Genomic DNA, 288,358 nt, shown 5'->3' with positions numbered 1-288,358 from the left:
TGACAATAACTGTACATAAGAGCAAATAGCAGTTACAATATAAACAATTCACAAACAAGATATTATCAAACCTAATTTCAAGGGGTACCCAAAATCTGGCTCAAGGGGCAAAGTCCGCACCACCTAGGCCCTGACTCATGGGGAAGCCCTAAATATTATATATATATATATATATATATATATATATATATATATATATATATATATATATATATATATATATATATATTTATATTTATGGTCGGAGCCCTATGTCCGATATGGACATATATAACATTTGTAGTTAACATAAAACTTACCATCGGAAATAGACCTGGAAGTGTGGACTTACCATATGAAATGGACCTGAGAGTGTGCCTTGGTCTGCTGGTCGGTATGCCAGAATAAGGGGGCATACCCTAGTTTAAGAAATGATTATTCTGTAGAGAGAAATGAATGAAATGAATGAATGAAATGAAGGCCTTGAAATGGGGATGGGAGGGTGGGTATCGCGCACAGGAAACCGACAAGCACCACAGGTGAGCGGGCTGCTTAAATACCCCCCGGGCTCCTCCCATAAATTCAGGCCAGCATACTGGCCTTCCTACTTATGGTCGGAGCCCTATGTCCGATATGGACATATATAACATTTGTAGTTAACATAAAACTTACCATCGGAAATAGACCTGGAAGTGTGGACTTACCATATGAAATGGACCTGAGAGTGTGCCTTGGTCTGCTGGTCGGTATGCCAGAATAAGGGGGCAAAAACATTCAGGTAGGGGTGTAGTTTTATTAGTTTTGGCTTTATTTATTTGAGCAAGTTTGGTGAATGCTTGTGCCGTTTCCACCTAAGGAGTGGGGATGTACCGGGCGAGATAGGCAAAGTTTCACCTGCTAAGTCTCTTGATGACGTGGTCTGGGACCCATGCCGAAATGCTGCCAAGGCTGCCCTAATACTAAAGAGTGACCTGGAGTGCTGACTGGGGTCGAGGTGTAGGCAGCGTAGAAGAAGCCCCAGGTGTTTGATGAACTGGCGGGCACTCGAGGGTTGCCCGAAAAGGTAATAGGGGACTAGAGTTTGATTGTTCCGGTATGAGTGACAGTAGGCGGTCGAGTATGGTTACTGGCCACCGGACGTTGTTTATTTTACAGAGATGGATGTCTTTCCTGGAGCTTGCTTGCTGGGTTTTGGACACTGCAGGGTGGAGGATGAAATGGTGTTGGCAGCGAGCCAACTACACAGAACTTGGCCTGCGGGATTGCTACGGGTGAACTCGCTGGGCCACCAGAAGCCGTGGTTGGCCAAGTAAATGGCTGCTTGTATGACCAAACTGGGGAGAAGGCCAAATAGCGAACTGGTTAATATAGTAGACATGTCCCAGAAGATGGCAGCCTGGAACGAACGTGAAGTGGACATTAAACTGGTGTCGCCAAGATAATTACTCCAGCCTGCGCAGGAAGGACATAACAGAGCGATGCGGAGCTGGCTTCATTAAGAGGCTCGCCTTGGACCGGATGTTGGTGGCAAAGCCACGGCCTGTCCTGTCCAGATAAGACCCTGGAGTTAAGCGGCTGCCATGACCGGGTGTAGCTTGAAGAGGGAGGAAGTCCGGGTAAACCCAGGGTTTAGGAGTGTCTCTGGGGGCCATGTACTTGTAAACCGATGATGGCCAAAAATTGCCGCGATGCCTGTGGTGGCTATGGCATCTGTCGCTACCTGGGGTTACAAGGGCGACATAGGTGATAAGGCCCTAGAGTTAAGGTATAATCATTGATACACCGATCCACGTAGTACGGGACCTTCCGACATTGATAGGTCCGCTTTTTTTTTTTTTTTTAGGAAAGACTGCAGCTACTTGTTAGTACACACCCGTGTATGGGTGAAGTCTTGGGGAACTAACCTGGTACGGGTCAGCTTGTCAAGGGGGAGGCTGGCCTACGTGGTGTTCATTAATTCGGAGGAGGTTATTGTAGACCTCGGTTCTGGATTATTGAGTTTTAGAGACTACAAGCTGAAGGACAAAATGGTATTACCAGGAAGTCAAGTTGTGTCTACGTAGTACCTGGCTGCCTGTGCCAGTAAAAGTGAATTTGATAGGCCGTAGAAAACCACAGAGGGCCAGGTAGATGGCTGCTTGTATGACTAGACTGGGGAATGTCTGAGGTTTTGACATGTGCCTGAAGATGGTAGTTGTGACGGGCAAGCGTTTGCCGTTAGCTATGGACTGATGCTTCTGGACGCCACGTAGAAAGGATCCTACTGTATGAGCCGTAAACACGGATGACTCTCTGGGGTCCTGTGAGGGCAAGAAATGCTGGATGCTGGCTAGGTATAGCCTGATGGTGTTATGAGGAGCCAGCTGTGTGTGGCAATACGATACCTGGTGCGGGGTGGAACCTGAACTCAACTGACCTAAGCGAGAAATGACACAGAAATTGATGAGTGGCTCCTATGAAAAATGCCACTGGAGACAAGTGGCCGATTAAGTGCCATTGAAGAATGATGTGTGACTGATTGTGTGCCACTAGAAATGTGTTTGTACTGATTGCAAGAAGTCATGCCAAGATGCGAGCCCTGCAATGATTGCAAGAGTTGTGCCTAAATACGTGCCTGCAACAATTGCCAGGGAGTTTGTGTCAATGGAGATGTGTTTGCCGTGACTGCGAGAAGTCCGTATTACTGCATGTGCTTGCACGGACTGCAAGGAGTTATACTTGGATGCGTGTTTGCAATGATTACGAAAGTTGTGTTTGGATGCGTGCTTGCCATGATTGCAAGAAGTTATGCTTGGGTGTGTCCCTGCAACATTTGCAAGGAGTTGTGACTGGATGCGTGCTTGCAATGATTGCAAAGAAGTTATGCTTGGATGCATGCTTGCAACGTTTGCAAGAAGTTATGCTAAGATGCGTGTCTTGTAATGATTGTGATTTGTGCTTGAATGTGTGCTTGCAACGATTGCAAGGAAGTTCCTGTCGGTGGAGATGTGTTTTGTAGTGACTGTGAAAAGTTCGTATTGCTGCATGTGCTTGCCAGACTGCAGGAGTTAAGCTTGGATGTGTGCTTGCCATGATTGCAAGAATTTGTAATTGGATGCGTACTTGCAACGATTGCAAGAAGTTATGCTTGAATGCATGCCTGCAATGTTTGCAAGAAGTTTTATGATTGGATGCGTGTTTGAAATGATTGCATGAAATTGTGCTTGGATGTGTGCTTGCAACGATTGCAAGAAGTTCTGTTTGGATTCGTACTTGCAACGATTGCAAGAAGTCATGATGGGATGTGTGCTTGCAACAATTGCAAGAAGTTATGTTTCGATGTGTGCTTGCAATGAAATGCAAGAAGTTGTATTTAGATGAGTATTTGCAACGATTGCAAGAAGTTATACTTGGATGTGCTGTGACTATGAGGGGGTATAGTAGTGAGGCGAAGGTTTCAACAAATGAATCGGGACCATGACTGAGCTTCGAAGGAAGACGGGGTGTGGCTCCCCCCTTTTTTTTTTTTTTTTTTTTATTTGACTGACCTAGAGGAAATGACAGATGACAACCGGTGGAGGGTTTGACTACCTGGTTTGAAAGGTAAATTGTAACATGTTTAAGCAACAGGTGCATGGCATTAAATAAATGAGTGAACTGTTTGTGCCATGACAGAGGCACGAATCGGTGTGCCATGACTGGGCCAATGAGGCCATGCCTACTGGGGTTTTGCCGGGATGAATCGATGTCTGACGGTTGCCCTGAACTTGGATCGGGGTGCGGCATGCGACAACAAAATGAATGAAATGTTTGCCTTAGAGTGAAATGAATGAAAAACGTTTCGCCACGACAGAGACACGATTCGGTCGTGCCGCAGCTGCGACTGACAGCGAGCCGGACTCTGGAGCATGTACTGAAATGAGGCAAAAGAAACGCTGGTGCATGCCGGAAAAAATTGGTGCATCACGGATGCGACTGGTTTTGAATTGGAGTGCGGTATGTAACAGTGAAATGCTTGCCCTGGCAAAGGCACGAATTGGTTATGCCGCAACTGATAGCTAACCAAGTTCTGATGCAGGTGTTGGCTAAGGTCGGTTGGACTATGGAGTACGAATGAAATGAGGCCAAGACAACTGGGGCGCGCCGGGACGAATCGGTGCATCTCGGATGCTGCTGGATTCGAATCGGGGCGCGGTACGTGACAGTGAAATGAGTGAAATGATGAAATGAATGAAAAGATTTGTCAAAGTAGAGGCACGTGCCATGACAGAGGCACGAGTCGATCATGTCGCGATTGCAACTGACAACGACCGGACTCCAGAGCATGTACTGAAATGTGGCCGAAAATACCTGGGGCACGCCGGGACGAATCGTTGCATCATGGATGCGACTGGATTCGAATCGAAGCGTGATTCGTGACAGTTGAAATGATTCCCATGACAGAGGCACGAATCGGTGAGCCGCAAACTACGACTGACAACGAACCGGACTCTGGAGCATGTCCAGAAATGAGGCCGGGCCCTGGGGCACGCCGTAACGAATCAGTGCATCGAAGATGCGACTGGATTCGAACCGGAGCGCGGTAAGTGCAGGTGTAACATTTGTTGCCATGACAGAGGCGCGAATCGATCATGCCGCTATAGCGACTGACTGCGAATCGGACTCTGGAGCATGTACTGAAATGTGGCCAATACCTGGGGCACGCCGAGACGAATCGGTGCATTTCCATGCGACTGAATTCGTAACGGAGTGTGATACGTGGCATGATAACCATGACAGAGGTACAAACCGGTGAGTCGAAAGCGGACTCTGGACTCTGGAGCATGTACTGAAATGAGGCCGTAACTACTGGGGCACACCGGAGCGAATCGGTGCATCTTTAGATGCGACTGGATTCGAATCAGAGCGCGGTACATGACTGAAATGAGAAATGATTTGAAATGGTTTTGAAATGTTAGAAATGTATTTAGAAATGTTTCAGAAAAGAGAAATGATTGGTATCAAACTGACGTGGTTCGATAAGATTTGTGCATTTACGAATCGCTATGGCTGTCTGCTGACACATGTTTAACAATTTAAACCTGTCTGAAATGAAGCGACGCTTGCGTCACTGTGGTTTCCTCAGATAACGCGAAATGGTAACATGACGACAGTGCGAGTGATACACATGCGGTTACGTTCGTGAAATTTGCGAGTGATTCGTAATTCTGATATCACGGTTTAGTGACATGACATAAAAGTACATAAAAGTACGTAAAAACAAAAATCCGAGGGGACCCTACCTGCGACAGCCCAGCCAGACGCGTGGTGCGAACGAATCGGTAAACGCGGACTTCAAAAAGCTCTCGGGCACGGAGATCACGAAATGCGGGAACTTGCGAGCCAAGTACTTGCGAACGCTGGAAATGGAATAGTCGGCCTAGTGACGTCTATCGCGCACAGGAAACCGACAAGCACCACAGGTGAGCGGGCTGCTTAAATACCCCCCGGGCTCCTCCCATAAATTCAGGCCAGCATACTGGCCTTCCTACATATATATTACACACTCCGTGGGGCTAAATTTCAGAGTTCCTTCTTATCCTGTCAGTGGCCAGGGTTGGGGCCCAAAACTGTGTTGGAGTGCTCTCTAACAGTTTCTCACCACTCAGACGTTTACCATGAAGTCTCCTCCCTCTTGTTGGCATCTTGGATGCACGATCAGGCTGCCTCCCTACGGTCTCTGAGAGTTATACTGTCAAAACTATCCCAAACAAAGCTATCGGCATTTCAGGTGCAAATGTTCTCTCCCACAGCTTGCTGGGTTCCCCGTCTCTAGATCACGATCCTCTGGTCACTTCGGCATGGTGGCCTCTGGCAGGTACAACAGTTCAGTTACAGGCAGCACTGACATGCCAACAGTTTTACCCTGTCTCTCCAAGTAAAAAGACTGACTTGGTAGCAAAGGTTTCTAGTCTTTTTTTCCTCTATCCTGGTACATTTTTCCTTTGGGACTTGTAATCTCACACAGTTCTCAGTGCTTAGCCTTTAGGTGGAGACTACATTCCTCATAAATCTCATTGGGTTAATTGGCCGGCGTTCCCAGTTTTCCTGCAGCCAATCCCTGTATTCTGAATAAGGAAAGAGATGGTCAGCACTCAGGATGACATCCAAAATAGTATTCCTTTATTAAATACATGCACAGAGCTGTAAAACAGCCTATGCATTTTGGACGTTAGTCCTTAGTCATGACTGTCCTGGGAAGTGGCTGAGGCTCTCCTCCAGACATGGCTAAAGTCACGTAACCCCAGGGTCCTTCTTGCTGTCTTCCTTTTTTCTGCATGGCCTCTCTGCACATTCATGGCAGGGAAGAGGAGGGAGATGACTGTTGCAGCAAGGATAGCTGTGTGACATCTACATTCTGTATGTAATGATTGTAATTGTATAGGTAAATGGAAGGAAGTTATATTTTTCTATTAAATGACATTGCAGGCAGGGCCAGCACTACTGCTAGACAAACTAGGCAGCTGCCTAGGTGTAGCACCCTCTACCATAGGTAGGTGCTAGAGTGAGGATTTTGTAAGGGAAACTGTCAGTGCAGGTAAATTTGGGCAGGCCTATGCTTCCGGTTAGGCCTGCTTGTTTTGATCTGGGGGGCAGGGCGTGGTCAGTGCAGCAGTGGGTGTGACCACCTGTGCTTTAGTTCTGAGGTGCCTCCCCTGCTTCCAGGAAGAATGATCTGGAAGAGGGGCAGGGCCTAGGACTGGAGTGGCAGGCAGCTCATGTGAGGAGCTCTGGCCAATCTCCAACTGGAATTGGCAGGGGAGGAGAGGCTGTGGGGAGAGTGTCAAATCGCTGCGGTCTGAGGGCGCAGGATTTGCAGGCCAGACTAGCTGGGAGCAGTAGTCCACCAATCAGCACATGCTACTAAATTACTAGGCCGCCGGGGAGAGGTACTGCAGACCTCTGGCCTAGTAACAGTGCAACCAATTCTAGCCAGCAACTGAGACTGTTCAGAGTGGTTTCTTTTTTCAAAAGAGGATGATGTGACAGGAAGAGTAATGATCTACAGTGGAAGTTTGTGCAGGAGGGTGTAAGTCCTGGGAGCAACAGTCTGCTGGAGATACACAGAGGAGGAGAAATAGTCTGCATGGTGTTATGCAGGGGAAGCGCCTATAGATATTATGTGTACATCAGAACTTCACGGCTCAACCTTTCAATCTAATTCTTAAATATGATGGCAAAGCAATTGTTCTATGGGCATCCAATATTCCCTTTTCCCCAACCAAGTTGTATCCCCCAATAAACAAAACAAAACAACGCAAATTACTGTTCACTGTCTCAGAAGTGATGGAGGTCTGGCAGCAGGTGACATGGTGGATGTTAGTTATTAGTAGCAACCAAGCGCTACATTTGGAGGTCCCACGAGATCCGCCTTCACAGTTAACATGCTGGCCGTCACCCCTAGCAACCGTTAAATGCCAGGGGAGACTTTGCCTCTTTTGCCAAGTGTGGGGTATAACAAGGAAAGGACTGTGTTTTTTCTTTAAAAAATGACTTTTGCCACATGCTGTTGCCCATAGCAACCAAATCCAAGCTTGTTACCAAGTGCCTTCGTCTATAGCAACCGTCCAGGATCAGCGCTGCCATCACGCCCCTGCACCCAGTTGCCTCAATGGACACTCACATCAGTAATAAGCCCTAAAACCAGTGACTGTAACCATGTGCTATCACCCATGGCAACCACGGCGAGCGATCGCGCTCTGGATTACAAATATGTCCAGCGCTCTGCATGGCGCGGACATTACACACTGCATTGCAGGAATCTCAAGTGACTTTAATAATCCTGCTTAACATAGTAAAAGGAGTTTGTGCAACATCCCGTCATAGACACCCCCTCGTTGCATACCATTACTAGGGGCAACAGCATACATTCACAATCAGTCCCATACAGTAGGATGTTACAGGAGAGATTTTACTGTGCCAATGATGATCGCTGTATAATTTGCCTGCCTTTAGTTTCCAGCTTCCGTGACGCAGTTTCTAAAACTACATGCCTGGACAGTGCCTGCAATTCATCAGCGCCTGCCACCAGGTGTCACTACAGCGCACACTGGTCCAGCGTGCGAGGAACTGTAAGCAGGCTTCAGGCAATGAGTGTGTGTGCGGAGTTACGCCCCAGTGGAGGACAGTGAAGGGGTCCAGTGTACTGCATGCTGCACGAGGCTGCTGAAGATGGCGGAGGGCGGTCGGAGGATGCCCGCTATGCAGTGGTTGCTTGATATGCAGGATCGGGTGCTGGTCGATATCGGCATCCGGCTGGACCTCTCGGGAGGACTCGCCTTGTGGGTGATAGGAGGAGTGGAGCGGTTGTGCATGCTGTGTCCCAGGTGCCATATCCCGATGGCTGGAGTCAATGCCTGGGCCCAGTGCGGCCAGTGTGGAGAGTAGGGATGAGCTTCGTGTTCGAGTCGAACCCATGTTCGACTCGAACATCGTCTGTTCACCCGTTCGCCGAATTGCGAACGATATGGGCCGTTCGCGCCAAATTCGCGTGGCGCGTCACGGCCCATAATTCACTGCGGCATCGCAGTGCATTGCTGGCCGATGATTGGCCAAGCATGCACTATGACCCGCATGCTTGGCCAATCACAGCGCCGTCTGAACAGAGAGCCATAATTGGCCAAAGCCAAGGAGGCTTTGGCCAATTATGGCTCAGGGGATTTAGTACACGCCCCACACTATATAAGTCCGCCTGCACGGCGGCCCTGTGTAGTGTGTGTTCCGGCGTTCATAGATAGAGAGAGAGAGAGACAGACAGTGTCATTTGACTTGAGTTAGATAGATTAGGCAGAATAGTCAGTCAGTTAGCTGCACTTACAGTGTATTGTGTATATACCTGTATATGCATCCCAGGTGTTGCATATATATATATATATATATATATATATATACATATATATATATATATACACTGTATTCAGTTTAGCTAGATCCGTTCCTGTTATCTTCTTACTGACAGGCAGGCTTGTCTTGTTACAGTATTTACAGCTACCTGAAGAAAATTGCTGGTGTTCTTTTGATCCTATTAGTACCACAGTCAGGCAGCTAGACTATTTACAGTTAGTGCAGTGCGTCCTGCTCACAGTGTTCAGCTAAAACTACAAGTTAGTGCTGTGCGTCCTGCTCACAGTGTTCAGCTAAAACTACAAGTTAGTGCGGTGCGTCCACCTCACAGTGTTCAGCTAAACCTAGAAGTTTATGCGGTGCGTCCTGCTCACAGTGTTCAGCTAAAACTACAAGTTAGTGTAGTGAGACCTCTGCACAGTGTTCATCTAAAGCTACAAGTTAGTGCAGTGCGTCCTGCTCACAGTGTTCAGCTAGATCCGTTCCTGTTATCTTCTTACTGACAGGCAGGCTTGTCTTGTTACAGTATTTACAGCTGAAGAAAATTGCTGGTGTTCTTTTGATCCTATTAGTACCACAGTCAGGCAGCTAGACTATTTACAGTTAGTGTGGTGCGTCCACCTCACAGTGTTCAGCCAAACCTACAAGTTAGTGCGGTGCGTCCACCTCACAGTGTTCAGCTAAAACTACAAGTTAGTGCGGTGCGTCCACCTCACAGTGTTCAGCTAAACCTAGAAGTTAGTGCGGTGCGTCCTGCTCACAGTGTTCAGCTAAACCTACAAGTTAGTGTGGTGCGTCCTCCTCACAGTGTCCAGCTAAACCTACAAGTTATTTTTTTGCGAGCTCTGCACAGTGTTCAGCTAAAGCTACCTGTAGAAGGTTGGTGGTGTTTTCCTGATCTTATCACTACCGCAGGCAGCTAAAAAAGCTACAAGTTAGTTTTTTGCGAGCTCTGCACAGTGTTCAGCTAAAGCTACCTGTAGAAGGTTGGTGGTGTTCTCATACTACAGGCAGGCAGTTGATTTTGCTAGCTGCAGTATCAGTACATGTGTAAGGCTGACCGCAGGTCAGTCTGTAATTGTAGGAGGAGTCAGGCTGCATAAAGCCTGCCCTCCTTCTTCTCCTTCCTGTGGTCGTAGGTTCTCGTGTCAGCATCACTTCCGGGTGACTCTGACATCACTTCCGGGTCGCGGATTGAATGAGGAGGATGTTCGGCGACTGCTCTCTCTTCCGGGTTTTTTTCTCTCGGCTAGGAAGATGTGCGGCGGCAAGGGGGGCTCCGAGTCTCCACGCTTTCAGCGGCAGGTTACGGGTTTGGTCAGGGGGGTCCACGGGCAGGCGGCCACCCCCATCTGGACTTTCCCGGGCATCTACTGACATGCTGCTACTCTCCCCATTCAGGGTCCGGTCAGGAGCAGAACCCCGCCGGTTCCCAGTGTCAGTTCTGGCTCTCTCGGGGCTGAGGTCCTTACGGTTTGTGTCTGGGCATGCGGGCAGGTTACTCAGGTGCTGTTGGTCACTAAGCAAGCATGATGCTGTCAGGCTGCACTCTGGCTGGCTCTGCTGTTGCCTGCAGGGCTGGGGGTCTCTGATGTCGGGAGCGGGGATCGGAGTTGGCAGGACTAGGGATGATCATGACTGCATTAGTGATTTTGGTATTTGGGTCCACTGTCACCACTGGCTGTTCATGTACCTGTGGAGAGGTTTGGGGATGCCTTGGTCATGTTGCAGCATAGGTATGTATGGGCAGGGTATGGGATCTCGTGCAGCATCATTCCCGGGCGACTCTGACGTCACTTCCGGGTTCGGAGCAGCTTGTGCGGTGCCTCGCTTCTCAGCTCTGCATCCAATACGCTGTTTAGTGCCTCTGGGTCGGCAGAGGGGCAGGTAAGGGGAGTCTCAGCTTCCATATTTGGTTACCCCACTCGGGGTTAGTGTCACTGGGGGTCTTGCGTGGGGAGGGTAGAGGTTGTTGTGGAATTTTTAGGTGATTCTGTCAGTTCAGGTCCTATCACACTTCGCCTCCTGGGGAAAGTGTACTGTGTACTCCTGACTAGGGTGCCCACGTGTCCCGGATTGCCCGGGATTGTCCCTTATTTTAGATTTTTGTCCCGTGTCCCGGGCACCTTCATTCCGGGACAATACAGTGTCCCGGAATGAAAAAAAACCCACACCGCCGGCACCAGTCCGACTCGCCACCCTTATAATCATTATAACTGTGAGTAACACATGACACACATCATATGCCTAACTGGTTGCTAGGCTGAGCCGCCGGCCCCGCGTCTAGCAACCAGTGACGTCAGCTCACACCGTCTGTCACGTGGGCAGTCAGCGCAGTGGGCACCCTATGGGCTACTGCTGAGCAGTGCGCCTCCGAAAGACAGAGAGAGCAGCCGCCAGCCTGGCCCATGCAGCCACACTGACTTGCTAGCCTGTGCCATACCCAGTCAGCTCAGCTGTGCCCAGTCAGTGCCAGTCCCGGGGCCGCCGACTACTTCAGCAGCTGCCAGCCAGTGCAGCAGCACGTTGCCAGCAGCGCAGCCTGACTCCGAGCTGCCCGACTATAACTTCTCTCCTGAGCCTCATCCGAGTCCTCCCTCCCTCCCGCCCACGAGGTCCGTGAGTTCGTCGCCCACCAAACAAACTTCCAGGTTAGTGTAACTTACACTTCTTTGTTAAAGTGAGCACTGAGCAATGCATGCTCCCCCTCCATTCTGTTGCTGTCCCCCACCCCCCTGAGATCTGCTGCTGTCCCCCACCCCCTGAGATCTGCTGCTGTCCCCCACCCCCCTCAGATCTGCTGCTGTCCCCCACCCCCCTCAGATCTGCTGCTGTCCCCCACCCCCCTCAGATCTGCTGCTGTCCTCCACCCCCCCTCAGATCTGCTGCTGTCCCCCCCACTCCCCCTCAGATCTGCTGCTCTCCCCCTCCATCTTTCCTCCGTGCTCCCCTCCGTTCTGCTGCTTTCCCCCTCCGTTCTTCCTCCGTGTCCCCCTCCCTTCTGCTGTCCCCCTCCGTTCTTCCTCCGTGACCCCCTCTGTTCTGCTGCTGTCCCCCTCCGTTCTTCCTCCGTGTCCCCCTCCGTTCTACTGTCCCCCTCAGTTCTTCCTCCGTGTCCCCCTCCGTTCTACTGTCCCCCTCCGTTCTTCCTCCGCGTCCCCCTCCGTTCTGCTGTCCCCCTCCGTTTTTCCTCCGTGTCCCCCTCCGTTCTGCTGCTGTCCCCCTCCGTTCTTCCTCCATGTCCCCCTCTGTTCTGCTGCTGTCCCCCACCGTTCTTCCTCCGTGTCCCCCTCCGTTCTGCTGCTGTCCCCCTCCGTTCTTCCTCCATCTCCCCCTTCGTTCTGCTGCTGTCCCCCTCCGTTCTGCTGCTGTCCCCCTCCATTCTTCCTCCGTGTCTCCCTCCGTCCTGCTGTCCCCCTCCGTTCTTCCGCCATGTCCCCCTTCGTTCTGCTGCTGTCCCCCTCCATTCTTCCTCCGTGTCTCCCTCCGTCCTGCTGTCCCCCTCCATTCTTCCTCCGTGTCTCCCTCCGTCCTGCTGTCCCCCTCCATTCTTCCTCCATGTCCCCCTTCATTCTTCTGCTGTCCCCCTCCGTCCTGCTGTCCCCCTCCCTTCTTCCTCCGTGTCCCCCTCCGTTCTACTGCTGTCCCCCTCAGTTCTTCCTCCGTGTCCCCCTCTGTCCTGCTGCTGTCCCCCTCCGTCCTGCTGCTGTCCCCAAAAATTGGCAAAAAAAAAGTATCAAAAAACATCTTTTTTGGGCGGGCGCGGGGAGGGGGGGTTGTCCCTGAATGGCAGTTTGGAAATGTGGTCACCCTACTCCTCACTGTTAAATAATGGCTTTCAGTCTGAACGTGTTGATGGAATCATGTATTGTAGGTTTTAGGTAATTATTTACGCCTGTCCGCTCCTCCCGGTGCTTACGTAGGGGGTGATCGGCCACCTGTCTGCTCCTCTCCCGGTGCAGAACCACCTCCACGTGGGAGCCGCCATCCCGGTACTCGTGCTGTGGGGGAAGGGGATCAGCTGTGGTGCTTCTAAGGTATTTAATGTTTTAATGCGGCTGGGGGTGTCCATAGTTCAGTCTGCTGACAGGGCAGCCTGCGGGTGCTGCCTTTTCACCTGCATGGGGCCATGCTACCATCTGGTTACCTCATGCCACGCATGCACAAACACAGGGTTCAGGGGTTAATTCAGGCTGTGTGGTTGTCATGACACTTGCTCATCGCCTGTCATCTCATGATATTCTGTGGGGGTCCTTTGGGGGCATGCAAATTACGATTTCTCATGTAATTTACGGTTTTTCATGTATGTTATGATTTTATGCGATTTACGGTTTCTCATGGAATTATGGTTTCTCTTGTTTTTTACGGTTTGCATGCGATCTACGATTTCTCATTTATTTTACGTTTTTTTTTTTTTTCATGCAATTTACGGTTTCTCATGCATTTTATGGTTTTCATGCGATTTATGATTTCTCATTTATTTTACGGTTTTTCATGCAATTCACGGTTTCGCATGCATTTTACGGTTTTCATGCGTTTTACGATTTCTTATTCATTTACGGTTTTTCATGCAATTTACGGTTGCTCATGCATGTTAGTTTCGCATGCAATTTACGGTTTCTCATGTTTTTTACGGTTTCCCGTGCTTTGTTACGGTTTCTCATGTGATTACGGTTTTTCATGCATTTTACGGTTGCCCGTGCATTTTACGGTTCTCATGCAATTTTACGGTTTCTCATGCAATTTACAGTTTCTCATGCAATTACGTTTTCATGCAATTTTACAGTGTTCTCATGCAATTTTACAGTGTTTTCATGCAATTGTACAGTGTTCTCATGTGTCACTTCTTATGCCCATTCATGTTTTTCCTATATTCCTCATGTTTTCCCATGCTTCTCTCGTTTTCCCATGCTTCTCTCGTTTTCCCATGTTTTCTCTCGTTTTCCCATGTCTCTTATGTTTCATGTCATATGCTCTGTATGTCACAGCCTTTCGTTCCCTGCATTTCCGTTAGTTAGTGCTCACATTCAGGGTCTGTCACGTTTACAGATCCATACGGGCTGAGGTTTCATTTTAATTGATTGTTGTCCGACAATCTTCTCGCCTGTTTTCCATACGTCATACGTGCACGTTCACCATTACACCTTTACTTCTACCCACCACGGTCTGTGGGTACCTTAGCCCTGAGTGTTCGTTTTTAATTTCCTGTCCTGGCGCTGCAGGTTGCTCGGGCTCGCTCACTGCATACAGTAGGGGGGTGTCGTCATTAGGTTCACATTCTTGCGCTCTTGGTCTTGTCATTTCTGCACCCACATCATCATACTTGTCAGGTACCAGGGGTGTTATGTCTTGGGCTGGTTGTCTGTAATGTTATCTGGTTGCTTTCTAACAGCTGGGTTGTTCATGTTCTACCACTGCAGATTACCCGTCACGTCTATGGGTTTACAGATTGAGGTGATCGTTTTTAATTGGCTTGTTCGGTGGTAAGTCTCCTCATCTGTTCTTATGCTGCTTATGTATTTCGTACAAACTCACGTTTCTCTTGCAATTTACGTTTTCTCATGTAATTTACGTTTCGTGCAATTTACGTTTCTCATGCAATTTACGTTTCTCATGTAATTTACGTTTCTCATGTAATTTACGTTTCTCATGTAATTTACGTTTCTCATGCAATTTACGTTTCTCATGTAATTTACGTTTCTCATGCAATTTACGTTTTCTCATGCAATTTGTGTTTCTTATGCAATTTTCGTCTCATATTAGTTACGTTTCTCATGCAATTTGTTGTTTCTATGATAAACTCACATTTTTTATGTTTCTCTCGTTTTCCCAGGTTTCTCATGTTTTCCCAAGGTTACTCTCGTTCTCATGTTCTCGCGTTGTTCATTAATTCACGTTCTCGTGCTACCAGTGTTTTTCATGTAGTTGCAGTTTCTTGCAGCCTCGGTTCTCATGCTGCTCACGATTTCGTCAGCTTGCGCTATACATGTGTTTTGTTCACAACCTTTTATTTCCTAGCTACGTCTGGCTGGGATGGGCAGAGTATGGAACATTGGTAAGTCAGCTATGACAGCTCCAGCAGCCTTTACGGGCTCAGGGCCTTTAGTGGATTCCGAACTTTCTCAGTCCCTAGGCCAGTATCAGTAGGCTTCCTACTTGGTTTGTTTTTTGCCTCTTAACTTATTTCAGCAACACTGTCGGGCGTATCTGGTTGGGACTCAGCATTTCATGTTGTTGGTAGACCCCGACAGGTCTTTCTTTATTTTCGGTGCACTCTATTTAAGCCATCCTCAGGGATCCTGAAGAGTAGCCCTCCTGCTGTGCTCAGCAGACTTCTCATCATGGGTCATTTTTCCGTGTCGTATCTGTCACGCTCTCATGGTCTCCTTTGTGTTGGGTACCAGCTCGGTGCTCAGGCAGCGCTATACCCGGCTCTTTGGGGGTCCTGAGGACAGGGGTATTGCTTTTGGCCGAATGTACGGGTTGCACCCCGGCCTTTTCTGTTACATCTGCATGCTCACAAGATGCTATAATCGGGTGGCGGCACTGTCATCAGGTTTGGAGCCTGGCAAGGCGTGGTACTCAGTGTTGGGCTTTTCTAGCTCGGCAGTGCTACATCTGATAATCCCAGGGTTGGTCCTCGGTTGCCTTTTCCTAGCGCTCCCCTCTCCATAGCTCAATGCATACTTCATTGCCACCCCTGTGTTTTGGCCATTTCGGGGTCTGGACCCTAAGGTATACTCTGGCATTCATAAGAGTTAGGAGCAGCTTCTGCGAATTCGTGCCAGGGGCCCCTGGCCTTATTTGGTATTTGGGCAGGTGGAGGTCGGCTTGTTTCTCTGGGTTTGGCCCAAAGCCACTTTTTGAGATATCACAAGCGTTTGTTAATTTGGTAGATTATACGTAATTTCAGTGGGTAATAATTTGGCATCATATTCATCCTACTGGTCATTTTTGCCCCCTTTCAGGCATACTGACCACTTGACCCAGGCACAACTCAGGTCTATGTTCTCTGTTGCTCTTTGTTCCTTTCCTACACTATCCACAGATTGACTCCGAGTACAAGTGTAAGGCTGACCGCAGGTCAGCCTGTAATTGTAGGAGGAGTCAGGCTGCATAAAGCCTGCCCTCCTTCTTCTTCTTCCTGTGGTCGTAGGTTCTCGTGTCCCACCCACCCATTCCCTTTTTTCTTTTTCATTTTTCAATTCTTACTTGGGTATGCCCCCTTTCAGGCATACTGACCACTTGACCCAGGCACAACTCAGGTCTATGTTCTCTGTTGCTCTTTGTTCCTTTCCTACACTATCCACAGATTGACTCTGAGTCAACAAGACAATAATAGAAATAAAATGAATGTGGCCAAGCAAGAAACCACAGCCTTAAAAGCCTTGAAAACGAGATCTGACATAGTGATTCACCAGGCAGATAAGGAGGGTACTGTAGTGATCCTAGATACTGCTAGTTACAAACAGGAAGCACTCAGGCAGCTGGAAGAAAACATCACATATCACCCCCTCAGTTCTGATCCCACAGCAACTATACAACAAAAATCGTTACACTTATTGGATGAAGGCAAGGAAATGGGTGTTTTAGATCAAAAAACTGTAGATTATCTTATGGTCACACATCCCATTACTCCGGTTTTTCACCATCTCCTCAAAGTGCACAAGCAAGACAATCCAGTGAAAGGTCGACCCATAGTTGCCAGCATAGGATCAATATTGTAGAGATTAGGAGAATGGGTTGATCAATTTCTTCAACCGCTTGTTGTTGTCCGTCTACCTGGTTTCATAAAGGACACTGGACATTAGGGTGACCACATTTCCAAACTGCCATTCAGGGACACCCCCCCCCCCGCGCCGCCCAAAAAGGATGGTTTTTGTTACTTTTTTTTGCCAATTTTTGGGAAGAATGGAGGGGTAGAGCAGGACAGAGGGGGACAGCAGCAGAACGGAGGGGGACACGGAGGAAGAATAGAGGGGGAGAGCAGGACAGAGGGGGACAGCAGCAGAACGGAGGGGGACACGGAGGAAGAATGGAGGGGGAGAGCAGGACAGAGGGGGACAGCAGCAGAACAGAGGGGGACACGGAGGAAGAATGGAGGGGGAGAGCAGGACAGAGGGGGACAGCAGCAAAACGGAGGGGGACAGCAGAATGGAGGGGGACAGCAGCAGAACGGAGGGGGACACGGAGGAAGAACGGAGGGGGACACGGAGGAAGAATGGAGGGGGACACGGAGGAAGAACGGAGGGGGACACAGAAGAAGAATGGAGGGGGACACAGAGGAAGAACGGAGGGGGACACAGAGGAAGAACGGAGGGGGACAGCAGGATGGAGGGGGACAGCAGCAGAATGGAGGGGGACACGGAGGAAGACCGGAGGGGGACAGCAGCAGAACGGAGGGGGACATGGAGGAAAGATGGAGGGGGAGAGCAGCAGAACTGAGGGGGAGTGGGGGGGGACAGCAGCAGAACTGAGAGTGAGTGGGGGACAGCAGAAGATTTGAGGGGGATTGGGGGGGACAGCAGCAGAACTGAGGGGGAGTGTGGGAGACAGCAGCAGATCTGAGGGGGGTGGGGGACAGCAGCAGAACTGAGAGGGAGTGTGGCTGTGTGGGGGACAGCAGCAGAACTGAGGGGGGTGGGGGTCTGGGGACAGCAGCAGATTTGAGAGGGAGTGTGCATTGCTCACTGCTGTAGCTAGGTAGTGGACTGTGGAAGTTACACTAACCTGTCCTGAAGTACTCTGGCTGGCGGGCGGACCTCGTGGGCGGGAGGGAGCCGGAGGGAGGACTCGGATGAGGCGGCTCAGTCAGGAGTCAGGACTCACTCAGGACGGAGAGAAGCTGGCTGGCTGGCCGCTGGCAATGTGCGGCTGCTGGAGTAGTCGGTTTGGCGGCGGCTCCGGGTCCGGGACTGGCAGGCACCACCACACTGACTGGGGCTGCTGGGCACAGGGCAGTTTAGTAACTAAGTGTGGACTGGACTGGCAGGCTGGCGGCTGCTCTCTCTCTCTCAGACAGAGGCGCGCTGCTCAGCCGTAGCATGTAGAGTCTAGAGTGCACCGTGCGGGTGCCCACTGCACTGACTCCCACGTGACTGACGGTGCCAGCTGACGTCACTGGTTGCTAGACGCGGGGCGGGCGGCCCTAGCCTAGCAACCAGTTAAGCTGTGCATATCTGTGACATCTGTGTGTGTGTTACTTGTGTACTGTACAATGATAAGGGTGGCAGACTCAGAGACGGAGTCGGACACTGGTGCCAGCCAGCGGTGTGTTTTCTTTTCATTCCGGGACACTGTATTGTCCCGGAATGAAGGTACCCGGGACACGGGACAAAAATCTCAAATAAGGGACAATCCCGGGCATTCCGGGACACGTTCTTCCTCCGTGTCCCCCTCCGTTCTGCTGCTGTCCCCCTCCATTCTGCTGTCCCCCTCCGTTTTGCTGCTGTCCCCCTCTGTCCTGCTCTCCCCCTCCATTCTTCCTCCGTGTCCCCTCTGTTCTGCTGCTGTCCCCCTCTGTCCTGCTCTCCCCCTCATTTCTTCCTCCGTGTCCCCCTCCGTTCTGCTGCTGTCCCCCTCTGTCCTGCTCTCCCCCTCCATTCTTCCCAAAAATTGGCAAAATAAAAGTATCATAAAATCATCCTTTTTGGGCGGCGCGGGGGGGGGGGGGGTGTGTGTCCCTGAATGGCAGTTTGGAAATGTGGTCACCCTAGTGCTGGTGTGGTGACCTTGTACTGCTGTAGTTAGTGATCAATGACACTGACTGGCTGCACTGACATACAGTGATTTAAGAGCAGCCATCCAGTGTCTTTGAGCACCACCATAGTGACACTGCACTGCTCTGGTTACAGTGTGTTAAAAAAAAATGATCACAATCATCAGAGCAGTGCAGTGTCATTATGGTGATATTGTATTAATGTGTTCGGTGATCAGATGATAACACAGTATGCCAGGGCAGCCAGCCAATATCTCTGATCACTAGCTACAGCAGTACAATGTCACCATAGTGACACTGAACTACTCTGGTGATTTTTTTTTTTTACACTCAGAGTGTTTATTACAGTGATCAGCACTGTAGTAAAAAATTTATTTTTTTAATGTACATACTGTCACCAGTCATTATCCCTGATCACCGCCCCACCAGTCATATAATGATGCTGTACTGCACTAATGACAGCATGTTAAAAAAAAAATATGAAAAAACAACAATTATTCAATTTCTTAATTTTCCAAAACATTGTGAGAAAAAAATTACAACTTCAAAACAACTTGCCATGCCTCTTAATACCTTGGACTGTCTACTTTCCAAAAAAAAGGAGTAATTTGGGGGGTATTTGTACTCTCCTGGCATTTTAAGAACCTCAGGAAATGAGATTCTCACTGTCATCTAAGATTCCCTACAATTAAGGCTTTTATCACAGTCCTTTAAGGTAAGGGCACTGTGAGCACATATGCACCAAACAGCATCCATGTTTATATTTTTTTACTGCAACCATGGAAGAAAAATTTATGAACTTTAACCACTAGGCGTCCGCGCTATAGCCGAAAGACGGCTACAGCGCGGACTCCAATTTCCGGGAGGGCGTCCCTGGACGGCCTCCTGTTTACTTCCGCATTGCGCGCTCCCACGGGCGCGCATCGCGGAAGTTTTGTGCTGGCCATGTCCCTCGGACACAGCCAGTCACAGATCGCCGTAAACGGCCAATGACAGCGGCCGTTTACAGTGCGATCGCTCTGCCAATGAGAGAGGATCTCATATGTAAACATATGAGATCATCTCTCATCACCGGCTCTCCCTCCTCACACAGAGACAGCGTGTGAGGAGGGAGAGCGGAACCGCTGCGGCGGTAAGTGTAAAAAAAAAAAAAAAAAGAAAAATAAAAGTGTCCCCTGCCATCTGTCCCTGCCATCTGTCCCTGCCATCTGTCCCTGCCATCTGTCCCTGCCATCTGCCCCTGCAATCTGTCCTGCCATCTGTCCTTGCAATCTGCCCCTGCAATCTGTCCTGCCATCTGCCCCTGCAATCTGTCCTGCCATCTGCCCTGCCATCTGCCCCTGAAATCTGTCCTGCCATCTGCCCCTGAAATCTGTCCTGCCATCTGTCCCCAGTGTCATCTGTCCCCAGTGCCATCTGTCCCCAGTGCCATGTATAAGTGCCATCTGTCATCAGTGCCACATAGTGCCATCTGTCATCAGTGCCACCTGTCAGTGTCACGTGCCATTTGTCATCAGTGTCACGTGTCATCAGTGCCACGTATCAGTGTCATCTGTCATCAGTGTCATCAGTGCCACGTATCAGTGCCATCTGTCATCAGTGCCACGTATTAGTGCCATCTGTCATCAGTGCCACGTATTAGTGCCATCTGTCATCAGTGCCCTGTATTAGTGCCATCTTTCATCAGTGCCACGTGTCATCAGTGCCACATATTAGTGCCATCTGTCATCAGTGCCATTTGTCATCAGCGCCACATGTCATCAGTGCCACATATTAGTGCCATCTGTCATCAGTGTCACGTGTCATCAGTGCCACGTATTAGTGCCATCTGTCAGTGCCACGTATTAGTGCCATCTGTCATCAGTGTCACGTATTAGTGCCATCTGTCATCAGTGCCACATCAGTGTCAGTGCCACGTATCAGTGCCATTTGTCATCAGTGCCACGTATCAGTGCCATTTGTCATCAGTGCCACCTATCAGTGCCATTTGTCATCAGTGCCACGTATCAGTGCCATTTGTCATCAGTGCCACGTTAGTGTCACATGTCATTGTCCTGGTGCTCCAGGGCCTTCAAAAGTGTAATAGGTAGTCAACAAATTAGATGTGTAATTTATGCTCCTAGAACACGTGATGGTGCTCCCTGCATGTTGGGCCTCTCTATGTGGCCAGGCTGTGAAAAAGTCCCACACATGTGGTATCGTAATACTCAGGAGGAGTAGCAGAATGTATTTTGGGGTGTCATTTGTGGTATATACATGCCATGTGAGAGAAATAACCTATTACAATGACAATTTTGTGGGGGGAAAAAAAAAATCTTAATTTTGCAAAGAATTGTGGGAAAAAATGACAACATCAAAAACCTCACCATGCCTCTTACTAAATACCTTGGAATGTCTACTTTCAAAAAAGGGGTCATTTGGGGGGTATTTGTACTGTCCTGACTTGTTCGGGTGGCAAGAAATGAGATAGGCCACAGTACTTCAGGTGTGATCAATTTTTTATGATGTGCACCATAACTTGTAGACTCTCTAACTTTCACACAGACCAAATAATATCCACTAATTTGGGTTATTTTTACCAAAGATATGTAGCAGTATAAATTGTGGCCAAAATTTATGAAGAAAAATTACTAATTTGCAAAATTTTATCACAGAAACAAAGAAAAATGCGTTTTTTTTCCAAATTTTCGGTCTTTTTTCATTTATAGCGCAAAAAATAAAAAACCCAGCGGTGATCAAATACCACCAAAATAAAGCTCTATTTGTATGAAAAAAAGGACAAAAAATTCATTTGGGTACAATATTACATGACTGAGTAATTGTCATTCAAAGTGTGAGAGCGCTGAAATCTGAAAATTGGTCTGGTCACGAAGGGGGTTTAAGTGCCCAGTTGTCAAGTGGTTAAACACCACTGATGTTTATTGGTCACCATCAGCACATTGATTTACATTTATGTTTTGATCAACACTTGTTACATATATTTGTTATCCCACACTGGGTATCTACTAATTCACTTCATCCCACCATTGAGTATTTCCCATCATTGGGCATTTTTCTCTGGGTGCACACCATTTCCCGGATGGGATCATTTGATGATCATTTCACACAGTCACCTAGCGCACCATTTGACACAAGTTATTTATGGGTTTAAGTCCTATTAGTATAGATGTGTTCTGCGCGAAATAATTTGTTTATTTATATAATTTATTTTGTGGTGGTCATGTGTACACTATAGATTTTGCAGCATTACACTATAGATCATTTTTATTGCACGTCATTTATGTGTCACTTTTCTTAGTAGCGCAGAGTTCCCTTCACGGTTGTTCACTGTACCCATATGACATTTGTATTATTTTTTTTACAAAAATAGAGCTTTCTTTGGGTGGTATTTAATCACCACTGAGTTTTTTTATTCTTTGCTTAACAATTGAAAAAAAATCATCTCCTAACCTCCCTCCCATTCTTCTGGAAACTTCTTAAAAGTTCCAGCAAGTAGGGGGAGGTACCAGGGTTACTGCTTGATGAATCATTCCAGCCTCCCTCAGTCACTCAAACCCTGACCCTGACCCTACCTGAGTTTGTTTACATTGAACATTAACTTGACCTACCCATAATGCCCACTGACTCCCATGAACATCAGGAGAACAGAACTGCATTGTGGGAAGATTATAAAAGGGAGCGGAGCGGCCATCTTAGGTCTCTTGGACACGCATGGCCAGCCTGGGGGGATCTGTGTGAGGCCTCCAGTGCAGTGTGGCCTACCCGGAAGAGCGATCTGAGCAGCGATACTGCGACACACCAGTGAGCTGGGCTGACGGCGGGGCAAGACCGGGAAGAAGCCAGAGGAGCCTGTCGGAGCCATCTAGGAGTTCCGGAGCATCTCGTTGTGCTGAGCGGAGCAGTGCGGAGGTGCCGGCCGACTGGAGACAGGACCCAGTACACCAGAGCGAAACTTTCTGACAACGCTGACCTGGTTGGGTGAGAGGGCTGTTACCCAAAATTTCCTTGGTACACTTTTACACACCCACCTGCATTATACAGAGTTGCTGGGATCCATAGTCCCACAAGCGAAGTCAAAGAATTAGACTGAGCTCAAAATAGGCCCCGGGCCTGTATTTCAGTAAGGATCTGGTACCGTATCATTGGCATCAGAGATAATTGCCGTGCTGCTGTACCATAACTTTGATTCAACATTCAGCTTGTTCTGATCAGGAGCCATTAACCCTTGGATTACAAATTTACTTTATTCATAGCTAGCCAAAGAAAGAAAAGAAGGACTATCTAACAAATCACAAGGATTTGTGTTTCACTGTTATGTTGAAATTATTTTGATACCAAATATGGGAGCTCCCTAAATATTGTATTATACTTTATCAAATCAGTCTTTGATCTAATTATAGTTACAAAGCGTGCATAGGATAGGATAGTGCTCATAGTGAAATCATTTCACTCGGCCATTTATCCTATTTTCCTTAGCACACTACACGCAAGTGAATTCAACCATTTTACATCTGTACAATATTCTTTATTAAGCTGAAGTCTGTTGACTGTCTGGTTATGTTGGCTTGACAGTACAACTATTGTAGTGTTCTATTTCAATTAAGTTAATACAGTAAACAAAGTTCTTGATTAAGTAATTTTGCATGAGTGTTGTTTTCTTTCCATTATCAGCCAAGTGGAGACTGGAGACAAAAAAGGTATATTACATTGTATATGGTAGAGCTGCACGATTCTGGGAAAAATGAGAATCATGATTCTTTTGCTTGGAATAAAGATCACGATTCTCAAAAAATTATTTTATTTTAAAGATTTACAACTTCTGGACATTAGGTTATCAAACCAAATGGCAATAAATAGCCATAATACTCTTGCTTCAAATGAATTTAAAGTAATGAAAAACAATGTAATGTGAAATAAAGAAATTACATTACAAAAAACGTTCAGGTATCATGTCAGTAGATACACAGATTTACACTTAAAGATTCTTAGCTAGAAACACAAGCCTATCCACATTTTGTGGCTTCAGTGCAGAACGGCGACAAGTGACAATGTTGCCCCCCATGCTAAAAACCCTTTCAGAAGAGGAACTGGTTGCAGGAATGCAAAGGTATTTTCTGGCCAGTGCAGACAATCTCGGATACTGCTCCTTGTGAGCCTTCCACCAGCCTAACGGATCATCTTCATTGTCAGTGTTGCCTAAGAACAGATAAGAGTGTAGCTCCAAGGACAAGCTTTCGGATTGTTGTTGCTGTGAGCCTGAGGCTGGATCTGGTGCCCCTTCACTTTGTGCTGCTTTGAAAAAGCTACCTAAGGTCTTTCAAGTCTTCTTTGCAGGACCACTGCTACTACTAGTAATTGTAGGGGGCTTTCCTTAACTGTTGTTAGCTTTGACATCTCATTTTTTAGTCTGTTCTGGACAGCAGTTTTGTTATCCTCATTGACGTAAGTCATCTTAAACCTGGGATCGAGGGTTGTGGCTATGTCGAGAAGGTCTTGTGTTTTTTGGTCCTGATATTTTTCCTCCAGATACCCCATGATCTTTGATTTCATTGTGCAAATAAAATCAGAGTCCTCTTCCTTAACAGCCAAAACAGAAAACTGAAATAGGTGGAGAGCAGGTTTCACAGAAGAGACACTGACATACTGCTCTCCTGAAAGAGCATCTGTGAAGTCTGCCAGTGGGGTGAGAGTCTTGTCCACAGCCTCCAAGACCTCTAGATCTTGCCATGTTAGCAAGAGGTGCCTAGCCTTGCGGTCAGAAGAAAGGACATGGGTAATGGCAGCTTGCTGCTCAAGTATCCTCCTCACCATAGCCTGCCTAGATCCCCACCTTGTTGGGCACTCTGCCTTGAGCTTGTGGTCTGGTAAACAGAGTTGTTTTTGTGCCTCAGAAAGCTCCCTCTTCCTCCTCCAACTGTAGCTGAATTCGTGGGTCCTTCATTGCATTCTCTATTGCGAGATGAAGCCTATGGCCAAAACACTGCAGTCGTGTCCAGTGATTTATGGATATGGTCTTTACAATGTTGCTTCCATTGTCTGTAGTGATGCACACAAGATTTTTCTCCTCCAATTTCCAGTTTATGAGAGCATCCTTTAATCCCTGTGCCAAAGCTTCGCCTGTGTGGTCCTCAGGGAAAAAAACAGTTTGTAGGCACCAACTGTTCATCTGAAAATCATCATTAATGAAATGGATCGTTAAGCTCATGTATGGTTCCATTGCTCTGCTGGACCATAAATCTGAAGTTGCTGCAAAATTTAGTACATCTCGCAATTCTGTTTCAACTGTTTCACAACATTTGACGTACAGAGCAGGGATTGCAACATGTGAAAAATAATTACGAGAGGGCACTTGATAGCGCTTATCAAGGGTTTGAATGAGTTTTTTAAAGCCCTCTTTTTCAACAGTGGTCACCGGAGCCATGTCTTTAGCCAGGTGAAATGTGATTGCTTCTGTTATTTCTTTGCGCCTGAGAGAGGTTGTTGGGTACAGTGTTGCACTAAATAATGTTACTTTAATTGACGTTTGTTTTGTCTGGTTGCAGGTACTTTGTGATTGAGCGGTTTTGTTTTTCTGTAACGTCTCATACTGTTGTATGTGATTACGTTTAAAGTGATTAGACAGATTGGTGGTGTTACCCTTTGTTGCACAAATAATGGCTAAACATTGCTTGCAGTAGATGGTTTGCTGAGTTTCATCATCTGGTTTGAATCCGAAATAAGCCCACACTTCAGAATAAGCTCCTCTTTTTGGAACAAAAACATCTGGGTTTTTATCAGACTCACTTGCGTATTGCTCTGCCTCTGCGGCCTCTGATTCACTCATTATTCTACTCTGTTTAGTTTGTTTCTAACTTCTCGACTGTAACTTCTGCTGTTCTGATGTAGATAACATAAGCACATCTGGCTCGCGCTATAACCGATGTGGCTTTGTCAAGGAGTGTTTGTGTTGCGTTTTATCTCGATCGTCAACAGACGAGACGTATGCTTCTCAGTTCTCTCCTGTGACTAAGTGTCCTTGAAAAGATATGTCTGAACTTCAATTAGAAAATCTAACAAAAACAACCACCAGGCACTGCAGGCAGGCAACAGTGATTGTGCTGATACAGAAGATGAGACCCCAGCTGGGCTAAAGAATCCTGTGTGACTGTGTATATTCTCCAATCGCTAAGGTGCTGCTGCAGCTGTCTTTTTCTCTTTTGCCCCGTACACACGGTCGGACTTTGTTCGGACATTCCGACAACAAAATCCTAGGATTTTTTCCGACGGATGTTGGCTCAAACTTGTCTTGCATACACACGGTCACACAAAGTTGTCAGAAAATCCGATCGTTCTCAACGCGGTGACGTAAAACACGTACGTCGGGACTATAAACGGGGCAGTGGCCAATAGCTTTCATCTCTTTATTTATTCTGAGCATGCGTGGCACTTTGTCTGTCGGATTGTTGTACACACGATCGGAATTTCCGACAACGGATTTTGTTGTCGGAAAATTTTATATCCTGCTCTCAAACTTTGTGTGTCGGAAAATCCGACGGAAAATGTGTGATGGAGCCCACACATGGTCGGAATTTCCGACAAGGTCCTATCACACATTTTCCGTCGGAAAATCCGACCGTGTGTACGGGGCATTAATATTCAACTGGGTGTGGTGGACTGGACACATGTTGTTGTATGTACCTATAGAGAAAACAAAACGAGAGCGCACACTGTCATCCGCCTTTTAAAAACACTTGCAGCTAATGCACTGACATTTAAAAGTCAACGAATCAAACTGTTGTTTTGTTTTGTTTTTGTTTTTTAACCGCTTCAATACCGGGCCAATTCTGACACTTTGCTCCTACATGTAAAAATCATCATTTTTTTGCTAGAAAATTACATAGAACCCCCAAACATTATATATGTTTTTTAGTAAAGACCCTAGAGAATACAATGGCGGTTGTTGCAACTTTTTATCTCACACAGTATTTGCTCAGGAATTTTTCGAACACGTTTTTTTGGGGAAAAAAACTGTTTTGTGTTTAAAAAAAAAACAAAACAGTAAAGTTAGCCCAATGTTTTTGCATTTTGTGAAAGATGAAGTTACGCCGAGTAAATAGATACCTAACATGTCACGCTTCAAAATTGCACACGCTCGTGGAATGGCGCCAATGTTCGGTACTTAAAAATCCCCATAGGCGACGCTTGAAATTTTTTTTACTGGTTACATGTTTTGAGTTACAGAGGAGGTCTAGGGCCAAAATTATTGCTCTCGCTCCAATGTTCGCGGCGATACCTCACATGTATGGTTTGAACACCGTTTTCATATGTGGGCGGGACTTACGTATGCGTTCGCTTCTGCGTGCGAGCACACGGGGACGCTTTAAAAAAAATTTTTTTTTTTCTTATTGTTAATTATATTTTATTTTTTTTATTTTGACACTTTTTTGAAAAAAAAAAATGGATCACTTTTATTCCTATTACAAGGAATGTAAACATCCCTTGTAATAGCAATATGACATGTCAGGTGCTCTTAATAGTGAGATATGGGGTCAATAAGACCCCATATCTCACCACTAGGCTGGGAAGCCTGAAATAAAAAATAAAATAAAACGATCGCCACTTCCCAGCCAAAGCGGCACCGTTTTTTTGAATGGAGAGGCCGGGCGTGACGTCACAACATCGCGCCCGGCCTCCGACGATCATAGAGACTCCGGGGACCATATGGTCCGCCGGAAATCTCTGTGATCTACATCCGGCGCCGGCGGATCCACTCTCCGCCTCACCGATCGTAACGGTGAGTCGGAGCAAGCACCGGAGGGCGGCGGGAGGGGGGGGACGTCCCCTCTCGCCTCCCATAGGAACGATCAAGCGGTGGAACGGCCGCTATGATCATTCCTATGGTGTAGAGATTCGCTGGCTGAAACCGGCAATATCAGAATGATATCTGTAACTACAGGCATCATTCAGATATACCCGCTCAAAGCCAAGGACGTCATATGACGCCCGTGGTATTGAAGTGGTTAAGTCACACAATAAACCTGGACTAGGTAACACAGTTAACCCCTGCCCTTGATTGCCCCCTAGTGCTCTGCGAGATATACACACACACACTGCCATACGCCATTTCTAGTAAAAAATAAAAATGCCATAACTCTTTCCCCTATTTTGTAGACGCTATAACTTTTGCGCAAACCAATCAATATACGCTTATAGCAAAAATTTTTTTCCTCAGTTTAGGCCGATATGTATTCTTCTACATATTTTTGGTAATAAAAATTGCAATAATTTTTTTTTTAAAAAAAGCTAAAGTACAAATTAGTTTTTTTCAAAATTGTTTTTTATTTTTTGCACTATAAAAAAAAAACGCAGAGATGATCAAATAACACCAAAAGAAAGTTCTATTTGTGGGAAAAAAAGGATGTCAATTTTGTTTGGGTACAACCGTCGCACAACTGAACAATTGTCAGTTAAAGCGACACTGTGTTGTATCGCAAAACATGGCCTGGTCATGGAGCAGCCAAATCTTCCGGGGCTGAAGTGGTTAATTAGGGGCAGACCTGTACTAGTACTTTACTGTATTTCACTTTGAAAAAATAGACCTGAAACAGGTGTATCACAGTATGCTTAGATAATGTGGCACAAGCAAGTTTTGATGTTTTCCTGCAACCTTATAATGGTGCAGGAAGTTTTATTATTTGCCCACAATATGTGTACTCAGATTATCTTGGATAATTACAATGTCAGCATAGACTACAGTTAATTAAAATTGCAGGGAGAGAGGAAAACAGCATGATCAAGAATTGTAGTTAGACATTTTGTTACCCAGAGAAAAAACTAAATTAAAATGGCACCATTACCTTGGCTTAAAGCGTGCGACTCAGACAATGTAGCCCAGTCTCTTCAAATGGCTATAAACCTGCAGAACAAACCATGCACAGACATGAAGTGAAAGCTGGGTCAATAATGATTCTATTGTTCTGTAAATGACTAGAATGAGAAGTACTTTTAAAGAATGAGATCAAGTTTGTACCTGGTATATGGCAAGGCGATTGAAGCAGCTGAAACTGAAAAGTTTCTCATAGGCAGACTGCGCAGTCACTGCAGTCAGTGTTTGCCGGCGCTCTCGAGTAAGCGTGGTTCCGCCCATGCACAGGCGCATCACTCTCTGCTCTGATGACTGACGTCAGTTCCGATATCGGCGCCATCAGTGCCATATGCATTCCACGCTGGTTCCCAGCGGCAGTTCCCGGCTGCTTCTCCTCCGATCAGCCTGGTCCAGGCTATATTAAAAAAATTGAGGTAATCCAGACTGTAGATCGCGGGGGGGGGGGGGGGGTGTGAATCGAAATCGCGATTCTATGTACGATTAATCGTGCAGCTCTAGTATATTGTGAAATTGTCTTTAGAGTTTTTACCGCATACTATTACACCTCAGCTGTGTCAGGGGGACAGAAAAAGTAAAAGGATAACAAAGCAGAGTACAGGCCCAAATTAAATCAGCAGCTCCTTCGGGGGGTTTTGCTACACTTGGCGGCTCATCAGGGATCCTGTTATTTTGCAGACAAACCCGCCCCCTTGACTTTAGAATGGACCCCGTTACTGTGGTCCAGTGGTGCGAAGCTGAAGGCGCCCGCTCAGACGCGAGCGTGGCAATTGAACTCCCCGGAGAAGGATGGGTGGAGAAACAGGTGACAGAGGTGATGCAGGTACTATCCCCTGAGAGGAAGGCCTGGCTGATAGCTGTGAGGCCTGACCATGGGACCTCATGCACTTATGCCTTACTGGAATGGAGGAAGGGGGTCCCTGATAATTTTCAAGGCACCAGTGTAAGGCTGTCTGATAGAACTGAACTCTGGCTGACACATCCTGCCTGGCAGGGGGGGGCAGAGCTCACTCGGCAAGAATTCAGGCAAGAGTCCCTTCCCACGAAGAAAAGGGCAGCTAATAAAACAGTTGGAGTTTCTGAGAGGAATTCAGAGTCAGAGCAAAAGTTAACCGAGTTGAAACAGCAATATAAGGAAATACAGGAGAGGTTTCAGAAGACTTCCAACATGATTGCAGAACACATTAAAGGACTAACTGTCACATGCAGAGACCTGGGTGACAGTCAAGTGATACCCAGACCGGTGTCAGTCACCTCTGGTAGGTGGTTATGAGGGCGTTTTTTCATCACTATCAGGAAAGACTTCAAGATTGATGTCAGATAGGAGAGAGGGGACAGAAGAGTAAGCTCCCTTACCAAAAACTCTTGCACTAAACTGAACTGGGCTTACAGAGGGGATACTTGAAGTCTGAGATTATAGAGGCTGGGGTCAACGCCATAAGTCCAGGCCTAAGCATTAAGGGCATGCTGGAGATGAAAAAGGGATTGACTTTAACTCAACTCAGGAGGATTCTGAAGAGTTATTATAAAGAAGAAGATGCTGCTGAACTGTTTCATCCACTGATAAATATGACACAGAATGGACAGGAGACTCCTCAGAACTTTTTATTCAGAGCCATTGAGCTGAAGGACCGTCTGTTGTCTGCCTCGATGGGAGAAGGCTCTGAAGAACACTTTGTAGTTGAACTGGTCCAGAAGAAGTTCCTGAGGTCTGTGACTACAGGGCTGAGGAGCGACTATATCAAGCTTCGGTTGAGGCAGCACCTAGAAGATCTATCTACACCAGATGAGGTTCTCATTGAGGAGATAAATGAGGCAGCCAAAATGGAGGTAGAAAAAGACAAGAAACAACGAAAGGCTCAACCTCCTAGTGTAGCCGGGACAAAAGGACAGCAGTTAGATGTGTTACAAGGCATTAAGGAACCCAGTGTCCTGATGGTGAGTGCAGATCAGACATCTTGGCCTTCATCTACTCAACATCTTCGACAAAACTTCCAAGGGCCCCAGTGAAGGAGTCAAATGGGTGCCCTGTCACAACAGTCAACTCCAAACCCATTGGTACTCATCAGAGAAATTCGGCCACAGCTAAGTCGAAACAGAGAAAAGAAACTTCAAGTAAGCAAGGTATAAAGGTACAAGCCACTCAACGGGGAAAACTTACTAAATTAAATGGATTTTCTCCCAAGTTAGTGGGACCTTCCCCGATTGTCCCGATTCAGATAGAAGACATTTACACGAAAGCCCTACTGGATACTGGAGCTCAAGTAACTCTGCTATACAAAGACTTTAATGAGAAATATCTCAAACATCTCCCTTTGAAAAAGCTGGAAGAGCTAGAGATATGGGGTTTAGGGACACAGAACTTCCCCTATGATGGATACATACCCATCAAGCTTACCTTTGATCCAATTGTTGCAGGAAAGGCTGAAACTTTAGACACCCTGGCAGTGGTGTGCCCTCGCCCTCCAGGGGCTGATAGAGGTTCCCTTATTATTGGGACCAACACTGACTTGGTAAGAAGACTTCTGACTCTACTTGCACAGAAGGAGAACACTTCAAGCAAGGGAGTGCACCCCATGTTAACACAGGTGTACCAGGATCTTGTGCAGGAACAGAAGGCCCCACCAGAAAGAGTGGGAAAAGTCTGGCGCCTAGACAAGAGTGAAAAGCTGGTACACCTGGGTGAAGTAGTCTGCTTAAAGGCCTCTATCAAGCCGAGTTGAAGACAGCCCGGTCCATTCATCATTCTTGAGATGGATAGGCAGAAAGAAGACAAGAGCTTGGAAGTTATCCCTGAAGTGTTGTCGACTAAAGCGCTGAAGAGAAGGAAAGGATGTATCTTGGTCAGTATTCGCAACACAACAGCTTTGCCTGTGATGGTATCTGCCAGAGTACTGTTGGGGCAGGTCAGTCCAGCAACCCCAGTCTCACCACATGGCATCATGGGAGAACAGGATGGAGAGGATCCCCTGAAAGAGTTCTTTTTTTTTTTACTTGGAAAAAAACAACTTTATTAATATAAAACACATACTTAAGTCAATCGGGTACATATAGCCACAGAAGGTCAGATACATATTGCAACATCGAAACTAAATATGCAGGAATATTAGAGGGCATGCATACACATATATTCACATGTGCCGTATGTTATGTGGCAGATTAGTCTAATTTATAAATATACCGTGTTTTTGGTGTAGGGGAACGCTGCACTGGATTTGGAACCATTATACACATGTCTCCCCGTCTTCCACCCATCTGTCCCAGATCTTTGAATATTTTTGTGCGGATCCCCTGTGTGCATAGATGTGTGCACAGTTTCTTAAATGACAGGGTGTCATTAACTGCTTTTTTTCCACAACTGCAGTGTGGGGGGCAGATTCTGCATCCATCTTTGCGCTATCACTTTGCGTGCTAAAAATAATGTTTCAAAAATGAAAATTGTGTGGTATTTGTACACCTCCACATCTGGCAATAGTCCCAAACGACATAACTTAGGGTCCAGCACCACAGGGGATCCCATATTATCATGGAGGAAACGGACAACCTGCATCCAATACGTCTGAACATGTGTGCAGCTCCATATGAGATGGTAAAACGAGCCTGAGTCAGCTCTGCACAGGTGACACGTCGGGTCTGGGGTGTGTTGAAACTTTGCCAATCTCACCAGGTCAGGTAAGCTTTGTGTACTATATACAGTTGTGTCAGTCTGTCGGACAGCTTAGGGGACACCGTCTTGGTTCCCTCTAAAATCTCGGCCCAGTCAGTGTCATCTATAAGTCATACGTCCTGTTCCCATACCGTTTTGGCCTTGTGAGAAACAGCAGCTGCGCCTCATTGTCTAATTGTGTAATATAAATGTGATATAAGCTTGGAGGGGTAATTTTCCATAACTATATTCAGCACAGGGGGAGGCTCCATCTCTACATTCAAGTCCAGCAGTTAGGTTCTAAGTGCGTGGCGAAGCTGCAGGTATTTAAACTCTAGTTGGTGTGGAAGGGAAAACTCCTCCTTGAGAGTCTGAAACTGCTTGAGCCCAGCGGTGGACAAAACCTGATGGAGATACAATATTCCATGTCTAGCCCAAACTATCAAGTTTGGAACTGTTTCCAGTTCCGGCATAAGACTGTTAAGCCACAGTGGGGTGTGGGAGTGAAATTTCCCCACATTCTGCTTCTTTAGAGATACTTCCCATACCCTTTGGTGATGCAACAACATGCCCGCGTTGTACCGCGCAGAGAGACCTTGTGTTTTTTTCCCCCAAAGTATAGCCTGAATGGGTGTATACGCCGGGTGTCCTGGTTTGTCACAAACTAAAGATCTATAGTGTTGCATTTCCAATGTGTGGAAATGGTACATGTGGGAAAGCTGTGAGGCTAAATAATAGTCCGGGAGAGATACACCTCCCATGTCTGTGGGGTTTTTAAGGGTTTGCCAAGCTAGCTTGTGTCTACTATTACCCCAGACGAACGAATTTAGGATCACTTCCATCTGCTTTAGGGGAATATATAGGGGGGCGTGCCAGATCAGATAAAGAATTTTGGGCAGTATAATCATTTTAATTAAATTTACACGCCCCATCACCCCTAATGGCAATCTAGACCACGTCTGTGTTTTACTTTTTAATAAGTTATACAAAGGGGTTACATTCAGGGGTGTATAGTCTACCAGGTCCCTGGTTACCTCCACCCCCAAGTATTTAATCCTGTATACTCTAGCAAGTGGTAGCGGGGGAGTTGTGAAAGGGGGAGGGAATACATCTATTGGAAGAATTTGAGACTTGTCCCAATTTATACGCAATCCCGAGTACCCCCCCCACCATTTGTTCAATAAGTCTTAACGCTGCTTGGAGTGATGGTCCCTGATCTGCTAAGTATAGTATGGTGTCATCAGCATACATTGCTATTTCATCGACCGTAGGGCCCTGGCGCAGACCTTTGAATATCGGGGTGTGCTCTGATGACAATGGCCAGTGGCTCCGCTGCCAGCGCATACAATAAGGGACAGAGGGGACACCCTTGTCGAGTACCCCTTTCAAGTGGGAACTGCTTGGAGAGCCATTCATTCACAAAGATTCTCGCCCTGGGTGTCTGATACAGAAGCTGTACCCATTTTATAAAGTGTGCCCCAAATCCATAATTATGCAGACATTCCCACAAAAATGGCCATTCCACGGAGTCAAAGGCCTTAGCTGTATCTAATGCCACCACCACCCTCGTTCCTGAGTTATCGTGTCGGGCTTGGATATTCATATAATGTCGCCTAATATTTATGGCTGTATTTTTCCCCGGCCTAAAGCCCCTTTGGTCCGCATGAATTAAAGTTAGGACAACAGTGTTTAGTCTAGAAGCCAGGATTTTAGCTAAGATTTTAATATCTACCTGCAGGGGTGAGATAGGCCTGTAGGATTCAGGGAGATGTGGGTCTTTTCCTGGCTTGGGGAGAACTATGATTTGGGCTTCCTGCATAGACTCAGGGAGTAAGTTCTGATCAAATATAGACTGGTATAAGACTTTCAGCTTGGGGACCAATATCTCCATGTAAGTGACATAAAATTCCAGAGGCAATCCATCCATCCCTGGAGCTTTAGATTTAGCTAGCTGTGCGATCGCTTCCGTGATGTCGTGTTCGGTAATAGGTGCATCAAGAAGCTCAACTTGTTCTCGATTCAGCTGGGGGAACTGTATGGAAGAAAGATACGATTGAATTTCCATTTGCGTGTACGTGTGTTGAGATTTATATAGATTGCCATAGAATTGTCTAAATTGAGCTGCCACCTGTTCTGGGTTTGTTACATTACACCCGTCTGGGTCAACAAGCAACACCAAGACTGGGGGCTTATCGTCCATGTGAGCAAAATAGGCCAACAATCTCCCCGCCCTTTCACCCTGCTCATACACCCTCTGCCTGCATAAAAAAAACACGCTGTTTAGCCTTCTCAGTGTGCAGTTGCATGACTAGTCGGTTCTGCAGTTTCACTCTGTCCAGGTTTTCAAGGGTCGGGTTAGAGCTATAGGCCTCTTCTAAGTCTTGTAGTTTGTCAGATGTGAGTTGAAGTACAGTGTAATGCCCCGTACACACGGTCGGACTTTGTTCGGACATTCCGACAACAAAATCCTAGGATTTTTTCTGACGGATGTTGGCTCAAACTTGTCTTGCATACACACAGTCACACAAAGTTGTCAGAAAATCCGATCGTTCTGAACGTGGTGACGTAAAACACGTATGTTGGGACTATAAACGGGGCAGTGGCCAATAGCTTTCATCCCTTTATTTATTCTGAGCATGCGTGGCACTTTGTCCGTTGGATTTGTGTACACACGATCGGAATTTCCGACAACGGATTTTGTTGTCGGAAAATTTTATATCCTGCTCTCAAACTTTGTGGGTCGGAAAATCCGATGGAAAATGTGTGATGGAGCCTACACACGGTCGGAATTTCCGACAACAAGGTCCTATCACACATTTTCCATTGGAAAATCCGACCGTGTGTACGGGGCATTAGACTCTCATTTTAACCTATTTATTCTGGAGGATAATATTCTAAGGGCATGAATTTTAAAGTCGTCCCAGTGTGTGGTGAGGGCAAGGGGTCCCTGTATACCCTCCAAAAAAAGAGCAGTTCCCTGGCAATGGAGTCATGGTCTGTAAGAAGGGATAACCAATGAGGGTTTAGCCGCCAGCACCTGGTAGAAGAAGCTACTCGCAAGGATGCCGTCAGCCAGCATGGAGAGTGGTCTGACAGGGTCCTAGGAGCAAATCCTGAGCCCGTGACTTTTGGCAAAAGAGCCCTGTAAACAAGTATATAGTCTATCCTGGACATGGTGTTGTGACTTATTGAGTGGCAAGTGTATGCTCCAGTCATGGGGTTAGCATGTCTCCACACGTCAACAAGGGCAAACTCAATCAGTGTACAGTACAACCTAGTATGCACTGGTTCATCAGGTCTGGTTTCAGCCCGTGCCGGGCGATCAAGGGATGGAGTCATCCTGTGATTGAAATCCCCCATCCACACCACTGGTATGGACGGGTACAACGCTATAAATGCAAGGCCCTCTGTAACCACGTCCACCCTATATGGAGGGGGGATATAGCTAGCTAGTATCAACAAGGGGTCTCCCCCCACAATTGCATGTAGAAAGAGGTACCTACCCTGCCTATCCGACACCATGGAGACCAATTCAAAAGGTGTAGATTTTGCAATCAATATTGTTACCCCTCTAGACATATTTGTGTGGGTGCTATGGTAAGCCCACCCCACCCAAGGACGCTTCAGAGCCGCCTGTAAGTGACCTGTGACATGCGTCACTACCGATGCAACAATATCCACCCTTTGATTTTTCAAGTATTGTAACACTGCTGTCCTTTTAATCTTATCCCGCATTCCCCGTACATTCCACATCATAAATTTAATATCTGCCATGGTGTTCATGTGCACATATATCGCATGTGGATCGGCAGGGCAGTCTCTCCTCCTCAAACCAAGGCAACACACACATCCCGCAAGTAAACCAACATATTGCATATGTAATAAGTGCTTGTTTAAAAACATTTCACGTAAAGAACATGCGCACAACGGTGCTAACATTCCCAATGCTCTGATCAGAAGATCCAACATTTTCCTTCCCTCCCAGCTTCTCGCCTCCTTAACTTGGCGGAAGCATACATTCCCATGCAACCTTTATATAGATCATCTTCCAACCAGCAACATTAGCTGGAGGTACAACACTTATGCCGCGTACACACGGTCGGACTTTTCAGCTACAAAAGTCCAACGGACGCTGACGGACTAAAGCTGGCTGGTAATCCGATCGTGTGTGGGCTTCTCCGGACTTTCAACGTACTTTTTTAGCCTCAAATCCGACGGACTTTAGATTTGAAACATGCTTCAAATCTTTACGTCGTAACTACGACGGACCCCGAAGTCCGCTCGTCTGTATGCTAGTCCTACGGACAAAAAAACGACGCATGCTCATAAGCAAAAACTAAACGGAAGCACTCGGTCTAGTAAAACTAGTGTTCGTATTGTAGGTAGCACATTCATCACGCTGCAAAATCTGTGATCGTTGAATGCAGCGCATTTTATTTCTTCTTTACGAATGCTCTAAAGAACGAAGGTGTTTTGCTGTTCATATTCAGAGTTCTCCCAAACTGATTTCTGGATTCTTTTTCTCTTTGATCTCATGAATGATATAGTATGCTTTTTAAAAACAATGTTTCCATACTAATAATACTTTTTACCTTTTATTTATTTTTATTTTTTTTTAGGTTTGTAAAGTTACCACAAAGAACCCATTATTCTAGTTTTGTTTTTCTAGTGCTTATTTTTTAGTTTTTAGATAAAGTTAACCCAAAGCACCGTTTTTGGTTATGTAGATTTTTTTTTTTTTAAAGACTTACCACTTGAACATTATTAACATTAGTAATGTATTTTTGGTGTGTTTTTTCAAACTCAATGAGATTGTTGTCCCTTGTTAATTTAACATTGTGTGTAAAATCAATGATTTAAAAGAAAACACATAAAGTCTTTTGCTAAACTCAAAAAAGATCCATTTATTCATGGTCAAAATAAAATAAAGAGGAAGTCAACGCTGGAAAAAGTCGGTGTACAAGAAAATTGGGATCTTGAGGAGTCCATTAAGAGGGAGCACAATCTGGTCCAAGAATCCCAGAGATCAACAGCACCAGCAGATGATCTAGATGTCCCCAGACTGTGGTCCTACAACAGCCTGCGTCTTCTGTCAGACCAGACTGAACCCAGGTCATCACTTTCTTCTCTTCCCTGCAGCCTTTCCTCCACGCTGCCCTGCAGCCTTCCCTGCAGCCTTCCCTGTAGCCTTCTTTGGAGGCTGTGGCTGTGGTGTTTCAGTTGTGGCAGGAGGAGGAGGAGGAGGAGGAGGAGGAGGAGGAGGGGGGGCTGCCTCATGTAGTTGTGTGTTTCGGGTTAGCGTGCCCTGCAGCCCCTTCTGGATAGTTTCCCCAAATAGGCGCTCGCAAATGAGACGCTGCTCCCAATCCATTTGAAGAAGCCTGCTGTCTAAGTAGCAGCCATAGGACTCTTCTGCTTCGGGGGGGCTTCTCAAAAAATGGGTGGCCTCTTGCATGAGGCGCAGAGATGCCTCCTGTGTGACCGTCCCCTTCCTGGCCCTTTTTTTGGGAAGGTGGAGGGGAAGCACTTGTGATTGGGTCATGCTCCTACTGGGCCCAGCCACCTCACTTGGCCCAGCCACCTCACTGGGACCAGCCACCTCACTGGGACCAGCCACCTCACTGGGACCAGCCACCTCCTGCCTGACACTGGGCCCAGCCTCCTCCAGGATGATGGAGAATCCGCCCTCCTCCAGGCTGTCCATGGGCCCGGTCTCCTCCTGCCTGCCACTTTCCACACATTCCTCCTGGATGGACTCATCCTGTGTATAAAAAAAGAACATAGTTTTATTTATTTATTTGGGGTTCATCAATGACACACAATTTGCTTCTCATGACTAGCAAATTCAATGTGAATACATCTCTTTAATAAAAGAGTCTAATCAGACACCCTAATTTTTTATAGCAGGTGCCAAACATATTTAGCCACTCCTGTCAATTGATATGTATACACAATTTTGAGGGCAAAATTATTTTAGACAATTATAACATCCAGTTAACATAATTAATATTAGTACAGTAAATATTTGTTAATATAATTTACCTGACTCCAGATGGTCATATCCGGTTCATCCAGGATGGAAGACCCAGCTTGCTCCTCATCAGCCTCTGCTGGGGTGGAGGGAAGGGTGGAGGGAAGGGTGGAGGGAAGGGTTGAAAGTGATGCCCTGGCTTCATTCTGGTCATCAAGAAAACGGAGTTGATTGTAGTACCACAGCCTGGGTACATAAACATCATCTGCTGATGCTCCTGATCTCCTTGATTCCTGGATCTTCTTATGCTCCCTCTTATACATATTCCTCAAGACCCCAATTTTCTTGAGCAATGTCTCCATTGTTGCTTCCGGGATGGTCGCCTGGACAAAGGACAGAAGTCTCTCCAGCGTTGACTTCCTCACATGCTTTGCATAATACTGAGGGTGTTTCACCTCCCACAAATTCCTCATCTCTCGATATTTAGATATGAAAGCTGTAAGGAACTCAGGATCCTTAAATAGGGGATTCATTATATCTGGAAAAGATAAAGTCACAAGACAAAAAACACTTATTATTAGGTTTCTGCTAACCCCTCATCATCTTCTCCCTATGTAGGCCTCATCAATCTATCAAGCCATATAGGCCGCTTGCTACAAAGTCATGACCATAAAACCAAAACAAAAAATAAAACTTGATTTTAAAAAAACCAAAAAAAAAAAAAAACTTGATTTTCCAAAAAAAAAAAAAACTTGATTTTAAAAAAACAAAAAAAAACTTGATTTTAAAAAAACAAAAAAAAAAAAATAAAACTTGATTTTAAAAAAACAAAAAAAAAAAAAAAAAACTTGATTTTAAAAAAACAAAAAAAAAAAAAATAAAACTTGATTTTCCAAAAAACCAAAAAAAAAAATAAAACTTGATTTTCCAAAAAAAAAAACCCAAAAAACTTGATTTTAAAAAAACCAAAAAAAAAAAAAATAAAACTTGATTTTAAAAAACCAAAAAAAAAAAAAAAAACTTGATTTTAAAAAAACAAAAAAACAAAAAAAAAAAAAAGCCTGTTTGCGAAAATCAAAAAGGCCAAAAAATTTTTTTGTGGATTATGTAGAAATATTTAAATATAATTATATTTTTAAAATTATTAAGATATCATTATATTTTTGTCTATGAACATTTTCTACTAAATGCATAACTGAATGCATAACAACGATTAATAAAAACATCTCCTTATAGGAATTAAATAAATGTGTGGTTTGTTATTTCAATGCTCAGTATCAGTTTGGTTATAATTGTAAAAAAGTTGTTTACAGTGGCAATGGAGCTTATTTAGACATTTAAAAGGAAAATACAGTTGGCACTACAACTGCTCGACCATAACCTAGGAGAAAGCCCAAAAGAAAGGCAAGCAATAAATATAATTCAAGATTTCATCAATATTTTTTTTATTTAAAAAAATTAAATATCCTGGCCCATTGCAATGGCCCCCCTACCCATAAAATAATTAACATATTGCTGTCTAACTTGACGGGCACTTTGGGGGGCCAAGCCAGTACGGACAGTATCCAGGCCCGTAAGGTTGTCATCTATAAGTCCGGCCTCAGGCCCAACTGTTCCTATATAATTTAGAGAATGTTTGTGTAAAAAGTTGTGCAGAATGCAGCACGATAAAATGATAAAATTAAGTTTGTATTCCGCCAAATTAATGGATGTTTGAAACAGGCGGAACCGGCTGGCCAGAATTCCAAACGCATTCTCAACCACTCTTCTAGCTCTGGCCAGCCGGAAATTAAAAACCCTCCTCTCCGGGGTGAGGGTTCTTTGGGGGAATGGCCTCATGAGGTGCTTGCTCAGAGCGAAGGCTTCATCAGCAATGAAGACAAAGGGGAGTCCTTCCACGTTATCCGCATCAGGTGGCAATCCCAGGCCACCACTCTGAAGACGCTGGCAGAACTCCGTCTGGGCAAATACTCCTCCATCCGACATCCGGCCATTCTTCCCCACGTCCACATATAAAAATTCATAGTGTGCCGACACCACCGCCATTAAAACAATACTGTGGAACCCCTTATAATTAAAATAGTATGACCCCGAATGGGGTGGTGGCACGATGTGGACATGTTTCCCATCTATAGCCCCTCCACAATTGGGAAAGTCCCAACGGCTGGCAAAATGGGATGCCACAGTCTGCCATTCCTGTGGCGTTGAAGGAAACTGGGGAATCAAACAAGAAAACCAAAATCATTAATTTGGAAGCTAACATTGCAAGAAAATTATACAATTAAAAACATTATTCCCCAGCATCAGTATAACATTAAATAATTTAATTCTTCTGGAATAACTAATATGGAAAGGCACACTTATCAGATTGCTCACCCCCTCTGATGGAACATTGATTACATTTTAGGGGGTTGTGAAATCCCTAAAAAAGATTACTTTTAGGACACGCAGGAATTTAGGGACTAAAAAGGCTACAAGACTGCAGTTGTCGCACTCTGCAGGTGCAGTTGCTAACCAGCTTACAGTAAATGAGGTAAGTTAAAAAGGCATTCATGTTGCAAGGAGTACACAATCACATGCAAGGGCAATTAATGAAAACACTTTGTGGCTTGCATATGATTTGATGATGGAAATCAGCAGAGCTTCTGCTCATTTACTAAAGCACTGGAACAAATGCACTTGTAGAGTGCACATGCATTTTGCAAAGTGCAACATATATTTGCTTTAGACAAATCAACACCACAGAACATTCAAGCAAATTTTTACGAGGGTGGGGGGGGGGGTTGGGAAATCAAGCTAATTGCTAATTATCAGCACACTATTTGGAGTGAGTTTAGGTGGGGGGGGTTGGGAAATCTAGCTAATTGCTAATTATAAGCACACTAAATACACTCAAACAAAATACATTCAAAATGAGTAGACTAGGTGGATATGTTCCCATCATTGCATGCTGGGGAGGTTATTGAAGGAAAATATACATGCATGACAAAAAATAACATGAAAAAAATCCAACATGTGTGAGGATAAAAAGGGGACATTCACACTATATTGCAATGATGGTAAGTAGTGTTTGAAGCAAGAAATACATTACATTATCAAAGATTACATAAAAGAACATGTGATGCTAATAAAAGAAAAATATCTTACCTTAATATAGTCATTCTGCAGGACCTGGATGATGGCAGAACAGGTCTCTGGGATAATGATCCCCAGAGCCTGGGGGGAGATGCCTGTCGAGAACTTGAGGTCCTGCAGGCTTCTCCCTGTCGCCAAGTACCGCAACGTGGCAACTAGCCTCTGCTCCGGAGTGATGGCTTGCCTCATGCAGGTATCCTGCCTGCTGATATAGGGGGTCAGCAAAGCCAACAAACGGTCAAAAACGGGGTCCGTCATCTGGAGAAAGTTCCTGAAATCCTCAGGATTATTCTCACGGATCTCACGGAGCAATGGCATGTGACAGAACTGGTCACGTTGGAGCAACCAATTCTTGGTCCATGAACTCCTCCTCGCCCTGTTCATGGACTGGTCTTGGTCTGAAGAATAAACTACAGCACCAAACACATACAATGCACGAGCTCGACGACGAGTACGTACAGGTAACATGGTTTCAAAACGGTCGGCTGGTCAGAACGCACTAAACAGAACGCACTGAAGAACAGCAAGGCCTGTGAAGAGCGACCTGAAAATCAGGAACGAGCGGACAATAAAACAAAGATTTCTCAATGCCAACTGACCAAACGCACTGAAAAGCAGATACAAACCTCACAAGCACAGACTGAACAACAGTTAAAACGAACTGAAAAATACGAGTCTCACAAGCGCGAATCGTCTCTCACCAAACTTCTACTAACACGAGATAAACACGAGATTAGCAGAAGGAGCCCAAAGGGTGTCGTACGGGCTATTGAACTTCCGTTTTATAGTCTCGTCGGACTTGGTGTACGTCACCGCGTACTAGGCTGTCGTACTTTTGTGTGGTCATGTTTAGGCAAGTCCGTTCGTTAGAAAGTCTGCCGCAAGTCCGCCGAAGGTACGCCGGAAGTATGTCGGACAGGCTGTCGGACTTTTGTAGCTGAAAAGTCCGACCGTGTGTACGCGGCATTAGAATATAATGAGAAAAAAAAGTACAAAATAGAAAGAAAAAGAAAAAGGGGGTTACAAACATGATGGGGGCGATTATTCACTGAGTGAAGCAAGGTTAGAGCACATGACCTTTGTCTCTTTCTCCATCCGAGTGAGGCTCTCGCTGCAAGGATATACAGTCATCCTGATGTATCAGAGTTCTGGGGCCTCCACCTCATGGTGTCCCCATGTATATGCTGTGAGGGCAATGAGATGCACAGGATGATAAGCTCTATGGTCCAAATAGCTCCAGGCCCAAAGCCGAGTGTCCAGGGTTATCAAAAAAACAAATTCCTCCCCCCAAGGGGAGTACAAGGATCTGGCCCCCTGACTTCAATAGGGGGAAATCTCCGCTCTCACATTCAGTAATGCGTGTGCTATAAAGACGGGGGGGGGGGAGTAGAAAGAAGCAAATGGTGAATTGGGAATACTTGACATCGTGGAAGTGTGTTCGCTTTCTTTGGACTTCGTTAGAGAAGTCGGGAAACACTGCGACATGGCTGTTACCCAGGGCGATGTTGCCTTTCTCTCTGGTTAGCCAAAGGATTTTATCTCTATCTCTAAAATTAAGAAACTTGGCAATAAAAGTTCTGGGGGGGCTCCCACAGGAGGAGGCTTTGCTGGGATATGATGCGCCCGTTCCACTGTGAACATAGCACAAAAGGCCTCTCTTCCAAAGTGTTGAATCAGGAGGGATTCCAGGTATTCTGCGGGATTGGTGCCTCTCAGTCTTCTCAGGTAAACCGATAAATCGGAGGTTGCAGCGAGTGTCAGACGATTCTCCATATCATCTTGGTGAGCGTGTAGCTGCTGGATCTGATGCTGCATGTCCTCCGTGGTGTGTCTCAGGGGGTGCAGAATATCCTCCGCCACTCCGATGCATGCCTCAGCTTCGGTAACCCTATCCTTTACCTTAGATAGGTCTTGGCGCAGCAGGGAGATGTCGATCTTGACCTCATCTATTTTGGCAGTGAGCATCCCCTGCAGCGTCGCAATGGCATCCAGGACCTTAGCAGTGTCTGCACCCTAATGGTCGACCGCTGAACATGTGCCCTCGCCATTTTTGGCCTGTGGGTCTTGATCTTGATGGCGATATTTTGCCAATTTATCCACCGCCTGGGAATTCCTTTTCGGCGGGGACATATTCCCTCTCTGCTCCGGAGTACGGGCAGCCAGGCCGTCTCCAGGTATTGCCAAAAGGTCGCCGCGCCGGGAGTTAGGCTTAAGTCTTGCTTCGTCCCCAAAGCCAAAGCTGGATGTACGTGGACCTGGACAGCAGTCACAGGCAGCCCAAAGATCGTTTTAGGAGGGGCTGGGGCACAGGACACTCAGAAAGGCCAGGATATCTCCCCAAGGCCGCCGCCGGGTGGAGCAAGATGGCCACCACTCCTGAACACAGGCCGAAGCCGCGGCCTGTCCCAGGGCAAATGCTGTATATAAAAAGTACCTCTGTAGTGGCCTCAGGTAGTTTGGGGGTCTTATGGAAGATGGGTACATTTCTAGCCGTCCGGGAGGCCTGTGGAGTGTATTTCGGCCTCCGCCGGCTGCAGCAAGATGGCCGCCGCTCCGGGAACTAGGCCGAAGCAGCGGTCTTTCCTAGGGCTAATGCTGATCCGGAGGTCTGTGCCACAGCGGCCTCGTGCGGTGCACCGGCGTGCTAATAGGCTCCAAAATCAGCAGAGGAGGCAGGAGGGATTCCTGGGTGCAAGGTAGGGCATAGGATGTATAGGATTCGGTCAGGATTGTAACTAGGATAGGACAGCGGAGCAGCGGAGCTCACACTATTTGCATCCTACACCATTGTTCTCCAGGCCACGCCCCCTCCCCTGGAAGAGTTCTATCCAAAGAACACACCTCTTACCCATGCCTGAATGGAGAGAGCGAAGAATCAGCTCCTGAGATGGAAGACTGCTTTCTCAAAGAGTGAGTTCGATGTGGGGCTTGCAAAGAGTGCCGAACACAAAATCAGGTTAGAGGAAGATAAACCTTTCCGTGAAAGGGTAAGGCAGATCCCATTGGGGGATCTAGAAGACCTACGGGAGCAGCTGGCTGAGCTAAAAAGAACAGGGATTATCCGAGAGTCCCGGAGTCCATATGCCTCTCCGATAGTAGTTGTAAGAAAAAAGAATGGCTCTTTACGACTATGCATTGACTACCGGACACTAAATCGGAGGACCATCCCAGATCAGTACACCACACCTCGGATAGAGGATGCCCTACAGAGCTTAACAGGAGCAAAGTGGTTCAGTGTGCTAGATCTTAAGAGTGGGTACTATCAGATCCCCATGTGCCCTGAAGATAAAGAGAAGACCGCTTTTATTACCCCTGTAGGATTCTTCGAGTTTAATCAAATGCCTCAAGGTCTGTCTGGAGCCCCAGCAACCTTCCAGCGATTAATGGAGAAAACAGTGGGTGACATGAACCTGATCGAGGTGTTGGTCTATTTAGAAGATGTCATAGTGTTTAGCAGAACACTGGAGGAGCATGAAGAGCGCTTAGAGAAGGTCTTGAAGAGATTACATGATGAAGGTCTGAAGCTCTCTCTGGAGAAGTGTCACTTTTACCAACCCTCAGTGAATTACTTGGGCCACATCGTATCCGCTGAAGGAGTGGCAACAGACCCGCAGAAATTGGATGCCGTTACCTCTTTGCCTAGACCGACCAATGTGACTGAACTTAGATCCTTTCTCGGGTTCTGTTCTTATTACAGGCGATTTGTGGAAGGGTTTGCTAAAATAGACCACCCACTCACCGAGCTGTTGAAAAATCAAGAAGGAACTGGCTTAGACTCAGACAGTGCGAAGAGACTTTCAGACAGCTGAAGTGGAGTCTTACCACTGCTCCGGTTCTAGCTTATGCAGACCCTACTAAATCCTATGAATTGCATGTGGATGCCAGCCGAGACGGGCTGGGCGGAGTGCTTTACCAGGAACATGATGGACAACAAAGGCCATCGCCTATATGAGCAGAAGTCTAGTCCCCACTGAGCGGAACTATCCCACTCACAAACTGGAATTCCTGGCTTTAAAATGGGCTGTGGTAGATAAAATCAAGGATTACCTGTATGGTGCGGAGTTTGTGGTTAAGACGGACAATAACCCACTTACTTACTTGCTTACCACAGCAAAGTTGGATGCCACGGGCCATAGGTGGTTGGCTGCACTCTCAGCTTTCACATTCAGCTTGAAATATAGACCAGGAATTGGAAATAGAGAGGCAGATGCATTATCAAGATGACCTCACTGCTCCCAGGGTCAAGAAAAAGAATGGACTCAGCTCACCCCAGAAGGAGTGAGAGCCCTTTGTGATGGAACACAACAGCAAAATAAAGGTGGGGCTAGAGCAGAAGAAATTGGAATGTCTGCTGCCGGAGTGCCTAAGTGTTACTGTAATGTCACTCAAATTGCAGAGGAAGGTTTACCAAAGTTGTCCAGGAGGGATCTTCGGTTGGACCAACAACAGGACCCACTTTGTAGCCTGGCGCTGGAGGCTTTGGAGAGCAAGCATCCTGACTTGCTCCTCAAAAGCACTGAAAAGGAAGCTTGCATCTTACACAAAGAGTGGGATCGGCTACAGCTCCAGCAAGGGGTGGTCTACTGAAGGGGCCCCTCTGATGATGGTGAAGAAAAGTGGCAACTGTTCTTACTGGAGAAGCACCGAGAGAAAGTACTGATTGCTCTACATGATCATCACGGCCATCTGGGAGCAGAAAGGACTTTCCAACTGGTGAGGGACAGGATCTACTGGCCCTATATGAGGACTGAAGTACAGGGCTATTGTCACTCATGTCTCCGATGTATACAAAGGAAGACCTTGCCTCAGAGAGCTGCCCCAATGGGCCATTTGGAGAGCCAAGGACCAATGAAGCTGGTCTGTATAGATTTCCTGTGTGTGGAATCTGACTTAAGTGGAAAGGGGAACATTCTAATAGTTACTGATCACTTTACTCGTTATGCTCAAGCATTCCCTACTAAAGACCAACAGGCCTCTACAGTAGCGAAAGTTCTGGTAGAGAAGTTCTTTGTCCATTATGGTCTAACACAACAAATTCATTCTGATCAAGGGAGAGACTTCGAAAGTACCCTGATTCAAAAGCTGTTGCATCTCTTAGGTATTCGGAAATATAGAACCACACCATACCATCCACAAGGTGACCCTCAGCCAGAGAGATTTAACCGGACTCTTTTCAACATGATGGGAACCCTGACATCTGAGCAAAAACCACATTAGAGTAGGCACATTACTGCATTAGTACATGCATATAATAGCACAAAGTGTGATGCAAAAGGATATTCTCCCTACAGGCTAATGTTTGGAAGAGAAGTCAGACTACTGGCAGACTTGGCTTTTGGAACCAGTCTGGATCAGACCTCAGCAACTTCTCACAGAGGATATGTTGATAGGTTGAGAAAGAGTATGAAAACTGCTAATGATAAGGCTCAAACCACATCAGACCACAGAGGGTACAGAAACAAAAGGAACTTTGATCTCAAAGTACGGATTCAAGATTTACAGCCCGGTGACCGAGTCCTGTTGAGGAATTTGGGAATTCCAGGCAAGCACAAGCTGGCTGATCGCTGGAAGTCACAACCATATATTGTGTGCAAGAAACTTCTAGGACTTCCAGTATATGAAATTCGGCCAGAAGGAAGCACTGGGCCAATAAAGACTTGGCACCGTAATCACCTTCTGCCTCTCACGGAAGCAGTCAGGATTACCATAGAATAGGAGCTGCCATCCACATCCACTGTTGTACACAGACCAGTAACCAGACTTAGGCCTGAATCTTCAGTTACTGAAGGAGAGGAGATGGAGATAAGTTGGTTATGGCCATCTGAGGTATCACAATCTGAAGTGGACCTTTCATTCCAAACAGGGGGAGAGGATGGTGAAATTCTTAGACCGGAGGCTCCTGAATTCATACCTAAAAAGTAGATCAAGAGAAGATTCAGAGGAGTCTCAAGTTTTTCTACCAGAAACAGATTTGGGAGATCTAAGTGCTGATTCTGATTCTGAGTCACAAGAAAAAGATGGAGTTGAACATACCAGCTTACCTGAAACGCCAAAAGCACAGAGGACCAAAAGAGTTATTTGTCCCACAAAGAGACTAACTTATGAGACATTGGGCAAGTGTTCAGAAGGAACTAACTTTACTGCCAGGAGAAACCCTGAAAGTCCTGATACTCTTGCTGTTGAATCAGAAAACCAAAACCCTGTCTCACCCACTGACACACCTGTACATGACATTAAAGTGTCGGCTGTGAATGTACAGGACAGCTCCCCATCATGTGAAAATTGGTGGGAAGCACCCCTGTCGGTTTTGTGCAACCGTATAGAATCAATAATGTGTTACAGAAACAAAATCCTACATCTCTTTGGGGACCAAAGAGTTCAAGCAGGGGGAGTGTGTAGCAGTCACATTTTTGGTATATAACTTAATGTATGTTATATCTTAGCAACTGGTGCCATCTAGCAGAATGTGAAAGGACTGGATCTTTATTTTTTCATCATTCAAGGAGTTAACCTGAAAGTGTTTGTTTGTTTACATTGAACATTAACTTGACCTACCCATAATGCCCACCGACTCCCATGAACATCAGGAGAACAGAACTGCATTGTGGGAAGATTATAAAAGGGAGCGGAGCGGCCATCTTAGGTCTCTTGGACATGCATGGCTAGCCTGGGAGGATCTGTGTGAGGCCTCCAGTGCAGTGCGGCCTACCTCCACGGAAGAGCGACCCGAGCAGAGATATTGAGACACACCAGTGAGCTGGGCTGACGGCGGGGCAAGACTGGGAAGAAGCCAGAGGAGCCTGTCGGAGCCATCTAGGAATTCCAGGGAGTCTCATTGTGCGGAGCGGAGCAGTGCGGAGGTGCCGGCCAACCAGAGACAGGACCCAGTACACAAGAGCGGAACTTTATGACAACTCTGACCTGGTTGGGTGAGAGGGCTGTTGCCCAAAAGTTTTCTTGGTACACATTTACACGCCCACCTGCATTATACAGAGTTGCTGGGATCCATAGTCCCACAAGCAAAGTCAAAGGATTAGACTGAGCTCAAACTAGGCCCCGGGCCTGTATTTCAGTGGGGATCTGGTACTGTATCATTGGCATCAGAGATAATTGCAGTGCTGCTGTACCATAACTTTGATTCAGCTTGTTCTGATCAGGAGCCATTAACCCTTGGATTACAAATTTACTTTATTCAGAGCTAGCCGAAGAAAGAAGAAAAGAAGGACTATCTAACAAATAACAAGGATTTGTGTTTCACTGTCATATTGAAATTATTGTGATACCAAGTATGGGAGCTCCCTAAATATTGTATTATACTTTACCAAATCAGTCTTTGATTTATTTATAGTTACAAAGCGTGCATAGGATAGGATAGTGCTCATAGTGAAATCATTTTACTCTGCCATTTATCCTATTTTCCTTAGCACACTACACGCAAGTGAATTCAACCATTTTACATCTGTATAATATTCTTTATTAAGCTGAAGTCTGTTGACTGTCTGGTTATGTTGGCTTGACAGTACAACTATTGTAGTGTTCTATTTCAATTAAGTTAATACAGTAAACAAAGTTCTTGTTTAAGCAATTTTGCATGAGTGTTGTTTTCTTTGCATTATCAGCCAAGTGGAGACTGGAGACAAAAAAGGTATATTACATTGTATATGGTGAAATTGTCTTTAGAGTTTTTACCGCATACTATTTCATAGAGTAGGGAAACCAGTGGCTGTGTCCTAGGCAGCAGTGTACCCTATGTAGCGCTTGGTTGCTACTAGTAACTAACTACACAGCTGTTACCTCAGCTTATATGGGAGGCCTGCCCCCTGCCAATTCCAGTTGGGGATTGGTCAGAGCTCCTCACATGAGCTGCCTGCCACTCCACTCCAAGGCCATGCCGCTCTTCCAGATCATTCTTCCGGGAAGCCAGGGAGGCGCCTCAGAACTAAAGCACAGGTGTTCACACCCACTGCTGCAGTAACCACTCCATGCCCCACAGATAAAACAAGCAGGCCTAGCCTGAAGCATAGGCCTGCCCAAATTTATCTGCACTGACAGTTTCCCTTGCAAAATCCTCACTCTAGCACTTACCTATGGTAGAGGGTGCTACACCTAGGCAGCTGCCTAGTTTGTCTAGCAGTAGTGCTGGCCCTGCCTGCAATGTAATTTAATGAACAAATATAACTTCCTTCCATTTACCTATACAATTACAATCATTACATACAGAATGTAGGTGTCACACAGCTATCCTTGCTGCAACAGTCATCTCTCTCTTCCCTGCCATGAATGCGCAGAGAGGCCATGCAGAAAAAGGGAAGAAAGCAAGAAGGACCCTGGGGTTACGTGACTTTAGCCATGTCTGGAGGAGAGCCTCACCCACTGCCCAGGACAGCCATGACTAAGGACTAAAGTCAAAATCATGTAGGCTGTTTTACAGCTCTGTACATTATTTAATAAAGGAATATTATTTTGGATGTCATCCTGAGTGCCGACCATCTCTTTCCTTATTCAGAATACAGGGATTGGCTGCAGAAAAAACGGAGAAAGCCGGCCAATTAACCCAATGAGATTTATGAGGAATGTAATCTCCACCTTAAAGAGGAGTTCCACACAAAAATGGAACTTCCGCTTTTCGGAACCCTCCCCCCCTCCGGTGTCACATTTGGCACCTTTCAGGGGGGAGGGGGGTGCAGATACCTGTCTAAGACAGGTATTTGCACCCACTTCCGGCATAGACTCCCATGGGAGTCTACGCCTCTTCCCGTCCCCACCCTCCTGGGAACACACAGCTCCCAGGAGAGAGCAGGGACCACTTGGGATGCGCAGCGGGACTCGCGCATGCGCAGTAGGGAACCGGGAAGTGAAGCCGCAACGCTTCACTTCCTGATTCCCTCACCTAGGATGGCGGCGGCAGCTGCTGAGAACCGAGCGGGTTCTCGGCGTCCCCTGCCGACAGTGCTGGACCCTGGGACAGGTAAGTGGCCATGTATTAAAAGTCAGCAGCTGCAGTATTTGTAGCTGCTGGCTTTTAATATTTTTTTTTTTTGGCGTTGTGGGTGAACCCCCACTTTAAGGCTAAGCACTGAGAACGGTGTGAGATTACAAGTCCCAAAGGAAAAATGTACCAGGATACAGGAAAAAAGACTAGAAACCTTTGCTACCAAGTCAGTCTTTTCACTTGGAGAGACAGGGTGAAATGTTGGTGTGTCAGTGCTGCCTGTAACTGAACTGTTGTACCTGCCAGAGGCCACCATGCCGAAGTGACCAGAGGACCGTGTTCTAGAGCAGGGGAACCCAGCAAGCTGTGGTAGAAAACACCTGAAATGCCAGTAACTTTGTTTAGGATAGTTTCGACAGTATCACTCTGAGATCGTAGGGAGGCAGCCTGATCATGCATCCAGTGTTCAAGATGCCAACAAGAGGGAGGAGACTCCATGGTAAACATCCGAGTGGTGATAAACTGTTATGCCGCGTACACACGAGCGGATTTTCGGATTTCCGGTCCGATGGTCTATCCGACGGACTTTCGGCAGACTTCCGACGGAAGGGTACCCTGTGAAATTAGGTTTGATAATATCTTGTTTGTGAATTGTTTATATTGTAACTGCTATTTGCTCTTATGTACAGTTATTGTCACTGTTACTTACTCTGCTGAGCAAGCCACCCAAATAAAAAAAATATCCTCCAGCCTTGATGTGTTAGATGGTACAGTTTTGTCTGAAGGCTTATGAAATAGGGAACCCAATAATCCAGCATCTCCTTTGGGGGTAGAACTATCAAGGTTTTCCCATACATTTTTCACACATTAGGTTAGTAAGATTATTTGTGCTAGGCTCGTCACTTTCAAATGTTTATCCAAAAGACAGTAACAAGACAATACAGCGCCTTGAAAAAGTATTTATACCCCTTGACATTTTTTAATTTTTTTCATGTTGCAACCAAAAATGTAAAGGTATTTTATTGGGGTTTTATGTGATAGTCCAACACAAAGTGGCACATAATTGTGAAGTGAAAGGAAGATGATAAATGGTTTTCACAATTTTATACAAATAAATATGTGAAAAGTTTGGCTTGCATTTGTATTCAGCCTCTTTTACTCTGATACCCCTAACTAAAATCTAGTGGAACTAATTGCCTTCAGAAGTCACATAATTAGTAAATAGAGTCCACCTATGTGTAATTTAATCTCAGTATAAATACAGCTGTTCTGTGACACCCTCAGAGGTATGTTAGAGAACCTTAGTAAACAAACAGCATCATGAATGGCCAAGGAACACACCAGACAGGTCAGGGATAAGGTACTTTGAGAAGTTTAAAGCAGGGTTAGGTTATAAAAAAAAAAATATCCCAAGCTTCGAACATCTCACGGAGCACTGTTCAATCCATAATCCGAAAATTGTAGAGTACAACAACTGAAAACCTACCAAGACATGGCCGTCCACCTAAACTGACAGGCCGGGCAAGGAGAGCATTAATCATAGAAGCAGCCAACAGGCCCTTGGTAACTCTGGAGGAGCTGCAGAGATCCACAGCTCAGGTGGGAGAATCTGTCTACAGGACAACTATTAATTGTCCTGTAAACAGAAGGTCGTAAAGTCATGGATGAGTGAGTTTTGGGGTGGAGGAACTTGACTAGCCTGCACAGAGTCCTGACCTCAACCCGACCGAACATCTTTGGGATGAATTAAAGCACAGACTACAAGCCAGGCCTTCTCTTCTACATCAGTGCCTAACCCCACAAATGCTCTTCTGGAAGAATGGTCAAACATTCCCATAGACATACTGCTTAACCTTGTGGACAGCCTTCCCAGAAGAGTTGAAGCTGTTATAGCTGCAAAGGGTGGGCTAACTCAATATTGAACCCTACAGACTAGGACTGGGATGCCATTAAAGTTCATGTACGTGTAAAGGCAGGCGTCTCAATACATTTGGTAATATAGTGTACGTAAAAAGACTTGCAGCTGTAATTGCAGTGAAACGTGGTTTTAAAGGTAGTTCTACAAAGTATTGGCTCAGTGGGGTTGAATACAAATGCACGCCACACTTTTCAGATATTTAATTGTTAAAAACTTTTGAAAACCATTTATCATTTTCCCTCCACTTCACAATTATGTGCCACTTTTTTATGTGAGGGACCAACACAAAGTATTCATACCCCTTGAAATTTTCCATGCTTTGTTATGTTACAACCAAAAACGTAAATGTATTTTATTGGGATTTTAAGATGCTGTCATTTCAAGCAAAGAGTAAAAGGCAGCCTGCCAATACAGGTAAGATTTGTATTAATGTTAAATAAGGTAGTAAGATTTTTAGTAGATTCAAATGGCATATTTTGACATATACATTAGCTGCTTTGCACACTTTACAAACTCTATACAAAGTTATGAATTCTTCCGGAAACCATTGTCACTAATATAGGAGACCTAAATGTAATATGAGAAGCTGGTATAAGTAATATGACAAGCTGGCATAGGTAATATGAGAAGTTGGCATAGCTGCATGCTCAGGACTCTGAAGAAAAAACACTTCCTGATACTTACATTTGGATCTAGACTTAGAACACACCAAGCAGCAAAGGCGTGAGTATAAATGTAATGTGTTTATAATATGGCACTGTTGTCTATGGACAGCATTTGGTGAAGTTTTTATACTTCCTCCAAAGTACATGGACACTTTGAATCAAGCATATAACTAGAATGGGTCAGTAGTATTCATCAATTCTAAGGTGGGCACTATATGACTATCGCTCCTGACCCTAAAGGAAATCATAAGAGAATCAGGAAGGCTATTATTGCTGATCATTCCTTCTGAAAATGCTAGTTCTCTGGCTGTCATACTTGCACATTGTGTGAACCAAATTAATGAAGCACCACACTGTGTTATGAATCCAATATAATTTGTTTCCTCGTATCACATATAACTACACATTTAATAGTAATAAAGACACACAAGTACTTGTAACTCAAAATATCTTAATAAAAGGAATTTTACTATGCATTCTCTATAAAACTGGACTAGTACAGGAATAATAAAGCAGTGTGTGTCGGTGTTGGTGAGGGAAAAATTGACCAAGAATGCTACAATGTACAGTGTTCATAGTTGCATTGTGTGCGGTGTAAGGGAGTCGATGACCATTGTCAATGTAAAATGGTTTGTCTCAACCCACTAACTGCCATAGAAAAAAAAGGAAAAATGTTTAAAAGAAAACAAATGCAGCCATCACATCTAGGAATATGTAAAAACAATATAATACATTTTTGTTTTTTGGATTTATTACACTTTAACAGCTACTGGTTAATAATCTACTGGGCTATGTAAAAACAACTACCAGGCACTGCAATCTTACTACTGGACAATGTAATTAACAACAGCTGGGCTCTGTGAAAACCCAGTTAGGCACTATAATACCATTGCTGGCACAGGAATAACGACTACTGGGTAGAGAGCTACTGGGCACTGTTATAACAATACTGGGCATTGTAATATCAAGTGCTGGGCACTGTGAGAACACTTGTGGGCACTGCAATAACACTGCTGGACACTGTGATAACAATCTATTGGGCACTGCGAAAACTGCTTAGTTCATTTTGTAACTGCTGGGTACTGTTGTAGCTGCTGGGCACAGAGAGAAGCCCTGTTTACTGTGAGAATAGCAGGGCTTGGGCAGAACTGCTAGGCTCTGTAAAAAGGATAGTCTAGTGTCTCATGTGTAGATCAGCAAAAAAAAAAAAGGTTTGCAATATGACAGTATACCAACATTTTGAGTATCCTCATTAGGTTAGTGGTAAACATGCCCTCCATGAGGACATGCCACACATTAAACATCCCGCTCCATGTATATGTTCCTCGAGCAGCTATTTAAGGGTGAGCAAGTTGTTCATTTAGAAGCCCACATTCTGGATCTAAATAACCAACTTGCAACATTGTGGAGCATTAACAACTTGGAGAGGAGTCTGGGCCTTACCCATCAGCTGCAGTTTGAGGACAGTATAGAGGAGGGTATATATATGAAGGTACAGGAGTCCAGGGTAAGTAGCTGGGTTATGGTCAGAAGACGGGGTAGTTCAGGGTGGAGGATAAAGAGTTAGGGAGGCTTGTCCCGATTTGGTAAGTATACCCCAATAAATATGCCTGGTTGTATGATGTTGAGGATATCAGCTCAGGGGTACCATTACTAGAGTAGAATAAGTCCACTAGCTGCCAGGGGAGTTACTTTTCTATGGACAGGAGTTGATAGACAAAGATAAAGAAATACTGGTGGTAGGAGATTCCAGAGTAATCTGTCAAAAAGACTGTGATTGCCCAACAGTATATTGTTTACAAAGCAATCAAGTTCAACACATCGCAAGTCAGTAGAACAGTTTGTTGGGTGGGGTTGAGAGGACCAAGCTATTATGGCACAGTGTGGTACTAATGACAAAGTCTGAAGATGAAAATGAAAACAAATAAAGGGACTTTGGTGTAGGGCATGGCACAGGGAGTGTTTCTAAAAACACTACCTTGAGGTCATTTTAGCTATACCTGAGAGGTCCGCTGGAGCTAAGAGAATTGAAAAAATGGCTGAGGAACTGGTGTAAGAAGGAAAGTTTGGAGTTCATTGAGAGCTGGGCTCACTTTTCAGTCAGTTACTGGCTCTACAGTAGGGATAAACAGCACATAAATGAGAAGGGTGCAGCTCTGTTGGGAGAATAGTTAAAAGTTTGGAGGGGTTTTTTAAACAGTGAACATAACACTGATCATAACATAAGAAATAAGATAAGATTTATTGTCATTGTAAAACAAATCACAATGAAATTACATTTCTGCTCCACACATTATTCTTACATCACAATTTTCAACCATGCATTTACCACATAGGATTTAATTATACCAAAAAGTGTATAATATATATAAATTTATAAAATTATCCCCATATTATAAAGGTATAAAAAGTGCCCTAATATAAAAACAAAAAACTAAACGAGACAAAAAAAAAATAAAACTATGTAACCTCTTTCATTTCATTCCTGCATTGATAGCCTTAACAGCCCTGGAAAGAAGCTCTCTTTAAATCTATTTGTCCTTGTTTAATCACCCTAAAATGTCTCCCAGATGGCATTAATTTAAAGAAATGACAACCTGGATGAGTCCGGTCTCTCACTATTTTTCCTGCTCTACAAAGGCAACGAGTCTCATATATTTCTTCTAGAGAAACAAGTTCACACCCTACAATTTTCTGCGCTGTTCGAACCACTCTCCTTATAGCATTTTTATCTGCCTGTGTACAACTAGGGTACCAAACTAGAATACTAATACGTTAATGTACTCTCGATGGCAGAGTGATAGAAGGTCTCTAGCACCTTTCTTCCCAAGCCATTCTCCCTAAGGAGTCGCAAAAAATATAGAATAGTCTATGCGGTTAATTAGAGGAAAGACAGACATGTTGGTATAACAAGAACCTTGAATTTCAAAAAGGCTAACTTTAAAGCGTAACTTCACTTTTGTTGAAAAAAAAAAACATTCCCCTCTGGGTGATCTATGTACATTGCAGGGGTTTTAACAAACTTTGTTGCAGATTCCTATCTTTTGTTATTCTGAAGAAATCACTGTTTGTTACCCTGTGCCCACTGAGTCTAATGGGAGTGGTTTCATAATTATCAATCAGCTGCAGAAGCTGCAAGGCACTAATGAGGAAAGCTGCTAGGCCTGCATCCCTTTAGATGTGATTTTTCTCTGGGAGTATTGTACAAAAAATGACATTTTTGTTGCAGGGGATGCCTGAAATCAAACTTGTATCTTAGTGCAGACTTCTGGGAAAATCAATGAGCCAATCACATAAGCAGGAAATTATGTTTCCAGCGGGGCGTTCTGTATACATCCTGTGTACCTCCAGGTAGCCATTATGCGTTGCATTTTCAGAAAATTACACAGCTGCAGATTGAATATTCATAAAAATGACTTGTGTAGCAATTGTATAAACTATATTTTTTTTTTTCGCTAGTTTCTTCCCCACAAAAGTGGAGTTACCCTTTAATAAGCTGTGTTACTGCGATTACTGTGAGGCTGGGTTCACACTGCAGCATGGAGCAGCTCACAGCAGGGGTCCGGTGCGTCCCCGTTCACAGTTTCAGGTCCAATTTCAGCCCACATTTTTGGCTGAATTTGGACCTGAAACGGACCAAAAGACGCACAGGACTCCTGTGCAACTCACACCAAAGCCGCTCCTGACATGCGAATTGGATGCAGGGAAACCTGCATCCAATTCACAATAGTGTAAACCCAGCCTGATACTAAACATGACCACATTTTTTAAACAAAGAACACCAAGGACATATGGGAGCGTTTTAAACAAAGGCGTTCGCTGGTGAAGTCTATTGTGTAACAAATATAAAAGAACAAAAATCAAACAGGAGAGGCTAATATCTAGGGTAAAAATACATATTAAGGAGAGAAAATGTGATTTAAAAATTGAAGACAAAAGGGTCACTATCAGCATTTCAAAACTACAAGGAATGCAACAGAAAATGCAAGAACGCAACCAGGGCAGTTAAAAAAATGTCCAAAGCTTGCTACAGAAAGTAAAAAGAACCCAACAATTCTTGTTTCTTATATAACTATATTCATAGTTAAAAAGTGAGGGGAGCACACATAGGCCACATCAAGGATGAACAGGGGAAGTTGGTTACAAGTGACAGGGAGAAGGCAGATATATTAAATATCTTATACACTTCCACTTATATTGATGAAAAAGATGGGTCTAGTAAAAAATGATAGCGCTAATAGAATTAGCGCTTAGTCCCATCCTGATTGGTGGCCCCGTTGTCCTCTAAGCGCACCTATGTATGCTGGCTGTAGCTGCATCTAATTTTAAAGCCCAAATCATGGGAATTCTTGTGCGGGAAGGCACAGCCAGCACACAATCCTTGACTCTCTAAGCTATCAGCTCTGCTTTTTTATTTATAATAGTAAAAGGTTACTCAGAGCTGCGGCTCTGTGTAAATTATCTTTGCAGTGCCCTGGATGTGTAAAAGCAGCAGTAGATAGATTTGCCTTTTAGAGTAACCTTTTACTATTACGAATGAGCAGGCAGTGCTAAGTGTTCATTATAATAGTGACAGCTCTCTTAGCCCCGTGGCTATGTGTGTCCAGTGGTGGCTGCTTTTACACATACTGGGCTCTGGCTGATGGATTACATAACGATGCAATACTGTGTGACTTTTATGAATGAACAATCAGCGATGTTGGGCCATTGTCATGTAAGACACAGCCCGGCTGTATTGCTTGGACCAAGAAGAAGGGAGCAGCCTACAAGCAAATATAGAAGTTCACATCATTGTGGTGTTGGTGAGTGCAAAAGTGTAAATTGTTGCAATGTTGATGAGTGCAGAAAAGCATATAATTGCAGTGTTAGCACATTTAGGTGTGGAGTAGGATTGTACACAAAGGTGTGGATTTGGCTATTGTAGAAATGAAGGTGCATTGTCAGTGAATGCAAAAGTGTTTGGAGGTACACTGTCAGTGAGTTCAAAAGTACCTATTTTCTATGAGTTCAGTCTGTCATTTACACATTCTCTAGGGGTCACGTCATCACACAGTCTGGGCTCATAGTACTCCAGGACTGGGTGGTGCTCACGTGTCATTATGTGAGTGCTGCTCAGTTCTAGAAGAATGCTTATTCCCCTGATGTTGTCAAAGGAAGGACAAGACAAAGGACATTACCGTGCTTAAAGAAAAATGTATATACTGTATATGAGTTAAAAAAAAATACCGGGGGGGGGGGTGTTTCAGTAGTTGGGGAGATGGATGGGGAATCCTGGAGTTCCACGTTAAGCCAAGTAGTTCAGTTTCCATTTGGCTAGAAGCACACTGTAATAACCCCTAAAGCCAACCATACATTGAGGAGAAAACTGCCACGCTCTCTGGCAGGAAAAATAATGAGAGATGAAGAAGGACCGGCTGTGGGTGGAGCATGCGAGGGAGGCCTGGTGATGGGCTGTGGATGTACAGTATCTCCAGTTCACTACAGTGTACAGCAAGTGTTGATATATTACTCTCCTGCATGCTTCTTGTGGACAAGTACAGGTGAAAATGTGCCACCATTGTTGAACCCTATGGAACCCATACATCTGCTCAAGCCTGGGCTAAACACTTGTGACTCTGCCTAGGATGAGGTTTCCCAACTAGGGTTCCTCCAAAGATTACTAGGGGTTTCTTGAGCAATAAGCAATTTCTGACCCTCAGATAAGTTCCCACTGACACCATTGATCTTTTTAGCTATCTATTAGGGGGTAATGTTTCCCAAAGACCATCACTCTAATGTAAATGTAAGGAGCATTCTTCCCATTGACCATCACTCTAATGTATCATAAGTTGTAGATATAGTCATTTTTTTAGCAGGGGTTCCCTGAGACCGCAAATCTATTTTAAGGGTTCCTCTGTGTTAAAAAGGTTGAGAAAGGCTGGCCTAGGAGGTGAAAGGTAAAGCAGAACTAGCTGTCCCTTTCACTTTCTGGGTTTTTATTTTAAAACAGAATTACAATAGCTGTGGGAGTATTATTTCATAGAAAACAGAAATGCTGTTTCCAGTTATTAAGTTATCATGACCCCTTACTTGCCTATTTCCCTTCAGCAACCGTTAAAGCCCTGATGAAAGCCCCTGAAATGCTGCTAGTTTGTTCTCCTTCATTGCTGGCAGGTCCATGCTTGCTCTCACCCCTGTTAACTACAATGTATCTCCAGTAAATCCAAAGTCATCTGCACAAAGGACTGCTTGTATTGGGTTTATAACATAGACTTACAAACGACTCATACAAACGGAGGGAAACAACAGGAAGTAAGAGGAAATTTACCCCTAAGAAGGGAAATTCACTCCCGTAAGGAGTGAAGCCAAAAAAAAGCAGCTGTAAAAACGTCCACACTTTTTGTTTTCAGCAGCCAATAAACTCTCCAGCATGTTATTCAGGCTGTCCATGCACACATAGGCTGTTATCAGCAGTTTTTGGCAGGGGCTGGAAAAAAACCCCAGAAACTAGTGGGTTTTGAGAGGAGTTTTTCAGCTGTAAAAATGCTCTAGCTCTGAAAAAAACTGAAAACAGCTTAAAAATGCCAAAAAATGCTGCTGTTTGGCGTTTATCAGCATTTTGGAGTCATAAGCTTTTATGGGAATATATTTTGCTAAAAAAAAGCTAAAAAATGCCAAAAAACACTGAAAAACTCACTCTACAGCTACAGCTTTCTACAGCTAACATTACTGGCTTTTTTATAACGTCCAGTGTGCATAAGATCTAATGCCGCGTACACACGATCGGAAATTCGGCCAGTAAAAGACAGATGAGAGCTTTAGGTCGGAAAATGCGACTGTGTGTATGCTCCATCGGACTTTTGCTGTTCGAATTCCCGCCAGCAAAAGATTGGGAGCAGGTTCTCAATTTTTCGGTCGGAAAAAGTTTCGATTGGAAATTCCAATCATCTGTAGCAAATCCGACGCGCAAAATTCCTACGCATGCTCGCAAACAATTCGATGCATGCTTGGAAGCATTGAACTTTATTTTCTCGGCTCGTCGTAGTGTTGTACGTCACAGAGTTCTTGACGATCGAAAGTTCAGTAAACTTTTGTGTGACTGTGTGTATGCAAGCCAAGCTTGAGCGGAATTCCGTCGGAAAAACCATCCAAGATTTTTCCGATGGAAGATCTGCTCGCGTGTACATGGCATAAGAGTTACAATGGGAAAAAGGTGTCTCCACTGAAGCTTTATCACCAATCCTTGTTTCCACAACACCCCAAAATTTTCAAAATCCAATTGTCACAGGGACAGAAAGTGAGGTGAAATCTTCTGAACAGCGGCACAGACAGCAAAACAAACATTAAAGGGGTGTTAACCCTTCCCTATGCTAGCTAAAAAATATATTTTTTTTGGCTGGAGTTACACTTAAATTGATTTTGTATGTAAGTTGGCACAGGTACATTTTTTAAGAACAAACCTACAGAACCTTGTTTGTAACCTGGGGACTAACTGTAGTTCAACCTATAAAACATTTTATTAAATTAAAGGAAGCAGCAGTGACTTAAAGCATAAAATCCTCCATATCAGAAAAAAAAGAAAAACAAATTCAAGCTATAAAACAGGCTCTTTTTTCAAGCCTAGAGTATTCAGTTGCAAATATGGCTGCCCCCATGTACCTATATAATTATGATACTATCAAGGTTTTTAAAACATTTTTGTGCATTGGTAAGATTATCTGTGTAATGCTGGTTCTTTAAAATATCTATCTAAAAAAAATTAACAAGGCAAAAGCTTCCCTTTAAGGGTTATGACTCCTGAAGGTCAAATCGAGATACATGTAAAATAATGCATGTGGGTGGCATAAATATGAATGCATTCTATACACTAAGGGGAGAACCTCTGGGGGAATATAGGGTGGAAAAGGACCTGGGGCTCCTAGTAGATGATAGGCTCAGAAATGGCATGCAATGCCAAGCTGCTGCTAACAAAGCAAACAGAGTATTGGCATGCATTAAAAAACAGATTAACTCCAGGGATAAAGCGATAATTCTCCCGCTCTATAAGATTCTGGTCTGGCCGCACCCAGAGTATGCTGTCCAGTTCTGGGCACCAGTCCTTAGGAATGATGTAATGGAAATGGAGCGAGAACAAAGAAGGGCAACAAAGCTAATAAAAGGGACTGGAGATCATTAGTTATGAGGAAAGGTTACGAGCACTGAACTTATTCTCTCTGGAGAAGAGACGCTTGAGAGGGGATGTGATTTCAGTTTACAAATACCATACTGGTGACTAGCGATGAGAACGATGATCGGGGCGAACATAAGTTCGACTCGAACATAGGGTGTTCGCCCGTTCACCGAAGAACGAACATTATGGGGTGTTTGCGGGAAATTTGAGTGCCCACGGAACACCGTTGTGCAGCTGTAGTGCAGTTGCTACTACTTTTCCAGTGGTGTACACAGTACAGTGCAGCCGTAGTGCAGTTGCTACTACTGTTCTGGTGGTGTACACAGTACAGTGTAGCCATAGCATAGTTGCTACTACATTTCTAGTGGTGTACACAGTACACAATACAGTGCAGCCGTAGTGCAGTTGCTACTCCTTTTCTGGTGTTGTACACAGTACACAATACAGTGCAGCCATAGTACAGTTGCTACAACCTTTCTGGTGGTGTACACAGTACACAATTTAGTGCAGCCTTAGTGCAGTTGCTACTACTTTTCTGGTGCATTACACAGTACACAATACAGTGCAGCTGTAGTGCAGTTGCTACTCTTTTTCTAGTGTTGTACACAGCACACAATACAGTGCAGCCGTAGTACAGTTGCTACTATTTTTCTGGTGCAGTACACAATACAGTGCAGCCATAGTGCAGTTGCTACTACTTTCTTTTCTGGTGATATACACAGTACACAATACAGTGCAGCTGTAGTGCAGTTGCTACTACTTTTTTTTTTTTTTTTTAGTTTTTTTTTAGTTTTCAAAAAAGTTTATTCAAGCTTATATCATCACAGTTGTACAAACATGGCAAAAGTCCATTAAAGTAGACAGTACGAAATGTACAACACTGATATAACAATGAGACTAAACCATGTGAGAAATTAATGTTAAAGCATAAAGAGAACCAATAAGCTTAAAAAAAAAAAAAAAAATCGGACTCTATGTAGAGGGGTTGATTGAAGGTGAGAGTAAGTAAAGAACTGAAGGATTCTGTTTAGAGACCCTCCCCCATCCTACCCGCGCACCACAATGGGATCCTGCTGTGTGCATGGGAGCGAAATACCACAGGTGAGAGACGGTGTCACTTGCCCCCCCATATGAACCATATAATTGCTGACTGTAGTTTGTCTAGGAGACACTTTTTAATGGGTATAGAAAGGGACTGGAAGAGATACAGGAGCTTGGGTAGCAGGGTCACCTTGACTGAATTTACTCTCCCTAGCCAGGACATTTTATAGAGGGACCATTGCGAGAGGTCTTCCGACAGTCTCTTAAGCATAGCGGGGTAGTTGTGGTGGTGCATGAGTTCAGTGAGAAATACTCCTAAATAGGGAAGAGAGGAGGTGCTCCAGGAGAAGGGAAAATGATTTTTGAGTCTATCTACTAGGTCTTGGGGAGCTAATATGTTGAGGGCCATTGATTTGGACATGTTGACGTGAAGGCCTGAGATTGAACCAAATGTTTTGAGGAGTTGGAGTATGTTGAGAGTGGATATGAGAGGGGAGATGATGAACAGAAAAACATCATCAGCAAAAAGGGCGCATTTGTGGGTCCGTCGACCACATTTTACTCCATGAATATCCGGGTGTTGTCTAATAGCCAGAGCTAACGTTTCTATCGCGATGGCAAAGAGGATGGGGGAGAAGGGGCAGCCTTGTTTGGTGCCCTTCAGGATTGGGATTTGGTCAGAGAGGTGACCTTGTAGTTTAATTCAGGCTTTCGGGGAGGAGTAAAGGGAAGCCAGGGTTCTGAGTAATTCCGGGCCAAAGCCCCATTTTTGTAGAATGGTGAAGAGGTATGGCCAGGTGACCGTGTCAAAGGCCTCTTGGAGATCTATTGAAAGGACATATCCTGGTTGGGAAGGACCTTCATCCCATGGGATTGCATAAGGGAGATTAAATCTACCGCTCTCCTGATCTGGTCCGGCCCCTGTCCCCCAGGGATAAAACCCACTTGATCCTTATAAGTGTAAGCATCTATAAAAGAGGCCATTCTATTTGCTAGACTTTTGGTCATAATCTTTAAATCATTATTGATTAAGGAGATTGGCCTATAGTTACCTACCTCGCAGGGATCTTTGCCTTGTTTGGGAATAACCAATATATATGCTAGGTTGGCTGCCAGGGGGGTTCCCTCACATAGGGAGTTATAGAGACGGACCAGACGAGGAGAGAGGACCTCAGAAAATGCTTTATAATAATGAGCAGAGAAACCGTCGGGCCCTGGGGCAGAGTCTGATTTGAGATTCTTGATGACGTCTCGGACTTCCTCCACCTGGAAGGGCAATTCCATAATAGAGCGATGGGAGTCTGAGAGTTTGGGGATGGCGATGTCCTCCAGAAAAGAGGGATTGTTCGGGTTGGGTGCAGAGTATGGAGTAAAAGGCCTGAAAGGTTTCTAGGATTTTTGGGGGGTTCTGGGTTAAGGTTCCTGACAGGGCTGCTAAGTGTGGGCCAATTTTATCTGCCTGCAAATAGAAACTGCCGCTCAACCAGACCAGGTGCTTATCGGCGTTGGACGTCAGAGCTAAATTCAGTGCCACTCGGGCAGATTCTAATTTGGCTAGGGTTTCAGATGTGGGGTTAGTCTTATGGGATTTGCTGAGAGATTTAAATTATTTTTCGAGTTTCTCCACATCTGCTTTCCTTTCCCTTTTAAGTTTGGACGCAAGTTGTATAATTTTTCCCCTTAAGACAGCTTTGTGAGCCCCGCAAAGGGAGCTTGGGGTCGTGTCTCTGGTGTCGTTAAGGAAGAAAAATTCCTGAATGTCTTTTTCTAACATTGTGCAGTGGACTGGGTTGGATAAGAGGTATTTACTTAGGCGCCACTGGGGGGGGGGGCCCAGGAGGTGAGGGGGAGCTAGTGGTTCTGAGGGTCACCAAAGAGTGATCTGACCAAGGTACTTTGTGTATACAGTAGAAGCGTGAGTTGCTGTGTGAATCTCTGAGTTGGGGATAAAGATGTGGTCAATTCTGGCATATGTTTTGTGCGGTGCAGAATAGTGAGTGAAGTCTTTGGCTGTGGGATTTAGTTCCCTCCAGGAGTCAATTAGGCCCATGTCGTGCAGAAGACGGGCTATACTGAGGCTCTGTTTAGGTATTTTTTTGAGGTGGGGTCTGTCTTGAGAAGATTTGTCTAGCATATGGTCAAATGTGATGTTGGAATCACCCCCTAAAATTGTTCTGCCTTCCAGATGTAGGGAAAGGGTGGATAGTATGGAGGCGAAGAAGCATGCATGGCCCTGTTAGGGGCAAAGTAGGAGATGATAGAGTACATTACCCCCTCAATGAGCCCTTTGATGAGTATATATCTGCCGTCAGTGTCTTTGACCGTGTGTGTGTGAACGAATGGGATTCTTTTAGCAAGGAGTATGGCCACCCCCCTTTTTTGGAGTCTGCATTTGCCAGATAAAAAGTGGGGAGGCTACGATGGAGGAAGGAGGTGGTATAGCTCACGGGGAAATGGGTCTCCTGAAGTAGGACAATATCAAGGCTTCTGGCGTGGTAACTTTGAAATGCCTTCCAGCGTTTAGAGGGCAAGTTAAGCCCCTGTGTATTGTGTGAGGCTATCTTTAAAGATAAATGGCGGTGATTTGATTCAGCCATGGGCATCAGGGGTGGGTGGCAAGAATGTATGAAGGGGGCTTACCTCTGCCTTTAAAGAGCGGGTATCATCTTTTGAGGAGTTGGTCACCTGTTGGAGCCCTGGGGGAAGAACGAAGGTTGTTCTCTGCAAAGGTTCCTGGAGAATGAAGAAGAGGTAGGTAGGGGATTGGGAAGGAGACATGGGGGAAGTAGAAAGAAAGACAGAAGAGGATGGAACAGAGAGTGTGAGATGATAAGAAATTAGTGCAAGAAATGAGTACAAGACAAAAAAATATGCAAAGTCTGGTAACATGGACTAGGATTCGGCTCGCCAGTCCTGTAGCTAAGTCCCCTGGTAAGGGTGAACTCAGAGAGGGTACAACCTCAAAAAGGGTTGTCTACCTGGTGTCACCAGGGGGGGTGAATCCCTCTGCATCACAACAGAGAGGATGGCGTGTTGGGGCCCTCCGGCCGTCAGGTCCCCCTGTGGGGGAATGAATTACTGAGGGACCAAAACAGGAATAGGAATGATAAGAAGCACTCTGACGCTAGGCAACAGTTGACAACAATTAAAAAAGTACCATACAATAACTGGAGAGAACAGGGATCTCTGCAGGGGAAGGGAGGGAAGGGTGGTAGACATAGCATTAGGGGGAAGATAACTAAAAGAGCATAAGTTTGTGCAAAAAATTAGTCATTGTAAGGCAGATTCCACCCCGGCCGGGGTGGGTGGCCAGAGCAAAGTTAAGTATCTCAGTTAGCCATAATGCCTAATGGGGCCTAACATAAAGCAGGCAAAGGCCTGACAGGAACGTCAATAATCAGATTTGTGTAGGTTTACCCACTACACACATGAGAGGGATGAACATTCATCTCAAAAAATTTGAAAAACACCTCCCGTCCGGGAGTAAAGAGAGAGTCGCTCAATTCGGAGGGTGAGAGTCTCGGTATCTCTTTGTTAGTTGTTTGTTCCACAGTGGGGTTAGAGGGCTGCCCAGAGGGGGTCGCTTGGTGGAGCCTGACTTGGCTGCAGGATACAGAGGACCTAGTTCCTGGGAGATCAGACCTAGTTGCAGCAGTAACCGTTCCCCATCATGAAAGTTGGTGAATCCATATGATTTGTATCTGAAATAGAACTGGAGGTGAAAAGGGAATGACCAGTGATACTTAATGAAATTCTGTGTGAGAATTTCCAGAAGAGGCTTGAGGGACCTCCGCTTCTGGATGGTGGTAGGGGAAATATCCGCAAAAATTTGGATCTTGTTTCCTTGAAAGGAGAGGTTGTCCAGGTTGCAGGTTTTTCTCATAACGTCCTCTTTAATGCCGTAGTATTGGGGTTTAACCACAATGTCCCTCGGGAGGCCATCTTGACGAGGGAGCTGTAGGGCTCTGTCAAGTTCAAGTCTATGTCCCTGGATGTCTGGTATCAGTTCCTTAATGAAGAGTTTGACAGTACTAGGTATGTCCGTGACTGATTCAGGGATCCCTCTTATACGGAAATTATATCTCTTGTTTCTGTTTTTCAAATCATCTAATTTTGCTAGCGCAGAATCTAGTTGGTCTTGTAATGATTAAATGCAGGCGGTGTTTGGTTGGTGCGAGCAGCCGTGTTGTCAACTACCTGCTCAATTGCGTCTATGTGAGCTCCCAAGCTATATAAGTCAGCTTTAATGGTGGCTGTGATCTGCATGGTATTTTGAGCAAGGCCTGCGGCCAGCATTTCAGGGAAGCTCTGTAGTAGTTTCTGCATGTCAGGGGTCTGGATAGGCTGCATGGGGGAAGAATTCTGGGAGCCTACCATGCTTAGGGGGGACTGCAGCATGGGGGCGTGGAGGAGATCCCCTAATGTCCTGTGTAGCAGGAACTCGATGGAGGCTGGGGAGGTCCCTTTGGGGGTGCAGGTACTCACGGGTGTTGCCAGCAAGGGGTCCTGCTGCTGGTAAGGGGATGGAGGGTCCGCAGTGGAGCCCGGCTCCTCTATGCCTCCTCGTTTGGGGGACGCGGCTGCCATCTTGGAAGATGCGGGGGCCGCCAGATTAAAGTCCAGCTGGCGGCTTATCTCACTTTTTGTGAGCCACTTGGCATGTGGATCTGTGCCTGGGTCTTCCGGGAGGCAAGGGGGTAGTTTTCAGGAGGGTCTTGCTCAATCTAGTAGCTCAGGGGGCTTAAAAGGGCGGGAGCGGTGTGGAGCTCTCGGTGGTGGTGTACACAATATGGTGCAGCCTCAGTGCAGTTGCTACTACTATTCTGGTGGAGTACACAGTACACAATACAGTGCAGCCGTAGTGCAGTTGCTACTACTGTTCTGGTGGAGTACACAGTACACAATACAGTGCAGCCGTAGTGCAGTTGCTACTACTGTTCTGGTGGAGTACACAGTACACAATACAGTGCAGCCGTAGTGCAGTTGCTACTACTTTTCTGGTGGTGTACACAATACAGTGCAGCTGTAGTGCAGTTGCTACTACTGTTCTGGTGGAGTACACAGTAAACAATACAGTGCAGCCGTAGTGCAGCTGCTACTACTTTTCTGGTGGTGTACACAATACAGTGCAGCTGTAGTGCAGTTGCTATTACTTTTCTGGTGGTGTACACAGTACACAATACAGTGCAGCCATAGTGAAGTTGCTACTACCTTAATGGTGGTGTACGCAGTACACAATACAGTGCAGACGTAGTGCAGTTGCTACTACCTTTCTGGTGGTGTACACAGTACACAATACAGTGCAGTCATAGTACAGTTGCTACTACTGTTCTGGTGGTATACACATTACACAATACAGTGCAGCCATAGTGCAGTTGCTACTACTTTTCTGGTGGTATACACAGTACACAATACAGTGTAGTGTGGTGTTGTAAAACAAAATATACATCATGTCCGGAAGGCCACCAAGGAGAGGCAGACGCTCACAGGCCACTAAAAGAGGGCAAGCAGCCTCTGTGTCTACAGTGAACAGTGCTGGTCGTGGACATGGTGCATCCTCTGCAGGTGGCCGTGGGGCACGCTTGTCCTTTTTTTCTGCTGCTGGCCGTGTTTTTGAGCCAGAACATGCAGAAGAGTTGGTGGAGTGGATAACAAAGCCGTCCTCATCCTCCTCATTCTCTGTCACCCAGGCTCAGAGTAGTTTGCCTTCCAATGCAGCTGCCAAAGCGGCCTATTTCACCGGCTCCTTGTCCGCAGTCACTCCTTCTGTAGCCCCACCATCATGCATGGAGGAGTCCACCGAACTATTCGACCACAGTGTCGGGTACATGCTGCTGGAGGATGCGCAGCGATTGAAAGGCTCTGATGTTGGTTCCCAGGTTGAGGAAGGGAGTAACGTGAGCCTAGAGAGAGAGGGGGTGCCCAAGAAGGACAAGAAACTGGCAGTCATGTTTCCCTAGCTGCAGTATACTGCCAAGTTTGCTCCAGTGACGAGGATGGAGGGGATGATGAGGTCACTGACTCTACTTGGGTGCCTGATAGAAGAGAGGAGGAGGAGTTGGCACAACTCCAACAAGGCAGGATGTCCTCTAGGGGGAAGCTTAAGGGCAGCCACCCTACTGTTTCACACCGCAGAGCTCCGCAGGTGCAGGGTGCTGCTGACTCTCCGCTGATTTTGAAAAGTTCCTTGGTGTGGGCCTTTTTTAACATGTGTGCTGCAGATTGCACCGTTGCTGTGTGCAACCTATGTCTGAAGCAGATCAAGTGTGGCCAGAACAGCAGCCACTTGGTCAAGCATGTGGTACCAAGACATATGAGGACCTCCCATGCAGTCCGTTGGCAACAGCACTTGAAAGACCCACATCAAAGAAAATGGCAGACTTCTCCTTGCTCCTCATCTGGGATCTCCAACCCCACTATACCTCCAGCCCTCTCAAAAACCTGCACTGAGAGGAATGAAGGTATAGCAATAGGTGTCCCAAGTATTATATCAAAGAAAAGGAATAAGGTGGGACTTTAAATGAGGTAAAATGGGCCGTTCAGGTCCCCTCCTTCATTCCGGTACAATATATAAGGTAGAGAGAGCAAATAATGGGACTTTCCATGAAGCACACGGGAGCAATAATACAATTGAATAAAGAATAGATTTTAATTGGTTCAAAATATCATACAGTTTTCAAATTGTTTTATGCATTTTGCTATATATTAATATTTTTTAAAAAAACCTATACAATTCATTAGAGCCAGATAATATACATTAATATACCTTTCCATCTACCCCTAATCCCTTCCATTTTTCAATACAAAATCCAATTTTTGTTCTTTTGTTTTCCTATATGTTGTAACCAATTATATTTTATTTAGTTTTTTCTCCTTACATGTGCGCAGTGGTGTGTGTGGCCATGTCTTTTGTTGGACCTTACCTTTCTTGTCCCGTTCGAAGGCTGCCCTCCCTCCACCCTGTCCTGACGTGGGGTGGGCGGGGTTGTCACCACTGCGCGTCGACGTCACGCATTCCTTGCCGAACGTGCGGCGTCCTTGTGACGCTGCACCACCGGCTGAGTGTTTTCCAACTGTTGGCCCACTGGGGGATGGTTTGGTTGGCGCCTCCGGCTGTGGGGACATGGTGGTCTGGCTCCTTGGCTGTCAGCGCCTTACCCTCCTCTCCCCATTTGCGGACTCACGCGTGATGTTGGGGGCATGCACTGCCTATATGGACCCTTTATTGCTCTTGTGTGCTTCATGGAAAGACCCATCATTTGCTCTCTCTACCTTATATAAGATGTCCCAAGTACTAGCAGCCAATCTGCTATCAGTACACCTCCATCTGATTTTAGCAGGCAAATTTCCCTACCCCAGTTGCTAAACCTTAAAAAGAAATTCAGTCCCAGCCATCCACATGCTCAGCGTCTGAATGCTAGCTTGGCCAAATTGCTAGCACTGCAACTGCTGCCTTTTCAGCTGGTAGACTCTGCCCCCTTTCGCGAATTTGTGGAATGTGCGGTACCTCAGTGGCAGGTTCCAAAACGCCATTTCTTTTCATGGAAGGCCATTCCAGCTCTCTACCGGCATGTGGAAGGCAATGTTTTGGCCTCGTTGGACAGGGTGGTCAGCAGTAAGGTGCATATTATCGCTGACTCATGGTTCATCAGGCATGGGCAGGGACGTTACCTTTCCTTCATGGCGCACTGAGTAAGGGTCCTTTCACACTGGGGTGGTTTGCAGGCGCTATTGCGCTAATAATAGTGCCTGCAAACTGACCCGAAAGTGCCACTGCTTTCATTCCACTGGAGCGATGCGCTGGCATCTTTGGAGCGGTGAAGGAGCGGAGTGTATACCGCTCCTGCCCATTGAAATCAATGGGACGGCGCGGCTATACCGCCGGCAAAGCGCCTCTGCAGAGACGCTTTGCGGTGGTTTTTAACCATTTCTCGGCTGCTAGCAGGGGGTAAAACCGCCCCGCTAGCGGACGCATACCAACTGTAAAGCGCCGCTTACAATAGCGGCGCTTTACCGCCGACACCAACGCCCGCCCCAGTGTTTAGGACCCTAACTCTGCTGGCAACTGGGAAGGATGTAGGACAGGGTTCAGTATTACTGGAGCCTGTTCTGCCACCACGTTTCCAAAATGCTAGTGGTGATTCTGCCACAGCTCTCTCCTCCACCCCCTCCTCTTCTTCTTCCTCTATGGCCTCTTCTGCAGATTTGTCCTCTGAACCAGCAGCGCTCCGTAAGCGTTCAAGGGCCTACGCAAGCACTCAGAATCCGTGCCCCAGTGTGGCTCCTGTCCCCTAAGCAGATCAACTCAAGCACTGCATGGCATCTTTTTGCCTGTCAGCTCTGCAGAGGCAGGCTCATAGGTGGTTGACGGCACGCCAGCTTCAGCCAGGAACGGTTGTATGCGACAATGGCACCAACCTTCTCTCTGCCCTCCAACAGGGACACTTGTCCCATGTTTGGCACATGTCCTGAATTTGGTGGTGCAGCAGTTCTTTAGCAGGTACCCAGGCTTACAGGATCTCCTGAGGCAGGCCCGAAAAGTCTGTGGTCATTTCCGCTGGTCATACAATGCCAGTGCTCAGCTGGCTGACTTTCAAAAGGGAATTCAACATGCCCACCAACCGCCTCATTTGTGACATGCCCACCAGGTGGAACTCATTGTTGGCAATGCTGCAGTGGCTGCACACGCAGCAGAGGGCCATCAATGAGTACCTGTGTGAGTAATATTTCACAGCAGGGCCTGTTCCTGTGCCCTCCAAGAGTAACTGTGAGGTAGGGATGAGCCGAACACCCCCCTGTTCGGTTCGCACCAGAACATGCGAACAGGAAAAAAATTCGTTCGAACACGCGAACGCCGTTAAAGTCTATGGGACACGAACATGAATAATCAAAAGTGCTAATTTTAAAGGCTAATATGCAAGTTATTGTCAATAAAAGTGTTTGGGGACCCGGGTCCTCCCCCAGGGGACATGAATCAATGCAAAAAAAAGTTTTAAAAACGGCCGTTTTTTCAGGAGCAGTGATTTTAATAATGCTTAAAGTCAAACAATAAAAGTGTAATATCCCTTTAAATTTCATACCTGGGGGGTGTCTATAGTATGCCTGTAAAGGGGCGCATGTTTCCTGTGTTTAGAACAGTCTGACAGCAAAATGACATTTTGAAGGAAAAAACACATTTAAAACTACCGCGGCTATTGCATTGCCGACAATACACATAGAAGTTCATTGATAAAAACGGCATGGGAATTCCCCACAGGGCAACCCCATGTTGATGAAGACAAGGGCCTCATCCCCACAACCCTGGCCGGTGGTTGTGGGGGTCTGCGGGCGGGGGGCTTATCGGAATCTGGAAGCCCCCTTTAAAAAGGGGACCCCCAGATCCCGGCCCCCCCCCTGTGTGAAATGGTAAGGGGGTACTTACCCCTACCATTTCACTAAAAAACTGTCAAAAATGTTAAAAATGACAAGAGACAGTTTTTGACAATTCCTTTATTTAAATGCTTCTTGTTTCTTCCTTCATCTTCTTCTTCTTCTGGTTCTTCTGGCTCTTCTGGTTCTTCCTCCGGCGTTCTCGTCCAGCATCTTCTCCGCGGCGTCTTCTATCTTCTTCTCCTCGGGCCGCTCCGCACCCATGGCATGGGGGGGGGAGGCTCCCGCTCTTCTCTTCATCTTCTTCTCTTCTTCATCTTCTTCTTCATCTTCTTCTTCTTCTCTTCTTCCTTCTTCTCTTCTTCATGTCTTCTCCGGGCCGCTCCGCAGCCATGCTGTGGCACGGAGGGAGGCTCCCGCTGTGTGACGGCGTCTCTTCGTCTGACGGTTCTTAAATAACGGGGGGCGGGGCCATCCGGTGACCCCGCCCCCCTCTGACGCACGGTGACTTGACGGGACTTCCCTGTGACGTCACGGGGAATGCCACAGGAAAGTCCCGTCATGTCACCGTGCGTCAGAGGGGGCGGGGTCACCGGGTGGCCCCGCCCCCCATTATTTAAGAACCGTCAGACGAAGAGACGCCGTCACACAGCGGGAGCCTCCCTCCATGCCACAGCATGGCTGTGGAGCGGCCCGGAGAAGACATGAAGAAGAGAAGAAGGAAGAAGAGATGAAGAAGAAGAACAAGATGAAGAAGAAGATGAAGAAGAGAAGAAGATGAAGAGAAGAGCGGGAGCCTCCCCCCCCATGCCATGGGTGCGGAGCGGCCCGAGGAGAAGAAGATAGAAGACGCCGCGGAGAAGATGCTGGACGAGAACGCCGGAGGAAGAACCAGAAGAGCCAGAAGAACCAGAAGAAGAAGAAGATGAAGGAAGAAAGAAGAAGCATTTAAATAAAGGAATTGTCAAAAACTGTCTCTTGTCATTTTTAACATTTTTGACAGTTTTTTAGTGAAATGGTAGGGGTAAGTACCCCCTTACCATTTCACACAGGGGGGGGGCCGGGATCTGGGGGTCCCCTTGTTAAAGGGGGCTTCCAGATTCCGATAAGCCCCCCGCCCGCAGACCCCCACAACCACCGGCCAGGGTTGTGGGGATGAGGCCCTTGTCTTCATCAACATGGGGACAAGGTGTTTTGGGGGGCTACCCCAAAGCACCCTCCCAATGTTGAGGGCATGTGGCCTGGTACGGTTCAGGGGGGGGGGCCGCACTCTCGTCCCCCCCTCTTTTCCTGCGGCCTGCCAGGTTGCGTGCTCGGATAAGGGTCTGGTATGGATTTTTGGGGGGACCCCACGCCGTTTTGTTTTTTTTTTTGGCGCGGGGTTCCCCTTAAAATCCATACCAGACCTGAAGGGTCTGGTATGGAATTTAGGGGGAACCCCACGTCAATTTTATTTTAAAATTTTGGCTGGGGTTCCCCTTAATATCCATACCAGACCTGAAGGGCCTTGTATGGAATTTAGGGGGACCCCCACATCATTTTTTTTTTTTTTTTTTTGGTTCGGGGTTGCCCTGTGGGTAATTCCCATGCCGTTTTTATCAATGAACTTCTATGTGTATTGTCGGCAATGCAATAGCCGCGGGTAGTTTTAAATGAGTTTTTTCCTTCCAAATGTCATTTTGCTGTCAGACTGTTCTAAACACGGGAAACATGCGCCCCTTTACAGGCATACTATAGACACCCCCCAGGTACGAAAATTAAAGGGATATTACACTTTTATTGTTTGACTTTAAGCATTAATAAAATCACTGCTCCTGAAAAAACGTCCGTTTTTAAAACTTTTTTTTGCATTGATCCATGTCCCCTGGGGCAGGACCCGGGTCCCCAAACACTTTTTATGACAATAACTTGCATATAAGCCTTTAAAATTAGCACTTTTGATTTCTCCCATAGACTTTTAAAGGGTGTTCCGCGGCATTCGAATTTGCCGCAAACACCCCAAATTGTTCGCTGTTCGGCGAACTTGCGAACAGCCAATGTTCGAGTAGAACATGAGTTCGACTCGAACTCGAAGCTCATCCCTACTGTGAGGGGTTACAGTGTTGTGGCACCACCACCACCCAAGGCCCAATTTTTCTGCCCCTGTTTGACAGGGGCATGTAATCCAAATTTTTGATATGATATTTCACAGCAGGGCCCGTTCCTGTGCCCACCAAGAGTAACTGGTGGTGGTGCCACAACACCGTAAGCCCTCACAGTTGGTGGGCACAGGAACGAGCCCTGCTGTGAAATACTATATCAAAAATTGTAATTACATGCTCCTGTTAAACAGGGGCAGACAACTTGGGCCTTTGGTGGTGGTGATGGTGGTGCCACAACACTGTAAGCTCTCACAAAAGGCCCAATTTTTCTGCCCCTGTTTAATAGGGGCATGTAATTACAATTTTTGATATAGTATTTCACAGCAGGGCCCGTTCCTGAGCTCAGCAAGAGTAACTGTGAGGGCTTACAGTGTTCTGGTACCACCAACACCTAAGGCCCAACTTTCTGCAGAGTATATAGGGCAGGCCGTATAGTATCTATATAATATATATATATATATACTTTTGTTCAGAGTATATAGTGCCTGGGGGCCCCCACGCCATTTTTTTTTAAATTTGCGTGCAGGGTTCCCCTTATTATCTATACCAGACCCAAAGAGCCTGGTAATGGGCTGGGGGGGACCCATGCAGTTTTTCTCAATGATTTTCATCTATATTGCCGAGACCCGACAATACATTACAGCCGCAAGCAGTTTTAAATTACTTTTTTTCCCTTTAGAAATGTCATTTTGCTGTGGTATTGTTCTAAACACGGGAAAACTGTGCCACTTTACAGGCATAATACAGACACCCCCCAGACACGATATTTAAAGGAATATTTTATTTTTATTGTTTCACTTTACGCATTCTTAAAATCACTGCTCCCGAAAACACAGACGTTTTAAAACTTTTTTTGCATTGATACATGTCTCCTGGGGCAGGACCCGGGTCCCCAAACACTTTATGGCAATAACTTGCATATAAGCCTTTAAAATTAGCACTTTTGATTTTTCATGTTCGCGTCTCATAGACTTTAACAGTGTTTGCGTGTTCGAACAAACTTTTTGCATGTTCGCATGTTCTTCTGCAAACCGAACATGGGGGGGTTTTCGGCTCATCCCTACTGGTGACCCCATAATAGGGATAAAACTTTTTCGCGGAAGGGAGTTTAACAAGACTTGTGGCCAGTCAATTAGGAAAAAAGAGGTTTAACCTTAAACTGCATAGAGGGTTCTTTACTGTAAGAGTGGCCAGGGTGTGGAATTCCCTCAGCTGGGGGTATCCATAGTTTAAAAAACTATTAGATAAGCACCTGAACGACCACAACATATGGGGATATACAAGGTAATACTGACATAAAATCACACACATAGGTTGGACTTGATGGACTTTGTGTCTTTTTCAGCCTCACCAACTATGTAACTATGTAGCTATGTATAAACAAAGCACAAAAAGTAGCCAGTTTAACCTGCCAGAGCATGTAAATACAATGTACAATCAATAACATAACATCTGCAAAATGGGGATATTTATTATAGCAAAAAAGCACAAAGTATTGTGGGTTTTTTTTCAAAATCGTTGCCCTTTTTTGTTTATAGTGCAAAAAATAAAAACCGCAGAGATGATCAAATACCACCAAAAGAAAGCCCTATTTGTGGGAAAAAAAGGACTTCAATTTTGTTTGGGTGCAGCGTCGCACAACCGTGCAATTGTCAGTTAAAGCAATGCAGTGCTGAATCGCAAAAGATGGCCCGGTCATTCAGCAGCCTAATCTTCCAGGGCTGAAGCAGTTAAAGACCATATGATAACCAAGAGGCCCACTTTCTTTTGAATATCAGTATAGTGTCCATTAGGGATGAGCTTCGAGTTCGAGTCGAACTCATGTTCTACTCGAACATTGGCTGTTCGCAAGTTCGCCGAACAGCGAACAATTTGGGGTGTTCGCGGCAAATTCGAATGCCGCGGAACACCCTTTAAAAGTCTATGGGAGAAATCAAAAGTGCAAATTTTAAAGGCTTATATGCAAGTTATTGTCATAAAAAGTGTTTGGGGACTCGGGTCCTGCCCCAGGGGACATGCATCAATGCAAAAAAAAGTTTTAAAAACGGACGTTTTTTCAGGAGCAGTGATTTTAATAATGCTTAAAGTCAAACAATAAAAGTGTAATGCAACACTGTATGGGGGTGACGTCAGCGCGTCGTCTGGCTCCGTCGTCTGGGCGGAGCCAGACAACGCGCTGACGTCACCCCCATACAGTGTTGCATTCCAGTAGGACGGGTTTGTCCGTGCTCCTGTGGCCAAGGAACCGGACTTAAGGCTTTTTATTCTACAGACGTTTTGTAAGTGTTCATTTTGCTACTTGTTTTTAAATAAATTCTCGATGGTTTTACACTATGTGAGCCCCCTTTTTCATTCTATGGTGTACCTTTGCCATTGGCTTTGCTGGAGTGACTGGCGGTGAGGCGACCCCTGGTGGATGCTGATAGAAGTCTCTAACCTCTGTGTTACGATCTTATCTGCTTGCTGTGACCCTCTGTAGTGGGGAGTCATGGCCATCTGGTAAGGAGCAACCCCTTCTATCCCGGGTGGTGGACCCTCCTCTGATGTCACTAATCGCATTATCACTTGGACTTTTGGTTTTTGCACTTTTTGGGTGAATTGGAGCTCTTTACATATTATATTGAGCTCTTACTTCATTGGGACATTATGGTGGATTTTTATTAACTGTTATTCACACTTAATTTTTCCACTTTTGCACTTATTACTATACTTGTTTATGTTATCTTGCACATGCATTAGCGCAATTCTTTTTATTTTTTATGTTTTCCCACAATTGATGTTTATTGTCAGGATTGCAGCTTTTCAACGATTTATTGTTTATTTGGTCTACAGCGCAGTTTTATTCTCTTTTTTTCAATAAAAGTGTAATATCCCTTTAAATTTCGTACCTGGGGGGTGTCTATAGTATGCCTGTAAAGGGGCGCATGTTTCCTGTGTTTAGAACAGTCTGACAGCAAAATGACATTTTGAAGAAAAAAACACATTTAAAACTACCCGCGGCTATTGCATTGCCGACAATACACATAGAAGTTCATTGATAAAAACGGCATGGGAATTCCCCACAGGGGAACCCCGAACCAAAATAAAAAAAAAAAAAAAATGATGTGGGGGTCCCCCTAAATTCCATACAAGGCCCTTCAGGTCTGGTATGGATATTAAGGGGAACCCCAGCCAAAATTTAAAAAAAAAATTGACGTGGGGGTTCCCCCGAAATTCCATACCAGACCCTTCAGGTCTGGTATGGATTTTAAGGGGAACCCCGCGCCAAAAAAAAAAAAAACGGCGTGGGGTCCCCCCAAAAATCCATACCAGACCCTTATCCGAGCACGCAACCTGGCAGGCCGCAGGAAAAGAGGGGGGGACGAGAGTGCAGCCCCCCCCTCCTGAACCGTACCAGGCCACATGCCCTCAACATTGGGAGGGTGCTTTGGGGTAGCCCCCCAAAACACCTTGTCCCCATGTTGATGAAGACAAGGGCCTCATCCCCACAACCCTGGCCGGTGGTTGTGGGGGTCTGCGGGCGGGGGGCTTATCAGAATCTGGAAGCCCCCTTTAACAAGGGGACCCCCAGATCCCGGCCCCCCCCTGTGTGAAATGGTAAGGGGGTACTTACCCCTACCAGTTCACTAAAAAACTGTCAAAAATGTTAAAAATGACAAGAGACAGTTTTTGACAATTCCTTTATTTAAATACTTCTTCTTTCTTCTATCTTCCTTCATCTTCTGGTTCTTCTGGCCCTTCTGGTTCTTCCTCCGGCGTTCTCGTCCAGCATCTCCTCCGCGGCGTCTTCTATCTTCTTCTCCTCGGGCCGCTCCGCACCCATGGCATGGGGGGGAGGCTCCCGCTCTTCTCTTCATCTTCTTCTTCTTCATCATCTCTTCTTCCTTCTTCTCTTCTTCTCTTCTTCATTTCTTCTCCGGGCCGCTCCGCAGCCATGCTGGCATGGAGGGAGGCTCCCGCTGTGTGACGGCGTCTCTTCGTCTGACGGTTCTTAAATAACGGGGGGCGGGGCCATCCGGTGACCCCGCCCCCCTCTGACGCATGGTGACTTGACGGGACTTCCCTGTGACGTCACGGGGAATGCCACATGAAGAAGAGAAGAAGGAAGAAGAGATGATGAAGAAGAAGAAGATGAAGAAGATGAAGAAGATGAAGAGAAGAGCGGGAGCCTCCTCCCCATGCCATGGGTGCGGAGCGGCCCGAGGAGAAGAAGATAGAAGACGCCGCGGAGGAGATGCTGGACGAGAACGCCGGAGGAAGAACCAAAAGAGCCAGAAGAACCAGAAGAAGATGAAGGAAGAAAGAAGAAGCATTTAAATAAAGGAATTGTCAAAAACTGTCTCTTGTCATTTTTAACATTTTTGACAGTTTTTTAGTGAAATGGTAGGGGTAAGTACCCCCTTACCATTTCACACAGGGGGGGCCGGGATCTGGGGGTCCCCTTGTTAAAGGGGGCTTCCAGATTCCGATAAGCCCCCCGCCCGCAGACCCCCACAACCACCGGCCAGGGTTGTGGGGATGAGGCCCTTGTCTTCATCAACATGGGAACAAGGTGTTTTGGGGGGCTACCCCAAAGCACCCTCCCAATGTTGAGGGCATGTGGCCTGGTACGGTTCAGGGGGGGCCGCACTCTCGTCCCCCCTCTTTTCCTGCGGCCTGCCAGGTTGCGTGCTCGGATAAGGGTCTGGTATGGATTTTTGGGGGGACCCCACGCCGTTTTTTTTTTTTTTTTTGGCGCGGGGTTCCCCTTAAAATCCATACCAGACCTGAAGGGTCTGGTATGGAATTTAGGGGGAACCCCACGTCAACTTTTTTTTTTAAATTTTGGCTGGGGTTCCCCTTAATATCCATACCAGACCTGAAGGGCCTTGTATGGAATTTAGGGGGACTCCCACATCATTTTTTTTTTAATTTTGGTTCGGGGTTGCCCTGTGGGGAATTCCCATGCCGTTTTTATCAATGAACTTCTATGTGTATTGTCGGTAATGCAATAGCCGCGGTAGTTTTAAATGTGTTTTTTCCTTCAAAATGTCATTTTGCTGTCAGACTGTTCTAAACACAGGAAACATGCGCCCCTTTACAGGCATACTATAGACACCCCCCAGGTACGAAATTTAAAGGGATATTACACTTTTATTGTTTGACTTTAAGCATTATTAAAATCACTGCTCCTGAAAAAACGGACGTTTTTAAAACTTTTTTTTGCATTGATTCATGTCCCCTGGGGCAGGACCTGGGTCCCCAAACACTTTTAATGACAATAACTTGCATATAAGCCTTTAAAATTAGCACTTTTGATTATTCATGTTCGTGTCCCATAGACTTTAACGGTGTTCGCGTGTTCGAACTAATTTTTTTCCTGTTCGCATGTTCTGGTGCGAACCGAACAGGGGGGTGTTCGGCTCATCCCTAGTGTCCATCAAAGTGTGGTGGATTCTTTCCCTAAGACAGATTGCTTTCATGCGTCTTAACACTTGGTCTCAGTGGACTGCCGGTGTAGGGCTATTGCCCAGTGTACTGCACTGAAGAGCGTGTGGGTGAGTTTCTGAGCTTGGGGGGTGGCATCTGGGAGTTCTGCAAAAAAAAGGCACATCTGATATGTCAGGGTATGGTGAATCCCAGTGATTTGAGCAACTATGGTAGCCATCTTTTGCCATAGGGGTTGCAGAACTTTGCAGCTCCAATATATGTGAAGGTGTGTGCCTCTTTCGGGGCAACCTCGGAAGCAGTTCCCCGGGACCAAGGGGCTGAATCTATTTAATCTTGAGGGAGTATAATACCATCTGGTGTGGAGTTTTACCACTGTTTCCCTTACCGCCATAGATTTCGTACATTTGTGCATATTTGACACCATATTGACCCATCTCTCAGGGGCTATCTCGAGGCTCATTTGTGCTTCCCAACTGAGCATTGCTTGTGATTTTATGGGGAGGTTGCGTTCATTTAGTTGGTTGAGATAGTGCCCTTATTTCTGGAGGAGAACCTTCACATGTGTTCAATTGTATTGGTTGCATTTGTCACCTCACTTTGGTAGTAAGTAGAATAGAAATGTGGAAAATGAGAAAAGAAAGCACTCACAATGCCACATCCGTAAATTGGAGAGGGAGCAAAAAAGGAGGGGTACTAAAAAAAGTAACCACAGGTCGGACTTTAGAGGCATGGAAACAATGGAGAAGTAACAAAAATAATGTTTATTGAAAAAAGTACATGATATAATCACAGTGTTCAAAAGGTTAAAAATCATATGAAATTATACAATTTGTACAGTGAGCCCTTGTGCATCTACGCGTTTCGCCGTTAGGCTTCTTCAGGACAAGGATCAAGGTTCTAAGAAGTGACAAAAAAGAAGAACCAGTCTCACTGTCTGAAATTAGATATATTCGAATTAAGAATCCTACAAATCACACATATATACATTCCACTGCATTACAATAAAAAGCGTATGCTGAACTGTCATAAGAAAACCAAATAGACAACAAAACACAGACAGTTACAAAAGATACCTTATAGTGGACTAGGCTTCATGTACAAATATCCAATGGCTGGAAGCATAGGCGTGCGCAGCCTATTGCATTAGGGTGTGCACCCGAAAGCTCAAACACACATACATATATATATATATTGTCAAAAGTATTGGGACACCTGCCTTTACACGCACATGAACTTTAATGCAGTTTTAGTCCATAGGGTTCAATATTGAGTTGGCTCCGCCCTTTGCAGCTATAAAAGTTTCAACTCTTCTAGGAAGGCTGTCCACAAGGTTTAGGAGTGTGTCTATGGGAATGTTTGACCATTCTTCCAGAAGGGCATTTGTGAGGTCAGGCACTGATGTTGGACGAGAAGGCCTGCCTCATAGTCTCCACTCTAATTCATCCCAAAGGTGTTCTATTGGGTTGGGGTCAGGACTCTTTGCAGGTCAGTCAAGTTCCTTCACCCCAAACTCGCTCATCTGTGTCTTTATGGACCTTGCTTTGTGCACTGGTCCAAATCATTTGGTGGAGGGGGATTATGGTGGGGGGTTGTTTTTCAGGGGTTGGGCTTGGCCCCTTAGTTCCAGTGAAGGGAACTCTTAAGGCGTCAGCATACCAAGACATTTTGGACAATTTCATGCTCTCAACTTTGTGGGAACAGTTTGGGGATGACCCCTTCCTGTTCCAACATGACTGCTCACCAGGGCACAAAGCAAGGTCCATAAAGACATGGACTTAGCAGGGGTGGTGGGAAATTAACTTCAAGTGCAATAATTCACATTATAACTGTAACTAAAACATATACAATTAAGTGTAACACTCTAAAAAATAAAAAATCCAAAGTGCTATAATGGTGTGAACCTCCCAACTAAAAAGTTGTTGCACTCGAAGGTAATTTGTATTGCAATTATCTGTAGAGGGGTTTCCACCATCCCTGCTAAGGCAGCACTGATGGGCACTGATAGGCAGCACTGATGGGCACTAATAGGCTGCACTGACTGGCAGCGTTGATGGGCACTAATTGGTAGCACTGATGTGCACTGATAGGTGGCATTGATAGGCAGCACTGTTTGACACTGATAGGTGGCACTGATGGGCACTGATATGCATCACTGATGGGCTCTTATTGGTAGCACTTATGGGCACTGATAGGCTCTGATTCGCAGCACTGATTGGCAGCACTGATGGACACTGGCACTGATAGGCTGCACTGATAGGCAGCACTGATGGGCACTGACTGGCAGCACTGATGGGCACTGACTGGCAGCACTGATGGGCACTGGTAGGTGGCACTGATAGGCAGCACTGATGGGCACTAATTGTCAGCACTGATTGGCACTGATAGGCAGCACTGATGGGCACTGATATGCAGCACTGATGGGCACTGATATGCAGCACTAATGTGCACTGATTGGCAGCACTGATGGGCAGCACTTATGGGCACTGATTGGCACTGATAGGCAGCACCGATGAGCACTGATATGCAGCACTGATAGGCAGCATTGGTTGGCACTGATTTACAGCATTGGTTGGCACAGATAGGCAGCATTGGTTGGCACTGATAGGCAGCACTGGTTTGCACTGATAGGCAGCACTGGTTGGCACTGATAGGCAGAATTGGTTGGCACTGATAAGCAGCACTGGCACAGATAGGCAGTACTGGTTGGCACTGATAGGCAGCATTGGTTGGCACTGATAAGCAGCACTGGCACTGATAGGCAGCATTGGTTGGCACTGATAGGCAGCACTGGTTTGCACTGATAGGCAGCACTGGTTTGCAATGGTTGGCACTGATAGGCAGAATTGGTTGGCACTGATAAGCAGCACTGGCACGGATAGGCAGTACTGGTTGGCACTGATAGGCAGCATTGGTTTGCACTGATAGGCAGCATTGGTTGGCACTGATAGGCATCATTGGTTGGCACTGATTGGCATCATTGGTTGGCACTGATTGGCAGCATTGGTTGGCACTGATAGGCAGCATTGGTTGGCACTGATAGGCAGCACTGATTGGCATCATTGGTTGGCACTGATAGGCAGCATTGGGTGGCACAGATAGGAGAGAGGGGCAGTTTCACATTCAGGAGATCGTGAGAATTGCCAGAGCTGTTCAGTGTATGAAAGTGTCAGATAATGACACTGCATGCAGGGAGAGACACCAGCTGTTAAAAGTCAGCGGTGATGCTGGTGGTGGGCGGGACTGAACAGTTACCAAACACCAACCAATAGGATGGGTCTGGGCGGGCAGCTACATTTCTCTGGCTCCGCCCCCTCTCTGAAGCAGCCCAATCATTGGCTGGTGTTGGCGCTTGATCCCGCCCACCCCCGACATCGCGGCTGAGTTGTGATGACTTACAACTCAGCCACGATGTCGGGAGTGGGCGGGACCAAGCGCTATAAACACCAGCCAATGTTTGAGCTGCTTCAGAGAGGGGGCGGGGCCACATAAATGTAGCGGCCCGCCCAGACCCCATCCCATTGGCTGGTGTTTGATGGCCGTTCTGTCCCGCCCACCCCCGACATCACCCCGACATTTTGACAGCTGGTGTCTCTCCCTGCATGCAGTGTCATTATCTGACAGTTTCATACACTTAACAGCTCTGGCAATTCTCACGATCTGCTGCCTGTGAAACTATTTCACAGGCAGCGCGGGCCACACACTCTCTTAGATGCAGCATTTTGGGGCAAATCTCTGGACACAGCACGGGGTGATTAGGGTGTGCCCAGGCACACCCGGCACACCCCGTGCGCACGCCTATGGCTGGAAGGTTCCCAAAAATGTGGGGTGCTTCTAGCAAGATATGAAGAGGTAAAGCAGCGTACAGCTAGTTCTAATGGATGATATGGAAAGCAACAGAAAGTGAGTATATTATAAGTAATGATAAACACTGTATATGAATAAGGGTGCATAAAGATACCTACTAGTAAATAAGATTAGGGTGTTACTAAAACAGAGGCAGGTGTGCGTCTCTTGTTAGCAATCGTCACAGAGATGATCATACTGAGAGATCCAGGAACCAATAAAGTGAACACAGGTGGAACTCAGTACGCTAATGGGGTGTAATACAGCCCGCCTAACATAGGATGCCCATAGAGGGAAGATCTAAAGAAAATAAGAAACAACATTAACGGCACAACCAGTCAGTTTAGTAGAGAGAGCACAGCTGAAAGAGTATAGGTACTTACATGAATGATGAGACGAACAGACAAGCCCCTGGGAGACAGCCTGGTGCTGTACACAGAGCTGATGAGAAAGTGCAAGCTATTTATATCCGATTGCCGTGTCCCTGCGCAATGACGAGACAGCAGCACGTCGGATGTGACGTAATCACGTCAACGCCCAGATAGTACGTCAATAGCAGGATATAAAACAATAACGTCAGAGGTAAAATGAACTATGGGGATTGTAGGAAGCGCGACGAGCGGACCTCCGCTCAATTCGCGCATGCGTACAATGGAAAGGAAGGGAAAGCTGGCATCAGTCGAAGATGTATTGAACACAGATAGATATAGAGTCCCGCTTTAAATAGTGGACAGCTGCACAAGCACCTTAGTCACAACAGGGAAGTGGATAAGCAAGGGAAGCTAAAGGTATCTAGAAGTAGGCGTGAAACATTGTCACTATAGAATCCCATAGACAGACAGCATAGGCTAAGATAAAATCACATGAACACTTATATACCTATTACATACAAATTCATGAATCCAAATACATTGTTCAAGGGTAAGATTAAATAGTAAACAAATACATTATTATCTTTTCATTACTTGTGATTAATGCTAATACATTACTATACATCGTGTAATATCTTGTTAATCCATTTAAGGGATCCTTTGCTTATTAGGTAGGAATCACTGTAAGTAAAGCGGAAGCAACAAATGATTTTAAATATTGAGGTGGTAACCATTGATTGGGATGGGGGGAGTGGGAGAAAGAGGTAAGGGGAAAAGAAGGCAAGAAGGGGGAGAAAAAGAAGGGAAAGGGGAGAAAGAGGGAAAGAATGGGATGGGGAGAAGGAAAAAGGAAGAATGAGAAAGGGGGGGGGATATGCATCGGGCACATGAAAATTTAGATAGGAGGTAAAATGCATAATAGTTATTACAGGAAAGGTCTAAAACTCATCATATCATTTAGGCCCGGATATTTGGTGGCCCACAAACTATGCACCCACTGGGTCTCTCTTTGGAGAACTTTTTGATCAAAGTTTCCTCCTCGAAGGTCCTCATGGATACAGTCGAGGGCAGCAAATTTGAAGACCAATGGGTCATATTTGTGCTTGAAGGCCACATGGTGGCCAAAGGTGGTGTTTAAGAGGCCACTGGTCGCATAATAGACATGGTCCTTCAGCCTCTTCGTCTACAATCTCGTCGGGGAGAAGTGGTGGCCCAGATCGGCATGGGACGTGGAGTAGAAGGCTGTCTGGATAGGTGTTCAGGTGCCAGGAGTCCCAATTTGATCAGCAACTCTTTGCCTTCCTGTAGCGTGATAACCATATAGGTAGTGCCATTGTGGGGGACTTGCAATTTAAAGGGGAAGCCCCATCTATAACGGATTCTGGCTGACTGCAGTGCTGTGGTGACTTCTTTCAGTTTCCTGCGTTTCTCCAGTGTAGCAGGAGAGATATCAGGATAGATCTGGATCCTGGTCCCATCTAATTGTATATTGGGGGTATTGTGAGAGGCTCTTAGTAAATCTTCTTTAATAAGAAAATCTTTGAGACAAAGCACAATGTCCCTTGATGGTTTATCATCTGGAGGTTTGGGGCGCAGGGCTCTGTGAATCCTGTCGCAGGCAAACGAGGTATCCGGGATGTCTGGCAACAGGGACTTGAGCAGTCTCTGGATTGCTGGGAGTAAATTTGTGGTCTGCTCTAGGACCCCCCCTTATCCTCAAATTGTTACGCCTATTTTTGTTGTCCAAATCTTCCAGGTTAGATTGCAGCAGGGTAACTGTTTCTGTAAGGGTTTTATGATCCCTGAGGTCAGAATAGGCTAGCTGGAGATCGCCATGCTTTGTCTCTAACAGGTCAGTCTTTCCCCCTAGTACTGCCAGTTCCTGGGTCAGCGTGTTAGTGGACTTATGGAGCTCCACTTGAAATTTATCCGCCAGTTTCTCATACATGGCTGACAGGCTGGTGTCCAGCTCTGCCTTTGTGAGATGCACAGGATACTCACAGTCTGGTGAGGGCGCCGGGCTGTGGGCTGCTGCCTGAGCGCGTGGTTGCTAGGCGCTATTTTGCGACATCCCGCTCTGCTCCCGGACCCAAAGGAGATAGTTCGTCAGGGATTTCTGCTCTGGCTTACCGCAGTGTGACTTGTGTGTCGGCATGCACCACTGTGTCCCCTAGGGGTGCGGGTAGTTTGGGAGGAAATCCGGTGCGAAACGGCCCCAGGGGAGTGTTAGAAGTCTCTGCTGCCTGAGGAGCTCACACTACAGGCGTCCGCTCATCTCGCCGCGCATGTGCCGATCTTTGATAGTTTTTGTCCATCAAACGATATAGATAAATATGAAGACTAAAGCCCAATCTTAACACTTCAATTTCACCTGGTGTTAGTGTAAATGATATCAAATTAATGCCACGTCATTCTGTGATAGTGTCGTGACTGGAATGACTCCCTGACTGGGATTGTGAGTAACTAGACGTGTGACAAAAGGATCCAATGTTCCCTGCCTGGTGACTCCATTGGGTTTTGTCTCTGGTAAAAACAAATTCTCTGAGAGGAGGGAACAAGTAAAGCATTTTGTGAAGGTAATATATTGGGGCTAATCCCCCTTGTGGCAACAGGGCTTGTCCACTCATGCCTCATTGTAAATAGATTTGAAGTGCTTGTGCAGCCAGAGGGCCTAGATGCATATTCCTATTAGTGAGACCATCACCTGTTCGATATGAACCACCATTCTGTATATTGATTGAGTGAAATGTGCGAGACTCATCAGGCCTACGTTTAGAAGTGTGAGGTGTTTCATACCCACCACCATGCAGATTCTGCTTACGTGGACCGAGATTGTTATAGGTGCGACCATTACTTGCGAATCCTGGAGTGGGCTGTTGAACAAAAGAAGATAGAGATGAGTCTTATTCTGTGCCTTCATCATATATACTGTCAACCTGAAAATTTCTATTGGGTCTATTCTTACCCGGTGGTCTCCTACCACCCTGTGTTACCTATCAATATGCAAATCCTTCAGAGAAGGCCATTTTATCCTTGGACATTTTGGACTGTTTTTTAGCAATAATATCTTTGTTCAATTATTCTTGGAACATAGAATACCTTGATCAGGTATTCTTTTAATTCCCTCTGTTTGTTCTCAAATTGGGCATGGCTCTTAACACTATCATAGGTTGTATTGAGATTTGTCAGCTCAATGTCCGGCTGATCGATATCTTTTGATGTTTTATAATTAGTAAACCCATTATTCCATACTACATCTAGTGAGTATCTGCTCCCAAGCATTTTTTAATTCTTGGGATACGTTGGAAAAAAAACAGATAGACCTGTATTCTTAATCCCAATGGACTAACTTCCTCCTGTATATATTACTTAAAAAATTTCATATGCCAATACAAGTTTGATTTTTACTTTAATGTCCGTTTCAATTTGACAATATATTGTGTAGCACCCTGGAGTTTACAAATTTACTTGCCAGGAGTAGTTATCCTGGTTGATTGCTAGAGATCTATTGATTTCTCCCTAAGTTTGGCCTTGTTGCACTTTTCTCTTCTACCACCAGGTGGCTGGGTACTGTAGTGATCGAATATATGTATTAATATTGGGTGTATAGATAATTAATAAGTACTCTTCCGCAGCAACCCAATTCTTCCAGAGAGATGCACTTTATTGACTTCCAACACAGAACAAAGTCCAAAGTCCACAGATGACAAAGAAATCCGACAGAGGAAATATAATTCAAAGTCCCATGTTCTTAGGTCTGAGTGTGCATACACAGACAAGCCTCCCTCATACACAGACGAGCCTCACTCTCCCCAAACCTATAGACTGAATGCCGTGTTATATTCACTAAATATTGAATGGCTGAGCAATTTGATTGGCCTTTCAATTTAGGACTTTGATTAGCTTTAGTCTTTCAAACAGACAACAACCCCCAGCCGTGAACAGCCGTGAACCACCCCAATTTGCACTCCCGCATATCAACATCAACAAGTCCCCTTTAGATATGTGTATACCACCTGAATACCCTTTGAGATGTTCAAATAGACTTGCATAAGATTAACACATCAAAGAGTCTTCAGCTGTTAAAATTCAGTTGGACAAATCAACCAGTCAATTGAATTCAGGCCTCGTCAACATTGACTGCATGTGTACATACACACAACAATGTCCCACATAAATCGGTAAACATATTACAACATATACCCCCACTTGGGTCGGTTCTAACTACTAGAACTGACCCACAAATCAAACAACAAAAAATATCATTATGATTTAAGGTACTGGATGCTTTACAATGGCTCATATAAAATATGAAGGTGAAACTGGTTACATCTCTCTTCGCCAGCCTCTAAAATATCCCCATGAAACAGTTATTAGATAATATAACTTTTAGACCATGACTAGAAAAGGATTTGGTAAACATCAGTGGCCCATATAGCTGTTAGACCTTATTATATCACATCAAGATCTTGAATATTGCGCAAAGACGAGCTGATGTCACAGTCCATCCTTTGGTCTGACTTCATCACATCTCTCACCATCTCACTAAAAAGTAAACTTGGTATGCTCTGGGAACTCCAATCCACATAAGTCCAGGATTCTCTCATCTCCAGGCTCAAGCTTTCCATTTTTAAAGATGCTTTTACGCAAACACTCTACTTTCATCTTTATAGTAAGAAGAACTATCAATGTACCAGCACTCAATTTCAAGGTCAAAAGGTTTGGATATGGCAGTAAAAACTGCTGCAAACTATTTCCTTGCACCTGACATTCATGAGTCCATCTTTGTTGATTGCCAGTCACAATTTGCTTTTGTAATTTGCTGTAGGCCGACCTCTCATTGCCTTCAATAGAGCAGTTACTTGGATCATTCAGTTCATAATTTCACTTGAATGGTATACCAACATATACATATACCCCCACACAATGGTTCAGATAGAATCAGCTTGACATCAGTGTTTATCAGATCTTCTATCCAGACAAAGCAGCAGTGGAAATTCTTGCCAGTATCTTCGCCATGAAAGGTAGAAAGGTCTTTTTCATCCATATATGTCATAGCCTTTAGCATATTATAAACAACTGAATCAACAAAGTTTCAAATCATGACTAGAGTGATGAATTTCACTCACCCCTCTTATAAATTTAGGAAAACCACCCAACATACTAAAATTTATGCTATGCCAAGCCATTGTGCAGCATCTCACCTTAGATGTCAAATATATCGATCAAGAGAGAGATAGAGAGATATACTTTATTGTCATTGTATACATACAACAAAATTTTTTCGGATACCCTTTACAGCAGCAATAAAACATTTCTCAAGAAAACCACACATACATACTCCTAGCACATGCCCACATATCTATTTAAATATATCAAGATATAAAATGTTATTTAAAAATAAATAAATAAAAGAATGTTAAAATTCTACATAAAATTCCTAAAACACTGTACCTGATGGGATTATGGACAATACGGCCCTAGGAAAAAAACTATGCTTTAAGCGATTAGTGTGTGTTTTAAGTGTTCGATATCTTTTCCCTGATGGCAATGGGACAAACACACTGTAACCTGGGTTGGTTGGATCAATACTAATAGCTTTTGCCCGCTTTTTTAATCGGCTGGCATATGCTGTGTCCAAATTTGGTAGATCTGTTCCTATGATCCGCTGTGCTGTTTTCACCACACGAGACAGGCACTTCTTATCCTCCGTCCTGCAGCTGGCATACCACACTACAGCGCAGTGGAGAAGAATACTCTCAATGGTACAATGATAGAAATTGACCAGAAGCCTTAAGGGCAATCCAGCCTGCTTCAGTCTCCGAAGGAAAAACAGTCTCTGCTGCGCTTTTTTCACTAGAAAAAAAGTATTTTGAGACCATGACAACTCCCTTGTAATATGCACTCCCAAAAATGTAATAGTGTCCACCCTTTCCACCTCCTCACCACCTATATGAACCGGGCAATGATTGATCTTTCTTGATCTCCTATAATCCACTATTATTTCTTTAGTTTTTGCCGTATTGAGTATTAAATCATTTTCTCTACACCACTCAACCAAATGTTGAATTTCCTGCCTATAAGCCGTCTCATCATTATCTTGTATGAGTCCCACTAAAGTGGTGTCATCAGCAAACTTCACTATAGTGTTAGACGCATGTATGGGAGTACAGTCGTGAGTGAACAATGTAAACAAGGCCGGACTTAACACACATCCCTGTGGTACCCCTGTATTCAAAATAATAGTGTTAGACATCTGATCTCCTATTCTCACCATTTGTGGCCTGTTTGTTAGAAAATCCATAATCCATGAGCGCAGCAATGGACATAGGCCCAAAGCTTTTAACTTACATAGGCCCAAAGCTTCAATACGCATTATGTAATATGTACAGATGTTATGAAAATTATTTTAGGTTAAAATGCTTCTCTTTGGTTTTAAGATAAAGTTCAAGAAATAAAACATAAAGGAAATAAAAAAATGAAAAGCAAAATATATCAGGAAAAGGGAGAAAAATTAAAAATTAGGGAGTTGAAGAAAAAAGAAAAAAAGGTCCATTGCTTGATGAATTTCGAGAGAGTCCATGAATGCTTTATAATTCCTTGTTGTCTATTCAGCATTTCTCCCATAATTCTCCACCACTATTCAATTTCAGACTTCTGCTATTCACATGCAAGCCTCTTCAGATGTCCCTGAAAAACAAAGCTCTCCAACAAAACTAATTAGCAAGGTCCTTAAACATTGTTTGAAGTTAAAACAAAACCCTATTTACACGTTTACAGTTTGGAGCTAATTCACCCCCACTGCTAGAGAAATGTCATCTGCATTCAAAAACAGATCTGGAGAATATACATCTTCTGCATTTATGACACCCTGTACCCCCTTCAACTGCTCTAATAATGTATCACTTTCCCCTCTCATCTTGTCATACTCCATCTTCAGGTGGTCATATTTCTGTTTTAACTGAGAGAACGGTATCCAAGTCTTTGACCTTTTCTTATTATTATTTTGGTCAGCTCTGTTTTTCATATTAATATCACCTATGTTTGACCCGGTTTGTCCTCTCTGGGTGTCATCATAGGATATTATCTTCTGATCTTTATGTTCAGTATTTGTCCTAAACAATGTGGCTAAATCAACTTTGACAGCCTGCTCATTTGACTTTCTCCTTAAATGGTCTGCTCTCAACAATATGTCTTTTAAATCATGAGGATTTGGGGTAACTAATAAAATATTTTGTTTGATATCTTCATGCAACGCATCTAGAAACATACTCATATGTATCAAGCCCCCACGCTCAAATGCAAGATTATTACCGACCAATAATTCCATAATAGTTGCTATCCTGTGTGACAATTCATAGGGAGATTCATTTTGCATTTGTTGGATCTTCCCATGAATGGTAACATCAGAACGTACACCATACAAAACACATAATAATTCCAGTAATATGTCCCTTGTCCTCAGAGGCTGAATACAGATTTGTTTAATTCTCATCCGAAGACCACTTCCTACAGAATGTTGCAAAACTCTTTCTAAGTCAGATGGGTTGAGATTGTACATATCTCTGACTTGCTGCACGTCACAAAACCATTTCAAAAATCTGTTTAAATCATGGTATGGAACCATTCCTATTTCTTTAAGAATTGCGTCTAATAATTTTGGTTTCAATGGCTTCATTACAAGCTGAACTTCACCTGTATTATTATTATTGTTATATACTGTGGTAGTCACAGTGGAGGCAGCTGGTAATGCATTATCAGATTTAATATGAGGTTCTGTTTGCTGCAGATTGCTGAATCCAAGATTTGATGCATATCTGCATTCCTGAGATCTCTTCTCTAATTCCATAATTCTTAATTTTAATCTCTCATTTTCCTCTAATAATTCATCACAACGTTTAGATTTCTCAAGTAAAGCTTCTCCAATGGTAACCGCATGCAATTTTAAATTTACTGTCTCAGTGTCTGATTGGTTTTGTAACCTCTCACAAACATTGTTGCTATTATCAACTGCCTTCTGTAACTGGGTAATTTCCTCAACCTTATCCTTCAAAGAACTTTCCATTGTTAAACAGCAAGATAACAAGCCCTGTATAATACAACCTTTTCTTTTACTTTCTGAAATTTTGCTATCAAAAACATTTTTCTCTAAAAATTCCTTCATCATCGTCCACGTCTGCTTACATTTTTCTGGAATTTCATAAGGACCGCCATGGCGCTTAATACATTTTAATACCCATCTGTTAACTTTATCAGAACTGATACTGGCTTCACACTGAGTAAGCATTTTGACTATATTACTAATAATTAAAAAAAAAGAAATATTTTACTCACCGCATTAGTTACTCCTTCAGCTTCCAGTTCAGGTCTTCTGTTGTTTCCAGTCTCCAGAGAATAATTCTGGGGTTCCCAACTTGTTTAAATTTGTAGATCAGACTCTCTTATGTCACAACCAGACATTAGAGTCACAGCACAGCTCTTGGTTCTTCATCAGACTTCTGTCCACCTCACAGGATTGTTGTCACCACCGACTTCTGTTACTAAGTCCGAAAATGCTCTTCTGGTCACATGAACGGCACCAGTGTAGTGATCGAATATATGTATTAATATTGGGTGTATAGATAATTAATAAGTACTCTTCCGCAGCAACCCAATTCTTCCAGAGAGATGCACTTTATTGACTTCCAACACAGAACAAAGTCCAAAGTCCACAGATGACAAAGAAATCCGACAGAGGAAATATAATTCAAAGTCCCATGTTCTTAGGTCTGAGTGTGCATACACAGACAAGCCTCCCTCATACACAGACGAGCCTCACTCTCCCCAAACCTATAGACTGAATGCCGTGTTATATTCACTAAATATTGAATGGCTGAGCAATTTGATTGGCCTTTCAATTTAGGACTTTGATTAGCTTTAGTCTTTCAAACAGACAACAACCCCCAGCCGTGAACAGCCGTGAACCACCCCAATTTGCACTCCCGCATATCAACATCAACAAGTCCCCTTTAGATATGTGTATACCACCTGAATACCCTTTGAGATGTTCAAATAGACTTGCATAAGATTAACACATCAAAGAGTCTTCAGCCGTTAAAATTCAGTTGGACAAATCAACCAGTCAATTGAATTCAGGCCTCGTCAACATTGACTGCATGTGTACATACACACAACAATGTCCCACACATATTACAACAGGTACTTGGTGGTACTAGATACGAGAAGGACAATGCAAGGTTAGGCTATGGATATATGGGGTATCCCAGCCAATGGGCAGGGGTTTCTTGAATCCTTTGGCCTGCTGGGAGAACCTATATATTCGGGTGGAGTCAGGTGATCTGTGTTCTGTGCCACCTGGACGGCTGTCTGGGTGGATGTGTGTCGTATGCCCTGGGCTGCTAGGCCGGAGATTGGGCCTATCCCGGGGGCGTCTGGCTGCTAGGCTGTCTGAGGGCCTATCCAGAAGCAAGAGAGCAGTGCAGGGTTGGGATTGCGGCTTGCAGTCCAACCAAAAGTGACGGTTCTGCCAGCCAGAGAACCTGTCATGGTCGGGGGTAGAGGAGAAGCTGTCACCAGTAAGGGACTATCCTCCTTATTACTAGGGACCACAGTGAGTAACTGAAGCAAGTACCGTTGCAGCATTTTCACCAGACGGGGATGGTGCAGAATTGGGAAACTTCAGTGGGAATCAAGCCAGGGACCCAGCCAGTGGAGGTGACACTTGCAGAGCAGCCTTGTGTGTCAAGCTAGGGGCCGAGCAGGCCAATGTGGGTGAAGCTTGAGAAGTATCTAGAGTGCCAAGCTAGGGACTCAGCAGAGAAGCACGGGTGACACTTAAGGAAGATACCACCGTGAAGATTGGAAGAGCTGAAGGGATTCAGTGGCAGTGAATCAGTGGGTCTAGTGAGAGACCGGGAGCTCAGTTTATGGAAGAACTACACGGAGAAGTTGTAGTGAAGCTGAAAGAACTGTTATGCCCCGTACACACGCTCGGATTTTCCGATGGAAAATGTCCGATCGGAGCATGTTCGCAGATCCTCCCAGCCCACCCTTTTACTCTCGACTGATAAGGCGTTTGATAAGGTGGACTGGGAGTTTCTCAAGGCAACATTGACCCATCTGGGCATTCGCCCATCTCTCAAATTTCCACGCTATACAATCACCCTATGGCACAACTTCGCATAAATGGCACACTAAGCGACCCCTTCACCCTACACAATGGCACACGCCAAGGCTGCCCCCTATCACCAATTTTATTCGCCCTATCATTAGAGCCCTTCCTCTCTATAGTAAAACGCAATTCATGTATTCATTACCACAGGTAAAATGGAACACAAATACGCTGCATACGCGGATGATATTTTGTTCTATATACAACAACCCCTGATAACCATGCCTAACCTCATGTCGGAATTTTCAACATATAGTGCCATCTCTAATTTCAAAACTAATATGATAAAATCTGAAATTCTAAACCTATCCATCCCTACTTCTACTACGACACTTTTAAAACAAGTCTTTCCTTTTAGTTGACAGGTGAGAAAAATGAAATTTCTAGGTATTTTTCTTACACCAAACCCGGCCGCATTATTCTGCCCCTTCTAAACCCAGTTAGATCTCACCTGCAGAAATGGTCCCAGATCGCTCACTCATGGTTGGGGAGAATTGGAGTCGTAAAGATGAATGTACTCCCTAGGGTGTTGTTTCTATTCCAAATGATACCATATGGTATCTCTAATTGGTAAATATATATGGAACAGAAGAAGACATAGACTTCCTAGGTCCCTTCTCATTAGACCCAAGAGGGAGGGAGGCCTAGCCCTACCAGATTTTAAGAAGTACTTCCGATCAATCGTGTTAAATAGAATTTCAGACTGGAAATATCACAGGGATAACAAACTTTGAGTAACCCTGTAAATGGAGCTCAGTGGCACAGATCTTTCTACACAAATTTGGATACCAAGGAAATAGAGAAATTTGTCCTCTGACACATCACCGTTAACACGTTCCTCCCTCATGACCTGGGACTCCTTGTGTAAGGCACACAAATGGCTGTATAATTCTCCTCTACTACCTCTGTTTGGACATAACTATTTCCCACCAGGAAATATTGATCCTGGGATCCATACATGGAACCTTGGAACCAAGATCCTACTACACCAAGTTACCAGCTCCTCAGGTACAATATCTCTATCCACACCACTACACAATTCCACCATCTCTACCATGGATCAATGGAGATACCGACAACTAGTGGCTTTCGTACACTCTCTTCCGAAACCCTTGAGATCCTTTTCAGAATTGAGTCCCGTGGAAGCCGCATTCTCTGAAGATCAACCTGTAGAAAAACCTATCTCCCACTTCTACAAAATTTTGTTAACTCTGGCTTCCACAAAAATGCCTACCTTCATTCGCAACTGGGAACAGGATCTACAAAAAGAATTGTCAACAATTCAAAGGTCCAACATTCTCACATTGGCCCACACCTCATCTGGGGCATCTAGTATGGAGGAAGTAAACTACAAGCTATTGACGAGGTGGCACTATACACCTGTCGTGCTGCACAAGACATTCCCACAAACATCACCTTTGTGTTGGAGAGGTTGCGGGGAAAGAGCAACACACGCTCACATTTGGTGGTTCTGTCCACTGATATGGCCGTTTTGGCTCACTATTCTACACTGGATCAGGGACATCCAGGGCTGGGAGGTCCCCAATGACCCATGGTATGTCTTATTTCACTGTACAGGTAAACCAGTGGGACCCTATAAAAAATCAATAACGCCATACCTCCTTAATGCTGCAAAGGCACTTATTCCTCAATATTGGAAAAAAACTACCATTCCGACACTACGTCAATGGCTGGTGAAAGTAGACAAAATTTATTACATGGAAGATATGACTCTCTCCCTTAGAAACAAATCTGTCCTAGCAAATAATATATGGTCCTGCTGGTTTGCCTTCAAATTCACTACCGCACATGCGGAAATGATGTCTCAACCCATGTAACATGTTCATAGACAAGATTTTTGCATTGGTGAGCTTGGATCGAGTCAGATAACCCCCCCCCCACATCTCCCTTTCTCCTACCCTTGCTTTTTCTTCTCTCTATACTTTTTCTTCTTTCTTACTTAGATTATACTGTTTAAGGATGTATACTTTATCGAAATCCATTTACAGAGAAACTGACATCGTCTGTACTTCTGAGACGACACACGTACGGTCACTTTTATTGCACCGCTTCAAGTAGCGCATCCTAAACCCCGATAGGGGGCATAGTAAGCATGTAGAGTGTATCTATGGTACTCCCTGTTATTACAGACCTATGTGACATATCTATTCATATCTACTCTGTATTGTACACTGGTGTTATCTGTTATGATGTACAGTGTATACCTTTACGATAAAAACTAATTAAACAAAAAAAATGGGCAACTGTGTGGCAAATAAGGTTTAATGTTGATAAATGTAAAGTTAAGCGCTTTGGGGCATCCATGTATTGTACATTCCAGGAAGAGAACAACTGGGGAAGTTGATGGTGGAGAAGGATCTGGGTGTTCTGGTGTATCATATTAGCATGAAATATCAAGCTGCAGTTTCTAAAGCTAGCAAAATATTTTCTTGTATTAAAAGAGAAGATTTTCTAAGAATGAGAACTGAGTGATCAAAAAACTGCTAATTGCTCAGGTCTCAGTGCTCCATGAGCAGAGAGCTGGTGACTGCCAGTCAACGCTATCTGCTCCCCCCTGCTCAATGGAGTGCTGGGCTGTGGAAGGGTTGGGAGTGGCTGACTCAGGCCCATAGGTGGATATCGACCACTTGGTTGCAATTTTTCCACAGCCTGGACCAGCTCTGTGATCTTTGCCGACAGTGGGCTTCAGAAAAATCATTAGTAAAAGTGAATTTTCACTACAATGCACAGCTGCCTAAGCACTTTACTTCTCTGGCAGCTGTTAGTTTCCAACAGTAGGGTGCAGTGTGGTACGCTATTCAGCTGGATGCATTCCTAAATACACAAAATATAGTTGGATATTAACATTTATAGGTAATCACACCTGGGATTATGATCCAGAGAATATTCAATTGCCTCCTTGGGGATCAGGAAGGAATTTTTTCCCAGCTGGAGAAAAATGGACCATACTATTTTGAGGTTTTCTTTTGCCTTCCTCTGGATCAACTGTGGGTATAGTATTGTGTATGTGAAGTTTTTCTTTTTTTTTAGTTTTTTTTACTTTGGTTGAACTGTATGGACTTGTGTCTGTTTTCAACCTATATTACACAGCAGTAAATAAATAAATATATGTAAAAAAAGTAAAAATAGGACAAAATAGGACTTCCAGCAAGCTACCCCCGCCAACCAATGCATCCTCACAAATGCCCCAGGTGAGCAGGCAGGCATTCATCCATTATTCAGTGTCATTTAGATGTAATTATTAAGAGTTCCAGCATGGTTCACCTCTTCTATGATGGTAGGTGGTCCTCAGTGATGATGTCAGCACTGCTCGCTGGCTCTATGCTGATGTCCCCTCAGGGGACAGGACCATGTTACCCTTCACTTACAGTATCGCCTTAATCTCCTGGGTTGAATAGTGTTGGGTGTCATTAACCCAGAAGACTAAGGACATCTAGTGGCTGGAAGGAATAACTGAAGGGGGCATCACAGGATAGGAGGTAATTATTGTAGCCTTAGCTTCTTTTATTATCTTTATTCAGTTTTTAATAAGTTTGGAGACTTGTTTAAAAAAACATCCTAGAGTTGACCTTCAAGTTTGCACAGAGAGAGTGGCAGTTCCCAACCAATGAAGTGAATTATTGTTAATGGAACGTGTAAGAGTTGTAATGCAACTTGCCCATCTGTCTGTTTTGCAAGTCTATATAACTAATGTAGGGGAGTGCGGTGAGGTCAGTGGTTAGTGAGGCACTGGCTAGTATCAGAGCCAGATACACACAGGTTACATACGTCGTGATCATTATAGCGAGAGCAATAATTCTAACACTAGATCTCCTCTGTAACTCTAAACGTAATCTGTTAAAAAATGTAAAGCGTCGCCTAAGGAGATTTTTAGTTACTGAAGTTTGGGGCCATTCCACGAGTGTGCTTAATTTTAAAGCATGACATGTTAGGTATCTATTTACTTGGCGTAACATCATCTTTCATATTATACAAAAAATCAGGTTATCTTTAGTAGTTTTTTTATATATATATTTATTAAACTGTTTTTTTTCCAAAAATAAGCCTTTGAAAAATTGCTGTGCAAATACCATGTACCATAAAAAGTTGCAATGACCACCATTTTATTCCTTAGGGTGTCTGCTAAAACAATATATATAATGTTTGGGGGTTCTGCGTAATTTTCTAGCAAAAAAATGATGATTATTACATGTAGGAGAGAAGTGTCAGACTTGGCCTGGGTGGCAAGGGGTTAATTACCATAAGTAATATACAAATAATTATTACATATTGTTTTTAAGGTAATTTACTATATTTTCAAATACTGTACTCAAGCAGGTGGCTTAACGGACAAATTACTGAAGTTTGACGTTATAACATCAAACCAGTAATTTCACAGTAAATAGATAAATAATAAATCATTATGTTATAACATATAGCATAATAATATATGATTTAGCTTAATTAAAACAGTACCTTTTCAGCAGGCAGCAGATTCTCATTCTGCCTCTTAACTACAAGGAAATACATGGGTTTATGGGTATAAGATTTACCCACAATCCCATGTTTTTCTTACACAGTTAAGAGGGCTGGGCTGGAAGGGAGCATGTGTCTTTTAGACACATGCCCCCTTCTATAACACTGCAGTGAGAGGCGTGCCTCCACTGCAGCATTTTTATTGGACAGCTGGGGCTAATGGTACTTTACCATTGGTGTAAGACTCCAAGCTGTCCATTGAGCTCAGTGCCTCTGACAAGAAATGAGGAGAGGCACTGTGAGCTCATCCTCTCAGTCTGCTGCAGACAGAGTGTGCCAGTTTGTATTTAACCACTTTAGACCCGGAAGATTTGGCTGCTCAATGACCAGGCCATTTTTTGGGTACAGCACTGTGTTGCTTTAACTGACAATTGCACGGTCGTGCGACGTTGTACCCAAATAAAATTGATGTCCTTTTTTTGGTGGTATTTTATCATCTCTGCGGTTTTTATTTTTTGCACTATAAACAAAAAAAACTGACAATTTTGAAAAAAACACTATTTTGAACTTTTTGCTATAATAAATATCCCCATTTTTTTTTTTTTTAAAGCTTTTTTTTCCCCTCAGTTTCAGCCGATATATATTTTTCTACATAGTTTTAGTAATAAAAATCGCAATAAGCATATATTGATTGGTTTACCCAAAAAGTTATAGCGTCTACAAAATAGAGGAAATATTTATGGCATTTTTATTATTATTATTATTATTTTTACTAGTAATGGTGGCGATCTGCGATTTTTATCGGGACTGCAACATTATGTTGGACAGATCGAACACTTTTGACAAATTTTTTGGGATCATTGGCATTTATACAGCGATCAGTGCTATAAAAATGCACTTACTGTGTAAATGTCACTGGCAGAGAAGGGGTTAACAGTAGTGGGGGATCAAGGGGCTGTGTTACCTAGGGAGTGATTCTAACTGTGGGGGGATGGGACTGCCTGGGTGAGGAGAGTGATTCGTTGTTCATACTTAGTATGAACAACAAATCACTCTCCTCACCCTTAACAGCATTGAGATCTATCTGTTTACAATGACAAATCTCCGTTCTGTCTCTGTGTGGAGTGATCATGGGTGCCCAGCGGTTGCACGCGCATCGGCTCCGGCGTTGCGCCATGGGCGTGTGCATATGTCCCCTAGTGGTTAAAAGGCGAACCGACGTACAGCTACGACAGTTCACCTAGGGGGGCAAACCTGCCGCAGTTTAACTGCGGCGGCTGGTCGGGATTGGATTAAACAGGCCACTCTGTATGTAGCTATTGACAGGCTGCACAATGAGCCCCGTATCTCCGAAACCATAGATGATAGGAGCCTCAAATTTTTACCAGTGGTGGGGTAGGACTTAGGCTACCCCCAAATTTGGGGTTTCTGTGACCTCAGGTCGCCAAGCTACGACCCTCGAAGCTCTTTTTTTTTTTTTAATGTTTGAAAAAATATATTTGTTGAAACACGTGAGACCTGATCACTTTTGTGAAGTAGGCTGACACTGGTAAATCAGTTCTTTTGCATAAAAAGTTTTTAATATTACATATGTTTTCTATGCCAAAAAAGTTTTTATTTTTGGATATTTAATAAAACAAATGTTTTATTTATAATGTGTGTAGATGTACCTCTGAAAACTCCCATGGGCAGTTTTAGTTCCTATGAGCTCCCAACCAGGTGCACTGCAAAAACATTGAGAACCGCAATGGGGAACAACAACAAAAGATAAAGAACGTTCAGAGTGAAAACACAGAAGTGACGTCTAGGATCCAGAAACATGAAAATTCAGTTTGGCTGAAGACACGTCAATTGTTTGCACTATTTTTCTGTATGCATACTGCATTTTGTTTTCTTTAGAACGTCACATAAGACAGACTCTAATTTTCTGTACACACGACCAGTTTTCCCGTCGGAATAATCTCTGAAGGTTTTTCCGATCGAATTCCGACGGAATTCCGCTGAAACTGTCTTGCGTACACACAATCACACCAAAAGCCGACCGTCAAGAACGCGGTGACGTACAACATGTATGACAAGACTAGAAAAAGGAAGTTCATATAGCCAGTAGCCAATAGCTTTCCTCTCGTACTTGCTTCAGAGCATGCGTCGTTTTTGGTCCGTCGGAACAGCATACAGACGAGCTTTTCCCGATAGGAATTGGTTCCGGCGGAAATATTTAGAACATGTTCTATTTCTAGATTCGTCAGAATTTGACATAAAAAGTCCGATGGGAATATACAATGAAAAGCTCCCGTCTGACTTTTTCTGACGGACATTCCGCTCATGTGTACGCGGCATTAAATGTAAATCTGTAGTTATGCTACATTGTATTTTCCATATAGGAATGTCATTGATATTTATATATAGCTACTGAAGTTACCATTATATATAATATAATATATATAAATCATTCTCAAAAACATAAAATTATATATCAAAGGGGTTTCTCATGGGTGATAATTACCAGCTTAAAAGCGTAAAGGGTGAAAGTAAAATAATGTGCGGATTGTTTTTTTTATGTTTTATATGATTTGTTTTACTATAGGTATACAATATTTGTTTTACAATGAAAACATTTAACACACGATACATGATTTATAGGGCACTACAGGCTATCTAAAGCTAGATGATATCAGATATTGTTTCCTTTTAAACACCTTGGAGTAGGTTGCACAGATGGAGGTGAAAGATTAACTGACCTGATTATTTTTACTTGTGTATGAAAATTTCAGCATGAGCTATTGAGCCAGAACAGTCTTTGTTCAGCAGAAAGTAAAGTAAAAACTAAAAAAGTGAAAATAACTGGAAGCACTAAAAAAATTGTTAGGGGATAAAAAAAAATAGGATTTTTAGAACAGCTTACCTGTAAAATCCTTTTCTTGGAGTACATCATGGGACACAGAGGTCCCTCCCCTCTTTTATGCTAAAAAACTGAGGTACTCCTGTATTAGGTATACCAGTGTCCATCACCTGAAGGTGGCCTATAACCCATTAAGTTATTACTTAGGCTCTGTGTCCCATGATGTACTCCAAGAAAAGGATTTTACAGGTAAGCGGTTATAAAAATCCTATTTTCTTTATCGTACATCATGGGACACAGAGCCGAAGTAATAACTTAATGGGACGTCCCATAGCAATGCTATTTGAGGGGAGGGAGAGACAACCCGTAGGGCAACCCCAGACCTGAGGACTTAAACTGCTGCCTGCAGCACACTGCGCCAAAGGCGATATCCTCATACCTCCTTACATCCAGCTGATAACATTTTGTGAATGTATGTACTGAAGACCAAGTTGCGGCCTTGCAGATCTGAGCCATGGGGGCCTGGTGATGCACTGCCCAAAAAGCACTAACCGACCTGGTAGAGTGCGCCTTAACTTGAAAAGGGGGAATTTTACCACTTAAATCATAAGTTTGAATTATAACTTGCCGAATCCACTTAGCGACAGTGGATTTCGATGCTGTCTGTCCTTTCTTAGGACCCTCTGGCAGAATAAATAAGACATCAGTCTTTCGAATCTGAGCAATTGTCTTTAAATAGATTTTCACTGCTCTCACGACATCAAGACAATGTAGTGACTTTTCTTCCCAGGAACATGGTTTTGGAAAAAACGATGGCAGGACAATATCTTGGTTCAGGTGAAAACCTGAAACCACTTTTGGTAAAAAGTCTGGACGAGGGCGTAACACCACTCTGTCCTCATGAATAATCAAGTATGGCTCTTTACAAGAAAGAGCAACCAATTTGGAAACCCTCCTTGCTGAGGATATAGCAACCAAAAACACCATCTTCCTTGTCAGAAGGACTAAGGGAATATACTGTATCAGTTATAAAGGGCTGTTTTTGGAACACTGACAAAGCTAAATTCAAGTCCCAAGGGCTCAAAGGTGATTTAACTGGCAGATTAATCCGCATCACCCCTTGCATAAAACCCCGGACTAAGGAATGCGTAGCAAGCGGTCTTTGAAATAAGATTGATACGGCTGAGACTTGGCCCTTAATAGTACTCAAGGCCAATTTCATCTCTACCCCTAATTGTAGAAAGGCAAGAATTCTGCCTATGATATATCTCCGAGGGTGCCAACCCTTGGATTCACACCAGGAAACATAAGCCTTCCAGACTCTATAATGTATAATTCTGGAAGCTGGCTTCCTTGCATTAATCAAAGTAGAGATAACTGACCCGGAAAGCCCACGTTTCTTCAGAATGTGGGTTTCAATAGCCAGGCCGTTAAATTTAGCGTTCGTAAAGTAGGATGGAATATCGGCCCCTTTGAGAGCAGGTCTGGCCTTAGTGGAAGGGACCATGGATCCTCCACTGCCATCTTTATGATTTCTGCATACCATGACCTTCTGGGAGATGCTGGTGCTACCATAATTACCGGTTTTCTTTGCAGCTTGATCCTGCAAAAAATTTGTGGCAGCAACTGAATAAGGGGAATGCATAAATCAGTGAGAACTGATCCCATGGGGTCAACCAACGCATCTGTTCCACATGCAAGTGGATCCCTTGTCCTGGACACAGTTGACTAACTGCATGTTGAATCTGGAAGCTAAAAGATCCACTGTCCGGAGTCCCCATCTTTGGCAAACAGCCCAAAAAATGAGACCATTCCCCCGGGAATAACTGCTGGCGACTTAAGTAGTCCGCCTACCAATTCTCTACTCCCGGAATGAAGACTGCTCATAGGCACCGAACATTCCTTTCTGCCCAATTTAGAATATGGTTCACCTCTCTCTATGCTGAGAGACTCTTGGTGCCCCCTTGGTGATCGGCAATGCCACAGCTGTGGCCTATATCAGATTGGATCCTGACAGGACAATCCCTTAACCTGGAAGTCCAGGCCTTTAGAGCCAGACACATTGCCCGAATCTCTAGGATGGGCAAGGCTCTTTCAGTTCTTGATCACTGTCCCTGGACAGTTGTCTTCGCTATTACTGCTCCCCAGCCTGAAAGGCTGGCATCTGTCGTTACCACATTCCAGATAACTGGTCTGAAGGATCTTCCTTTCAGTAGATTCTGGGTTAGTAACCACCAACTGAGGCTTTGGGAAATACTTAGAGACAGCCACATTGGCAAGTCCAAAGCTTGGAACATTTTGTTCTAAGCAGACAGGATACTGTTTTGCAACAGTCTCGAATGGAACTGGGCATAGGGGACTGCTTTGAACGAAGCCACCATCTTTCCTAACAACCTCATGCAAAGGCGAATTGAGGGATTTCTTTTCGACCTGACCATCCGGACCAGCTCTCGTATGGAGTTGATTTTTGCCTGAGGCAAGAACACCTTTTTCTGGGCTGTGTCTATGATCAGGCCCAAATACTCCAGCTTTCTTAGCGGTTTTAAGAAAGACTTCTCTAGGTTGAGAATCCAACCCAGACTTTCCAGGTAACTGGTTGTTATGCGTACACTTTGCTCCAAGCAAGCCACTGACTGGTCTATTAGCAATATATCATTTAGGTACGCCAAGGCTGTTATGCCCTGTGCCCTTAACCTGGCTAGAGGTGGGGCCAGTACTTTTGTGAACACCCAGGGTGCTGTAGCTAGCCCGAAGGGCAAGGCTAAAAACTGAACGTGCTGCTGTTCTACTTCAAATCGCAGAAACCTTTGGTGAGCAGGAAATATAGGGACATGCAGATATGCAGGGCTGATCCTGGGTGGGTGCATGGGGTGCACCATGCCCCAGCGCTGTAAACTGCCTACAGAAGAGGGGCGCTGAGAAGCTGACTGCACTGGTTGCGCGCTTCACTTGCTAGAATTGCCGACTGGCATCTAGCTAGCAACCAGTGACCTCAGTCAGAGAGGCCGCCCCAGCATTCAGAGCACGCCGCGACCGCCCCGGCATTCTTTGCGCGTTGCCTCCGTGGCTGGTTAACAAGCTCCGCCCACCTCTGCCATGTTCTTTAGACAGCGTAGCTCAGAGGGAGCGGAGCGGACTTGACTCGGAGCATGTCTCGTCTGAACTTCTGAAGACCGGAGAGAGAGCAGAGCTGCTCAGCTGCCGCTGCCTGCCTTTCTGTGAGTCCCTGCACTGCACCAGGCCAGTTACCGTTAAGGAACTTAAAACTAAGTGAGTAAAAGCAGCAACTGTGCCATAAAACAAAGTGGTGGGGCTTACAGATGGAGAGGTGGAGTTGTTGCCATAGAAACATTAGTAAAGGGGAGGAGTTAGTAAGATGCCCATGTGGGGCACCAGAAATATTTCTGCACCCAGGCGCCTGTGACCCTAGGATCGGCCCTGCAGATATGCATCCCTGATGTGGATGGATGCCAGAAGTTCTCTTCCCTATAGGATGGAAACCACTGACCTCATCGACTCCATGCAAAAGGAGCAGATCTTCAGGAACGGATTTAGATTTCTTAGATCTAGACACCTCCATTTGGTTTTGGTACCATAAAAAGGCTTGAATAAAACCCCAAACCTTGCTCTTCTGTGAGGATCTGTATGATCACCCCCTGAGCCAGTAATCGGTCTAATGCTTGAAACAGAGATTGCTTTTTCCCTGGATCTTTGGGAACGTTTGATCTCAGAAAACAAGATGCTGGAAACTCCTGAAATTCTAGTTTGTATCCTAGCGACACCATGAAGATGACTCATCTGTCCTGAATTTGCTTTTGCCAGACTTCTGAGTATTGCAGAAGTCTTCCCCCCACTCCGGCGAGGGAGGGTGCCTCTTCATCATGTAGTTTTGCAGATTTCCAGCCCCAGGTCTTCTTTTGAGCCTGGGCCTGACCCTGAGGTTTTACTTTAGAGTCTGACGCCAAAGGCCGTCGGCACTGCCTAGAGTAGCAAAACATAATGCCTTTGCTAGTTCAGCCAACTCACGGCCTGTTGTGCAGGGACCTCCTTAAGAGCCTCTGTTAACTAGTCCTTTAGGGACTCACAGATGCCTATTGCAGCGACTGCAGGCTGAGTAACAGCCCCTGCCAAGGAAAAAGAGGATTTTAACAGGAATTCCAGCTTTTTCTCTGTTGGATCTTTAAGCATTTGTGCATTGTCTACTGGACAAGTTAAACTTGTATTCACACTGGAAATCGAAGCGTCCACTGCCGGTACCTTCCATTTTTTGGTGAATTTCTCCTCCATGGGATAGAGAATTGAGAATCTCTTTGAAGGAAGAAAATGCTTATCCGGATGATCCCATTCAGCATAAATAAGCTTTTCTAGCAATGTATGGACCAGAAACGCATGAAAAGGCGGTAAAGGTTTTAAAGGACCCAAGGAAGAAACCGGACCTTCAGCTGTCTCTGTTAGGGGTAGCATGAAAGCGGAACGAACCATCTCCGTAAGAGTTTGTACCTCAGATTGTGAGGCTGAAAAAGGGTCATCAACTGTTGTTTCCCCCGCAGAGGATTAATCGGCTTGTTTTTCCTTGTGATCGCCTGAGGGTATTCCCTCATCCTGTCCCCACTTTTCCTTTGGTAAAGGGTTTGAGGTGGGGGAGTGGGATCTAGCACACTTCCTATCCACTTGGATGGAGGATGCTATTAAAGCTGCTCTTAGAGATTTCTGATAATGAGAGCGTATGTCTTTAAAGCCTCAGCCTGATTTGGCATCCTCAGTGTCTTCCGCCCCTCAGTGTGTGCGCCGTGTGCTCCATGTGGATGCTACGTCCCGCACATGGCACCACCTGCTTTTTAGACCACGCCCCTTTCCAATACCCACCCCCCTCCTTGTTTCAAGAATGACACTAGTCCACGTGCACGGACGGCATTCGGGTCTGCAAATGCAGACCCGATGAGGAGGCTGGGAACGCCGTCTGGCACATTGCCAGTGAACGTACTGCCTTGTACAATCTCCTCCATGGGATAGTGCTTATAAAAAGTTAAGTTTGATATTTAAATGTAATATCTGGAAGCCGCCACCGCACCTCTCCGGGGGGGGGGGGAGTTTTATCAACAGTAGCATTTGGCTCCTTAGTTAGCAAGATAATGATTATGAACTGCTGCTGTACCCCCACTTAGTTTCCTCAGAAGAGCAAATGCCATCTGTTCAATTAAGAACCCCCCTCTGGCTGCTAGGACCACACACGCTGTTATAGCCGGACACAGAGCTGCTAAGAAGCAACGTACCAAGGTATGTGTAATTTACTCCCTCTAGTGGAGATTTTTAAGCCATACAATGTTTTTCATATGAAAGAGAAAGGCGTAGTTGGACTTTTTACAGTTCCTAGGCTTCTTCCCTTACCTTATCCTCGCTGCAGGATACTGCTGTAACAGACAGATCCAAACTTCACCCATCACGGCTTAAACCTTCAAAGACCGGGTCCATATAATAGGGGTTCCACTCCTTTGGACCTGTATAGCACACCTCAGGAGCAACTTTAGGTAATGTAGCAAGACTAAAAAGAGTCTATGTTCCTGGGGTCTAACCCTCAATGAGAGGCGTTACAGGCAAAACCTTGTTCTTCTAAGAGAGGCCCGAGTACCATCCTGTGGCCTCAGTGGCTTTTGATGGATCTGGTTGTGGAGGTTATTTAAATCCAGCATGGATCCCTCCTAGAGCTCCTCAGAGCACATCTTCACTCGTGACCAACACCTTAGACACTGGCGAAAAACTGAGGGGTTATATAGGGAAGTGAACTTCCTGTATTGGGTATACCAGTGTCCACCTGAAGGTGGCCTATAACCCATTAAGTTATTACTTAGGCTGTGCGTCCCATGATGTACGATAAAGAAAGGGTTGTGGTGCCATAAACCCTTCTCACAGGGCTGGTGTCACTACAATGATAACTACTAATACCAAGGAAAGAAATTTGTGAAAAGTAACAGAAACTTAAAGTTACCCGATCCTTTATTGAAAATAAAACACAAAATGACAAAATTATAAAAAAATGCCCTAAAAGTAAAAAAAAATATAGGCACAGAACCCCACCAGTCTCCTGATGCAATACACAGTCTTCTTGTTATACTTATGTGCTCTGTGCAAGGGTTTTGTACAGAGCAGCCCCGATTGTCCTCTTTTTGGGTGCCCTTGGCACTCCTGGCTCCTCCCCTTCACCAGGAGCCCCCACAGAAAGCCACTTTCCATGAGGGCACCCATGCGGGTGCACTCCAGAGTCCTGGTGCTGTGTCCATTTACACAGACAGCGGGACTCGGTTCCGCCCCATCACTGTATTTGTTTTTTTTACAAGCAATTTTTATTATTGCAAAAGATCATAGTTTGGTACAAGTGTATAACAGAAACATAGGTACATCCAATATATATCAAGTATGTACTTAATATGAGGTGAATTGTATATATAATAAAAAAGTATAGCAATTCAACGCAAGAACAATAATGTTGATATCTAAGAATATATTTTCCTTATAAGGTTATATAAGTTACATCACAGTTTTGTTTTGAACTAATATTTATTTTTAGACTACATTAGGTAATGTTTGGGAATGTGGTATATCCCAAGAGGACCATTTTTTTTTGTGCATGGTGTCAAAGAGTGTATGGTGGATATGCTCTGAGAGTTTTATTTGTTCCATTCTACTCACTACCTGGGATCAAGGGACTGTTGATGAGTGCCAGTTAAACACTATCATCCAGTGGATTGAGTTGAACAGCATGTGAAATAATCTAATATGCTGTGTGGGAACATTAGGTATGGGTACAAACAATAAACACATCCTAGGCGTGAGGGGAATTTTTTTGCCTATAATATGTTCAATCTTAGCTGCTGCTTGTAACCATTTGGGATTCAAAATTTTGCAGTTCCAGAAGGTATGTAAGATGGTGCCTTGATCTGGGCATCCCCTAAAACAAGTGGGGGATACCAATGGATAAAATGAGTTTATTTTAAAGGGAGTTAGGTACCATCTGGTATGTATTTTGGTGGCTGTTTCTCTTTCCGAAATTGAGCGAGTACATTTCAGTAGGTTTTGGATCATGGTGGTCCATTCTGGTATTGTTAAAAGAATTATCCAAGTCATTTTCCCATTGCAGCATTGGTTTTGATTTTTCTGAAAGAGAAAATGAATTTAAACAACGATAAATACGAGAGATCAAGCCCCTATCTCTTGGAGGGGAAATGCAGATTTGTTCAAATTGGGAGTAAGGGGTATGTAATGTTCTAGAGAATTATTTTTGGTAGAATTTTTCAATTTGAGTATAATGGGGTAATTCTGAAATTTGGAGATTATATAGTTTGCATAAATCTGAAAAAGGGCGAAATTTGTTATTTAGGGATAAGGATTTCAAAGTAGTGAGGTTGCATAATTTCCAAATACAGAAAGTATTACTATTTCTAAAGGCGGGGGGTAGCATGGGTCTCCTATAAAGGATGCTGGGGGGGTGGTAGAAATCAAGTCAAATTTATCCTTAAAACGGTGCCACAATTGAAATGAGTGGGCCACCAGCTTATTTAAGGGAAAGATCTTTCTGGGTTGTATCGACTTGGACCATGATATCCCTTGAAGATGGAATGGTATAATTGATTGCTCCTTCTAATCAAGTTGCTTGGTTTTGAAGAACAAACCATTGAGCTAACTGTGTAAATCTTGCTGCTAAATAACACCATAAGTTAGGAAGGCTCAAACCACTATTGGAATGAGGTCTGTGCATAAGAGAGTAACCAAACCTTGTTTTTTTGTTGAGCCAAATAAATTTGTTAATTTCTCTTTGTAGGGAGTCTAGTGTACTTTTAGGGATCAGTATGGGTAAAGCTCTAAAATAAAATAGAAGCTTAGGTAAAATCACCATTTTGGTAGCTGTTATTCTCCCCAAAAAGGAATTGTGATAGTTGGACCATAATTTTAGTAGCGTTTTAATATTTGTGAATAGTGGTGGATAACTGGTTTGAAAAATATTTTTTTAAGATGGAGTAAGGAAGATGCCCAAATATTTAAAAGAATGTGAGGTCCAAGTAAAAGAGAATCTCTCCTGTAAGATGTCTCCAACGATGGTGGACGATTTATAGGCATTGCAGTACATTTAGATAAATTAACCCCTAGACCGGTGAGATCCTGGAATACTTCTAGTTCTTTGATAAGGTTAGGAAAGGAAATTAAGGGGTCTGAAAGGATCAGCAAAATGTCATCGGCATATAGGCTCAATTTGAAGTCTATTCAGCCTTTGGAATAGCCTTTAATATTGACATTATTTCGTATGGCGCTAGCGAGGGGTTCGATGACCAGAGCAAAAAGGAGAGGGGAAAGGGGGCACCCTTGTCTAATTCCTCTACCCAATGCAAAGAACTTTGAGTTTTTCCCAGGAAGTCTGATTCTAGTTTGAGGATTTTGATATGAAAGCTCTAAAGCCATCCATAAATTCATTGCAAAGGCTGTATTTGGGGAGTAATAGTTCCAGGTATGACCAACTGACACTATCAAAGGCCTTGTGGATGTCAAGGCTAAGAATATTTACTGGGCTTGCATGTAAGTTAGCATCCTGAATTATATTTGTGACAAGCCTTAAGTTGTCAGTAATCTGTCTGCCTGGAATAAAACCAGTTTGATCTCGGTGGATTAATGATGTGATGACCACAGCTATTCTATCTGCCAGCAAACGGACAAAAATTTTGAGGTCATTATTTATAACTTGAAAGAATGACAACTCAAAAAAACTGCGCCCTCCTTGAGTCCCCACCACTGCGCTCAAAGCCAAGAAGAGGGGATATTTTCACCCCTGTGAAAGGAATTAGTGTAATGGTAAATATATGTGACTCAATAAATTTTATCCCAAGCAGCCACCTTAAATGTAAAAACTAAAAAACCTCTATTGATGTGCAAAAACCCAAAAAGTCCCTGTCAATCAATATAGGTGGCGCTAATAATAGTGATGACACCACCTGGTGTTCAAAAATATTAAACCCTTTGTGTTATAATATTCTAGTCATATTACGTGATGATTGAATCAATGTAGCATACACAGAGCAATCTATACCAAAAAATTATACCAAAAATAAAAGCATATTGTGTGATATTGCGTGATATACCATACACAGAACAATCTATACCACAAATAATATCAAAAGTGAAAACATATAAAAGGAACTATAAATATTTCATCCATGAAAAGTCCATAGAGAGAACACCATGAGAAAAGTGTGCGATTTTCTGAAAATGTCCACCAATTCACTCAGTGCCAGTGATTCCTCTCCCTTTGAAATCAACACTCACCGACTCAATATGCCTCACACTCTCGTGTTTTGGCAATCAAGCATAATCATCCAGATGGTCAGATGAAGGTGACAGCTCCAAATTCCATCAATTCCAATGTCATCTCATTCCATATAAAATAAAGATGCGCAAATAGTGTGATACCGTAAAATATAACATTTATTCAACTTGTGAAAAACTTCAATCATTGCACTCACATAAAACCTCTTGAAAAAAGCCAAAGCCACACTGCACTTCAAATATCCAACCTCCTCTGTGAAACGCCCAGCACCACTGTAAATGAAGGTCACAGCGGACCCAAGGTAAGCGATAGCAGGCTCTCACCCCCACTCGCTGCAGCTCCTCGAGTCAGATACGAATCTCCCGCTGATACACGGAGATGAAAGGCAACGCTCCATCCGTCACTCTCTGCTAATGTCTGATGCCGTACAGCCATGCTGGGGCGTGTATCAGCGGGATATTCGTATCTGACTCGAGGAGCTGCAGCGAGTGGGGGTGAGAGCCTGCTATCGCTTACCTTGGGTCCGCCGTGACCTTCATTTACAGTGGTGCTGGGCGTTTCACAGAGGAGGTTGGATATTTGAAGTGCAGTGTGGCTTTGGCTTTTTTCAAGAGGTTTTATGTGAGTGCAATGATTGAAGTTTTTCACAAGTTGAATAAATGTTATATTTTACGGTATCACACTATTTGCGCATCTTTATTTTATATGGAATGAGATGACATTGGAATTGATGGAATTTGGAGCTGTCACCTTCATCTGACCATCTGGATGATTATGCTTGATTGCCAAAACACGAGAGTGTGAGGCATATTGAGTCGGTGAGTGTTGATTTCAAAGGGAGAGGAATCACTGGCACTGAGTGAATTGGTGGACATTTTCAGAAAATCGCACACTTTTCTCACGGTTTTCACTCTATGGACTTTTCATGGATGAAATATTTATAGTTCCTTTTATATATTTTCACTTTTGATATTATTTGTGGTAAAGATTGTTCTGTGTATGGTATATCACGCAATATCACACAATATGCTTTTATTTTTGGTATAATTTTTTGGTATAGATTGCTCTGTGTATGCTACATGGATTCAATCATCACGTAATATGACTAGAATATTATAACACAAAGGGTTTAATATTTTTGAACACCAGGTGGTGTCATCGCTATTATTAGCGCCACCTATATTGATTGACAGGGACTTTTTGGGTTTTTGCACATCAATAGAGGTTTTCATTATTTATAACTGATATTTGGCGGTAGTTCTGTGGAAAAGTGTCATCTTTATGGGGCTTGGATAATAGACACATGTTGGCTAGAAGCATTTCCTCTGGGAATTTATTGCCTTGTAAAATATAATTTTATAATTTGCATAAATGGGGGGGCAGAATATGGGAGAATTTTTTATAATAAAGGGTAGAATATCCATCTGGACCAGGTGCTGTGGAAGTTTTTAGGGACTTAATAATCTCAGTTATTTCAATAGTGGTACATGGTGTGTTCAGTTTTTCAATGTGTTGGGCAGACAGAGTGGAAAGCCGTGTCACTGTATTTCATGGACAGCAGTGTCCAATGAGGAGAGAGACAGTGTTTGGGGCTGCTGGTCTCTTGCACATCGCTGGATCGGATCGGGCTCAGGTAAGAAAAAAGGGGGTCTGGGGGCAAATTTACAATCACTCTAAAGTGGAAGTAAAGTCATTTTTTGCACTTGTACCTACCAGGTACTAGCACATTATGCCATTGACTTGCAGGGTATTTTTTTTTTTTTTTTAATGGTGTGGTTTACTACAACTATAAGTAATGTGAGTACTCCAATATGAATGTCCACAGCTGCTCTTCAGCACACCTGCTGTGTCCCAGACTCTCATCCTCACCAGTTGGCATCTTTCAATAGGTGATGATCTCACCTGCAGCTTGCACACATAAACTGGAATACAATTCCTCTTGCAGATAAACTGAACAAGCTAAAGTTAGAAGCTGATTGGATACCATGCACAGCTGCACCAGATTTTGCACTCTCCAGCTTTAGTAAAACAACCCCACTGTGTGAATACAGGTCGGCTCACTACTGATGTCCAGTTCCCACACCCGAAGGTTCAAACCAGGACGTGGTTCAGGCATGCAGGGGAGGACTGATGTGGCGGGGGACCCCATGTGTCAATGTGTTTAGTCCCACATTGTTGGGACTTCCGCAGGCCGTAAACGGGGTCACTTGCAGTGGGCTATGTATTTTGTTACCATACTCACTGATATCCGTCCACTCAAAGCTACAGGTGCCTAACATATCCACACATTCCTTAATATTTAAAACTGTGCTTAGTGTCAATTAAATGTTCACAATTCAAAGTTGACAGCTGCACACAAAAAGCATAAAAATACAAATGCTTAATACATAAATAGACTCAAAATAGTTGTGCTGTGTTAATCATGCAAATCAGTTTATCAAAAATCTTTAAAAAGTGAAACATAAAATCAATTACAAATATTGGGTCTCCAAAAATCACCACCCAATTGACAGTAGTCAATTTACTCTCTAGCATAGAGGAGACCTGCTACACATCTCCAGTGCACTCCGCTTGCATCCCTCCCTTCCTGCTCCGCTGTGAGGCTTGGCCAAAAAGATGAGACTCCATATAGTTTAATACCGCCAAGTATTTCAATATATAAATTTAAATTTACTTACAAACAACCACAGATGTGAGCATGTAACTTTAAAAATGCCACTGGTGCCAGCTCCAGACAGGCATGGGTGACGTCTGCACAAGCCTTGTCCTGACCCTTTTGGACACTTATAACACCCCTTGTGGAGTATGCTTAGGTTTCACTTAAATTGGTCGTGATTTTTTGGAGACACAATATTTGTGATTGATTTTATGTTTCACTTTTTATAGATTTTTGATAGACTGATTTGTATGATTAACACAGCACAACTATTTTGAGTTTGTTTATATACACATATTCATTACAAGTGCACTTGGGGTAGATATATTATCCAGAAAATAAATTTGAATATCTGCATTTAGAGGAATATAATATCTCAGTATCACATAGAACATGAACGATTCACAAGAATGACAGAAAACCCCTCAGTAGACCAATTGTCTCCAGAGTGGGAGGACCTCTTGAGATGATTGAAAAGTTTGTAAATAAACAGATTAAACAGGTAAATAGGTTTGGGTGAACTGGCCAAGCTGGGCTTTGCCAGAACTTGTTCCACAAAACCATTAAACTCTTCCTTTTTAAGAGTGCTTGGTATGCTCTTGATGTAGAAAGACTATTTTATTGACTGTAAGATCCCTGCTCCTTACCAGTGATTTTTGATCACCAGTATGATTAGGATCCAGCAGAGATCCCACTTATATCAGCACAGGCAATTCTGGGGTAAGAGTACTCACTGTAATGTCAGTGCTCTAACTAAAAAGTGTTGTATTTATTAAGGGGAGAACCTGGTATGGAAGTGTAGTCCTTTGTTATAAAGACAGTATAGATCGGCTCTCCCTGTCAGCGCAAACTGAGGGATGCCGTTTACCGGCACTTCCTGGTTCACGCGATGATCAGCTGTTATTGGTCACAACTGATTACATGGTAAGAAGCCTCTGACAGAGGCTTCTGATCATGATCAGAGATGCAGCGTGTCATAATGACACGCCGCACTCACGATCGCTGCGCTGCACGCCCCCACGCCGGCATGTTATCCTGCTGGACATCATATGACGCCCAGTCAGGATAACAGAATCACTTCCTGGCCATCAATCTGCAATAGGCCTGGGTGGGAAGTGGTTAAGCAACAATAGTGTTCCGTCATTTTTTTATTTTTTTTTTAAGTTGACAATTTTTATTAATTTTCAACAAAAAGGACAATAACATACAAAAGAATATACATGACATAAGCCAATAAGCACCCGTAGGCAATACCATCATGAAAAGAAAAAACAATAATAAAAGGTAGGAAAAATTGAAATAGGATATGCGAATGGTATATATCAACTTCAGATTCATTGGTCTCAGTCACAGTAACATAATGACTACAATGGCACAACCGTCTAATGGTATACACTCTAGTAGGAAATAGCACTGGAATGGCCGTATTGGCAAACAAAACAAAAAACACAAAAAAAACAAAACAAACAAAAAACAAAACAAACAAAAAAAACAGACAAGTGAGCCTAACAGAGGCAGAGAAAGAAGAAAGGGAGAAGAGAAAGTAGTAAAGAGCAACCACCCTCACCAGGACCCACCTCAGAGACCGGAGTCGTTATCCACACAGGATGTCGCCAGGTTAGGAAGACTTCATGCTGAAGGGGATTCCAACAAATCCCACAATTCCCAAACCCGATGATGGGCCTCGAGAGTGTCATTTATTGAAGCGGTCAGGCTTTCCATCCGTTTCACATCTCGGATCCTGGGGTGCAAATCAACCATAGAAGGAGGGTCTCGCTTTCTCCACTTAAGGGCAATCAAGCACCGTGCGGCAGTTAACACATGCGCATGAAGCTTTCTAGCCGTCTAGCCAGGAGCCAAAGATTGAATGAATTAGAGAGTGGACCAACTGCCATTAAGGAGTAATTAAAGGGCACGTCCAGAAGATATGGTACAACGTACCTACAGAAGCGTTGCAACATCAGCACCGGCGATCGGCAGAGGGATATAAAGAATGGAGCAGGTCTGGGGTTAGGTACCAGTGGTAGAGTATCTTATATTGATTCTCTTTTACAGGGTACAGATAAAGCTCTTAGATGCCTGTGACAAAATTAATTTAATTTAATTGCCACAATTTCAGGGGTAACTCCTCGCCCAAGGCCTGCTCCCATTTACGCATATAGGCGTGCCAAGGTCCAGATGGGGAAGGGTCTGTGATTAAAAGTTGGTACGTACGCGATATCATACCTCTAGGGGAAGGGCCCTCCAAGCAAACGCTCTCGAAATCTGTCAGGGGGGAGAACTGTAACTAAGGACTGCGCAAAATGTATTTGCAAGTAACTATAAAAAGCCTGTCTAGGCAGGTTATAGGTTTCCTGCAAATCCTGAAATGTTCGCAACCTTCTAGTTCTAAAATCCACCAACTGACCAAAGTGAAATAGGGCCTTTTCCATCCAAGGGTGAGGCATCAGCGAGGTAAAGCTGTACGGGACATTAGGCGTGAACAAAAATGAGGTTGCCAGAGAGGCCGGGGAGGTAAGAGGATAAACCTATTTGGCACAAAGCCATAGAGTCCGCACGAGTGACATGGGCCCCAGCAGTCGTAAATTTTTAAGCTGGACTTCGCTGCTCCATAATATGGAATTCAGGTGGATGTTGCCAGCCACAGCTTCTCAATTTGTGTCCAACGATTGTAAGCATGCAGAGTATACCATGAAGCGAGAGGACGCAGTTGAGTCGCTAGATAATATTTAGCTATATTTGGAAATGCAAGGCCGCCTTGACTATGAGGGGCAAAGAGGATAGACCTAGCAATGCAGTGCCTTTTGTAATTCCAAAAGAAGTTCAACAGGTCCCCCTGGAGGGGGAAGGTGCGAGGATGGGATAGGGAAAGGCAGAGTCTCAAAGATATAGAGAAGTTTAGGCAAGATTGCCATCTTAATGGTTGCCATGTGACCAAAGAGAGACAACCTCTGAGACTTCCACTTGGCAAGGGATGCTTTAATGGAAGTGTATAATGGGGGAAAGTTAGCCTTATAAAGGGCATCGTAGGTAGATATAAGATTGACGCCTAGGTACTTTAAAGTTGAGGTCTTCCAAGAGTAGTCAAACGATTGTGTAAGGTGGGATAGCCTCTGGTCAGGGATATTAAGGGGAAGGGCTTCTGTCTTGGAGTATTGATTTTGTAACCGGAAAGAAGACTATAGCGATCTAGTTCCATATGGAGGTTTGGAAGGGAGGTTGTGTGAGTATGAGTAATACATTGTCCGCGAAAAGGGAGATCTTAAAATCTTTAATACAGACTGAAATACCATGAATATTGGGCTTTTGCCTTATATGGGCTTCCAGGGGCTCAATACAAACTGCGTAAAGAAGAGGGAAAAGAGGGCACCCCTGCCGTGTGCCATTATAAATGGGAAAGGCAGGAGAGGCAGCAAACTGGGTCCTAACTAAAGTCAGTGGAGAGGAATATAGATGGGCAATGGCTTGTAGAAAAGGACCCCTGATGCCAACACGGCAGACAGTCGCAAACAAAAATGGCCAGCCGAGCCTATCAAAGGCCTTTTCTGCATCTAAACTTAAGAGTAGTGCCTCAGATTGAGTCATGTTCACTACATCTATAATGTATTGTCACCAGCTTGGCGAAGGGGATAAACCCCACCTAGTCTTTTTTTTTTTTTTTCCAATAGATTTTATTGAAAGAAATTGCAATACAGGGTATCACATTAGTTGGTATACAACATTTTTGAACATTTTACATATGTAAGTTTTGAACATTTTACATATATATATTTACATATATAAACTTAAAAAAAAAAGGGGGGGGGGGAGATGGATAGAATGGGGGGGGGGGGAGTGGAAGCATACATCAGTCGGTTGAAGTATTAAGTAGCTATAGAGTTACAGGAAGAAGAGAGAACGGGAGTGTCTTCCTCCTCAGGAGTGGTAATGGAAGTGTCATAGTAAGCGAATGAAGTATTTTCGAAGTGTTGTAGTTCCTCTTGGGACAGAGTTGATTGCATGAAGGCCCACCATCTTGAGTAAAATCGTGTGTGGGGGAGTTCTTTTTTGAAGTCGGTATTGAGTTTGTCCCTGTGAAGCAAGGTTAGAAGCTCCCTTTTAAGTTGCGAGATCTGTGGGCAAAGAGAGGAGGTCCAGTTTTGTAGAATTAGTCTTCTAGCCAGTAAAAGACTGATCAAGGCCCAGTCCTTATATGTAGGGTGGGTGATTGGGGACCACGGGAGCAGTTGGTCATCCCAGTATCCGAAGATGAGGAGTAGGGGGTCTTTAGGTATTTTTAACAGCGTTATTTTGAAGATGTAGGAGATGATTTGGTCCCAGAAAGCGGAGATGGAGGGGCATGACCAGAAACGGTGGGAAAGTGATGGTTTTGACTGTCGACACATGGGGCAATTTGCTGCACCTTGGACAGTCTTGTCCGAGATGAAGGGTATATAGGCGCGGTGCATAATCTTTAATTGAGTTTCTCTCCATACCTCATTGGGGGTCAGCTGAAGCGTTTTCTGGTACCCCTGAAGAACCTTTTCCACTATGTCTGAGTCAGGGAAGTCCTTTCCCCAGTTTGCTACCGATGAGGAGGCAAGTAGGGCAGTAGTCCTTATCAAGAAAGGTTTATAGATATCCGAGATTTTATAAGAGTCACTGTGGAGTAGTAAGTCTGTGATGGATGTCTGGAACCTCTTACTTTCCTCTCTGCATGAGTCTTTTATAAAGCTGACGCATTGTGCGTAGTGTAAAGTATGAGATGTAGGGAGAGAGAAAGTTTCTGCGATGACAGAGAAGTTATGAGGGCGTCCTGTTTCCAGATCACATAGGGTTGAAAAATGTGTGAGGCCTTTTTGTTGCCAAATAGTGAAGGGTTTGTATTCCAAACCCGGTGGGAATCTGGGATTTCCTTGAATCGGGAGATGTCTGGACATAAAGGGTGAAAGTTTCAGTGCTTTCCGTACTTCCCTCAAAGCTATGGCTGTGTCTCTAAGGAGAAGATTGTGTTGTATAGGTGGGGGAGTTGATTTCCACCTGCAATGAAGTAATGCCACCATCCACCTGGTCTTTATGTATAAGTGATGGCAGAAGGTTGTTTAGTCTATTTGCTAAAATTTTTGTAGAGATTTTAAGATTCGAATCAAGGAGCGCTATCGGTCTGTAATTTGAGCACACTGTATGATCCTTAACCGGCTTAGGGATCATCGTAAGAAAGGAGGTTTGCATGTCTCTCGGAATAGGAGAAGAAGTTAGGAAAGAGTTGAACAGAGAAGTGATGTAAGGGAGAAGGAGCCGAAGAAAGGTTTTATAATAGAGATACGGCAGTACGTCAGGTCCTGGGGATTTATTAGCTGGGAGAGATTTAATCGTGGCAACTACTTCCTCCTCAGAGATAGAGGAGTTGAGACTGGTCAGTTCAGAAGGGGAAATGACAGGAAGATCACTGTCCTCCAGATATGATTGTATGGCCTGGGAGAGGTCTGAAGACGGGGGGTTGTGTGGGACAGTGGGATCATTATACAAATTAAAATAAAAGTCGTGGAAGATTTGTGCAATTTTAGAAGGATGGGAATGTAGGGTACCGGATGTGTACCTGAGGAAAGTGGGAGAGGCCACACTGGAGCGTTTTCAGAGTTGTCTAGCTAAGAGTGTGCAAGGCTTATTGGCCTCATCATAATACATTTGTCGCAGTCGAAGGAGGGCTTTCTCGACCTTTCCAATCTCAATGTCCCTTAACCCAGCTCTGGCGCTACCTATCTCCCTAAAAAGAGACAGTGAGAACAACAACCGTTTTTCCAATTGCTTAAGTTTGTCTACCAGCAACTCACGAGTCACCTTGGCATTCCGTTTGAGGGCAGTGGAGCTAGAAATACATTGGCCGCGGAATACCGCTTTATGACCCTCCCAAAGAGAAGCAGAGGATACATCAGAGGAGCTATTTTCTGCGAAGTACAGCTTAAGAGTTTGCTCCAACTCCTTTCTGGAAGGGTCATGTTTAAGCAGAAATTCGTTTAAGCGCCAATGGCAGACTCTGAGGGAGCTTGGGGAGAGTGCCAGAGAAAGCGTGATTGGGGCATGATCGGACCATGATATTGCCTGGATGTTGGAGCTGGTACAAGCTCCCGAGAGTGGGGCATTGACAAAAAAATAATCCAGTCTCGAATGGGACCTGTGGGGGTGGGGAATAAAAGGTAAACTGTTTAGCAGAGGGGTAAGAGGCGCGCCACGCATCAAATAAGGCATATCGTCTGATCAATTGGCAAAAGAGAGTAAATTGCCGGTCTAAAGCTGAAGAGGACCTCCCACCACCCACAGTATGCCTGTCTAGGCCAGGTGAGAACGACAGGTTAAAGTCTCCCCCAATGACTAAATACTGATGGGGAGCTGCAAATAATCGTTTATACACTTTAGACAGGAAGGCTATTTGTTTTACATTCGGGGCATAAATGTTACAGTGAGTAAGGTCTAAACATTTCCGGGAGCCTCGAAGTATGAGGTAGTGCCCCAGGGGATCAGCATACAGGGATCATAATTGAAAGGGGGAACCTTGCCTAAAGAGGCCCGCCACGCCCGCCCGTTTCCGTGGATTAGAGGCAAGATAAATTTTGGGGAAATTTTTGTAGGTGAACGCCATATTGCCATATTTGTCAAGATGTGTCTCTTGAACAAAAACAATGTCAGCGGTAAACCGCTTGAACTCACGTAGGGCCAGGCTACGTTTAACATTAGAGTTTGGGCCTTTCACATTTAATGACATCAGATTGATCATGGTGGATACAAAAGACAGAGAGATTAGCTGTATACTTTACAGTTCAGAAGTCGTCCAAGCGTTCTGGCGATGATCCAAATGGAACCTGTGGGAGATCCAGAGCCATTCTCTAGGGATTCATTGAGTGGGCACAAGACCCGAGGGGCGGTGGGACCCTAGGTGGTGGGTGGAAGTCGAGAGATAGAAATAGGTAAGCCAGTAAGAGAAAGCAAGAAAGAACCTAGAACAGAAAAGAAAAACAAAAACAAACAAAATAACCTGCCTAAACTGGGTGGCAGGCTGAAGGTCCCTGAATAATCCCTCCAGACCAGAGTATAAAAACTCCTCCAGTCAAGAAATAACAAGAAGGAGGGACTACAAAAAAAAAAGGAGGACAAGGGACCATTTGAAGGGCCTCTGTTCGGGGAGGCAGCAGAACCTAGGAAGCGGGCAATCAACTCTCTGGCCTGCGAATGAATGCAGTTAGTGATTGACCTATTATCACTAAATAACTGTAACTCAAGCGAGTATAGTGTACTTATCTGTTTTTTTTTTACCATACAAGAGTGAGAGGCTGAATAACCACATAGTCGAATGTGTTCATGTCTCATACCAGCACCCCACTAAAGGGTACCAGGGAAGGGGAAATGCAACGCATAAGAGACTGCAAGTCTAAACAATATAACAGGCTTAACAATAGTAGGGAGGCAATGTCCCATAGAAGTAACCAAGTAAACTATAGGAACATAGTAAAAAAAAGAAAAAAAAATGCAGTCTCTGGATAAAGAAAACATAGTACACTAGTTAAAGTTTGATTAGTACATAAATGGGGAAACTCAGATGTAATATCCTAACTTCAGACTGGTAAGCCTATACAATCCCAGAGGGAGGAGCACAATCAGCCATGGCGAGAGGATGGAGAGGCAACCGCTGGGCGGGACCAAGGGCGTTTTCTCCCAGTAACCTGCGTCCGGGGCTCTAACCGTTGGGAAGAAACTGGAAGAGGTTGCCAACCAGGAGTAGGTGGCACAGGGATGTCCAGAAAGAAATTGCGTAAAAAGACTCCTGCGCTGTCAACTGAATCCTATACTAAAGGGGCACTGCTGCAACACCTAAAACTGCTCCAAAACAGACAAAACAATCGTATAGATAGGGGGTGGTAGTTGCGCTGTGGTAAGGGGGGGAGGGATGGGGGAGGAAGGGGGAACTAAACTATAGTGAATACAACAAAAATGTCAGATGACCAAAGTACATAAGTGAAATATGTGAAAGAGGGCTCACGGATGCAAATATATAAATAAAAGGTGGAATGCAAGCACAAAAAATACCACTTAGTGGTGCATACCAAAAGTGCTATAATGAAACATAAATTAGAATAAAAGTATATACCAGCAAGCAGTGTACAAGGGTATGTGGATCAGCTACAAGGAGTGCGTAAATCCAAAATATAACAAATATTACATAAACTATCAAATAAAATCGCTTAAAGCGTGTATAAATATGCTAACATTATGATCCACTGATGGCATAAAAAACGAGTGGGTAATAAATGACAACAAAAAATGGATAAAATAAAATATTTTTAAAAGTACATAAGATGGTCCCAGTGGTCTATGTTGGTAGCACGCCAACACTAGGTAACTTGAACATAAAATCCAAAGATGAAAAAAGTGAAAATAATGTGACAACAGTCCCACCACCAAATGTGACACTTCTCAATGCAGATTGAATGCTAATGGTGGGCAAGAGGGGGAGGAAAGAGTGTTCTTCAATTGGAGGTGCCCCGGAGGTGCCCCCACTTGAAAAACACTCTTTCCTAGTTCCCCCTTCCTCCCCCATCCCCCCCCCTTACCACAGCGCAACTACCACCCCCTATCTATACAACAGGGATGTCCAGACCCCCTACAGAAGGACTGGAGGTCCTCCAGATAGCGTAGCATCATGGATCTCCCATCTCTTTTAGCAGTCAGTCTGAAAGGAAAACCCCAATGGCATCGAAAGTCATGGTCATGCAGCGAAGTAAGGAGAGGTTGCAGAGATCAACGCTGCTGGAGCGTGATCCATGACAGATCCGGAAAAAGTTGTATGGGGGCCCCATCAAAGTCAAAAGTATGCATGTTCCGGGCTTTTCGCATTATTTCTTCTTTGAAGGCATAGTTGTGAACCCTGCAGATCACATCGGAGGGCTCAATGAGCTCAGTCTAATTTGACTTTCTGGTGCCCTGGGCGGCCCAACACGTTATTGAAGATAGCTTGCAAGGTCAAGGGAAGGTCCTCATCCTGGGTGGCCTCGAGCAGACCCCTGACCCTGATATTGTTACGTCTGCCCCTGTTATGGGTCCTCGAGGTGGCGTTGAAAGTCTCTGAGAGTGGAGGCCTGAGAGGCCAAGCGGCTATGAATATCAGAAAGTTCTTTTTTAGTATCCGAGACATCCTCTTTCAAAGAGGTGACCTTTGTAGACAACTGATGCAAATCCGTGCATAGCATATTAATTTCAGACCGACAAGTCTCACGCACCTCATGGATAAGCATGTGGAAGTCTTGTTTGGTGGGCATGCAACAAACCTAATCTCCCTAGGAGGTATAGGCCTCTGGGTCCGTGTCAGAGTCCAAGGCTATGTCTGCTCGGGCACCCTTCACCAGGGGCGCATAGGGAGTAGACGGGGCGCGGCTACCCCGGGGGGGGAATGGCTGGTAATCTTAGTTTTGTTCTTCTGTTTCTTAGAGGAACCAGCTGAGTGAGCAGGCTGAAAGTAGTTCACATGGTACCCTGCAGATTGCGGGGGGCAGGGGGTAGCCTGATGTGAGGGGAATCTTCCCTGGCGCAATGTGTCTGAGGGAGATCTGTCCCTGGGGGTTCTGGAGCACTGGGGAAGAGGTAGCTGCGAATCCCATGTAATAGCTGAGGAGTCCCACGGGGAGGATGGCTGGGCGGCTGCAGCGCGTGAGGAAGGCGTGGGTCTTTGGAGGCACAGAGGGAACGGTTGAGATAGACTTTCAGGCAGGTGCCCGCCTGATGAAGGAGAAGGAGCTAGCAGAGAGGTCTGGGGCACGAGCAGGAGAAAGATCCCCATCCAAACTATACCTCATGGAGCCGGCCGCAGGGTAGGGAGAGGAAGGAGAGAGAGCCGCGGTGGAAGAGGCCGGCGCCATCTTGGCCACATGTTGACCTGTCGGACTTTCGTGGCTGAGGTACTCTGTAATCAGCAGTGGAGGAGCAGAGGAGGGCCTGGTGCTGTGTCCCGAGGACCTAGGCTCCTTCGACTTCTTTGGTTTCCCCATTGTGGTGAAGCAGAAGGCAATAGGTGCTGTAAATTAGGCAGGCCAGGAGAGGAGACTCAGTGAAACACATCCAAACCACGCCCCCCTTTCCTTAATTTTTATATTCTTTAAAAGCTCTTTTCTTATTGCTTATAGCTTTTTTTTAACGTTGGCTGTGAGCCACATAGGTTTTATTATTAGTCTTTAAACTTATTGCCCTTGGGAATATAATTTGCATTGAATTCACAAACAGTCTTTCTGAAGAATTCCCATTTCTGTTCTGTGTCTATTGATGCCAATATTCCCTCCCAGTCTAAGACCTGGAGAGCAGCCCTCATCCTTGGAAAATATGCTCTCTTAAAGTTAAGTGGTTTTATCTATCCCGTATGTGTTTTTTGCTTACAGCTAACATCAAATGATATCATATAAAGGAACATCTGGGTAGCAGTGACCATAACATGAACATTATTAATAAGCTCTGCATGGTTTGAGATTACCAGGTCCAACAGAGCATCATTCCTAGTCGGGGCCTCAATAAACTGGACCATAAAATTGTCCTGCAATAGGTTTCTAAATTTTTGGCCTTTAACTGTTCAAGCAGTGCCATTACGCCAGTCACTTTCCGGGTAGTTAAAATCCACCATTATTATCACTGTCCCAGCCCTTGCAGCCCTTTCCATCTGTGTAAGGTGTCTCCACCTCCTCGTTAACATTGGGTGGTCTATAACAAACTCCAATGATTAACTTTGAACTACGCACATCTATATGCAGTTCCACCCATAATGCTTCAGCCACATCACACTCTCCATCAATTAGGTCCTCATTCACACTTGTTATTGGAGACCTGAAGACAGCCTTTGTCCAACCAGTATGGAACATAGCTTCTCACATGCAGAAATGGTTGTGTGGCACTGGGAATCAGAATCAGCCTATCAACTCTATACTTTTGTCCCTAGTAGTTTCAAATCTGTAATGCAACCCAACGTTTAACTACCAGAAGTGGCCTTCGGATGCCAACCTGGCTTTAGCCTATACTGGTTATTGAGCCCTGAAAAAAAATAGCTATAGAATCCAAGGACAAAGGGGACAGGGTTAACTAGACTAACAGGAGATGTTTATAAACTCTAACTATAACTCTATGTGTGTACTGGTCACCTTCCAATGTATTATAGGGTGAACCTGTTTATTATACAGTAGCACAGACCTAACTATCTGGCACTGTGCATGTGAGTTAATAACAATACGACAAAGATTAGGCATCCAAAAAGCTATGGTCATCTTTGGTTAAACTATTAGAACATAGCAATACTTGCCTAATAGTCTCTACTTCCAGTCTGGTTAAAAATACAGCAGCAGTAGCAGCCCATCGTGACTCAATTCTCGCTTTGTTTCTCTCTCCACTTTCTCCATATGGGGTATCTATAGTCAGCCCCCAGAGACAGGAATTGTACATGAATAATCTCTGTGAACATTAGGCAGCAGAGCCACTTACAGACTGTACAGGGCAGCAGACCCCTGCAAAATGTTAACAGGACTGCATTAATTTGTGTATTTCATATCAGCTTGAAGTTCAACTTTAAAACATATCTAAACTCGTAAACTGCAATATATAAGTTTTTATTTTTTAAGTCCCTAGATGTGGTGGATGCATTAGGTTCCTTTTTTAAAGGCTCTTTTTTAACTTTTTGTTTAGCTGGTGATCCCATAGCTTGGAAATCTGATAACATTGTTTGAGATTTAACTTACAGAGATTCTAAACATTCTTAAACATGTATTTTTATATTAGGATTCCTTTCCTAATACAGTGGTTAAGTAAAATATTGTCTCACTGTTTTTTTGTTTTGTTTTTTGTTTTTTTGGAAAAGCATACAAAATCCTGGTTTTAACTTTTTAAACATTTTTTCTATTTTAGATTTCATGATGTCAGATCCTGCGAGTAAATACGTATCTCCTCACTATGAGACTATATTGAGCAGCACTCAATCTGCAGTCCCATCTGCGGTCCCAGCGTCGAATGTGCCTGTGGCATCTTTCTTTCAGAACATCAGTCCTCTGCCCCCCACATTCTCCATCGCTCCTTTAACCCAGGAATTGAGTGTCCCCACTATGGCACCACAATGGCAGCTGTCTGCCAGCATACCCCTAAATATGGACCCATCTTTACCATTTTTCCAAACATTTCTTAAGGGTAAACCAAAGGCTCTGGGAGTAAGTATTAAAGCTGACCATACACCACACAGTTTATACAGGGAGCCCAGGAAATTATAAAAGTGTACCTGTCTTTTTGCAATAGACAATATGATGCATGGGGGGGAGTAGAGATGGAGAAACAGGTATGTAGCGTAAACCCCTAATGGGTCCTGCAGATTTGTCTCAGGGTCTATGCTCAATCGAGTGCTACGCAGCCAGGCACACAGCAGCTCCCACAGTCTCACAATGCAATGACCAGGCAGTGTGTATCTTTTTAGGGTTTTAAGCTGCTTAAACTTGGTTCAACCAGACAGACCGGCTGAAGCCCTACATGGCATCTTTTAGCCTGACTCTGTGAATGGCTCCTTGAGTGCGTAGGGGCCATTGGCGGTTCATAGGACAATCCAGCAGAGGAGGGAGGGTGGAGCTGACAGATCTCATATCATCACCACCAGCTGTGTGGAGATGTGGTGGCAAAACAAGCTCCAGCACTCAGCCCTGTTCTGCATCCTTTTCTATTTGCAAGCAGAGTTACCCAGTGTGCTGTGAACAAAATATATTGTGCCTGACCATACTTGCTGGACCATGTGTCAGCAGTAATGTGGACCTCGTGGCTGACTGCCTTGCCCAACGATGCCAAAACATTGCCTTCTACGTGATGGTACAGAGCTAGAATGGCCTTACGTGCAAAGAAATAGAAACTGGGAACCCGCCATTGTGGTACAGCACATTCTGAAAATTCACGGAAGGGGGCAGAATCCACCAGACAGAAAGGCAGGAGCTGTAAAGCCAGCAATTTGGACAAGCTGGAATTTAGATGCTGGGCATATGGGTGGCAGGGAGTGTATTTTTTTTTCGATGCAGCAGCTGGGGCAGAGAAATTTGCCTGCTATACTCTACAGCTGATGGTGTGCTACTGGCAGATGTGTTGCAAGGACCTGTGACACCCTTTGCTATACCATCATCCCTGTCAGTCGAGGCTGCTGGGAACTCATGAAATATAGAGGGTGTAATGTTGTGGGGGTAGGCATGAAACATGAGGAGTGAGGAGGAGAAAAATTGTGTCCCTTTTGTGTGGCTTTCAGGTGCTCTTGCCAATGGGCTGAGTGGTGGGGGTTAATTAGCTTGTGAAGCATGTGGTACCCAAATGGCTAGTGTTTTTTCCACGCTTGATCTGCTTGTGGCAGGTATTAAAAATTGCAACAGTGCTGCACATGTGTTAAAAAAGGACCACACAGCTGAGCTGCGGGAAGTGGACCGGGAGATAACAGCTCCACAATCTGATGGAATAGGGTGGCTGCTCTTTACTCTTCCATAAAGGCTGCCTCTGGAGGACATTCTGCTTCATTGGGTGTTGTTTCTCCCCCTCACTTTCCTCCTCTGCTCTATCCGGCACTCAAGTCGTGTCAGTGACCTCATCATCATCATTCCCTCTATCCTCATCATCACTAGAGCCAACTTGAATGCATGAAGGTAAAAAAGCCTTATGCCATTAGAACCACTTTAACTGGAGTCATGTTCAAGACAAGAGAAGTACTTCCCTTTTGTTCTGTCTTTTAAGGGGGAAGTCATGCCTGGCACCAGTGGATTGGGGGTGCCATCCTGGGGGAGCCTGTGTCTGATTGGACACAGAGTTCTGTTGAGATTGGGGTGGATTTTGGTATCTTCTTCTGTCCTCCCCTCCTGTTAAATACTGGTTGGTTTAGTTCTACCTAGAGCCTCCCCACTTCTTCTATGTTCTTCTGTCTTCTATATTGCAATTAGAATTCTGTACTGCAAAAGAATGAGAAAATGTTCTTTGGGGAAATTGAATTTGCCTTGAAAGAATGCCCATCTTGGTTTAATCATCAGTTGGGCAAATAAATTCATTTATCTCTAGCGGACCATTAGGTGTCAATAGCACTTAGCAGAATATTGTTCAAAGCTGCATCAAACTAATTAAACCTTGTTATTTCTCTCTTCAGATTCTGGTCATTGTGGCAGCTATATTGGAGATTGGCCTCGGCATTGCATTGGTCTTCACCAGGTTTAAATTCACGTTACTAAGTGGCATTCCTTTTTGGGGCCCAGTGTTTGTAAGTACCTGTACAATTTGCTATTTGTGATTGTAATAATTGGGTGCAGAAAAGCAACGGCCTGCAGTACCACCTATTGGCTAATCATAGATTAACTTTCACCAATGTAAAAGGGGAGGGTTTGAATCAATGTGAGATGTTATTGCCTGTGTCACCATTGGAGAGTTTCCCCACACTTCCTGTCCTGCTGACCACTCTCATTTGATCATTGGGATGGGAAATGGGGTTTAATCATCCCTAATAAGTACAAAGACAATAAGAGTAACCTGAAAAGTTATATTTCTTTCTTATGCTTGCTATCCGAAGAGAAATATGATTGGATGGTCATAAGTGAAAAATTGCCATTTAAATATGCACAAGTGTTTCAACAGATTAAGCCCCTGTGTGTGATTAAGGCCGATAGAGAGGCTAAGCCATCTAACATGGATTGGTAGCTTTTTGTCACTTACAGTTGGATATCAGTGTGTTTCAGGACAGAGCTGTTGACAAAACGTTGAACAGTTGGTGAATCATCTGCTGGTACACAATGACTGCAGTATAGAGGAAAGTATAGTGCAGCATTTCTCAACATTTTAACCCCTGAGGTATCCTTTAAATAATTTTCAGGTTTTGTAGAGCCCCTGATAAAACCATTGGGGTCGGTGCAAATACCTCTTACATTGGTGGCCAATGGGAAGCATGCCTCCCTTACAGATACAGATAGCTAAAAAAAAATATTGGTGTCATACCACTGATTCTGCTCGGATCTAAGCACACATCATTGGATGGGAAGTCAGCTTAAAGGGACCTCAAGCAATCTCTGGAGGAACTAGTTCCAAGGAACTCTGGTTGAGAATGGCTGGTGTAGTGAGTTTATATCAAAGGTTAATTTCCATTTAAAAGGGTTTAAATTCAGTTACAGGGTTACAGTAAGGCTACAATTCCACTAATTGAGGGAAAAGTGACAAATCCTTTTTAAAGCCCATCTCTTATAATACCAATACTTACCTTTCCTGCTAAATCCCTAGGTACAGTTGTGCTCAAAAGTTTGCATACCCTTGGAGAATTGGTAATATACAGAATGTAACATTTTTAACGTAAACATGAGGGAGTAGGCAAACACATCTCTTTTATTCCCCATGGCATTCATATTCTGGTACAATCATTTTTATTGAAAAAATATAATATCTTGACAAACGTTCACCCACGCAGAGGCGTAGGTCAATCAACATAACGATCTTATAACATGAATAGGAAATAGTTAACTATTATAACATGAATAGGAATTATCAACTGGGGACCTTATGGGGCACCTCATTGTCCCATATAAATCACCAGGGCATAAGGGCCAACTAATTAGGGTCCAAGATGCAGGTGCACTAGATCACAGTAGAGGGAAATGCGTATATTGGTCCAATGAAAATCCCTGTCACAGACTGGGATGAACATTCGGCAGAAAGATACAAAATTAAATAAGATTGAAAATATAGCGACGGTGGCCGCTAACCCTCATGAGGTGGGCCCCAAATTTGAGGATCCAGGGTCACCCAAGAGCACAAGAATCCAAGAGTGGCCCTAGGAATAATCTTGATTGCAAAAAGAAAAAGGAGGGAGAGGAGAGCAGAAACCAGGAAAGGCAGACCAGAATATAGAGAAAAGAAGGGGAGAAGGAGGGGATGGGGGGGAAGTCCTGCTGGAGAGGAGAGTGACAAGACCATTCTCAGGAGAGGCCCAAACTGCTCAGGTGTAAAGTGGGAATCTTCATAGGTAAACCAAGAAGACCATACTTTAAGAAGTTTAGAGTGAAAGTCATTTAAAATACTCAACATTTTCTCATTGATCATGAGATCAGTTAGAGTGCTCTTCACCATAGCAAATAGAACAGAGGGCCTAAGCTCTGGCTATAACCCGTTTGGCTGCAATAAACAAATAAGTTGCCAGTTTCTGTTAGTAAGAAAACAAGCCCTGGATCGGGCAGTGCAACAAAGAAAATTTTGCATCTCTGTGAATGGGTATATGAAATAAGGAATGCAGGTGGCCAAACACCCTGGACCAAAACCCTATGAGGCGAGGGCAGGACCACCAAGTGTGTATTACATCGCCCCACTGACCACATCCTCTAAAGCACCAGTCATTATAGGATGGGTTCGCGCTCGCTATCCGGGCCGGGACCCAGTACCACCGTAGGAGGACTTTGTATGCAGCTTCTAATGTAGCCATGTTGAAGGAGCATTTGGCCACAGAGGACCAAGCCTTGTTCCAGTCCTCCGGTTTGATAGAGGTCTCCAAGTCCTGTTCCCACCGCAACTTATAAGACGCGGCCCCGGGCAAGTCCATAGCGTTTAGAGAAGAGTAGATTTTGGAGATAGCTCCTGGGGCCCAATTAAAATGAAAGCAAAAGAGTTCAAAAAAGTTTTTTGGATAAATGGAATTGCGTCTCAACGAAGAGACAAAGTGGCTTAGTTGAGTATGGTGATATAATTGCGATGAGGGCGCCTCATTGGTGTCCTGGAAGGAAGACCAGGAGGGAAGGATACGCGTTGAGAGAAAATGTCGGACCTGTCAGGAGCTGACAATTACCCGACAGCTGAGTGGCCAGCTCAGAGAAGGAAGGGCTGAGCCCAGCCTTATCGCTCCACAGTTACACAGTTAGCTGTTGATGATATCCTGCTCGTCAGTCCTGCCTACTTAAGCCGTCCAGTCCAGAGGTTCACTGCCTTCGCCTTGGTCAACATAACAGAAAATCTCCTGCGATCCTGTACAAGACTTGCTTTGCTGAGATCCCTTATGGCTCCAGATCTTGCTTGCTGTTCAACTACATTGATCCCTGACTTCTGGCTTGGCTGACTATCCGTTCCGGTTACTGAACTTTGGCTATGTTTTGACTATGTTTGTTCTTTTTACTTTTATTATTAAACAAGTGTGAATTAACTGTACTTCTGTCTCGGCCTGATTTCATGGTTTCTGACAGGACCTCCGTGAAGCCATGGAAGGACCACCAAGAGAAAAAGCTTGGTTGATCAATTTCCAGCTGTAACAGGGGGTTATTGAAGAGGGGGGGGAGTGATAGAAAGGGGGACATGAAGTTACCCGAGAAGCGGAGTCCCAGAGTTTAAGGCTATGACGCATAAGCAGGCTGAGCGAGGGGGGCAAAGCTTGTAAGAAAGCCAAAGTAGGGTCGAAAGCCATGGGATTCATATTCAGTTGTAGTCTATAACAGAATGGTACCATGATAAAACAATTTATGGAAACCAGTAAACAAATGAAATGATCCCTTTTTTTAAAGTGTGCATCTATGAGGCTCCGAATTCTTGAAGGCGGTTCCCATTCATCTTTGCAAAATACCTCCAGGTCATGCTGCACATTTGAGATCTCCACAGAGTGACTCGGTGACATTAAGGTTATGAGACGGTTCTGGAGTGGCCATCACATTCACCTTTTTCTGCTGTAACCACTGGAGGGTCAACTTGGCCTTGTGCTTAGTAATTTCTGATAACATGCTGCATTCATCTTGCCATCAATTTTCACAACAATCCCCATGCCTTTAGAGCTCACACACCCCCAAAACATCAGTGAGCCACCACCATGCTTCACAGTTTGGATTGTATTCTTGTCGCTATAGGCCTTGTCGACCCCTTTCCACACATAATGATTATGGTTGTGACCATAAAGCTCTATTTTGGTCTCGTCCCTCCAGATTACAATGTGCCAGAAGCTGTGAGGTGTGTCAAGGTGTTGTCGGGCATATTGTACCCAGGCTTTTTGTGGCTTTGGTAGAGTAAAGGCTTTTTCCTGTCAACTCGACCATGCAGCTCATTTTTGTTCAAGTATCATCGTATTGTGCACCTTGAAACAATCACACTATCGTTTTCCAGAGTAGCTTGTATTTCTCCTGAGGTTACCTGTGGGATTTTCTTTGCAGCCACAATTACCAGAAGAATTGGTCGGGATACAATCTTTCTTGGTCTTCCTGATCTTAGCTTGGTATCAAGAGATCCCCAAGTTTTCCACTTCTTAATAAGTGATTGAACGGTACTGACTGGCATATTCAAAGCTTTGGATATCTTTTTATATATTTTTCCATCTTTATAAACTTCTATTACCTTGTTGCGCAGGTCTTTTGACAGTTCTTTTCCGCTCCCCATGGCGCAGTGCATCAATGTGAGCACTAATAAACTGATTGACTATTTATACACTATTTGCAATTTAAAAGATGTGAGAAATTCACCTTTTATATGCCATTTTAACCTGTGTGTGTCACCTTGTGTGTCTGTACCAAGGCCAAACATTCCAGGGTATGGAAACATTTGATCAGGGCCATTTGGGGGATTTCTGTTATAATTATGATTTAAAAAGGAGCCAAACTATGTATATAACAGCTTCATATGATCACCATCCTTAAATAAAATATTTTTTTGGCATGATCAGTCATACTGTCCATATCAATGCCAAAATGTCATGCTTTCTGCCAGGGTATGCAAACTTTTGAGCACAACTGTAGGTAGTACGATCATTGTCAACCTGTGTTGTTGCTGGCATCGGGTTTGTACATTCTCCCCATTCCCATGTAACAAAGGAGACTGGCATTTGGCAGGTGAGGTGCCTGGAATTATAACACAGTAGGAATAAGAGAGGCTTGCATGCTAACACGTATCTCTGGAGACTGAGGCAATGGAGGACTGACTGTATGGAAGACACACATCTACAAAGACCTGAATGTGCAAAGTATCAGGGTTACTTTAAGGTTGGGGTCTGCTTTACCAGTGTTAGTTAAATATGAAAAGTGTTTTGTTTTTTTTAAGCTTTGGATAGAGTGGAGAGGTATTAGAACACCTGTCAGACACAACATGTTATATAATGCTAAATAGTATACAAATGACCTTCATAGTCAACTATATTGCAAATATGCACATCTGACTTAGATATTAGGCTTGTAAACAGGAGATGGTGACTCTGGCTTAAAATTAGGCACTAGACATGACGGCTATGTACCATGATGGACTGTGAGGGGTTTTTTTGTTTTTTTTACAAGAACTTTATGGGAAATATAAAGTAACAGTAAATAAATCGCCATTACAATGATATAATAGAATTTTCTGGGGAGATAAGTCCCTAAGTAAAGGAAGATGAGGAAAACATACATCGTATATAAACATAAGAGCACTTTATCTAAGGTAGTAAACATGAATAATCACCAATCATCCTGGAATCATACAAACTAAAGGTGAGAATTAGGCTACAAAGTCAATAACCTTTTATTCTCCGCAATCACGGGACTATCCATCCATCACATGAGACTGATCCAAACAATATGTGTGGCAATACACTGGCTGATCGCATACCATTGGAAATCCCCATCAGTACCTCTAGCCTAGTTGAAATGTACAAATAAACAATATTAACCTCATTTAAAAAATATTTCACGCCCTACACAAATCATTTATATGATAAGAAATGAGATCCTTGGTTCACTCACTCTAAACACTTCTTAAACCCAGAATAATAATACTTTTTATCACAGATCAATGAAAAACTTAAGTTGTTTACTGAATTCAAGGATACTACTGTTAGCATATTAGTTAACCATAGCAATGTACATCTATCACATATTGTATAGACTAACAACATTTTCCTTACCTGTAAACCATGTGTAATGCATTTTTCTTGTCATATGAAACCACTTTTTGTACCATTCTTTTTTGTACTAAAAAAAAATTGTTTGTAAACAAAAAAACAAAGTTAATAACCAGTTAAAAAAAAAAGAGACGTTACCTAATAAGTGGGTGCAACTGACATATCTATAACCATTTAAACATGCCCAGAGATGAAGAAAAAACATATGTTATAGAAACGTATATACATAGGACAGTACATGTAAAACCACAGGTACTAGCAAAAATTGTTGAAATAGTAATCCAAACAGGTTGGCTTATGCCTATTCACTAATAGGTCCTAGGCGGTCCAGTTAGGGGAATGTAGGGTCAGGGAAGTAGAATAGTAGGGAGGGTTGAATACAAGGAGTAAGGGGAAGGGGGACAAACAAGAAGAAGAGGGGGGGAGGTCAAGGTAAGAAGGAGAGGTGGGAGGGGGTAAAGGGAGGAAACTATTCCTCCACCTCCTCTGGACTGTGGGATCATGGTGGGTGCGTCATCAGACATTTGTATTCCGCAGACCACCAAATGGTTCCAGCAGGCCCAAGTGTTCATATATTTCGAAGGTGTCTCTCGTGCTTCATGGATAAGTTACTCCAACTCTGGCTCTGTCGAGTGTGCAGAGTTGCAATCTGTAATTTTTGGAAGAGTTGCTGATCGTTAACACAATGGTATAGAGCTTCTTTTTTTGCCACCCAGTATTATTCTGTGCATCACAGAATGTATGCATATACCTAGGGGTGATGTATATCTTATTATGCATGCCAGTACTAGTTATACATACCTGGAGACAACTCACTGCACCTTCCTGGGTACTTGGCACTTACATTTATCAGGGGGTCCCAGAATGTGGTCTACAAAATTAAATCTGTCCTGACAAAGGAGCTGCACTTTAAAATGCCTAGCAAACTCCCACACCACTCTGCTACCTGGGAGGACCTCTATTTGGACTCCTGCACAGCATGTACACCGAGAACCAGCAGCTTCAGTGATACCCCTTCCAGCACTCTCACTTTCATCAACCAGCCTTTTGACAGCTCCCCCCACCGGCTTATCTGGCTCTGCCGCAGGCCATGGTAAACGGATGCTCTGTGCACAGATCTTGTAACCTTCATTCTGGGACCCCTGTTATGTGTAAGTGCCAAATAATATCAGTTTTGATATCTACATTTAAATTGACTGGTGTTCTATCTTCCGTTAGGTGCATTAATGTCAGAAGCATTTGTGCAAGCTGAACAAAATGTCACCATATTTTTTCTAAGAGATAAATTCCTGTATCATCAGCTCTATCTAGTGGCCAAATGCAGCATCGTTTACTGTTTGAGGTATTTCAGAAAACTATTCTGCATTTTGGCCACTAGATGGAGCTGACAGTACAAAAATGTCTCTATTTAAATACATACAATTAAATTTTGTTCAGTTTGCACAAATGCTTCTGACATTTGTGTGTAGAATGTTTTAGAATGTGCAAATGTGTTCTTTTTTTTATAATTCTTTTTATTTTACAGTACATCATTGCCGCATCTCTGACACTTGCTGCTCAGAAAAAACCCAATGTCTGCTTGGTGAGTTTTTTTTCTTTTCATTTTCTAAGCAGTCAGAAAGTAACATTGCTATAAGGCGAGTATAAACTTTCTTCAAACGTTGAAAAAAATCTATTTATAGCTGGTAGTGTTGGGCTGAACACCCCCTGGTTCAGTTCGCACCAGAACTCCCGAAAATGGAAAAAGTTTCAACCCAAACGACGAATCATATTAAAGTCTATGGGACCCGAACTTGAAAAATCAAAAGTCTCCATTTTGAAGGCTTATATGCAAGTTATTGATACCCATAAAAAGAGTGTGGGAGCTGGGTTACTGCCCTGGGGATCAATGTAAAAATGTTTTTTATCATTTTTAAATGAGCAGTAATTTTAATTATGCTTAAAGTGAAACAATAAAAATGAAAAATTCCTTTAAAAATAGTGCTGGGGGGATCCCCTTAGTCTGCCGGTAAAGGGACACATCTGTACCATGTATAGAACCTACTGTAGCATAACTGACATAGATAAAGAAAAAAAATAACTTTTAAATTGATTTTCCCGGCTGCAAGCTTTCTTGAAAAAAAAAACATTGCCGATAATACACAAAGTGAAAAAAAACGGCCCTTTGGGTCGGGTATAGATTTTAAGGCAAATCCTACACCAAAAAAAAAAAAAAAAAAAAAAATGGCGTGGGCTTTCCCCCTAAAATTTATACCACACCCTTAGGTCTCATATGAAGTTTGAGGGGAACCCCCACACCATTTTTTTTTAAATGACGTGGGCCCCCCCCCCCCTAAAATCCATACCAGTCCCTTATCTGAGCATGCAGCACCCCCCCACCCTCCTGAACCATAGCAGGTCACATGTGCTCAATATAGAAGGGGTTGCTTTGGGGTGGGGGGCCCTGTTCGATCGAGTCTCCTCTGTGTAAACACGGAAGCAACATCAGGATGCCACTTCTGGTTTAGTCGGCTGCCAATGGCGGAGATTTAAAAAAAAATGACAGTATTCAGAATAGCCGTTTTTGGCGATCTAAATACTTTGAAGTGCTAGGGATGGATCGGGGGTCTTCCCCCGATCCCTCCATAAAGAGTACCTGTCACCATCTATTACTGTCACAAGGGATGTTTACATTCCATGTGACAGCAATAAAAGTGATCAACATTTTTTGAGTTTGCGCAGCAAAAAAAAAAAGCACACGTAAGTCACGCCCATATATGTACACAGTGTTCAAATCACACATGTGAGGTATCGCCGTGATCGTCAGAGTGAGAGCAATAATTCTAGCACTAGACCTCCTCTGTAACTCTAATCTGGTAACCACAAAAATTTTTTAAAGTGTCACCTATGGACAGTGGCGTCTCCAGCTTTCATATTTAAGGGGGGCACATGGGGGGGGACAGGGACAAAAGCAGGGGGGCAACTATAAAATGCAAATATATATATATATATATATATATATATATATATATAAATGAATGAATGAGTGACTTGTATAGCGCTACCTATGCGAACTGAATTGCCTCAGGGCGCTTTTTAACCTACCAGCATGTCTTTGGAGTGTGGGAGGAAACCGGAGTACCCGGAGGAAACCCACGCAGGCACAGGGAGAACATGCAAACTCCAGGCAGGTAGTGCCTTAGTCGGGATTTGAACCAGCGACCCTATTGCTGCTAGGTGAGAGTGCTACCCACTACACCACTGTGCCCTTTACTACGATCCCACAACGGGCCCTTTTACATGTTCTGCAGTGAGCTCCCTTCCTACTGTATTGGGGCCCCCCAGGGTGGCAGAGAACAAGAGATATATGTCACCAGCATACCAAGAAAATATAAGGGTCCAAAGCAGTGGGAGAACTATCAGGGTTGCAAAGGTTGTCTTGCCACCGGGCCCTGGTGTTCTGCCACTGTGGGGTTCCCCACACTCCTCTTGCTGTCCTGCCCCTGCTATTGACAGCACTGGTCTGGCATCTCTTGGAATTTACAGGCTGGTTCTCCTGTCCTAAGGACAGGAAAAATCAGTCTGTTTTTTCAGTAACAGAGTCCTGGTGGAGTCCTTCCTGCAACTCGCTCTTCTCCCTGCCAATGAGGATGCAGGGGAAGGAGCAGATCCGGTGGCCGTGGTTGTGTGAGCGCTTGCATTATGCAGTGTCAGCAAGCAGAGGGAGGGGGGAGGAATCACTCGCAATAGAGACTGTGTTACTCCAGCAGTAAGATGTGGCACATCCGCTATGAATGCAAACAAAAAGACATTGCCTTTTTGTAAAAAAAAAAAATTTATTGGGGGGACACATGGTGGGGCACAGCATAATGTTGTGGGGGGTCAGGGCCCCCTCTGCCCCCCCCCCCCCCCCCCTAGAGACACCATTGCCTATGGAGATATTTAGGTAGCGTAGTTTGTCTCCATTCCTCAAGTGTGCGCAATGTCAAAGCATGACATGTTCGGTATCTTTTTACTCGCTGTAATATAATCTTTCACACTATACCAAAAAACTGGTCTAACCTTACTGTTTTCATTTTTTTTAATAGCTGAAAGTGTCTTTTTTCCTAAAAAATTGCATTTGAAATGACAAAAATATTGCAACAATCGCCATTTTTTTCTCTAGGGTCTCTGCTAAAAAAAATATATATAATGTTTGGAGGTTCTAAGTCATTTTCTAGCAAAAAATATGGATTTTAACTTGTAAGCAACAAATGTCGGAAATAGGCTTAGGCATGAAAGGGATAAGCATCAAATAGACCGTCAAAGTCAAATGTCAAAAATGTCATACAATTGAAAAGAAAAAGAAAGGTAGATTGTTGACTGCCTGTCTGATTAAAAACAAAGTAATTAACAAATCAGTAAAGCAAAAGTACATTTCAATGGGTCTGGGGAACAACCCTGTGAGTACCACATAAGAACTGATAAAAGGGAAAGGGTCATGAAAAAGGAGTACGAGAATAAAAGAAGTAAAGAAAAGGGAAGAAATACAGCGGGAGTAAGTGGTAAATTTGATAGAGGTAGTGCAGCTACAAACGAATGAAGGGTGATGAAAGGGTAAATGAAGTATTATTACCATGGCAATAGTAAAGTGTCATCAAAGTTTGAAGGTAAACAATGTTTAACCACTTGCCGACCGGGCCATAGCCGAAAGACGGCTGCAGCGCGGTCGGCTAGTTCTGGGTGGACGTCCGTGGGACGTCCTCCCAGAATACTGCTCTCGCGCGCCCCCTGGGGCGCGAACCCGAGAACTTCCGTGACCGCCGGGTCCAGAGGACCCGGCGCATCACGGATCACGGTAAACGACCGCTAATCGCGGCCGTTTACCATGTGATCGCTCCGTCAAATGACGGAGCGATCACATGTCAACAGACCGGCGTCATCTCATGACGCCGGTTCCTCCCTCCCCTCTCTGTACCGGTCGGTACAGTGCGAGGGGAGAGGGGGAGGGATCGGATGGCAGCACCGCTGTGGGCTGCATGTGTAGTGCCCACAGCGGTGCTCAGTGACATTTGCAGTCACATCCATCCATCCCTCAATGCTCAGCCATCCCTGCAATACTCTGCATAACACCCTGCAATACTCTGCACTATACCCTGCAATACTCTGCATAACACCCTGCAATACTCTGCATAACACCCTGCAATACTCTGCATTATACCCGGCACTACTCTGCAATATACCCGGACACTACTCTGCAATATACCCGGGCACTACTCTGCAATATACCCGGGCACTACTCTGCAATATACCCGGCACTACTCTGCAATATACCCGGGCACTACTCTGCAATATACCCGGGCACTACTCTGCAATATACCCGGGCACTACTCTGCAATATACCCGGGCACTACTCTGCAATATACCCGGCACTACTCTGCAATATACCCGGCAATACTCTGCAATATATCCCGCAATACTCTGCAATATACCCCGCAATACTCTGCAATATACCCCGCAATACTCTGCAATATACCCCGCAATACTCTGCAATATACCCCGCAATACTCTGCAATATACCCGGGCACTACTCTGCAATATACCCGGGCAATACTCTGCAATATACCCGGCACTACTCTGCAATATACCCCGCAATACTCTGCAATATACCCCGCAATACTCTGCAATATACCCCGCAATACTCTGCAATATACCCCGCAATACTCTGCAATATACCCCGCAATACTCTGCAATATACCCGGCACTACTCTGCAATATACCCCGCAATACTCTGCAATATACCCCGCAATACTCTGCAATATACCCCGCAATACTCTGCAATAGCCCGCAATACTCCGCAATTTTTAACCAGTTCCCGCCCACAGTCATATGACGTCCTTGACTTTGAGCGGGTATATCTGAATGATGGGTGCAGCTACAGGCATCATTCAGATATCAGCTTTTTCAGCCAGCGATTTCCTACACCATAGGAATGATCATAGCTGCTGTTCCACTGCTTGATCATTCTTATGGGAGGCGAGAGGGGATGCCCCCCCCCCTTCCCGCCACCCTCCGGTGCTTCTACCGACTCACCGCTACGATCGAAGCCAAGATCGTTTTTTTTTATTATTATTTCAGGCTTCCCAGCCTAGAGGTGAGCTGTGGGGTCTTATTGACCCCATATCTCACTGTAAAGAGGACCTGTCATGCCATATTCCTATTACAAGGATGTTTACATTCCTTGTAATAGAAATAAAAGTGATCAAAACATTTTTTGGGGGGGAAAAAGTGTCAAACTTAAATAAATAAAGTAAAATAAACAATAAAAAAAAATAAAAAAAATTTAAAGTGCCCATGTCCGTGTGCTCGCATGCAGAAGCGAACACATACGTAAGTCCTGCCCACATATGAAAACGGTGTTCAAACCACACATGTGAGGTATCGCTGCGATCGGTAGAGCGAGAGCAATAATTTTGGCCCTAGACCACCTCTGTAACTCAAAACATGTAACCAGGAAAAAATTTTAAAGCGTCACCTATGGAGATTTTTAAGTAGCGAAGTTTGGCACCATTCCACCAGAGTGTGCAATTTTGAAGGGTGACATGTTGGGTATCTATTTACTCGGCGTAACTTCATCTTTCACATTATGCAAAAACATTGGGCTAACTTTACTGTTTTTTTTTTTTTAAAGCACAAAACTGTTTCTTTCCCCAAAAAAACGCGTTCGAAAAATTGCTGCACAAATACCGTGCAAGATAAAAAGTTGCAACAACCGCCATTGTATTCTCTAGGGTCTTTGCTAAAAAAAATATATATATAATGTTTTGGGGTTCTATGTAATTTTCTAGCAAATAAATGATGATTTTTACATGTAGGAGAGAAATGTCAGAATTGGCCTGGGCGCTCCAGAACGCCTGGAGGTGCTCCCCAGCATGTTGGGCCTCTGTATGTGGCCATGCTGTGTAAAAGTCTCACACATGTGGTATCGCCATACTCGGGAGTAATAGCAGAATGTGTTTTGGGGTGTAATTTGTGGTATGCATATGCTGTGTGTGAGAAATAACCTTCTAATATGACAATTTTGTGAAAAAAAAAAAAAGAAAAAAAAAAATCTTGATTTTGCAAAGAATTGTGGGAAAAGATGACAATTTCAAAAAAACTCACCATGCATCTTTCTAAATACCTTGGAATGTCTTCTTTCCAAAAAGGGGTCATTTGAGGGGTATTTGTACTTTTCTGGCATGTTAAGGTCTCAAGAAATTAGATAGGCCGTCAGTAATTTAGGTGTGATCAATTTTCAGATATTGGCACCGTAGCTTTTGGACTCTCTAACATTCACAAAGACCAAATAATATACACCAAGTTGTACTTATTTTTACCAAAGATATGTAGCGGTATAAATTTTGGCCAAAATTTACGAAGAAAAATTACTAATTTGCTAAATTTTATAACAGAAACAAAGAAAAATTCATTTTTTTACCAAATTTTCAGTCTTTTTTCTTTTATAGCGCAAAAAATAAAAAACCCAACGGTGATTAAATACCACCAAAAGAAAGCTCTATTTGTGTGAAAAAAAGGATAAAAATTTCATATGGGTAAAGTGTTGTATGACTGAGTAATTGTCATTCAAAGTGTGAGAGCACCGAAAGCTGAAAATTGGTCTGGTTAGGAAGGGGGTTTAAGTGCCCAGTGGTCAAGTGGTTAACCCAAGGTAACCAAAGTTTTTCAAATTTGCAGATCCGATTATTGGTTCTGTGAATGGTGTTGGCTACAATCAGATTTTTCCATGCTTTAGCTATGGTTTGTTTGGCTGCTGTTAAGAGCTGTAAAAGAAGGCAAAATTGATTCTGTGTAATTCCGTCTGGTTTTAGATTCAAAAGAGCTAAAGCAGGATTAGGTTGTATGGAAGTTTCGAACACTTTAGAAGCTAAATCAAAAACTGCCTTCCAAAATGTTTGGGCTATTGGACAATCCCACCATATATAGAGTTGGGTGCCAGGATCTGAACAAAACAAGCCACAGGGTAATGAGGAGCATATTTCGCTACCCTAGCAGGAACTAAATACCAACAAGAAAGCACCTTATCATGTGTTTCCACAGAAACAACATTAGAGGAAACAGATTTAGTGGCTAACCATATACTGGACAATTAAATATCAAATGAGTGGTTTAGATCTTGTTCCCATTTAGAAATATAGGGAGGGGGCTAGTATCAAAACTAGCTAGAATTTGTTTATAAAGAGTTGAAACAGAGCCCTCTGATATGTAGAACATAATTACATACATTATCTCACAAAAGTGAGTACACCCCTCACATTTTTGTAAATATTTTATTATACCTTTTCATGTGACAACACTGAATAAATGACACTTTGCTACAATGTAAAGTAGTGAGTGTACAGCTTGTATAACAGTGTAAATTTGCTGTCCCCTCAAAATAACTCAACACACAGCCATTGATGTCTAAACCCCTGGAAACAAAAGTGAGTACACCCCTAAGTGAAAATTTCCAAATTGGACCCAATTAGCTATTTTCCTTCCCCGGTGTCCTGTGACTCGTTAGTGTTACAATGTTTCAGGTGTGAATGGGGAGTAGGTGTGTTAAATTTGGTGTTATCGCTCTCACTCTCTCATGCTGGTCACTGGAAGTTCAACATGGCACCTCATGGCAAAGAACTCTCTGAGAATCTGAAAAAAAGAATTGTTGCTTCACATGTAGATGGCTTAGGCTATAAGAAGATTGCCAAGACCCTGAAACTGAGTTGCAGCACAGTAGCCAAGACTAGGGATGAGCTTCGTGTTCGAGTCGAACCCATGTTCGACTCGAACATCGGTTGTTCGATCGTTCGCCGAATTGCGAATGATATGGGCCATTCGCGCCAAATTCATGTGGCGCGTCACGGCCCATAATTCACTGCGGCATCGCAGTGCATTGCTGGCTGATTGGCCAAGCATGCATTATGACCCGCATGCTTTGCCAATCACAGCGCCGTCGGTAGAGAGAGCTGTAATTGGCCAAAGCCAGGGTGTCTTTGGCCAATTATGGCTCGGGGAGATTAGAACACGCCCCACACTATATAAGGCCGCCTGCACGGCGGCCCTGTGTAGTGTGTTCCGGCGTGCTGAAAGATAGAGAGAGAGACAGTGTCATTTCATTTGAGTTAGCTAGATTAGGCAGGACAGTCAGTGAGTTAGCTGCACTTACAGTGTATTGTGTATATATATGCATCCCAGGTGTTGCATATATATATATATATATACATACATACATACATACACACTGTATTCAGTTTAGCTAGATCCGTTCCTGTTATCTTCCTACTGACAGGCAGGCTTGTCTTGTTACAGTATTTACAGCTACCTGAAGAAAATTGCTGGTGTTCTTTTGATCCTATTAGTACCACAGTCAGGCAGCTAGACTATTTACAGTTAGTGTAGTGTGTCCTACTCACAGTGTTCAGCTAAAACTACAAGTTAGTGTAGTGAGACCTCTGCACAGTGTTCAGCTAAAGCTACAGGTTAGTGTAGTGCGTCCTGCTCACAGTGTTCAGCTAAAGCTACAAGTTAGTGTAGTGAGACCTCTGCACAGTGTTCAGCTAAAACTACAAGTTAGTATAGTGAGACCTCTGCACAGTGTTCATCTAAAGCTACAAATTAGTGTAGTGCGTCCTGCTCACAGTGTTCAGCTAAAACTACAAGTTAGTGTAGTAAGACCTCTGCACAGTCTTCATCTAAAGCTAGAAGTTAGTGTCGTGCGTCCTGCTCACAGTGTTCAGCTAAAACTACAAGTTAGTGTAGTGAGACCTCTGCACAGTGTTCAGTTAAAGCTACAAGTAATGCCCCGTACACACGGTCGGATTTTCCAACGGAAAGGTTGGTGTAGAAGGTTGGTGGTGTTTTCCTGATCCTATCACTACCGCAGGCAACTAAATAAGCTACAAGTTAGTTTTTTGCGAGCTCTGCACAGTGTTCAGCTAAACCTACCTGTTGAAGGTTGGTGGTGTTGTCATACTACAGGCAGGCAGTTGATTTTGCTAGCTGCAGTATCAGTACATATATATATATATATATATATATATATATATATATATATATATTTATATATCCCAGCTTAGTGCAGCTACAGGCCATTAGTATGTCTGGAAGGCCAACAAGGAGAGACAGACAGTCACAAGCCAATAAGAGAGGGCAAGCAGGCTCTGTGTTTAGTGCTGGTCCTGGAGATGGTGCATCCTCATCAGCACGTGGCTGTGGGACACGCTTGGCCTTTTTTTCGGCAGCTGGCCGTGTTGAGCCGCAACATGCGTTAGACTTGGTCGAGTGGATGACCAAGCCATCCTCATCCTCCTCATCCTCTCTCACCCATGCTCAGGGTACTTTGTCTGGCAAAGCAGCGGCCTCTTCCCTCGGCTCAATGTCATCAGTGACTCCTTCCCTAGCCCCACCATGTCCTCTTGAGGAGTCCCTCGAACTGTTTGACCACAGTGTTGGGTACATGCTCCAGGAGGATGCCCAGCGTTTGGAAGGCTCTGATGATGATACTGAGCTCGATGAAGGCAGTAACATGAGCACGGACAGAGGGGGTGCCCAAGAAGGACAGCAATCTGGCAGTCATGCTCCCCCTGCTGCAGCATACTGCTAGGTTTGCTCCAGTGATGAGGAGGGAGGGGATGATGAGGTCACTGACTCAACGTGGGTGCCTGATAGGAGAGAGGAGGACAAGGAGGAGGCGGCACATCACCAACGAGGCAGGATGCCCTCCAGGGGCCAGCCTAAGGGCAGCACACTGACTGCATCACACCCCAAAGCTCCACATGTGCAGGGCGCTGCAGTCTCTGCACGTTATTTAAAAAAGTTCTTTGGTGTGGGCCTTTTTTGAGACGAGTGCATCAGATTGCACCACTGCTATTTGCAACATATGTCTCAAGCCTATCTCGCGTGGCCAAAACATCTCCTGCTTGGGTACCACATGCTTGACCAGACATATGTTGACCTGCCATGCAGTTCGTTGGCAAGCGTATCTAAAAGACCCACACCAAAGAACAAAGAGGACCTCTCTTTGCTCCTCATCAGCTGAGATCTCCAACCCCACTACACCTTCAGTCCTCTCTGAGACCTGCACTGAGAGGAATGAAGGTATAGAATTATGTGTGTCACAGCCAAGTACTTGTGGGCAATCTGCTTTCGGTGCACCGACGTCAGATTGTACCAGGCAAATTTCCCTGACCCAGCTGCTGCACCGCCGAAAGAAGTTCGCTCCCAGCCATCCACATGCCCAGTGGTTGAATGCTAGCTTGATATAATTGCTAGCACTTCAACTGCTGCCTTTTCAGTTGGTAGACTCTGCCCCCTTCCGTGAGTTTGTGGAATGTGCGGTTCCTCATGGGCAGGTACCCAAACGCCACTTTTTCTCACGGAAGGCGATTACGGCTCTCTACCGGCATGTGGAAGGCAATGTCCATGCCTCACTGGACAGGGCGGTCAGCGGTAAGGTGCATATTATCGCTGACTCATGGTCCAGCAGGCGAGGACAGGGATGTTACCCAAGTTTCACTGCGCATTTTGTGACTGGGAAGGATGCAGGACAAGGTGCAGTAGTGTTGGAGGCTGTTCCGGCACCACGCCTCCAAAATGCCACTACTAATGATTGTGACACACCTCTCTCCTACACCCCCTCCTCTTCTTCTTCCTCCATGGCCTCTTCCTGTGCTTTGTCCTCGGAACCAGCGGTGCTCCGTAGGCGTTCAAGGGGCTACGCATGTACGCAGGCCAAAAGATGCCATTCGGTGCTTGAGCTGGTGTGCTTGGGGGACAGGAACCACACTGGGGCAGAGGTTCTGTCAGCTCTGCAGGGGGAGGTTCAGAGGTGGTTGATGCCCGCCAACTTAAGGCAGGAATGGTGGTTTGCGACTATGGCACCAACCTCTTCTCTGCCCTCCGACAGGGACAAATGACCCATGTGCCCTGTTTGGCTCACGTCCCTAACTTGGTGGAGCAGTGGTTCTTGGGGAGGTACCAGGGCTTACAGGATGTCCTGAGGCAGGCCAGGAAAGTCTGTGTGCATTTCTGCTGGTCATATAATGCCAGTGCTCGGCTGGCGGACCTCCAAAAGGAGTTTAACCTGCCCAAGAACCGCCTAATCTGTGACATGCCCACCAGGTGGAACTCAACGTTGGCCATGCTGCAGCAGCTGCACACGCAGCAGAGGGCCATCAATGAGTACCTGTGTGACTATGGCACCAGGACAGGGTCAGGGGAGCTTGGTTTTTTTCCCCATGCCAGTGGGCCATGATCAGGGATGCATGCACTGTCCTGTCACCATTTGAGGAGGCCACGAGGATGGTGAGCAGTGACAGTGCATGCATCAGTGACACTGTCCCCCTTGTCCACCTGTTGGAGCACACGCTGTGTGGAATAATGGACAGGGCACTTGAGGCAGAACAGAGACAGGAAGAGGAGGACTTCCTTAGCTCTCAAGGCCCCCTTTATCCAGACAGTGTTCCTGCGTGCCCGCCGATCACACAGGAAGAGGAGGAGGAGGAGGAGGAGGAGGATTGTGTCAGTATGGAGGTGGAGCCCGGCACTCAGCATCAGCAGCAGTCTTTAAGGGATCAGTCCCGAGAAACACATGGACTTGTACGTGGCTGGGAGGAGGTGGCTGCGGACCATGTCATCCTTAGTGACCCAGAGGACTCCGGAACGAATGCCTCAGCAAACCTACGCTGCATGGCCTCCCTGATCCTGCAAAGCCTGCGTAAGGATCCTCGTATTCATGGTATCAAGGAAAAGGACCAATACTGGCTGGCAGCCCTCCTTGATCCACATTACAAAGGTAAGGTTGCGGACCATATCTTGCCGTCGCAGAGGGAGCAGAGGATGAGACATCTTCGGGAGGCCTTGCAGAAAGGTTTGTGCAACGCGTTCCCAGAGACTGTGAGGTTACAAACTCCTGTTTCTGGACAACGTGTTGCTGAGGCTTCGGTCAGTCAAAGAAGGAGCGGTGGAGAAGGTGGCCATCTGACCGATGCGTTCAGACAATTTTTTAATCCGCAGCCCCAAGGTATGATCGGTTCCAGCAACCATCGCCAGCGTCCGTTTTACATGGTGCAGGAATACCTAGGGGCAAGATCTGACTTGGACACCTTTCCCACCGAAAATCCTCTGGGTTACTGGGTCTTGAGGATGGATCACTGGCCAGAACTTGCACAGTATTCAGTTGAGCTACTGGCCTGTCCTGCATCCAGCGTTCTTTCAGAACGCACATTTAGTGCTGCTGGAGGCTTTGTAACCGATCACAGGGTGCGTCTGTCCACCGACTCGGTCGATCGACTGACCTTCAAAATTACAAACAGATTCTACTTAACAACAAACCTACAGTCCCTGTCTTGTTTGAACAGCAGTATACAGGCGGTGCAGAGTATATAGGGCCTGGTGGCCCCACACCTTTCCTTTTTTTAATTTGGGTGCGGGGTTCCCCTTAATATCCATACAAGACCCAAAGGGCCTGGTAATGGACTGGGGGGTACCCATGCCGTTTGTCTCACTAATTTTCATCCATATTGCCAGGACCCGACATTACATGAAACCCGCAAGCAGTTTTAAATGACTTTTTTTCCTTTAAAAATGACATTTGGTGCAGGGACTGTTCTAAACACGGGAAACACGCGCCACTTTACAGGCATACTATAGACACCCCCCAGGTACGATATTTAAAGGAATATTTCACTTTTTTTTTTTTACTTTAAGCATCATTAAAATCACTGCTCCCGAAAAGACGGCCGTTTTTAAAAGTTTTTTTTGCATTGATACATGTCCCCTGGGGCAGGACCCGGGTCCCCAAACCCTTTTTAGGACAATACAATGCAAATTAGCCTTTAAAATTAGCACTTTTGATTTCGAACGTTCGAGTCCCATAGACGTCAATGGGGTTCTAACGTTCGTGCAAATTTTTGGTCCGTTCCCAGGTTCTGGTGCGAACCGAACCGGGGGGTGTTCAGCCCATCCCTAGCCAAGACCATACAGCAGTTTAACAGGACAGGTTCCACTCAGAACAGGCCTCACCATGGTCGACCAAAGAAGTTGAGTGCACATACTCAGCGTTAGGGATGAACCGAACACCCCCCTGTTCGGTTCGCACCAGAACTTGAGAACAGGCAAAAAATTTAAATAAATAAAACCTGCGCTCAGTGCAAAAATAATTAATAGTGATAAAAAACGTGAATTGGGTCCTGCTGCTGAACACTATAACCCTGATATAAGGCAAGACTAGTTGTAGATAATAATCAGTGCAGCGCTGGACAAGAGCAAAGTGAATAATAGTAAAAATAGATATTACCAAAAATTAATAGCAACAATAGAGTGATAATGTGGGTACTATAAACAATCTATAATGTTGAAAAACCATCAATGTGTAAATATTCATCTATACAGTTCATTGTAATAGAGGAATGGTGAAAAAAAGGGGGGTGAAAAAAAAGGGGAGAAAAATAAGTCCAAACTAAGTGAAAAAAGTCCAAAAGATATATGGTGCAAAATCAATCCAGCGATGTGATCAACAGTGACATCCACCACCAGAGAGCAATAAAGGCTTACCAGAAAGCCTGCGACCGCCCTTATTCAGGGGGGTCAAAACAGGCTTGGTAGATCAACGTTGGTATCCTGTTGAAACCGCAATCGATGTCCTGTTGTTCGCTCTCCGCATTAACTTCCCATCAGCAGTAATTGATACCCAGGGAAGATGGAATGGTTCCAGGAAGGACCATATGGCCAGTGTCCAAACAAGGAAAAACCATAAAAAGAGAGAAGGAGGGGACTCCAGTAGTGCAGATAACCAGGGACGTTTTAATAAAAATTAAATAAAAAATAGAAATACATTGCACCAGTTCGTACATAAAGTGCATATGAATTACAAATAAAGTGCATAAAAATAACAGATGCACTGCAATACATCAAATATACGTGCACAAGATAAAGTGATGTATGCAGGGAGATGCCTATGGGCACCAGCAGTGAGACTGTCACGACCAGCGAGACAGAAAAACTTCACCGCCGTTTAAATTAAAATCGCGCATGCGCGAAGCGAGTTCACGTTGTGACCCTGGGTCACAATGTGAACTCGCTTTGCGCATGCGCGATTTTAATTTAAACGGCGGTGAAGTTTTTCTGTCTCGCTGGTCGTGACAGTCTCACTGCTGGTGCCCATAGGCATCTCCCTGCATACATCACTTTATCTTGTGCACGTATATTTGATGTATTGCAGTGCATCTGTTATTTTTATGCACTTTATTTGTAATTCATATGCACTTTATGTACGAACTGGTGCAATGTATTTCTATCTTTTATTTAATTTTTATTAAAACGTCCCTGGTTATCTGCACTACTGGAGTCCCCTCCTTCTCTCTTTTTATGGTTTTTCCTTGTTTGGACACTGGCCATATGGTCCTTCCTGGAACCATTCCATCTTCCCTGGGTATCAATTACTGCTGATGGGAAGTTAATGCGGAGAGCGAACAACAGGACATCGATTGCGGTTTCAACAGGATACCAACGTTGATCTACCAAGCCTGTTTTGACCCCCCTGAATAAGGGCGGTCGCAGGCTTTCTGGTAAGCCTTTATTGCTCTCTGGTGGTGGATGTCACTGTTGATCACATCGCTGGATTGATTTTGCACCATATATCTTTTGGACTTTTTTCACTTAGTTTGGACTTATTTTTTTCCCCTTTTTTTTCACCCCCCTTTTTTTCACCATTCCTCTATTACAATGAACTGTATAGATGAATATTTACACATTGATGGTTTTTCAACATTATAGATTGTTTATAGTACCCACATTATCACTCTATTGTTGCTATTAATTTTTGGTAATATCTATTTTTACTATTATTCACTTTGCTCTTGTCCAGCGCTGCACTGATTATTATCTACAACTAGGCAAAAAATTTGTTCGAACACGCAAACACCGTTATAGTCTATGGGACATGAACATGAATAATCAAAAGTGCTAATTTTAAAGGCTTATATGCAAGTTATTGTCATAAAAAGTGTTTGGGGACCCGGGTCCTGCCCAGGGGACATGGATCAATGCAAAAAAATGTTTTAAAAACGGACGTTTTTTCAGGAGCAGTGATTTTAAATAATGCTTAAAGTGAAACAATAAAAGTGTAATATTCCTTTAACCACTTCAATACAGGGCACTTAGACACCTGCCTGCCCAGACCAATTTTCAGCTTTCAGTGCTGTCGCAGTTTGAATGACAATTGCGCGGTCATGTTACACTGTACCCAAACTAAATTTTTAGCATTTTGTTCCCACAAATAGAGCTTTCTTTTGGTGGTATTTGATCACCTCTGCGGTTTTTATTTTTTGCTAAACAAATAAAAAAAGACTGAAAATTTTGAAAAAAATAAAAGTTTTGCTTTTGTTAAAAAGATTTGTAAATAAGTTTTCTCTTTCACTGATGGGCACTGATAAGGCGGCACTGACAGGCACTGATACGGCGGCACCACTGAGGTGGCACCAATGAGCGGGCACTGACGATGGGCACCGATATGCGGCACTTATGGGCACTGGTAGGCGGCACTGATGGGTGGCACTGATATGCAGCACTGATGGGCATTGATAGGCGGCACTGATGGGCACTCATGGGTGGCACTGATAGGCAACACTGATGGGCACTGAAAGGCGGCACTGATGGGCACTGATACGTGGCACTGATGGGCACTGATACGCGGCACTGATATGAGGCACTGATAGGCATCCTGGTGGCACTGGCAGTGGAAGGCATTGGAGTGGGCACTGATTGGCAGCTGCCTGGGCACAGATTGGTATTTCCCTGGGGGTCTAGGGGGCATACCTGGTGGTCCAGTGTAGTAGCCATCCTGGTGGTCCTGGGCGGCTTCCCTGGTGGTCCTGGGCGTGACCTGAGGGGGGGCTGTGCTGATAAACAATCAGCACAGACCCCCCTGTCAGGAGAGCAGCCGATCGGCTCTCCTCTACTGGCGTCTTTCAGAAGCGAGTGAGGAAAAGCCGATCACTGGCTCTTCCTATTTACATTGTGATCAGCCATGATTGGACACGGCTGATCACGTGGTAAAGAGTCTCCGTCAGAGACTCTTTACCTAGATCGGTGTTGCGGGGTGTCAGATTGACACCCCGCAACAACGATTGCTGTGATGCGCGCCTGCGGGGGCGCGCAGAGGCTCGGTGTCCTGATCATTTCATAGGACGTCCAGTCAGGAATATCAAACCACTTTGCCGCCGTCATTTTGTAATAGGGCGGGCGGCAAGTGGTTAAGTTCAGATGTTGGTACAAATGGGGTTGTACGGTGGGAAGCTATAAGAACCCCTTGTTGTTGAATAGCTGCTGAGGCTGTAAATACTTGTGGATAAGAGGTACAAAAAAATAGGGGGGTGGCTCGAGCCGTAAAATTAGTCTCTTGTAGACAAACAATATGGCTTTTGGCTGCAGCTAAACAGCGAAATGCCTTGGTACGTTTATGTGGTATATTAAGACCTTGGACATTTAAGGTCAAACATTTAGGGGGGCCATAATAATGATGTTATGAACTGAATAACAGATGATTTAACAATATATAATGGGACTGCGACTACCGCAGTAAAAAAGGTAGGAAAGAAGGAAGGAGGACTATCTCTCGTAGAGCAAATGTATTTAAAATTTGAAATATGGTATAGAGAGAGAAGGACAAAACACAAAGGTGTACACCAGAGGCCAAAGTGCTACCGTCTGATACCCACATAATATTAATGGTGATCTGAGGGTAGCTAACTGGGGGCACAAAGACTCCTCTAAAGGGAGCACTGCCAACAATAAAAAAAAAAATACATATAGAAAGTTGATAACTAAGTCCCTAAAAATGTGCTATAAAAGCCCAAGTGGGGGAGCATAAATATAAGTGTAAGGAGCAACCGCGTAAGATAAAGCATCAAATATAACAATAAAAAAAAAAATAGCACAAGGCTATGTAATAAAGTAAAGCTGGTCGCTGTGCCAGAACAAAGCCATCGAGAGCCCAAAACGACCATGCTTTGATTGCCCCTGGCGACTTCTATTACTTCCATTAGCCATTGGTGTTTGCAGAGAGTGGGGGCTAATCGACTTTGCATGCCATTTTGGTTGAGGGCGTTCTAAAAGCTGCATGTCTTGTAAGAAAGACTAAAGTTCTTCAGCAGAACGGCAGACATATTTAGACCCTTGGTGCGTGAAACAAATTGAAAATGGGAAACCCCATTGATATGCAATTTGATGTCGCTGTAGAACTTGGTGAAGAGGCTTTAAAGCCTGTCTTTTAGAAATAGTGAGCAGGGAGAGGTCAGCAAATAGCTGATAAGTATGTACCTGGAAGGTTAGTGTTTTGTGCACTCTAGCTGCAGCCAGGAGTGGTTCTTTGGTTTGAAAATAGTGAAATTTGGAGAATATATCGCGCGGCGGTCCATCAGCTTTACGTGGTGTGAGGGCTCTAGGAACCCTGTCCATTTCCATTCATTTGACTGGTATAGATGGCTGTAGTTCTTGAGATAGGGCCAGCATGGTAGCATGTAAATCAGTGACAGATTCAGGAATCCCACGAATACATATGTTAGAACGCCGGGCCCTATTTTCATAATCCTCTAAATGGCATTGGAGGACTAAATTTTCCTCTTTGAGATTTTCAATTTCAGTCATATAGGCTAGTGTGCTATTTTCCAGTTCATCAACCCTCATCTCAAGGTTAGCAGTGTGTTGGCCAAATTCTCTGATTTCCCTAGTCAGACTGTCTGTAATATGATCTGAAGTCTGTTTAAAGTGGTTGTAAACCCACATAAACAACATAGCATACTAGCTCATTTTGAATTACTTACCTTAGATTGAAGCCCCCGCAGCAGTCCTCGTACACCGCTCCAGCCGGCGACATCACTCCCGGAGTTACTTCCGGGCATCGCGGGCTTCGGCGCTGTGATTTGCCGGAGCCGCGATTACGTCACTCCCGCGCATGCGTGCGGGAGCCGCCGGTAACAGCACACTCACTGAAGCAATGGCACGTACATACCATTGCTTCAGTGCGCATGTGCCAATGATGTCAGCACATGCAGATACAGCGGATATCTCCTAAACCATGCAGGTTTAGGAGCTATCCGGGGTAGCTACCGGTAAACCTTATTATAGGCTTAACTGTAGCAAAAAGTGGTTGTAAATGGTTTACAATCACTTTAAGGGCTTTGTAAAGCATTTTCTCTAATTGCCTCAGTCCAGTAGAAGGGTCTGTAGGTAGAAGATGTCAATTATGGTGCTTATGTTCATGAATAAGAGTCAGATTCCTCCTGTGTTACAGCTATTACTTTAGAGTGCTGAGAGGGTTTCACAGAGCGTGAGGTAACAGGAGGAGAGCATTGAGCCGGTGCCATTTTGACGGAAGCCTGGGCCAGCGCATATTTAAAATTTTTGGAGACCATTGGAGTACAGTGAACTCATTGTCATGTTCAAGAAACCAGCATTATCCTGCTGGAAGCTATCAGAAGATGCGTACACTGTAGTCATAAAGGGATGGATATGGTCAGCAACAACACTCAGGTAGGTTGTGGTGTAAGGACCGAGCCTCTTTTTGAGATTTGTTGTCTACAAGTTAAAAACTTTTTACTTTTACTTTACTTTTGCTAGAAAATGGCGGTTTTGCAATACTTTCTGTCACACCATATTTTTGGAAAAAAAAACACTTTTTTTGAATTAAAAAATAAGACAACAGTAAAGTTAGCCCAATTTTTTTTATATTGTGAAAGATAATGTTATGCCAAGTAAATTGATACCCAACATGGCATGCTTCAAAATTGCGCCCGCTCGTGGAATGGCAACAAACTTTTACCCTTAAAAATCTCCATAGACAGGGGCGTGACCGGAAGCCGAACCTGATGGCAGCCTAAGCTCTCAGCTCCCTAAGCCCACAGCACTAACGGCGACTTTTGGGGTATTTCTACTGCACCCACATGGGCAAATCTAGGACCACTCGATCCTCCAGACCTAGGGGATCATCCCTGCCCCCTCCGGGGACCTCCACGGACCTCCGCTCCTATTTCTCTCAGCCCGGAATATCCCAGGACGAGGAAGCTAATATGGCGCCGGACACTCCGGACCGCATGCAGAGGAGTCCCGCCCAGCCCTCACAGCCAGCGTACATAGAGAAGCGGCCCTCTGAAAACTCACTGCGAGGCACAGAGACTCTCCAGGGTACAGCATCCAGCATGGGAAGGGTGAGTCCCCAACAGCGCCCAGATATCCCTGCAGAGCGGACACTCGGATCCCGACCCGCCACGCCGCCCGTCTCCCCCACGCACTACACTCAGTGCTCGGCGGCCTTCCCGAGGCTTCTGAGGACGGCTCCGGAGCCGCCCTCACAGACTATGGAATCAGTGTCCACAGACTCCTCGGACCTTTCCCGGGACTTCCCCCCCCGCCAAGTCATGCGGGCCCGCAAGCTGGAACCCACAGCCTCCCTGATGGCCTACACGAGGGAGCCTGGGCAGGGGTTATCACCTCCCCCCCTCCCAAAACGCAGAGACTGTCCCGCTCCAGGGACCCCAGTCTGCAGCAGCAGCATAAAATCACAGCCCCATCTTATGCACAGAAGGCCAGTACCTCCCTCTCCCCCCCAGCAGAGGATCTTAACACCAGACCCCTTCCACATCAGCAGCAAACCAGGGCATGCATGGATTCATGGGACCCCTCAGCAACTGGAATGCAGTTCATTCAGGGAGCAGATGCTTTACCACCGCATTCCCCACCACGTGTGTCCTCCCCTTCTCCCCACTACTACAGTCCTGCACAGGATCCTTACTTGCCCCCGCACATGCCCCAACAATGGCAAACCTATCTGCAAGCCATGCCTACTAAGGAGGACTTCAGACAACTAATTGAAGACGTGAAATCCACGTGTCGCACGGAAATTCAAGTACTTCAAACGGGCCTTAAACATTTGGCAGACAGAGTGGAAATGGCCGAAGAAGAAATACAAGAAACGAAATTAGCGGTCCACAGAACACAACTCCAGGGAGCAGACCACAGAGCAATGCTGAGAGATATGCAGAGACACGTGGAAGACCTGGACAATAGGGGGCGCCGCAATAACATTCGGGTACGAGGCATTCCAGAATCAGAAAGCACAGAAGATCTGCAAGCAATCCTGCAGTCTGTCTTCAACAATCTTACTGGGGACCCCCCTCTAAACATATAGAAATGGACAGAGCCCACCGAGCGCTTAGGCCCAAAGGCGCCACCTCCAAACCGAGAGACATTATATGCAAAATCAGCTCCTACCCTCTTAAAGAGGAAATTATGAGGCAGGCACGCCTGGCACGCAAAGTAACTTATGCGGATACCCAGATACAACTGTACCCTGACCTATCGTGGATAACCCTGCAAAAACGTAGACTCCTCCAACCACTCCTACAACTTCTCCAGAAAGAAGCCATTATCTACAGATGGGGCTTTCCTTTTAGCCTCACGGCAAAACACCAAGGAAAATCCGCAGTACTGCGATACCCAGAAGATCTTCGTACTTTTTGTGACACGCTTGAGATAACAGCTCCACAACTACCGGAGTGGGATATAGTTGCCACTCCCCCACCGCCGCCCGTTACCTGGCAAAAGGTGCCTGCATCCAACCGGCCCAGGAACTCTGACACTCAGCGTAAATCCGCCAAGCACAAGGCCCGCTGAATAGCGTTTCCGGCAACAACATACAGTTCAGAGACTCGAGTACCTAGACTCAGTAGATAGAAATGCTTAACTAGAATATGGTCTGATAGACCCCCTAGAATATCTTGCTTGATTATACCCCTACGCCCAACTACAGTTTACTATTATGGGCTAGTTTTAGAAGAGCCCTGAGAGGACAGGCACTGAAGCCACTGTCCATCACTCCCCCTCCCCCTTTTCTATTGTCTCTAACCCTCGTTGGTTGGACACGAGTGCGTAGTATTAGGCTGCGCACAGTCTGAAAAATTATAGTTGACGGGACGCGGGCTCCTGGGTGTGCCCCTATACCCGCCCTATCCGGGGTGGGGGTGGGGGTCCACACGGAGGTCCGCTCTAGTCCGGGCCTGTTGGCCGTTTATAGATGGAATATAGGGTTGAATCTGTGTTATTTTTGTGCACTAAATGTACCTCTCTCTTCTTCCCATCTCTCCTTCTTTTTCCAACTTTCCAGCCATCCTACCTCGTACATGGATTTGTACATGAAGATTCCTGGTCTCCTCCTGGAGGGTGCCCACTCTGAACCTGGGGTCCTGAAGGTTAACAACCCATCACCGGGTAAGCGCACAGTCCCACACACCTATCCACCAACAACATGACCAAGGTATTATCATTAAATGTACATGGATTGAACTCCAATAGAAAAAGACATCTGGCGCTGAGGGAGTTTAGACAATCGGGAGCTGATATTGTTATGGTCCAGGAGACCCATTATAATAAAGAGGGCTCGTTTGCATTCGCATCCAGATACTATTCCCAAATATACATCGCATCGGGTAATCGCAAAAAAGCTGGGGTAGCCATACTTTTTAAACGGGGGGCCCCCTTCACCTGCGTGACCCAATATAGGGATCCAAACGGCCACTTCATAATCTTGAAAGGTCTCTGGCAAACACAAGAACTGACGCTGTGTGCGATATACGCCCCCAATGTTAATCAGCATAGATTCCTATCCAAGGTACTTTCACGAATTTTTAAGTCCACCCCCAAGGTCCTTATTCTGGGAGGTGATTTTAACCTCATTCAGTCGACTACTGCGGACCGCCAGGCCATAACCCCTCACGCTCCTTCACCTAGATCCCATAGAGACTCGAGACTATTCAGACAAATTACCAGAAGATACGCACTTTTTGATGCATGGAGGGCTCTCTGCCCACAAAGCCGACAGTACACGTTCTACTCGGCACCCCATCGTACACACACCCGCATTGACTATTTCTTTGTTAATAACTATACACTAAAACTGACACGCAAAGCACAAATATGCCCCATCTCATGGTCGGACCATGCACCCATCTTGATCACACTAGATCTAGAGAGCCCAATCCGTAGACCCTATAATTGGAGACTGAACACATTCCTCCTCCAACACCAACCAACCCTAGCAGAATTAACCTCTACGCTCAAGCATTATTTTCTAGAAAACTCCAATCAGGAAGTCTCACTCCCTATACTTTGGGAGGCCCATAAGGCGGTCCTCAGAGGTAAATGCATAGCAACTTCATCAGCATTAAAAAAAGACGCCTTAGCAGCCAAAGTAAAAACAGAACGGGAACTCAGAACACTCGAAATCCAGCTCCAGACAAACCCCACAATCTCTACCTTAAAGAGAATAACTGACCTCCGCACAACTCTCCGTGACCTAGCTATGGGACAGGTAGAGAAAGCTCTGACGAGACTGAAACAGAGGTTCTATGACAAAGGGAACAAGGCACACTCTCTCTTAGCCAACAAATTACGGGAGAGATCCCATATGCAATCCCCGAACCAAATTAAAAATAAAATGGGACAGCTATTATCACACCCTGAAGACATTGCATGCACATTCGCGGACTTTTACCAGAAACTATACAACAACCCGGACATACCCACTAATCCTCCCTCCACAGACCTGATCCACACGATGAAACAATATTTAGAACAAAGTGGAATTCCTCATCTCCAATCAACCGACCTGATAGCACTTAATGCCCAGATCACAGAGGAGGAAATAGAGCTTACCATTAAAAATTTACCGTCCCATAAGGCCCCGGGCCCGGACGGTTTCCCGTACGAATACTATAAAGCATTTCTTCCTATATTACTCCCCCATCTCAGTAGACTGTTCAACGCCTTCCTTCAGGATACCCAAATACCCCTGGAGATGCAGAAATCCTTTATCACCCTAATCCCCAAACCGGATAAAGACACATCTATATGCGCAAACTACAGACCCATTGCGTTGCTAAATTCTGACTTAAAAATTTTTACCAAACTTCTATCCAACCGCCTGAATATGATTTTACCATCACTAATCCATAAGGACCAGGTGGGATTTGTACCAATGCGGCAAGCAGGGGATAACACTAGAAAAGTGATAGACCTGGTGGAAGTGGCGAACAGGGATGGTACCCCTTCTATACTACTAAGTCTAGACGCTGAAAAAGCATTTGATCGGCTGGGATGGCCGTTCCTGTTCGCCACGTTGACCCATATGGGCTTCCGAGGCCCCTTTCTGCGGGCAATAAAACACTTATATTCTAACCCCTCCTCACAGGTCAGGACTCCCTTCGCCCTTTCAACATCATTCACAGTATCAAACGGCACAAGGCAGGGATGTCCGCTTTCACCTCTATTGTTCGCACTATGTGTAGAACCCCTAGCGGCCTCCATCAGGAATAATTTAAACGTACGAGGAATAACGGTTAGAGACAAGGAGTTTAAGATCTCCCTCTTTGCTGATGACATAATACTCACCCTGACCCAACCCCACATCTCCCTCCCGAATCTACACACTGAACTGGACCGCTTCCGCGTCCTTTCAGGATACAAAATTAATGCTTCAAAATCAGAAGCTTTACCCATTAATCTCCCGGAAGCAGAACTGGAACTCCTGAAATCCAACTACAACTATAACTGGCAGACAACAGCCCTGAAATACTTAGGGACCAATATCACCCCAAAATGTAATACCCTATACCAAGAGAACTTTCCTCCCCTCTATGCTAACATTAGATCCCTCCTTCTCCAATGGAAAAAACATCGTATCTCCTTATTAGGACGAATCGCGTCAATAAAAATGACCATTCTTCCGAAACTTTTATACCTTTTCCAAACACTCCCTATACCCATACCACTCAAACATCTAAAAAAGCTCCAAACAGACTTACTCCACTTTGTATGGAATTACAAAAGGCATAGGATCTCAAAAACAGCGCTGATGGCGTCGCGCAGTGAGGGGGGTCTTGCCTTCCCGAATATAGTCAAATACTACCAAGCGACACAGCTGAGAGCTGTGGCATCATGGTTTATGCAAAAATCATATAACAAATGGACAGAGATAGAAAAACTATGGCTAGCTCCAATACACCCGAACAGTCTACTATGGAATGCGGATGCGGACGTAGCCCCGGAACGCCTGTTGGGCCCCATGCTCATGTTAAAGAGAGCGTGGCGCACATTGGCTAAATCCAGTAGACTAATCTCGGAGAAATCAACTCTGACTTCTTTTATATGTAACCCCAAGGTGCCAGATAGTCTCACACGCCAGATGTCACACCCCTGGTCCTCCAGGAATTTGTTTCATTTTGGGAGTATAGTAGATCCTAGAACCCGTAGGCTCCTGTCTTTCTCAGATCTGCAGACCAAACACGATATACCAAAACAAGCATTCTATGGGTATCTACAAATAAGACACTATGCGCTAACCATAGCTCCTGACCTACAATTCTCACCCCCATCCCCGTTCGAAACCATTATTCTAGCAGGCAATACACAGAAGGGAACTATATCAGAGATCTATAAAATCTTGAACACCATCTCCCTAGAGGAACAAAGTAAGCATTACTACATGCTTAAGTGGGAAAAGATCCTAGGGGAAGACATCACATTAGCATAGTGGCAGACGATATGGAACCAAGCAGCGAAGAGCTCAATGTGCACGTTATATAAAGAAAACACATATAAAATCCTCTACTTTTGGTACATGACCCCGGATGTACTACACACGATCTTCCCAAATAGCTCAGATAAATGCTGGCGCTGCCAGGGAGCCAAAGGAACCCTTTTGCACGTGTATTGGACCTGCCCACTGCTAGCCCAATACTGGGAGACGGTTAGTCACCTCCTTGCTCACCTCTTAGAAACCGAAGTACAAGCGACTCCAAAATTCTTCTTATTAGGACTATCACCACTTAAAATTTGTAGACCATACAAAAAATTAGTGCGACACATACTTACGGCAGCGCGCTGTCTAATAGCCTTAAATTGGAAACGCACTACCCCGCCTTCAGCTGAAGACCTATACGCTAGAATCAGAGATGTAGAGCTGATGGAGAAAATGACAGCTAGAATCCAGGATAGACTAGAGGCACATAACAGGGTTTGGGAGCTGTGGCACCTCCGGGAGGACCCACCATGACCAGGTAATAAAATCAACTAGAAGGCTATTCTTCTCTTCCCCCTTCTTTCTTTCTTTCCTTCCTATCCTATCTCTAATCCCTATATGCCACAGGTTTATGCAACATTGTTTTCAACTACAAATATCTGTTTTATTTTCATATTTTTTTTTTCTTTTTTTTTGTTTCTTTTTCCCTTTTTTATTAGCTCCATTCCAGTCAAGAAGACTGGAATACCAGTTAGTAACTAAATGAAGTTCGCATTTGCTTTCTTGTTTAACATAGGAACTAAAGACAACTAAGCCATACAGGATATATGTTTAAAACTACTTATAGATGCATTGACCAATGTATGTGATTATTCATGTTCCTTTATTCTGTATCACTAAAACTTATAATAAAAATTCGTTATTTGAAAAAAAAAATCTCCATAGACGAAGTTTAAAAAACTCTACAGGTTGTATGTTTTGAGTTACAGAGGAGGCCTAGAATTATTGCTCTCGCTCTTCCGATCACCGTGATACCTCACATGTGTGGTTTGAACACCGTTTTCATATGCGGGAGCTACTCACGTATGCGTTCACTTCTGCAGGCGAGCTAGGCGGGACAGGGCGCGTTTAAAATATTTTTTTTTGTTTTATTTATTTTACCTTTTATTTTATTTTTTTACACTGCTTTTTTTTTTTTTTTTTTTTAATGTGTCACTTTTATTACTATTACAAGGAATGTAAACATCCCTTGTAACAATGATATTCCTCTTCAAATTTAGAACGTATATCGGCGCGCGGCGGTCCGTAAGTGGTTAAATGATGTACAAATGGTTCAGACTGGTGGTGATGTAATGGTGTGGGGGATATTTTCCTGGCACACCTTGGGCCCCTTAGTACCAATTGAGCAAGGCAGCATGGATTCATGCTTTTATGTTGTTTATGCCAAATTCTGACCCTACCATCTGAATGTCGCAGCTTTTAAGGTTAAAATTGGGGGTTTTAAGGGACTTTGAGTGAACCTGTGGCCTGGTAAGGCCAACTGTTCCATCCCTTGGGACTTTACATGAAAATGTGGCCAGGTAGGGTCACATATTCCATCCCTGTCATCTAACAAGAAAAAAGGGGGGGCAAGAGCAAGGGGGGTGGGACTTTATATGAAGCGTGTGGTGGCAAGAGAATGAGAGGTGGACAATATGGAATCTTGTTATTTAATAGTTTGTATTGGGATCGATTGCCACTAAGTGCAATCAAATAAAACAAGTACAACATGTAACAATGGTACACTGGTAGTCCAAAATGCATAACATCATACAAACAGTATCACATATAGGATTCTTCCAAAGTGCTACCATTGGGCAACACAGTATGGCTAAAATCACATAAATAATATCGCATAAATAGCAAACAAAATTCATTCATAGTGCACCCAAATGTAGTTGAATGAGACAGTAAACCACGGTGGTAATTGCAGGGTCTATGACCTCTGTGGTCCAAGAAGAGGGAAATGCAGTTAAGCTTGGTATGCAGGTAATGTGTGTTGTAATCATGGCATATGGCAGCTCTACGCGTTTCGTGGCTAGAGGGCCACTCATCAGGAGCAAGCACAAGATGTATCTGTGGGTGAGAAGGATTGACCAATTGGTAGGGTGTATATACAATAAAAGAATAATGGGGTAACAACCCCCTAACCCAGGGTTAGGAACTTACTGAGGTTCGCATGTTGGCTGCGTGATGCCAGGCACCATAGGCCGTCCGAAGGAGTGCTCCCAACCGGGAGCTGCGGTAGACATATCGCCCGAGCTCCCCCAACAGGCGCTGGCCAGAGCAGGCCATGGAACACAAGGCCACCTAGGTGTGAGTGAAGAGGAAAAAATAAACTATAGTGGGACTGTGTACATGGGGCGTGTGGGTGATGGATGATGGACTGACTAAAGTGGGGGAAACCAGGAGAACAGTGAGGAGCGAGGGGGTTAGCATAGAGTGAGTAGAAAGTGAGGTGACTTGTCTATAGGACTGTGGCAGTGCAGTGAAGAGCGGGGGAAAAAATAGACAGTGACTGTTACCTGTGAAGTAGATCAAGTGAGGAAGAAGCGTGAGGTGAGAATCCTGGTCTGCCGTGGTAGTGAGAAGGAGCCCTGAGTGCCAAAGCCGGCCCGGGAGCCGCCTATAAAGGGGTCGCAGCGATGACGTCACCGACATCACGCCAGCGCAGCGGAAGTGAGAGGGGGAGGAAGGGGGCGGGAAGGAACCGGCAGCCAGTTCCGAACCCTACGCCACCGCTCATCCCTCAATCCGCTCGCGAGCGTAGTAACCGCAGCCAAGGACGCAACGGCGCCAAGAAGCGCCGGACATCCGACGTGGGGTGCGTGACGTAGACGCGCAGTGGCGGTGCCCCCACCCCCACGAACTTAGGGGGAGGAGGTCCGCCAGGCGCGTCTCAGCTCCCAGATTCGGAGATCAACACGGGCGGCAGGCAGCCCGGCCAACCCACACAGCCCCCAGAGACGGACCAGAGCAAGGCCAAACAGCCCGGGGACTTGTAAAGTAAAATAATAAGTGGAAGGTCAATCAATCACTAATTAATGAAGCAAGCAAAGGGAATAAAAATTGTAAAGATAAAAAAGTATTCTGGTAGTCGGTTATAAAAGAATAGCTGTAATTGAAGGGTAAAATTGGATCAAGAGAATTGTCATAGACTAAACAGTTGCAATGAGGGTAGTACATATTATTAAATTAGAGCCAAACCACATGCTTCCATCCCTATGTCTACTTTTAAGGTTAAAATTGGGGGTTTTAAGGGACTTTGAGTGAACCTGTGGCCTGGTAAGGCCAACTGTTCCATCCCTTGGGACTTTACATGAAAATGTGGCCAGGTAGGGTCACATATTCCATCCCTGTCATCTAACAAGAAAAAAGGGGGGGCAAGAGCAAGGGGGGTGGGACTTTATATGAAGCGTGTGGTGGCAAGAGAATGAGAGGTGGACAATATGGAATCTTGTTATTTAATAGTTTGTATTGGGATCGATTGCCACTAAGTGCAATCAAATAAAACAAGTACAACATGTAACAATGGTACACTGGTAGTCCAAAATGCATAACATCATACAAACAGTATCACATATAGGATTCTTCCAAAGTGCTACCATTGGGCAACACAGTATGGCTAAAATCACATAAATAATATCGCATAAATAGCAAACAAAATTCATTCATAGTGCACCCAAATGTAGTTGAATGAGACAGTAAACCACGGTGGTAATTGCAGGGTCTATGACCTCTGTGGTCCAAGAAGAGGGAAATGCAGTTAAGCTTGGTATGCAGGTAATGTGTGTTGTAATCATGGCATATGGCAGCTCTACGCGTTTCGTGGCTAGAGGGCCACTCATCAGGAGCAAGCACAAGATGTATCTGTGGGTGAGAAGGATTGACCAATTGGTAGGGTGTATATACAATAAAAGAATAATGGGGTAACAACCCCCTAACCCAGGGTTAGGAACTTACTGAGGTTCGCATGTTGGCTGCGTGATGCCAGGCACCATAGGCCGTCCGAAGGAGTGCTCCCAACCGGGAGCTGCGGTAGACATATCGCCCGAGCTCCCCCAACAGGCGCTGGCCAGAGCAGGCCATGGAACACAAGGCCACCTAGGTGTGAGTGAAGAGGAAAAAATAAACTATAGTGGGACTGTGTACATGGGGCGTGTGGGTGATGGATGATGGACTGACTAAAGTGGGGGAAACCAGGAGAACAGTGAGGAGCGAGGGGGTTAGCATAGAGTGAGTAGAAAGTGAGGTGACTTGTCTATAGGACTGTGGCAGTGCAGTGAAGAGCGGGGGAAAAAATAGACAGTGACTGTTACCTGTGAAGTAGATCAAGTGAGGAAGAAGCGTGAGGTGAGAATCCTGGTCTGCCGTGGTAGTGAGAAGGAGCCCTGAGTGCCAAAGCCGGCCCGGGAGCCGCCTATAAAGGGGTCGCAGCGATGACGTCACCGACATCACGCCAGCGCAGCGGAAGTGAGAGGGGGAGGAAGGGGGCGGGAAGGAACCGGCAGCCAGTTCCGAACCCTACGCCACCGCTCATCCCTCAATCCGCTCGCGAGCGTAGTAACCGCAGCCAAGGACGCAACGGCGCCAAGAAGCGCCGGACATCCGACGTGGGGTGCGTGACGTAGACGCGCAGTGGCGGTGCCCCCACCCCCACGAACTTAGGGGGAGGAGGTCCGCCAGGCGCGTCTCAGCTCCCAGATTCGGAGATCAACACGGGCGGCAGGCAGCCCGGCCAACCCACACAGCCCCCAGAGACGGACCAGAGCAAGGCCAAACAGCCCGGGGACTTGTAAAGTAAAATAATAAGTGGAAGGTCAATCAATCACTAATTAATGAAGCAAGCAAAGGGAATAAAAATTGTAAAGATAAAAAAGTATTCTGGTAGTCGGTTATAAAAGAATAGCTGTAATTGAAGGGTAAAATTGGATCAAGAGAATTGTCATAGACTAAACAGTTGCAATGAGGGTAGTACATATTATTAAATTAGAGCCAAACCACATGCTTCCATCCCTATGTCTACTTTTAAGGTTAAAATTGGGGGTTTTAAGGGACTTTGAGTGAACCTGTGGCCTGGTAAGGCCAACTGTTCCATCCCTTGGGACTTTACATGAAAATGTGGCCAGGTAGGGTCACATATTCCATCCCTGTCATCTAACAAGAAAAAAGGGGGGGCAAGAGCAAGGGGGGTGGGACTTTATATGAAGCGTGTGGTGGCAAGAGAATGAGAGGTGGACAATATGGAATCTTGTTATTTAATAGTTTGTATTGGGATCGATTGCCACTAAGTGCAATCAAATAAAACAAGTACAACATGTAACAATGGTACACTGGTAGTCCAAAATGCATAACATCATACAAACAGTATCACATATAGGATTCTTCCAAAGTGCTACCATTGGGCAACACAGTATGGCTAAAATCACATAAATAATATCGCATAAATAGCAAACAAAATTCATTCATAGTGCACCCAAATGTAGTTGAATGAGACAGTAAACCACGGTGGTAATTGCAGGGTCTATGACCTCTGTGGTCCAAGAAGAGGGAAATGCAGTTAAGCTTGGTATGCAGGTAATGTGTGTTGTAATCATGGCATATGGCAGCTCTACGCGTTTCGTGGCTAGAGGGCCACTCATCAGGAGCAAGCACAAGATGTATCTGTGGGTGAGAAGGATTGACCAATTGGTAGGGTGTATATACAATAAAAGAATAATGGGGTAACAACCCCCTAACCCAGGGTTAGGAACTTACTGAGGTTCGCATGTTGGCTGCGTGATGCCAGGCACCATAGGCCGTCCGAAGGAGTGCTCCCAACCGGGAGCTGCGGTAGACATATCGCCCGAGCTCCCCCAACAGGCGCTGGCCAGAGCAGGCCATGGAACACAAGGCCACCTAGGTGTGAGTGAAGAGGAAAAAATAAACTATAGTGGGACTGTGTACATGGGGCGTGTGGGTGATGGATGATGGACTGACTAAAGTGGGGGAAACCAGGAGAACAGTGAGGAGCGAGGGGGTTAGCATAGAGTGAGTAGAAAGTGAGGTGACTTGTCTATAGGACTGTGGCAGTGCAGTGAAGAGCGGGGGAAAAAATAGACAGTGACTGTTACCTGTGAAGTAGATCAAGTGAGGAAGAAGCGTGAGGTGAGAATCCTGGTCTGCCGTGGTAGTGAGAAGGAGCCCTGAGTGCCAAAGCCGGCCCGGGAGCCGCCTATAAAGGGGTCGCAGCGATGACGTCACCGACATCACGCCAGCGCAGCGGAAGTGAGAGGGGGAGGAAGGGGGCGGGAAGGAACCGGCAGCCAGTTCCGAACCCTACGCCACCGCTCATCCCTCAATCCGCTCGCGAGCGTAGTAACCGCAGCCAAGGACGCAACGGCGCCAAGAAGCGCCGGACATCCGACGTGGGGTGCGTGACGTAGACGCGCAGTGGCGGTGCCCCCACCCCCACGAACTTAGGGGGAGGAGGTCCGCCAGGCGCGTCTCAGCTCCCAGATTCGGAGATCAACACGGGCGGCAGGCAGCCCGGCCAACCCACACAGCCCCCAGAGACGGACCAGAGCAAGGCCAAACAGCCCGGGGACTTGTAAAGTAAAATAATAAGTGGAAGGTCAATCAATCACTAATTAATGAAGCAAGCAAAGGGAATAAAAATTGTAAAGATAAAAAAGTATTCTGGTAGTCGGTTATAAAAGAATAGCTGTAATTGAAGGGTAAAATTGGATCAAGAGAATTGTCATAGACTAAACAGTTGCAATGAGGGTAGTACATATTATTAAATTAGAGCCAAACCACATGCTTCCATCCCTATGTCTACTTTTAAGGTTAAAATTGGGGGTTTTAAGGGACTTTGAGTGAACCTGTGGCCTGGTAAGGCCAACTGTTCCATCCCTTGGGACTTTACATGAAAATGTGGCCAGGTAGGGTCACATATTCCATCCCTGTCATCTAACAAGAAAAAAGGGGGGGCAAGAGCAAGGGGGGTGGGACTTTATATGAAGCGTGTGGTGGCAAGAGAATGAGAGGTGGACAATATGGAATCTTGTTATTTAATAGTTTGTATTGGGATCGATTGCCACTAAGTGCAATCAAATAAAACAAGTACAACATGTAACAATGGTACACTGGTAGTCCAAAATGCATAACATCATACAAACAGTATCACATATAGGATTCTTCCAAAGTGCTACCATTGGGCAACACAGTATGGCTAAAATCACATAAATAATATCGCATAAATAGCAAACAAAATTCATTCATAGTGCACCCAAATGTAGTTGAATGAGACAGTAAACCACGGTGGTAATTGCAGGGTCTATGACCTCTGTGGTCCAAGAAGAGGGAAATGCAGTTAAGCTTGGTATGCAGGTAATGTGTGTTGTAATCATGGCATATGGCAGCTCTACGCGTTTCGTGGCTAGAGGGCCACTCATCAGGAGCAAGCACAAGATGTATCTGTGGGTGAGAAGGATTGACCAATTGGTAGGGTGTATATACAATAAAAGAATAATGGGGTAACAACCCCCTAACCCAGGGTTAGGAACTTACTGAGGTTCGCATGTTGGCTGCGTGATGCCAGGCACCATAGGCCGTCCGAAGGAGTGCTCCCAACCGGGAGCTGCGGTAGACATATCGCCCGAGCTCCCCCAACAGGCGCTGGCCAGAGCAGGCCATGGAACACAAGGCCACCTAGGTGTGAGTGAAGAGGAAAAAATAAACTATAGTGGGACTGTGTACATGGGGCGTGTGGGTGATGGATGATGGACTGACTAAAGTGGGGGAAACCAGGAGAACAGTGAGGAGCGAGGGGGTTAGCATAGAGTGAGTAGAAAGTGAGGTGACTTGTCTATAGGACTGTGGCAGTGCAGTGAAGAGCGGGGGAAAAAATAGACAGTGACTGTTACCTGTGAAGTAGATCAAGTGAGGAAGAAGCGTGAGGTGAGAATCCTGGTCTGCCGTGGTAGTGAGAAGGAGCCCTGAGTGCCAAAGCCGGCCCGGGAGCCGCCTATAAAGGGGTCGCAGCGATGACGTCACCGACATCACGCCAGCGCAGCGGAAGTGAGAGGGGGAGGAAGGGGGCGGGAAGGAACCGGCAGCCAGTTCCGAACCCTACGCCACCGCTCATCCCTCAATCCGCTCGCGAGCGTAGTAACCGCAGCCAAGGACGCAACGGCGCCAAGAAGCGCCGGACATCCGACGTGGGGTGCGTGACGTAGACGCGCAGTGGCGGTGCCCCCACCCCCACGAACTTAGGGGGAGGAGGTCCGCCAGGCGCGTCTCAGCTCCCAGATTCGGAGATCAACACGGGCGGCAGGCAGCCCGGCCAACCCACACAGCCCCCAGAGACGGACCAGAGCAAGGCCAAACAGCCCGGGGACTTGTAAAGTAAAATAATAAGTGGAAGGTCAATCAATCACTAATTAATGAAGCAAGCAAAGGGAATAAAAATTGTAAAGATAAAAAAGTATTCTGGTAGTCGGTTATAAAAGAATAGCTGTAATTGAAGGGTAAAATTGGATCAAGAGAATTGTCATAGACTAAACAGTTGCAATGAGGGTAGTACATATTATTAAATTAGAGCCAAACCACATGCTTCCATCCCTATGTCTACTTTTAAGGTTAAAATTGGGGGTTTTAAGGGACTTTGAGTGAACCTGTGGCCTGGTAAGGCCAACTGTTCCATCCCTTGGGACTTTACATGAAAATGTGGCCAGGTAGGGTCACATATTCCATCCCTGTCATCTAACAAGAAAAAAGGGGGGGCAAGAGCAAGGGGGGTGGGACTTTATATGAAGCGTGTGGTGGCAAGAGAATGAGAGGTGGACAATATGGAATCTTGTTATTTAATAGTTTGTATTGGGATCGATTGCCACTAAGTGCAATCAAATAAAACAAGTACAACATGTAACAATGGTACACTGGTAGTCCAAAATGCATAACATCATACAAACAGTATCACATATAGGATTCTTCCAAAGTGCTACCATTGGGCAACACAGTATGGCTAAAATCACATAAATAATATCGCATAAATAGCAAACAAAATTCATTCATAGTGCACCCAAATGTAGTTGAATGAGACAGTAAACCACGGTGGTAATTGCAGGGTCTATGACCTCTGTGGTCCAAGAAGAGGGAAATGCAGTTAAGCTTGGTATGCAGGTAATGTGTGTTGTAATCATGGCATATGGCAGCTCTACGCGTTTCGTGGCTAGAGGGCCACTCATCAGGAGCAAGCACAAGATGTATCTGTGGGTGAGAAGGATTGACCAATTGGTAGGGTGTATATACAATAAAAGAATAATGGGGTAACAACCCCCTAACCCAGGGTTAGGAACTTACTGAGGTTCGCATGTTGGCTGCGTGATGCCAGGCACCATAGGCCGTCCGAAGGAGTGCTCCCAACCGGGAGCTGCGGTAGACATATCGCCCGAGCTCCCCCAACAGGCGCTGGCCAGAGCAGGCCATGGAACACAAGGCCACCTAGGTGTGAGTGAAGAGGAAAAAATAAACTATAGTGGGACTGTGTACATGGGGCGTGTGGGTGATGGATGATGGACTGACTAAAGTGGGGGAAACCAGGAGAACAGTGAGGAGCGAGGGGGTTAGCATAGAGTGAGTAGAAAGTGAGGTGACTTGTCTATAGGACTGTGGCAGTGCAGTGAAGAGCGGGGGAAAAAATAGACAGTGACTGTTACCTGTGAAGTAGATCAAGTGAGGAAGAAGCGTGAGGTGAGAATCCTGGTCTGCCGTGGTAGTGAGAAGGAGCCCTGAGTGCCAAAGCCGGCCCGGGAGCCGCCTATAAAGGGGTCGCAGCGATGACGTCACCGACATCACGCCAGCGCAGCGGAAGTGAGAGGGGGAGGAAGGGGGCGGGAAGGAACCGGCAGCCAGTTCCGAACCCTACGCCACCGCTCATCCCTCAATCCGCTCGCGAGCGTAGTAACCGCAGCCAAGGACGCAACGGCGCCAAGAAGCGCCGGACATCCGACGTGGGGTGCGTGACGTAGACGCGCAGTGGCGGTGCCCCCACCCCCACGAACTTAGGGGGAGGAGGTCCGCCAGGCGCGTCTCAGCTCCCAGATTCGGAGATCAACACGGGCGGCAGGCAGCCCGGCCAACCCACACTGCCCCCAGAGACGGACCAGAGCAAGGCCAAACAGCCCGGGGACTTGTAAAGTAAAATAATAAGTGGAAGGTCAATCAATCACTAATTAATGAAGCAAGCAAAGGGAATAAAAATTGTAAAGATAAAAAAGTATTCTGGTAGTCGGTTATAAAAGAATAGCTGTAATTGAAGGGTAAAATTGGATCAAGAGAATTGTCATAGACTAAACAGTTGCAATGAGGGTAGTACATATTATTAAATTAGAGCCAAACCACATGCTTCCATCCCTATGTCTACTTTTAAGGTTAAAATTGGGGGTTTTAAGGGACTTTGAGTGAACCTGTGGCCTGGTAAGGCCAACTGTTCCATCCCTTGGGACTTTACATGAAAATGTGGCCAGGTAGGGTCACATATTCCATCCCTGTCATCTAACAAGAAAAAAGGGGGGGCAAGAGCAAGGGGGGTGGGACTTTATATGAAGCGTGTGGTGGCAAGAGAATGAGAGGTGGACAATATGGAATCTTGTTATTTAATAGTTTGTATTGGGATCGATTGCCACTAAGTGCAATCAAATAAAACAAGTACAACATGTAACAATGGTACACTGGTAGTCCAAAATGCATAACATCATACAAACAGTATCACATATAGGATTCTTCCAAAGTGCTACCATTGGGCAACACAGTATGGCTAAAATCACATAAATAATATCGCATAAATAGCAAACAAAATTCATTCATAGTGCACCCAAATGTAGTTGAATGAGACAGTAAACCACGGTGGTAATTGCAGGGTCTATGACCTCTGTGGTCCAAGAAGAGGGAAATGCAGTTAAGCTTGGTATGCAGGTAATGTGTGTTGTAATCATGGCATATGGCAGCTCTACGCGTTTCGTGGCTAGAGGGCCACTCATCAGGAGCAAGCACAAGATGTATCTGTGGGTGAGAAGGATTGACCAATTGGTAGGGTGTATATACAATAAAAGAATAATGGGGTAACAACCCCCTAACCCAGGGTTAGGAACTTACTGAGGTTCGCATGTTGGCTGCGTGATGCCAGGCACCATAGGCCGTCCGAAGGAGTGCTCCCAACCGGGAGCTGCGGTAGACATATCGCCCGAGCTCCCCCAACAGGCGCTGGCCAGAGCAGGCCATGGAACACAAGGCCACCTAGGTGTGAGTGAAGAGGAAAAAATAAACTATAGTGGGACTGTGTACATGGGGCGTGTGGGTGATGGATGATGGACTGACTAAAGTGGGGGAAACCAGGAGAACAGTGAGGAGCGAGGGGGTTAGCATAGAGTGAGTAGAAAGTGAGGTGACTTGTCTATAGGACTGTGGCAGTGCAGTGAAGAGCGGGGGAAAAAATAGACAGTGACTGTTACCTGTGAAGTAGATCAAGTGAGGAAGAAGCGTGAGGTGAGAATCCTGGTCTGCCGTGGTAGTGGCAATCGATCCCAATCGATCCCAATACAAACTATTAAATAACAAGATTCCATATTGTCCACCTCTCATTCTCTTGCCACCACACGCTTCATATAAAGTCCCACCCCCCTTGCTCTTGCCCCCCCTTTTTTCTTGTTAGATGACAGGGATGGAATATGTGACCCTACCTGGCCACATTTTCATGTAAAGTCCCAAGGGATGGAACAGTTGGCCTTACCAGGCCACAGGTTCACTCAAAGTCCCTTAAAACCCCCAATTTTAACCTTAAAAGTAGACATAGGGATGGAAGCATGTGGTTTGGCTCTAATTTAATAATATGTACTACCCTCATTGCAACTGTTTAGTCTATGACAATTCTCTTGATCCAATTTTACCCTTCAATTACAGCTATTCTTTTATAACCGACTACCAGAATACTTTTTTATCTTTACAATTTTTATTCCCTTTGCTTGCTTCATTAATTAGTGATTGATTGACCTTCCACTTATTATTTTACTTTACAAGTCCCCGGGCTGTTTGGCCTTGCTCTGGTCCGTCTCTGGGGGCTGTGTGGGTTGGCCGGGCTGCCTGCCGCCCGTGTTGATCTCCGAATCTGGGAGCTGAGACGCGCCTGGCGGACCTCCTCCCCCTAAGTTCGTGGGGGTGGGGGCACCGCCACTGCGCGTCTACGTCACGCACCCCACGTCGGATGTCCGGCGCTTCTTGGCGCCGTTGCGTCCTTGGCTGCGGTTACTACGCTCGCGAGCGGATTGAGGGATGAGCGGTGGCGTAGGGTTCGGAACTGGCTGCCGGTTCCTTCCCGCCCCCTTCCTCCCCCTCTCACTTCCGCTGCGCTGGCGTGATGTCGGTGACGTCATCGCTGCGACCCCTTTATAGGCGGCTCCCGGGCCGGCTTTGGCACTCAGGGCTCCTTCTCACTACCACGGCAGACCAGGATTCTCACCTCACGCTTCTTCCTCACTTGATCTACTTCACAGGTAACAGTCACTGTCTATTTTTTCCCCCGCTCTTCACTGCACTGCCACAGTCCTATAGACAAGTCACCTCACTTTCTACTCACTCTATGCTAACCCCCTCGCTCCTCACTGTTCTCCTGGTTTCCCCCACTTTAGTCAGTCCATCATCCATCACCCACACGCCCCATGTACACAGTCCCACTATAGTTTATTTTTTCCTCTTCACTCACACCTAGGTGGCCTTGTGTTCCATGGCCTGCTCTGGCCAGCGCCTGTTGGGGGAGCTCGGGCGATATGTCTACCGCAGCTCCCGGTTGGGAGCACTCCTTCGGACGGCCTATGGTGCCTGGCATCACGCAGCCAACATGCGAACCTCAGTAAGTTCCTAACCCTGGGTTAGGGGGTTGTTACCCCATTATTCTTTTATTGTATATACACCCTACCAATTGGTCAATCCTTCTCACCCACAGATACATCTTGTGCTTGCTCCTGATGAGTGGCCCTCTAGCCACGAAACGCGTAGAGCTGCCATATGCCATGATTACAACACACATTACCTGCATACCAAGCTTAACTGCATTTCCCTCTTCTTGGACCACAGAGGTCATAGACCCTGCAATTACCACCGTGGTTTACTGTCTCATTCAACTACATTTGGGTGCACTATGAATGAATTTTGTTTGCTATTTATGCGATATTATTTATGTGATTTTAGCCATACTGTGTTGCCCAATGGTAGCACTTTGGAAGAATCCTATATGTGATACTGTTTGTATGATGTTATGCATTTTGGACTACCAGTGTACCATTGTTACATGTTGTACTTGTTTTATTTGATTGCACTTAGTGGCAATCGATCCCAATACAAACTATTAAATAACAAGATTCCATATTGTCCACCTCTCATTCTCTTGCCACCACACGCTTCATATAAAGTCCCACCCCCCTTGCTCTTGCCCCCCCTTTTTTCTTGTTAGATGACAGGGATGGAATATGTGACCCTACCTGGCCACATTTTCATGTAAAGTCCCAAGGGATGGAACAGTTGGCCTTACCAGGCCACAGGTTCACTCAAAGTCCCTTAAAACCCCCAATTTTAACCTTAAAAGTAGACATAGGGATGGAAGCATGTGGTTTGGCTCTAATTTAATAATATGTACTACCCTCATTGCAACTGTTTAGTCTATGACAATTCTCTTGATCCAATTTTACCCTTCAATTACAGCTATTCTTTTATAACCGACTACCAGAATACTTTTTTATCTTTACAATTTTTATTCCCTTTGCTTGCTTCATTAATTAGTGATTGATTGACCTTCCACCTATTATTTTACTTTACAAGTCCCCGGGCTGTTTGGCCTTGCTCTGGTCCGTCTCTGGGGGCTGTGTGGGTTGGCCGGGCTGCCTGCCGCCCGTGTTGATCTCCGAATCTGGGAGCTGAGACGCGCCTGGCGGACCTCCTCCCCCTAAGTTCGTGGGGGTGGGGGCACCGCCACTGCGCGTCTACGTCACGCACCCCACGTCGGATGTCCGGCGCTTCTTGGCGCCGTTGCGTCCTTGGCTGCGGTTACTACGCTCGCGAGCGGATTGAGGGATGAGCGGTGGCGTAGGGTTCGGAACTGGCTGCCGGTTCCTTCCCGCCCCCTTCCTCCCCCTCTCACTTCCGCTGCGCTGGCGTGATGTCGGTGACGTCATCGCTGCGACCCCTTTATAGGCGGCTCCCGGGCCGGCTTTGGCACTCAGGGCTCCTTCTCACTACCACGGCAGACCAGGATTCTCACCTCACGCTTCTTCCTCACTTGATCTACTTCACAGGTAACAGTCACTGTCTATTTTTTCCCCCGCTCTTCACTGCACTGCCACAGTCCTATAGACAAGTCACCTCACTTTCTACTCACTCTATGCTAACCCCCTCGCTCCTCACTGTTCTCCTGGTTTCCCCCACTTTAGTCAGTCCATCATCCATCACCCACACGCCCCATGTACACAGTCCCACTATAGTTTATTTTTTCCTCTTCACTCACACCTAGGTGGCCTTGTGTTCCATGGCCTGCTCTGGCCAGCGCCTGTTGGGGGAGCTCGGGCGATATGTCTACCGCAGCTCCCGGTTGGGAGCACTCCTTCGGACGGCCTATGGTGCCTGGCATCACGCAGCCAACATGCGAACCTCAGTAAGTTCCTAACCCTGGGTTAGGGGGTTGTTACCCCATTATTCTTTTATTGTATATACACCCTACCAATTGGTCAATCCTTCTCACCCACAGATACATCTTGTGCTTGCTCCTGATGAGTGGCCCTCTAGCCACGAAACGCGTAGAGCTGCCATATGCCATGATTACAACACACATTACCTGCATACCAAGCTTAACTGCATTTCCCTCTTCTTGGACCACAGAGGTCATAGACCCTGCAATTACCACCGTGGTTTACTGTCTCATTCAACTACATTTGGGTGCACTATGAATGAATTTTGTTTGCTATTTATGCGATATTATTTATGTGATTTTAGCCATACTGTGTTGCCCAATGGTAGCACTTTGGAAGAATCCTATATGTGATACTGTTTGTATGATGTTATGCATTTTGGACTACCAGTGTACCATTGTTACATGTTGTACTTGTTTTATTTGATTGCACTTAGTGGCAATCGATCCCAATACAAACTATTAAATAACAAGATTCCATATTGTCCACCTCTCATTCTCTTGCCACCACACGCTTCATATAAAGTCCCACCCCCCTTGCTCTTGCCCCCCCTTTTTTCTTGTTAGATGACAGGGATGGAATATGTGACCCTACCTGGCCACATTTTCATGTAAAGTCCCAAGGGATGGAACAGTTGGCCTTACCAGGCCACAGGTTCACTCAAAGTCCCTTAAAACCCCCAATTTTAACCTTAAAAGTAGACATAGGGATGGAAGCATGTGGTTTGGCTCTAATTTAATAATATGTACTACCCTCATTGCAACTGTTTAGTCTATGACAATTCTCTTGATCCAATTTTACCCTTCAATTACAGCTATTCTTTTATAACCGACTACCAGAATACTTTTTTATCTTTACAATTTTTATTCCCTTTGCTTGCTTCATTAATTAGTGATTGATTGACCTTCCACTTATTATTTTACTTTACAAGTCCCCGGGCTGTTTGGCCTTGCTCTGGTCCGTCTCTGGGGGCTGTGTGGGTTGGCCGGGCTGCCTGCCGCCCGTGTTGATCTCCGAATCTGGGAGCTGAGACGCGCCTGGCGGACCTCCTCCCCCTAAGTTCGTGGGGGTGGGGGCACCGCCACTGCGCGTCTACGTCACGCACCCCACGTCGGATGTCCGGCGCTTCTTGGCGCCGTTGCGTCCTTGGCTGCGGTTACTACGCTCGCGAGCGGATTGAGGGATGAGCGGTGGCGTAGGGTTCGGAACTGGCTGCCGGTTCCTTCCCGCCCCCTTCCTCCCCCTCTCACTTCCGCTGCGCTGGCGTGATGTCGGTGACGTCATCGCTGCGACCCCTTTATAGGCGGCTCCCGGGCCGGCTTTGGCACTCAGGGCTCCTTCTCACTACCACGGCAGACCAGGATTCTCACCTCACGCTTCTTCCTCACTTGATCTACTTCACAGGTAACAGTCACTGTCTATTTTTTCCCCCGCTCTTCACTGCACTGCCACAGTCCTATAGACAAGTCACCTCACTTTCTACTCACTCTATGCTAACCCCCTCGCTCCTCACTGTTCTCCTGGTTTCCCCCACTTTAGTCAGTCCATCATCCATCACCCACACGCCCCATGTACACAGTCCCACTATAGTTTATTTTTTCCTCTTCACTCACACCTAGGTGGCCTTGTGTTCCATGGCCTGCTCTGGCCAGCGCCTGTTGGGGGAGCTCGGGCGATATGTCTACCGCAGCTCCCGGTTGGGAGCACTCCTTCGGACGGCCTATGGTGCCTGGCATCACGCAGCCAACATGCGAACCTCAGTAAGTTCCTAACCCTGGGTTAGGGGGTTGTTACCCCATTATTCTTTTATTGTATATACACCCTACCAATTGGTCAATCCTTCTCACCCACAGATACATCTTGTGCTTGCTCCTGATGAGTGGCCCTCTAGCCACGAAACGCGTAGAGCTGCCATATGCCATGATTACAACACACATTACCTGCATACCAAGCTTAACTGCATTTCCCTCTTCTTGGACCACAGAGGTCATAGACCCTGCAATTACCACCGTGGTTTACTGTCTCATTCAACTACATTTGGGTGCACTATGAATGAATTTTGTTTGCTATTTATGCGATATTATTTATGTGATTTTAGCCATACTGTGTTGCCCAATGGTAGCACTTTGGAAGAATCCTATATGTGATACTGTTTGTATGATGTTATGCATTTTGGACTACCAGTGTACCATTGTTACATGTTGTACTTGTTTTATTTGATTGCACTTAGTGGCAATCGATCCCAATACAAACTATTAAATAACAAGATTCCATATTGTCCACCTCTCATTCTCTTGCCACCACACGCTTCATATAAAGTCCCACCCCCCTTGCTCTTGCCCCCCCTTTTTTCTTGTTAGATGACAGGGATGGAATATGTGACCCTACCTGGCCACATTTTCATGTAAAGTCCCAAGGGATGGAACAGTTGGCCTTACCAGGCCACAGGTTCACTCAAAGTCCCTTAAAACCCCCAATTTTAACCTTAAAAGTAGACATAGGGATGGAAGCATGTGGTTTGGCTCTAATTTAATAATATGTACTACCCTCATTGCAACTGTTTAGTCTATGACAATTCTCTTGATCCAATTTTACCCTTCAATTACAGCTATTCTTTTATAACCGACTACCAGAATACTTTTTTATCTTTACAATTTTTATTCCCTTTGCTTGCTTCATTAATTAGTGATTGATTGACCTTCCACTTATTATTTTACTTTACAAGTCCCCGGGCTGTTTGGCCTTGCTCTGGTCCGTCTCTGGGGGCTGTGTGGGTTGGCCGGGCTGCCTGCCGCCCGTGTTGATCTCCGAATCTGGGAGCTGAGACGCGCCTGGCGGACCTCCTCCCCCTAAGTTCGTGGGGGTGGGGGCACCGCCACTGCGCGTCTACGTCACGCACCCCACGTCGGATGTCCGGCGCTTCTTGGCGCCGTTGCGTCCTTGGCTGCGGTTACTACGCTCGCGAGCGGATTGAGGGATGAGCGGTGGCGTAGGGTTCGGAACTGGCTGCCGGTTCCTTCCCGCCCCCTTCCTCCCCCTCTCACTTCCGCTGCGCTGGCGTGATGTCGGTGACGTCATCGCTGCGACCCCTTTATAGGCGGCTCCCGGGCCGGCTTTGGCACTCAGGGCTCCTTCTCACTACCACGGCAGACCAGGATTCTCACCTCACGCTTCTTCCTCACTTGATCTACTTCACAGGTAACAGTCACTGTCTATTTTTTCCCCCGCTCTTCACTGCACTGCCACAGTCCTATAGACAAGTCACCTCACTTTCTACTCACTCTATGCTAACCCCCTCGCTCCTCACTGTTCTCCTGGTTTCCCCCACTTTAGTCAGTCCATCATCCATCACCCACACGCCCCATGTACACAGTCCCACTATAGTTTATTTTTTCCTCTTCACTCACACCTAGGTGGCCTTGTGTTCCATGGCCTGCTCTGGCCAGCGCCTGTTGGGGGAGCTCGGGCGATATGTCTACCGCAGCTCCCGGTTGGGAGCACTCCTTCGGACGGCCTATGGTGCCTGGCATCACGCAGCCAACATGCGAACCTCAGTAAGTTCCTAACCCTGGGTTAGGGGGTTGTTACCCCATTATTCTTTTATTGTATATACACCCTACCAATTGGTCAATCCTTCTCACCCACAGATACATCTTGTGCTTGCTCCTGATGAGTGGCCCTCTAGCCACGAAACGCGTAGAGCTGCCATATGCCATGATTACAACACACATTACCTGCATACCAAGCTTAACTGCATTTCCCTCTTCTTGGACCACAGAGGTCATAGACCCTGCAATTACCACCGTGGTTTACTGTCTCATTCAACTACATTTGGGTGCACTATGAATGAATTTTGTTTGCTATTTATGCGATATTATTTATGTGATTTTAGCCATACTGTGTTGCCCAATGGTAGCACTTTGGAAGAATCCTATATGTGATACTGTTTGTATGATGTTATGCATTTTGGACTACCAGTGTACCATTGTTACATGTTGTACTTGTTTTATTTGATTGCACTTAGTGGCAATCGATCCCAATACAAACTATTAAATAACAAGATTCCATATTGTCCACCTCTCATTCTCTTGCCACCACACGCTTCATATAAAGTCCCACCCCCCTTGCTCTTGCCCCCCCTTTTTTCTTGTTGAATGTCGCAGCTGAATTTGAGCCTGTGCAAATTGTAGCCTCAGTTTCCTGTTCTTAGCTGATAGGAGTGGCACCCGGTGTGCTCTTCTGCTGCTGTAGCCCATCTGCTTCAAGGTTCGATGTGTTGCGCGTTCAGAGATGGTATTCTGCATACCTTGGTTGAAACAAGTGGTTATTTAAGTTACTATTGCCTTTCTATCATCTGGAACCAGTCTGCCCATTCTCCTCTGACCTCTGACATCAAAAAGGCATTCTCGTCCACACAACTGCCGCTCACTGGACATTTTCTATTTTTTGGATCATTCTCTGTAAACCCCAGAGATGGTTGTGTGTGAAAATCCCAGTAGATCAGCAGTTTTTGAAATACTAAGTCCAGCCCGTCTGGCACCAGCAACCATGCCACGTTTAAAGTTACGGTACTTAAATCCCCTTTATTCCCCATTCTGATCCTCAGTTTGAACTTCACCATGTCTAGATGCCAAAATGCATTGAGTTGCTTCCATGTGATTGGCTGATTAGCAATTTGTGTTACCAAGCAATTGAACAGGTGTACCTAATAAAGTGGTCTGGGAGTGTATACGTAAATATAACCAAATATCATTTATAATAGGGCTGTTACTGATTAAAATTTTCGTGTTTGATTAGATGATTTTTTTTTTTAATTGAATATTTTTGATTAATTATAATGCACATACAGATCCAACTACTTTTAGTTGATGTCATGCGTAGCTCCTCCCCCGTACGCATTATGTTCAATCAGAACTTCCTCAGAACTTCGGGGCTACGGCGTCACCCTACAGTCTATTTAAATAGCACCGTTGTGCATCAGGAGGACCGATGGAGAGCCAGAGACATCCATCACCTGCTGAGACAGCAAAGTGTCAGCTCTTTGGAAAAAAAAGTGCCCTCATCATAAATGTTTCTTGATTGCTGGATAACCAATCAATGTCAGTTCATCTTCAAACTGACTTACAGCCAGGAAAGCCCTCAGATTTGTTGATTTTCATAGCCAAGTCCAGGATTTACATAGATGTTTATCTGAATACTTTGACCAGTGAGATCAATCAAATCGTTAGGATCTGTCTTCCTCAATTTATAATTTCACGGACATCGACGTCACCGGACTCCTCCCCCCATCCCTTCGTTAGCAGACGGAAGCACTTGGGGAAGGGGAGAGGAGTCCGGTGACTTCGATGTCCGTAACGTCACCGGATCTCCGACGAAACTCCCTGAAGATCCGGAAGCCGGCGGAGAGGTGAGTACTGATCAAATAAATTTTGATCGATCAAAAAAAATTAACGATTAATCGAGGAATTAATCCTTAATTTCCTTAAGGATTAATTCCTCGATTAACCGTTATTTTTTTTTGATCGATCAAAATTTTTTTGATTTATAATTTATAAAGAAGTATAATAAATAAGTCCACTATGATAAATAGTGATAGAAATAAACAATTGTTCCATCCATTGGATGTTTGGTGAAGGAAGTTCACATACTAAAGGTTTACACCGACAATTCGAGCACTTTCTTCCACCAAAAGTGAGACTACGCACTCATCACATGAACATGCTGCCATGCTGCAATACAAGCTCAATCTGAGATCCCCGGATCAATCCACTCAGTGGGTCTGGCAACTTTTAAATCCTCTTCTCACTGGGGGCAGTATATGCACTAAGCACTCACAAGACCCATCAAACGCTGCCACTGACCCGACTGGCATGGCGGCGTGACACCGTGACGTCATGCTCTATGCTCCGCCCAACGCCTTTCTCGCACCTGCTCATTCTCAGGGACCTCCCACACTGACAATGCTGCTGTCCAAAGGTGTCTCTGTTTCTTCATTCAGAGTGTAGGCACTCTAAAATAAAAAGTGTGTTCCTGGCTAGATCATCAGGTGAAAACACAGGGGGGAAAATGACAAAAAAAAGAAAACAAATGCAGCCACCACATCTAATGATTGGTAAACTGCGATATATTACATTTTTGGTTTAGGGTTTAATACCGCTATAACACTTTGCAAATGTTATAAATAAGACTGTTTATGGTATTGTTGTATCATTGATTTATTCTTCCTGATTTCACTGTACAGATCAAAGGCTCTCTGTCTCTGAACATCATTAGCTCCATTTTCAGCATGGTAGCTGTGATCCTAAATATTGCCAATTTGGGAACCCTGTGGTTCTACGGTTACGGTTACTATGGCAATAGTGGGTACAATTATAATGACTATGAAGCTCAGAGGCAATGCCAACAGGAACTTGTAAGTCTTATTCTGGTCATTATATAAATAGAATATCAAGTGTTTTATATATGTTTAATTTCTTTAATACATTAATCACTAAAAATATGTATACTGCTTCAAATAATATCATATATACTATAAAAAGGGGCAAGGTTGGATATCATACGAATAATATAAAATCTTAATGCAGTTTTTCTTCGTTTCTGTTATGACATTTTTACAAGCTGTATTCTGCTACATATCTTTGGTGAAAATAACCCAATTCAGTGTATATTATTTAGCCTGTAGGAAAGTTATAGAGTCTATAAGCTATGGTATATACTGTATATCTGAAAACTGATCAATCCTGATGTACCGACTCATTTCTTGTGGCCCGAAAATGCCAGGAAAGTACAAATATCCCCCAAATGACCCCTTTTTGGAAAGGAGACAGCCCAAGGTATTTAATAAGATGCATGGGAAGTTTTTTTTAAGTATTTTCATTTGTCACAATTTTTTGGATAATGAAGAAATTAAATTTTTTTTACATTTTTTTTATTGTCAGCAGTGCAGTACAGCATCATCATAAAAATGGTGTGGCCGTGATCAGGGACTAACTGGGGACAGTATAAATAAAAAATATATATACATATATTTTTTTTCAATTTTTTAAAATATTTTCTTCTTTATTATATTCCTTTTCTTTTTTTAAATATAGCGACCAGAGCGATTTAGTGTTATCATCAGTAGTGTATTTAGGTTTTGTGCTGCCCTAGGCCTGACTAAACTTGTGCACCCCCTAATTTAAATATGACCCACCCCTTCCTGTCAAGGTCACACCTCTTGCTGTTTAAGACCCTCCCTGAATTTTTTTAGTTCGAGGACACTAGTTCTGAGGGCCTGGGGGGTGGGGAGCAATGGATTCCCTTAATTCACATAGATTTTCTCTCACTTCCTGTTTAGCTATGGGGCAGGAAGTGAAGGGATATCTCTGCAATGAGACAGGGATGGTAAAAAATAAACTGACAGGGGCTATAACCCTCCCTTACTCTATTCAAAATGAAAAAAAAAAAAAGTGATGCCTATAGTTCTATCTTAAGCACAAATTTCTGATAATTTTATGGAGAGGACTAAGAAGATATAACCATGCCACTGGTGCAGCAGAAAACATATAGCACAGTGAGGAAGGTTTGTGGTCCAGGATGAGAGGACAGTCAAAATTAGTAGCGGCACCCCCCCTAAAGTTGCGGAATGCCGGCTGCCTGAATTACGGAAGCAGTGTAGCCACTTTATGAGGCACTAGACTAATTTGCCTCTCAGCCCAGTCCGACCGATAAGAATTGACTCACAGTGTAGCGTAAGCTGGCGGGGACTCTTTCCGTGCTGCCCCCCTGCAAAGTGCTGCCCTAGGCCTGGGCCTTGTCGGCCTAGGCCAGGATACAGCGTTAGTTACCATAGTAACACTGTACTACTCTGGGGAGGTGATCAGGTTTTGTATTTTTACACACTATGATTGCTTATAACTGTGAATTTTACAGTTATAATCAAACATTATTTCTGAATAAAAACTATTCATTCAGTGCTTACTATTGTGATTAGCCGTGATTGGCCACAGCTAATCCCATTGTACAGATGGGCTGTGACTAGCTCTGCTTGTACCATTTGATCACTGTGACCAATCACAGAGTTCATCACAATAGTACACATGAATCAAAGCCTTTTATTGTGTGCAATTTGATCTGCTGTGATTGGCCACAGTGATCCCATGGTACTGGCAGCAGGCCGATAAACTGATCTGTCATTCGCTGTGTCCGTGCCAGAGCGTGGCCTGTGGGGCACACGCGAGGTGCGATCATGGGAAGACATCATATGATGTCCTCCCAGGATAATAGGGATCCCTAAAAAATATAAAAAAGTAAAAAGAAAGAACACTGAGCTATGAGTGAAACTTAAAAAATATAACAAAAATAGCTGCTCCCCTCAAAGTGCTTGGTGAGCAGACTTTGAGCTTGTGGGGGGTGTATAAAAATAAGGGGGCGCTAATAGTTGAGGAGTGTGACAGTAAAATACCAGTGATCAATATTTCATGGTCATTATAAACAATACTGTACAAAATAAATCATATTGCAAATTGCAAATAAGTCAAACCACACGTTAGATAATAGTGTGAGACTATCTGATCTGCTACACTCACACTACTAGTCAACGTGTGGTTTGACTTATTTGCAGGGAGGTGTTTAATATATCTGCTATGAGCACAATACTGGCTGTTTACTGATGCACAGTTTATTATATTCACTATATGTAGCTATTTAATATGATTTATTTTGTACAGTATTGTTTATAATGACCATGAAATATTGATTACTGGTATTTTACTGTCACACTCATCAACTATTAGGGCCCCCTTATTTTTATACACCCCCCCACAATAGGGATCCCGCCTGGCCATCATATTACAGTAGGCCGGATGGGAAGGGATTAAATGTTAGGCATCATCTCCATACAGCATATAAAGGAAAGAGGAAGCCTCCAATAGTATAGTATCTTTAATTTATTTAAACATGCCAACCACAATAGGAAACACACTCACTTGTATTATCTGAGTCACAGACTCATTTCCAGCATTTTTAGCTGAAGAATTCCGACATCAGGCTCCGGACATCTCTTGGCTTCACCCTACGCGTTACGCCACTAGCCAACGTGGCTTTGTTGGGAAAAGAAGACAGTAGTTATATTTAATGTCTATACACCCAAAACACACCATAAAAGATTCCATAAGTTCCTTATGGATAAACTTCATTAAAATGCCTGCATAAGATTAGGCATTCTCTGAGGTAAGGTTGAAGTTATTAATACCACATTTAAAAAAAAGGGACTACCACTCTCTCTTCCTTCCTTCACTCTGCAGATCTTTCTAATCCTTGGCGGTGCCTACATGTTACAGAAACAGACTATATAGTCTATTTGAGGACAGGTGAGATATTAGGGGTCTTTCTAGACTCCTGATTTCTCATTAAAGAGAACAAACCTAATCTTCAGGCCTAAAATTATTTTTTATACATGTAAACAAAAAACATAAAAACAGCTGTGGCTGTGAAAGGGCTAAAGGGACCAAAACCCAAATAACAGGGAAAGTGAACCTAACATCCAGGACACATCCCGGCATCCTATATAATAGACATATACTGCATATATTAAACTAAAAGATTCCCCATACAAATCAACTGCTGACTTACTTATTTTATTGTTTTTAATTTTTTTTTTACAGAATGGTGCTTATGCTGCTATTTCTCTACTACTTGTAATAAATTTGCTTCTCTTCTGTGTCACCATTTCCACCTCTGTTTTTGAATGCCGGTCTCTCTCAAAAGTACAAAGTGTCACCCAGGTAAGAGACGTATGGGATTACTGTAAAAAGAACGTCAAGTCAAGGGACCAGCAAAGTCTATCACCCACCAGCTTTGGGAAACCCTTTGCTTTGAGATCATTGTCCCAGCTCTCCCCTGTGGCCTTAACTAGGATTGTGTTTAGGCATCACCCTACTTGAGGCAGAGGTCTGTTTACATTGTGGCAAAAAGGATCCCCCATCACAGTACTGCTAACAAAAATGACATATTTAACTGAATGGGGCCATACCATAACCACAAGCCAAACACTAGGCATTCAGGTGTCAGGAAAAGAAAACTGAAGTATTCCCTCCTGAATGCCTTTCAGTTGCACCTGCATCGCTCTGAAAGGGACCCACTACGGATCTCTCTTTAAAGACTGACACAGGTGTAAAATGAGCCCCAAGAATGGATTTCTTCTCACTTTGGAAAGATTTCCTCCTACTTCCTATCAGTAGCAGCCTGTAATGCAGGAGTGCCGCCACCCCCCCATCCATGCGTCCGGCCCACTAATCTACATGCGTTGTGCCGGATGCATGGATTCCAATGTTTCGTTTTTTTTTGAAGCACGTGATTAGAGCCGGAGGCTCTAATAGGCTTCAAAAAAGAGTGGGCTCGGGGCACAGAGCACTACGCTCCGAGCCCACCCAGTTGTGTGACCATAGGGAATGAATATCCCCTCCCCACTAATCTCCCCACTAGGCCACGCAATAAGTGAAAAATAACCTGACAAGGGTTTTAAGGCTTCTCTACTCTATTCAAAACATTTAAAAGTTTGGGCTATAATTACACTGTAAGGGTGGACCTGTATTTAAAGTGTAACCAGAGTTTAGATAAAAAAAAAAAAACTTAGAGTGCTGAGGGATTACAGCCAATACCAGGTTTTTATTGCAAAATTTCGAGTTGCTACCAGAACAGGAATAGAGAAGAAATTTTCCAATGATAAAATTTTCTCCCATGACAGCTCTCTAAGAGAGGATTTTCCTCACATTGGAATGATATTCTTTCACTTTCTACTGAGTCTACAGGAAGTAAAGGAAAATCTCCTGAAACACAGATAGTTAAAAAAAAAAAAAAAACTGGCAGTGGTTTTAACCCTTATGCTGGCCATACACTATACAGAAAATCGGCCGAAAAATCGTTCATATAGACACTTCGTTCGTTTTTCGGCAAGTTAATGGGCACAAATCGATAATCGTTTGTGACGTTTTTGTGGAAAAAAAACGAACGGCAAGTTTGGAAATTTTATGCCGAACGTACGATAAATTGCAAGTTTAATGCATTCTTCGTCCGTGAAAAAACGAATGGTTGCTACTGCGCATGTTTGAAAATAATTTAACCCGGAAGGGAAATATTCGTGTCAAATACGCTCGCGTCCAAACGTCATGACCAATCGTCAACACCAACTATATAAAGGCCCGCACACACGATCGGACTTTTTGACAACAAACATGTAAATTAGCAGTTCTGGAGCAACATCTGACCGTGTGTACGCTCCATCGGACAATTTTTTTAAAATTCGGACTTTTGTTGGCTACGAACGGACAAACTTTCTGTCAACAAAACTCCGATCGTGTGTGCCCAAAATACCATCGGACTTTAGTCCAAAGTACAAACACGCATGGTCGGAAGCAAGGACCATCACAAATTTTTAATGGCTTAAGAATAAATCTGCTTTGCTGGTTATACTGACAGAGTACAGACAAACATATTTTAGTTAGGATTTGTGTTCTAGTGATATCAATCCTTTTTTTGGTTTTTTTAAGGCCATTTTGCTTATTGTGCATTCACAACATAAATAAACTTACAAAATTATTAGACATGTTCTCTGTCCTCACAATTTAAATATATAATTTCAAAAGAAAAAGAGCAAACGATACACATCAAACGAAAAAATCTAGCTTATTAAATCATACTGAAATCCAAAAATTCAACCTGCTAAATTATTAGCCCCTAAACTCCCCACACCAGTGGCCTTGTTGTGGATCCTTGGGGCTGATTTTGCCACTGACCACCATGCTGCTCAGGTGGGTGGGCTTGCTGTGGTGGGTAGGTTTGTTGTGGAGGAGTGTTGTTCAAATGACACACATGAGATTTAGTGGTTAGCTCTTGTTTCCTGGCCTTGCTGAAGAGCTGGATGATTAGAGCCTCACATAACTCCCTTTGATCTGCGTCAAGCTCACGGAGCTTACTAGCATTAAAACTGGCAAACCCTTCAGCACTATCGGGTGCTGTGTTTATCAGAGAAGTAGCCCTAGTTAAGAACTCAGCTGTGGCCTCATCCAGATGTTGGCTCTTCCTGGCCCTTTTTTTGGGAGGACGCAGGGGAGGGATCCTGCACTCAGTTGTTGTCTGGCTAATAAAATAAAAGTGTAATATTCCTTTAAATTTATTACCTAGGGGGGGTGTCTATAGTATGCCTGTAAAGGGGTGCATGTTTCCCCTGTTTAAAACAGTCAGAGAGCAAAATGACATTTCTACTTAAAAAAATGTCATTATAAATTACGAACGGGAGCGACAGAATTTAGAACCAGCTTCTTTTCGCGGGGACTCTCGGATTGCCTTTGTCTCACACACAAACAGAACGTAATCTTACATCACACGCTCGTTCGATTGATATACACTACCTATGCGTGAAAACTCCGCTACCCGAACGGCAGGACGCATTCGTTCGTACCGCGTGTTAACTTGACATAGACGGCGCATGCCTGAAACTCCGCCCCTGACGTTCTTTTTCTTTAATATTGCCCGCCCCTTTTCTCTTCGGTGCGTAGTGAGGAGCAACATGGCGGAGACACATGTGTCAGGATCCAGGAGGAGATGCAAGGCCACCAACATGTCATTTGACGAGATGGTGGAGATGGTTGGAATCTTAAAAAAACAAGATTATGATGGGAAACATGGCCCATATGCCCATCCAAATTTTGTCAAGGACAAAATACTTAATGATGTGGTGAAGGCTCTGGAGCGGAAGTTTGGGGTCCATAGAAAGAAGGACCAACTGAGGAAGCGCTGGTCTGACCTGAAAAACAGGGAGCCAGACCAGTACCTCAAAATAAGGAAGGAACTTCGAAAAAGTAAGTACTTGTGTGTCCCATTTATGATTCTTCACTTGCCTGCTTCTCCATGTGCTTTTCTTGACTGTTATACTGAATGTTCGTAGGTGTTAAATAACGTTCGCGGGTATGAAATAACGTTTGTAAGGACCAACAGTGATCGTTTGACAATAAATACGACTTTTTTAAACTGATATAGGCTTATGACTGTTTTGGTCATGATCATTTATGTGATTGAACGAATTTAAAAGACATTGTTGTCTAGATGTCTTTGAAATTTTAATTAATTGATAAATAGATTCAGTGGAATGTAAGGAGAGGACACTCAGCAGCTGGTTACACATCTGCACTCAGGAGCACTAGTGTGGGACACCATAAAAACTTGGTCCAAAAAGGTAAGTATTGAATTTGGGCTCAAAGGTCTTTTTATTCATAACCAATGAGTAAAGGGACAGGGGATTATAGCGGTGCTAAAGTATTCCAGGTGAATAAGAGAAAAGAATGTAAAATTCCAAAATTTTTAGTTCACAATTAGGGATGAGCTTCGAGTTCGAGTCGAACTCATGTTCGACTCGAACATTGGCTGTTCGCAAGTTCACCGAACAGCGAACAATTTGGGGTGTTCGCGGCAAATTCGAATGCCGCGGAACACCCTTTAAAAGTCTATGGGAGAAATCAAAAGTGCTAATTTTAAAGGCTAATATGCAAGTTATTGTCATAAAAAGTGTTTGGGGACCTGGGTCCTGCCCCAGGGGACATGGATCAATGCAAAAAAAAGTTTTAAAAACGGCCGTTTTTTCAGGAGCAGTGATTTTAATAATACTTAAAGTCAATCAATAAAAGTGTAATATCCCTTTAAATTTCGTACCTGGGGGGTGTCTATAGTGTGCCTGTAAAGGGGCGCATGTTTCCTGTGTTTAGAACAGTCTGACAGCAAAATGACATTTTGAAGGAAAAAACTCATTTAAAACTACCCGCGGCTATTGCATTGCCGACAATACACATAGAAGTTCATTGATAAAAACGGCATGGGAATTCCCCAAAGGGGAACCCCGAACCAAAATTAAAAAAAAAAAATGACGTGGGGGTCCCCCTAAATTCCATACCAGGCCCTTCAGGTCTGGTATGGATATTAAGGGGAACCCCGGCCAAAATTTTAAAAAAAAAATGACGTGGGGTTCCCCCTAAATTCCATACCAGACCCTTCAGGTCTGGTATGGATTTTAAGGGGAACCCCGCGCCAAAAAAAAAAAAAAAAAACGGCGTGGGGTCCCCCCAAAAATCCATACCAGACCCTTATCCGAGCACGCAACCTGGCAGGCCGCAGGAAAAGAGGGGGGGACAAGAGTGCGGCCCCCCCTCCCTCCTGAACCGTACCAGGCCACATGCCCTCAACATTGGGAGGGTGCTTTGGGGTAGCCCCCCAAAACACCTTGTCCCCATGTTGATGAGGACAAGGGCCTCATCCCCACAACCCTGGCCGGTGGTTGTGGGGGTCTGCGGGCGGGGGGCTTATCGGAATCTGGAAGCCCCCTTTAACAAGGTGACCCCCAGATCCCGGCCCCCCCCCTGTGTGAAATGGTAAGGGGGTACATAAGTACCCCTACCATTTCACGAAAAAAGTGTCAAAAATGTTAAAAATGACAAGAGACAGTTTTTGACAATTCCTTTATTTAAATGCTTCTTCTTTCTTCTATCTTGCTTCATCTACTGGTTCTTCTGGCTCTTCTGGTTCTTCTGGTTCTTCCTCCGGCGTTCTCGTCCAGCATCTCCTCCGCGGCGTCTTCTGTCTTCTTCTCCTCGGCCCGCTCCGCACCCATGGCATGGGGGGGAGGCTCCCGCTCTTCTCTTCTTCTCTTCTTTTCTTCTTTTCTTCTTTTCTTCTCTTCTTCCTATTCATTTTCTTCTCCGGGCCGCTCCGCAATCCATGCTGGCATGGAGGGAGGCTCCCGCTGTGTGACGGCGCTCCTCGTCTGACAGTTCTTAAATAACAGAGGGGGGCGGGGCCACCCGGTGACCCCGCCCCCCTCTGACGCACGGTGACTTGACGGGACTTCCCTGTGGCATTCCCCGTGACGTCACAGGGAAGTCCCGTCAAGTCACCGTGCGTCAGAGGGGGGCGGGGTCACCGGGTGGCCCCGCCCCCCTCTGTTATTTAAGAACTGTCAGACGAGGAGCGCCGTCACACAGCGGGAGCCTCCCTCCATGCCAGCATGGATTGCGGAGCGGCCCGGAGAAGAAAATGAAGAAGAAGAGAAGAAAAGAAGAAAAGAAGAAAAGAAGAAGAGAAGAAGAGAAGAAGAGAAGAGCGGGAGCCTCCCCCCCATGCCATGGGTGCGGAGCGGCCCGAGGAGAAGAAGACAGAAGACGCCGCGGAGGAGATGCTGGACGAGAACGCCGGAGGAAGAACCAGAAGAACCAGAAGAGCCAGAAGAACCAGAAGATGAAGCAAGATAGAAGAAAGAAGAAGCATTTAAATAAAGGAATTGTCAAAAACTGTCTCTTGTCATTTTTAACATTTTTGACACTTTTTTCGTGAAATGGTAGGGGTACTTATGTACCCCCTTACCATTTCACACAGGGGGGGGGCCGGGATCTGGGGGTCACCTTGTTAAAGGGGGCTTCCAGATTCCGATAAGCCCCCCGCCCGCAGACCCCCACAACCACCGGCCAGGGTTGTGGGGATGAGGCCCTTGTCCTCATCAACATGGGGACAAGGTGTTTTGGGGGGCTACCCCAAAGCACCCTCCCAATGTTGAGGGCATGTGGCCTGGTACGGTTCAGGAGGGAGGGGGGGCCGCACTCTCGTCCCCCCCTCTTTTCCTGCGGCCTGCCAGGTTGCGTGCTCGGATAAGGGTCTGGTATGGATTTTTGGGGGGACCCCACGCCGTTTTTTTTTTTTTTTTTGGCGTGGGGTTCCCCTTAAAATCCATACCAGACCTGAAGGGTCTGGTATGGAATTTAGGGGGACCCCCACGTCATTTTTTTTTTTTAATTTTGGTTCGGGGTTCCCCTTTGGGGAATTCCCATGCCGTTTTTTATCAATGAACTTCTATGTGTATTGTCGGCAATGCAATAGCCGCGGGTAGTTTTAAATGAGTTTTTTCCTTCAAAATGTCATTTTGCTGTCAGACTGTTCTAAACACAGGAAACATGCGCCCCTTTACAGGCACACTATAGACACCCCCCAGGTACGAAATTTAAAGGGATATTACACTTTTATTGTTTGACTTTAAGCATTATTAAAATCACTGCTCCTGAAAAAACGGCCGTTTTTAAAACTTTTTTTTGCATTGATCCATGTCCCCTGGGGCAGGACCCAGGTCCCCAAACACTTTTTATGACAATAACTTGCATATAAGCCTTTAAAATTAGCACTTTTGATTATTCATGTTCGTGTCCCATAGACTTTAACGGTGTTCGCATGTTCGAACGAACTTTTTTCCTGTTCGCATGTTCTGGTGCGAACCGAACAGGGGGGTGTTCGGCTCATCCCTATTCACAATATTAAATACATAGAGAGAGCAATAAAATGGTTAACAACCAACAAGCATATATATTGCGTGCGAACCAAATGCGGTAGGGTAGGCCGGATGGAGACGGCCATCAAAGAAAGGGCTCGGTTTCATGTCTTCAACTTGGTTCTCTTCATAAACAGACAATTGTACACCACTTGAAAGCAATGTTTCATATTCCTATTTCGGGCCATAAATATCTGTGTGCTAAGTATACCTTTTTTTAATTGTTCATAGGGAATCAAAGACGCAGACAACAGGGTCAACAGGACCCCCAACCTCGCCGGGACCCCCAACCTGAACCCAGCACCAGCGTCACACATGTTGATGAAAGAGAGGTGGGGCAAGTGGGAGCGTGTACCTCACCAGGTGAGTGTCTGACACCCCAGCTTCAGGTAATCTATGTATGCCTGCATATTTCTAAATACATGTTTTTTCTAACTTTTTTAGGTGATGTTCTGGTTGTGGAAGAGCCACCCGACCATTTTACATCGGACAGCGCCCAAAGGCTCATAGCGCAGATCATGCAATGGAATGGCGAAATAGATGTTATGAGAAATCGTCTCAACACAATGCAGCAGGAAATGAAGGACATGATAGATGTTTTGGGTAGAATCTAAACACTTTTGACGTCCATAAACATCTATCATGTTCTTCATTTCCTGCTGCATGATTATGTCCAAATTATTGTTGGTTTATGTTTGTTAAAAAAAAAAAAAAAATTTTTGTAAAAATTGTGAAAAATAATGAACAAAAATTTAAAAAAAAAATACTGACCCAAAAAATTATAAAAAAATACTGAAAAAAAAAATTAAAAAAAAAAAATGAAAAAAATTTTTATAAAAAAATAATGACCAAAAAAATAATAAAAAAATAATGAAAAAAAATTTTATAAAAAAAGAATGACCAAAAAACTAATAAAAAAATAATGAAAAAAAAATTTAAAAAAAAATAATGAAAACCTAAATTTTATATAAATGTTTCTAAAAAATTTTGTAAAAAAAAAAAAAAATAAAGAAAAAAATTCAAAAAAAATAATGATAAAACAAATTATCAATAAATAATTACACACAAAATATCAAAAAATAATAATAAAAAAAACAAAAAAATAATTAACATAAAGATTTTTACGCAACAATTTTGTAATAAAATTGTTTATAAGAAATCCAGAAAATTAAAATTGACATATTTTGTTCATGTTGAACTTTGTAAGTTCGTGTTTGTTATCCAAGTACTGTTTGTCAAAATAAAAAAACGCACAGGAATGTGCACAGATAAAAACATTTTAGAAAAAAAAACAATGTGTGGTTTTTTATTTCAATGCTCAATACCAGTATATTTGTTAAGTTGCTGTGGTTACATTGACAGTGTACTCTAAAATGTGTGTAGCTGAGACACAGCACAATATAATAGTTAGCTCAAAGTGAGATTGTCACCTCATGTTGCACATCAGGTTGGTTTGCACTAGTGGCAAAAATTAAAAAGATCAAGGCTATTTGCAAAGCTAGTAAACAGACAACAGTAGTTCCTTGAAAATATCATTTTATTCAGAAGTAAAATAATTAATCAGCAAGTAAAAAAGTAGTCCATATATTGTTCACTGACAAGACGGGCATTCTGGGAGCCCAAACCAGCACATGCACTTTCCATAGCTGGCATCACAGCCTATTGAGCTGGTCGGGAAAAAGGCTCATCACTTTTCCCTGAGGCAATGTAGCCTCATCTGCCCCAAAGACAAAATTTAGTACCTCAATATTGTGCAGAGCATTTAGAAAAATTAAGGTCCCTTTTTGTATACAATCCTAAAATTCAGTACGTATCATCACATCTCCGTCAGAGTGGCGTCCATTCATCCCAACATCCAAAAAAGGCTACATTCTAATTATATGCTCCCTCACCCCCTCTGGTGGCACATTCCTAAACTTTAAGGGGGGGGGGGAGTTGAATTGGTAGCTGGTTTTGACAAGTAAACCTCTACACTTCCATGAGAGCTAAATGCATGAAAAATTATTTATTATTTTGCCTGACCATCCATCTTTAGAACATTGTCAGGCCAGTGGCCAGGTAAGAAGTGGGCAAATCCGTCAATCAGAAGGCACATTGTTCAAATCTATACACATTTTGACATACATCGGACAAAATAATAACAATGTTCGTTAATTAGGATTATTCGTTAGGATAAAGTTATAAACACAGGAAGTCAGCACAGCACAGGGATGGTGTGAGCCCCTCATAATGCTAAATTCATCCTAACGAACGTATCATTTTGACCTTTTGAAGGTAATCTTGCAGGCCCTTGCACTACATGCTTTGGAGAATTTAGTCAGCAATCTTACCAAAAAAAATAAGGTATACTATGTATGTGTTTTGCAAAATCAGCAGATAGAGTAGTTATATCGGTTGACTGTTTTTTGGTTGTTTTTTTAGGGGGGGGGATAAGTATTTGCACAACCAAAAAGGGAATCTTGCACTCTGCATTAATTTAAAGGACAGGAATAATATTGGGACACATTTTAGAGGGTGTTTGTGGTAAACATAAAAATGAAGCCTAAAAAAAAACAGTTTGAAGTTACTAGGCTAGGTGTGTGTAGGCCAAGGGTAGCATGCTGGTGAGGTTAGTGAAGGAAAATATGCATGTAGGCCACCAAAAAGTTACAGCATGCATGAGGACAAAGAGGGCATTCATTCACAGCATATTACAAAAATGGGAAGGATGGAATAATAAATTTATAAAATAATTTTGAAAAACACGAAGGTGATATTAAATCCCAAAAAATTACACGAATATAGTCCTTCTGCAGGACTTGGATAATAGCACTACATGTCTCAGGAATAATCTCTCCCAGAGCCTTGTGAGAGATCCAAGTGGTAAACTTGATATCCTGGGGACCCCTCCCTGTCGCCAAATAACGTAAGGTAGCTATGAGCTTTTGCTCTGCTGGAATAGCAGCCCTCATGCAGGTGTCCTGCTTCATGATATAGGGGGACAGCAAGGACAATAGTTGCTGAAAGCAGGAGTCCGTCATCCGGAGATAATTCAGAGAATCATTTGGATTATTCTCCTGCAGCTCACGCAGCAAGGGCATATGGCTAAATTGGTCACGATTAAGTAGCCAAGTTTTGGCCCAAATAACCCTCATCCTACTACTCTGACTATTCCTGGACCGGGCTAGAGTCACAGCAAGAACTGCAAGCCCATAAACAACACACTCTCTCCTAGGATTGTGTAACATGGCTGGTTGTCATACAATTTTACAAACGGTCGTAAACGCAAGATAACGCACGAATCTGCACTGACCAAACGTATAATAATTTGAAATTAGCAGAGGGAGCCCGAAGCGTTGACGCCGAAGAATTTTACGTCTTCTTTGGAAGTGTCATCCGTACGTTGTAACGTGACTACGTTCGTGTTTGTTGCCTAAACGTCAGACCGTCTGCATGCAATACAAGTTCAGAGAGACAAGGCCCTTTTTCCAAAAAAAACAACGGGAAAGTTTGTACAAGGTCCGATCGTGTGTATGGTGCTTAACACACACACCGAACAGAACGTTGTCTTGCCACTGACCAGACAAAAGGATTACACTGGCCAATACACAGAAGATTTAAGAAGTGAAGGTAAGCAGACCAGTACAATAGTTCTAGGGTATTAATTGTTAGGTGTAGTTTGGCAACTGAACAATGCTGCATTTTTTATTAATACAGGAGCAATGGTGGACAAATTTACATCACCACATTTCCTGCCACAATTCATTGAAATGTACCGAGACCTTACATGTCTATGGAAAGTGCGCTCCAAAGACTACTCAGATCGGCAAAAACGTAAAGAAGCGTATACTAAATTAGTGGAACTATGCACTGTTGTGTATGCAAAAGCAGATATATCCTATGTGACCAAAAAAATAGCCAATCTGCGTACTATCTTCAAAAAAGAATTAAATAAAATTAATGAATCCAAAAGATCTGGTGCAGGTGCAGATGAAGTATATGTGCCACGCCTGTGGTATTTTGAGAGTCTACGTTTTCTGACTGACCAGGAGGAAGCACGACCCTCTGTGTCAAGTTTAGACAGTATCAGTGAGAATATTTGAGGAGATGAAGAAGATGGAACATTTGACGAAATGGCAGACAGTCAGGTAAAGTCAGAATATTATGTTTTATTATACACATCTGAAACTAAAAATTGAAGAGAATACATACAAAAATCAAAGCACATGTAACTTGTTAATGTTTTTTATTGAAAGAAAAATCTTACATGACATCTGTATTTATTAATGAAATAATATATAAATGCAGCCACTCAAATTGACATAGCATTTAGACATTGTTTTGCCAATCGACTGCTCCAGGACCCAGAAAATAGTGCATATAATCAATGCGACTCTGGCGAGCGACTTGACTGGAGAGACGAGGTGGGGCACGGCCTAGGTTTAATAAGCCTTCGGTGTCATTACGCCACTCACCAGGCGTGACATCCCCAGACAAAGTATCTTCCCGGTCCAACTGGGATTGGGGCATGTACATGGAGCTAGTACGCCGTAAGAAATTGTGTAACACACAGCAACTATGGACTATTGTGTCAATTTTTGGGGGGGCTACATTTATTGCTGTGTGAAATATTCTAAAACGGTTGGCCATAATACCGAACGCGTTTTCAACTACTCGTCGAGCACGAGATAACCTATAATTAAAAATTTTTTGCTCAGGTGTCAGGTTTTTGAGGGCAAAAGGTTTTAAAATATGCTCAGATAACGCAAACGCGTCATCGGCTACAAATGAGAAGTTGAGACCTTCAACTGTATCCTCTTGTGATGGGAGATGTAGAAGTCCATTTTTTAAGTGCTGGAAAAAAGAGGTCTTCTCTATTATTCCCCCATCTGAATTTCTGCCATTTTTCCCTATGTCAACAAAAATAAATTCATACTTGGCATTGACAATTGCCATTAGGACAATGCTAAAGTAGCCTTTATAATTGTAGAAGAATGAGCCAGAGTTTGCTGGGGGTATTATCCGAACATGTTTGCCGTCTATGGCACCACCACAGTTTGGAAAATTCCAATAGTCTTCAAATTGTTTGGCAGTTAATTTCCACTCCTCCACAGATGATGGCAGCTGTGCAAAGATAAAAATAAATGTTTAAAAAATTTTGAAGGCTTAATTGTCCAAAAATTATAACAATTGGCTTTATTATACAGGATCTATTTGGCAGTGAAACACAAACTGTCACATCACCACCAGTAAGCATTACCAAAAAGAGAAAGACAAAGCAAGATGCAACAGGCAACTTTCTACTACAAGCATCTGCAGCGTTAAATCAGAAGAAGGATGAATGTGATGACCTGGGTGCATTTGCAGCAAAGAAAATGCGCAGGATGTCAGAAGACCAAAAACAATTACTGGAACCATTACTCATTCAACTTCTTAATAAAGGGTTAAGGGGGGAGCTGACCACAAATACACACTTAGCTGAGCACAAAACCACACACCCACAATCATTGCAAACCACACACCCACAATCATTGCAAACCACACACCCACAATCATTGCAAACCACACACCCACAATCATTGCAAACCACACAGCCACAATCATTGCAAGTACCTCCACAAATGCATCAATGGCACATACCATTCCCACAGCAGGATCGTCAACAAAGCAACTGGGGACATGATTATCAGTACACATCTTTGTGAATAACATACATTTGGGTTTAAATATGTTATGTTTGTCAGTTTGACATGTTATGAACTAGTTTGAGTTTACTGATATGTTTAGAGCTTCTAAAATCAAAGTTAAACAAAGCAAGCTGTACAGTGTTTGAGAGTTCAAAATAAAAGCAGTGTGTCATTACCTTTAGGTATTCCTCTTGCATGATCTTTATAATGGCTTGGCAGGTCTCTGGTATGATGCGGCCAAGTGACTGGGCAGAGATTCCGGTAGTGAACTTTAAATCTTCATAACTTCGGCCAGTTGCCAGAAAGCGAAGTGTTGCTACCAGTCTCTGCTCTGCTGGGATGCTTGGTCTTAAGACGGTGTCTTTTTTGGTAATAAGGGGTGACACTTTACTCAGTAAGAGCTGAAAGGACTCATCAGGCATCCTCAGATAGTTCCGATAGTCATCTGGATTGTTTTCCTTGAGCTCTCGAACCAATTTCATATGGGAGAAGTCATCCCGGTTCTTCAGCCACTCTTTACTCCATAACCTTCGCCTTTTGATTATGGGTTCCTCTGCTTGTTGTATAGCCATCACTCCAAGCATGACTATGCCAATGGTCCTTTCATCCACATCCATATTGTAGGTAGAGGGTTCGTTCCGACGTACGCACGAACGTATGTTGCTCCTCGTCAAACACAGGAAGCCACAGTACAGAGGTCAAACACATTTTGACACTTCCTTTTATAAATGAAAAAAACGAACGAAAAAACTATACATTGCTGTTCATAAACGATTTAACGATCGAAAATCTTTACTTACCTGATGGCGTGATCGTTTGCGGTCATTACCGAACGTTCTTTTTTCGAAAATGGGTTCGGCCGATTTTCTGTATAGTGTATGGCCAGCATTACTCTATATACACTTTCGAATAGGATTTTTTTTAAAAACTTTAAATACTCTATACATCAAACGTACACACCGCTAAACAAGAAAAGGGAGATGGTTTTGTGCTGCTTGACTCCACCACGGTCCCCTCCATAGTTTTAAGAATGAGTTTGCTAACCACCCCCCAAAACTGTCATATCAACCAGGACCGGCCGAGATTTGATTTATTTATGGGCAGGCTGATGGTACCCAAGTCTATCCATTGACTGACCTGGATACAACCAGCCTGTTGGATTTTTCTATGCAGCACTCTCTAGTGCTAGAATAGGTGTAGGAAAATGTACTTGACTCATAGTAGTTGCACGAGTCTGTTAATTGGGTCAGGGTTTAGATTCAGGTCAGGCTGGAAGACTCTACAGACCAGGCCTTCATCGCCTCCCCCTGGTTCTGGAGGTTTCAAGGATGCTTCTAGAAGCTAGTGGGCAGGTGTATACCAGGGGCAGATCCAGAGCCTAGTCTTGGGAGGGGCACTGCCAGAAAATACTTTTTTTGTGGTAAATTTAACGGGGAAATGGCTGGTGTTAGCGCTTCAATCATCACGGCACCAGGGTTGTTATGGTGTCAGGATGATTGAAGCGCATTACTATTATTACATTGTTATAAAAAATGAAATGGTTCAACTCACCATAGAATCAGTGGGAGCCCAGAGCGTGTCACTTGCCACTGTCACCTGCCACACGTTGCGGATTGTCACTTGCCACGTTGCCTGTCACTAGATGCGGATTGTCACTTGCCACGTCCCATGCCACGCGTTGCAGATTGTCACTTGCCACATCCCATGCCACACGTTGCAGATTGTCACTTGCCACGTCCCATGCCACACGTTGCGGATTGTCACTTGCCTGCTATAACTGTCTCTTGCTGTGTCCCAGAGTCAGGCTTATTCAACTGGTGACCCCCCCGTGTCCAAATCACGCTCTGATTGGCTGCCCGCTGCCCCCCCTTGTGCCCAGACTGCGCTCTGATTGCCTGCTTGCTGCCCCCTATGTCCTGTGACAGTGAATGAACTCATCTCCAAGGACAGCGCTGAACGCGAGGCACGACCGCCCCTTCATCAAGCACCACCTACCCGAGCTGCCATGGGCTGAGCGCTGAGTGTCGGCCCCGCCCCTCCCAGCCTGCGCTGACATCAGTGCTGGGCAGGGAGCAATGGGCTGGCTGCTGCTGCTGGGAGAGCAGAGAGAGAGAGCAGAGCGCACAAAGGGCTCATCCTGAGCGGACGTGTCAGCGCTGCATCCCGCCCCAGGGGCAGCAGAGAGATGATGTAATCTCTCTGCTGCCATGGCTGCCTGCACACTGCACAGTGAGGGCGGAACTGCAGGGATGCAGGGCGGGCGCTGGGCGGTGAGAGGTGATGTTATCTCTCTGCTCCCCCACCCGCCAGCTCCCTGATTGGCCAGCAGCCGCTCACACACAGTCACTGAGCCGCACAGCTGCTCACCAATGGAGCCGCCCGTGCTCTCAGCTGCGGAGCCGCCCGCCGGCCCTCACTCGCAGCGACGCCTGCCCGCCCACTCACTCACCCACATTCTCGGAGGGGGCAATTGCCCCGTTGCCCCCCCCCGGATCCGCCCCTGGTGTATACATACCTCCCAAGTGTCCCTGATTTTTAAAGATTGTCCCATATTCGGAACAAAGTTTCTCCGTCCCTCTTTCCTCCTCTATTGTCCCTCATTTTGGTCTGATCTATATAAATGTATATAAAATGCACTACTTATCAAAAAGTGTTTCTCAGAGCTAAACATTTCATCCAATTTCTAAATACTGCATTTGTAAATTCCAAAAGCCAATATAAAGGAATAGTTTAGTTAAACCCACAAGTGCTTTTTTTGGCCACATAATTTTTTTGTATAATTCTCCTTTAAGAGGGGATGTGGCACAGGGTGTGTCCTATACTTACATACTTTTGCTAATAGGTGTCCCTCATTCACATTTCAGAAAGTTGGGAGGTATGGGTATAGAGGCAGGGATCTGAATATTTACGAGAGTCGGACCAATCCACAGGCTGTAGGCTTGGCAGGGAGGTCACACATGCTCATAATTATTGAGGTCAAACAAATGGCCACTGCCCCCCACCTATAACTGGCCTTCACAGCAAGGAGCACATGGAAAACCAAAGAAAATTCCCAACTTACCAACCATTCTGCAACCAATTTAATTATCCTGTCTACCAGTTTGCGTTAAAAACAGGGGTTTAGTTTGCACACATTTGCAAATACATGCGTAAGCTGCAGAGCCACTTCACGGTACCCCAGTATTATCCGCAGTCCTAATTCTATAAATTTGTGAGAGCCTCCATAGTGGAAGCACATGTATAATAATGGATAGATAGAGGGCAGGTAAGCCTGAAGGGGCCCGACCCTCCTTAACAACTTCAATACCGGGCACTTTTACCCCCTTCCTGTCCAGGCCAATTTTCGGCTTTCAGTGCTGTCACACTTTGAATGACAATTGCGCGGTCATGCAACACTGTACCCATAAGGAATTGTTATCATTTTTATCACACAGAGCTTTCTTTTGGTGATATTTAATTATCACTGGGTTTTTATTTTTTTGCTAAACAAACAAAAAAAGACCAGAAACTTATAACTGAAAAAAAAAAAAAAATTGTTTTTCTTTGTTTCTAACATTTTGCAAATAAATAACCTTTCTTCATAAATTTAGGTCAAAATGTATTCTACTACATTTCCTTGGTGAAAATAACCCAAATCACTGTTTATTATTTATTCTGTAAGAAAGTCCATAAAACTATGGTATATAGATGAAAATCATTTAATCCTGATGCATTGATGGCCTATCTCATTCCTTGAGGCCTGAAAATGCCAGAAAAGTACAATTGTCCCCTCAAATGCCTCCTTTTTGGAAAATAGACAGTCCAAGGTCTTTAGTAAGAGGCATGGCAATTTTTTTTTTTTACATACTGTTACCAGCACCTTCTGAGAGGACATCACATGATGTCCACTCAGAAGGACGAAAGGCCCGGCCAGCTATCAATCTGCTACAGGCCAGATGGGAAGGTGTTAAAGGCACAGGAGCGCACTGGACACCCAGCATGTAGCACAACGGCTAGTGCATCACCTTACCTGTATTTTAACAGTACAACCAGCCTGTGCTATATGCTGACTGTCCAATGTGCCCCTTTGCCTTCAAGTAGGGGTGGGCTCTCTCCAGGCTTACCTGCCCTTTATCTATCTATTATTATACATGTGCTTCTACTATGGAGGCTCTCACAAATTGGAACTGCAGATAATACTGAGGTGCCATGAAGTGGTAAATATGTGCAAACTAAATCCCTGTTTTAGATGCAAACTGTTAGGATAATTTGGTTGTTTTCAGGCTGGTTGGTAAGTTGAGCTGGGAATTCTTTTGATCTTGTTTGCCATAAATAGAGGAGCCCGCCCAGTAAGGGGAGTCAGGTGGAAGATGGAGTGAGGAAGCTGTGCCGTTTACCCTGGGAGGAGACCCCGGGGTGTAGGGGCTCTGCCTCCAGGCTGGGAGCTGAGAAGGACAGAGGGAACAGCAATACCCTGCTCATTTTGTTGTTCTTCGAGTCAAGTTGGGCATCTCATAATCCCTTATCCCTATCCAAGTTTACTATCCCTAATAAATACTAAAAACCAAGTCCATGGACTGTTTCTTGTCTCTGCCTGAAAGTAAGAAAATGCATGTTGCCTGGCTGTGCAGGCTATATGAGGACTCAATACATAGTGGCTCCTAAGGGGGTAGCGCTACATCTACATGCAATTACTGTTGGTGACTATAGCCTTCCGTTAGTGTTTGGAACGCATGCTGTAAAATCAGTCAAAGTTGAGCTCCAAAAGCTGTAATGGGCAAATACAGCCCCAGCTGTTTAAATTGTATATGCAAAATGAGGGGAATAACTGCGCTACAGTGAAATACATAAACAATAACAATTATAGCCGCGATTCATCTATGTAACACAAACACAGTGAAATTAAATAAGAAAAAAAGGGGGGTTGAATCGCGCTAAAACAGATTGGTGGTCATACACATCATCACCAAACCAAATATTTAGAACTAAATGAAGAGTTCCCCTTAAGTGTATACATAATATACAAAACATATGTCAAATGAATAATCAATCCAAAAATAAAATGTTCAAAGTGATAATAAAAAGTCCATGTATAAAAAATAAATCACCCAAGTGATATGAAAGTATCTTAAAAAAGTTCTAAAAAACATAAATTCTTGCTGTGAGAAGAAAAAAGCGTGCTTGCTCCACCACCGTGAAATCTGACTGGCCGCTTACCAGAAACTCATGATCCCCCGTTACAGAGGATCAGAGAAAGCTGTTTGTTAATACTGCTTCGAACCACGACAAATGGATCAGAGCCCTTATACCGAGATGGGACATCAAAGACTGCAGGGTCAGGCTAAAGATGTTCACACTGACTGGTACTCAGACATCAGCCCACAGCTCCATATAGTGTAAAATCATTGACTTTATTGGATAAGTAAAAGGTTAAACTCACATGTTAGTAGACAATAGTAGGCATGTAGTGTAGTCTGGAGCGCCGGCCGGAAGCTTACAGACAGCCCTTCCTTCTGGAAACAACAGCAGCAATGGGAGGTGACGAGAACACGTCACTCTGCGCTACACAGCGTTTCGTGATAGAGTCAAATCATCCAGGGGCCATTGTATATGCACCAATGTCCATGCTGTGCTACAACACATAATGATGAAGAGGTTGAGGAAATGAGGAAGCCGCTGTGGACTGTGTATATTGTGAATTCATCAATTCAACCAAAAATCTCATTAATACAATCCTTCCATAGCCCATACAACATGGTTTATGTGAATAAACTTGTTTACGTGCATTAATCTTGTGCATAAACGTCACCAAGTAATCCACTACAAATATGTGAAAGATCAAAAACATTCAGAAAATGTATGCCATGATGATATTCATATTTCACCCCAACAAAAAGTCTCCTTTGAGTTGATCCGCTCTCTGCAAAAAAAGTCTTCCATATCTCTTGTCCCATAGAGGACAATGATGAAATATAAGCCTTGCATATGCAAGGAGATGTGGCAGAGAACAATACTGCTAGTTGCTGGCCTGGCTGGCCTGGCTGGTATGGCGAATTTCTCAAGCGGATTCGAAAGCATGTGTACATGTGGGATTAAAATGGAGCCATACAAGGGGTGTTGTCATGGACATAGTGTTGCGCCACATGTGAAGGCACAATGCACATAACACTGCAACGCACATTGACGTCAAGACATATGCACTACATGTGGCCCCATAATATATACAAGACAAAAAGGAAGAAAAACAAATAGAAGGCCAAACGAAAGCCAACTAAGTTGTCATGGTACAGTCATTGGAATTGTACTAATAAACAGAAAACAATATAGAAATGACTGAAAACAAGTTGGCAATTTTTCCACCAAAAAGGAAACACCACAAATAACCCCTCTCCCTCCTGATTCCAAGTCAGGGGCAAATCTAAGAATCCAAAATACAGGCAAAATTATTTGGATTATTTAGGCCCAGAAAAATATGGGTCCTTCATTTATAGATCCACCTGCTCTCCAATCTCAAAAGATATTTAGCAAATTCACACCTTTCGCTCCTATGGTTCCATCCAGAACCCAGAAAAGGGGGATTCCATGTTATCATTATGATTGTATAAAGCATGATTAAAATAAAGGTGATTGGATATTTTCTTAACATATGTTTGGGATATGGTCTGAAATTCTCACTTAAAATGGACATTTTGTTTTCTGCCAAAATGGCCTTCGCAAACCACGAAGGAGGATAAATAACTCCCTCTGTGTTGCAATTAGCAAAATGTCTAGCAGTCAAAGTTTTTCCATTAAATACATCAATCCATTTGTCAGCGTATACCTATTTGCAAGTTGAACAAGCCCCATGCTTTTAGGTGCCCTTAGTTCAGCAGCATAATTGGTGATTGCTACAAAAGTGACTCTAGACTAATTGATCCCCTATTAAGTGTGGATATATATGTAATAGATGGTAAGATAAAAGGTGTCACAAAGTCAGATATGTACTAAATAGATCAGAAGATTGGCACAAAATGTTGAAATATATAAAAGAGGTTTATTCCAAGCATGTAGTAAACTTAATAGCCAACACATTTTAGAGGCCTCGTTGTGCTCCCTTCATCAGGACTTAAAAGAAGATAAAATCTAAAAATTTTGTTTATTAAAGAGTCTCGGTCCTCTTCAGCAGCTGGTACATGTTGCAGCCCATGATCCAACTCTTACTTTACATCCCAAAGTGGAGGGGTCTTCAGTGTACAAAAGCAGCCCACATATCTCCTAGATGCCCTATTAAGACAGTAACAGTATAGTTTTGATAAAACCAATCATATGTACGAACTAACATCCACCTAAGGTTCCAGCACCAAAAATTTTTTAGATAAACAGTAACTGGATCTTCAGTGGCGTAGCTAGGGGGGTTGCAGGGGTTGCAATGGTGACCCCGCCCCTGCTTTGGTAAGCCCATGTGGCTCAGAGAGAGGCTCTCAAATTTCCTCACCAAGTCGCTGACCAAGGGCATCAGCTTCTTCTCATTGGCCACCTTGTGGTCTCCTCTGGTCACCCTGTGGTCCAGCCCTCCCTGCATGCTGGGGGCTGCAGTCCACTGTCCATTCAGTGTTGTAGGGCCATGCTTCTTTAGGACTACATATGCCATGGTTATCCTCTCCAGCTCCTCTGTAATTGGTTCATTCTCCCTGCCAATGAGGAAACAGGGGAAATGAGCAGAACAGCTGGCTGTCCTTGCTGCGCCACCCACACTGGCATGGCATCACAGAGAAGAGAAGAGAGGGAGGGGGGAAATCTCCGGCAGCTGCTGTAGTTCTGTGTGTGTCAGTGCCGCTGCCTGTGTGTCCGGTGGCAGCAGTGGCTGGCTGGATGAGCAGGGGAATTGGCATGTGTTTGTGTGTTTGAGTGTGATTGTGTAAGTGTGTGATTGTGTGAGTGATTGCGATTCTTAGGAACAAAGAACACGGAGGAAAAATGGGTATGCTTTAAGAGCATATTAAATAAGGACATTAGCTAGTGCATCCCAATGGGAAATAAATTTAGAAGAGCTAATAAAAGTCCTGGGTGGCTTAACTCCAACGTAAAAATGCATATAAAAGCAAAGGAGAAGGCCTTAAAAAAATACAAGACAGAGATCATCATCAGCATTCCAACATTACAAAGAATGCAACAAGAAATGTAAGGGTGCATTCAGGGCGGCTAAGATAGAACACGAAAGGCACATAGTGGAGGAGGGTAAAAAAAAACCCCAAGAAATTCTTTAAGTAAATAAATAGTAAGAAAGGGAGGTCAGATAATATTGGTCCCATAAAGAATGATGAAGGGAATCTGGTTACTAAGGATGGAGATATGGCGAAGGTATTGAATGTATTCTTCTCCTCAGTCTTCACGAGGGAAACGGGGGGCTTCAGTAACCAAAACTGCAATGTTTATCCTCCTGACACGTCACAGGAAGCACCCTCATGGCTAACAAAGGACAGAATTAGAAATAGACTTGAAAAACTTAACATTAATATGTCACTGGGACCAGATGGCTTGCATCCCGAGGGTCCTTAAGGAACTCAGTCAAGTAATTGCCAGACCATTGTTCTTAATTTTTACGAACAGTCTACTGACTGGAATGGTACCAGATGATTGGAGAAAAGCCAATGTAGCGCCAATATTTAAAAAAGGGCCAAGATACATCCTTGGGAATTACAGACCAGTTAGCCTTACATCAACTGTATGCAAGCTCTTGGAGGGGATGATAAGGGACTATATACAAGATTTTAGTAAGGACAACAGTATCATTAGCAGTAATCAGCATGGATTCATGAAGAATCGTTCTTGCCAAACCAATCTATTAACCTTCTATGAGGAGGTGAGTTGCCATCTAGATAAAGGAAGTCCCGTAGATGTGGTGTATCTGGATTTTGCAAAAGCATTTGATACAGTTCCCCCTAAACCTTTACTTTACAAAGTAAAGGTCCATTGGCATGGACCATAGAGTGAGTACATGGATTGAAAAGTGGTTACAGGGGCGAGTTCAGAGGGTAGTGATAAAAAAGTACTCAGAATGGTCCGGAGTGGAAAGTGGGGTCCCCCAGGGTTCTGTCCTGGAACCAATCCTATTTCATTTATTCATGAACGACCTGGAAGGGATAAACAGCTCAATCTCTATATTTGCGGACGATACTAAGCTAAGCAAGACAATAACTTCTCCACAGGATGTGGAAACCTTGCAAGAAGATTTGAACAAATTAATGGGGTGGGCAACTACATGGCAAGAGAGGTTTAACCTCCCTGACGGTATTCCTGAGTGTGGCTCGGGGTTAAATCTCATCACCATTAACGGTAACCCTGAGCCACACTCGGATGTCATCTCAGGATCCTGGTGCAGGTTACTTACCTTGTCCCCAGGATCCTGTGATGTCCCCCCGCGCTGTCTGCGGGCTCCGTCCTCTGCCCGAAGCCTCTCTGTGCCAGGGTCCGTTCCCTGTGAGCGTCGCGACGCACGGGGCGGAGCCTGGCAGCAAATTCAAAAATGTAAAAATCATAACACATACAGTACTGTAATCTTACAGATTACAGTACTGTATGAAATCATTTCACTTCCCTTTTGTCCCCAGTGCTTTGACCCATGCCCTGCATGCAGTTTTATATTACATATACTGTTCTTTCTGCCTGGAAACTTGAGATTGTCCATAGCAACCAAAAAGTGTCCCTTTACGTCAAAAGTGGCTTTAGACCAGCTAGAAAACAGCGATAGTAAATTAGAACACTTGCAGAATTGAGCGATAGTGTATCGCGGGGAAATTTATTTTATTATTGTTATATTATTTTTTTTATTACATATATTTATTATATTATAATTTATGATTTTGTGTTTCTAACTTCATCATACCCGGGATATCTACTAGACTTTTGGTGGACAGATCTAAGTGTGTTATTGCTAAGAATTACAGATCTACAATATTAAATGCCATATTTCTATGGAAAATAATTGTACCGCTTTGAGACGCAAAAATCTTAAATAATCATACCGCCAGGGAGGTTAATGTAAAAAAATGTAAAATAATGAATTTGGGTGGCAAAAATATGAATGCAATCTAGTCACTAGGGGGAGAATCTCTGGGGGAATCTAGGATGGAAAAGGACCTAGGGATCCTAGTAGATCCCTAAGGCTCAGCAATGGCAAGCAAAGCAAACAGAATATTGGCATGCATTAAAAAGGGGATTAATTCCAGTGATAAAACGATAATTCTCCCACTCTACAAGACTCTGGTCCGGCCACACCTGGAGTATGCCGCCCAGTTCTGGGCACCAGGCCTCAGAAAGGATGTGCTGGAACTGGAGAGAGTCCAGAGAAGGGCAACAAAGCTAATAAAGGGACTGGAGGACCTCAGTTGTGAAGAAAGGTTGTGAGCACTGAACTTGTTCTCTCTGGAGAGGAGACGCTTGAGAGGAGATAGGATTTCAATGTACAAATACTGTACTAGTGACCCCACAATAGGGATAAAACTTTTCTACGAAAGGGAATTTAATAAGACACGTGGCCATTCACTAAAATTAGAAGAAAAGCGGTTTAACCTTAAACTACGTAGAGGGTTCTTTACTGTAATGCCCCGTACACACGGTCGGACTTTGTTCGGACATTCCGACAACAAAATCCTAGGATTTTTTCCGACGGATGTTGGCTCAAACTTGTTTTGCCTACACACAGTCGCACAAAGTTGTCGGAATTTCCGATCGACAACCACGCGGTCACGTACACCATGTACGACGAGACTAGAAAAGGCTGGTTCAGAACCAAGCGCGGCACCCTTTGGGCTCCTTTTGCTAATCTCGTGTTAGTAAAAGTTTGGTGAGAGACGATTCGCGCTTTTTCAGACTCGTGGCTTTCAGATCATTTTCTGCCGTTCAGTTTGTGCTTGTGGGTTTGTATCTGCTCTTCAGTGCGTGCAGTCAGTTCGTATCGGAGTTTTCTGTGTGATCTTGCCTGCTCGTTGCTGTTTTTCAGGTCGCTCTTCACAGGCCTTGCTGTTCTTCAGTGCGTTCTGTTACTTCGTTCTGAGCAGCCGACCATTTTCTAGCCATGTTTCGTATGCGTACTCCTCGTAAAGTTCGTGCTGTGTGGGGGCTTTGTGTTGGGGTCCTGACCTTGACACAAGTCCAGTCCATGAACAGGGTGGGGAGGAGTTCATGGACCAAGAATTGGTTGCTTCAGCGTGACCAGTTCTGTCATATGCCTTTGCTACCTGAGATCCGTGAGAATAATCCTGGTGATTTCAGGAACTTTCTCAGGATGACGGACCCCGTGTTTCACCGTTTGTTGGCTTCGCTGACCCCCTATATCAGCAGGCAGGATACCTGCATGAGGCAAGCCATCACTCCGGAGCAGAGGCTCGTCGCTACCTTGCGGTATTTGGCCACAGGGAGAAGCCTGCAGGACCTCAAGTTCTCGACAGGCATCTCCCCCCAGGCTCTTCTTTGTGGACATTTACTGCTTGTGTTTGTTTGAGCTGACCCTGACAGAAATGTGTGGAGTCCAGAAAATGTCATGATTGTGTAACCTTATACAAAGCACTGTTGGCTGTTATTTACTAAATGCAAAGACACTTTTCACTACAAGTGCACTTGCAACTGCACTTGTAGTGCAAAGAGGATTTGCCCTTAGGAAATAACCCCCATTTTCTCATAAAACAACAATTACATCACCCCAAAAGTGTTGTAGCGTTGAGACAATAATCCACACATTCTTGATGAACAATCTTTTTAATACCAGCACAATCACATGTGCATTTACCAAAGGTTTTTCTGACAAACCAACATGTTTGTTGTATAACAATTTTTGTGGTGTCATTATCCAAAATCAAAATGTGCATTTTATAGAAAACAGGCCTGTATAAAACCAACAAGAAAGATACAAATCTTGATCTTACAAAGTTCACATTTGGTAGAACTTGAAGGCAATATCAGACATGAGTATTTAGGAACTGTGTTTGATATTGCGTTCAGATGGGGGGAAATCACCCCTGGAAAAGCCAAATTTGGAAGATGCACACAAATTTCACAATGTCAACATGTGCTATCTGCCATCACGGGGGATGAAGGGACGTGTTTTGGGGGAGAAAGCCCTTCCTCACCGCTACTTTATTATTGAGGAAGGGGTTGCACCCCCAAAACGCGTCCATTGATCTCCCGTGATGGCAGATAGCACATGTTGGCACACTGTGTGCATCCTCCAAATTTGGCTTTGGGAAAAATCACAAAAACATTTCGCACATTGTAGCACACAAAAGAAGAAAGTGATTTGGAGGGGTTTTAAACTCGCCCCAAAACATCAATGATGTTTTTATATTTTGGAATAACATCATTGATGTTTTGCTTGATGTTTTCCAATTGTAAATTACACCCCATGATCTCCCCGATCAGGATCTGGGCACTTTCGGATGTGAAAGGATCTTCATCCACAACCTCACGATCACCTAAAAAGAGAGGAACCCCAAAATAAATTAGGTCTAAAAAATATGCCGCCATCCATCTCTTATCTGAGCCTGTGGTTGCAGACACTCACCTGTTGTGGTGACTAGTTCCACCACGTCTTCTTCCTCCTGCTCATCTTGTGTTGGGGGGATTTCCCCTTCTTCCAGAGGGGGGGGGCTCTGGTCTCCTCGGATGAGGGGTGTCCTCCGAGTCTTTTCTCCCCTATGTAAAACAAAAATGAGAATTAGCACACAGATATTTAATGGCAGAACTATAAAGATGAAACATTGCTTGAAAGTGGGGTACAATTGTCTATTTTAGCCGAGTTCCAAGATTTAGCTTTTTTGGTGTCCTTTGTCAACCTGCAATACTTTACCGGTTTGGTACAAGCTTCACAGATGTAGTCCCCCCTATAGTATACACTGGAGCACCTGTGTGCCCCCCCTAAAAAAAATGGTGTTCTTTTGTCCCACACTAGTGCTCCAGTGTCCAGATGTGAAAACAGCTGCTGAGTGTCCTCTCCTTACACACAATCTAGTTTGCATTTCATTCTAGTAACAAAGCCATCTACACAAACAAATTCTTTGAAGATAAGTATAGGGCGTCAAAATGGTGGCCAAATGCATATGGCCTAAACAATGGTATTTTATCGTCCGAAATAAAAATGTGTGATCCGAACGAATAATGTGCCCATGAACATGAAAGTTGCCATTTTAAACTGTACAACAGTTCCTAAAAGCACATGGAGCAGCACGAACGTAGAAAAACACAAAAAAAATAGGAACACAGCACAACTACTTACTTTTTTGCAGCACTCTCCGGATCTTTCTGTACTGCTCATGTTCTCGTAATTTCAGGTCCGACCACCGCTTCCTGAGCTGATCTTTCGATCCCGAATTTCCGGTGCAGACTCCTGACCACTTTCGCCAGGATCTTGGCCTTTCGGACATTGTGGTTGGGGTAAGGCCCATACTTTCCATCATAGTCGGCCTTCTTCAGGATGTCCACCATCTCCAACATCTCCCCAAAGGACATATTTGAGTCCTTTAATCTCCTTCTGGATCGGGACGTTTCAGGCTCCGGCCTTTCCTCCTCCTCCTCCTCCTTGTTGCTGTAATTAGCACGATCCTGCTGTCTATCCGCCATGTGCTCTTCCTCCACTGCGCCGAATGAAAAGGTGCGGGGAATAGAATAGAAAGAACGTCAGGGGCGGGCGGAGTTATACGCATGCGCAGTGTGTATAAATCGTAACGCGCGCGTCTTACGTACGATCTGTGAGCGGAGGAAGGAGCATCGGAGACGCCGATCGTACTAACGAAGGTAGGATCTAAACTTGGGCCTATACTGCTTCGAAATTGAAGCCTATATTGTAACAAGATTAGGGGAGTTTGGCCTGACATTAGGGTTTGTCTTGTGTTGTGTCTTGCAGAGAAAATGGATGGGTTCAACGACCACAATTTCCTGCCCCTGTTCATTGACAAGTACAGGGAGCTGCCCTGTCTGTGGCAAGTGAGACACCCCCACTATAACCACAAACAGAAGAGGCAGGCAGCGCTGGAGAAACTGCTGGAGTTAGTGAAGCCGGTGGTCCCCACAGCAACCATCCCTTATTTAAAAGCTAAAATTGGTGGCCTGAGGAGCACGTATCTTAGGGAGCGCAAGAAGGTCACGGATTCCCAGAGATCCGGAGCTGCAGCAGATGACGTTTATGTCCCCAGGCTGTGGTACTATGAGAGACTGCGATTTCTGTCAGACCACACTGAAGTCAGGGAATCCCTCTCTACTCTTCCTTCCACGCTTCCTTCCATCCCAGCTGAGGCTTCCGATGTCCAACCTGGGCCTTCCAGCCAGGAAGAAGTGGAGGAGCCCAGCTGGAGTCAGGTATAGCATTCTTCTACTGATTTCTGGGCAATAAAGAAATTATGTTTACTAGATGTTATTATTGATCATTAATTGCTGATTAAAAAAAGTGTTTTACATATCAATAGACAGTAGTGGGCACCCAAAATTGGGACAAGAATGCAAAATGCTGGGCTCAGAAGGATAGTCTGTTAAACTTGTTAACATTCAATTTGCAGCAGTCAGGAGGTGAAAATTGTGTGTGATTGATGTAAAAAATACTAAAACTATGTCCCTTTTTCATACACAGGAAGACCTCAGCCAGGAGGAGGCTGTGGAATGTGGCAGCCAGGAGGAGGCGGGGATTAGTGGCAGCCAGGAGGAGGCGGGGCTAAGTGGCAGCCAAGAGAAGCCTGGGACAAGTCGCAGCCTGACTGAGTCTCAGGTTTCTCCCCTCCGCCTGCCATACAAAAGGGCCAGGAAGGCCACTCCCAGTCCTGTGCAGGATTCAGCATACAGGCTGATCCAGGAGGCTTTGGCGTCCCTCAGAGCCTTCCCCAGTCCTGAAGAGGCCTTTGCCTGCATGGCTGCCACCAAATTGCAGGGCATGCAAGAGGGCCAACGCAAGATCTCTGAGGACCTGATTTATAAAGTTCTTCGTAAGGGGGAGAGTGGGGAACTGACACACAGGACGGATGTCATTGAGATCGACGATCCTCCTCCTCCTCCTCCTCCTGCTGCCACAACTCCACCACCACAGCCAAAGGCTGGAAGGAAGCGTGGAAGGAAGACCAAAGAGTGATGACCCTGGGTTCAGTCTGGTCTGACAGAAGATGCAGTCTCTCGTATGACCACAGCCTGGGGACATAGATGTCATCTGCTGCTTTCCGGATCTATGGGACTTCTGGACCACACTGCCCTCCCTTAGATATGGACTCCTCAGGCCACCAATTTTGCTTTGAAATAATTGATGTCTCCCCTGGGGGTCCAAGGCTTCACCCACTTCTGCAGTTTCTCCAGCGTTGCCTCCCTCTTTGTTTATAGTTGTGACCCCTTAATAAAATTTTTTTAGGTAAATTCTACTCTCCTGTGTGTGTTTTCATCCAAAAAGGACAGTTTGTTGGTGACGATTCAGGTACATTTCTAAAGTACAATGTGAAATGTCCTACAGATTAAATAGAACAACATATCAATGGTGTTGTGGGAACTTGTCACAAAAAACACACAAACATTTTCGGGAGTACAAATCAAAATCACCAAAAAAAAAAAATTAAAAAAGAGAAACACAAAAAAAGAATCTACATTAAAGTCAAAAAAAAAAAAATATACAAAAATATGTTGTCAGATGTGAGAAATCAAAATATATTGAGGGAATCCCGATAAATAGTAACGAAAGAAGTTTGTGAGAAGTGTGTGTGAATATGAGCAGCAAAACTACTTAATTCTCGTCACATTATAAAGAAGAAGAGAGTGCGCTGTATTAAACCATTTTGAACATTGCAGCGTGACGAAAGTGCTGTATCCATTGCGAACGCTAAGTTTACCAGAACGAGCTGTCCCGTGTCGGAATTTTTTCTGAGCATGCGTGGCACTTTGTGCGTCGGAACAGGCCACACACGGTCGGAATTGACGCGATCGGATTTTGTTGTCGGAAAATTTTATCTCCTGCTGTCCAACTTTGTGTGTCGGAAAATCCGATGGAAAATGTCCGATGGCGCCCACACACGGCCGGAATTTCCGACAACACGCTCCGATCGGACATTGTCCATCGGAAAATCCGACCGTGTGTATGGGGCATAAGAGTGGTAAGGATGAGGAATTCCCTTCCACAGGCAGTGGTTTCAGCGGGGAGCATCGATAATTTTAAAAACTTAGATAAGCACCTGAATGACCACAACATACAGGGATATACAATGTAATACTGACATATAATCACACACACGGCTTGGACTTGATGGACTTGTGTCTTTATTCAACCTCGCCTACTATGTAACTATTGTGTGATTGTGATTGTGTGAGTGTGTTTTTAGATCTGTTTGTATGTGTGTATATGTGTACAGAGCATTCCACCCATCCCATGACACACTGCAGAGCATTTCACCTATCCCATGACACTCTGCAAAGCATTCTACCAATCACATTGCACACTGCAGAACATTCCACCCAACCCCTGACACTGCAGAGCATTCCACCCATATCCTGATACACTGCAGAGCATTCCACCCATCCCATAATACACTGCAGAGCATTACAACTATCCCATGATACACTGCAGAGCATTACAACTATCACCTAATATACTGCAGAGCATTTCACCCCTCTCCTGACACTGCAGAGCATGCCACCCATCCCATGATACACCGCACAGAATTACAACTATCACATAATATACTGCAGAGCATTGCACCCATTCCATAACACTGCAGAGTATTTCACCCCATGGCAGAACTACCAGGGTCTCAAAGGTCGCACTTGTGACTGGGCCCTGACCAGGGGCGTTGCTAGGTCTACAAAAGATCTGGGGCTAGAGCCCATAGCAGTGAAGTAAAGTTTTATATATATATATATATATATATATATATATATATATATATATATATATATATATCTTACTTCAGATTTTACATTTCTACTAATAAGATCTGGGTCCCCAGAGAGCCTCCCTACATACATCGGGGTCCCCAGAGAGCCTCCCCCTTACATCAGTGTCCCCAGAGAGGTAAATAGAAAACACCGCGCTAACCAGTAAAATGAATGAAAGCTGCTGCATACAGTTTGACAAAAACAACAAAATAGGCATATGGAAAAATGCAGCGCATGTACAAATGAATATAGGTCTTTAAAATGGTGAAACAGTCAAGAAATAACTAATTGACCACAGGTGCCTTGAAACACAAACGTCCATAGATGGATGTAAATCCAGAGAGCCCCTCCTTACATCAGGGTCCCCAAAGAGCCTCTACTTACACCAGGGGCCCCAGAGAGCCCCCCCTTACATCAGGGTCCCCAGAGAGCCCCTCCTTACATCAGGGTCCCCAAAGAGCCTCTACTTACACCAGGGGCCCCAGAGAGCCCCCCCCCCCCTTACACCAGGGTCGCCAAAGAGCCCCTACTTACACCAGGGTCCCCAGAGAGCCCCCCCCTTACATCAGGGCTGCTGCCAGATGCAGTGTGTCAGTTGCCACTGCAGCCTGCCACCAGATGTTGGTGGATATATATATATATATACATAGATATATATATACATAGATCTATATATATAGATATATAGATATATATAGATATATATCTAGATAGATAGATAGATAGATAGATAGATAGATAGATAGATAGATCTATGTACAGTATATATATAGATATATATATAGATCTATCTATCTATCTATCTATCTATCTATCTCTATATATAGGTATATATATCTATTACTAATCTATGTACTAATTCTCAGTAGTAAGTAGCTGGAATTAGGGCAGACCTGCCATACACAGTATTGTACAATTACAGAAAACACTTGGTCTGCATATGAAGCCAAAAAAAACAGAACTCCTATCCATATTCCCCCCCCTGTCTTTCACACAATTCCTCCATTATTAAACTTCTGACATCTATGTATAAATCTTACCTAATGTCTCCACCAGCCATGCGGGCTTCAAGGAACCACCAGACCAGAGCGGCTGTGTACTTTCCCCGCCCTCTCCTCTGCTCTCCACGGAATGTGCAGGGCAGGGGAGATTTACTGCAGCTGCCGGGAGAGAATCGCCGTTACATGTGAACACAGAAGCTTAGCTTCTGTGTATAGATGTGACAGGCAGGGCTGGCTAAAAAAAAAAGCTCTATTTACAGGGATGGTCGGGCGGACCACAGGCGCAGGAGAAGGTGGAGACACTGTCGGAAAAGTAGAGAAGATCACACCAGTCCCTGTTGCATGCCGCTGGGCGCCAGAGAAGTAGGAGGTGGGTGGAGACTGGAGACAGCAGTGCAGCACTATTCCTTGCTCCCGCCCTCACTCAGAGGCTGTGACATCACTGGTTGCTAGATGCTAGGCGGGGGTAGCCCTAGCAACCAGTTCTGACAATGTAGTACGGTGGCTGTGTCCTCTATTTCAGGGACACATGGGCACTTTAGCACACCGCTGCACCTGTTAGGAGACTCGGGGCTATGGGCCTCATATTCGGGGCTATAGCCCCAAAAGCCACCCCCTAGTGACGCCACTGGCCCTGACGCTTCGCCACAGTGGGGGGCTTCAAGGTGGCAGTAAGGGGGCGGCTGAAGAAAATGTGAAAGGGTAAGACTGAGGGGTCATAATAAAGGGCCCGACGATGGGAGTAAAGGGGTCTGGGCTCTGAGGGAAGTGTCTCTGGACCAGTGGGTCAGGGGGGTCCTTCATGTTTTTTTGCACCGGGGCCCTGAAGGTTCTAGTTACGCCGCTGAGGATTTTCCTGGAACCAATGCCAGAGATCTTTTTTTACCTAGAGGATTGTTCTAAAAACCTAGTAATAGAAGCTTCATCGTGTTTGTAAATCTTTATTGTGGTTTATGTTCATGTCTGTTTTAAGAGCTTTCCTTCTATGATTTGCATTTCTCAGAAATTTGTCCTCATACCCTCTATCCTTAAACCTTGGTCATAATATTTTGTCTTCCTCAAAAATATTATCTTTTATCTTATTGTACTTTTATCTTTTGAAGGTGTTCGTGTTACAGAATGATGTCGTCCTTACCATGAATCCTGGTGCTGTTTCCATTCCCTTTCCTGTAACCACCACAAATGCTCAACCACAACCGCAGCCACCGGCATATACAATCAGTCAATGAAGCTAAAGCTTGACCAGACCATTAATAAAGAGCACCTGTCATATAAATATTTTATGGCTCGGATCAGCTTTCTAATGGATTGTTTCCTAATTATTACAAATCAGTAATTTAGCAATATTACTAAATTCTTGGGTTGTTTTTCTAAAAGTGATTACTTGTGCCAAAAAAGGTTCCTTAATGTGTTGGACTGACCAGGAGGTGGGACTTGACTTGAGAAAGGGGATTGTCTGTTTCACCTCTACTAGTACCATTTGTCTGCTCTCTATGGTTAGTCCTTCATTTTATTATATTATCTTTTTTGTATTGAATCTTTCCCCCCTTTCTTATATATGACTATTGTTTGCTCATAGCTATAGGCTGCACTTTGTAAAGCATGGCTAGGCTAATTTGGGGGCACTTACAAAAATATACATATGCTGTCTGTATTTTCTATGTACTACATTGTTGCTATCTGTATACTATAATATATTCATTTAACTTAGAATTTTAGTGTGCTGACTTATTTACCGGTGCTATAGTTTTATTTATAGTTCTATGTCACCTTTTAGCATAGACCTTAATTGACTTATACTTTGGGCAGACCGGTAAACCTTTTTTGAAATTTCTTTAGTGCATATTGAACAAAGTATAATAAAAAGTAAAATGTTGCTTTTCTAAAAAAAATGACAAACTAATCAGTGGGTTTTAGGTTGGTTTTTCCAGGCCTAAACTTGTTAAGTGTCCAAAACCCTACCAGCAATATACTTTTAGGCCTGGTTTACATACCTTGTCCCATGGAAGAAACAAGAACAACTTTTTTTTTTTTTTTTACAAAAGCTGTTTTTAAAATTCAACTTTATTTTTTTTTTAAACAAACATGCCTATACTTACGTGCTCTGTGCAATCGTTTTGCACAGATCAGCCCTGATCCTCTTCTTCTGGGGTGCTCCGCTGGCACTCCAGGCCCCTCCTCTTCATCGAGTGCCCCCACGGAAAGCCGCTTTCCCTGTGGGAACTCGTGCAGGCTCGCTCCCGAGTTCCGCTGCTGCATCCATTGACACAGACAGCAGGACTCAGCCCCACAACCCTGCTCCTGTGTCACTAGATTTGATTGACAGCAGCGGGAGCCAATGGCTCCTGCTGCTATCAGTCTGTCCAATGAGGAGAGAGATAGTGGCTGGAGCAGTTGGGCTCATGCACATCACTGGATCAGATCGGGCTCAGGTAAAAAAAAAAGAAGGGAGAAGGGGTCTGGGGTGCAGCTGCAGCACTGAAAGTTTTTCACCTTAATGCATAGTATGCATTAAGGTGAAAAACCTTGAGGCTTTACAACCACTTGAAGTCAAATTTTAAAGTGAAGCTGTCACCTTCCCCTAACCATCCCTAAAAACTTAATGTAGCTCTACCCTGAGGGCCGCTCAAAGAATCTGTACACCACTGGTTGCCCTGACATTGCAAATCCTCCAACACCTCTCGCACTCTGGGTTCTGACATTCTTGTGGTAACAAAAACTGCTTAGGAACACACATAGCCAATCCAAGCAGTTGAATCTTATTTACTGAAAGATTAATGACAATGACATTCAATAATATAAACTCGTTACCTGCAGGGAATTTACTTTGACTGTTTCTGCTTTCAGGGTTATTTGTCAAACAGCGATAACTGGTTATAGTGGAACATGAACACTTACACAGAATCAGCAAACTCTGCCTAGATTGAGCTCTATGGATACAGGCAGAAGAAAGGCAGAGGAATGACCAGATTCATGTCAGACCACTCCCTTCTGCTCCCAGACACTACAGTCCCAAAGAACTTTATAAACCCTGAATTTTTTTTTTTGAAAAATGTTTATTGGGTTTTACAGCATACAATAGTATACAACTGAGTATAATAATGAGTATCAAGCATTTACAATCAAAATCTTCAGACAGCAAGAAATTCTTGTATCAAATAAAATAAAGAAAGGGGGGGGAGGGTAGAGAAAGGGGAGGTCAAGGAAATTCACATTTACCATCTTGACAACACTATTGAGCATAACTTCGCTCGGAATATGAAAACTTAACATCTAAATACCTTCAGGAGTGAAGGCAGCGTCTGTACATACCTGGCTGGGCATGGGATACATTGGACAGGGAATATTAATTAACCTGAGTAATCTTACTATGAAAAAGAAAAAATAATAAACGTGGAAAAGTGGATGCTAAGAAGCAAAGTGGATTTGTGGGCATCCTACGGCGGCTTAAAGGTAAAGGAGTCTGGGGTGGGAGGTATTTTGAGGCTACCAAGTGAATTGGTGAGATCTCTTGTTAGGTACCAGTTTGTGTACCGGAATGGGTGCATTATATCCATTAGTGCCTGTGGAGCGAATGTAGCTTCAATGTATTTTCTCCATCTCTTAAAAAAACGAGTCGATCGAAAATTAAGGGTGATGTTATCTAATCTCTCCAGATGGAAGAGTGAGGCCAGGGTTTTTTTAAGCACTGATAGAGTAGGTGGTGTCGTTGAGATCCAGTGAGACATAATAGTTCTGCGAGCCACTAGAAGACACAAGTGAGCCCATTGTGGAATATTTTGTGAAACCCTCATTGGCGAGGAGGGTGAAGGAGGTATACTGAACAGGCAGAAAAGACAGTCCTTAGTCAGCTGGGTTTTGTGGACTTCGTTATTATAAGTTATCACCTCATTCCAATAAGTATCAATCTTGGTACAGTCCCAGAGACGATGTAGCAGGGTGGGGCGAGGTAGGGTACACCAGGAACATTGCGCTTGAGTGGGGTCTGCCTTGTTGAAGCGAAATGGAAAATAGGCCCTGTGAATAATTTTGAATTGCGTCTTCCTCCATGTTTCGGATGTGGTAAGATTGCGGATAGTTCTGTATCCCTCAAGGATCTTTTCTGGCAGAGTGTCGTCTCCCAATATATGTGACCATTTTTGAAAGGGTTTGAGACCATATTTCCGTGTTTGATGTTGTATGAGACAGGAGTAAATATTAGAGATAGAATAATTATTGCTTTTTAAGAAGTGTCAATACAGGATGTTTCAAGTGGATTGGTGTTGGGACCAGAACAGGACTTGAGATAATCAATGAGTTGGTGGTGGAAGAAAACATGAGTTGGTGGTAGTGAGAATTCCCACATCAGGGTTTGAAAGGGTTTGAATTCGCCAGGCTTGTTGAGATAAAAGGAAGAGACATTGGTAAGACCTTTAAGTTTCCATTGGCCAAAAGCTTTATGGATGATAGATGGAAGGAACATAGGGTTGCCTTGGATTTTGAGGTGGTTGGAGATGCTGGATGGCAGTTTAAGTAGCTTTCTAACTTCTCTCCAGGCAATGACCGTATCCTTAATAAGTACACTTGTTTTGAGGTGGGGGGGTAGAGCATTGGGATTGGAGTGGAGGATGGCCGAAAGGTCATATGGGTACACCGTAGCCTCTTCTAGGGTGAAGTTAGAATATTTAGAACCTCCAGTTAACCAATCTAGGCCCTGCCTAAGTAAACACGCCAGGTTGTAGAAACGCATGTTGGGCAGTCCCGCCCCGCCCTCGCCCTTCGGGAGACATAGTTTCTGCAACGCTATGCGAGGTTTCTTGCGAGACCATATGAAAGCAGTTAGGGCTTTCTGAAGTTTTTGGATATCTGAGTGTTTTAGCAAAAGAGGTATGGTCTGCATTGGGTAGAGCAAGCGTGCAAAAGATACCATTTTAAAAAGGTGGCATCTCTCAAACAGCGAGAGAGGTAGGGTCCCCCAAGCCTCCAGCTCCCTTACAATTTTGGTTATTAGAGGGGGGTAGTTTAGTGAATATAGAGAGGATGGCTTAAACCCTGTATTTAGTTCAATTCAAATAATATGACCCTTAAATCATTAGACCTGCTCCTTTAGTGCATAAAGTTCTGTGTGGAACTATGGGCCCTTATAGCACCAATGGCATTTATCCCTTGTGGGGGGGGGTATGTTGTAGTCTTTTAGAAGAAAAGAAGGTCTTGCATCTTCATCAAGCTCTTTAGTGAAGTGCTTGAAGTGTCCTGACAAGCAGGGTGACATAAAGTATACTTGTGGTGTCATGGCAAGAATGAACACTGTTGCTGCTCAGTAAGTAGGTGTAGCACAAGTTCTCCTACAAGTTAGGTCAGTGAAACAAGACTATGGTGTCTGCATGCAGTGTCCTTTGTTTTAGGAAGATGGGCAAGTGCCCGCTCACCAATCCCAGGGACCTTTGGTATTGAAGAGTGGCAAGAAGGCTCCGCAGCAATCTCCTGCAGGGTCTGCCTCAAGGGATGGCACTTGGCCTCGTGTTGCACCATGTTGCAGCCCAGCTGGATCTGGCATGGATGTGATGAGAGCAGCCTCCAGGCTGCCGCTAAATGACCAAAAGTGGCTGGAAGTGGATGCTCCAGCACCCTCTCATGATGACTCTCTTTCTGCTGGTTGCAGAGGATGCAATTCGGCCACAGCACAATCTAACGCAGAGTCACTCTTTGCAGATCCAGGCCGTGGTCCCAAGAGAGTGATCCCTCCCCCACACAGGCTTTATATCACCTTTCCCAGCATCTCATTCTACTCTCCAGCCGGGTGGAATTTGTATTCCATAGCAGTTCGACTGAATGTACAACTTGGCCCCATAGACTACATGTCTCAAGATGCTTCGCTCCTCTCCTGGATCTCAGTCACTCTGCGTCATCACATCCTGAAGGTAGAGTCTGAGCTGAGCACTAGGAGGGAACAGCCTCACCATAGCAATTCTACGAGTGTTTCCTGAAAATGCAGGTGATATTAGCCAGCTCCTAGCTACATTAACATGAACCTTCCCTGTAACCTTAACCCCCTATTCACTTGATTCCCTACACCTGAATACACAGGATCACATTCTTCAAAAATATTCAAGGCACAACAGAACAGGTTAAATGTACTAATTGCTATGTTTGGTATTTTTCTCCATTTCAGGATTGGGAGAGAATAGCACTAAACTCAATTTCATACCCCCGTAAGGGCTGCTGATATGGTTACTTAGCAATCCGCCAATCGCCCTGCTGCCATCCTCCTCGCGATCAATTAAGAAAATGAACAGTCAGTTTCACGGTTTTGTCATATTTATTGTGGGATACAACTTGAACTGGGAAAAGGATGATATGAGATGCCCATAGCATTTAACACATTGCAGATTGTATGTAGTTATTCAGTGACCGTGGCCTTGCAAAAACTGGATACACTCCTTGCACCCCAGTCTCTTTCATTTGAATAGCTCTTCTGCAGACTATTACTTCTACTTTCCTTGTACAAATTCTTACTGCAAAACATACTGATATTCTATTTCTTCACTTCTATTTAAACAAAGAAGAATCACTCTGAATAATTCCTCCTCGTAGACCATGATGGGATTCTCCATGCAGATCAAAGAGCCAGAAGCGCACACTGCTTCTCCCCGATGGCCCAGAGAATCAGACAGCCACACAGTCTTTGGAAGGTACTACCATTGTGCTAACCAGGCCGGAGATGACTTGGTATCTCCACACGACGGCCTGACACATGGCAATGGGCAGACCACTGCTTTCAGCCAATCCAGGACTATCAACGCTGCGTTCCCCGGCCACAGCATTCTGCACTGACCTTTCTCTAGGAGAATAATAGTTCTGTGTCCCCGGTCACAGAACGCTGCTCTACTCTCCTCCGCTTGACTGCTACTTCTTCCTTCCAGATCGCCTCCAGCATGCAAGTCCTGTGTTCCCCGGTCACAGCAGCTTGATACTTCTTTAAGGATGAAGATCTTATCTAGGACTAAAAAAATGAATAAAAACCAAGCGCTGATGTGGATAGATATGTGTGATATAAATAAATTGTGCTTAAAAATATATATATACCAATATAGTTAGTGCTATGATAAAATCAGTAAATTAAAGCTGCTATCAATATAGGGTGATCAGATAACCAAACAAATAGTACTAAGTATAAAATTGATGCGCTTTAAATAAATAGTGCACAATATGCTGCTGCGACTAAGCTTAAATCCAGGAATAAAAAATGCATACATGTGAATAAAATAGATAAATAATTATGGTGCTAATACATGTGTTAAAATTGCCAAAATAAATTTTCAAATTGGTGATGTGACGGTGAATATAAATAAAATAATAATGACACTCTGAGTACAATGTCCAGGCAGAAATAAATAGTGGGGGAAAGTAAAAACAACAGTAAACAGTTCCTTCCCTTAATCCAGATTGATTGACTCACTGGGTTAGATCGTTTGTATCAGGATATTTAGTTTTTCTTGCATCCCACTTTAGCCATAATATCTTATCTAGGACTCCCTCCTAGCGGTTCCTCCATCCCTCCGCCGTGCTCGGTGCATCCCCATGTGGGGATGCCCGGAACAGCAACTCAGTACTCCATTATCTGTTCCTACTTTCCAGAACTCCTCTCTGGCAGCATGTGACCCCAGCTTATATGGGAGGCCTGCTCCCTGCCAATACCCAGAGATAATTGGTCAGGGCTCCTCACATAAGTTGCCTGCCACTCAAGCATCAGCTCCAACCCCTCTTCCAGAATAATCCTTCTGAAAGCAGGGGAGGTACCACTGAGTCAGAGCACAGGTGGCCACACCCACCACTGCACTGAACACTCCCAGTCTCCAAATCACAACAACCAGGCCCAGCTTAAAGCACAGGCCTGGCTAAATTTACCTGCACTTGGGTCCTGAGCTAAAGAAATACTACTCTAGCACCTACCTTTAGGTAGAGGGTGCTACATTACTATGTAATAACGGCTAACCTGTGCCCTGCAACTTTATCCTGAATTCAAGTCACATCTCTGTCCAACTCAGGCCTCTAGAGCCCTTCCTTCTGGACAGATCACTTGACTTACTTACTGTACATGTTTAATATCGCATTGCCCTTGCTTTATCATTAACCAGTTGATGACTACAATGTTAAACCCCTTTCCTGTCCAGGCCTTTTTTTTGTGGTACTTTTATTCTAAGGTTCTAGTTACACCTCTGAGTCAAAGTGTCCCTCGCGCTACTAAGAGTAACTAGTGCATGTGGCTAGTGACAGAAATCCAGTGATAAATGTATAATTATGCAGCAAAACCTAAACGTGTATCACAAAACACAAAAACATGTAAAATAGTCCTCTAAAAATAATAGTGAATATAATAAACTTTTGCTGAATTCAAAGAATGGTGGATCCGATATATGTGATGCTGGGTGGGCAAAAACACATACAGTGGGGGCGGAAAGTATTCAGACCCCCTTAAATTTTTCACTCTTTGTTATATTGCAGCCATTTGCTAAAATCATTTAAGTTCATTTTTTTCCTCATTAATGTACACACAGCACCCCTCATTGACAGAAAAACACAGAATTGTTCACATTTTTTCAGATTTATTAAAAAAGAAAAACTGAAATATATGAGTGTCACAGCAAATGGTCTGAATACTTAGGACCATGTGATATTTAACTCAGGTGCTGTCCATTTCTTCTGATCATCTTTGAGATGGTTCTACACCTTCATTTGAGTCCAGCTGTGTTTGATTATACTGATTGGACTTGATTAGGAAAGCCACACACCTGTCTATATAAGACCTTACAGTTCACAGTGCATGTCAGAGCAAATGAGAATCATGAGGTCAAAGGAACTGCCTGAAGAGCTCAGAGACAGAATTGTGGCAAGGCACAGACCTGGCCAAGGTTACAAAAAAATTTCTGCTGCACTTAAGGTTCCTAAGAGCACAGTGACCTCCATAATCCTTAAATGGAAGACGTTTGGGACAACCAGAACCCTTCCTAGAGCTGGCCGTCCGGCCAAACTGAGCTATCGGGGGAGAAGAGCCTTGGTGAGAGAGGTAAAGAAGAACCCAAAGATCACCTTGGCTGAGCTCCAGAGATGCAGTCGGGAGATGGGAGAAAGTTGTAGAAAGTCAACCATCACTGCAGCCCTCCACCAGTCTAGGCTTTATGACAGAGTGGCCCAACGGAATCCTCTCCTCAGTGCAAGACACATGAAAGCCCGCATGGAGTTTGCTAAAAAAACACCTGAAGGACTCCAAGATGGTGAGAAATAAGATTCTCTGGTCTAATGAGACCAAGATAGAACTTTTTGGCCTTAATTCTAAGCGGTATGTGTGGAGAAAAGCAGGCACTGCTCATCACCTGTCCAATACAGTCCCAACAGTGAGGCATGGTGGTGGCAGCATCATGCTGCGGGGGTGTTTTTCAGCTGCAGGGACAGGACGACTGGTTGCAATCGAGGGAAAGATGAATGCGGCCAAGTACAGGGATATCCTGGACGAAAACCTTCTCCAGAGTGCTTAGGACCTCAGACTGGACCGAAGGTTTACCTTCCAACAAGACAATGACCCTAAGCACACAGCTAAAATAATGAAGGAGTGGCTTCACAACAACTCCGTGACTGTTCTTGAATGGCCCAGCCAGAGCCCTGACTTAAACCCAATTGAGCATCTCTGGAGAGACCTAAAAATGGCTGTCCACCAACGTTTATCATCCAACCTGACAGAACTGGAGAGGATCTGCAAGGAGGAATGACAGAGGGTCCCCAAATCCAGGTGTGAAAAACTTGCTGCATCTTTCCCAAAAAGACTCATGGCTGTATTAGATCAAAAGGGTGCTTCTACTAAATACTGAGCAAAGGGTCTGAATACTTAGGACCATGTGATATTTCAGTTTTTCTTTTTTAATAAATCTGCACAAAATGTCAACAGTTCTGTGTTTTTCTGTCAATATGGGGTGCTGTGTGTACATTAATGAGGAAAAAAAATGAGCTTAAATGATTTTAGCAAATGGCTGCAATATAACAAAGAGTGAACAATTTAAAGGGGTCTGAATACTTTCCGTCTCCACTGTATGTGAGCCTTTTTTGCAGCTTAGCCACATAATGGAGAGGAGCACCTTCAAGCTTTCGAGGGGCATAAATTACACATCTAATTTCCGGACTACCTATATGTATATAATATATTTGAAGGCCCTGAACTGCAAGGACAGTAGAAACTCACACAATTGATGACATTTTGGAACGTAAACACCCCATGGTCATTTTTAAGAGGCATGGTGAATCTTTTGAGGATTTATTTGTTTTTCTGCCATAAACTTTTGAAAAATGGGGAAGTAAAATATATATATTTTTTTTTAAACAAAGTGGAAAATGAATAAGATATTTCTACCACACAGCATGAGTATTCTTATGCCGCGTACACACGGTCGGACTTTCCGGCATACTTGGTCCGGCGGACCAGAGTCTGCCGGACAATCCGCCCGTGTGTGGGCGCCGGCGGACTTTTCCGGCGGACTTCTTCCCAAAAGCCCGCCGGACCTAGATTTGAAACATGTTTTAAATCTTTCCGTCTGACTCAGTTTCGGGCGGAAAGTCCGCTCGTGTGTGTGCTGGTCCGACGGAAAGCCCGCTCGTGTGTATGCTGGTCCGACGGACCAGATACAACACGAGGGCAGGGTATTGCATCTCGCGCTCGCTGCAATAGGAAAAACAAATTTTCCTATTGCGGCGAGCGCGGGGCATACCAGGCCCTTAGGTCTGGTATGGATTTTAAAGGGAAGCCCCTACGCCGAAAAAACGGCATGGGGTCCCCCCTAAAATCCATACCAGACCCCGATCCGAGCACGCAGCCTGGCCGGTCAGGAAAGGGGGTGGGGACGAGCGAGCGCCCCCCCTCCTGAACCGTACCAGGCCGCATGCCCTCAACATGGGGGGTGGGTGCTTTGGGGAGGGGGGCGCCCCCCACGGGGCTCGCAAGGTGTCAATCTCGCCGATAAAAGTGGCAAGATTGACATCCTTTTCTAGTCCCGTCGCACCTGAGTCACGTTCAAAATGAACGGACTTGTCCATGTGTGGGCAAGTCCGTTCATTCTGAAAGTCCGCCGTAACTCCGGCGAAAGTCCGTTGGAAAGACGGGCGGACTTAGCCCGCCGGAAAGTCCTGGCGTGTGTGGGCAAGTCCGTCCGTTTTAAAGTCCGGCGCACCTGGCGGACAAAGTCCGTCGGAAAGTGTGCCGGACCAAGTAGGATAGAAAGTCCGACCGTGTGTACGCGGCATTAGAATTTAAAGGACACAAGGTCAAGGTGGGCTTCTGGGACTTTAAGCGCACAGAAACCGGAAAAGGTGTACATAGGAATATTCCAAAATTATTGTTACAGTCATAAAACCATGGGTAGAAGAAAGCTTTCTAGTTGATCTAATACAGAATCTCACTCCTCTCATTAGAATATCCAAAGTTGTAGACAACATATAGTAATATAATGATGTCCTTAGAGGATCGAGAAGCAAAGCCCTCAGGGGAATATGGACATTCATCTATAGCCAAGGAGAGTTAAATACATATCAACCACGTATAGATAAAAACAAGCCAGCCTGTAAACTGAGGAAAAAGCAGAGGGGTACAAAAGTGCAGGGATACATGCGGGAACATACACATTTGCGAACTGTGTAGTGTTAAAGAGTATCCTGAGATTCCCACCACCAATACCAATCCCTAAAAATCAACCAACATTGTATCAAAAACAGTGTATAGAGAGGCCCAGAGTAAAAGGAAGAAAGCAATAGACCCAGGGCCGGCATGACAGGGGTTAAAGGGGCTTGTTTAAGGTACTGAGTTTAGGGCTACAGGATAGATCAGCAGGCTGCAGGGGGCAGGGTTTGAGCTGGGTGGAGAAATAGGGGAATTAAGCAGTGGACAGAAAGGGGGGGGGTTCAGTCAGAGAAGAGAGTGGAACAACTTCCCACCCTCCCGCCCTGAATATGGTGGTTTGGGACCGGTTTGGGGATTAAGGGGGTCGTTCTAAGCCAGATGTGGTGAGGATGGGGTGCAAGGTCCTTTTTTAGGTTCATGTGGGCACCAAAGGTATGGTGTAGGGACCCATCTGAGGTGCGGCTTCCAGGTGGTGGATGTGTGCTAGTTGTCTCCGAGTTGGTGTTTTTTTGCGGCTGGAGGCCTGTGAAGTGACAAGCAGGTACTGTCCTGGGTTTTATGCCTATTAGGACCTTGTAGCCCTTTCTCTTTAATAAACAGTCTGGTCTGTTTTTATGTTATTAATTTTAAATATTGGTTATTTATATTTGTTTAATAAAAAGGCTGCTATGGCCAATTTAACTCCAATTTTGTGTGGTGTGGTCACTAAGGGAAAAAGGTGGGGTTTCTTGGTATAGCAGTGACAAGACATATTTATTACCATAGTCATGTAATGCTCGCCTCTGTATGAGTGGTCAGGGAATAAAGCTTAGTGTAGCATCACGTCTAGCAGTCCCCAATCCTCTAAGCCAAGCAAGTCTAGTGTACTGGTACATGACTGCTGCCAGTAAATACCTTATACAGCCCACTTCCTGTTTCTTGTATGGTCATTAGCCTAGGATTATGACATCATGTACAGCTCTCTCTCACTCTTGTGAGAGCTTGCCAGGAAGGGAGGGGGGATGAGTAATTAGAGGACCAATGAGAGCTGCAGAGCTGCAAAGCTGGAGGTGTGCCTCTGTGCGTCTGTATAAATCCAGGAAGTGAACAGGCAGCAGCTTTAGCTGCCCACAGTTAAAATGGCTGCAGCCAGACTTAGTGGGGGGAGATTTCTGCAGCATATTTGGCAAGTACAGAATCACAGTATATATAAAATAATATGCAAATTGGTTGGAGGGAAGCTTCAGAATGGCAAATATGTTTTTAATACAAATTATGTGAGCAGACTGCAGTTCCTCTTTAAGACTCACAGATAAATACATACAATAAAAATGTAAATTACCCTGGTAATATATGCTCATATAAATCCCAACATTTTCACCAAAGATGTAAAGCAAATAATCTTAGAAAATGAATGTATAATCTCAGTACAGTCTCCAATTGAAAAATATAATACCATCATGTATGAATGATGGACCAATCGCCTCAAAAAATTCAAAACTCCCATGTTATACATATGGCCCATTCACAGGGGGGTGGCTGTGGAAGTAGTATATTTGGATTTAGAAAAAGACTTTTGAAACAATTTCCCCACACATGACTAATGTGTAAGGTAAAGTCTAAAGGCCTGGAAAGATCAGTTTGTAAATGGATCAAAAACTGGCTAAAAGACAGAATTCAGAGAGTAGTGGTTGATGATTCTTACTCTGAATGGTCTAAGGTTATCAGTGGTGTACTCCAAGGTTCAGTGTTGGGACCCTTACTTTTTATTATCTTTATAAATGATATAGGGTCTGGGATTAAATACCATTTCAGTCTTTGCAGATGACACCAAACTATGCAATGGAATAACATCCTTAAAGGATATCTCCAACTTACAAGCCGATCTCAATGCAATGTTTGATTGGGCGACAAATGAGGTTTAATATTGATAAATGTAAAGTTATGCACTTGGGGGCTAAGAATATGCATGCATCATACATACTAGGGGGAGTACAATGGGGGGAATCCATAGTGGAGAAGGATCTGGGGGTTTTGGTAGATCATAAGCTTAATAATAACATGCAATGCCAAGCTGCGTTTTCCAAAGCAAGCAAAGTCTTTTCTTGTATTAAGAGAGGTATGGACTCCAGAGAGAGAGATATCATTTTGCCCCCCTGTACAAATCATTAGTAAGACCTCATCTGGAATACGCAGTTCAGTTTTGGGCACCAGTTCTCAAAAAGGATATCGGGGGAACTGGAGAAAGTGCAGAGAAGGGCAACCAAACTGATAAGAGGCATGGAGGAGCTCAGCTATGAGGAAAGATTAGAGGAACTAAATTTATTCTCTCTTTAGAAGAGGAGATTAGCGGGGATATGATCAACATGTACACATACACAAGGTGTCCATTTAGTGAACTTTGTGTTGAGTTATTCACTTTAAGGCCATTACAGAGGACAAGGGGGCACTCTTTACATCTAGTGGAAAAGAGATTACACCTCCAAATATGGAAAGGTTTCTTTACAGTAAGAGCTGTGAAAATGTGGAATAGACTCCCTCCAGAGATGGTTCTGGCCAGCTCAATAGATTGCATTAAAAAGGGCCTGGGTTCTTTTCTAAATGTTCATCATATAACTGGATACTAACATTTATAAAGTAAAATTGATCCAGCGAATATCCGAATTCCTCTCAGGGATCAGGAAGGAACTTTTTCCCCTGCTGTAGCAAATTGGATCATGCTTTCTGTGAATTTTTCACCTTCCTCTGGATCAACTGTGGGTATAGGATTGTGTATATGAGATTGTATATTTTTTTTTTTTTTTTATTGGTTGAGCTAGATGGACTTGTGTCTTTTTTCAACCTGACTAACTATGTAACTATGTAACAAAAAGATAATGGAAATGGGATGTCATACATTACTAATGAACACATTAACATCTTATTCCACATTCATGCCATGCAGAAAAAAGATCCTGAGCTCATGGATCCAAAGGGTTTCAATTTAAGAAACCCCCTTTTTAACAGATCCGCTTCTCCAAGATGCAACATATTTGTCGATGGTCAGAAAAAGGGTCCCACTGGGGTCTCTTTGTGACAGCCGGTGTAATGTTTAGGGACACTATGTCCTTTCATACCCTTTTTGATATTGTTAATATGTTCATTAACACGTACTGAAAAAGATCTAGTAGTCCTGCCCAGGTATTGTGTACCACATGGACATTGCATGAGGCAAACAACATTTTTGGATGCACAAGTAATAAATTGTTTAATAGTATTGGATCTGCATGTAGCGGTAGATGTAAATGTACAGGACCTTTCTATAGCCAAAAATGTTTACTTGGCGAATTGAATACTTCTTACATGGGTAATATCCAGTAAGGTTATAAAAAAGATGGCTCAATCAGTGGATCAAAGGTATTTGGGGCCAACTTAGCTGGCAGGGAAGGCACACCCCTAAAGACTACCCCAGGTTTGTCTGAGAGCAGCGGACCGTGGGGTTGATTTACTAAAGGCAAATATACTGTGCACTTTGTAAAGTACTGTTGCACTCTGCAAGAGCAGTTGCTCCAGAGCTTAGTAAATGAGCAAAAGCTCTGCTGACTTCCATCATCCAATCATGTGCAAGCAGTTTTTTTTTTATCTTCCTTGCATGTGATTGGGTACCTTTTGCAAAGTGAAACTTCACCTAATTTACTAAACTTTGGAGCAATTGCACTTGCAGAGTGCAATTGCACTTTGTAAAGTGCACAGTCCTATTGCATTTAGTAAATCAACCCCCATGTAATTTTTTTAACACTGCCCAGTGTCTGTTAATATATTTAACCTGTCTGTGTTCTACTGAGAAGGAGGTAATACAAGGACCACTTGAACTTATGTTTTACACAGAACAGCCCCAGTCCGTCCCCTCCCTCCTGACAAACTCTCACAAGAGTGAGAGAGAGAGTTGTGCATGATGTCATAAGCCTAGGCTTTTTTCCATACAAGAAACAGGAAGTGGACTATATAAGGTATTTACTGGCAGAAAAAAAATGTTTTACTATCCAAAGTTTAAACAACAAGGGCAGAAGATTTAATAGGGTAAGACAGAATAACTTAAAGAGGAACTTTAGTAATTTTTTCATCTTTCCATCTGTCTTGAAGGAGATTTTCCTTATCCAGGTCTCTCACGTTAATTTCAAGATCTAAAGCATTGTAATCCTAAAGCATTTTCATTATTACGTTTTAGCATAAAGCAGGACACTGTTAACTGCTGCACTGGCTCTGGTGACATTGGCACTGGTGTGGCTACCGATCAGGAACATTGTTGCTGGCTGCACTGGTCTGGTGACATTGTCATTGTTGTGGCAGCATTAAGGAACACTGTTGATGGCTTACACAGGTCTGGTGGTTATCAGGAATATGTATATATTTATAAATATAATAACATTTCTAATCATATGACCATGCCATACTACAATCAGATATAATAAAGATATAGTCACGAAAAAAGAAAATAAATTCTACAAAGACAAACTTGCCTTCTCGGGAGGCTATGCCTATCGCTGGCCCAGGGGCCAAAATAACAGGCGGGGAAGATATCCCCGAACAAATAAGAACATGGCAACATCATATAAATCTGATTCTGAAGTCTCAGTGTCATCATCGTCAGTCTCATCATATAAACCACCATCCAAATCAACACGGGGGTCACATGGAAGGGGACGACTACCAAAACGAGGAAACAGCAATGAACATCAAGGCCATGGGGGGCTAAACAAAAAATATCCTCCTAATAATCCGCACTTAGATCAAGCGGAGGGGGCCTCATGTGCTCCTCTTTCAGGAACTAGTATACCACTTCCCATGTTTGAAGACACAGAAGTAGGATTTCAACGGGAACTGGGTGCCGTACCCAAGGCTAATCAAGGTCGTAACTCCAACCTGGGCCTAACCCCTTTAGGCAATACCCCCAATCCCCCCACCACCCCTATGATACAGCGCACTGGAAAGATGGACCCATTTGTGATCAAACAGACAACATTGGGCCGGGACTAGACGTGATTAACCTATCATCATATCAACTTACATCTACTGAATTGGAGGTCCTGAGGCTGGGACTGAGTTTTTGTCCCTCACAGCAAGTGGACAAGTTTACTCTTGTTAAGGATTTACATATGTTCACAAGGAACCTTACATACAAATACATATTTGACACTGACAAGGGCAAAACGTTGAATAGAGATGAAGACCTTTATAAAGGGTTCAAGGTACAAGATTTCAGGGCACTTAAAACCTTAATTCAATTATTGGATGAAAATGAGGGCTACGGAAATTCTGAAAGTTCCTCGTCTGAGGAGGAAGAAATAGGTCCAAGCATACCTTTAAGACCTTTGAAATTTAAAAACAAGTCTCAGAAGTTCCCTAACCTCCAAACATGCCCAGCCGTATGGGCCTTCCTAAAACAAACTATGAAGCAAATAGAAGCCATACAATTCCCAAAATTTAATATAAAGAATTTGTCATCGGTACAACAGTCGGCTCTGGAAAATCTGATGAGGACGGAGGAACTGGTAATTAAACCATCTGACAAAGGAGGAAATGTGGTGGTGATGAACAAGGATAATTACATCGAAATGTGTTTAGATATACTTAACAACCACGAATGGTATCAGCAGGTCCCACCTCAGAGACTCATCGAAGCGAGATTACGCTATGTATCCATTATCGATCGGGCACACTCCCAAGGCCTGATTGATGGGGAGACCCGTGAATTCCTTGAGGTGAAGTGGCCGGTAACACTGACCTTCTACTCACTACCCAAAGTCCACAAGAACATCTCCAAACCTCCGGGACGCCCAATTGTCTCGGGAATAGGTAGCCATACCCAGACTGCCAGTCAGTATGTGGACGGCTACCTACGCCCGCACGTTACAAGTTTGCCATCATATCTGAAGGATACGTTGGAATTACTCAAAATCCTTGAATTACTTACTGTGCCTCCGGGAACGATCCTGGCGGCAATCGATATAGAGGCCCTATATTCAAGTATACCACACACGCAAGGTGTGGCAACAATTGCGGAGTTCTTGAGAGAAAGAGATACCGACAGCTGGGAGTTGGGTCAATTCATTACAGTCCTATTGGAACATATTCTCACCAATAACATGTTTCTTTTCGATGGCGTTACCTACCTCCAGGTGCAGGGGGTAGCGATGGGGACATCCTGTGCCCCGTCGTACGCCAACCTGTACCTGGGGGGATGGGAACGCACTCTTTTCTCTAGCGAGGAGGCAGCGATGTACCTCCGCCATATTCTTCTGTGGCGGAGGTACATCGATGATGTCCTCCTCATCTGGACGGGATCGGCTGAGCTACTTAACAGCTTTATGGAACTTCTCTCTCACAACAAATTTAATCTCAAGTTCACCATTCAATTCGACACAACGACTATTCCGTTCTTGGATTTACGACTTGTTCTCAGAGAGGAAGGCTCAATTCTCAGTACATTGTACAGAAAGGAAACGGCTGGGAATACTATCCTGCACTTTTCCAGCTCCCATCCTCGTACATTGATATACAGTATACCCTACAGTCAGTACCTCCGATTACAACGTAATTGTGCTAGGAACGAGGATTTCGAAAGAGAAGCCAAAGCAGACAGATTGCTCAGCCGAGGTTACAGTAAAAAAGTTCTAAAGAGGGCCTACCAGCGGGCCAAACAGAATCCACGTGACACTCTCATTTTCAAACATAAAGCACATGACCCACATCCCACTACAAAACTAATCACAACATTCACAGCCCATCAACAGGAAATTCGAAATTTGATTAGTAACAATTGGCACTTTTTATCTGAGGATCCAGTCATCTCAAAATATGTGGCCAATATGCCACAAATTACTTACAGGAAATCACGCTCCATCAGAGACGCCTTAGTTCATAGTCACCTGCAACCCCTGACACCCCTGGTAGGGGCGGAGGGTGGGAATGGCACCTTCAAATGTGGACATTGTCAATTCTGTCCATGGATTAAAGAAGGGATTGGGTGCCCTCTTCCAAGAGGAGGCTTTCCCAAGCTTAAAGGCTATGCCGATTGCACCACAACGGGCATTGTGTACTTAGCTATGTGCCGCTGTGGCGCATTTTATATAGGCAAAACAAAGCGTCCATTTGCTAAAATAATTCAGGACCACTTATATTATTTAGACGCAGGGCTACTTTACACCCCCATTTGTAAACATATTGGTCTACGACATAGCTTCGACCCCAGCTATGTGTCCTTCTTTGCCTTGGAGGTTATACCTGACCTAGAGAGGGGTGGGAATGTGGACAAAATAATATTGCAGCGTGAGGCCAGGTGGATATTTAACCAACGTGCGACTTATCCGCCTGGCCTTAACACTGCACTCTCATTCACGCCCTTTCTGTGATGGTCTTTTCTGTAGTAAACCTATCAAGTTATAAACAAATAACTGAAATTACATGTAAAATTTGCTACGTGTCTTTATATCCATATGTTTGCCACTTATGATACATACAGGATACCGTAGGCAGGCCCTCACTCACCTTCAGTTATATAGCCTCACAAACGATATATCCATACCCACTAGATGGTGCTATTTTCTATATGGGATGATAAGAATATAGGCTGACTAGCCCCAACCCTCCTTGTCTCCTTCCGCTTCACCTAAATCATGATTGACTAGATTGGAACATTATCTATTGAACCATGCATATATTCCATTTTTGTATTGTACTTTTGTTGTTTATAAATGTTTATATATTAAACTCAAGGTATATTGGTCCATGTTGGACCACTACATATGCTGTCTGCCATGCTCCTGGACCGCTCCCGCTGCCTGCTGGAAACGGATGCCTTAGGTGGGGGGACTCGGACGTCCCTGCTTAGGGGGCGGAGCTGTTTCTTTTCCGCCCCTATGCGCCCTTCACGCCATTGGCGAGGTATGGGCAATGCGCGCGCATCCTGGGGGGTGGAATGCGCATGCGTCCGCCCCCCCTGGTGCGTGCGCATCCTGGCAGGGACATCCAGACCGGAGGCAATGCCGGAGGTCAATTCTGACCTGATTGCTTCCGGTCGGACCGCACCATTCAAAAGATGGAGGCGCCGGTGCTGTCTGATAGACGCATCCTGCAGCCTTCCATCGTGACGGGTGGACGCACAATTATCTGATCAGGAGCCATAACAGCCCCTCTCTCTCTATCTCTACACTCAGGGGTAAGTTCATATCTATTTGGACGCGCTTGCTTTGTCTTGTTTGGATATTTCTTCAAACTGGGGGACTACTGCCATAACTTAAGGGATAACTTAACAACAGGGTCCTTGCACCATCATTACCATAGGCTTGGCGCTTTTCTTAGACCACTTCAGACCTGCTGCCTCACTTGGATTAATTGTCCTATTTAAAATCACTATACTGGGACACTATGGATACAGGCATGGTATATGTAATGGCTATTTATCATAAAGTGGGAAGACTGCTCTCTCCCTCCCTACAATAAAGATATAGATATCCCAAGCAACTTACTGGCGGGCTCTGTCCCGCACCCCAAAAATCCCCCCTCCCCTAGTCTGGTGTAGATGTCTTTTAAAATACTATATACCACAAACATACCTTATGTACAATATACCTATGTGGGCGTCGTATCAATACTCCGGTAACATACAACATATGAGATTTGTTTGACCGTTAATGGTCGTTGCTAATACTATATATGATTTATTCTTAATCAACTTATGGGTTTCCCGTCTTTGTTTCAGTACGGGTTACCAGTCTATATTGCCCTAAGTGTGTGGTCCAGTCCTCCTACTGGTATTGTCCGTCTGGGATCTGGCACCCAGGGACAATCCGTGCCGGTTGGTTCAGCGGTTGATGTCCTGTGAATGGTGGTAATAGCCTTATTCTTTTGAAATTTTAATAGTAGGTGAGCAATAACTCTATGTATTCAATGTTTTTCTATTGTTATGATTTAATTTCATGTATGACCATTATGTAATTTGAGAGTGTTTATTGTTTACACAGTTTAAATGAATCAATGACATTGTGTCTAGCCCTGATGAAGCGAAAATTCTTTTGCGAAACATGTTGGCTTTAGTCACGTATGAATTTTGAAATTTACTACTGGATGGTCATATGTCTGTATATGTTTTGACAATACTATTTTTAATCATATCTCAATAAATATTGTTAATTTTTTATCAAACCTGTTTGACTTTCTGCTACACTGTTTGTTCGGGAGTATATGGTGTGGTTGTCTGGTGTACTATTCCTTGTCTCTTCAGGTAAGAGGCCACTTCTTTGCTTTTGTATTCTCCCCCATTGTCGGTGCATATTATTCCTGGTTTCTGTTGGAATTTGTTGCTAGACATGGCAAGTTGGCAACAAACTCTTGAAGTTTCTCTGATGTTTCATCAGATAAGTAGTTGTGTACCTGGAATAATCATTAATGAAAGTCAGTAGATATCTGTTCCCGCCTGACGTTTTCATTGAATTGCATATGTCACTGTGTATGAGCTGCAGGGGTTCGGTGGTTTTTCTTTGCAATGCCAGTGCATGTGTGGCTTTTGCGTCTATACAACACTTGCATTTTATTGGCAGTTTGCAAGGCGCTATTGTCAAATCTTCTGATAAGCCTCTCTTTATAATGTCCTGTATAGCTTCTGGATTTCTGTGCCCCAGCCACCTGTGCCATAAGTGAATACATTTGCTGTGTAGGTCATTAGCGGCTATATTGGCTTGCTGGTCTGTGGTGATTGGCCTGTATAAGTGATCATCCGAGGAATTGCTTATTGTGAAATGTGCATTCATCACCCAGGAACTTAACATTGTATGCAAGACTTTTCACTGATATAAGGCTGCCTTCTAGTTCTGAAACATAGAGCACTTTCTTTACAAGGATACTGTGGTTGCCTTGTGGTGTAATGCAGTTCAGGAAGCCCTGGCCTTTACCTTCGGAGGTGTTGCTTTTCCAGTTTGCTACGAAAACGTTGTCTTTTGCACTGTAATCAATGTTTGTGAAGAAGGTCTCATCGCTCCTGAGTTTATGCACCAGCCGTGTGGCTTGCTGCTTTGTGTTACTTTAAAGGTGCCACTCCATGATATGTCTGCAGTTTCCTTTGTGGCTTCTTTGACTCTCTTTTGTGGATAGCTCTAGCTTTCGCTGCTCGGCTTTCCAGATAGAACAGTCCTTTTTTAAGTGACTGGTCTTCTTACAGTGAAAACAGGCTCTGCTTTCTTTGTTGTGCTTTATGCCTTTGTACATCTTGAGAGCTTTGTCATCATGGTGTACATTTTCTTTCCTTCTGTCATATTCATCGGTAAATTTCCCTTTGACATATTCCAGTGTCAGCTTCTGCTCGGGTATGGTTTCTAAAGCGTTAATGAGAGCAGTATAGTCTGGTAGGCTGCAGAGGAGCAGGGCAACACTATGGTTTTCTTTGATGTCCTATCTTAAGGTACGCAGCTGCTCTATGTTCTCTAGCATAGCATTCATGTGGTCAGACATTTGCTGGCCTCCTTCTAGTTTCATCTGGTATAGCTTTCTTCACAGAAATAACTTGCTGTTTGGAATTGACCGTGTATGCAATTTCTGTAATGAAGTACACATACATTTGGCCATTTTCTCTTATGTGGATAAGCTGGTCATCATCCACTAGTAAGCTTATAATTGCTTTTGCCTGCCTATCTTTCCTATCCCATTCTCCATCTCTCTGTTTGTATTCAGCACTTGCCACAAGACAGACCCACAGTCATTCTTGGTAAGAAACACTTCTGGTTTAAATTTCCATAGCTGGTAATTGGCATTGTTCAGCTTTGCAATTGCAAACTTCACAGCTGAATCGCTTGCCATCTTTCAGATGCTTGCATACATTATACACATACTTACTTTCTTGCAGAATTCTCGTTTTCCAGTGCCTGGGTGCTGCTGGGTTTGCTGCTAGGTGCCTGGGACCCATAACCTATTAGCAGTTTATTGAATAATTATTGAATAATTATAAGCTGGAAGCTTCTTATTTCAACAATTAGCTTTACTTTCATGGAGAAATACATCACGTGCCTTTTTATCATCATGGAACAGACAGGAAGAAAACACAAACAAGTGCATACTTCGATACAGAGGGTACTTCCCCTTATATCATAGAATAAATGAACTATACACTATAATTCTATAGTGCCACCTGCTGCATAGATAGGTATAATGCATACAGTGTATGTTCAGTTTATATAAGCAACTTTACATTACATGTTGTTGTTATTCCAACATCATCAACTAGGCAAATATATTCATTTATCTTCAGCAGACCATGAAATATCAATGGCACATAGCAGAGTATTGTGTAAAGCTGCATCAAACTAATTAAACCTTGCTCTTTTTCCCTTCAGATTGTGGTCATTGTGGCAGCCATCTTGGAGATTTATCTCGACATTGCATTAGCCTTCAGCTGCTTTTGCTTCACGCTTATAAGCGGCATTCCTTTTTGGGGCCCTGTGTTTGTAAGTAGTATTACGATTTGCTGTTTGTGTTGTATTTCACTAATGGAAAAGAGCACCGGCCTGCAGTACCACCATTGTCCAATCATAGATTAGCTTTCACCAGTGTAACAGTGGAGGGTTTGAATCAAAGTGAGATGTTATTGCCTGTGTCCCAATTGGAGTGTTTCCCCTTGCTTCCTGTCCTGGTGACCACTGCCCTTTGATCACAGGGACAGGAATGAGGCTTAATCTTTCTCATTTGGAACAAAAACAAATAGAGTAATCTGAAAGAGTTTAACTCTTTCTTATACTGTCCAAAACTAAATGTGACTGGAGTTACGTTTAAGATGATCATAAGTAAAAATTTGCCATTTATATACAGTATCTCATAAAAGTGAGTTTACCCCTCACATTTTTGTAAATATTTTAATATATCTTTTCATATGACAACACTGAAGAAATTACACATTGCTACATTGTAAAGTAATGAGTGTACAGCTTGTATAACAGTGTAAATTTGCTGTCGCCTCAAAATAGCTCAACACAGAGCCATTAATGTTTAAACCGCTGGCAACAAAAGTGAGTACACCTCTAAGTGAAAATGTCCAAATTGGGCTCAATTAGCCATTTTCCCTCCCCGGTGTCATGTGACTCGTTAGTGTTATGCCGCGTACACACGAGCGGACTTTGCGGCGGACTAGGTCCGACGGGATTAGTCCGGTGGACAATCCGATAGTGTGTGGGCTAGTCCGATAGCTTTTTGGAATAAAAATCTGATGGACCTAGAAGTGGAACATGTTTCAAATCTGTCCGACGGACTAAAATTGTGAAAACTGTTTGTCTGTGTGCTGGTCCGATGGACCAAATACGACGCAAGGGAAGCTATTGGCTACTGGCTATTGAACTTCCTTTTTTAGTCCCGTTTACGTCATCCTGTTCAAACCGAATGGACTTAGTCCTATTGTGTGTGGCCAAGTCTGTTGGTTCGGAAAGTCCGTCGGACCTAGTCAAAAAGTCCATCGGAAAGACCGTCAGACCTAGTCCGCCGGAAAGTCTGCTCGTGTGTACGCGGCATTACAAGGTCTCAGGTGTGAATGGGAAGCAGGTGTGTTAAATTTGGTGTTATCCCTCTCACTCTCATACTGGTCATTGGAATTTCAACATGGCAAAGAACTCTAAGAGCCGGTTCACACAGGGGCGACTTGTCAGGCGACCTAGCCGCCTGACAAGTCGCCTCCTGTTCTGTACAATGGAACCGTTCTAATCGGAGTGACGCAAGTCGCTCCGACTTAGAAGAAAGGTTCCTGTACTACTTTGGGGGCGACTTGCATAGACTTCTATACAGAAGTCATCTTGCAAGTCGCTGTGGCAGTCGTGTGCAGGTCGCCTCGATGAGGCGACCTGCAAGTCGTGCCGCTTTTAGTGTGAACCGGCTCTGAGGATCTGAAAAAAAGAATTGTTGCTCTACATAAAGATGGCATGGACTATAAGAAAATGGCCACTGCGCTGCAGCTCTGTTCCAGGGCCTTAGCAAAGACCATACAGCGTTTTAACAGGCCAGGTTCCAGAGGTTGCTGCAGAGGTTGAAGGGGTTGGGGTCAGCCTGTCAGTGCTCAGACCATACGCCGCACACTGCATCAAATTGGTCTGCATTGCTGTCATCCCAGAAGGAAGCCTCTTCTAAACACCATGCACAAGAATGCCCGCAAACAGTTTGCTGAAGAGAAGCAGACTAAGGACATGGATTACTGGAAACATGTCCTCTGGTCTGATGAGACCAAGATAAACTTCAGATGGTGTCAAGCGTGTGTGGAGGCAACCAGGTGAGGATTACAAAGACAAGTGTCTTGCCTACAGTCAAGCATGGCGGTGGGAGTGTCATGGTCTGGGACTGCATGAGTGCTGATGGCACTGGAGAGCTACAGTTCATTGAGGGAACCATGAATGCCAACATGTACTGTGACATACTGAAGCCGAGCACGATCCCCTCCCTTCGGAGACTGGGCAGCAGGGCAGTATTCCAACATGATAACGGCCCCAGACACACCTCCAAGACGACCACTGCCTTGCTAAAGAAGCTGAGGGTAAAGGTGATGGACTGGCCAAGCATGTCTCCAGACCTAAACGCTATTGAGCATCCTTAAACGGAAGGTGGAGGAGCGCAAGGTCTCTAACATCCACCAGCTCCGTGATGTTGTCATGGAGGAGTGGAAGTGGATTCCAGTGGCAACCTGTGAAGCTCTGGTGAACTCCATGTCCAAGAGGGTTCAGGCAGTGATGGAAAATAATTGTGGCCACACAAAATAATAACACTTTGGGCCCAATTTGGACATTTTCGCTTAGGGGTTTACTCACTTTTGTTGCCAGCGGTTTAGACAATAATTGCTGTGCGTTGAGTTATTTAAGGGGACAGCAAATTTACACTGTTATACAAGCTGTATGCTCACTACTTTACATTGTAGCAAAGTGTCATTTCTTCAGTGTTGTCACATGAAAAGATATAATAAAATATTTACAATAATGTAAGGGGTGTACTCGCTTTTGTGAGATACTGTATGCAGATACGTTCCAGCATATTAAGCCCCTGTTGTGTGATGAATGCCGATATACAGGCTAAACCTTCTAATATGGATTTTCGCTAACAGCTGGACATTGGCATGTTTCAGACCAGAACTGTTTACAAAACTTTGAGCGGTTGGTGGGCTGTCTGCTGGTTAGGGATGAGCCGAACACCCCCCGGTTCGGTTCGCACCAGAACCCGCGAACGGACCGCAAGTTCGCACGAACGTTAGAACCCCATTGACGTCTATGGGACTCGAACGTTCGAAATCAAAAGTGCTCATTTTAAAGGCTAATTTGCATGGTATTGTCCTAAAAAGGGTGTGGGGACCCGGGTCCTACCCCAGGGGACATGTATCAATGCAAAAAAAACTTTTAAAAACGGCCGTTTTTTCAGGAGCAGTGATTTTAATGATGCTTAAAGTAAAAAAAAAAAAGTGAAATATTCCTTTAAATATCGTACCTGGGGGGTGTCTATAGTATGCCTGTAAAGTGACGCGTGTTTCCCATGTTTAGAACAGTCCCTGCACCAAATGTCATTTTTAAAGGAAAAAATCTCATTTAAAACTGCTTGCGGGTTTAATGTCATGTCGGGTCATGGCAATATGGATGAAAAACAGTGAGACAAACGGCATGGGTACCCCCCAGTCCATTACCAGGCCCTTTGGGTCTTGTATGGATATTAAGGGGAACCCCGCACCCAAATTAAAATAAGGAAAGGTCCCTATATACTCTGAACAGCAGTATACAGGCGGTGCAAACAAGACAGGGACTGTAGGTTTGTTGTTAAGTAGAATCTGTTTGTAATTTTGAACATTTTTAACGTGTTTAGCTCCAGCCAAAAAATCTTTTCTAAGTTTTTTGGAAAACATAGGGAAGGGTTATCACCCCTGTGACATTTGTTTTGCGTCTTTCCTCCTCTTCAGAAGATTTCACCTCACTTTTTTGTCCCAATGAAAAATGTTTTTTGAAAATTTGGGTTTTTTTGTGGAACAAGGATTGGAAAGCATCAGTGGAAAGGAGAAATTGTTTTCCCATATTAACTCTTACATGAGAGAATTTCCCTTCCTAGGGGTAGATTTCATCTCACTTCCTGTTGTCTCCTTCCGTTTGCAAGTAGGAGTCGTTTGTAAGTTAGATGTTTGAAAGTAGGGTCCTGCCCTATATACTCAGCAGAAATTTGGGCCTTAGGTGTTGCTGTGGCCAAAACACTGTAAGCCCTCACAGGGCCCTGCTGTGAAATATTAGATCAAGAATTGTAATTACATGCCCCTGTTGAACAGGAGCTGAAAAATTAGGCCTTAGGCACTGGTGCTGGTGCCACAACACTGCAACCCCTCACAGACACTCTAGTTGGAACGCAGGAACGAGCCCTGCTGCAAAGTATTGCATCAAAAATTGTAATTACACGCCCCTGTTAGACAGGGGCAGAAAAATTGGGCCTTAGGCACTGGTGCTGGTGCCACAACACTGCAACCCCTCACAGACACTCTAGTTGGAACGCAGGAACGAGCCCTGCTGCAAAGTATTGCATCAAAAATTGTAATTACACGCCCCTGTTAGACAGGGGCAGAAAAATTGGGCCTTAGGCACTGGTGCTGGTGCCACAACACTGCAACCTCTCACAGACACTCTAGTTGGAATGCAGGAACGAGCCCTGCTGCAAAGTATTACATCAAAAATTGTAATTACACGCCCCTGTTAAACAGGGGCTGAAAAATTGTGCCTTAGGCACTGGTGGTGGCGCCCAGAACCAAAAATGTTCTTACAAGCTATCAGCGTGATGATTGAGGAGGAAGAGGATAATTACTCAGGGATAGTCACTCAGCATCAGCATAGGCAGTCTTTGAAGGGATCTGAAAAAAATTATTCAGTTACATCAGCATCAGGTGCTTGGTAGCTGGTGGTGATCCAAGACTGATTCATTTTTATGAAGGTCAGCCGATCGACCGAGTCAGTGGACAGACGCACCCTGTGATCGGTTACCACGCCTCCAGCAGCACTGAATGTGCGTTCCGAAAGAACGCTGGATGCAGGACAGGCCAGTAGCTCAATTGCATACTGTGCAAGCTCTGGCCAGTGATCCATCCTCAAGACCCAGTAACCCAGAGGATTTTCGGTGGGAAAGGTGTCCAAGTCTGATCTTGCCCCTAGGTATTCCTGCACCATGTAAAACAGACGCTGGCGATGGTTGCTGGAACCGATCATACCTTGGGGCTGCGGACCAAAAAATTGTCTGAACGCATCGGTCAGACGGCCACCTTCTCCACCGCTCCTTCTTTGACTGACCGAAGCCTCAGCAACACGTTGTCCAGAAACAGGAGTTTGTAACCTCCCAGTCTCTGGGAACGCGTTGCACAGACCTTTCTGCAAGGCCTCCCGAAGATGTTTCATCCTCTGCTCCCTCTGCGATGGCAAGATAAGGTCCGCAACCTTACCCTTGTAACGTGGATCAAGGAGGGTTGCCAGCCAGTATTGGTCCTTCTCCTTGATACCACGAATACGAGGATCCTTACGCAGGCTTTGCAGGATCAGGGAGGCCATGCAGCGTAGGTTTGCTGAGGCATTCGGTCCGGAGTCCTCTGGGTCACTAAGGACAACAACGTCCGCAGCCACCTCCTCCCAGCCACGTACAAGTCCATGTGTTCCTTGGGACTGATCCCTTAAAGACTGCTGATGCTGAGTGCCAGGCTCCACCTCCATACTGACACAATCTTCCTCCTCCTCCTCCTCCTCCTCCTCCTCCTCTTCCTGTGTGATCGGCGGGCACGCAGGAACACTGTCTGGATAAAGGGGGCCTTGAGAGCTAAGGAAGTCCTCCTCTTCCTGCCTCTGTTCTGCCTCAAGTGCCCTGTCCATTATTCCACGCAGCGTGTGCTCCAACAGGTGGACAAGGGGGACAGTGTCACTGATGCATGCACTGTCAGTGCTCACCATCCTCGTGGCCTCCTCGAATGGTGACAGGACAGTGCATGCATCCCTGATCATGGCCCACTGGCGTGGGGAAAAAAACCAAGGTCCCCTGACCCTGTCCTGGTGCCATAGTCGCACAGGTACTCATTGATGGCCCTCTGCTGCGTGTGCAGCCGCTGCAGCATGGCCAATGTCGAGTTCCACCTGGTGGGCATGTCACAGATTAGGCGGTTCTTGGGCAGGTTAAACTCCTTTTGGAGGTCCGTCAGCCGAGCACTGGCATTATATGACCGGCGGAAATGCACACAGACTTTCCTGGCCTGCCTCAGGACATCCTGTAAGCCCGGGTACCTGCCCAAGAACCGCTGCACCACCAAGTTAAGGACGTGAGCCAAACAGGGCACATGGGTCAGTTGTCCCTGTCGGAGGGCAGAGAGGAGGTTGGTGCCATTGTCGCAAACCACCATTCCTGCCTTAAGTTGGCGTGGCGTCAACCACCTCTGAACCTGCCCCTGCAGAGCTGACAGAACCTCTGCCCCAGTGTGGCTCCTGTCCCCCAAGCACACCAGCTCAAGCACCGCATGGCATCTTTTGGCCTGCGTACTTGCGTAGCCCCTTGAACGCCTACGGAGCACCGCTGGTTCCGAGGAAGAGGCCATGGAGGAAGAAGAAGAGGAGGGGGTGGAGGAGAGAGGTGTGTCACAATCAGCATTTTGGAGGCGTGGTGGCGGAACAACCTCCAACACTACTGCACCTTGTCCTGCATCCTTCCCAGCTGCCAGCAGAGTCACCCAATGCGCCGTGAAACTTAAGTAACGTCCCTGTCCATGCCTGCTGGACCATGAGTCAGCGGTAATATGCACCTTACCGCTGACCGCCCTGTCCAGCGAGGCATGGACATTGCCTTCCACATGCCGGTAGAGAGCCGGAATCGCCTTCCGTGAGAAAAAGTGGCGTTTGGGTACCTGCCACTGAGGAACCGCACATTCCACAAACTCACGGAAGGGGGCAGAGTCTACCAACTGAAAAGGCAGCAGTTGAAGTGCTAGCAATTTTGCCAAGCTAGCATTCAACCGCTGGGCATGTGGATGGCTGGGAGCAAACTTCTTTCGGCGGTGCAGCAGCTGGGGCAGGGAAATTTGCCTGGTACAATCTGACGTCGGTGTACCAAAAGCAGATTGCCCACAAGTACTTGGCTGTGACACACCTAATTCTACACCTTCATTCCTCTCACTGCAGGTCTCAGAGAGGACTGAAGGTCTAGTGGGGTTGGAAATCTCAGCTGATGAGGAGCAAGGAGAGATCCTCTTTGTTCTTTGGTGTGGGTCTTTTAGATATGCTTGCCAACGAACTGCATGGCAGGTCAACATATGTCTGGTCAAGCATGTGGTACCCAAGCGGGAGATGTTTTGGCCACGCGAGATACGCTTGAGACATATGTTGCAAATAGCAGCGGTGCGATCTGATGCACTCATCTCAAAAAAGGCCCACACCAAAGAACTTTTTGAATAACGCGCAGAGACTGCAGCGCCCTGCACATGTGGATCTTTGGGGTGTGATGCAGTCAATGTGCTGCCCTTAGGCTGGCCCCTGGAGGGCATCCTGCCTCGTTGGTGATGTGCCGCCTCCTCCTCCTCCTCCTCCTCCTCTCTCCTATCAGGCACCCACGTTGAGTCAGTGACCTCATCATCCCCTCCCTCCTCATCACTGGAGCAAACCTGGCAGTATGCTGCAGCAGGGGGAGCATGACTGCCAGATTGCTGTCCTTCTTGGGCACCCCCTCTGTCCGTGCTCATGTTACTGCCTTCATCGAGCTCAGTATCATCATCAGAGCCTTCCAAACGCTGGGCATCCTCCTGGAGCATGTACCCAACACTGTGGTCAAACAGTTCGAGGGAATCCTCATGAGGACATGGTGGAGCTAGGGAAGGAGTCACTGATGACATTGAGCTGAGGGAAGAGGCCGCTGCTTTGCCAGACAAAGCACCCTGGGCATGGGTGAGAGAGGATGAGGAGGATGAGGACGGCTTGGTCATCCACTCGACCAAGTTTTCTGCATGTTGCGGCTCAACACGGCCAGCTGCCGAAAAAAAGGCCAAGCGTGTCCCATGGCCACGGGCTGATGAGGATGCACCGTCTCCACGACCAGCACTAGACACAGAGCCTGCTTGCCCTCTCTTATTGGCTTGTGACTGTCTGCCTCTCCTTCTTGGCCTTCCAGACATACTAATGGCCTGTAGCTGTACTAAGCTGGGATAGAACACCTGTAATTTTCTTCAGGTAGCTTTATATACTGTAACCAGACAAGCCTGCCTGTCAGTAGGAAGATAACAGGAACGGATCTAGCTGAACACTGTGAGCAGGACGCACTGCACTAAATGTAAATAGCAGGAACGGATCTAGCTGAACACTGTGAGCAGGACGCACTGACTGCACTAAATGTAAATAGCAGGAACGGATCTAGCTGAACACTGTGAGCAGGACGCACTGACTGCACTAAATGTAAATAGCAGGAACGGATCTAGCTGAACACTGTGAGCAGGACGCACTGCACTAAATGTAAATAGCAGGAACAGATCTAGCTGAACACTGTGAGCAGGACGCACTGCACTAAATGTAAATAGCAGGAACGGATCTAGCTGAACACTGTGAGCAGGACGCACTGCACTAAATGTAAATAGCAGGAACAGATCTAGCTGAACACTGTGAGCAGGACGCACTGCACTAAATGTAAATAGCAGGAACAGATCTAGCTGAACACTGTGAGCAGGACGCACTGCACTAAATGGAAATAGCAGGAACGGATCTAGCTGAACACTGTGAGCAGGACGCACTGACTGCACTAAATGTAAATAGCAGGAACAGATCTAGCTGAACACTGTGAGCAGGACGCACTGACTGCACTAAATGTAAATAGCAGGAACGGATCTAGCTGAACACTGTGAGCAGGACGCACTGCACTAAATGTAAATAGCAGGAACAGATCTAGCTGAACACTGTGAGCAGGACGCACTGACTGCACTAAATGTAAATAGCAGGAACGGATCTAGCTGAACACTGTGAGCAGGACGCACTGCACTAAATGTAAATAGCAGGAACAGATCTAGCTGAACACTGTGAGCAGGACGCACTGCACTAAATGTAAATAGCAGGAACGGATCTAGCTGAACACTGTGAGCAGGACGCACTGACTGCACTAAATGTAAATAGCAGGAACGGATCTAGCTGAACACTGTGAGCAGGACGCACTGCACTAAATGTAAATAGCAGGAACGGATCTAGCTGAACACTGTGAGCAGGACGCACTGCACTAAATGTAAATAGCAGGAACGGATCTAGCTGAACACTGTGAGCAGGACGCACTGCACTAAATGTAAATAGCAGGAACAGATCTAGCTGAACACTGTGAGCAGGACGCACTGCACTAAATGTAAATAGCAGGAACAGATCTAGCTGAACACTGTGAGCAGGACGCACTGCACTAAATGTAAATAGCAGGAACGGATCTAGCTGAACACTGTGAGCAGGACGCACTGACTGCACTAAATGTAAATAGCAGGAACAGATCTAGCTGAACACTGTGAGCAGGACGCACTGCACTAAATGTAAATAGCAGGAACAGATCTAGCTGAACACTGTGAGCAGGACGCACTGCACTAAATGGAAATAGCAGGAACGGATCTAGCTGAACACTGTGAGCAGGACGCACTGACTGCACTAAATGTAAATAGCAGGAACAGATCTAGCTGAACACTGTGAGCAGGACGCACTGACTGCACTAAATGTAAATAGCAGGAACAGATCTAGCTGAACACTGTGAGCAGGACGCACTGACTGCACTAAATGTAAATAGCAGGAACGGATCTAGCTGAACACTGTGAGCAGGACGCACTGACTGCACTAAATGTAAATAGCAGGAACGGATCTAGCTGAACACTGTGAGCAGGACGCACTGACTGCACTAAATGTAAATAGCAGGAACGGATCTAGCTGAACACTGTGAGCAGGACGCACTGCACTAAATGTAAATAGCAGGAACGGATCTAGCTGAACACTGTGAGCAGGACGCACTGCACTAAATGTAAATAGCAGGAACAGATCTAGCCTAATCTAGCTAACTCAAATCAAATGACACTGTCTGTCTCTCTCTCTATCAGCACACCGGAACACACTACACAGGGCCGCCGTGCAGGCGGCCTTATATAGTGTGGGGCGTGTACTAAATCCCCTGAGCCATAATTGGCCAAAGCCACCCTGACTTTGGCCAATTACAGCTCTCTCTACTGACGGCGCTGTGATTGGCCAAGCATGCGGGTCATAGTGCATGCTTGGCCAATCATCAGCCAGCAATGCACTGCGATGCCGCAGTGAATTATGGGCCGTGACGCGCCACACGAATTTGGCGCGAACGGCCCATAACGTTCGCAATTCGACGGACGGTCGAACAGCCGATGTTCGAATCGAACATGGGTTCGACTCGAACACGAAGCTCATCCCTACTGCTGGTGTACAATGACTGCAGTATATAGGAAGGTCTATAGCAGCTTTATCAACATTTTAACCCCTGAGGAACCCTTTAAACAATTTTCAGGTTTTGTGGAACCCCTGCTAGATCCATTGGGGTTGGGTGGAAAAAATGTCCCTGCCATTGGTGGACCTTGGAGATACAAATAGTTAAAAATATTACAAGTAAAAGGGGAAAAGACCACCGCGCTGTATAAATACAAACATTTAACACAATCAAGTAATAAAGTGACAAACAATTGAATGAAAAGCAAAAGCAGCCGCTAAAAGGTGAGATACACACACTAAAAATGATCAATAAACAGAGGAAGCAGCGCTGTAAATTAGGTGAATAAGAATATGAGTGATAAATAAATTAAGTAAATAATTATTTTAAGTAATAAATAATAAAGTTCGGGGCGTGGCCTGGACGGGAACCGAGATGGCTGCTTAAACAGGAGGCTCCCGCACTTGGAGGACGACAAACGCTTTATTTGGGGCTTAAAAACCACCTGCCCATGATGGGAAAGCCCAACAGAAGCACCTCGACACCCCGCACACAAAAAGATCCAGGCACGCAGATCAGCGGTAATATCCCGGAGATATTTCGAACCAGACAAGCGGCGCAACTCGAGGCCTCTCAGGCCACGCAGGCCTCACACACTCTACAGGCCTCATCCCCGGACTCAATTAGGAGCAGCATGGATCCGCTTATGGATGAAGACGGCCCCGGAGCTCCGCTCCCAAGCTTACTTGACCTGCAAAGGGACCTCCAAAGAGTCGCCCTTGACATCAAACATACCATGATGTCGGCGATCTCAGACCTTAAGGCGGACATTCACTCCATGAACGACCGAATCGCAGAGGTGGAGGAAAACGCTCGCACACAAGCCACCGCTATCAGGCAAGTACAGAAAACATACGATTCACATCTACCACATTTATTTGAGCTCCATAGACAGGTGGAAGACCTGGATAATAGGGGGCGCAGACATAACGTGAGGGTGAGGGGGGTCCCGGAAGGAGTAGACCAGGCCGCACTGCAACACACAGTTTGCTCTATCTTTAATGATTTACTAGGCCGGCCAGCAGACTCTCCCATAGAAATGGAACGCATACATCGTGCTTTAAGACCCCCTCCCCGCGATAATGAACCACCCAGGGACATTGTCTGTTGCATTGTCAATTTCCCCTTGAAAGAGGAGATTCTTAAAAAAGCAAGAGACAGAGGCCGCATATTACTAAATGGCACTGAAGTAAAATTGTTTCAAGATTTATCTCAAATCACTCTACAGAACAGGCGCACCTTGCGCCCCCTGCTGGAAGTTCTTCGCACGCACAACATTCAATATAGATGGAAGTTTCCGTTCTGCCTGTCAGCATCCACTAGGGGTCGCACAGCTTTTCTCCGAACTCCGGAAGATTTACCCACCTTTTGCGAACAAATGGACATTCCTCAGATGGACATACCCGAGTGGTACTCTTTCTACTTTCCTACGGATCCGTGGAGACCAGTCGCATACAACTCATCACCCAAGGCCCAAAGGCAACGCTCCAGACGACGCAGACTGGATCCTACCTCACCGGGAGACCGTCAATCCCGCCGAGACCTCCCAGCCCGCAGCCCAGGCCTGGCAGATGCTCCCCGTCAGAACTATTAGAGGGCATTGCTCTCTTATACTCTAACCATACTGTCTTTACGCAGTGACTCTCGTTTTGCTTTTTCTCTCTTTTTGTTTTCTCCCTCCCTGTGTTTTTTCTCCCCCTGTTCGTGTAGCCGACGGTACAAGGAATAGCATTGGAAGCTCTCCGCCCAGAAAAGAGACGCATACACATGACCCACGCAGAAGTTCCAACACCTCATCTGGACTTGTGAGTAGCACTTTAACCAGAAGATGCCGATCTATTATCCTACTCACTCACGTACCTAATACCATTACCAGTTTAACACCTACCTTGGTGGATACATTAGCTCTCCAAATGGACCGTTCTCTCTTGCCCACAGTCAAGGGCTTTAATTTTATTCTTGGTTATGTTATATTTGTTTTGCATATTTTAAATGTTTAAGACTTTACTTAAATGTCAAATGAGTGGGAGTCTGAATCCTTAAACTCTCGAGGCCTAATCAATCTAATGTCAGCGCGGCCTATAGTCGCCAGATATGCTATCAATTTTCCCCACAACAGTATCTTATACCCAACCCATAGCTTTTCCACTTGTACCAAGCTCTCTACAACCACACTCTACCATTAGCAGGTAAGGAAATGATGCCATCCCATCCCATTAACAGTAAACCCTTACTAATACTACTTCTCCTTTAACGCTCCATTGACCACGCCTGTTCTTGAACCCGGGGTGGAGATCCAGACTCCCACACTGACAGACTTGTGGCCGGGGGGGGGGGGCAGAGAGTACAGGATACAGAGTAAATGCTAGGTAAACTCAGTTACTGTAAAACACAGAAGACTATGTGTAACAGTCCTTCTTGCCTCCCCTAGTAGATAAGCCCCCCAGGAGGCAGACTACCTTAGGTTGCTGTTTTCGCATACCTTATACATGTGTATTATGTTTTATAAGGGGAGCGTGTGGTTCCTTTTCACCCACACATTGCTTCCCATAATTATAGTTTATCGCACACATTTCCGTGCCCCTAATCACTATTATTTAGCATAATTCGTCCTCCACAGTGCCGCAGCACTCATTCCTACCACAGCTCGTATACCCCACACAGCTGTCCATACGGACTAGAGCTACTCTACCGGACATCCCTCTCTTAGGTGGATAGGCAAGCCTTCGTCCGCCTCCGGTATATCCTATTTACGTACCAATTGTTCTCTTTGAGGTACGTTCCCTAATTCCCCGGAATCTAAGTCTACCTACTTCACCTCTCCTTTCCCCAGTCGTTTACCCCCCCTCCCTTCCCCCCTCCTACCCCCTCCTTTCTCTGTCCTCTCGTTCCCTCCTTACCCTACTATCTCTACTTTGTCTAACCCTTCTTGCCTTCTCTACATCCTCTTCCTACCATATCTACTCTGTGGGGCGGGGGCCGCTCCTTTTTCCCCCCTTCAGCTTCCAAACTCCCACAGTTCCATTCTGCAGCTCGCGTACAAGACACGACACCGACTAGCTCAACTTAACACCCTTTGATCTCTTGGATACCCACAATGTCGAGGGGAACCGCAAACTCTACACAACAACGTACACTCAAATGCCTATCCCTAAATGTAAAAGGCTTAAATATTCCAGAAAAAAGGTCGCAAGTATTATCAGCACTGACTAAACACAAAGCCCATTTCCTCTTGTTACAGGAAACACACTTCTGTGCAAAACATGTCCCCAAACTGTCGAATCATATATATAAACACACACTCCACTCTACGAGCCCAACGTCGAAAACAAAAAGAACATCTATCCTTATATCCAAACACGCTGACTTTCAACTGAAAGACTCCTTGATTGATCAAGAGGGTAGATACATTTTTATCAAAGGCACATATGCATCAAAACCAATCACCATTGCAAATGTGTACTACCCAAATGAGCATCAAGTAACTTTCTTTAGACGAATCTGTGACCTTCTTTCCACATTTCAGGAGGGTATAGTACTTCTGGGTGGTGATTTCAATGTCCCACTAAACCCAACATTAGATTCCTCCACGGGGACTTCTGCACTCGCCTATCGGGCATTACGTCAAATAAAACTCCAATTACAGAACTTGACACTCCACGACTCATGGCGCACCATGTACCCGACTGACAAAGATTATACATTCTTCTCTTCCCCTCACCAAAAATACTCAAGAATTGACTACATATTTCTATCCCAAACAGACTTAACACTTCTTTCCCATGCCACAATAGAACCTATGTTCCTTTCAGACCACCATCCCATCACAATCACTTTAACGTTCCCAGATTACAATACCAGAACCAAGACCTGGAGACTGAACCCTTCCCTCCTTAAAGACCCTGAAGTAGTAAGACAAATAAACACCCGACTCCAACAGTACTTTCAAGAAAACTCCTCCCCAGATATAACCCCGGTTACTCTTTGGGAAGCCCACAAATGTGTCATTAGGGGGAAACTCATAGCCCTAGCAACAAAAGAGAAAAAAAGACGACAGGCCCACATTACATCCCTCCATGAAACTATTAACAGACTTGAAAAAACTCACAAACAATCCTCCGCTCACTCCACACTACAGGACCTCCTCTATGCTAGATCCACTTTATTGGAGGAACTAGGGAAACGCACCAGACGACAATATGTGCTCAGACAAAAAGTATTCTATGAACATGGTAACAAAAGTGGAAGATTGCTTGCACGCACTATACAAAATGCCAAGACCTCTTCCATAATTCATCAACTTCGTACTGAAGGGGGTGCAGTGCTCTCAAAAAATGAGGACATAGCAGCCCATTTTGAAAGCTTTTATACTAAACTATATAACCTGCCATCTCACAACACAGACTCCCCCAACGCCTCACTTCGCCAGACTCAAATACGTGATTTCCTAACCCAATACTGTCCTAAACCGATAACTCTACAACAGGCCACTGCCCTAGAATGCCCATTGACCACAGAGGAGCTATGTTTGGCGATAAAACAAATGAAAGTAGGCAAGAGCCCAGGCCCTGATGGCCTTTCACTAATTTATTACAAAAGCTTCCTAGAAATTCTTTCACCACAAATGCTCAATGCCTTCAATTCCCTGTCGGACCCCTCTACCCCATCAGGCAACCTACTTGAAGCACATATAGCTGTCATACCGAAAGCAGATAAAGATCCGTCCTTAGCGCCCAATTACAGACCCATTTCATTACTCAACGTAGATATCAAAATATATGCAAAAATGTTAGCAAATCGACTACTACCCCTAATTCCTGGCCTGGTTTCAGCAGACCAAGTGGGTTTTGTCCCCGGGAGGGAAGCCAGAGAGAATACCATCCGCACCTTAAACATACACCATTGGCTTTCTTCCTCGGAAGCAAAGGGGTTCCTGTTATCACTCGATGCCGAGAAGGCGTTTGACAGGGTGGCCTGGGACTATATGCGGGAAGTGCTGAAGGGCATTGGATTACTACCACGCATGTGTAAATACATCAACGCTTTATATGACAATCCCTCGGCAAGAGTCAAAGCAAACGGCCTCCTGTCAAACGCCTTCCCAATAACCAACGGCACTCGTCAGGGATGCCCCCTATCCCCTCTCATTTTTATCTTAACTTTAGAACCCCTTTTGAATAGACTGAGGGCGAACACGGACATTCAAGGAATAACTATTAATCGGAGGGAATTCAAGGTAGCTGCTTTCGCAGACGATATCCTGCTAACACTCCAATCACCTCACATAACTCTACCTAACCTGCTGAAAGATATCAACCATTTTGGGGTCTTATCAAATTTTAAGATAAATTATCCTAAATCACACGCCCTAAACATATCCCTCTCCTCACAGGTGGTCACTCACTGCCAAGAATCCTTTCCCTTTAAGTGGGAAGACGCTGCCATTACTTACTTAGGCATTCAAATTACTAGAAATCTTGCAGACCTATATGACCAGAATTTCCTTCACGCACTTTCAAAACTTCAGAGGGAATTAAAGGAGTGGGCCACCCTTAACGTATCATGGTTTGGACGCTCAGCCCTGATCAAAATGATCATCCTCCCTCGCCTCTTGTACTTAATGCAGACCATTCCAATACATTTACCCCCTGCATTCTTCTGTTCATATAAAAAGGCTTGCACGACCTTTATTTGGAAAAACAACCCTCCAAGAATCAAATACTCACGTCTGACCTGCAGCAAGGTCAAGGGTGGGATTGCACTTCCAGATCTCCACAAGTATTACATGGCCTGCCACTTAACTAGAGTAGTTGATTGGTGTTCCAACAGAACAGGGAAACCCTGGGTGATTCTGGAGAACTCTCTCATACCCGGCCAGCTACATAACCTCCCCTGGCTCTCACCCAAACATTGGACACAATCAATCAAGAAACACCCATTTATTTACCCGTCATTACTCGCTTTTACTTCTGCTATAACAACCTCTCAACTATCTTCACGACCGGGACCTTTGACCTCCCTGAGGGGAAATCCAGACTTCTCCCCGGGGACATCAGATACATTCTTAAAACAAGAATGGCCATACGAAGAAGTTCTAGCGTACCAATTCTTCCATACAGGCCGACTACGATCGTATGATAATCTCAGATCCATATCTCTCACAAAAGACTTCCCTTTTTGGACATATAGACAGCTGACACACTTTCTTTCCCCTGCAACTCCTAACAATACATGGTCGAGAAAACTAACTTCATTTGAAACCCTATGTTCCCAGAATACACCCCAAAGACACCTTATATCCACCATATACTCTCTTCTCCAAGAAACGCCACACCACTCACAAACTGAAACCCTTCGCTCTTCCTGGAACAAAGACCTACACATAGACCTCACTGAGGAAGATTGGGAAACCATTCATGTCCACACTCACAAAGGCTCACTAAATGTTGCTATCCAAGAGAATGGATATAAAATACTCACCAAGTGGTACAGAACACCATCCCGCCTACATAAATTCTCACCCTCAATTCCAAATACGTGCTGGAGGTGCAATAAAGAAGAGGGCACTATGATCCACATATGGTGGGATTGCCCGATCCTTCAGGTTTTCTGGAGGGAGGTTCATGACATAATACAACGAGTCACAACCTACACCCTGGATTTTGGACCAGCACAATATCTCCTCCATCATACAACCCTACCTAAAAGATCTTACCACAGATCACTGGCCATTCATATGGTAAATGCAGCTAGATTATGCATTCCTGTAAAATGGCGATCAACCAAGCCCCCGACAGTCAGGGAATGGTTGACAAAGATTGCTAAGATAGAGGAGATGGAGGAATTGATCTATACCTCACAAGATCGCATACAAAAATTCACCAACTTATGGGCTTGCTGGACACATTTCAAAAGCACTGACTGCTATAGGTCGTACTTCCCAATATAATTCTTTCCCTCTTTTAAGAAACGAGAAAGATTTCGGAAGTTCCTTTTGGCAGAGTGGACCAGCTGGGGAGGGGGAGCGGCCCCCTACCCTTACCCCCCCCTCTTTACCCTATGCCCTACGTATATCCCTCTTCTCTGTTTCTCCTCTTTTTCCCTCTCCCCCTACTGTCTCTCCCCACCCCCACACCTTCCCACCCCAAATCTCTCCATCACCCCCATTCCCCCCCAAGGTCTATATCCCTCCTACCCATACCTTTATATAACCCCCTTACAACATCAGATTGTATTAACTTTACACAGTTTAAAACCTAATAGAGACAGACCTTCCCGTTTCAGTTCCACACAAGTTTCATGCTCCTACATACTTCGTGACTGAGCCTGATGAAAATGGCCCACACAAAGTACTCCTGTCTCCTATAGTACTTGTATACAGAAAATGTCTCGTTGTAACATGTTCAGCTAGTTCCTCCTTTATACACTTTAATTAACCTACCATATGCTTGTATTCCCCATGACTTTAATGGCATAAACATTTACTGTAACATTATTATGTATAATGTCATGGAGCATCTCTTAAAATCTGTTCATCTGTTTGTACATGTAATTGTGCTTTTTTGCTCAATAAAATCTTTTTTGTGAAAAAAAAAAAAAATAAATAATAAAGTTCATGGTCAAATCAAGTAAGTCAATAACAGTTCTAATCAGTGAAGATCTTCCAAGGGGTGAGGTAGATGAGGAACCAAGGGCAGGGGTCCCCGTCTGAGGCAGAATAGGAAATAACACTAGGTAAAACCTTCACCGCACCACTGTGATATGGATAAAATGCGCGCTTACCAACCGGCAAGCTTAGGAAAGCGCTCAAATTTCCCGTGAATGCCCCATAAAGTTCACCTTTCTGCGAACTTATGTTCGACCCGAACATCGAGCTCATCCCTACTTGTGATAAACAACTCCTGGTTAGGAGTATAGTATCCCTAACATCCAGGCTCTGTCTATGCGTGGAGGATAGTGGGCTACTCACGGTCTAAGGAGCGATTTAGTGGTGTCTCCATCCCATGAAAGGCCCCGACCGGGTTAAGGTCGCAAGCTTTCCTAAGCTTGCCGGTTGGTAAGCGCGCATTTTATCCATATCACAGTGGTGCGGTGAAGGTTTTACCTAGTGTTATTTCCTATTTTGCCTCAGACGGGGACCCCTGCCCTTGGTTCCTCATCTACCTCACCCCTTGGAAGATCTTCACTGATTAGAACTGTTATTGACTTACGTGATTTGACCATGTACTTTATTATTTATTACTTAAAATAATTATTTACTTAATTTATTTATCACTCATATTCTTATTCACCTAATTTACAGCGCTGCTTCCTCTGTTTATTGATAGTTAAAAATATTATTGGTGGCGGGCCAATGACTGAGCCAAGTGGTATTGGCCCTGGAAATAAGCAGACACCATCAGATGGGTGGTCATCAACTCAAGGAACCTCTAGCAATCTCTGGAGGAATTATAGGGTTCTGCTAAACCCTAGCTGATCTAGAAAGTTTACCTGAAGATTTAGTTTATATTGGTGTCCATTTTAGGGGTTAAAATTAGTTAGAGGTTCACAGTAAGCCTGAAATTTTGCTAATTGAGGAAAAAGTGACAGATTCTTTTTGAGGCCCATCACTTCTATTACCAATACTTACCTTTCCTGCGAGTAGTACTGTGTAAGCTCATTGTCAGCCTGTGTTGGAGCTTGCATTGGGTTCAGGACCTTCTCCACATTCCCATGTAACAAAGGGGACTGGTGTTTGACAGGTGAGGTTCAATTTTAGTCTCTTCAGGTCACATGGAAAAATGTGTTATGGTCAGATAAAACAAAAATTTTATTATTTGGCCTCAACACCAAATGATGTGTCTGGCGGAAATCCAATACAGCTAACCATCCAAATAATACCATTCCTTACAGTAAAGTATGGAGGTGGTAATATCCTATTATGGGGGTGTTTCTCTGCAGCAGGGACTGGAGCACTTGTTAGGATAGAAGGAAAAATGGATGGGGCAAAATAACATCAAATTCTTGAGGAAAATCTGCTGCACTCTGCCAGAAATTTGTCAGTGGGAAGAAGGTTTACCCTTTTGACATGACAATGACCCAGAGCACACAGCAAAAATTACCACACTGTGGCTGAAGGAGAAAAGGGTGAATGTCCTTGCATGGCTTAGTCAGAGCCCAGACTTAAACCCACTGAAAATCTGTGGAAGACTGCAATCCACAAACTGTCACCATCAAATTTAACTGAACATGAGCAGTTCTGCAAAGAAGAGTGGGCAAATATTGCAAAGTTGGTAGAGACATATCCCAACAGACTAAAGGCAGTAATCAAAGCAAAAGGTGGTCCAACAAAATACTGACATACGGGGGTGATCCTTTTTCCAACTAAGCGATTCTTTTTTTCGATTCTTTTTTTAAGCAGGGGGTCCCAGAATGAAGTCTACAAAATGTATGCACAAAACATATGTCTAGACAAAGGAGCTACAGTACACTTTAAAACACCTTGCCTAGCAACCTCCCACACTACTCTGATACCCGGGAGGACCTCTATCTTGAATCCAGCACAGCATGCACACTGAGAACCAGCAGCTTCAGTGATACCCCTTCCAGGACTCTCGCTTCCATCAGTCAGCTTTTTCACAGCTCCCCCCACCGGCTCATCTGGCTCTGCCGCAGGCCATGGCAAACGGATGCATGTGCATGGATCTTGTAGCCTGGGACCCCCTGTTATGTGTAAGTGCCAAATACTATATATATATATATATATATATATATATAAATAATGGCATTTTATTCAGTTTGCATAGATGCTTCTGACATTTGTGCAAGTAATGTTGTAGAATAAAGTTCAGTCGTGTTCTTATTTATTTATTTTTTTATTGCAATGCATCATTGCCGGAACTTTGACACTTGCAGCTCGAAAAAAACCCAATATCTGCTTGGTGAGCTTTTTTTCTTTTTTTTTTACATAGCTGCATTGCTTTAAGGTGTGCATACATTTTCTCCAAATGTTAAAAAATTATTATATAGCTGAGCTAGACTGATTCACAGTAAGTACTGTTAGGCAGTAGCCGCAAAAGCAAGAAAAAAAATTGGGAGGAGGAAGTTTGACGATATTACAAAGGCAACTAAATCAGACAAGGGGGTGAAAGGTTCCTTTTACAATAAAAGTTAAGAAAAATTTGGTTTGTTTAGTTTGGAAAAAAAAGCAATATCACACTTTGGTTCTCAGCCAGAAGTGTTCTTGCACAGGCTTTGGGGCAGAGGTGAGAGAACCCTGAGGTCTGACAAGGTCTGTTACCTTCTTGGAAACACATCCTATCTCAGCTCCTCAGTGTTCATGTAGCACAACCCCCAAAGGAGCTGCCTTAGATTAGACAGGTTCTGTCTCCAACAGTGAAGAGGCAGTCAGGCACACAAAAACAGTCCATTCACTCTGGCTCAGTAATCAGTCTAGGGGTTGTCTTTTGGAAGTTTATTTGCTAGAAGAACCTGGGATGGGATTAGGGTGATGCAGGATACACCAAAACAGAAAATATTGCTAGCAGAGAACACTTCTTGCTTATCAGCTGTAGCACTAATATTAGGCAGACTGGAACAGTGTACAGTTCACAGCTGGAGACCATGAATTAGTATGGGCACAGCAAAGACAGACTGGAACAGTCCTTGGTTTATGGCTGGGGACCATGAAGTAGTATGAGCACAGGTAAAGGCAGACTGGAACAGTCCTTGGTTCAAGGATGGGACCACGAATCAGTATAAACACAAGTAAAGGCAGCATGGAACAGTCCACGGTTTATGGCTGGGGACCATGAAGTAGTGTCAGGAAAGGGTTCACCTGCTGGTGGCACTGTGGCTCCCAGACCTTTAGCTGCAGTTCAATTTTCCACCAGCAGGTGTCTCTCAGCAGCCAGAAGCTCATGGTAATTAGGCATAACCCAATGCTCATTGCAGGATGTGTATTTAAGTCCTGCCTGTGCTTCTTTTCTTTACTTGGTGTTTGTTCTATCTGTCCCTGACCTGTGTTCCTGCACCCTGATCCCTGATGCCACGGAACAGTCCACAGTTCATGGCTTGGGTCCATGAAGTAATATGAGTACAAATAAAGGCAGACTGGAACAGTCCAGGGTGTTTGACTGGGGACCATGAAGTAATATGAGCACAAGTAAGGGCAGATTGGAATAGTCCACGGTTCATGGACCATGAAGTAGTATGAACACAGGTAAAGGCTTTACTGAATCCTGGTACACAGACAGTCCATAGATGCATCCTCTTACAAAGTGGTCCAGCATTCAGTCCATAGGGCTCCAGGGGCATGCAGCCCCTCTCCTCTCAGCTCCCAGATCCATCCCCAAAGGGGGGGAGAACAATCTCCTCAGGGCTCCAGACTATTTACCAACAACTTCGCTCCATCTGGGCACACCTCCCCAGAGATTGGCTAGGCTCTGCTAAATATTTAGATTGAACATTTGAATCCTCTAGCCCAGTGGTTCTCAACTCCTGTCCTCAGGACCCACTAACAGGCCAGATTTTAAGTATTACCTTGGTGAGATGCAGACTAGAATACTGCAATCACTGAGCAGCAAATAATCTCACCTGTCATGTATTTCAGTTATCTTGCAAACCTGGCCTGTTAGTGGGTCCTGAGGACAGGAGTTGAGAACCACTGCTCTAGCAATAAGCTCTAGAAACTTCTCCTAGAGGCAGGGGGAAGTAATCAAACTCTCAGTCTGTAAAGCTCTGAGCAGACCATACCAAACAATCACTGCTCCTGTGATTACAGTGGAAGCAAAGAATAAATTTACCTAGCAGCCTAACTAGGAGGGTGCTATATTCATATAGAGCCATGTAGTCACTAGGATTGTGAACTACAAGTTTCTTTTGTTTGATACTGTTATTCATACTTCGGGATTCAGGATCTGGGAAAATGCAAATCTTAACCACAATACAGGGCACTTATACACCTTCCTGCCCAAACCAATTTTCAGCTTTCAGCGCTGTCGCAATTTGAATGACAATTGCGCGGTCATGCTACACTGTACCCAAACAATTTTTTTATCATTTTGTTCCCACAAATAGAGCTTTCTTTTGGTGGTATTTGATCACCCTTGCGATTTTTATTTTTTGCCCAACAAATAAAAAAAGACCGAAAATTTTGAAAAAAAAAAAGTGTTTCTTTGTTTCTGTTAAAAATTTTTGTAAATAAGCACGTTTTCTTCTTCAATGACAGGCACTGATAAGGTGGCACTGATAGGCACCGATGAGGCGGCACTGATGGGCACTGTTAGGTAGCACTGGTATGCGGCAATGATGGGCACTCATAGGTGGCACTGATGGGCACTCATAGGCGGTACTGATGGGCACTCTTAGGCAGCACTAATGGTTACTTATGGGTGGCACTGATGGGTACTTATGGGTGGCAATGATAGGTGGCACAGATGGACACTTATGGGTGGCACTGATGACACTGATGGGTGACATTGCTGGGCATCACTGATTTTATTTGTGCCATAGAGGTGCCATTCAGTGCCCATTTGTGGGCACTGATTGGCATATGTTGGGCATTCATTTGCACATGTGGATGGCCATGGGGGATGTACCTGGCCATCAACATGTTAGGTGCTTCCCTGGTGGTCCTGGCGGCTTCCCTGGTGGTCCAGTGTGGGCATCTGAGGGGGGCTGCGCTGGTAAACAATTAGCACAGACCCCCCTGTCAGGAGAGACGCCAATCGGCTCTCCTCTACTCGTGTCTGTCAGACACGAGTTAGGAAAAGCCGATCAACGGCTCTTCCTCTTTACATTGCGATCAGCCGCGATTGGACATGGCTGATCACGTGGTAAAGAGCCTCTGTCGAAGGCTCTTTACCGAGATCGGTGTAGCGGTGTGTCAGACTGACACACCGCACCACTGATCGCCGCGATGCGCGCCCCCCAGGGGCGCGCAGCGGCTGTTATCCTGCTGGACATCATATGACGCCCAGCCAGGATAACTGAACCACCGCCCGGCCGTCATCTGCTATAGGCCAGGTGGGAAGTGGTTTAAAAGTGTATCCAAGACTAAAGCTGGCCAGACAAGGTTCAAATTTCATCTGATTACTGCTGAAATTCAAGCTGTGGGTAGCCTTGTCATCCTCCATCTACGCAGTTTGGGGTGGATGGAGAAATCTATGCGAAGTTTGGCTCACATCAGGCTCTACAAACAAATAAAATATCACTTTGGAGAGGAATGATGCTTTGTAACTGAATTAAAGCAGTATTAAAGCCAAAACCAAACATTTATTATGTTGCAGCTTACCAATTCTTAGATGCGATGGCTGCACTTGTTTTCTTTTTTAAGCTTTCTCTCTTTTATTTCCCCCTGGTGATCTAGCCAGTAAGTTTGTCGTTTAACAGAACAAGTTGTCCTGAAGATGTAGCAGGTAAAGAGGTGGTGCAAGCTGCAGTCCTGCAGCTGTTGTGGAACTACATGTCCCATGAGGCATTGCAAGCCTGATAGTTACAATCACGACACCCAAAGGCAGAGTCATGATGGTACTTGTAGTTCTGAAATGGCTGGAGGACCGTAGGGTGTGGTCAGCTTTTATTTATGTAAAGCCTTTTATCCCAAAAGGACGAAAAATCATTTGTTGTATCTGCTTAAGTATTAGCTGGCGTTTGGCTTCAATTTGTTAATGTATTTAAATCTGCTAGTACATCTAACACTCCCCTCCCCCCAGACTGACAATGCTGCTGTTTAAAGGTGTCTCAATGTTGTTCCTTCATCCAGAGTGTAGGCACTCTAAAATAGAAAGTGTGTTACTGGCCAGATCACCAGGTAAAAACAGAGGGGAGGGGGAACCAAAAAAAAAAGAAAACAAATGCAGCCACCACACCTAATGAATGGTAAGCTGCAAAATATTTCATTTTTGGTTTTTGGTTTAATATCTTTAACATTTGGAACCATTATGAATAAGGCTGTTTATGTTATTGTTGTATCATTGGTTTATTCTTCCTGTTTTCACTTTACAGATCAAAGGCTCTCTGTCTCTGAACATCATTAGCTCCATTTCCAGCATGATAGCTCTGATCTTAAACATTGCCGATTTGGCAACCGTCCGGTACAACGATGCTTACTATAACTGTTACTATAGTGGGCGCTATTATACTTATGCAGCTCAGAGGCTATGCCAACAGACACTTGCAATGCCCCGTACACACGATCGGACTTTGTTCGGACATTTGAATCAGTATACAAAATCCTAGGATTTTTTCCGACGGATGTTGGCTCAAACTTGTCTTGCATACACACGGTCACACAAAGTTGTTGGAAAATCCGATCATTCTGAACGCGGTGACGTAAAACACGTATGTTGGGACTATAAACGGGGCAGTGGCCAATAGCTTTCATCTCTTTATTTATTCTGAGCATGCGTGGCACTTTGTCCGTCGGATTTGTGTACACACGATCGGAATTTCCGACAACGGATTTTGTTGTCGGAAAATTTTATATCCTGCTCTCAAACTTTGTGTGTCGGAAAATCCGATGGAAAATGTGTGATGGAGCCTACACACGGTCAGAATTTCCGACAACAAGGTCCTATCACACATTTTCCATCGGAAAATCCGACCGTGTGTACGGGGCATTAGTGTTATTCTGGTCATTATAAAAATAGAATATAAAGTGTTTAATGTATTAAAGAAAGGTAAAATATATAAATCACTAAAAATATGTATACTGATTCAAAGAATACTATATACTATACTACCAAAATGGACAAGGTTGGATATAATAAAAATAGCCTTTAAGCGATTGTATACCCCGCTTTGTTATTTTTACCTAGAGGTAAGTCTATAATAAGTCTTACCTGTAGGTAAAATGAAAATCTCCCAAACGTGCACCGTTTAGGAGATATTCACTGTACAAGCAGCCTTTGACATCAGAGGCCCCTGAAGGCTTGGCTTATTGTGCCGGAACTTCAGAGCTTCTTTCCGGAACTGAGAGCTTCCACGTGCATGTGCGGGAGTCACGTCATTGCGGCTCCAGCTACTCACAGCGCCGAAGCCTGTGAGCCAAGAGAAATGCCGGGGGAACATGTCAGCCCCCTCAATGCAGGCAGGTAAGGTAAGGTAAGTATTTCATAATGTGAGAAGGTAAGGTAATTATTTTATAATGTGCTAGTATGCGATGCATACTAGCACATTATGCCATTGCCAAATGGCTGGTATTGTTGCCATGCTTGGTTTGCTTGTGGCAGAGATTGCAAATTGCAATTGTGCGATCGGCTGCGCATGTGCTAAAAAAGGTCTACACAGCTGGGCTCTGGGAAGTGGGCTGGGAGATAAGAGGTCCACAATCTGATAAAATAGGGTGGCTTCTCCCAACTGTTCCATAATGGCTACCTCTGGAGGACATCCTGCCTCGCTGGGGTTATGCCTCTCCCTTACTTTCCTCTCCTGCTCTATCTGGCAGCCAAGTACAGTCAGTGACCTCATCATCATCATCCCCTCCATCCTCTTTACTGGGATGGGCTTTATGTTTGAGTCGAACATGAGTTCGACTCGAACATTGGCTGTTCGCCCGTTCGCCGAATAGCGAACAATTTGGGGTGTTCGCGGCAAATTCGAAAGCCGCGGAACACCCTTTAAAAGTCTATGGGAGAAATCAAAAGTGCTAATTTTAAAGGTTAATATGCAAGCTATTGTCAAAAAAAGTATTTGGGGACCCGGGTCCTGCCCCAGGGGACATGTATCAATGCAAAAAAAGTTTTAAAAATGGAAGTTTTTTCGGGAGCAGTGATTTTAATAATGCTTAAAGTGAAACAATAAAAGTGTAATATTCCTTTAAATTTCGTACCTGGGGGGTGTCTATAGTATGCCTGTAAAGGGGCGCATGTTTCCCGTGTTTAGAAATGTCATTTTGCTGTCAGACTGTTTTAAAGGAAAAAAAAAGTCAAAGTGCTAGCACTAGTGCCGGCTATAATGAATTGTCGGTCCGGCAATACACAGAAAAGTTCATTGATAAAAACGGTATGGGATTTCCCCACAGGGGAACCCCAAACTAAAATAAAAAAAAAGTGTGGGGGTCCCCCTAAATTCCATACCAGGCCCTTCAGCTCTGGTATAGATATTAAGGGGAACCCCACGCCAATTTTTTTTAAAAAAATGGCGTTGGGGTCCCCCTCAAAATCCATACCAGACCCTTATCCGAGCATGCAACCTGGCAGGCCGCAGCAAAAGAGGGGACGACGAGAGAGCGCCCCCCCTCCTGAACCATACCAGGCCAAATGCCCTCAACATTGGGAGGGTGCTTTGGGGTACCGGCCCCCCAAATCACCTTGTCTCCATGTTGATGGAGAGAAGGGCCTCATCCCACAACCCTTGCCTGGTGGTTGTGGGGGTCTGCGGGCGGGGGCTTATCAGAATCTGGAAGCCCCCTTTAACAAGTGAGAGTGTTCTGCTGTGTGACGCTTCTATTGAGGTGACAGTTCTTATATAATGGAGGGCTGTGGGCCACCCAGTGACCCCGCCCCCCTCTGACGTACGGGGATATCCCTATGGCTTTCCCCGTGTTGTCAGAGGGGGGCGGGGTCCCCTGGGGCAGGACCCAGGTCCCCAAACACTTTTTATGAAAATACCATGCATATAAGCCTTTAAAATTAGCACTTTTGATTTTTCATGTTCGTGTCCCATAGACTTTAATGGTGTTTGCGTGTTTGAACAAAGTTTTTGAGTGTTCGCATGTTCTGGATGCGAACCGAACGGGGGTGGTGTTCGGCTCATCCCTAGGACCAACTTAGCAATACGGTTTGTTGTTTATTAGCGTTATCCTCTCTCTGTAGGCTCATGTTACTCCCTTCTTCAACCTTAGAACCAACATCAGAATCAAGTAATGGCTGTGCACCCTCAAGAAGCAAGTGGTTGATGCTGTGTTCAAATAATTCAGCTGACTCCTTCGTGCATGATGGAGTAGCTATGGCAAAGGAGGCAGTATAGGCTGCTCTGGCAGCTGTGGTGGAGTGGAAAGTAGTGTCAGCTTGGGTGACAGAGGATGTGGAGGATGAGGAAGGTTTAGTAAGCCAGTCCACCACCTCCTCTGCATGCTGTGGCTGGATAGCATGGCCAGCATCAGTAAAAAGAGACAAACGTTCCCTGCCTGAGGACGGACCACGTCCACCTTTGCCTGTGGACACAGACGCTGCTGGTCCCCTCATACTGGCATGGGAATATCTGCCTCTCCTTGTTGACCTCCTAACATGATGGGGGAGGGGGCTTATTACACAAATTTATTTGATACTGGGAAATGGGTAATTGGATGAACTTTATTTAATGGAATGTGGTGTTTGGCGCACTGTAAACTGTGTACAATTGAGGACTGCCGCTGACACAAATTGAAAAACTAAAAAAAATATATATATGTTAATAAAGGGGAGCACCAGCATTTCAGTAAGAGAAACTGTGGCTGACAATCTAAAAAAGTGGGCTGGGGAAAAAAAAAAAAAAAAAAGACACAGCGACTGATGCTCAGCCCTGACAGTTTGCCCAACACTATAGTTACATAGTTACATAGTAGGTGAGGTTGAAAAAAGACACAAGTCCATCAAGTCCAACCTATGTGTGTGATTATATGTCAGTATTACTATGTATATCCCTGTATGTTGTGACCGTTCAGGTGCTTATCTAACACTATTTGTCAACTGAAATAACTTTTTTTAAATATTGCGCTTTTTTCATTGTGAGACGTGTAAATATATGTTAAGGGTGTAGAAATATTAATGAACAAAGCAAACAAAAAAAAGTTTTAATTATTAATACTTTATAAAATAGAAGTGAATAAAAAAAAAATCAGCAGGAAAATAATAATTAAATGGAAAGGAAAATTAGGAGTTAATTAAGGCTGATTATAGCAAATTAGGGGTTAATAAGGCGTTAAACATATGTTTTTTTTACTTGACAGGTTGCTTTAAACTGACTTCATCTGCAGTTCGAAGTTCATCCCTTTGAACTGTAGATGAATAAACCGAAAGATATAAAAAGAAACAATGTTTCTTTTTATCTTTCTGTTTCAGCATGTTGTTGATAAACATTGCTGTCTGCGTTTTTTTTTTGACAGCTCCAATTGCCGGGACTTTGTTTACACTTCTGCTGTCAAGAGGGGAACCCCACTGACAGCAGAATGAGTCATCGGTTGTTAAGGATGTGGCGGCCCCGCTCCTTAACAACCAATTATTGCTGGTCTTTTTTTTTTTTTTTAAACATTTCAGCTGTCAGTGGGGGAAACTCACTGACAGCTGAAAGAACTGAGCCTAAAAGTATTGATTTCAGGTATCGGTGCATTTCCACGAGTCCCGATACTTCTGCAAATGCTTAGTATCGGCACCAATACCGGTATCGGTGCAACCCTAAATTAAACGATGTAGTTTCTGACCCTCAGGCAGTGTTACCAACTTACCAGACTGAAATTTACTGATACAACACCAACAATTTACTAGCACAGCCAAATTTTTGCTGGCATTTCCAAAGGTTACAAAACTACAGTTTTAAGTGTCAGCATTTTATTCTACAAACAAGTACGATATGCAATTAGCAATGTGATTTAAGGTAGATATTAAGGCAAAAAACATATTGCTTTTTTTATTTTCAATATAGAAAGTAAGAAGTTCAAGGACTCAGGAGTAAAAGAAATTAGAATGAGCGGCACACACACATGAAATTGACATTTACCGAGACACTGCCAGCAGTGTGCAGCAGCACAGATGATGACGACACCTCATCGCCATGACGCGTCCCCTCTTGAGTCACAGTAACAGTATTTCTCCACTCCAAGTGGTCCCTTCAGTCCACTCAAGTCCAAACAACACTGACAGTCCCGTTCCTGTCCCTCCTTGCTCCCATCCCACAGACCCACACATGAGGGTCCGGCCACTCGGCTCCCTTGCATCATGACATCACACGACACACTCAGACACCGCCTCCACCAGACCCGCCCTCCGCCGCCACACACTGTAGCAAGCACTCGGATGGTCTCAGGCGGCTTCGGACCGGAGCTGCTCATGCTCAGTTCTGAGCCGAGCGGCACAGTCATATTTTTAACCGGCCACCTTTTCCTGTCACCGGCATTTACTTGTAGGAGAAAAGTGCTGTTTTTTTACTGGCAGCCAGTAAAAATACTGACAGTTGGCAACACTGCCCCCAGGGTCAATATATCATTCTCTTATCCATTTTCAATAATAGCCCCCTAGACAAAATATATGAAAATTACTTTGTGCTCTGCCAAAACCTAACCCTATAAATAAAACCAAAAAAAAACACAGCTGCAGCAAACACAAAAGGTGTTCCCACACCAAAATAAAGTAGTATTGAAAAAGTGTTGTGCTGCTCCAAATAACATAAATACTTTTATCATATTACACGTGTTATGCTATTAAAGCAACATAAATCAAAGTGCACAATCACTCAAAATAAACACAAAAACAAACTAAAAAAAAAGTTTTATTTCCTGAAACTTCCCTCTTAAATTGGGGTGCGTGTTATACGCTGATAAATACGGTAATCACATTTGTAAATAAACCACTTTGAAGCAAAATAATGGTCAGTGAGCATCAATGCAGCCTGTTAAGTGCCCATCTGCAGCTTCAGTGCAGCCTAATCTGTGCCCATCTGCAGCTTCAGTGCAGCCTAATCTGTGTCCATCTGCAGCTTCAGTGCAGTCTGATCTGTGCCCATCTGCAGCCTGATCTGCACCCATCTCTCCATCAATGCAACTCACCATCTCTCGCAGGTAATCACCGAACCATCATCTGTTTACTCGGCTCTCAGTCGGCAGTCACATACACAGTCTCGCCTCTGCCATCGGCATTGGACCAGCTCCTGTGATAGACTGAACACTGGTCCAATGCCGGTGGCGGAGGCGGGACTGTGTGTGTGACGTGAGAGCCGAGTGAGAGCCAAGTTAGAGCCGAGCGGAGAGCCGAGTGGAGAGGAGGTGACGGCACAGTGAATTCCGGTGACATTTGTCCCCCTCCTTCCCCTCCGAGGTACGCTGTCTGCGTATAAAATGCACCCGCGATTTTCCCCCTATTTTCAAGGGAAAAAAGTGCGTGTTATACACCGATAAATACGGTACTTGTGAAAAATAAAACCACACATTGTGATATTACTCACTCTTTTAAAAGAGAAGTATGGAAATTTTTCTTTTTAATCATATTTACCTAGCTGGATGCCGCATCTCTCCTATAGAAGGGGCGGGAGCTGCCGGCTCAGGCTCTCAGCGGCTCGCTGAGCGGCTTAGCCAGGTGCAGGTCCAGGCATGTGGGTGGATCCGACTTTTCCCGAACCTGGACCGGCTCTGGGATGTCAGCCGACAGTGGGCTTTGGCTGTACTTTTCCTTTTAAACATACAGTATATAGCAGTGCTCCACCCCAAACAGAAAATCTCCACCAGTCACATAACTGTAATAAAAATGAACGCTTGAATTTATACTGTGAAACAGAATGTTGTAAGTATCCTTTTGGTAATAAAGAATTGCAATCCGTGCTCCACCACAAACTGGAGTGGTCCACCACCAATAGAAATGTCCGCTCACTTGGCACATAGACCTATATAAAAATAGAGGTCACAAGGTGCTCTTTAAATCACATCCATTGATGCATCCATCCATCCAGAGCTCAGAAAGGTCCTGGTGAGACAGCTTCTCTTAGTCAGGCAAAAAAATAAAAAAGGCAGGTTTGTTCCGCGCTATGGACAACATGATAGGATGGTGTTGTTAAACTGCTGCCCCCAATGAAACTACCACTGTGGTGGAGTCAGTAATGGATAGTATGAAGGAATTGGGTGTGGCGCTGCTTATTTTTTGGAGATGTGTGTCCCTTTATATGTGAGGACAAATGTTATGATGTGCAAATTTGCAATGAGAAAAAAAAAAAAATATATATATGTAAATATATGTAAACAAACCTACAGTAAATGTGTGGTAATGATTCCTTAAAAATAATCATAAATATAGTAAACATTAAACTAGCACCACAAGCAAACACATAATGAAATATTGCAAGCACAGTCACTTTATCACACATGGGTCATGTCTATTTATGAGGTGAGTCTGCCCTCCACCAGAGAATGGGGCACCAAAAGAACTGTAAGGATGAGTCATCCAGCCCCCGAGTCTCTAATCCCTGACCCAGATTCACACTCTAGGCAAGGCTCTCAGCCAAGCCAATTTTCCTACACTAACAACTAAACCTATTCACCTAGCACACTAGTTAGAGGGTGCTACATGCCACCTTAGATCCAATTCACTCTGCTTTCAGGACGTTATGACATTGTTACCTCCTAGTGCTCAGCCTGGACTCAGTCTCACTGTAGCAGGTGCTGCAAGGGTCTCCTCCTGATAATGCAGGCAATACTATAGAGCTGGTGGCTACACTAATAAGTTCAATGGCTCTGTCACCCACATCTAGGGTTGCCACCTGTACGGTTTTCTCCTGGACAGTCCGGTTTTTGAATGATGTGTTCGGGTTTTCATCTGCTCCAGACCCGGACACATCATTCAGACCGGGCTGCACCAGGAATGACATGTCTGCACGATCATCTGATGCAAGTCTCCCCTCCCTGCAGCCTGTCTCACTCACACAGCAGAATGAAGCTGCCTCCTCCTCCTCCTCATTCAGCTCTGTATACACATGAGGAGGGGGAGCAGACGGAACACGGGAACACACGGTGATTTCAGGTCTGTACAAAGTTTTCTATGCTTTGTAGATGGACAGGGAGGAGGGGGAGAGGGTGGCTGGGAAGGAGAAAACTAAAAAGATGTACACTTTGTGGAGTCATTGGGGGGGTTAGGAGGATATGTGTGTGTGTGTGGGGGGGCTCTTTGGTATGAGAAAGGACATATGCCAGAAGTGTGGGATGAATTTGAAACCTGACAGCCCCTTTCAGCACTAGCCCTCTACCTTCTCAGAGTGCCCACCCAGCACATATTCAACCTCCCCTTTCCAGCACTAGCCCTCTCCCTCCCAGAGTGCCCCCCAGCACACATCCAACCCTTCCCTTCCAGCACTAGCCCTTTCCCTCCCAGAGTGCCCCCCCAGCACATATCCAACCCCCCATTCCAGCACTTGCCCTTTCCCTCCCAGGGTGCCCCCCCAGCACATATCCAACCCCCCCTTCCAGCACTAGCCCTCTCCCTCCCAGAGTGCCCCCCCAGCACACATCCAACCCCTCCCTTCCAGCACTAGCCCTTTCCCTCCCAGAGTGCCCCCCCAGCACATATCCAACCCCCCCTTCCAGCACTTGCCCTCTCCCTCCCAAAGAGCCCCCCAGCACATATCCAACTTCTCACAGAGGGGATGATCATGAGAGATGGAGGATATTTGCCCTGAATGCCCACACTAGCCTCTGCTGGGCAAGTTAGTGGAGCCAAGTGCCAGAACTTGTTCCAGCACTGGGCTCCAGGACTCAGCTTGGATTCATGGGACACTGGGATTTTGTTCAAATCTCAGGAAAGACCCATTAAAACTTGGACAGTTGGGAGGTTTGGATTTGTATTAGAAAGGGGGAAAGGATTTGTGTTTGTGGGGGAAAAGTTTGTACTGGCAGGGGGGATTTAGGTGGGAAGATATGTGATGGAACTGGGGAGAGGACTTGTGTAGGAGGGGTTTGGAGGAAAAAGGAATTGCGCTGGAGAGGATGAGGGGAGAGGAATTGTTCCAGGATGGGAAACATGTTGTGCTGGAAGGGGGGATTTGGGGGAGAGGATTTGTACTGAGAGGGGGATTTATTCTTGGGAAGGATGTTGGGGTGGAGTATTTGTGCTAGGATGAGGAGCCGTGCTGGTATAGGAATTTGTGGGGTGAAAGGAAATTTGTGCTGGGAAGGGGGATTTTTTTTAGGGAGAGGTTTGTGCTAGAAGTGGGATCTCTTTTTTTATGGGGGGGGGGGGGTGGGAGGAGGAGAAAAATTTATACTACAAGAGAGATTTTTTTTGGGGGGGAGGGTGTTCTACTGGGATGGGAGGCTGTGCTGGAAGGTAGGATTTGGTGGTGGCAGAGGATTTATTTCGAGAGGGGTATTGGGGAAAGGAGGGTTTGTACTGGTTGGGGAAGAGGATTTCTATTAGGAGGGGGAATTGAGGGGGGCAGAGATAAGTGCTGGGATGGGGATGAAGGGGGGCTAGGACTGGGGATTTTGGGGATAGTGGAGGAGGGCTTGTGCTGAGGAAGGGGGAAGAGGATTCGTTTTGAGGGGGGAATTGTTCTGGGAGGGGGAGAAATTATTTTTGTTGGTGGGGTAGAGAGTGAGCATAAAGATTAGTGCTGGATTTATTTATTTTTTGCAGAAGACGGTGTTGGGATATTTGATGAAAGGGTAACATGCAGGAGAGTATTGCTTGCGGGGGGGAATTTTGCGTTCTTCTTACTCCTACACTGTGTGTTACACACCCCTGACTGCTTTACTCTTATTGTTTTGTACTCATGACTCCTACTATGCATTCCACACTCCTGTCCCCTGCATTTTGCACAATAAATATCCCTGACCCATGTACTTGATGCATAACACTCACATGCCACCTGCACTATGCATTACTGTTCTCCTTGAGGCAACCAAGTGTCCCAGGTCTTGTCTTTTACAATCGTATACCATATACTAAAAAAAAAAAAAAAAGCGTGCACCGCTAAAGTGTTTGAGTTTGGCTTGAAGAAAAGGTGGCAACCCTACCCACATCCCTTTTCTTATTTTCTCATGCTTAGCCCTACTTGGAGTGGGAATAACTGACATGCCCCAATCATTGCAAAAATGTACCACATATACCCTCATAGCAGCCTGACTGGCTATATCAACTAGATGGAAATCTACAAACCCACAACACCACCAAATTCCTAATGACCATTTCCTAATGGAGCACTCATTTGCCATAGCCCAACTTCAACTCCACATATTTATGAGACACTGGGCCCCCTGGCTTAACAACAGTAGAATTGCTTCCCTCAAGTGACATACTCCATACCACTGGTCTCGGGGATTCCCCCTCATCCAAACCTTCCAAACCCTACTACCCTGCCAAACATCTAATATGTGCAATTTCAGGAACTTTCTACCAAATTCCCCTCCACCACCCCCAGCATGACTTTCTTCATTTAGATATTCTTCATGAAGTTATATATATACACATACAGTATCTCACAAAAGTGAGTACACCCCTCACATTTTTGTAAATATTTTATTATATCTTTTCATGTGACAACACTGAAGAAATTACACTTTGCTACAATGTAAAGTAGTGAGTGTACGGCTTGTATAACTGTAAATTTGCTGTCCCCTCAAAGTAACTCAACACAAGGCCATTAATGTCTAAACTTCTGGCAACAAAAGTGAGTACACCCCTAAGTGAAAATGTCCAAATTGGGCCCAATTGAAGGAACCATGAATGCCAACATGTACTGTGACATACTGAAGCAGAGCATGATCCCCTTCCTTCAGAGACTGGGCAGGGCAGGGCAGTATTCCAACATGATAACAATCCAAAAACACACCTCCAAGACACCCACTGCCTTGCTAAAGAAGCTGTAGGTAAAGGTGATGGACTAGCCAAGCATGAAAAATGTGAGGGGTGTACTCTTTTGTGAGATACTGTATATATAGGTGTGGCTGTAAGTGGGGGTGCTGTGGATAAGGAGGTGGTAGTGACTGTGAGAGTGGGTGTGTTGGATGGGGAGGGGGTTGTAGGGTGGTTTGTTGAGAAAAGCCAGTCAGATTGGATCTTGGAAGATAAGGGGGGGAGAAGATGCAGTGGAAGCAGATCTTGGAGGAGGGAGAGAGAGGAGGCAAGGAGACCAGACTCTGGGGGAAGGGGAAAGGTGGGGTAATGAGACTGGATTGTGAAAGCAGTCTTTATTGTTCCTTTAAAATCTGGCAAATAAAATATGTTTGCTTTTCTGAAGAAATTTGAACAGTCCGTATTCTGATATGTTGCAAACAAGAACATGGCTCATCACCAATATACCAATCCTACGAGTGGGTCAAAGTTCCAGTAGAGGAATGTGCACAGGAGTTCAGCAAACAGAGACTCAGTAGCCAGACAGTCCACACTTTCTCACAGATATTCCACTCTACCTCACAGTCAAGTTCAGACTCATTCCCAACCCTTTTCAAGCTTCCCTTGCAGGGCGATTAACCATTTTAAGATCAAAGTCCCAGTAACCAGGATTTGTAGGCTCTTTCTCACCCAGTGTCTCTCAGAGCCTGCAAATTCTGGGTCCCAAATGAGGACTTACAGTACTCTTTGGATTTTTAAGTCAGTGAAAAACAATATCAAATATGGCCCTACAAGGGAATATACTTGAAACCCAATGCAAAAGGAGTAAGTCCAGTATGCAACCCTCAGAGGAAAAAATAAGGGGTGATTAGTAATGATTCTTAAGGCAATGTTCATAAAATAAAGTCCATATAACAATAAATCCAATAGAGAGAATAGACTTTTACAATGTCAGCAGTCTCTCCTTCAGGTGAGTTCTGGAGTCTTCTGGTCAATGATCATGTAAAAAACAGAAGACAAGGAGGGGAGAGAGAGCCCCACTGGCTAAGTGTAGTACCTGTAGTGATAGGAAAATCAATAACAAACTGGATGACAAGTATTGCACTCATGTACACATGGATAAAACACAGCGTATTAATATGTTTAAACATTCAGGAGCAACCACAATTGAAATCGCTGATAGGGACAGTCTTGAAAGGACAAACAGTCAAATAATTAAAACATTCAATGAGATAAAAGAATGTGCCAATTTAATAATAACATATGATTGGATGAACAATTATCTAGACATCTCCCTGCATAGATGGAACAACTGCAAAGCGTGATAGTACCTTAAGCAAGAGTCGGTGGTGGACTGGCTTGGTGCTGCATTGGCAAAACCTTCATGTGTTCCTGGGTGTCACTAGGAAGAGGGAAGCCAGCGTGTGCAGAGCCGGATGGACAGTGTGGTGCCTCAATCGGATCTCCAATGATGTGTGGTGGAATGATGGGGCAGCCAGGAAGCAAAGGAGGGACCGGGAGGCAGCTGGAGCAGCCACCGAACGGAGCTGGTGGATGGGAACACCCGAACGTGACGCCATATGATCGGGAACGCAGGTCCAAAATGAAGCTTTGAGCACAACAGGTGGAGAGCAAGCTAAGGAGAGTAGAGAGGGAAGATAGCTGTCGTCTTAACTACGCGTATGTGGGCATGGCCCTTCTTCAGGTCAACTATCTTCCCTCTCTACTCTCCTGCACACACTGGCTTCCCTCTTCCTAGTGACATCCAGGAACACATGAAGGTTTGCATCGCAGCACTGCCCCACCAAGCCAGTCCACCAAGGCAGTTCACCACCGACTATTGCTTAAGGTACTGTCACAGTGAGGAGCACGCTTTGCAGTTGTTCCATCTATGCAAGGAGATGTCTAGATAATTGTTCATCCAATCATATGTTATTATTAAATTGGAACATGCTTTTATCTCTTGAACGTTTTATTTATTTGACTGTTTGTCCTTTCAAGACTGTCCCAATCAGCGCTTTCAATTGTGGTTGCTCCTTAATGTTTTTACTTGCATTCACATCCCTCCTGGTGTGATTATCCACACAGCTGCTCTTTGGGCTCTTGCAGAACATTCACAAGGTGTAATGCAATAGACATTCACAAGGTGTAGTGCAATAGATGTCCCAGTTTCCTGGCGCCAGACTGTTTTTGTCTGTTTATTAATATGTTTAGTGGAGGCATCAACCTCTGGTAGCTTCTTAGGAATACACAGATGGATATAAAATGATAAGAAAGAAGAGTGAGGAGAAGTGATTCACTCTCACTGTAATATTAATAGATGGCGATGTATAAAAATTAAGAGTACTCTCAAAGATTGTGTAACACAGGAATTACTCAAGGTATCCAGCAGGTGACGTCCTTCTAATCGTAGATGGAGATGTATGAAGGATGGATAGGTAGCTGCTCCTGGAGGATGGTCTCATCAGTAAGTGTAAAAATATGGTGGCAAAAAACACAAACCAAGGGGGGACTGGGCAGCTCTAAGTGTAGTATTATTTATTAAATAAAAAGATAAATGATAAAAATGCAATCACATGTGGTAAGTAAAGCTACAGGCAATATGCTAAAAAAACTTCCAGCAGTTGGCTTTGTATCAAGGGATCCAATTGATAGTCCTGGATGGTCATAGATGAATAGGTATGCCAAGAAACCAGTGGTGGAACTACCAGGGCTGTAAAGGTCGCAATCACGACCGGGCCCTGGCATTCTGCCACTGTGTGGGAGTCCCCAAGACCTGGCATTTCCTGATGGCAACTCACTATGCAGTTGATGGGTGGGAGGGGCAATTTGCAGCTCTGTGGTGCCCATAGCATCTCCCTCCAGCTAGCAGTTCACCACAGAGATGCTGTTCACCCACCACCTGCACTGCATAGGGAACTGCCAGCCTGAGGGGCAGAGGGAGATGTGCAGGTGAGTGGCCATGGGGTGACCTGACTGTACTGAAAGTACACTCTTGTGTGTATTAGTAAAGTGTGTGTGTGGGGGGGTACAGAGATGTGCTTGGGGGTTGAGATGCACATCAAGTGGGTACAAACACAGAGATGTGTTAGGGGTGTGGGAGGTGCAAAGATTGCTTGCTGTGGTGTACAATGGTGTCCTGGGGGAATACAGTGGATGCTTGGAGAAGCAGAGGTGTGTGTGAGAGGATAGAGGTACGATTGGTGCAGAGATGTGCGGCAGAGTACATATATGTGCTGGGGGGTGTTGAGGCATGCTGGGGAATACAGAGGATGCTGGGAGGTGTAGAGGTGTGTGTGTGTGTGGGGGGGTGCAGAGGTGTGCTGGGGGTCACAAAAGTTTGCTGGATGTATGGAGGCATACTGCCTGATAAAGAGAATTCTAGGAGGTGTAGAGGTGTGCTTGCGGGGTACAGAGGACACTGGGAGGTGCAAAGGTGTGTGTAGGTGGTGCAGCGATGTGCAAAGAGGTACAGAAGTGTGCTGGGGGGTACAATGTTGTTCTAGGGATACAGAGGTTATTTGGGATGTACAGAGATGTGCAGGGGCTATAAAGGCATGCTGAGGGGTACGGAGGCATTCCAGGGGGTGTAGAGATGTATAAAAAAGGTGAAACAAATGGTCCAGCACTTGATAAATTGCTGTGTAGCTGATTGAAAACAGATGTCTCCACTGGTCTAGCCACCGCATTTGGCTGTGCTGCCACTCTCAACAGGTCAGGGAATACCCAAATAGAACTCTAAATAATTGTCGTAAAGGTAATGCATAATGCGGTAATGCGTAGAGGCTGTTGCACCCTCTGTCTTTTTTCTTTTTAATCTTAAAAAAGTGTATGAAACATACTCACAAAGGTTAAAATCAAGCAAAATGTAAAATCCACCAGATGCTCATCCAGCATGGTCCACTGGCCAGTGACAGTTGTGGAAGGAAGAGCCCAAAACTGACGCATTTCGAGGGGTATCCCCTCTCCTTCAGAGCTTCAGGTGTTGAGATGTGCAAAGGGATATGGCATTAGGTGGTTCTTGTAGAACCAAACCCATTTTAAATGATCCCCTCCCCCTAATTAACATATGTTCTCCTACCATGACTGGCTGAATACATAGTAAAAAAAGGTGTCCCTGAAAATTTGTTGAAAAGGTTGGCAACTATGCAGGAAGAGATACCACTGCAGAACACATGAAATTGTCATGCTGCGGGACCATAATAAAGGGCCATGCGACAGAATAAAAGGGCCCTGGATCAGTGGGAAGGGCCCCGAGTTGGGGTCAGGGGGGCCCTTCATGGTTTCTTGCACCTGGGCCCTGAAGGTTGTAGTTACTTCTTCCTGGTTTTCATCCTATAAGAGACTATAGTGTTTCTTGTAGAGGCGTCTTTCTTGGCATACTTATCCACCGATGACCATCCAGGATTGACTATTCATTGGGATCCATGACATAATGTCCACTCCTGGAGGTTTTTGGCATAATGCCAGTTGCTTTATTTAACACATGTGAGTGCATTTTTATCATTTATCTTTTTATTTCATAAATAATACTACACCTAGAGCAGCCCACTCTTCCTTTGGTTTGTGTTTGTGAAAAATGTAAAGTACTGAAGTTTGTTGGCATTTCATTGTTGTTCATTATTGTGTTTTTGTACCCTAAAATTAATTTTCCTAAACAGTTGCACTAAAATCGTGCGACAAAAATTGGAACTATCACTATTTCACTCCCTAGGATGTCTGCTTTACAAGTTTTGGGGTGTTTATGCACAATGTTTTGGGGTTTTTATGCACAATGTAATCTTCAGGCCTAAAATTATTTGTTTGGCATGCAAACAAAAAACAAAAAACAAAAACAGCTGTGGTAGCAAAAGGGTTAGAGGGACCACAATCCAAAATATGGAGAAAGATACCTGCCATCCAAGACACATCCCCGACATCCTGTACAATATATAAAAAATATTTAAATAAACTACAAACTGAAGAATTTCCTATAATAAAAAACAGATTTCTTTTTTTTTTTTTTACAGAATGGTGCTTATGCTGTTATTTCTCTACTACTTGTGATAAATCTGCTACTCTTCTGTGTCACCGTTTCCACCTCTGTTTTGGATGCCGGTCTCTCTCAAAAGTACAAAGTGTCATCCAGGTACGAGGCGTACAGAATTACAGTAAAAAAAGTGTCAAGGCACCAGCAAGGTCTAACATTCACCACCTTTATTTTGAGATATAACACAACACAACAAAATTGCAACATGATCTTTTGGCATGACAATTTTCAATCTATGTATGGCCAGCTTTAGGGTGTACACAAGAATGGATTTCATCTCCCTTTAGACTAGAGAGATTTTCTCCTACTTCTACTTGCATCTCCAGGATAGGAAGTGAAGTGGAATCTCCCCAGCAGAGCAGAAAATAAGCAAAAAATTACCTGGCAAGGGTTTTCAGCCTTCTCTACTTTGTCAAAGACTTTTAATAACTCCACCTACAAAGTGTAGGTATAGCATATTTTTTTTAAAATTGTTGCCAGAGGCTAAGCTTTTTTTTAGATCTGCATAGAGTGGTGAGGGGTTCAGATGTCTATTGCTGTCTTCGTTAGGGAGATTCAATCTCATTAATTGTCCCGATCCCCAATGTCACCAGGAATGTAAGCGAGGGTAAATCCAAAATTTAGAGGTGCCACCAGAACAGGAATAGGGGAGAAATCTACCAATGGTGACACTTGCTCCTACGCCAGCTGTCTCAATTGAACGGAAATCTCCTGAGACACAGATGGTAAAAAAAAAAAAAAAATTATGGGGGTTTTAACCCTTACGCTACTTAAGGATTAATGGTTATTTGGCTTTAAATATACTTTAGAAATACGCACCATTAAACAAGACTCCACCTTGGTCCCTTCCAATGTTCCCTTCCCTGCCAACCGTCACTCAAAACTGTGATATCAAGTTCAGTAAGATAAGGGATGTGGTGAAATAATGTTGGTATATTGTCCAGAAGCTGACTTATATACTAGGGCCAATTTAGACAGGAGCCAATTTACCTACCAGCATGTCTTTGGAGGTGGGAGGAAACCGGAGTACCCAGAGGAAACCTATGCAGACACAGGGAAAACATGCAAACTCTAAGCAGGTAGTGGCGTGGTTGGATTTCACTACATGCTTTTCTGCAGCTTCTCCATTGAATTCTTTGGAAACAAAAAAGCATCGTTTTGCATTTAAAACAAGTCCATGGCTGTTTCCAAAAATGCAGAAAAAAGCATAGATATGAATGTGTCTGTAGTGCATTTTGGAAAAGAGCACAAAAAAACGCATAGATGTGAACCAGGCCTTATGTCACATACACACGACTGGTTTTGCCGTCAGAATAAACTCTGAAGTTTTCTCCGACAGAATTCTGCTCAAGCGGTCTTGCATACACACGGTCACACCAAAGTCTGACCGTCCAGAGCGCGGTGACGTACAACACAGACTAGAAAATAGCCAGTAGCCAATAGCTTCTGTCTCGTACTTGCTTCAGAGCATGCGTCGTTTTTGGTCCATCGGAACAGCATACAGACGAGCGTTTTTCCCAATGGGAATTGGTTCCATCGGAAATATTTAAAACATGTTCTATTTTTAGGTCCGTCAGAATTTTCGAAAAAAAAAAGTCCAATGAGGCCTACACATGATCGGAATAGACGATGAAAAGCTTCTGTCTGACTTTTTCTGTCGGACATTGTGCTTATGTGTATGCAGCTTTAGAATCTTAACCACTTGCCGACCGCCGCACGACGATGTACGTCCAAATTTTGAAGGGGTATATCAGTGTAATGGCTGCCATAACTGCGGTATCTCCGTTTTCGTGCGGCGGCCGGCTTTCAGATAAAAGTGGTCCCTGCGACGGATTCGCTACGAGATCACTGTTATCGGTGGCGGTAGAGGGGCCCCCTCCCGCCGCGATCCAGTGCCCTCCGCCACTTACCGGAGCCATCGGTAGCGGCGGAGGCAATCGCATCCGTCTCCGTTCTGTGCCCGGAGATGAGTGAGGCTAGGATACTCGTCTCCATGACACTGCTGGACGGAAGCGACGTCAAAACGTCACTTCCGCCCACGCCTCCTAAAGGCACATTTTTTTAAATGACTTTTTTTTTTTCTTTATTGCATTTTAGTGTAAATATGAGATCTGAGGTCTTTTTGACCCCAGATCTCATATTTAAGAGGTCCTGTCATACTTTTTTATATTACAAGGGATGTTTACATTCCTTGTAATAGGAATAAAAGTGACACTTTTTTTTTTTTTTAAACAGTGTAAAAATAAATAAAATAATGTAAAATAAATAATAAAAACATTTTTTTTTTTTAAATCCCCCGTCCCGACGAGCTCGCGCACAGAAGCGAACGGATACGCGAGTAGCGCCTGCATATGAAAATGGTGGTCAAACCACACATGTGAGGTATTGCCGCGGCCGGTAGAGTGAGAGCAATAATTCTAGCCCTAGACCTCCTCTGTACTGCAAAATATGCAACCTGTAGAATTTTTTAAACGTCGCCTATGGAGATTTTTGAGGGTAAAAGTTTGACGCCATTCCACGAGCGGGCGCAATTTTGAAGCGTGACATGTTGGGTATCAGTTTACTTGGCGTAACATTATATTTCACAATATAAAAAAAAATTGGGCTAACTTTACTGTTGTCTTATTTTTTTATTCAAAAAAGTGATTTTTTTCCAAAAAAAGTGCGCTTTTAAGACTGCTGCGCAAATACGGTGCAAAAAAAAGTATTGCAACGACTGCCATTTTATTCTCTAGGGTGTTAGAACCCACAAACATTATATATGGTTTTTCTTCTAAGTAATTTTCTAGCAAAAAACCTGTTTTAAACATGTAAACACCTAAAATCCAAAACGAGGCTGGTCCTTAAGTGGTTAAAAGACTGTTGATTTGTGATAAACAGAAAAACCTAATATAATCGGCAGAAAAAAAAAATAATATTCAATATTCACCAATGCAAATTCCTTCCTTTCACCAATGCAAATTCCTTCCTTATTCAACCAAAAAGTCTCATGAATAGAATCCTTGCACAGTCCATAGAACAGGGATTATGTGCATAAACTTGTGCATGTGCATTCTTCATCAAGTAATCCACCACAAATATGTGCAAGATCAAAAACATTCAGCAAACGTATGCCATGATGATATTTGTACTTCACCCCAACAAAATGTTACCTTTGAGATGATCCACTCTGTGTAAAAAGTCTTCCATATCTCATATATCCCTTAGAGGATAACAATGAAATATAAGCCATGCATGTGCCAGGAGATGTGGCGAAGAACAATACCGCTAGCTGCCAGTATCACATGTGTACATGTAAATTAAAATGGCGTCAGACATTTGATGTGATATAACAACACATGTAACACCTCAATGCACGTTGACATCAAGATGTATGCACTACTTGTGGCTCACATGGATGAAAACATCTTATATATAAAACAAAAGGGGGACAAACCCAATAAAAGTCAACAAAAGCCAGCTAAGTAGACATGGTGCAGTCATTGGACTTTAAGGCAAAGCAAATACTCCATCATCAAATTAATAAACAAAATACAATATGGAACTTACTAAAAAGACATTTTTGAAACCCCTTGTTCCATTTCCGCTTCCACTTTTTCACTTTAAAAAAAAAAAATTCTTCCTCTTAGTTCCAACATTTTAGGGTAAAACCTCAGAATCCAGGAATCAGACAGAATTATTAGAATTATTTAGGCCCAGAAAAATATGGGTCTCTAATTTATAGATCCACCTGCTCTCCAATCTCAGATTATATTTAATAAATTCATCCCCTCTTTCGCTCATATGGATCCCATCCAGAATCCAGAAAAGGGGGGATGCCGTTATCATTCTAAATGAATAAAGTATAGATGATTGGAGATTTTCTGAGCATATGGGATGTGGTCTGAAATTCGCACTTTAAATTGAAATTTTTTCTTACCACCATAAAAGCCACCGCAACTAATAAATAACTCCCTCTCTGTTGCAGTTAGCAAAATGTCTAGCAGTCAAAGTTTTTCCATTTGATAAATCAATCCATTTGTCAGTGTTTACAAATTTGCAAGTTGAACAGGCCCCAAGTTTATTGGTGCCTTTAGTTTGGCAGCATAATTGGTGATTTCTGCAAAAGTGACTCCAGACTTATATATCGCCACACTCGATGCGGGATCAATATGTAATAGATGGTAAGGGAAAGGTGTCACAAGTTCATACATGTAATAACTGTAATAACTACAACATCCACCTAAGTTTTCAGCACCAAAAAATCCACTACCTCAAACAAGTTTCGATATTATCGGATCTTCCTGGAAACAATGCCAGTGCTGAGAATCTTTTTTACCTTAGAGGATTGTTCTACAAACCTAGTAATACAATGAATAGAGAGAGGTTTCATCTTGTTTATTATTCTTTAATGTGAATTATGTTCATGTCTAAGAGCTTTCCTTCTATGATTCACATTGCTCAGAAATTTGTCCTCATACTCTCTAGCCTTAAACCTTGGTCATAATATTTTGTCTTCCTCCTCAAAAAAAAAATCCTTTATTTTAATGTTTTTTTTTTCTCTTCTGAAGGTGTACATGTTACAGAATGATGCCGTCAATGCCATGAATCCTGGTGCCATTCCTGTTCCTGTAACCACCACTTATGCTCAACCATCAGCACCACCACCACCTCATTCAGTCAATTTATTAATGGATTGGTTAAACTTTAACTAAAGAGCACCTGTCACCTATATATTTTATGGACAGATCAGCTTTTTACCGGATTGCTTCCTAATTATTACAAATCAGTAATTTAGCAATATTAGTACATTCTTGGGTTGTTTTTCTAAAAGTGATTTCTATTGTCAAAAAAGTTTCTTAATGTGTTGGACTGAGCAGGGGGTGGGACTTGACTTGAGAAAGGGAATTGTATTTTTCACCTCTCTCATTAACTTTTGTCTTCTCTCAATTTATAGTTAGTCCTTCATTTCATGGAAATATCGTTTTTCAATTGAATGTTTTCCCATTGCACTATATACTGTATGACTATTGTTTGCCCTATAGGTAGCACTTTTTGTATACCATAGCTAAGCTAATTTGGTAAAAAAAAAAAAAATATATATATATATATATATATATATATATATATATATATATATATATATATACTACATTGTTTCTATCTATATACTACAATATATTCATCTGGCAATAATTTTAGTGTGGTAACTTTTTGTTTATAGTTTTATTGATAGTTCTATAAGACCTTTTTTGGGGGGGAAAGTCACTAGTTAAAGCACCCAGCCTTTAGTTGTTGCTTTATTTCAGTGGTGATCAACTGAAAAGTTATAAAGGGCCTTAAGTGCAGCCCCTGACACTTCCAGAGGGCCGCATATTTTCACACCTCCAAACCCAAGAACCTTGGTCCTGCTTCATTATTTGTAGTGTAATGCAATGCACACTGAACAAGTTGGAGTAAAAAAACCTCCCAGCATTGGTGTCAGTGGTTGCAGTAATAACCCCCACCAACCCACCATGCATTGATAGTGACAATGCAAGTTAACACTCCACTCCCCCCCCCACACTTCAGTGGTTATAGCAGTGAACGTTAACTCCCCCGCCATATATTGGTGGTCATGGCAGTGAAAGTGTTAACCCCCTGTATTGGTGGTCATGGCACTAAAAGTGTTAACCCCCCCCCCCCTGTATCTGTGGTCATGGCTGTAATAGGTAACACCCTCCCCCTCTGAATTGGTAATCGCAGCAGTGAACATTAACAACCCCATATTGATGGTCATAGTAGTGAAAGTGTAAAACCCCCATCCCACCATATTGGTGGTCATGGCAGTGTTTGTGTTACCTCCCTATCCCCCCATATAGGTGGTCATGGCAGTGAATATGTTAATCCCTCCTCCCCCCGGGTATTGGTGGTCATGGCAGTGAAAGTGTTAATAACTCCGCCCACAGTAGAGTCTCTTTCTTTCAGTGGTGGGTGCTAGAATAGACTGTTCCAGCACCCATCTCCTCACTGCCATTCTGCAATCTGACTAGAGCCCAATAGCCCACAGGCTGTATAAAAGGCCTATGGGCCTTGTGTGGCGCACCAGGGTTCAGTTTGCTATAGATGCTTTTAGGACATGTTGGGGCCTCACTAATATCATGTGGGAGCTGCATGCTACGACCCATGATGTTTGCATGATGATACCATATAATGTGTAGGTTGACACCCGCTCATGAACAGAAGTCAAACTTTTATACAGAGCCCCACACCAGAAGGATAATGTCCTTTTTCTCACCAGTGATACCTGTCCCAGCACTTTCAAAGGTTTTTCAAGGAAGATAACATAGAACACTGATCTTCCTCCATCTCCTCACACATTACACTTTACTCTTCATGAAAGGCATGGAGAAAAACTGCTGTATACTTTGTAGGACCTCGCATGCTCATGGTCTAGGCCAGGGATATGCAATTAGCGGACCTCCAGCTGTTGCAGAACTACAAGTCCCATGAGGCATAGCAAGACTCTGACAGCCACAAGCATGACACCCAGAGGCAGAGGCATGATGGGACTTGTTGTTTTGCAACAGCTGGAGGTCCGCTAATTGCATATCCCTGGTCTAGGCCCTGAATATGGGTCTCTGCTGCGAGAAAAATAGACCATACAGCCACCAATCCACCCCTACAACAGAACCTCTGTCACCAGCCACCACTACCTCCTCTCCTACTCTGTCTGCTTCTCCTTCTTTTACCTTCTTCTCTCTTTATTACTCAGAAAGCAAACCTTATTGCTAAAAATGTCCCGTCGTTCCGCCTCGATTAAGCAAAACAACGCCTCTGGTAAATGTGAGAATTCCAGTTCGTGTTGGCCCTTAGCACCTGGTTCAGGTGCCGCCCCCAGTCAGGCAAAATGGGTAAACTTCTACTCTTGGGCTCCTTCCGGTGGTAAGTAAGAGTCTGGTGATAAGGTATCCAAGTTGTACATCTCTTCTTGTATTGTCCCTCGGTTTCCCTTGACCAATCTCCCAAAAAGACAGCCCTAAAAACCCACCCCTTTATGCTTAAATACCTCAGCTACAGGAATATCAACAGACCACACAGCAAGTTAACCCCAATGATACCAGCAACAACGTAGAAATGCAGTGCAACATTAATGCAAGTGGCATCTGCCTAGAGGCAGACCTCATCTGTCTTATTCTTTGGACAGGCCAGTATAACTTTTTCAGATTTCTTCATTAGAATTTGAACAAAGTACAATAGAAAGAAAAATGTTGCCTTTTGAAAGATTGACATGAGGCTGATCAGTTGGTTTTAGGTTAATTTTGCCAAGTTTAAAACTTTGGTAAATGTCCAAGACCCTACAAGAAAGATTATGGCTAGGTTACGGAAGCAAAATTAGAGTTGAGCCGAACACCCCCCCCCCGTTCGGTTTGCGCCGGAACTCTCGAACATTGCAAGCTTGGACCCAAACTCCGAACCCCGTTTAAGTCAATAGGACCTGAACTTGAGAAATCAAAAGTGCCGTTTTGAAGGTTTACATGCAAGTTATTGGCCATAAAAAGTGTATGGAGGCCCAGGTACTACCCTGGGGAACATGTAACAATGCAAATTTTTTTTTTTTTTTAAAGATTGTTTTTAAAGGGGCAGTGATTTTATTGATGCTTAAAGTGAAACAATAAAAATAAAAAAATCCTTTAAATATAGTGTCGGGGGTCCCCTTATTCTGCCTGTAGCGTGGCGCATCTGTACCTATTTGCTGTAGCAAAACTGACATATATAAAGAAAAAAAAAATAAATTCATTTTTACTGCAAGCTTTCTTTATTTTGTAAAGCACAGCTTGGGGAGCTAGTCTGTAAAATGAGGCCTCAATTTAGTGCACTCGGAACAAGAGTAGAGATTTTTTTGGATAAATTCTGGTGTCTCATTTTGGATGAAAATATCATATTTTTGCACCACAGCGAGCAAGCCTTATGTGAGGAAACCAAATTAAAGTACATTCAGGCCAAGATTAACAATTTTTTTAGATAAAGTCAGTGATCTCATCATTATCATCCTTACCATCACTTGAGCCAACTTGGCAATATGGGGGAACATTACTGCCAATTTGTTGTTTACCAGTGTTCTCCCCTCTCTGTTCCTACATTCCTCAACCTCAAAACCAACATCAGAATCAAGTAATGCCTGTGCATCCTCAAGAAGCAAGTGGTTGATGCTGTGTTCAAATAATTCAGCTGACTCCTCCGTGCATGATGGTGGGGCTATGGCAGGAGTAGCTATGGACAAGGAGGCAGAATAAGCCGCTCTGGCAGCTGCAGTGGACTGCACACTAGTCTCAGCTTGGGTGATAGAGGACGAGGAGAATGGTTTTAAAAAGCCAGTCCATCATCTCCTCTGCATGCTGTGGCTGGATGGCCCTTATAATGGCATGGTAACGTCTGCCATCCCTTGTTGGCCCCCCAGACACGATGGGGGGGCTTATTACCCAAATTAAAAGAAAAAAAAACAGAAAACAAAACAAAAAAAGGCAACCAAAAAAAAGGGCTATACAGCACTATATGTTATGTAACGCTGTGTTAAACACTGCACTACACTAACACTCTACACCCAGAGTCACAATAAGTGAATACAATAACTCGCTAGTAGCAAACTGAGCCCTGCTCTAGCTATCTCCAACAACACTGCAATAAGGTTCCTATGAAAAGGAACCTTTTATAGTGTGGGATGGGACTATGAGCACTGAGCTGTGATTGGGCAAATTCATCATCACTTTGTACAATCAGGGCTCTGACAGTGCTCTGTGCCCTAATTGGCAAAGCCTTGCACCTGACCAGCTTCATCCAATTAGGGCCCTAGAATTCACTGTGAAGCGCAGTGCATTGTGTGGCCTTTGGCTGGCAAGTACCCTGCCGAGCGCCCCGCAAATTTGGGTTCTCGCTGAAGGGGCGAACAGGCGATGTTTGGGCCAAACCTTTACTTAGCCCGAACCCAACACTACAGGCACAAGATGTTGTATATGCTCTCTATATAGGTATCCTTTATTTTGGTTGCTTTCACATGTATATACCGTATATAACAAAATATAGTCTTCCTTTAAGGGTGCCATTTTATTAAAGAGCATGTCAGTATACACAAAGAACTATCCACAAAACAGTTTTGTTTTTTTTTAAACATACTTTATTTTACTTTTTGAAGAAAGTTTTCCAGACTAGACACAATAGCAATTATGTAAAATAAACATGGAAACATAATGTGGCCTTTGCATTACTCTTACATGTCTATGCTTACTAGAAAAATAAATAAACCAAGTTACAACAGAACAGGTTACATGTACTAATTGCTACATTAGGTATTTTTTTCTCCTCAAATGTTCAGTTTCAGGATCAAGAAAGAAAAGCATTATACTTGATTTCCCGTACTTATGTGTTCTTTGTATCAGTATTATTGGTTAGACATGTGCAATTTGTTTCGGTCTGAATAGAAGTTCAGACACATTTTTGGTTATTCGGAGATTCGGATGGATCCCAATCTACAAATAAAATAGAAAAACTTTTGTTGAAATTTGTTTCGACTATTCATTTTCTAAAAAAAATTCCAAATTTTCGGAACGCCGGCCGCCATGTCTTTAACAACCAATGACTCATCAGCTGTAAGTGGGCTTCCCCACTGACAGATGAAATGTAAACTATAGAATGCCGACAATGAAAAATGCAGAAAAAAACAGCGTGGGGTCCCCCACAAAATCCATATCAGACCCTTATCCGAGCATGCAGGCCAGGAAAGGGGGGAACAAGCAAGCACCCCCCTCCTGAACCAAATCCTGAGTGGGTGCTTTGGGACAGGGGGTTCTTCCCCCCCAAAAGCACCTTGTCCCCATGTTGATAGGGACAGGGGTCTCTTCCCCATAACCCAGGTCCAGTGGTTGTGGGGGTGCAGGGGGGTGACTTATCAGAATCTGAACAATCTTTAACAAGGGGGCCCCCCAGAATCCGCCCCCCATGTGAATGAGTATAGGGTATATAGTACCACTACTCATTCACCAAAAAAGTGTAAAAAGAAAACACAACAGTACCCTTACTCATTCATGGGGACCCAGTGCTGTTTTTTTCTGCCTTTTTCACCCCTACTCATTCACCAAAAAAGCATAAAAAGTAAAGAAAACCACAACAGTACCCCTACTCATTCATATGGGGAAGGCGGGATCTGCGGGCCCCCATGGTAAAGGGGGCTTCCAGATTCTGATAAGCCACCCCCTAAACCCCCACAACCACCGAGCCAGGGATGTGGGCAAGAGGCCCTTGTCCCCGTCAACATGGAGACCCCTCACTGTTTTTTTCTGCATTTTTCATTGCCGGCATTCTTTTGTTTAAATTTCATCTGTCAGCGGGGAAGCTGTCAGCGGGACATGCAGTCCATTTCCATCCAAACGCCCCATAGAAGAGAGCGGGCATGAACCGGTCATCCGCCTGCTCAACGTTGATCAGGGGCGAGATCCCCCACAGAGCAGGTGGATCCACTTGGACAGATCCGCTTCATCTGAAAGGGGTCATAATCAGAATATTTAACAAGTATTAGTCCTCTAGTAGAATTTTCAGGCTAATGTTCTTTGCTAGTACTCTCTGTGTCAACAGATGGTTTGTCTGCAGCAAGTAGCTTTCTGTCTGCAGGGGCTACAGGAGGTTACTCGTCCATTGATTCTACACCCTCCTCCAATTGCACTTCACCCACAGCCTCAGCAATGTCAGCAACCTCCTCCAATGGCCCAGGCTAAGCTCCTGGATAAGTAGGTTAAATCTCTATGGATGTGGATGATATTGCAGCACTATTTGGTTTGCTTTCCACAAACAATCCTGATATACTTGCACACACCCACTAGGTGTGCATGGGGTCCACTAACTCAGGCACTTGTAGCAACAAGTCCAAAGGCATCCAACTGCATCATCTGAACATCAGGAAGAAGGACCCCATAGTTCTGTGCACAGTATTATTATAGGCTCACACAACATCTCCGACATATAGTGGCCAGCGATCCTGGTACCTTTGCTTCAGGGTCTGAATCCTACTCAAGAATAGGTAGGGGGTGGCGTCTAATTTTTGTATTCCACTAAGAGAAGACTTGGGATTCACAGTTGGGGTCTTGATCAGAGAGGATTATTTTTTGGACATTCATAGTGTTGGTTTGCATGGGTCCAAAAGAGTTTGGCTGTGGTGATGGCTCTTTGACCCTGCGTAGGGAATACAATAACAAACTTGGAGAAATCGTATACAAACACTAGAACATATCAGTACCCTGAGGTAGTCTCTACCATAGAAGTCCATAGTTTAAATGATTCTGACAAGAAAATTTCAAGAGCTGTAGTACGCTCATGGGGTCCTCTGTTTTGACACTCCCTGCAAACCCTTTGCACACAGTCGGATAACGCTGGACAGTATAAATAGCATTGGGCTTACGCTTCCGTTCACTCTGCCCCAAAATGTTTAATTGTATTATGGATAATTTGGCAGCTGGAAATGGCAAAAGACTGTGGAATCACTAGTTGAAATACTGTATATCTTGTTGTTCTGTTAAAATGCGGGTCCTCATGTCCAGCAGTTCATCTTGAATTTCCAAGCAATCCCACTGTTGAAGCAATTGTCTGACCTTGGCCAACAGTTTTCCCTACTCTCGATATGTGAGTCAGTGGTTTCTGGAGAAGAATCTTCATGTCTGTGGAATGCCAGGATCCTGTTTGTAAATGTTTTTCAGCCACCAGGTGGAATTCTGATCTCCTTTGGTTAGCTTTTTCAATATTCCACTCCGCTGGTTTTACTTCAGAAAAGGCAACTTCAGGATTCCTCCAGAATCCTATCTATATCTGCTTCTGACTGCTTCAAGGAAAAGCGAGAAAGAACATCCACATTACTGTGTAGGCTGCCTGGCTTTTAGTGGACGGTGTTGTTTAACCAGGTTAGTCTCACCATTGCTCTAGAGCCCCTAATTTAGCAGTCTCTAGGGGGCATGTGGACCTTTACACCGATAATAATGCATTAGCCTACTTAACTAGAACATCTTTGTAATAGCCTAGACCAGAGATAAGAGTTCCAGCTTGAAAGAGCTGTAATTGTGGGGATTACATTTAGTAGGCTGTAGACTAGGAGTTGAATTATTGAACGCCTACTTCAATCAATTTTGCTTGAGGCAGCACTGCCCCAAGCCCTTGACAACTGCCATTGGTGTATACTCGGAAGGGCTCAGAAAAGGAACTGGCGTAAGCCATTTTTCAAGTGTTTTGAAATCCTCTTTTTGAGAAGTTTGCCATTGAGTCTGGATGGAAAGGGACAGCTTGCACTTCTGTTGGGTAGAATGTCTACAAAGTAGTTATTATGTGGTAGAACAATTAGTACAAACTAATGCCGCGTACACACGAGCGGACTTTACGGTAGACTTTGCCCGGCGAACTGGATTTCGTCGGACAATTCGATCGTGTGTGGGCTCCAGCGGACTTTGTTTGCTCAAAAGTTGGACGGACTTAGATTTGAAACATGTTTTAAATCTATCAGACGGACTCCTCTTTCTAGCGGACAAACCGGTCGTCTGTGTGCTAGTCCGACGAACTCAAACTGACGCATGCTCTGAAGCAATTACAAGACGGAAGCGCTCGGTCTGATAAAACTAGCCTTCGTATTGAAGCTAGCACATTCCTCTTCTGTGACCTTTTAATACAGCGCTTTTTGTAGGATTGATAATGCGAGAGGAATGAAGTTGTTTTTCTGCTTTATATTCACACAGAGTTCTCACAAACTACTTTCTTCATGATTTATCCTCATGCCATGACTAATATAATATTTTGAAAAAGCCAGATCTCCATAAATTAAAAAAATTAAATTAGATTTTGGACTGATCTTTATTTTTTTGTTTAATTTCAACACTTATCTATTTTACAATGTGTGTTAAATGCTAACCACATTTTTTTGGTGTTTTTTGTGTGGATTTTCAAGTTACCACAATAACCTTAATATTTTGTATTGTTTTAATGAACCTTAATGAGGTTGGTGTCCCTTGTTCATTAGACATAGGGGGGTGTATTTAACAAAGGCAAAATCATTTTTCACTACAAGTGCTAATTCTACTTTGAATTCCACAGAAAGAGCATTTTGAAGTGCCTTTGCTGTGGATCCGAGGGGCACATGCAAGGAAGCCCAAAAAATAAAATTAATTTTTATTGCACATGATTTTATGAAAAAATCAGCAGA

At 44.5% G+C, this 288,358-nt stretch overlaps 1 protein-coding gene across 5 annotated transcripts; it reads left to right on the top strand.

Annotated features, from left to right (window-relative positions):
- The first annotated feature begins 52,592 nt into the window (after positions 1–52,592).
- Positions 52,593–280,344, top strand: LOC141106397 (membrane-spanning 4-domains subfamily A member 4D-like). Of its 5 annotated transcripts, XM_073597152.1 has the most exons (9): positions 52,593–52,746; positions 124,395–124,690; positions 126,637–126,747; positions 133,886–133,942; positions 178,925–179,095; positions 182,328–182,447; positions 235,521–235,631; positions 275,150–275,268; positions 279,720–280,344. In XM_073597152.1, the coding sequence occupies exons 2-9, from the start codon at positions 124,400–124,402 to the stop codon at positions 279,754–279,756; spliced, it is 1,017 nt and encodes a 338-aa protein (XP_073453253.1). In that variant the 5' UTR covers positions 52,593–52,746; positions 124,395–124,399; the 3' UTR covers positions 279,757–280,344. The 5 variants fall into 5 exon arrangements, with proteins under 5 accessions (XP_073453253.1, XP_073453256.1, XP_073453254.1 ...); XM_073597155.1 differs by lacking the exon at positions 178,925–179,095; XM_073597153.1 differs by lacking the exons at positions 235,521–235,631; positions 275,150–275,268; positions 279,720–280,344 and adding exons at positions 189,254–189,385; positions 189,467–189,616.
- The last annotated feature ends 8,014 nt before the right edge of the window (positions 280,345–288,358 follow it).

This window comes from Aquarana catesbeiana, linkage group LG08, assembly GCF_042186555.1.
Source record: "Aquarana catesbeiana isolate 2022-GZ linkage group LG08, ASM4218655v1, whole genome shotgun sequence".
Taxonomy (NCBI): Eukaryota; Metazoa; Chordata; class Amphibia; order Anura; family Ranidae; genus Aquarana; species Aquarana catesbeiana.
The sequence above is the reverse complement of the archived record's forward strand: the minus strand, read 5'-3'. Positions and strand labels throughout refer to the sequence as shown.

What these genes read in the sequence shown, in the direction of transcription:
- LOC141106397 (XM_073597152.1), top strand. Translation starts at nt 124,400, where the DNA reads ATGATGTCAGATCCTGCGAGTAAATACGTATCTCCTCACTATGAGACT. An exon ending in CTTTTTGGGGCCCAGTGTTT is followed by an intron (nt 126,748 to 133,885) that starts GTAAGTACCTGT and finishes TTTATTTTACAG; the next exon opens with TACATCATTGCCGCATCTCT. An exon ending in AAGTACAAAGTGTCATCCAG is followed by an intron (nt 275,269 to 279,719) that starts GTACGAGGCGTA and finishes TCTCTTCTGAAG; the next exon opens with GTGTACATGTTACAGAATGA.